The 223810-nt window shown below is 34.1% G+C and overlaps 21 protein-coding genes, 2 long non-coding RNA genes and 1 pseudogene across 40 annotated transcripts; 11 read left to right on the top strand and 13 right to left on the bottom strand.

Annotated features, from left to right (window-relative positions):
- The first annotated feature begins 10326 nt into the window (after window positions 1–10326).
- Window positions 10327–13987, top strand: LOC129898753 (glutamate receptor 2.9-like). Of its 2 annotated transcripts, XM_055973413.1 has the most exons (4): window positions 10327–10692; window positions 10854–12196; window positions 12347–13156; window positions 13258–13987. In XM_055973413.1, the coding sequence occupies exons 1-4, from the start codon at window positions 10416–10418 to the stop codon at window positions 13279–13281; spliced, it is 2454 nt and encodes an 817-aa protein (XP_055829388.1). In that variant the 5' UTR covers window positions 10327–10415; the 3' UTR covers window positions 13282–13987. The 2 variants fall into 2 exon arrangements, with proteins under 2 accessions (XP_055829388.1, XP_055829387.1); XM_055973412.1 differs by having other exon boundaries at window positions 12347–13987.
- Window positions 13198–13987, top strand: LOC129898756 (glutamate receptor 2.9-like). The gene has a single exon (XM_055973415.1). The coding sequence runs from the start codon at window positions 13315–13317 to the stop codon at window positions 13819–13821; it is 507 nt and encodes a 168-aa protein (XP_055829390.1). The 5' UTR covers window positions 13198–13314; the 3' UTR covers window positions 13822–13987.
- A 6129-nt stretch (window positions 13988–20116) lies between these two features.
- LOC129900620 (uncharacterized) lies at window positions 20117–24516 on the top strand. Its single transcript, XM_055975632.1, has 7 exons — window positions 20117–20545; window positions 20656–20718; window positions 21472–21608; window positions 22030–22067; window positions 22170–22215; window positions 23283–23447; window positions 24091–24516. The coding sequence occupies exons 1-7, from the start codon at window positions 20169–20171 to the stop codon at window positions 24267–24269; spliced, it is 1005 nt and encodes a 334-aa protein (XP_055831607.1). The 5' UTR covers window positions 20117–20168; the 3' UTR covers window positions 24270–24516.
- A 4315-nt stretch (window positions 24517–28831) lies between these two features.
- LOC129899032 (protein MANNAN SYNTHESIS-RELATED 1-like) lies at window positions 28832–33467 on the top strand. Of its 2 annotated transcripts, none has more exons than XM_055973784.1 (6): window positions 28832–29204; window positions 29818–29926; window positions 30026–30093; window positions 31069–31154; window positions 32128–32707; window positions 32877–33467. In XM_055973784.1, exons 1-6 carry the CDS (start codon window positions 29109–29111, stop codon window positions 33153–33155), a joined length of 1218 nt encoding a protein of 405 aa, XP_055829759.1. In that variant the 5' UTR covers window positions 28832–29108; the 3' UTR covers window positions 33156–33467. The 2 variants fall into 2 exon arrangements, with proteins under 2 accessions (XP_055829759.1, XP_055829758.1); XM_055973783.1 differs by having other exon boundaries at window positions 28834–29204; window positions 30023–30093.
- A 420-nt stretch (window positions 33468–33887) lies between these two features.
- LOC129899151 (metal tolerance protein C4) lies at window positions 33888–42498 on the bottom strand. Of its 2 annotated transcripts, XM_055973982.1 has the most exons (13): window positions 41891–42498; window positions 41732–41786; window positions 38781–38913; window positions 38628–38683; window positions 38162–38276; window positions 38010–38067; window positions 37779–37897; window positions 37583–37702; window positions 36761–36862; window positions 36613–36685; window positions 36467–36534; window positions 34752–34812; window positions 33888–34676 (listed from the first exon to the last, which is right to left on the bottom strand). In XM_055973982.1, exons 1-13 carry the CDS (start codon window positions 42195–42197, stop codon window positions 34552–34554), a joined length of 1392 nt encoding a protein of 463 aa, XP_055829957.1. In that variant the 5' UTR covers window positions 42198–42498; the 3' UTR covers window positions 33888–34551. The 2 variants fall into 2 exon arrangements, with proteins under 2 accessions (XP_055829957.1, XP_055829958.1); XM_055973983.1 differs by lacking the exon at window positions 37583–37702.
- A 547-nt stretch (window positions 42499–43045) lies between these two features.
- LOC129901700 (mannosyl-oligosaccharide 1,2-alpha-mannosidase MNS1-like) lies at window positions 43046–57346 on the bottom strand. 4 transcript variants are annotated; one of them, XM_055976953.1, is made up of 15 exons: window positions 56888–57164; window positions 55645–55845; window positions 53781–53828; window positions 52906–53100; window positions 50981–51093; window positions 50087–50152; window positions 49791–49962; window positions 48794–48883; window positions 48521–48645; window positions 48309–48374; window positions 46973–47081; window positions 46786–46884; window positions 46168–46248; window positions 45897–46067; window positions 43047–43701 (listed from the first exon to the last, which is right to left on the bottom strand). In XM_055976953.1, the coding sequence occupies exons 2-15, from the start codon at window positions 55672–55674 to the stop codon at window positions 43447–43449; spliced, it is 1620 nt and encodes a 539-aa protein (XP_055832928.1). In that variant the 5' UTR covers window positions 55675–55845; window positions 56888–57164; the 3' UTR covers window positions 43047–43446. The 4 variants fall into 4 exon arrangements, with proteins under 4 accessions (XP_055832927.1, XP_055832928.1, XP_055832929.1 ...); XM_055976954.1 differs by having other exon boundaries at window positions 55666–55845; XM_055976952.1 differs by lacking the exon at window positions 55645–55845 and having other exon boundaries at window positions 43046–43701; window positions 57027–57346.
- Window positions 57347–59024: 1678 nt separating this feature from the next.
- Window positions 59025–63431, bottom strand: LOC129900385 (protein ROOT PRIMORDIUM DEFECTIVE 1). The gene is made up of 2 exons (XM_055975345.1): window positions 60855–63431; window positions 59025–59910 (listed from the first exon to the last, which is right to left on the bottom strand). Exon 1 carries the CDS (start codon window positions 63316–63318, stop codon window positions 61894–61896), a length of 1425 nt encoding a protein of 474 aa, XP_055831320.1. The 5' UTR covers window positions 63319–63431; the 3' UTR covers window positions 59025–59910; window positions 60855–61893.
- An 8179-nt stretch (window positions 63432–71610) lies between these two features.
- LOC129900598 (uncharacterized) lies at window positions 71611–73589 on the bottom strand. 2 transcript variants are annotated; one of them, XR_008769651.1, is made up of 4 exons: window positions 73448–73589; window positions 72978–73028; window positions 72587–72710; window positions 71611–71859 (listed from the first exon to the last, which is right to left on the bottom strand). It is a non-coding gene; the product is annotated as an uncharacterized LOC129900598 (long non-coding RNA). The 2 variants fall into 2 exon arrangements; XR_008769650.1 differs by lacking the exon at window positions 72978–73028.
- A 10492-nt stretch (window positions 73590–84081) lies between these two features.
- LOC129899590 (B-box zinc finger protein 32) lies at window positions 84082–85360 on the top strand. The gene has a single exon (XM_055974596.1). The coding sequence runs from the start codon at window positions 84238–84240 to the stop codon at window positions 85018–85020; it is 783 nt and encodes a 260-aa protein (XP_055830571.1). The 5' UTR covers window positions 84082–84237; the 3' UTR covers window positions 85021–85360.
- A 6060-nt stretch (window positions 85361–91420) lies between these two features.
- On the top strand, window positions 91421–98521 carry LOC129899691 (uncharacterized). Of its 3 annotated transcripts, none has more exons than XR_008769569.1 (10): window positions 91421–91798; window positions 94349–94546; window positions 94646–94748; window positions 95335–95414; window positions 95496–95573; window positions 96540–96631; window positions 97360–97471; window positions 97776–97901; window positions 97983–98158; window positions 98304–98521. XR_008769569.1 is itself a non-coding variant. In XM_055974718.1 (9 exons), the coding sequence occupies exons 1-9, from the start codon at window positions 91475–91477 to the stop codon at window positions 98097–98099; spliced, it is 1230 nt and encodes a 409-aa protein (XP_055830693.1). In that variant the 5' UTR covers window positions 91421–91474; the 3' UTR covers window positions 98100–98521. The 3 variants fall into 3 exon arrangements, 1 of the variants encoding a protein (XP_055830693.1); XR_008769570.1 differs by having other exon boundaries at window positions 97983–98163; XM_055974718.1 differs by having other exon boundaries at window positions 97983–98521.
- Window positions 98522–103696: 5175 nt separating this feature from the next.
- Window positions 103697–107597, top strand: LOC129900450 (F-box/kelch-repeat protein At1g51550). 4 transcript variants are annotated; one of them, XR_008769619.1, is made up of 3 exons: window positions 103697–104262; window positions 105651–106931; window positions 107410–107597. XR_008769619.1 is itself a non-coding variant. In XM_055975422.1 (2 exons), the coding sequence occupies exons 1-2, from the start codon at window positions 103848–103850 to the stop codon at window positions 106619–106621; spliced, it is 1386 nt and encodes a 461-aa protein (XP_055831397.1). In that variant the 5' UTR covers window positions 103697–103847; the 3' UTR covers window positions 106622–107062. The 4 variants fall into 4 exon arrangements, 1 of the variants encoding a protein (XP_055831397.1); XR_008769620.1 differs by having other exon boundaries at window positions 107456–107595; XR_008769621.1 differs by lacking the exon at window positions 107410–107597 and having other exon boundaries at window positions 105651–106729; window positions 106834–107062.
- Window positions 107598–108402: 805 nt separating this feature from the next.
- Window positions 108403–109354, top strand: LOC129899537 (uncharacterized). The gene is made up of 2 exons (XM_055974538.1): window positions 108403–108775; window positions 108933–109354. The coding sequence occupies exons 1-2, from the start codon at window positions 108456–108458 to the stop codon at window positions 109159–109161; spliced, it is 549 nt and encodes a 182-aa protein (XP_055830513.1). The 5' UTR covers window positions 108403–108455; the 3' UTR covers window positions 109162–109354.
- A 6703-nt stretch (window positions 109355–116057) lies between these two features.
- LOC129900337 (uncharacterized) lies at window positions 116058–118602 on the top strand. The gene is made up of 3 exons (XM_055975299.1): window positions 116058–116560; window positions 117871–117979; window positions 118253–118602. The coding sequence occupies exons 1-2, from the start codon at window positions 116170–116172 to the stop codon at window positions 117921–117923; spliced, it is 444 nt and encodes a 147-aa protein (XP_055831274.1). The 5' UTR covers window positions 116058–116169; the 3' UTR covers window positions 117924–117979; window positions 118253–118602.
- Window positions 118603–119406: 804 nt separating this feature from the next.
- On the bottom strand, window positions 119407–132822 carry LOC129900108 (V-type proton ATPase catalytic subunit A-like; annotated as a pseudogene).
- Window positions 132823–134886: 2064 nt separating this feature from the next.
- On the top strand, window positions 134887–140511 carry LOC129901320 (uncharacterized). 2 transcript variants are annotated; one of them, XM_055976463.1, is made up of 5 exons: window positions 134887–135330; window positions 135572–136365; window positions 138140–138472; window positions 138776–138972; window positions 139928–140511. In XM_055976463.1, the coding sequence occupies exons 2-5, from the start codon at window positions 135927–135929 to the stop codon at window positions 140171–140173; spliced, it is 1215 nt and encodes a 404-aa protein (XP_055832438.1). In that variant the 5' UTR covers window positions 134887–135330; window positions 135572–135926; the 3' UTR covers window positions 140174–140511. The 2 variants fall into 2 exon arrangements, with proteins under 2 accessions (XP_055832438.1, XP_055832437.1); XM_055976462.1 differs by having other exon boundaries at window positions 138140–138544.
- A 1458-nt stretch (window positions 140512–141969) lies between these two features.
- On the top strand, window positions 141970–144638 carry LOC129899046 (reticulon-like protein B22). The gene is made up of 3 exons (XM_055973815.1): window positions 141970–142574; window positions 143769–143838; window positions 144246–144638. The coding sequence occupies exons 1-3, from the start codon at window positions 142197–142199 to the stop codon at window positions 144356–144358; spliced, it is 561 nt and encodes a 186-aa protein (XP_055829790.1). The 5' UTR covers window positions 141970–142196; the 3' UTR covers window positions 144359–144638.
- A 364-nt stretch (window positions 144639–145002) lies between these two features.
- On the bottom strand, window positions 145003–154948 carry LOC129899044 (protein STRUBBELIG-RECEPTOR FAMILY 5-like). Of its 4 annotated transcripts, none has more exons than XM_055973811.1 (17): window positions 154464–154948; window positions 154226–154363; window positions 153871–154003; window positions 153651–153722; window positions 153473–153538; window positions 153211–153282; window positions 153058–153129; window positions 151597–151668; window positions 151463–151528; window positions 149996–150061; window positions 149607–149923; window positions 148922–149211; window positions 147376–147647; window positions 147019–147139; window positions 145852–145988; window positions 145613–145769; window positions 145003–145496 (listed from the first exon to the last, which is right to left on the bottom strand). In XM_055973811.1, the coding sequence occupies exons 2-17, from the start codon at window positions 154326–154328 to the stop codon at window positions 145374–145376; spliced, it is 2139 nt and encodes a 712-aa protein (XP_055829786.1). In that variant the 5' UTR covers window positions 154329–154363; window positions 154464–154948; the 3' UTR covers window positions 145003–145373. The 4 variants fall into 4 exon arrangements, with proteins under 4 accessions (XP_055829786.1, XP_055829787.1, XP_055829788.1 ...); XM_055973812.1 differs by having other exon boundaries at window positions 154226–154355; XM_055973813.1 differs by lacking the exons at window positions 153211–153282; window positions 154226–154363; window positions 154464–154948 and having other exon boundaries at window positions 153058–153158; window positions 153473–153543; window positions 153871–153896.
- Window positions 154949–155666: 718 nt separating this feature from the next.
- Window positions 155667–157836, bottom strand: LOC129901100 (chlorophyll a-b binding protein CP26, chloroplastic). The gene is made up of 6 exons (XM_055976217.1): window positions 157502–157836; window positions 157120–157204; window positions 156955–157005; window positions 156722–156842; window positions 156502–156636; window positions 155667–156035 (listed from the first exon to the last, which is right to left on the bottom strand). The coding sequence occupies exons 1-6, from the start codon at window positions 157704–157706 to the stop codon at window positions 155775–155777; spliced, it is 858 nt and encodes a 285-aa protein (XP_055832192.1). The 5' UTR covers window positions 157707–157836; the 3' UTR covers window positions 155667–155774.
- Window positions 157837–159287: 1451 nt separating this feature from the next.
- On the bottom strand, window positions 159288–170295 carry LOC129899213 (CLP protease regulatory subunit CLPX1, mitochondrial-like). Its single transcript, XM_055974088.1, has 15 exons — window positions 169253–170295; window positions 168696–168757; window positions 168436–168524; window positions 167664–167743; window positions 165145–165195; window positions 163967–164041; window positions 163766–163843; window positions 162763–162819; window positions 161489–161559; window positions 161309–161408; window positions 161084–161188; window positions 160248–160310; window positions 159978–160100; window positions 159741–159899; window positions 159288–159592 (listed from the first exon to the last, which is right to left on the bottom strand). The coding sequence occupies exons 1-15, from the start codon at window positions 170093–170095 to the stop codon at window positions 159518–159520; spliced, it is 2031 nt and encodes a 676-aa protein (XP_055830063.1). The 5' UTR covers window positions 170096–170295; the 3' UTR covers window positions 159288–159517.
- Window positions 170296–172764: 2469 nt separating this feature from the next.
- Window positions 172765–199080, bottom strand: LOC129901198 (uncharacterized). 2 transcript variants are annotated; one of them, XM_055976319.1, is made up of 18 exons: window positions 198695–199080; window positions 197876–197990; window positions 196400–196507; window positions 195815–195996; window positions 194650–194845; window positions 187488–187745; window positions 186428–186574; window positions 186117–186195; window positions 185548–185661; window positions 185283–185473; window positions 181116–181234; window positions 176584–176707; window positions 176398–176469; window positions 175852–175978; window positions 175589–175703; window positions 173648–173838; window positions 173431–173543; window positions 172765–173254 (listed from the first exon to the last, which is right to left on the bottom strand). In XM_055976319.1, exons 1-18 carry the CDS (start codon window positions 199036–199038, stop codon window positions 172988–172990), a joined length of 2862 nt encoding a protein of 953 aa, XP_055832294.1. In that variant the 5' UTR covers window positions 199039–199080; the 3' UTR covers window positions 172765–172987. The 2 variants fall into 2 exon arrangements, with proteins under 2 accessions (XP_055832294.1, XP_055832295.1); XM_055976320.1 differs by having other exon boundaries at window positions 185283–185452; window positions 198695–199079.
- On the bottom strand, window positions 173963–175580 carry LOC129901199 (uncharacterized). Its single transcript, XR_008769788.1, has 2 exons — window positions 175362–175580; window positions 173963–175249 (listed from the first exon to the last, which is right to left on the bottom strand). It is a non-coding gene; the product is annotated as an uncharacterized LOC129901199 (long non-coding RNA).
- Window positions 199081–202990: 3910 nt separating the features above from the next.
- Window positions 202991–206296, bottom strand: LOC129900700 (protein BEARSKIN2). The gene is made up of 3 exons (XM_055975715.1): window positions 206066–206296; window positions 205188–205456; window positions 202991–203532 (listed from the first exon to the last, which is right to left on the bottom strand). Exons 1-3 carry the CDS (start codon window positions 206232–206234, stop codon window positions 203005–203007), a joined length of 966 nt encoding a protein of 321 aa, XP_055831690.1. The 5' UTR covers window positions 206235–206296; the 3' UTR covers window positions 202991–203004.
- Window positions 206297–214064: 7768 nt separating this feature from the next.
- Window positions 214065–215796, bottom strand: LOC129901280 (phytolongin Phyl1.1-like). The gene has a single exon (XM_055976416.1). The coding sequence runs from the start codon at window positions 215329–215331 to the stop codon at window positions 214606–214608; it is 726 nt and encodes a 241-aa protein (XP_055832391.1). The 5' UTR covers window positions 215332–215796; the 3' UTR covers window positions 214065–214605.
- A 2438-nt stretch (window positions 215797–218234) lies between these two features.
- Window positions 218235–222199, bottom strand: LOC129900889 (RING-H2 finger protein ATL7). The gene is made up of 3 exons (XM_055975969.1): window positions 221793–222199; window positions 221608–221690; window positions 218235–219288 (listed from the first exon to the last, which is right to left on the bottom strand). The coding sequence occupies exons 1-3, from the start codon at window positions 222063–222065 to the stop codon at window positions 218775–218777; spliced, it is 870 nt and encodes a 289-aa protein (XP_055831944.1). The 5' UTR covers window positions 222066–222199; the 3' UTR covers window positions 218235–218774.
- Window positions 222200–223810: the final 1611 nt, after the last annotated feature.

The following is a 223810-nucleotide window of genomic DNA, read 5'->3' as shown; positions in this document are numbered from 1 at the left end:
TAATATTTTTTATTTTATTAATCAATTTCAAAAAATATATTATGATATTAATAATTCAATACTCACACTTTTTTTAAAAACCTTACTTTTTTTAGGGGTACTAATTTGAAAGAAAAAAATAAAAAGTTTAAAATAAAGTAGGACGCTACAAAATCAAAGTAAAAAAATACGATATTTTTTAAAAAGACTCGACGGTGTAGAAAAAAATGAAAAGAAATGTTAAAATGACAAATAAGGCAGGTTAAAATTTAACGGACGTCTGATTTAATTTTCATTTGCTTATTTCTTTATATGTTAAACCCCCTAAATTGAAATCTTGCATCCGCTGCTAAGGTCAACCCCTCACTGCCCTTTAGATCTGCCCCTCCTCTTAGGCATGTTAATCAGCACCCAGAATTTGTGAGATAATGTACATTCATTAAGAAAAAAAATCAAGATATGAATTGAGCACTACTTTCTTTTTTACTTTTATAGTTATTTTTAAACTATTTCTAAAAATATAAATAATTCAAAAGAAATTATAAATATGAGTAATTAACTCTATTGAAATTATCATCTAAAAAATGTAAATGAGGGATCAAAATGGAAGAAATTTTTTTAATAACTTTTTTGAATTTTAAGCAATGCATTTATTTTAAACTATGATAAAAGGTCTAACAATTCACGAATAGAGAAAATGTTAAACTTGTTGTAAATTAAATTGGCAACAGAACAAATAAAAGATTAAGAGGAGAACAAAGATATAGGAGAAATGAGCAGAAGAGAAAAGCAGCAAATGTTTTTATTTCGATACACTCTTCAATTCACCTATACGCCTTCAATTTATAGGCAAAAAAAATAGGCTAAAAGGAGATGAAATCAGTGGGTTGCCCACTTATCAGTGGGCCCCACTTATATAAAAAAAAAATTCACCTAACATCCACTAATATTTGTGACACTCCCCCTTGGATGTATACGTGTAATGTGCTTCCATAGATGTTGTATCTACATATTTGGTAATACGCCTTGATTGCTGCCTCATTAAAAACCTTACCAGGAAAATCCAGTGGGACAAAACCTTGGTTAAGGGAAAAAGAGTGCAGCGCGTATTTTACTCCCCCTGATGAAAACTTCATTTGATATTTTGGAGACGGCGCATTCCAACCTTATGCCTTAGCTTCTCAAAAGTTGATGTTGGTAATGCTTTTGTAAATAAATCTGCAAGATTATCACTTGAACGAACTTGTTGTACATCAATTTCACCGTTCTTCTGAAGATCATGTGTGAAGAATAATTTTGGTGAAATGTATTTCGTTCTGTCTCCTTTTATGAAGCCACCTTTCAATTGAGCTATACACGCGGCATTGTCTTCAAATATAATTGTGGGTACTTTAACATTATTTTCCAGACCACATCTTTCTTTGATGAACTGTATCATCGATCTCAACCACACACATTCTCTACTTGCTTCATGAATTGCTATTATTTCAGCATGATTTGAAGAAGTAGCAACAATGGACTATTTTGTAGATCGCCATGATATAGCAGTCCCTCCGTGTGTAAACAGATAACCTGTCTGAGATCGAGCTTTATGTGGGTCTGATAAATAACCTGCATCTGCATAACCAATAAGGTCTGCGTAACCTTTGTTAGTATAAAACAAACCCATATCAATAGTACCCTTCAGGTATCGCAAAATATGTTTGATACCGTTCCAATGCCTTCGCGTTGGGGATGAACTATACCTTGCTAGCAAATTAACAGAAAATGTTATATCAGGCCTAGTTGCGTTAGCAAGATACATAAGTGCACCAATAGCACTAAGATATGGTACTTCAGGACCAAGAATTTCTTCATCCTCTCTTGGAGGTCGAAATTGATCTTTTTCCACTTCAAGTGATCGAACAATCATTGGAGTACTTAATGGATGTGCTTTGTCCATGTAAAATCTTTTTAAGATTTTCTCAGTGTAGGCAGATTGATGGACAAAAACTCCGTCTGCTAAATATTCAATTTGCAGACCTAGACAAAGTTTTGTCTTTCCAAGGTCTTTCATTTCAAATTCTTTCTTTAGATACTCAATTGCCTTTTGGACCTCTACAGGAGTTCCAATGAGATTTATGTCATCAACATAAACGGCGAGTATAACAAACTCTGATTCCGTTTTCTTAATAAAAACACATGGACAAATAACATCATTAATATAACCTTCATTTATTAAGTACTCACTTAGGCGATTATACCACATACGCCCTGATTGTTTCAGACCATATAATGATCTTTCGAGTTTTATTGAGTATACTTCCCGAGACTTTTTACATGCTTCAGGCAATTTTAATCCTTCTGGGATTTTCATGTAAATTTCATTATCAAGTGAACCATAAAGGTAAGCTGTAACCACATCCATTAGGTGTATTTCAAGATTTTTATGTACAGCTAAACTGATGAGATATCGAAATGTTAACCCATCCATAACCGGTGAATATGTTTCTTCATAGTTGACTCCGGGTCTTTGAGAGAATCCTTGTGCAACAAGGCGTGCCTTATATCTTACAATTTCATTTCTCTCATTTCGTTTTCTAACAAAAACCCATTTATAACCAACTGGTTTTACACCTTCAGGGGTTTGGACTACAGGTCCAAAAACCTTACGTTTAGCAAGTGAGTCTAATTCTGATTGAATTGCCTTTTGCCATTCTGGCCAATCACATCTACGTCGACAATCTTCGACGGATTTAGGTTCAAGACTTTCACTATCTTGCATGAGGTTAATTGCAACATTATACGCAAAAACATTATCCACCGTAATTTTTGATCGATCTAAATTTATCTCATCACCGGTAGAACTTATTGAAAGTTCTTCATTCACTTGAGTATCGGGTTCACTGATTTCTTCAGGAATATCAGGATTACTCAAACCTTGACCTTCTTCAGGAAGTTCCTGTGTAGTATCATCTTTATTATTTCTTACGCTTCTTTTTCTAGGATTTTTATCCTTTGAGCCCAACGGTCTACCACGCTTCTGGCGTGTTTGAGATTCAGAAGCTATGATACTTGTAGATGATCCTTTTGGGACATTAATTCGGATAGGTACATTCACTGCAGGGATATGTGACTTAGTTATCCGTTTCAAATCAGTAAATGCATCTGGCATTTGATTTGCTATTTTCTGTAAGTGGATGATCTTCTGGACCTCCTGCTCACATGTGCGGGTGCGTGGATCAAAATGTGATAGTGATGAAACTTTCCACGCAATTTCTTTTTCTTTTTCTGGTTCCTTTTTCTCTCCCCCTAATGGCGGGAAAATTGTTTCATCAAACCGACAATCTGCAAATCGAGCAGTGAATAAATCTCCAGTCAACGGTTCAAGGTATCGAATTATGGAGGGTGAGTCAAACCCAACATATATGCCCAACCTTCGTTGAGGGCCCATTTTTGTACGTTGTGGTGGTGCTACAGGCACGTATACCGCACAACCAAAAATTCTTAAATGGGCTATATTTGGTTCATGACCAAATACTAATTGTGACGGGGAGTATTTATTATAATGAGTCGGTCTGAGACGTACAAGTGCTGCTGCATGTAAGATAGCATGACCCCAAACAGTAATTGGCAATTTTGTTTTCATTAGTAGAGGTCTTGCTATTAATTGTAGGCGCTTAATAAATGACTCTGCAAGGCCATTTTGAGTATGAACATGAGCAACAGGATGTTCAATTTTTATCCCAATTGATAAACAATAATCATTAAATGCTTGGGATGTAAATTCTCCAGCATTATCAAGGCGAATGGCCTTAATTGAATAATCTGGGAATTGCGCTCTCAATCTTATTATTTGTGCTAACAATTTCGCAAACGCCAGGTTGCGAGATGATAATAAGCACACATGAGACCATCTAGATGATGCATCTATTAGGACCATAAAATATCTAAACAATCCACTAGGTGGATGAATAGGTCCACATATATCTCCATGTATACGCTCTAAAAAGCCAGGAGATTCGATGCCAACCTTCAGGGTCGATGGTCTGGCAATTAATTTGCCTTGATAACAAGCAGCACATGAAAATTCATCATTTGTAAGAATCTTCTGGTTCTTTAACGGATGTCCAGTTGAATTTTCAAGAATTCGTCTCATCATTATTGATCCAGGATGACCTATTCTATCATGCCATAGCACAAATATATTTGGATCAGTAAACTTCTGGTTTACGATCATATTTGCTTCAATTGCACTAATTTTTGCATAATATAGGCCAGATGATAGAGTTGGTAATTTTTCCAAAATATATTTCTGGCCTGAGACTCTCTTGGTTATACCAAGATATTCAATATTCATTTCATTTAGTGTCTCAACATGATATCCATTTCTGCGGATATCTTTAAAACTTAACAAGTTTCGTGAGGATTTAGAAGAAAATAGTGCATCTTCTATAATAATTTTTGTTCCCTTAGGCAAAATTATAGTAGCTCTTCCGGAGCCTTCTATCATTTTTGAATTACCAGAAATTGTAGTAACATTAGCTTTTCTTCTAAGTAAATTGGAAAAATATTTCTCGTCTTTAAATATAGCATGGGTTGTTCCACTATCAATTACACAAATATCCTCGTGATTTATCATTGATCCAAACAAGATTTGACGCATTTCCATATTTTCTTCACAAAGAAAGAAAGTAAATATTATAATTAATACATAATTTATTATACAAAATTTTATTTTATTACATGGATCTAGAAAAATACAAACATAATTTTTAATACATACAACAACAAAGAGAATTGTTTAAATATTATCGGGCTTATCAACATTCATATTTACTTCTGGAAAATTAAAGAAATCAGCTACATCCAGATGCATGGGCTCAATATTGTCCTCAGAGATAAAATTTGTCTCTGGATTATTTTCTGCCCTCTTTAACGATGCCTGATATAGCTGAACCAAGCGTTTTGATGACCGGCAAATCCGCGACCAGTGCCCCACACCTCCACATCTATGACATATTGTTTCTGAATTATTCTTCGGTAAAGCTTCTGGCTTTTTACCCTGCCTTTTATATTGCTGGTTATTTCTCGGTGCCAGCCGAGCATCATGATTAAAATTTCTTCTTTGATTACGACCACGACCACGACTGGGGCCATGGCCTCTTTCTCGTTGGTTAGAATTTGCCTGATTCACTTCAGGGAGTGGCAAAGAACCAACTGGCCGACTATCATGATTTTTCATTAATAGTTCATTATGTCTTTCAGCAATAAGAAGGTGAGAAAGTAATTCAGAATATTTTTTAAAGCCTTTTTCGCGATATTGCTGCTGCAGGAGCATATTCGCGGGTGGAAATGTGGAGTACGTTTTTTCAAGTTTATCTTGTTCCGTGATTTCATCTCCGCATAAAGTTAACTGAGCTATAATTCTAAATAAAGCAGAATTATATTCAGTTATATTTTTAAAGTCCATCAGTCTTAGATTTAACCAGTCATAACGTGCTTGTGGAAGCATGACCAACTTCAGGTGGTCATACCTTTCTTTTAAATTTTTCCACAATTTCAAGGGATCTTTTAATGTAAGATATTGTAATTTAAGACCCTCGTCAAGATGGTGGCGGAGGAAAATCATAGCTTTTGCACGGTCTTGACTAGATGCCGTGTTATCATCTTTGATGGTGTCTGCCAGACCCATCGATTCAAGATGAATTTCGGCATCTAGTGCCCATGAGGAGTAATCTTTTCCAGAGATATCCAAAGCAACAAATTCAATTTTTGAAATATTTGCCATTTTATGAAAAGAAAATTAAATAAAATTCTTACCGCTTTTTGTTACCTTCAAAAACAAATAGCCAGAGCCTCGTGCTGATAACGTGTTGTAAATTAAATTGGCAACAGAACAAATAAAAGATTAAGAGGAGAACAAAGATATAGGAGAAATGAGCAGAAGAGAAAAGCAGCAAATGTTTTTATTTCGATACACTCTTCAATTCACCTATACGCCTTCAATTTATAGGCAAAAAAAATAGGCTAAAAGGAGATGAAATCAGTGGGTTGCCCACTTATCAGTGGGCCCCACTTATATAAAAAAAAATTTCACCTAACATCCACTAATATTTGTGACAAAACTTTTATCTTTTAAGGATATCTTTTTATTGGGTGTTTTCTAGTAATGCGTATTAGACCAAATAGACCTTATTTCAAGACTAAGGTAATGTTTTTCTTCTTTCTAATTTTTGACTAATCTTATAAAATTTGAGTTTCTATTACCCTCGATATTTCGAGCAAATGTTATTTTTCATGGGTGTTGGATGCAATGAGTCATTAATTGAGGGTTCAACCTATTTGGGTGTCAACTTTAGGTGTCTGTTGATGGGTTCAACCCTCACTTAAAAACTCATTACGTCTAAAGGAATTTCAGCATTCAACATTCATGAGAGGTAGTTCTTGCTAAAATATTGAGGGCAATTATAAACCCAAGTTTCATAAGATCAGTTCATATATTAGAAGAAAAGAAAAACAGTACCTTAGTCTTTGAAAATATTTTGGGTCACGGATGATCCTTCCAACCTAATGTCGATTTTTTCGGTTTCGATTTTCGTCGGTTTTCTCAATTTTTTAATTTTTTTTCAATTGTTTTTATAGTGATACCGTGATTGAAAAGGAGATCAAATTGAAGAGGTTGTTCCCTTGATTGTATGATTTATTGTCGCACTTGAAGTTCTTAAATAAGGGTTGTTCCCTTCACGTGATTATATTGCTCAATGGCATCTTAAAGACATTTGAACAAATAAAATCAAAAAAAATAAGATGTACAATGGCATCATCAAGATATTATCTTTGAAAAATATATCAAAAACTCACGAAAAAACATAACATATGTCAATTTTTTAATTCATATTACAAGCCCAAATATGAAATAATATATGTAAACATTGAAAGTTATAAATCAATTTAAAACATTGGTTTGAATTCGATTTTTTTTCTATTAATACCAAACCTAATCAACAATGAACGATTTATTTTTTTCAACTCCAAATCAAACTATAAGTAGTTTTTTTTTGTCGGGTTGATTTGGTTTATTTGTTCGGTTTGACTTGTACACCCGTACTTTCAACGTTATCTCATATCAATTTCTGATAAAATTGTGCTTTATAATAACGATAAATATGGAGTGAATAAATTCATTTTCTAATCAAGTTGACTTGCATTTTTTCTTAAAAATTTGTGTAATGCATCACATTATTGCAGAATTTTTGACCGAAGTAAGCCATTATTTAAACTAATTCATCAAAGTAGTATATTTATTTTTTAATTTTACAATAATAGTGTACACGTACTTGGCAAAAACGTTTTAGATATTATTTTATTCAAAAATAAATTAATGGAAAAATTACAAATGTCTAATGGAGTAAATAAACATAAAACGTTACTGTCAAATACGCTTTATTAATTCGTTATTCACAGACACATTTTAAGACAAAAATATTACTGACAGTAATGACTTTTTAATAACACAAGAATAATTTTAGTGTAAAAGTCGACTTGCTTTACAAACACAGTAATTTGCACCAAAAAAGAGAGCTGAATAATAACACAAGAACAACTATTGTTTTTACTTGTAAATGGCTAGAAAGAAACTGCAAAAAAAAACAAAAAAAAAATGAGCAGCGTGATAAAAAAAAAAGCAAAAAATAATATATAAACAGATACTTACTTGAAGTCATTTAGACCAACAGATTTTCAAAGGCAAGCTAAGGCTGATGATGGAAAATATAGAACTTGATCATGTTAATCAATAATTTTGACTAGATAAAAATTAAAAATCTAACTAGGAAGAAAGTCTAGAAAAGATGAATAAGTTCTTCCTGAATACAAGATATAATTTAATAATAAGATGTATGGTAGCAGTAACCAATGGAGTAAAATTATCATTAACGTTTTAGCCTTATAAGATGTTCGTCATTAGATACTAAAGAGTCGTTACTATCAGCAACATTTTAGACTTAAAACTTGTATGTAAGGAACGAATTAATAAAACGTCTTTGACAGTAATGTTTTATGTCTGTTTACTCCGTTAGGTATTTATCTTTTTGCCATTGATTTTTTTGAATAAAATAATACCTAAAACGTTATTGTCAAGTACGTGAATACTAGTTATGTAAAATTTTAAAAAAATATACTATTTTGATAAATTGGTTTAATAACATAAAAGGGCCAAAAATACCCATTCTATTCATCTTTTAATCTAAAAATACACTTTCATTCACCTTTTTGGTTCACTATAACTCTTGAAACTAACAACCTTCTCTTTATTTTTTATTTTTTAAAAATATTTATAATGTGTCATTTTCTTATTAGATAAAATAAAAATTCCACCTCCACTAAAAAAAATTATAATTATTCTAAGCCAAAAACAATATATCTCTTCAAGAACCCCCCCTCCCCCCCCCCCCTCCCTTCCAATTTTTTTCTTTTTTTTAAAAAAAAGCTACATTGGTAAACAAGACTAGAATTTTTTTATTCGATTAACAAGAAAAAAAAGACTATTTAGTTCTTGGCTTGATTTTTCTTTTCCATGTAATAATACTGATTGTTTTGTAATACGTATAAATAAAATAACGAAATGATTTTAGTTATACGTATAAATAATTATTTTCTAGTTATTACAAGCTAGTTAAAAATTATTTTAAAATAAATAAGTTATTACAAGATGTTTAAAAATAAATAAATAATTTTTTTTAATTTTTACTAGATAGTTATTATAAAACTACCTTGTAATAATATGTATAACTAAAAGATTTTTAAAAAAAGTTTTTCAATTTTTTCTCATAATTTATTCAAATCAAAACAAAATACGTGTTTGATAACCATAAAAAACTAAATTAAACTACAACAAAGAAAAATGTTATTTTAAAAATATTTTTCCTCATAATGTATCCAAATCAAATTTTTATTATTTTTGGCTTGGATAAATTATAATTTTTTTTAGTGGAGGTGAAATTTTTATTTCATTCAATAAGAAAATGACACATAATAAAAAATAAATAGAGAGTTGTTAGTTTCAAGGGTTATAGTGAACCGAAAAAGTAAATGAAAGTGTATTTTTAGATTAAAAAACGTGCATGATCAAAATTTTAACTTTATAAGTTCTGAATTTTATAATAATAATTTAAAGACATGATAATTAAGTTCTAAAATTAATATTTTAGATAGTTAATAATTATTTAAACACAAATATAATATTTAAATAAAAATTATTAAGTTAAGCTAAACTTGTATTCAGACTTCTGGTTCCACTCGATGTGGGGCAGGAAGTGTTTTGGAAAAAAGATGGGAACAAGTGGGAATCGAACATATATTTATTGAAATATTTCTTCACATGCAAGCAGGTAGTACAGATTTTGATTTTGGACAGAATAAACCAATACTATGGTAGCAGCGTTGTTTTGGTCAACATTAAAGTCTTGTATCACAAAAATTATATTAATAAATAGCTTATTTTATTTTCTGGAGTACAAATCTTATTTTTTATTCAAATTCTAGCTTTTTGAAAGATAAAGTTCTAAATACAGAATTAATGAGTTAAATTTAATTTACATATGCGTAAAACTATGAAAAATATGTTTAAATATATAACATTTTCATGATACATATAAGAGACTCCTAAATGCAAACATGGATTTATGTGAAATCTTATAAATGAATCATATACTCACTTAATGAGGCTCCATCATTGGCTAAAAGAGAAAACAAGGATAAACATCATATTGCCTCATGCACTCGGACAGTTCTGGAGATTATCAGAGGATTTTTTAAGTAAGAGTAGATTCTCAAGAGTGGTTAGGTAGTCGGATAAAAAATAAGTTATTTATGTGTTAATTTTTGTATAATTTATACGACGTTTGATATGTAGATAAAAATAAGTTATTTATATAGTATAAAATTAATACTCCCATTTGATGGAGTTTAGAAATTAACCCGCATAACTAATACATACATAATTTTATGAAAAAATCTATGTATTATTAGTGTCTTGAAGTTTGAGACACCATGTTGCATGAGGTATTTAATAGATTATATTTGTTAATATTGGAGTGTCTAAATAAATTAGGTGGAAAAAGAGTCTCTTGAGATGTCAAAATAAATTTTATGGACAATATAAGGTGTCGTGTATGATTTAAGCCTTAGATATTTTCGTTTCAACATCATATGGGTAACTTACTAAGCAAGTTCCTAATACTAGTGAATCAATATCGATGCAGTATGTACCGTTTACTTCTTGACCACGACTGCCAGAAGCATAATGGGAGACGGAATGTCTTTTAGCCCTAATTATAATTTGGACTCATATTAGTCAAGGTCTTTACTGATTAAAGTCTATAAATTCACTGATTCTGAAGAGCTTTAGAGATTATCTTTGCAAGTTGGTTACTTGCACAAGCACAACTCTCAAAATGAGAAGTCCAAAATGTTACTTCCTAATTCTTTTGATTCAATCTGTCTCCATCATTAGCTTTCACCACTACATGATGGCAATAAGAGGTGAAACTAGTGTTGTAAAGGTGGATGTGGGCATAATTCTTGATCTGGAAACAGATGTGGGAAAAGTAATGCACATTTCTATCTTACTTGCACTTGAAGATTACCATGCCAACGCTAGTCGCAGTGCCATTAGGATAGTCCCTCACTTGAGGGATTCCAAGAAAGATAATGTTGAAGCAGCATCCGCTGGTAAATTCAGTTACATGATTTACTTGTGTCAAAACTAGCCTATCTTTTTCTCTTTGCTTCACGAGTCACTAAAATAAGTACTTTTGGCTTCCTAGATACACTCTTCCCCCCTTTGGTTTTCCCTTCGTACATTTTCTTACAGTATGATTGTGTATGTGCAGCCATATACTTGCTAAAGGATGTCCAAGTACAAGCTATCTTTGGGCCACAAATGTCTACACAAACTGATTTTGTGATTGACTTGGGGAACAGAGTAAAAGTTCCTATAATTTCTCCAGCAACAAGTCCTTTACTTACAGTCAAGGAAAATCCCTTTTTCATCAGAGGAGCACTTCCTTCTTCCAGCCAGACTAAAGCCATTGCAGCAATTGTAAAGAACTTTGATTGGAAGGAGGTTGTAGTAATCTACGAGGATAGCCCCTATGGAACTGGGATACTTCCACATTTGACTGATGCCTTGCTGGAAATTAGCACTTTAGTCTCCTATAGAAGTGGTATTTCTCCTTCGGCCAATGATGATCAAATCCACAGGGAGCTATACAAGTTGAAGACAATGCAGACCAGGGTGTTCATCGTGCACTTGCAACCATCTCTTGCCTCCCGCCTTTTCCTCAAGGCCAAAGAAGACGGGATGATGAGCGATGGATATGCATGGATCATCACAGATGTGCTAACGAGTCTTCTGGACTCGGTAGATCCTTCAGTGATTGAGTCATCAATGCAAGGTGTTCTTGGTATAAAGCCATATGTTCCACGAACAAATGAGCTTATCAATTACACCAAGAGGTGGAGAAGGAGATTTCGTCAAGTGTATCCAGACATGGACATAGCAGAACTCAATGTTTTCGGGCTATGGGCATATGATGGCATCACAGCATTAGCAAAAGCAGTAGAAAAAGTGGGTGGCACTGCCATCCCAAAATTCAAAAATACAGAAACTAGAGAGAACTTAACCGACTTAGATGCACTTGGAACCTCAGAATTGGGATCTCTGCTCCGTCACTCTATGCAAAACACAGCGCTGAAAACAGCACTAAGTGGTGAATTTCGTCTCATCAATGGAGAATTGCATCCATCCCCATATCAAATTGTGAATATAGTTGGGAGAGGACAGAGGAGTGTTGGATTCTGGACAGAGAAGGATGGGATTTCATGTAAACTGAAGATGAATGGTAAAACAGAAGCTAAGTGTAATAATAAGCAACTAGGAGACATTTTTTGGGCGGGTGAATCTACTATTCCTCCAAAAGGTTGGGAAATACCCACAAGTGGCAAGAAGTTAAGGGTTGGAGTTCCTGTCAAAGAAGGGCTGGAGCAATTCCTTAAAGTGGAAATAGATTCAAAAACACAAGAAGTAACCGCAACTGGTTTCTGTGCGGATGTCTTCAAAGAAGTCATCCTATCCTTGCCATATGCTCTCCCTTACGAATTTATTCCATTTCAAATACCAGATAGCCCCACTTCTCCAGACTATGATGATCTTGCTTATAAGCTCTTTTCTGAGGTAATATCTAATCCTTGTTTGAATTAGCCTCTTTGGCTGAACACCTTACATTACTTCCATGCTCCCTTTAGATTTTCTTATTTTGCTTTTGTTCTGGCAGAGGAAGACCAACCATAAGTACTGAAATAATCATTGTTTACTTTTAACCAGAAATTTGATGCAATTATCGGTGACGTGACCATTTCAGCGAACCGATCCAAGTATGTGGATTTCACATTACCTTTTACGGAGTCCGGTTTTTCTGCAGTTGTGCCGGTAAAGGATGATGACAGGAAGAATGCTTGGATTTTCGTGAAACCTCTAAAGAGCGAACTTTGGATAACAATCGGAGCATTCTTCGTTTTCATCGGTTTTGTGGTTTGGGTACTCGAACATCGTGTAAACAAAGAGTTTCGAGGAACCAAACAAGAGCAAGTTGGGATGATATTCTGGTTTTCCTTCTTAACTCTCGTTTTTGCTCATAGTAAGCCTCTAACTCAAAGTAAATCATACACAAGCTTTATATATATCCTAGCTAGTTTCTCAATAAATCATGTATGGTTGGTTGTTTCAGAAGAGAGGGTAACAAGTAACTTTACCAGATTTGTGCTGATTGTGTGGGTTTTCGTGGTTCTGGTGCTGACATCGAGTTATACAGCCAGCTTAACATCTATGTTGACAGCGCAAAAGCTTCAACCTACTATAACAGACCTTAATGATCTCATCAAGCATGGAGAATATGTTGGTTACCAAAAAGGTTCCTTTGTCCGAGGCGTCTTGAAGCGCATGAAATTTGACAGCACCAAGTTCAGAAGTTATAGCACGTTGGAAGAGTATAACGATGCCCTCTCAAGAGGAAGTAAAAATGGAGGTGTAGGTGCAATTGTTGATGAACTACCTTATCTCAGACTCTTCCTCAACAAATACTGCAGGAAGTATATTATGGTTGGTCCGACTTACAAGACTGCTGGCTTTGGATTCGTAAGATTCTCTCTGCATCTGGAAATGTTGCATAATTGAAATTATGCTATCCATGGTAGTTCACTCAATCTATTATTTTATTTTCCGGCAACTTCTTACAGGCATTTCCAAAAGGGTCACCTTAGGTACCTGATGTATCAAGAGCAGTTTTGAAGGTGATGGAGGGAGAGTTTATGAATAACATAATTCAGAAATGGTTTGGGAATGAAACAGATTGTCCGCGGATAGATGGAATGGCTATAACATCTGATAGCCTCACGCTAGATAGTTTTAAGGGCCTTTTCCTCATAGCTGGTGTATCAGCAGGCTCCGCTCTTCTCATATTCTTCCTCATCTTCCTTTATCAGAATAGAGAAGTCTTAACCACTGATGATTCAATATGGCAAAAGCTTTGTGCAATAGCAAAAGTCTTTGATTTAGAGAGAGACAACTCTAATTCTATGTCAGAAAAGCCATCTGAAGGCAATGAAAGCAATACGCCTACACTGCTCGCAGCAAGTGAAGCTTCTCCTGAAATATTTCCCGACCTTCCTTCGCAAAGCCCAGAAATCAGAATTTCCGACAGGCTAGGAGCATCCCCTACTGCTGACAGGTTCTCTACAACAGAACCTGGAACTCCAGTTCATGAAAACATTACAGGGACAATTGAAGAGAGATTGAGATGAGCTAATAGGGTTAGTTAGACCAGATGACATTACAACTTTGACGCTCTTTGCCAGAATTTAGATATGATGGGTTCAAAGTTTAAGTTCTTAAGATTGAATTTATTGCATTTCTGTAATTATGAGTTAAGAATTTAATATTTGTTGAAAGTCTACTAATTTTCCACTTGTATTTATGTTCCATGTGGCGTTGAAATTACTATATTTGCTTTGCATGATTTATGATATGCTTTGCTTGAGCTGAGGATGCATGGAAAACAGTCCAAGTACCTTCCCAAGGTAGGGTTAAGGTTGCGTACACACCACCTTCTCCAATCTCCACTTGTGGAATTACAATAAGTTATGTTATTGTTGTGTTGAAATTCTGATTCAGAAGTTGAACCCAGTAAATATGGAAGTCCTCTGACTATTTGGATTGTCTCCCAGGATCAATGAAAAGACAACCTCGTTCTACACTTCATCAAGACGAAAATCATGCCTTTCCTCCATACCATTTGCCTTTTTCTCAGCCGACCAACAAAACAACGAATTCCACCATGGATACAATAGTGGATACCCTTTAACTAGCACATGCTAAAATGAACAAGTAAACACTCATGTGCTTGACTCTACTTGTAAGACGGATGCGTGCAGCCACTTAGTGAGGAAACAAGACCGGAAAGAAGAAATTCTCGCGAATAAGATATAATACTTGCCTCTGTTTTCATCAAGGTTTTCAGGTGAAGCAAAAGAGGCTCATATAGGTTGAACCCTAATTGCCAAATATACATGTCCAAACCAAGAGAAAATGGATGCTCACGTTTCAAGAACAACATAGTAGTTAATGGTTGGCATAATACATAAATGTGTCATTTAACTTGCATCTATGCCCTCCAACTTTGGGTATGCACAAGTAGCACTTAAATCAAAGTTTGTAATGATTGTGTGGGTTTTCGTGGTTCTGGTGCTGACATCACGTGATACAGCCACCTTAACATCTATGTTAACAGTGCAACAGCTTCAACCTACAACAACAGACCTTAATGATCTCATCAGGAATGGAGTATATGTTGGGTATCAAAAAGGTTCTTTTGTCAAATACTTCTTGATGTGCATGCCATTTGACAGCTCCAAGTTAAGAAGTTATAGCACATTGGAAGAGTATAATGATGCGCTCTCAAGAGGAAGTAAAAATGGAGGTGTTAGTGCAATTATTGATGGACTACCTTATCTCAAACTCCTTCTCGACAAATACTGCAGGAAGTATATTATGGTTGGTCCAACTTACAAGACTGCTGGCTTTGGATTTGTAAGATTCCCTCTGCGTCTTTTATTGGAAAGGTTCCACAACTGAAGATATACTCTTTCACTCAATCTAATTCATTTTTTCTCGACAACTTCTTGCAGGCATTTCCAAAAGGCTCGCCTTTGCTACTTGACATCTCAAGAGCAGTCTTGAAGGTGGAGGGAGGAGAGTTTACGAAAAACGGAATATAAGAATACTCTAGGAAAGACATAGATTGTCCCAAGAACAAGGGAACATCTGATAGTTTCACGTTAGATAGTTTTAAGGGCCTTTTTCTCATAGCTGGTGTATCAGCAGTCACCGCTCTTTCTCATATTCTTCCTCATCTTCCTTTATCAGAACAGAGAAATCTTAGCCACTGATGATTGACTACGGGAAAAGCTTTTTGCAATAGCAGAAGTCTTTGATGAAGAAAAAGATAAACTCTAATTCTAAGTCAGTAAACCAGAAGCCAATGAAGACAGCCAAACGGGCTACAGTACTGTTAGCAGAAAGTGAAGCTTCCCCCGAAATATTGCCTGATCTCCATTCGCAAAGCCTAGATGAAGTAGGAGCATCCTCTGCAGATGAAGGGTTCTCTACAACAGAACCAGCAACTCCAGTTCAAGAAACCATTACAGAGACATTTTAACTTTGTAACTATTGGCCTTGATATCTGCGTCAAGAGGCAGCTTCAGAACTTGGGTTTAACCTTCGATGGTTGTTACCTATTGTATCATTGTATTCCCTGTATACCAATTTACGTGGAAACTTTCTGATCTAGAATATTCATTGACGCTATAAATCATCTACTATGTCATCACTCTAAAAGCGGAAAGCACCATAGTTGAAAGTTGATTTACGAAATTACTTTCAATAGTTTATTGACAATTTTACTATTGAAGGTAATTTCGTAAATCTCGAGATTAGTATCCCAAGATTGTTATTCACCCTCAATGTGGTATAAAAATAAAACTACAATTCCGAGATAAGTTATCCTGCGATTTTATACCAAACAAACATGGGATAAATTCATCCGGATTACTTATCCATTATCCCTCGTACCAAACGAGCCCTTAATGTACCCTTTAAACGATTGACCTTTCACTTTATCGTAATCCTTTTTCAATTTCTTTTCATATAGTTGTTATTCATGCCTATAATTATTATTCTTGAACTAAACATATATATTTGTATTGTTTCTCCATTTGCTCTATTTCACTAAAGCCCACTTTTATATGTGATTTGTGCTTAAAACTCCGATGGACCTTAGAACTGTTTTATTCTTTTTTATTTTGATAACACTACTTTCAACTAGACATCAAAGCCCTCGGGTCCGTGCATTAATATATTCTATCAAACCTCAAACTTATTTCCAAAGCATTGTTTTGGAGTAGTGAACAAAGAAAAGAGTTCAAACTTCAAGCCATGAACTTTAAGGTGGTGCTAGCATTTAAGGTTATAAGATTTGGTTTCGGAAAATATTATGGGATGCAAGTTGTATTGGTAATTTGTTCATTGTTTTGGGTTTATAGTTCAAACTCATACAAGATAAAGCATAAAACAATTCTACTCGGCCTTCTGGTTCCTTCTTACCCCTTTTGTATGAACTTGGAACATAGGAAGCAACTCACAAGTTTGCTTAGATGACCAAGGCGGTTATTTTCTGTTATGTTCCAAGACAGTCTTCAAAGGCTCAATGGTTTAAATTAACCAGGTGAACATTGTCATTGATACATAATGATAGCCTGAGTTTCCTTTCAAAACTGGAAATAAGTCACTTGACAACAGAAGCAGGTTCTAAAAATAAACATTATCAATTCCATCCAACAACTATAAATCAAGGTCTATCAGTTATATTATTAGCATGTCAATGTTCTATGCAAGCTCCACCAGACGTGCACCATACAAAATTCCAGAACAGTACAAAATTCAGTTGAGAGAAGAAATAAAGCCTGAAATCCAACCTTGTTCTCATTCTTCAGGAGAATCTGAGCGGAGGGCTGTTAAAAACCAGCAGAAAAGTTTATCAGTAAGCAGAAAGCGACGACAAGACAAAAGAGAAAAAAAACATTCTCCATGCCCCATCCGCTCATCTAAAACATAAAAAACATGTAGAAATATGGAATTCATATTTCAGAAGTGCATACATCACATGACAAGGCAGACATGACATTCCGTAAAGATACAAAGGAGACACAAAAAGGCTGAATTCCTATTTATCACAATTCATTTGTTTATGACTTTTAACACGTGTGAGAGTTATTCCAATTAAAAAGCATGTATAAACACAAACATAAGCATATCTGTACATCAATCATGTACATTGATATCAATCAGCAGTGGCCTGTGGTGTCATCATAATGATCCTCCACTTCTTTCTATTTCTCTTAATGAATCCAACTTCCATTCAAATTCCCGTTAGACCTTGTACTATGAAAAAAGGAAATGAGAAGTAACAAATAATGTTATGAAACATTTCAAAATAAAATATTGAGAATATAAATGTATAGATATGATGATATCATTGATATGTATGAAATGATATCAGGTGAGCATAGATTATCTTTTTAGAAGAGGAGGAGAATAAGCAAGAAAGAGCACAGGAATAGTAGGCAAGCCAGTGGACAGTATTAAACAAATGATCAACACTAGACAACCACATTGGGGAATATTTGATGGCGGTGAATGAGTTCAGAAGAGCAATTTAGAGCAGCAAACAGCTCAGAAACCATCTGCAAATACAAAATAAGTATGATTCCCAACACCACAAAGTCTGCCCAAGTTAATTATCAACCATGCCAAGCTTTAGTAGATATCGATATGCAAGATGGAAAGAGTAAAGCTTCCATAATCCACCTAAAAGAGGTAGATAAAATAATAAAATCGCTTTAGTTTCAACTCCTTGGTTATCTATTTTGTCGGCAGCAGAGTTTAACTAGAACATTTTCATGTCCAGGAGCTGAAAAACGATGGACATTTTCAAACCAAGAAATTATTGCTCTCGGCTCAGTTAGAAGATTACTGTTTAGAGAACAACTCCGCCAGGAATCCAACAAAATTAATTATATGAAGAATCTCCGTGTAATTTGCCATATGAACATAAAACCCTAGATTTGTAAATGCCGCCTATTAATCACTCAAAAGATAACCCGAAGACAACCGATTTGCAAGTTTAATTCATTTACAACTCCCTGCAAAGAAATGCCCATCACTGATAATAGCATCCGAAGAATAGTAATAAAGCAATTACAGAAACATTAACATAAATTGATACACAAAATAAGGGGAAACCAAAGATCTGAACTTAGTTTCCTAATCGAAAGGGGAAAAAGGAGACAGAGAGGTCGCTTACTGGGTTTCTGAGGCTTGCCATCAGCCCATTTGGAGATGGTGTAATGAACCTTCTCACGGCTCAAAGCTTCGGACTTGTAAGGCTCCTTAAGGCAGTTTCTGACCAGGTTGGCGCATAGGTTTGAGTATGTTATGTAAGTCATCCCTGCCGACCTCCAAAACGGTGCAGCTGCGTTAGAAGCCATTTGTTTGCTGCTTTTACTTTCTCTTTCTGAATCGCTCGTGCTCTTTCTCTCTCTCGGCTGTGTTTTGTAGTCACGGATGAGATGAGTACCTGCGCACAATACCTGTCAATATAAGGAAATGGGCCAAATTTTTACTTTTATACTCCCTCTATACCATCTCATGGGTTACTTTTCGCTTTTTTTTTTTAGAGTTAACAATTTAATTTTGACACTAAATTTGAATATGAAATTTTAAAAAAATTTAAAATAAATTTATATATTTGAAAACTATGCAGATAATAGTATACGTCACAATGATTATTAATACTATTGATTTTTCTTTGTAGTAGAACGATAAGATTAGTACAACAAAAAAAATTATAATTCTGCTAGTGTTCTAAATTTGACGGTAATAATAATGTGGCATACTCGAAAGTCTAGAAATGCTTGAAGGTTTAATAACTAACTAACTGACCCTCTAGATATAGTGGCGGAAGTTTTATTTGAATATAATGAATATCTTGATATAATGATTGAGTATTTTTAAAATGGTAATTTTCAAGAGAATTATTTGTTGATGCAAAGTTACAATTTGAATCAAAGAAGGCAGGCGTTGGGAAGCTTATTGTCACGGACTTAGACTTTCACTAAGATCTAAGACTTTTTGGCTAGATCGCTAAGGGAATGCTAGATTATAAGAAAGACAAGAGAACTTTTATGAAGAAGGTTTTGTATATTGCTTTGGAAGATTTCTTGTTGCTTTATTGATGTACAAATGAATGACCCCTTCTATTTATTCTAATTCCTAGGAGCTAAAGTGCAAATAATAATTTCTATACAAGTCTCTCTATATTTACAAATAAGTCATCTATCTATAATACTCTACACAACTAGAAGGTTCTAAGAATTTTTCATGCAAATTCATGTCTTTAGAACTTTCCACTATGGACTAACATTTTTTCTATGTAAGGCTTCCACATGGACAACTTTGTGCCATGTGGCACTTACGTGTCGCTTATGTGGCGTGATGACGTGGTGAGTCGTCATACTATGATTGCTAAAGCGTTTGCAATAAGAAAATTGGTAAAAAGAACAATATAACATGGATGGAGGAAACTATGTCTTTTGTGATGCGAAAGATATAATAGATATATTGAAGAAAAACGTGAATACTACTTTGAATATGGATGTTGTTTCTAAAGATATTTGAAATATGTCTATATATCTAGAGCATATTATGTTTGTATATACATATATTCCTAGAAGGTTTAATGTTATAACTCATAACGTAGCCAAGTTTTCAATTTTTTTATTATCTTTAGAGGGTTTGATGTTGAAACTCATAAGTCATAACGTAGCTAAATTTTCAACTTTTTTGTCGCCTGAATTTTCTTTAGGAAAGAATATTCCAAAATTGAATTAACAGATGATAATTTCTGTTGAAAAAAAAAAAAGAAGGTCCATAACAAGTAAAATTAAGAGTGAAAAATAAGATAAAAGGCAATACGTATGTTACAAATGTAACACTTTTTGAATGTCTTTCACTGCGCTAAACTTGGGCATTAACAATGCAGTATCCTCAGGCAGCAGCTGCCCCAGAGAAGGCGTTCGCCCTTAGCCTCGCGGTCTTCTCCCCAAAAATAATCACTTGCCAAATTCGGCAGCCAGCTTTCCATTTCTGTTCCACAAAGTTTGGCTCAGCTCTTCCGTCCGGCACTTTGAGGTCTCTGTCAATTTCGCTTCTGGCAAACCACAGCGCCGCCGTACGAGCAAGTTCGTCTTCATTCTCCAGCTCTGCCTCACCGTGGGATGAAAAACCCTACCAAGTGTTACCGAATGGCAAGATAGTGTACTTGGACGAACAGGATGTAGTCACCTTCCTCGACCCTCCCATGGAGCTTATTCCTTTGGACCCATCTTCTTATAATCCCGCTTCTTATCTCTGGTGAATCTCTATTACTGACTTGTTTTGATAGTCGATTAGTAGATTTGATGCATAGTAGCAATTAAAGAATTATTTAGTCTCATTAATCTTGTTATTTGTTGTGTGATTAGGAAGAAAATTGAGGATATTCCAGAGGAAAGGAGGCACAGGCTGTTGTCCTTGCTTAACCCAAGGTCTTTCTGTTACTTGGTTTCCTTACTTCTTTTGCCTTTATGACTTGTGCTTCATGAAGCAGAGAGTATTCCCTCTGTCCCTTTTGTATGATTGGACTGAGAGTATGAAGTTTAATAGGATAGAATGACTTATATACTATATTGATAAGAGTAGAAGATAGTATTACGTTAATAGGCAAGGTGACACCAGTGTCATAAGGAAAACTACATTTTGGTTAAATTTGAATGATTTTGAATTCTTGAAAGAAGTGAGAGTTTATTCTATGAAACATTTGATTAGAGGAAAGTAAACGTTAGCTGTATAAATTGGAGGGACTATTGGCTTTTCTTTACTGCGTTCATGGTTAGACATTTTGAGATATTACTCCCCTGCTATCTAAACCCTCTGGCCATCCTTTTGCGTTGTGATCTATGGCTATTATAAATTTATGATAAAGACTTGCTTTTATGGATTTTATTAGCTAGTAGAATCATAGAATACCTACTGTGATGAAGTTGACAATTGCTTAAAGTGGGGAGGATCTTCAACTATAAGCAACAGCATGATTATCGCCTCCTCCCCCCACCAAGAATCTTGCTATGTTCATTACATATCTTTACATCTCAAACATATCATTATGTTCACACTTCAAGAGATTTATGTCTTTTTTAAAGATAACCCATCCTAGGGGTAGTCAGCTTTTGTAACATAACATAGCACACAATTGTTAGTGCTACAGTAGCTCCTCATATCCTTAATTTAACTTCAAGCAGGTTGATATCACAAGCCTGGGGGATAGCTGGCACACGGTACGATAATCAAAAACTGGTAGAGAAAAGTGCATCTAGCTTGCTAGCAACTGGAAATACTGATACAGTTGCTGAATTTTGGAAGTGCCGAACGAGCGGAGGTTACTTATCTTGATTTTTGTCATTTCATGATCCAAATAGTTCTATGCTCCGATTTATGTTTCTAATAATACTGGACCATGATAAAATGCTGTCCAGGTTTAGCCAAGATTGGTGGTCTGGTCTTTCTTCTATTTGCCCTTAGCATATGATGTTTCAAGCAATAAGATGAACCAGATTTTGAAAGTCACAATGTACTCTAGAGGGATTTTGACTGATAATTCACATATTTGATTTGGGGTGAGGGTAGTCATAGAGGGAGAGTCTGATGGTTGTGCTATATGATCTTTAGATCCTTGATGCAACCTGTCCTACTTCTCTAACGGGGCCTGTATTCCACTTGCTGTTAATAACATACCAGTGTATGTCATTTTCAATTCAATATTCAGTGAATGATTTTAAGATACTTCGAAATGTCAACAGGGCCACTGCAGATTGCCTGGTTAAATTTCTTCAAAAAGGTTATACCCCTTAACTGGTGTCTTTTGGACTGATTTTTGGAGGTATTCTACTCTGGTAATTTGGTGCTAATACTTGAGTTCATGAACTAATTTTTATGCCAGGTTGTATTTCGCACTGGTGATGGGAAGGCATACGGACGACTCATTAGTAAGTTAATTAAGAGCTATCTTCAGCTATACGCCAACAACATTTTGTTTTGAATTATTTTTCTCCAGAGAAAGTTCTATGTTTCAAGCTTTTTTCATTTTGTTACTCTGTAGTAATCTTGAGAATTCTTTTGCATTTTGTTACTCAGTAGTAATGTTGAGAATTCTTTTGCAGTTTGTTACTTGCCTGTTTACATGTCGAGTATTATGCTCTCTTGGAAATGCTGCTTTATTATTATGAAGACAGCAATCTCAGAAATATGATACTCCCTCTGCTTTAAATTACGTATTTTACTTTCCATTTTAGTCCATTTGGAAATGATGCCACTTTCTATATTTAGTAACTCTTTCATTCCAACATCCCATGTGACGTGTTTAAGACCACAAGATTCAATTGGTATTTTGGTACATTACTCACGTATTTAGGGTGTGTGTTCAGTATGAAGGAAAATGTTTTCTAAGAAAATAAGTGGATTTCTTACTTATTATCTTGTGTTTGGTATGTAAGCAAAAAACTTTGTTCTAAAAGCATTTGTATATACTCTAGACAAATATTATGGGAGGTGGAGTAGGGGTAAGTTGTGAGGTGGTTGGGATGAGGGCTATGGGGTGAAGATGAGGTATGTTTGTCTGTGGAAAGGGCAGAATCAATAGAAAATGCCGCTTGTGGAACTTGTTTTCTCTACTTGCACTAGGGAATTCATTTTCCTCATTTTTAAGGAACTTGTTTTCTTGGAGAAAATATTTTCCAAAAATCTTCACCAACTGAACATGAGAAATCAGAAAACATTTTACCAAACACACCCTTAGTTTAGGACCACAAGATTAAAAAATCTTCCTTACTTTCTTAAATTTTGTGCCTCAGTCAAATTGTCAAACCAAGTCACATAAAATGAAAATGGAAGGAGTATATGTCTGATAACGGTCAGGAACAATATATTAGATTTAGGCAACATACAATAATCAGCTTATTAGGTTCCATACTAACCATTGATTAAATAATGATATGATTGCTGCACAATTGATTTGCTTAGTATATTTTCTTAACCAATCATCCACATTATGCAGGCGAATCAGTTTTCTCTGGGCTCTCAAAGTCATTTTATCCTTTGTACTTTACGCATAGTGAACTCAAAGAAGTAATGTCTACAGAAGAGCCTTGTGATTTAGCATATGAATTCAAAGATGGAATCTTGGATCTCCCTGATTTTCCTCATGGTTTCCCCAAGCCAGGTGAGAGTTATTGCATCAGACTTCAGGCTTCTTGTTGAACAGGGTTAGAGAGCTTCTCATGCAAACCACATATTGCCCAATAGCCCCATATGCAGTTTGTGTTTTATTGTTATTTTCTTGCACTTCAGTGGCCTATCTAGCTTAGCCATTCTTGAACAATTGTTTCCCTACTGATTTACATATCCTGAAATACCAGGCTTGGTAGTGAGTCCTATAGTTGTTTGGATTTCATTTTCTTTGTATTGCCAAGTTGGCTAGTTCAAAACCTTATCTAGTCAGTTCCTGGCAGGGAAAACTTCGTAGACCCTATGATCCCACTATGTTCTCTATGTCATGGATATTACCAATAAAAATCTTATGCATGAAGTTTCTGTGTAGGTCAACCTTAGAGACCTTTAAATGCTCCTCTTGCTTTCACTGTCATCTCTGACTGTCAGCTACCAAATCTACTAGTGCTTCTGTTTTTCTTCCAATTCCCATAGAAAATAAAAAGGGGGGGGGGGGGTTGAGATGCTGTAGGTTTCTTACTCGATTAGATTGTTAAATGTTGCTACTAAAGAAATACAATACGTGCAGAGTTTTCTTTGTTGTTTCGTTTAGTGCAGTTTATTACTTACCTAATTGAGGTGTTCTAACATCTCAGCGGAGCATCCATGGCCATTTAACGATGAGATAGTCATATATATACGTCATGCGGGCCCGGGAGTGATGGTAGGACAAGCCTGGCAAGAAGGAAAAGCATTACAACAAGTGCCTAAAAAGCTGTGCAGTGAAATCTTGATGGTGAAAGAGTATTTATCTTCTCAGCCTCAATCAGGCTAGTTAGTTGTTCATTGTGTCAACTCTTTTGTTATCTGTTACCAGCTCTTGGTATGTAAGTTTTACAAGTGTACATATTGTCATTTCTAGGCTCATTTCTTCCTAATTGCCATTTCTCGATAATATTTGGTTTGGTTTGATTTTGTTCAAAAAAAACAAAGAAATACTTGGGCATTTAGGAGTATTGTGATTGCGTGCAAGGAATTTTGTTATTAATTTTAACAACATACCCAGTAGTGTGATTCTACAAGTGGGATTTGGGAAGGGTCGAATGTACACAGATCTGTCTTTTGTGGGGTAGAGAGGTTGTTTTCGATAATCCTTTCTCGAAAGAAAAGAGAAGAATTTGAAGCATGGTAGCACAAAAATATGACAACAAAATAACATGATACAATGATTATGGATTTCATCATTAATTTCTTTTGTATCAACCTGGAAAAAAAATCACAAGAAAAAACAAACCATCTTATTATATTTTGTATATTTAGATGTCTAATTGTTCCAAAGGAATCATCTTATTTGTACTTCAATGAAATTATATCCTCTCTTTTTTTCTTCAAAATATAATTTTCTTACACTGCACTCTTCTCACTATTTGTATATAAAAAAGTTGACGATAAAACTCACTTTTACAATATAGTGATTTTCACAACTAGTTTTATGTCTACTTTTCAAACAAATGGAAGAAACATTGAAGCTAGAACGAAAAAAGCATATAACAAGAATTTTAGTTGTAATCTACTATATTTGAAAATGTGATGGATTTGATTGATTTTAAGAAAGGACATTCCCACATTCTTGGAAGAACAGATAAAGTATGTGATGTAACTAGAAGATTTTTCTTTTTTTCTTTTTTTTTCAAATATAGATTAGAGTAAAATGAAGAAGAAAAGAGTATGAACAAGAAATATCTGTAGTTATTCAATCAAAGGAATAATTGCTGGGAGTGAAACTAAAGTAATAATATGTGTCTTTGTTAAGTCCCATATTGGTGGAATGAGGAAATTATGATTTTTTTTATGTGAATTTGGACCAAAAAAAATTGTGAATTAATTTTTAAAATGTGAAAATTAATTTTAAATAAAAATCAAAATATAATTTAGAAAAAATTATCTAATTACACTCCCTTATTTACCATATTTTTCATTACTCTCATCCATTTCAAAGAATTACAAAAATCTCTTCTTTCCATCCGGATACATTAATTCAGTATTCTAGATACATTAATTCTGGCTCATAAATTATCTCTATGTTCAATGTATCATGTTTTAAATATTACCTGTTGATACATAAAACTCCAATTAATGTATCCGGATTACTCTAAATTAATATATCCGAATTACTAAATTAATGTATCTGGATTACCATGATTTCAAGGAATTTTTGTAAATTAAAAAATAAAAAAAAATAATAACTAACCCTTTATATTATGTGATTTATATAAGTTATATTAAAATATATTTCGCTAGATATTGGACCGTCCAAATATATCGATAGGTGTTGAAGACCGAATAAGTCCGCACACCTAACCTTTTCAATGAGGCAGCCAATCGACCTCACTCAACAACCGTTGCCTTGTTTTCTGTCCTCTTTTATAAGTATTCTCTTTTCTTTGTCCAAAAAATAGATAGATATATTATTTGTCTTAATCTTTTAAAAATAATTATTTCAAATTATTAGTTATTTTAAAAAATTTAAGATAATTTTTTTTTTATTTGTCTTTAATATTAGCAATTGTTTTAAAATAGTCCAAACACTTCAATAGAGTAAATATTTAATGAAGAGACCATATTTTACGACAAAAATAAGGGCAAAATTATCGAAAAAATCCTTTTTAATTAAGTTTTTTAAAAAGATATGTGTTAGTATGGCATTTTAATATTTTATTAAATTACAATTTTACATTGCCACATTTTCTTTTGTTTCTAGCCATTGACAGTGATGTCATCTAATGTCATCTTTATTCTATTTTGCATTAGTGCATATATTGCTCAATTCATTATGTTTTTTCTAAACATAATTATCTCTAGTAAGTGGTGCACTAAATAATAATTTCTTTTAACATAATTATCACTCGTAAGTGGTGCACTAAATGATAGTTTCTTTTAACATAATTATCACTAGTAAATAGTGCACTAAATGTTAATGATGACATTCTATTATTTTTTTCATCTTTTGAATGCTTTCCTCTCCAATAAATAGAAAGGTCTTCTTTGTTTTGAAATGCAAGAAACATTGAGTTCTTATTAGTTGAAGGAAGGTGTTCTTTTTTGTGGATCTTTAAATTCAACTCTTGTCCAGAGTTTGTTGAGTTACACTTTGTGATAAGATTGTTGTATCCTGGAGGGGACAATTTAAGAGGACTAGTGCTGAATCGGTGAAAAGATTTGCTGCAGTGGCCTTGAATCTCTTTAAAGAGAGCGAGATATCCGCGCCTCAGCCAAGAAATGAATTTATTTTCTTCATTTTATTTTTCAACTGTAATTTGTAATCTTGTAATTTCATCAACAATATGTAAAGGAGAAATACAATAGATAATTTGAGACGAATGAATATTTCTCCTTTCACCGTCTCTTTCTACATATATATTTATTTTAATTTCTATACAATAATTGTACGATTACTAAAATTTTCAATTATCGAACGTCGGAGATGACGTGCAACTCTGGTGGATAGATGTTGTTTGGTTTGTTCCTGAAGAATCTAATCAAACACATAATTTGCAGAATCACTGAATATTGTTTCACTAGTCTAACAGTGTAATCACATACTGATACAAACTACACCATATAAAGCCACAGTCTATAATCACGTATCTGTTACAGTTATTCGCTTTTCGTAGAAGAAATCTTCATAAGAATCTTCACTTGAAACTTTACAAGAATTGGAGAAGGAAGAAGGAGAAAAAACAGAATAAGTGTATGCTCTTTTTAATTTGCAAAAAATGAAAAGATACCTTGATTTTTTCTGTGAAACCCCTTTTTATAATGCTAAAGAGACACAACTATTTAAATAGTTGTGTTTTTTTCTTTATATTTATTAATATATATATATATATATATATATATATATATATATATATTTATATATATATCTTTAATCTCTCATGAATTCGAATTGACCCACACGACTGTCCCGTCCAATCTCCTTCAGTTCCACGTTACATGACATTGTTAGAATTTAAATTACATTTTTATCATAATGTTGTTGCACATGTACTTTTTAAATATTCTTAATTTAACAAGTTGTAGTTATGTAAAATGTATTTTAAAAAGATTGATAAATCGACATCCAAATTGAGACAAAAAAGTTCTTTTTTTTTAAAAGAATTGTAATCTAAAATAAATACGACTAATTGGCTATAAATCATTGACAAGGTAATAGTAGATTCAACCATTATTATAAAGCTATTGGACATTATGATTTCACAATGCGTCATCATTAATAAAAATGAAAATAAAAAATTAAATTATTTCTAAATATAAAATATTACATTATTTTTTTTGGAGATATTAAAAAGAAAAGTGTTTACATTAAATTGGGATTGTGAGAGTATTAATAATTTGTCTAAAGAATGACTAGCAAGGAATGCCAAAGTAAGCAGATCTAGGTTCTTTAATTTTATTTTTGAGCAATATGTACTTATTTAAATTAAATAAAAAATTATTACTATAAAACACAATATTTGTAAAAAAAAAAATCAAAGAAAAAAAGCAGCAATACCTATAGTCTGATGATTTTCCCCCCTTACATTTCCATAATATATGCTCAAAATTAGTATTCCTTTGGTTTCAATTTGTGTGACATTATTATTATTTTTTTGGTCTCAAAAAAATGTCATTTTTTATTTGACAATTATTTAATGGCATTATCTTCATTTTATTTTTATTGGATTTCACTTAACACTTTAACGTGAAAAAAAGTCAATTAAAAGTAAGTGCGATTTGGTAATATAACAAAATCTTTTCTTATTTCTTAAATTTGTATCTGATCAAACAGTCTCACACAAATTAGGATGGAAGGAGTATTAAAAAAAGTATCGAAAACACCTTCTGAACTTGGCGCAAATTATTAATTTCATCCTTAAACTATTAACATGCTTAAAAACATTCATCTACTTGACTAAGTAAATTTAGATACACCCCCAATATGCCGCAGGACATAGCAAGTAGTTTTAAACTCTTATAGGAACATGCGATTCTTAATAAAAAGCCGAGGAAGTGTTGAAAACACTCCTAAACTTGACGAGAAATTAAGGATGTATTTCACCAATAGTGCAAGATTGAGATGTATTTAAATTCAATTAGCCAAGCAAAGAAGTATTTTTAAAATTGTCACTAGTTCAAATATAAAAAAAACTAATAATTGCCGAATTTAAAGTGTCTTTAATACTTAGCTCTTGATAATAATAATAATAATTTTGGACCGGAAAGATAACGGCGTTGTGTTTAGGCGCTGAATCGTTTTCAAAAGAAGTGTCGGTGGTAGAAAAATGGACGTCAACAAATAAAAATAAAAATAAAAATGGAGCGCCACTCTGTCTGTCTGTCTGTCTGTCCGTCCTTGTCCCATTTGGCCCTAAATTAATCCAACTTGTTAAATTACAACAAATAACACTACTACACTTGCTGCTAATTCTACTTTATTACTATAAGTAGCGATTTGTCGCGCCGGATTTTTAGTTTTTTCTTGCTTCTAAGTTCTAATAATTCATTTTATATATAAAACTCCCACGTTTACACTGTAAGTTGCTGCTCCATGTTGCTCTGTGCACACTTTACCTTCAACTTCTTCTTCCATATTTGATTCCTTGTGAACAGAGCTTTTGTGGATCCGTGAGAAATGGCAGTGGATCCGAGACAAATTGTTGCTGGTGTTCTTACTGTTACTATGTTTGTAATGCTCGGCAACATGATCACGAGGGATCACTTTTATCCAGTAATTCCTCTCATATTCATGCTCTAACTATTTGATTTTTGAGTTCATTTGATGTTATGCTCCTTTTGGTTCCGGTTGATTTGTATATCTCCATTAGTGGCCTTTCCAACTGCATTATTACACTTGCTGCTGCTCTTCATTTTTGTCGATTGATGCTTTGTTGAGATATTTGTTCTGCTGCTGCTGCTTTAGATTTTACTCCGGCGCTGATCCTAATTCTATCATGTTTCTGGATTTCATTATATTGTTGGAAATGAATCTAGTCACGCAGTATTTAACTTGTTTTGTAAAGCTCGCCAGATATGAGATAGCACAACACTTTATAGTATTTTCTATCAACAAAAAATCTCACCAGCTTCCAGCGGGCAGTTGTAGCAAACTTTCGCAGCTGTTACCAAGTAGACTTCATAGTTTCCTGAAAGATCCCGTGTTGTTTGGCTTAGCCTTAGCTAAAAAGATTTATCTTATTAATTTCTGCATATGGAGATTCTATATGATTATGCCAAAAACACAGATAAAACAGTGTCTACTGTCAACATTTGATTATGTGATATTCTTTGTGTAATTGTTTGGACATTTCTGATTTTGTTTGGCCCTTTTCCTCTCGATGAAGGTGGATTCTGATATATCTATCCATAGCACCAGTAAGCAGAGCCTGGGAACTGGCCCTTGGATAAAGGATGGTGCATCCCTAAAGCCTTGTTGGACTAAGCCAGTTCTTCGTGAGTGATTTAATAACCTTGAACTATTAAGGTTATGTTTTACTAAATTTATTTCAAGCATCTTGTAAATCCCTTATTCGATCATTTTCCCAACAGAAGAAGCTGACCAATCACAAGGATTTGTTACCTTCTCACTCACTAATGGTCCTGAATATCATATCTCTCAGGTATCTTACTAGTCTTAGATCTTGAGTTTATCAAATAGCAGTATGTAGGTGGATAACTACCTGAAATTTACTTAACAAACTAATTGCAAATAGTCAAGCAATTGTTTGCTGCAAATGGTAACTACCAGTTTGCTTTTGATATTATCTGTGCTGTACATAATTTACTAATGCTAGGATGATCCATGAAGACGTTCAACTGCAGGAGTCACCACCATTCTATCTCCTACTCAAGTGTTGAAAACTGTAAAAGGAGCACAACAATGTTGCATTTAATGTTTTTGCAAAAACCTTATAAAGCTATAGTATATGAGGCACGACTAGCTATTATAAGTGGAAAAATCACATTGGACATTAATTTTCTTGCTTTTTTGTGTACGTTTACACTTGAAATATGTTCCTTTTCACTCTATGGGTATCCGTAATCGTCTAAGATTACTTGTCCAACTTACATCTTTTGTTGGTCTGTTTGCTTCTGAAATGACCGTGTGCATAAGGTGCTCTAGCTTCCAGGCCATTCAAATATTTCAAGTGGTCATATGAATTGCATTTATTTCTTCTCTGTAGGGGTGCTAAGCAGCATAGTTACTTTGATGGGTCTTTCTTTAATCCATATTTGATGTTCATTCTTCTTGGTTGAGATGTGGTTTATCACTGTGACTACAGTTTCTGTCTCCAATCACATTTCTTTATGCCAATATGCAGTGCGTAGGGGTTGGAATTTGGATGGGATAGGAACTGAACTTTAAGCCACTACTTGATATTGCTGTATTCCTTATATCATGGTTATTTCTCTATTGGCTTGGAGGAATACTTGGCACCTTCTTATATTACATCCTTACTTTGCCTTTCTGTTTATGCTGCCAGCAAAGTGCAGATTCTTGTAAATGTTATAGGATGAGTTAGACTTAAACAGAATTGCGTCTATGTTTGTCTTCTCTTCTATTGTCTTATTCTGTGTGGCAACTGGCATGTTAGATTGCTGATGCAGTTATAGTAGCGAGGTATCTGCGTGCAACTCTTGTAATCCCAGACATCAGAGGGAGCAAACCTGGGGATAAGAGGTCAGTGTTCTCTATGCGTTTTCCCTATCTCTTGTTATTTTTGCAGAGTTTTAATGTTGTTTCAAATGAGAACTATTTAAGGAATTTAATCAGTATTTGACATTCATAAAGGTTACTTGAATTATTCTCTGTATAAACCCTTGGAACATCACATTTCTTGTGCCTGATGTGCCCAGATGGAAACTAAGCTCTCACTCATGAGCCAAGATACTGCATGCATTTCTATGGGCAGAATCTTCTTTATTTATATTCTTACATCTTCCTTATTTTCATTTTCACTCCATTCCCAGTTTGGAAGGGCCTTTAGCCGAGGGTCGATCGGAAACAACCTCTCTACCTCTGAGGTAGGGTGAGGTTAACATACACTCTACCCTCCCAAGACCCACTTTGTGGAACTACATTGGGTATGTTGTTGTTGTCCCATTTTGGAAGAGCTTATCAATGTCCAATTAAAAGAGATCCTGCACATGGCACAAAGCTCTGCCCAGTGTTTTCTCGTCTTCTACTGTTCCTTTTCTCTTTCTTGGCTCATATGATAATTATTTGTCCTTAATTTTTGTTTTTTCTTATTTATGTGACTGTGTTGCCTTTGCTTTAGAAAAGCTCGCGCCTTAATTATGTTTAAAGACCTAGCAGACACTTGACACTTTTCTACATTCTTTTGCCTCCGATAACTGTAATTTGGTGGTTGAGTCCTGAAGCAGACATTGGCTATGATTTTCATGAGCCATTCCTTGGAGAAGTTTCTTTCTGCAGAACTATAACCTTGGGAAGCTGGAAATTATAGAGTTGTAAAAGCTGGAATTATATTAAGCTTGCCGAATATTTGAAGAGCTCTTTCAAAATCTAAAGGCTTTTCAGTACTGCTGATCATCTGAGAATTTTTGTTGTTTTCTAGTTCTCATATCATCTAAGTCCACACTTTAAGTCACCCAAAGTTTGAAGATTCAATAAGGCCTTTTGTGACTTTCAGGAACTTTGAAGACATCTATGATGTTGAACACTTTGTGAGAAGCCTAGATGGTGTGGTAAAAGTAGCAAAAACTCAGCCTGCTGAAGTCTCAGCAAGAAGTCTTGCTGTCGTGAAGGTCCCAAATAGGGTTTCTGAAGATTATATTGCTGAAAACATTGAGCCAGTTTTCACATCTAAAGGAAATATAAGGCTGGCAACATACTTTCCTTCAGTGAACATGAAAAAAATGAAAGAGAAGAGTAATATCGACTCAATTGCATGTATGGCGATGTTTGGAACTCTAGAGCTTCAACCAGAAGTTAACGAAGTAGTTGAGTCCATGGTGGAGCGCTTAAGAACTTTGAGTGCAAAGTCAAAGGGACAGTTCATTGCAGTGGATCTGAGGATTGATATATTGGAGAAAAAGAGTTGCCAAGGCGACAATGCACTTAAATCAAAGAGCTGCTATGGTCCAGAGGAGATTGGTATGTTCTTGAGAAAAGTTGGTTTCAACAAGGATACGACTCTATATCTGACTCAATCAAGGTGGGATAGCAGCCTTAATGCATTAAAGGATCTCTTTCCTAAAACATATACAAAGGTCTGGTTTCTTTACTATTGTATTTACTGTTTTACAATATTTTGCCTTACTGTCATAGATTTTAGATTATAAGTTTCGATGTTATGTTTAGGAAGTACAAGAATCTTTATGCTTCCATGTGTTCTTTTAATTTTTGTTTTATCTTACTCCTCCGAAAACACAACTGCAGGAAAGCATAATGCCTATTGACAAGAAGGCAAAATTTCTCGACTCAGAATCTTCAGAACTGGAGAAAGTAATCGACTTCTACATGTGTTCTGAGAGCGATGTTTTCGTACCAGCAATCTCAGGTCTCTTTTATGCCAATGTCGCTGGTAAGAGAATCGCTTCTGGAAAGACACAGATACTTGTTCCAGCTGATATTCCTGGCTCTTCTGCAGCTTTAACAGATTACATATCCCATTATGTCTCAAAGAAGAACCACTTTGCCTATTCATGTTTCTGCTAGCTCGCTGTGAGAAAGACTGAGAACGCAGATGGTTGAGATGGGATTTCTTCTATGTATTCCTTGCACACTATTTGTAAGACACAGAGGTTTGGTTCATCCAATCAAGCCTACATTTATAGAGGTCTTGGTGGAAAAGATCAGGCCCCAAATAGTCGAATGTTGAATTTAGCATTTGTAGAACAGATTCTTTTACATGTCAGTAGAGCTATTGAACAAGAACTCTTGGCGCTTTGAATATTTTGTTATGATTGTTGTCAACTCCATTCCAATTAATGGAGTGTTCCCTTATATATATAGTGCAATTAAATAGAATATGACCTAAAATTTACGCTCTGCCACCATTTACTATATTGACAAGCTTATAGAAAGAATAACAGATCCAATTTTCTCAATTGTTTTCAAGTTTTTGTCATGCTCATGGCTTAGTACTTTAGATTGTTGGAACTTGTATTAAATCTAAACATCAAGCTTTGCCTTTTTGCAAAAGTTAAAGAAAATAAGAAAAAAATTAGCACTCTTTGAAAATAATTTGACCTTGTAGCTTTTTCCTTCATTGGCCTTACGTGGAGGCACTTAACGAATATAGGAACATATCCCTTCTCTTTATCATCGATTACTTTTTGAGCAGATTAAGAGGATAAGAAAATATAGGAAAAGAATTGACTATCTACCTTCTTTGATGATAAATATTAGCCCCATTAAGCAGTTTGCAGAAGGAATACAACTCACCACTATGTTTTAGGAGGAACGATCTGATCTGAACCAACCATCCATAATTTTTTTGACAATCGAGAAATCTCAGAGTACCAGAGCACCATGGTTTGAAACTAATGGAAAATGAGCCTGTCATTTCACCATTCTCCACTTACGAGGTGTTTGTGAGCAGGGTTCAAACCGGTAACATGCATTTAACTCACATATCACAAATTGCACTCTTATCACTAGACAATCTTAACCAACCATACTGGAAGGCTCAATTTTTCCTTTTTTTGAATTATCACTTGTCTGATGTCTCTAATGTTCATACATTAAATGCTAACACTTGAGAGTAATAACCAGGAACCATTCTTTACGCTGCTTATAATGGGCATCAAATCTCTCCAAGGTGCCTTTCATATGTCAGTGAATTGCTTTGCACTTGCACAACCATAGCCGGAAATGATTAAAAGTTTCTGTTCTATACTCGCAAGAAAAAAGACAAGCCGAGGATCATTATCCCCTACACTGAAATGACAAATTCTTCAAACAAGTTCGACGCAGCTGTAGGTGTAGAGAAAGCTTCTTCGGGAGCATCCAAGCTCAATGATATTCCCAGAATGCATCAATTGCGTATCCCATTTTGTTATAATTTGAGCAAATAGTTTATGTATAGCTCAGTATTTATCAAGTTATATACTCATGGGGATGGTCCAATTGGATTATGGGCCTCAATGTCCACATGCCTAATGCCTGGAACTATTTCCTGGATTTCCTTCTCTAGCCGATCAACTTCACTCCCTAGTGCTGTGACAACTTCCTCACCTGCCAAGAAAGAAGAGAAAGTTCATAGCATTTCACAGGTGCAATTCACAATCATACATTCAAAGTTAGGCATACCATAGATTGACATCATTTTCAGTAATGCTGCATCATCCTTCTGCTCTGAAGCCTCCCGAAACTAATTATGAAAAGAGAAAATAACTGGTTATTACACATCAATAATGCTTGTAGAGAAATAATATTTACGGTCTTTATATTTCAAGCTGAAGTTATGCTAATTCAAAAAATATGGCATCAATGTTCAGCAAAATCAAATAGAGATGAGGTAACCGAACTTCAACAATGTATTAGCAAGAAATGAACAATTAGCCAAGCAGATACTACATCACTTCAACAAAAAAGCAAAAAAGTAAGGTCAAGAAACTTGCAAATTGTCCTACATCAATGAAGCAATATATCTTAACTCTGTCCAGGTTTTCATGTCAAGGACAGATAGAATATTAAATTAAAATCCTCGGCAAAAATTAATTGCTAAACCTGTAGCTGTAAGCATATGGTTGGAACCCTATTTGTTAAACATGTGTAAGTGTTAAATATCTTGATGGAACTCTATGCTGCACATGTATAATCAAATAGTTCAGATTTTCTTGGATAGAAATAAACAACTTAAACCAAAAGGTTTATTATGGATGGAAGAAAATTCATCCGTAATATCAGTCACATGCTAGGTCAGCTTAGCAGAATTGCAGAAGATACCACAAATCCAGAATGTAGATATTTGATCCAAAATCATGTAGTTAAGAAAATATGTGCTCTTTTATCAGGTAATTACATGACTACATAAAAGTATGCGACTCGCCCTCAAGGACAGTAGGCTTTAAAGAATCTTGCAGATGTTGATCAACTGTAAGTTAAAAACTAAAGGAAAGATGAACAGCTGAGGGTACGGGAGGCCGTTGCTTGAACTATGAAGCACAAACACACAGACATGATGCAGAACATACAACTTAGCACTATCCATCCATCTTCTTTTACCAAAATAATTTCGATCTTTTTATATTAGGATGTCCCAAAATATGCAACATATTTCTTTAGATAATAATATCCAACAATTCTGCAAGTTTCAAAACTTAAACTCATCTAATATTTAAAATTTCAATCATGATTTTGTTTTTCACTACACCAGCTTCTCCAAAACTTTAATTTTGTAAGAGAAGGTTCTCTGTTCTCCAGAACTTCAAATTGTTCTACAGCTACCAATAAACTAACTTAAAACTGATCTAATAGTTAAAATTTTCATCAATGATTTTATTTTTCACTACACAACTCCTCCAAAACTTCAAAATTGTTCTGCAACTACGAATAAACTATGCAAGTCAAATCAACCATGCCAACTCAAAGAATTTTACACAAACCAGGACAGACTAATGTATTACGTGTGTTGCAAGCAAGTGAACATGTTTGTATTTCATATTATTAATATGATGAATCCTTATTTTTTATAAACACATCAGATTCACCTGGTACACTCACTTGTTTTTTCATTTTGGCTTTATCCTATATTTTATTGTATTCTAAGAATTTATGTTGATTTTTTAATTACATCTTCCTAAAGAAGTCATCTTGAGAAACATCAATGTAGCGCCGAAGACTTGTCACCAGATTAGCATGGTAAAGAAGTATCAAATGTCTTCTATTTTAGGAAAGGTGGACTTTTCAATCCATTGATGTTGTCAGCTATTGAAATGCAAAAAGGGGATGCATTTTTTCCTCCCTAACCCCAATGAGGGTGTAGTGGAAAAATTAAGAAGTTTGCATGCGAAACTAATAACCTGTTTAGCCCACTCTTCACGTCCAGCTCTCTCTAGATAATTTTGAACCAGCACTACGCCATTGAAGTCTGCAATATAAAGCAACATATTATAAGGTGTACCTTAAAGAAATTGAAGAATACAAATGAAGAACCAGATCCCATCACCTATCTCAGCCTTAAACCTAAAGAACCCAGGCCCAATCACCTCACTTTTGCAATCATAAATGGAATCAACAACCTGTAGCAAGTACAGTTTGGATGGTTTAGTTAGGCAAAGAGGCTAGCAGAGAAGAGCGATCCAGAAACAACATACTGGATCATTTTTCAGGAACTGTAGAACCCTGTCCATGTCATTGTCATCAATTGCTCTACCAATCAACGCATGGCGATTCCTCTGAATCAGAAATATAGCAACCTGCATTTCAAATTGCATTGTTACACAATAATCCTCCGCTTTTTCAAAACTTAAGTTTGAGATGACAGGTAAAGAATATGCTCCATCCATCCTCTCCCGCTCCAAAAAGAGGCAGTGGAAAACATAAAGGCATCAAACACTTAATACTGACAACAAAGTTTAGTCATCCATGTCATCAGTCACTGTACCAATCACAATAAGATCACACAAAGTGCATCACTAACTCTGGAAAGCATTTTGTGAGATGAGTCTTCAAATTTCACTTTCCTCAGTCAACATCTCTCTTATATGCTAATTCACAGTCACCCCAGTTACTCCGACGCCAGCCTTAACTTCAGAATCAAGATACAAGAGCTCAGAAAAACAACAACTACTTGATCCCTATCTAGCTACAATTGGCTATATGAATCATCATAAAAGAAAAGAGATTGACATCCAACAGCCCCTTGTCCTTTCCATCCGGAGGTGGCGTTGATCCAGCTAACGAGCAACTGCTTCGTCATCTATCATGCTGCATTTTGATCCATTTTCTCATACTCAATAATTTATTTCATTCATGAACTTGATTTCTTAAGAAAGCATCATTACATTCATGTGCGATATCATCATTCCAATAATGAACTCGAACTTTGGAATTATGCTGACACACACTGAGAATACATACAGATTACAATGCCTGAATTTCAGGACAAGTTTAAGGTTTAGCATCACATCACATACCATTCCTAGAAGGTTGCCCACTATAATGGAACCAATGGGATCATATATTGGATTTCCAGTGGCATTTACAGCAACCAGTGATGCGGCAGCAATGGCTAGGCCTGTAACTGCAGCACCATCCTACAAATTGAACATCACATTACACATCACTGACAAAGAGATCATGAGTAGGAGCTCAAGAAAGCATGTTGATCACCTCCGTCATGACAGCTACAGCTGTAGGATCATGACCACGCCAAATGTAATCTCTCACTGTCATTCCTTCAGCAGCAGCTCCTTTTCTGACAGCTTGAATAGCCACAACGAGAGAAATACCTAAAAGAAATCCAGGGTCCGGAAAGAATATATATAGAGTGAGATAAGGGGTAGAAAACATAAAAGGAACAAACATTCTAGCTATTTATTTTTATTAGAGAAGAATTCATACCCTCTATAATGAATGACCCACCAATCACCAGTGCTGCATATCCAATATTTGTAGGTTGCTGAAACAAATACATAGGAAGAAAAAGTTCTAGTTGATGTGAATGCACAGTATTCAATAACATATGATGGATCCCTGCAGTTCAATTAAAGTACCTCAGAAGTCCACAAGTTTTGTACTCCATGAACTATAGTAGCACCACAACCAAGACAAAAGATACCAACAGCAGATATCAAAGACCATACAAATCTCTCCTTGGAGTAGCCGTATCTGAAATGATAAAAGTAAGTTCAACAAGTTAATCAGCCTCTAAGCCTCGGAAACACATGTCACCAGATAAAAAGAAACTTTTCCACTACATTGGTGTAAGATCGAATCGAACATTATGTGTTTGATTTATTGTTGTTAAAGCTTTGGCCAGACATGTATATTTGAAAAACAAATATTTTGTATGCTACAGCTGCACATTCACCAAATCAGTGGTAAATATTGTCACTTTGCAATGCAAGAAAATAGTGTTATATACACAGATTTTAAGTGTGCTCTATTCAAATACAACAGATTAAAAAGGAGGGGGGGGGGGGGGGAGCATGTCTGCAATGTCAAGGTGTCGGGACTTACGGGTGGAGAGCATCTGGTGCACGTCTAGAGCTACTTAAACCATAAGCAAGAAGCGCCTACAAAGCGAGCAATCAAGATTTGTTTGATTCATGAAATATTCAAGATGGAACTTGGCTCATACCAGGCCATGTTAGTTTTAAAAATGAGCAATACCTGATTTGCAAAATCCGTAACTGAATGCACCACTTCAGCCAGCATGACATGGCTGGAACTGACAAACCAGACCCCAAACTTCAGGGAGAAGACAAGAAAATTGCACCATAAAGCTGTTGTGACTGCTCGCTGTCTATGGAAATTAAAAAAAGAAAAGAAATTACATGGAGACATAATATAGAGATTCATAGTTTTAGCTAAGAAATATCTTCCCTTTTTAATCAACATAGGTTGTCACGATTGTACGGGATAAGGTTTTGATGTAAACATTTTAATCTAGAGAAACTATTAATAGCTTTGATACTGAAGTCATTTTCCACCACACAATGGAAACACTACTATGTCCGACCAAATGGAGTCCAAATGAAGCAAACATGTCGAAATCCATTTGATGTTATTGAGCGCAACCTGATTGAATATGGAATTATCACCTCCCTGAGCAACACCTTCGAATGATGATTAAATTACTTGCAATAAGATAACTGAGTTCCAGTGGAACATAGTAGAGAGTACCATAGTGGTTGTGTCAAAAATCCCAAAGTAAGTATTCTTTAGGAATATCAATTGCATAAATCTTGTCCTATGCATGTCAAAATATACAATTTAACTTAAATGTTCTGTTAATAAGGTGACGCTGATAACTCATCTTCATGTAATTTTACACATCAATATTTCTTCTAAAATGGTGATGTTTGGACTAACTTGTGCTGATCTCGACTAATGTGCTTGTCAACTAGTTATAGTTCACAAGCACAGGTTTCAGATTATCCTGCCCAGAAGGGTTGGGAGCATGAGCTTACAGTCCAGTGTTATTATTTTTTTTTGAGAAATATCTTACAGTCCAGCGTTACTTGTCGCTTAAACAAAAGAAACAATGCGAAGCAAGGGGATAATTGATTCATGAGTGAAGCCATGCACTTTAAAGAAGCCTTTACTTCAAACAATGGTGCACAAAGTGATTTTAACTAGAGTTGGTTGCTTCTTTGAATCTCAACTTTCAAGAGTTGGACTAATATGTTGTATATTGGATGCTGAAATTAGTTTTTTTTATTCTTCTTCTTTTCCTACCAGCCAGAATTCTTGACCCAGTGGTGCAGAGAGGACTCCCTAACCAATATGAACAAGAAAGGCCAGTGACGCTGAAATTATTGCTTTTGGTGTGTATGGTCAGAAAGGAACAACAGATGTTTTGAAGGTTATCCACTCCAAATCACTCCCTCAAGGCTAGATGTCTATTGTATCTATATAGTTGGCATAATCTTGCACCCATAGATTCCCCGGAGAACTTTTGAACTTTGTTACCTCCTTGGTAATAGTTTAGTCTTTTTTGTAATTGAGCTAATGAAGTTTTTTCATCTTCCTAACTTTTAGTATCCTGCATCTTCTTGATGCCAACAATGAAATTACTTATTACTTCATAAAAAAAATATTAGTTACTTTAATTGTAATGCAATTTTTATTGTACAGTTGTACTAATACATAGATGTTTGATATTTTTAAATTCCTCACAAATTGTGTGTTTCACTTCTCATTTTTTACTTTTAGATACATCAGTGTTATATAAGTCCATCATTTCGTTGGCACCCAATGGGGTGGCCTAGTGGTCAATGAAGTGGTTGAGAGCCATGAGGTCTTAGGTTCAAATCCCAACGGAGACAAAAAACACTAGGTGATTCTTCTTATATGTCCTAGCCTTGGTGAACAAAGTTATCCAATAACTGTTACTGGTGGGAGGTGACAGGTATTCCGTGGAATTAGTTGAGGTGTGCGAAAGCTGGCCCGCACACCACGGTCATCATATAAAAACAAATCCATCATCTCGTTGTATAAAGAGATGAAGTGATTTGAAAAGAAGCTATCACTTCATGAGTCTTGGTCATGCGCTACAAAGAAACACGCAAAGTGATCCAAACAAAAAGATGTTGGTTCTTAAAATTTATGTTTTTGAAATAGTAAGGTATAATATTATAATATAAGAACACAAAGAGGATGCTTGAAATCTGTACACAAATCTCAACTTTGAGGAGTTGGATTAGAATTGTCATTAGATATTGATACTAGTTATCTTAATAGCAAGTTGATTATCATGATACCAAATTAATAGATGTATAATTTTTTTGAATTATCTATTAACTGTAAGCTTTACTTCAAATAAGCAAGTTTTTAACTTCTCTTTTTCTGCTTCAAACCCCATGAAAGTTGTCGCTTTTTCATTTCTCTTTTGGCTTCAAGAAGCATTGAGAAACACAGATTTACATTGTGTTGTAGTTAGAATTCAAACCCGAGATCTCCGGATTGTTACTATTATAACCTCAACAAATCAACTATCCCAATGGGAACGCAAGTATACATACTTGTATCATGTATTTTCCTATTGGCCACATGAACCCAAAATTTGGCTAAAGAAAACTCATGCTTATCACTCTTAAGATGATGTCTTCAATGGGTAAAGTTAAAACAACTTTTTTCAATTTAATTTAAGAAAACTTAGCTACTATACAAGATATCCTTAATGTTTCCTCTGGTTGTTTTACTTTTCATATTTCAACATGTTCATGTTTGGTCATTCATGTATTCCAACCCAGTGACAATTCTTCTTCTATCTAATGAACTCCAAAATCGAGCAAAAGACCACATCCCGAATTAATAGGTATAAAACTCATGTTTAGCCATTCATATATTCCAACAAAGCGACAATTGGTCTTTTATCTAATGAACTCCAAAACCAAGCAAAAAGACCACATCCTGAATTAATAAGGAGAAAGTTAGAAAGTTACCTTTCCCCTTACACTACGTGAAGGGATATAGAATGATGATGAGGGATTTGTTATGCTAACAACATAATAAGGTTAAATTTGCAGATTTCTAAGAAACAGCAAGGCTATTTATTCAATTGTGTCTAAAAAGGAAACAAAAGGAGCATCATATATGAGGAGAACAACACACGTTACCCATGATCATCCACCACCTCTATCGTCTTTATCTTCTTAGCTCTAGTAATCAAACCTGCAAAGAGCAATTTTCTAAAACACAACACATAGTGAACTCTATTTGTTGAACTATATGTTTCTCCGGAATTGGTATCCGAGTAATGATGAAAGGACACTCACCGCGGCTGAGGAACAGGTGACTACTATTTCTGGAAATCGAAGACGATAACACATTTCGCGAAGAATTAACCGAGAATATACTGCGCAGTGCGAATGAAGGCCCCTGACCTCCCCTGAAGTTTGAGCACGGATTGCATTGAAATCTATGATAAGCATCGAAATGAGATTTAGTTTCTTCTTGAATATCGGATGAACAAGTGTGAAAAGCATCAAAATCAAATTTATCGAGGGCTGCAGAGAGGGAATAAGAGCCTTGATAACGATGGCGATAGCAGCGAAGAGCAGAGAGAACGCGAGGAGTAGGCATCAATGCGTGAAAACAGAACTCCAGAAAAGTAGTTTTGGCACTTCACCAAGGCTTTAGGGTTTTGAAGTTCTACAATGAATGTGAGCTCCAAAACTCATTGCAGTGAAATGGAGTTGCAGAAGGGTAGGCATTCAATGGTGGATTCGGAAAGTCCCCTCAAGAGATTCTCCATGGGTAAAGAAGAAGCATATTCCTTAAAAGCTTCGTCCCCTTCACAAATTATGTTTGGGCTGTTGGACTCAGCCGTCAATGGACCATCCCAATAGTCTTTGGGTCATTGCACAAATTTTCTTAAATTATCCTTGCACATTGAAATTGAAATATAGAAACTACTTCTTGCTCCTTATAAATTTATATATACTATTCTCTCGTATCATAATATAATACAAATTATGTCTAGTTATGCCACTAGATACAAAAGTTTAATTTAATCTTTAAGTTTTTTGTCTAGCAAAATTATATCCTAAAAATTTTACACAACTTATAATGTATAACTTCATATAAAACTTATGCGGAGTAAAACAACCTCAAATTACAGACGATCAAATTTGAAAGAAAAAACTAAAAGCAGGCAACAACTTGATAGCCTTTCAACACTGTTGTTTGCCTTCGGTTAGAAAACGAAAATTGGTTCGATCATACTTCCCATTTTAGTACTTCATTTTACATATGTAGAAATAATTAATTTTTAAAAAAATAGAACTACTAAATGTCTAAGACTTTATCAAAATCACAAAGTTTCAATTATTTTATTACCTCTAATTAAATTATGTCACATAAATTGTTACTCAAGACATATTTTACTATAAGAGTAAACATTTATGATCGAAAGAATTGATTCATTTGTTTTTTGAAAAAATAGTGCTAGCTCTTCTTTTCGGATAAAAGGCTGTCCACAGTCTTGAAAAATTGAAATAAGAATTCTCCTACTGTATTTTTTCCAAGAAAAAATAAAAAGAAATGATATACAAATACTCGTCAGGCCCCAAAAATGTAGAGCTACCCACAGCCAAATGCCATCTGCTAGAACACATTTGGCTGTTTTAAGGGAATGTCACTATGTAAGAAATAAAACTTAAATATAGTTATGCTACCTAATCATGTAAGTGGTCATAGGAGATCATTTCCGTCCAACTCTGACATCAGTCCAATAAATCCCGCAAATTTGGCTGAACAAGTGCCAAGCAATATACCACTTGATTCCCATAATTCTGAATCAACAACTAAACTAATGATGACCTGTGAGAACCTACTTATTACCAAATCGGCCTTCTCTCCTTGTCAGCGGACGCTTATATGATTTTTGCTGTTCAACTGACCGTCCAGCTCCAGAACTTATTGCTCGATCATTCCGGTTCACAATTTTTATGGGGTGAGCCTCCGTGTTAAAAACCCACACATCTAGGGGAATGACTGAAGGGGGTGAGTAAAGAAGATAGAGATATTTAAGAGTCTCCGCAAGAAAAAAGCTCTGCATCATATTGTCTTGCACACCAGTGTTAACCTGAGAAAAAACAGCAAAAACGGGTGTCCAAAATATCATTGAATATCAAAATCCTGAATACAGAAAAAAAAATTTGGTAATAATCACAAGCATAACTCCCTTATGCCTGGAAATTAGTGACGGATCAAGCAATGATCCACTTTCAAACAAGCACAAACTTGAGCTGATTATGACTGTCAGTCATCGACACATATCAGATTGGAGAAACCGATTCTTTGATCTCAAGATTAAACAAAAGATTAGTCTACTTTAATAACAAATCTTATTTAAACATTAATAAAAAAAAATGTTAACTAAAATATGATTTCAAGGTCTGGTTCTGGGGTTTCAAGGTGATTAATTCCACTTTGAAATTGTTCAGGGAGGTAATAGGACCTCTACAAAGGTGGGTGGGTGTGTAACTGATCCGACCACAGTTCAGGGGTACCCCTATTTGGATCAGCCTATTCTTCAGCATTGTACCAGATTGAAACCTTCGGAGGGAAAATTTGTGGGGTCTTGCTGCAATAGTCTTTAGGATGTATTATCAAAGTCAAAATCGAAGGCGCAGAATCAATGTCTTACATCAATAAGCAAAGTAAATCATGTGGCAGGTTTGTATTTTTTTTTTTTGGGGGGGGGGGGAGGGGGAGGGGATATAATTTCAGTTCCTTACCTTTCAAAGAAATGACCTTTTTAAATTTGAAGTTAATCTCACTTAAACTTATCATTATAGCCTTAATGAGAAGTTTCTATAGCCACCCAAATATTATAGCATATTTAAGAACACAAGTTTCAAAAGTCTTATAACCACACAAATGTTATGCATGTTTAAGACCACAATTTCAAAAGCCTTCCTTTTTTTCTTAAACTCCGTTATTTAATCTTTTGGCTATAAAGAAGAAGTTCCTTGTTGGATAGAGAATTGGATAGACTTTTGGGAAGGCTAAGGATACATGTAACAGACTACCTTTATCTCACACCATTTAGGAGAATCAGAAAATTAATTTAATTATTAAAAAAGATAATTTTACCTTGCACAATCTTTGTTGATATAATGAAGTCCAATTTGTGTCCTATTCCCTAAATTCTAAAAAATGTCATTTTTCTTGGTATCAAATATGCAGTCTTATTCTTCTTTGGTGAAAATTGAAATGTAGAGGCACTAGTTGCTTGTAACAGCTTTCAGGAAGGTATCTGGTAAGTGATACTGGCCAAGTGGCCAAGAAACTCATTCACAATGACTTGTGCAGCATTAGAAGCTTGCAATAGAGTTCCAGGGATTATAAGAGGATGGAAGGGGGAATAGGATTTGTCTCCTGAATAAAGGTTCTATGTTGCTCAAGCATTTTGATATGTTTGCTAGACAAAGCAGATTCAGATTCAAAATTACATCTCAACAAATGAACTTCAACTCATGAAAATTGCTCATGTTATAAAGTAAAGTACAATTCCACCAGCCAAATGGTCAAGATTATGCAAAGCAGAGAACCATAGAACTTTAGGTAAAGGGTAAGAAAGCATCAGCCTAACGTAAAAAGGAGGAAACAGAAGTCTAAGCAGGATAGATGGATTGTATATCAAAATCACTGCACCCTTTCAGATCTGAAGCACTGAAACATAAATGCCACATAATGGAGAAGGCATCAGAGAGAAAGTCACCAATAGGAGCCCCACGTTACTCTAAACTAAATATAGAAAAGCACAAACATGCATATGTCTATCCCAATAATGGTACTTAAACCATTAGAATGTGTGTATTAGAAGACACATCTTCCTAACAATGACACTAAAACACAATGTCTTCATTAAGAATTGTAAACGTTCAAAAAGGGGAAGAAAGAAAAAGACAACGCTGAAGACATTGAAAGGCAGATAATAAGTAACGCATATATCCAGTAGAGTGGCGGGCCCATTATCCACCGAGTTTTTGAACCATGCACCATTGGTCCTCAGGGATTTCTCGGTTATCCAAAAAAAAGGGCATATATCCCACTTATAGAGGTCAACAGAGATCATTTGAAGAGATGAATCAATCTGAAAAAACATAAGTTGCGCGGAATCTTCACTTTCTATGCCACACCCGTGCCGGATTCTCCAAAAATACACTATTTTGGAGAATCAGACCCACAACCCGTTGACATTTTTGAAGAGTCCGAGCAACATAGGAAAAAACCATCATCAACTAGAGTTGAAGAGTCTGAGTTAGTACTTACATCTTTAAGTCCAACATATCCAGATTCTATTCTCGAGTTCTTTTCAAATGCCTGAAATATGTTCCAACCCCACTCTTGGTATGTCTTGTTTCCAGTCAAACGCCAGAGGTAAAACAGAGATTCGATCGTTTCTGGCCTTAGTATGTTCCACGATGTGCCCACAGTCATATCCTGAAAAGTATTAAACAGGAAAAACAACCACAAGTACATTATCGGTATAAGTTAACAGCAATGAAAAATATGTACAAATAAACTAAGTGGAAAAATCGACCTGGCCATCATGAAAGAAATAGTTTTCTCCTGCCAACTTTGTAGGTGTTGACTGGTAGAAGTTATAGCAAGTCCAAGCAAGCTGCAAGAAGAGGTCAATAGATCCAGTAAATTAGCATTACTCAAGCATTCTGTTACTAACAAGCAATAGAGGAAGTAGACACTATATGATATATTAAGCCCACTACAGATCCTCTGTGCCTTCTTTCCAAGGCACCCTTTTATCTGTAACAGAAAGCTAGAAGGTTGAATTGTTAAGTCTAGACATACAGGAGCTGAATGAAAATGCTTAGTTTAATGACACCAGGTATACATTCAAAATGTGCCTCTGCCCAACTTAGGATTCATAAAGGTGGATGGAAAGAATCTGAATCCAGAATGTGGCAAAGCTTATTTTATGCTTCATCTTGTAGCGCCACCAAATAAACAAAAGCAAACCAAAGTTGGCAGAATAATGTCCAATGTAATCTACATAACCTCACCCTCAAAGTTGATGCAAAACTTCATGAGAAACAGATCGTCAGATAAAGATTTAAGTCGGACCATATTTCTTTCTTCTTCTTTTTTGACAAGGAACTTAAATCAGACCATAGTTTGGTGCTCTACAAGTTCAAAATACCTCTTCTGCCAGTGATAAAAACTTCTGAGACTCGTCAGGACCATAACCAGACGAACCTAAAGCTAACATTCCTGGAGCAAAGCATGCAAGTTCATCCATCTGTACAGCATTTAAAAGTATTAATATGATTCAAGAATAAGACACATGACCAGAACTCCCTGCCTCCCATTTGAACCCTATACATCACCTTGTCTTCTAAAGAATCTCCAACCTTCTCACTAAGATAAGCAAAAGATGATGGAGAAGTCCTCCGCACCAGGCTTAAAAGACCTTTCATTGATGTCTCCCACATTTTTCTGTTTGGAAAATTAAATAGAAGAACTACATTTAATATGCTCGAGATTGCAAAAAATTGTAAAAGAACATCCTTCACATTTGAAATTTCAGGAAAAATATATGCATTGACATACTTTGACTTGGTCCACATTTCTGATCCTTTTGGTTCTAATTAAGTAATTAAAACACAAAGATTTCAAGCAATAACCAATTTCATCTTCCTCCACTTCAGACCAGTAAAGCATATGCAGTGGAGGAGCCACCTTGACACCCCTTCGCCGGAAAATTACATTGTTTAGCTAGGTTAAAATTTTAGTTTAATGTATATATGTTATATGTTGACTCCTCTTCATTTTCCATGTGTACATTTTTATATTTTGACAACCCTTTGTAAAATTCAAGGTTCCGCCACTAAGAATATAGAGCTAACTTTGCATTTCTCAAAGGAAACACATTTACCCAATACGACACACTGAAGCTATAAACCCCAGTTCTTTGGTCTTTGAATTAGTTTCTGCAAAACAGCTTACAACTGCTAATCAAGAAACAGCCATAAGGAAATCCTCCACTAAATTTAATAGTTTTGACTAATCTAGTTAGACCAACAAGGAAGTTAAGAAAACAAAACTGTTTGAAACTTAAGATTGATAAATCTAAAATTTAGAGATATGTTAAAGTGATGCTTGGAAAATGTAACAAGAATACAAAAGTGCAACACCAAAAGAGTATTCTATTGTTAATCAAGATTGTAAGTTTTGTACTTTTAGGAAAAAGTGATGGGAGTACATAAGCATACCTTCATTAATGCTCGCTCAGGTTTGAGATTGTATATATCAAAACTATATTAAAAATAGCAGTAAATTTTTTTGATGGAAAATAGCAGAACAGATGCTTAGCAGTACATTTAATCACTCTTACTCTGATATTTATACATAAGTCAAATGGTATAATAATAAATAGCTCTAATAATTCAGGTCTGTTTTAATGTATTAAGATTAAGATCAACTCTTCAGCAAGTAGTCATTGATTCTCTTTAAAAGTGTTTTTTTCTTTTCATGTTCTGTCTTATCCATGTCTTTCTTGATTCGGCATCTTGGTCTATATATGTAAACATTTGAATAACATTTCTATTTGTTAGGCCATGATGCATGAAAAAAGACTTGGTTCAGGACCGACAAAGTATCATAACCTTAGTTTATGCATAATATCACTGGAAAAATAAAGAAATTTAAACTTAAGCTTCTTACCTGTAGTGGCCCACCGCAGCTGTTCTGTTTCCTTGTATCCAGACCTTGAGTAAATATTCATAAAAGCTGAAACAACATCTTTTACTATAATGTACAAAAGAAACAAAGGAAAATTAAACGCCAGTGAACAGAGGAATATGGTGACACCAGTCCATTCCCAGTTCACATTATCAGATAAGTCATATGAAAAGAGCTAATGAAAGGCCATTCACCTGTCCCCCATGGCCCCAAACGTTATAGTGGAGTATAAAACAGCCTCTCCCTCTGGATTAATGTGTATTGGAAGCAACCCATCATCTGGGAAAGTTCTACTAATTTCTAAGATGACATTCTCCACCTGGAATAGAACGTTATGCCATTCAGTCACTACCAGAACATTGATTCGAGTATGTGTAGCTTAATCAATTTCTGTCATGCCCATTTGATACTGTAGCATTATTTAGTAGCTATCAAGATGTTATATATTGAAAGCTATTGGGGAATACCTTTTGTTGATACTTCGGGTCTCCTGTTCTTTGTGAAAGAGCAATAAATTCAAGCTGCTCAGAGGCAGAATCTGCCAGGATACTATGACCCTGAGAACAGGGACAACAATAGTTTCAGCAAATGTACGCTAGAACTCCAGAGAAATCATTATGTATATGTTTGTGCATTGCAAATTATATATTACATGCCACGATCCTGAAATATTCAGCTTTCAAACAATAGTCATTGGTATGCAAAGAGGATTCTGTCCAAGTGCTTAAAGGGAAAAAAAATGTAAAGAAATGTTTTCCCCCAGTGGATGCACAACACCCTCACCCTGCAGCTCCTCAATATTCCCCAAAGAAAAGAAATAAACAGCACCTAAGAAGAAAAGAGTTGGATTCACACAGGAGAACTTTCAGCAAAAGGAAATCGTTAAAACAGCCTCTCTACCCCGCAAATGTCTTCTCTTTTGAGCCGAAGGTCTATCGGAAACAACCTCTCTACCCCCAAAGGTAGGGGGGTAAGGTCTGCGGACATCTTACCCTCTCCAGACCCCATTTGTGGGACTACACTGGGTATGTTGTTGTTGTTATTGACATCATTAAAAGATGGCAGGCTGCATAAACAAGTCAAAAATACATGGGACAGTTTCTTAGATAACTGCAAATTCCTAAGTCACAAGACATGTTTCTCCTTGCAAGCTGAAGCCAGTTGGGAGAAAGCACGATGGGATGTGGTAAAGAGAGAGAAAACAAGGGGTGGATCATAAGACTCTTTGAGTATATTTAAGAAAATTAGAGCATTCTCAAGGTAACGCACGATTCTTCCTCACGCAGTTCCCCTTTTGAATACTCTTCTCCCAAGCTGGAATTTCCTCCATGCTCTTCATGGAAGATGGGTGCAGGGTAAAGCATCAATTGACTTGTCAAATAAAATTTGGAATAACGCCAGCATGAGATACTTGAGTTATACGACAGGGAAAATCAACTTGAATTTAGTAAAGTCCGGAATTACCGCAGTCCACCTATGATTATGTGGATTCCCATGTGACAAGTTGATAATGTTGTAAGGGATGCCAGTGGGTGTATTCCATGCAGGCAACAGTCTGTCAGCAATGTCTTGAGCCTTATCTAGGAAAAGCTTATCACCAGAGAGGTCATACGCACTAAGAAGTCCACCAACAACTCTGTTGTTGAATTACAGAGAATTTAATCAGTGAAGAACATAGAAACAAATCATCAAAGACGATGGAAGGTGTCAGGAATCTAAGTAAATTCATTACAAAAGCATATTAAACCTTATAAAGAAACCTTATGGTTGTCTCAAAAACACTGGCATCATAATTCTTGTTGAAATCCAGGGAGTTTGCAACCCACCTGCCATCAGAGTTCCTTGTTAGCCACGAGCAATAAACTCTTACATGAAAGCACAAAAATATGGAAATTCACAAATGTCTTCCACTTGGCAATATTGTTTCATAGATAAAAGAGGGTAATACATAAACCCTAAAACCTAAAAGTAAAAGGGATATGAAACTGACAGTCCAATGGTTTTGGGAAGACAAGATGACACATGTAAAATCCATAATCCAAGGAACCACAGAACTCTAAGCAGTCTCTGTCGTGTTGAGGATTTTGGGGACATTGGGTGTTGGGGGGGAGGCAGGTCGGATAACTACATACTTCAATCAGAGAGATTACAACAAGTATAAAAGATATCACTAACTCAAGATGCATTTTAGATTTATCGCATACATCATTACTTGATTCTGGAGATTCACATTCATATTTAAATAAAAAATTTAACAATTCATTTTCTTCTTGAGAACAAAAATGAGACCATGAGTAAAAGGATTCTTAGTAGCTTAGTTGGTCGGCGACCTGAATCTTCACCTTGTTGGTGAGATTTAATTCCCCACCTTGTAATTCCCCCTCCCCCATTTCCCCTTCCCCTACCCCCCAATTTTTTCTCTTTTTTTAAAAAGAAAAAACATGAGTAATATTGCCAAACACAACCATGGTTATTGTGTGCAGAGGAGGATCACCGCCAAATAAGATAAAGTAGAAAATGGGACGTCCACATACAGAAAGCTGGTATTCACACTTTATCGAAAAAGAAAGCTGGTATTCACATAAATAAAGCTTCAATCTAGGATAAGAAAGATCAACTCAAGGCTTTTAGAAGCAAGAAAACAACAAACTCACTCTCTAGCTCTCTGAAACTGCTCATCCAAGCCCATGATATATAGTGTGTCAAGAGAATCGATCAATGTTGCACCAAGACCACCAAAACTGTCAACACCATTCTTTGTTTGTGGCTGGTATTCCAAAAGTTTAGCACGACAAATCAAATTGTTGCAGGCACATGTCAAACAGAGGATATAATATATAAAGTACCACAAGCACATAGCAGAAGCAGATCGAAAAGTATCAATGGAAATTTATCAGCCTCTTAGCTTTAAAATTGAAATATAAGTCAAAAAGGGAACTGTCTCCCAAATTTTCACTTCCTTTCTTATTGTGATAAAATAATATATCACCATAAAAGGTCAATGAGAATTAATTCCACATAGATCCTCTGTCTCTTCGAAAATTTGACCGCCTAAGTCCGCCTATAAGGGTACTTCAGGAAAATTTTGAAAAGCTAACAGGCATAAGCTTCTGGGTGAATTTTTTCATAAATCAAATGATCAGTCAAATAAAGACAAAGAGAAGGGAGAGTCAAGCAAAATCATAGATGAAGCTAGCAATTTCATCAAGAATAAGATTTGTTCAACATAAAGCTATTATTACTCGGAAGCAGAGCCCTAAATAATCATAAACAAACTTCCCCGAGATTTTACCTCACAGTGGCCTTTTAAGAAGACCAAGAAATATCTTGTGCAACAAGATACTTATTCCAGTGCGTAATTACTTTCTCCGAAAATGATTGTTTAATATTTCACAGAGAAGTTAAATGCAGAAAATTGAAATTTTCACTTTTGATTGCACCAAATGTTCCTCCCTCGAAGCTTCAACATAAAAAGAGCTTACAAGATCATAGTGTTATCTTCATTACCAGGATACTCAAATTCTTGATGAACTTCTCGAGAATCTAACTGTATGAATACTCTTCCCACATCAAGATAACTCCTAGTGTTCCAAAACCGTACTTCGACATGAAAGGATTCTTGAGACGAGAAACAATATTAGATTATTTCATCATGTTTACTCAAAGATTGTAAGTAAAGGGTAAATGAGTTTTTACAAAGTGAAAAGCAGACCATAGAATTTTCCACTAGATCAATCGCAAAAGGACAAACTTAAAGTAAAGAAAGGACAAAAGATTTCTAGCTACAGAGGTAGTCACTTTGGAATGACCAAAACTTCACCATTCATGTCAAGTGAAAGTATTTGGAGAAAAATTGTGAAGTAGGAGTAACAATTAATTGAGTCTTTACTTTTTACATATTTAAATTTGAAGTAACTCCTTTTTGGACACATTTTAGAAACCCTCGAATACAAAACCTTTTATAAACCAGTAATCTTGAGTACAAGATATAGTTCATATTTGAGATTTTACTTTTTACATATTTAAATTTTGAGGAAACTCCTTAGAAACCCTTGAAGACAAATATTTTTATCAGTAATCTTGATTAAAAGATACTATTTAGTATAAATGAAAGAACTAACTTAAATAAGATAGATATCTAGGTAGGTATAGCTTACTCCTCAACTTGTAGACAAATAAAACCTAAAACATACACCAAAAATGTCTAGATCAAAAGAGCATACACCAAAAACAATGAAATTATATTTCAGGACCTAAACTGTTCTACGATTGGAATAAAGCAAAAAAGAAAAGAAAAGCTTGAACCAACATCTTCTGATGAAATATTGAAGGATGAGAAAATATGAAGACTTGCAGTTTAAATGGTTAGCTTAAAGGTAAAGCATAGAAGTTGTTCACTATCACTCAAAACTTTAAATAGCAGATAAAGAAAATAGAAGAACATCAATCAACAGGCAACCATCTAAACGCCCTATTGAGATGCCCCTGCCAAATATTAATATGACTGTTAAATGACCAAATACAATGGAACAAAGGTAATCTTTGTACAAAGAAAACTTATTAGTAACAACAACACGACCTGAAGTTCATCGTGGCCCCATGCATATTTTTCATATGAACTCCATGCATGACGCATAGCATCTTTCACTTTTTCTCTTCGTTGAGCATCAACGGGATTCTCTGTGTAATCCATTTTCTTCCCCACATCACCACCACTGCGACTAAAATTAATCTTTTCACCTGATACACTTTGATCATTCTTCAACTCTTCCAGCTACAATGCCACAAAGACCATAAATGGAAACAGAGCCAGCAATTAAATCGTTATGAAGAAAACAGAGCTAAATATTAAACCCTATGAGTTTTGCAATAACTAAAACAATAGAAAATGAGACGACTTTGCCAAGACAAGTGATGTTCTTATATATACTCTTCTCCTAAAAAGATCTACCAAGCCCTAAATATAACATTGGTCGCAGCAACCTAAACTTGCCAGAATGCAGATGGGCCTCCCATCAATTCCTTCCACACACCCTCCACCATATCCACCATCACAGTTGCCAAACCTGTTGCCTACACTATCACTATCTTCTTCTTTTTTCAATGAAGCAATATGACTACACACACCACCTCTATCTTCATTGTTTTTGTCCCCAACTACCTCTCCCCCAATGAGTTCCTTCTTGTTGAACTCTAATAGGCACGAGTATTTTTCATACAAGATTAAAAAGATAGTTGAACCTAATTGCAAGAATTGATAATTGAGATCAGGTTTTCCATTCTAAATAGTAGAACAATGTTTTCATTCAGTTGAAAGGAGGAGAAATTGCTATGTAACACCCAAGTTATAAGAAGCTATAGCATAAAGATTTCCCCACAAACGAAGATTTATAGAAGAGTTGACAATTAAACATACCAGTACAGACTTTGAAAATAAGGGCAGGAACTGCTTACCAGATCTTGCAAACGTATCACTTCTTCATTCAACTTAGAGATCTCTTCCTGAAAAATCACATATTCATTGAAAAATTGCAAGACAAAACTGAACTAAAAATTTTAAAATGTCCCAATCATAACTGCTTTAAGAACCACTAGCTTGCTTATGAAGTATACATATCAACAAACTTCTACATCACAAAAAGATCACAGGACAGAATAGAATAAAATTCTATACAAATTGAAGGGCATTAAGAATCAAACATTATCAGAACTTTGCTGCTACTAGCTAGAAAACCAAACTTTCACAGGCTGCCGACAACCAATAAAGAGAAAGCATAAGAGTATTATCTTTTACTTCATTTCTTTTGAAAACTAATTGATGATCACATGCAAGATGGAAAAACCCAATTACATTTCTTTTTATAACCAGGAAATTCCCGAGAGCCATTGATGCATAGTTTGAAACTCGGAGGGATAGCCCCTCTATTCTTCTCCACTTAAATACCATACTTTTATCCGTAATATGGTTCAAACCCATGACATGCGCCTAACCCACATATCACGCATTGCAATCTTACCCCTAAACCAAAGTTCTGGGTTGATATCAATTAAAATTTTATCGAAGGAGCAAAGGGGAGAAAGAGAAAGTAATCCCATATGCAGATTCTCACTTAGAGTTAAACCAATCACTAGACAGCCAGTCAACATCTGCTTTCCTAAGGATTATAAAACAACAACAACAACATACCCAGTGAAATTCCACAAGTGGGTCTAGGGAGGGTAAAGTGTACACAAACTAAAACTACCTCGTGGAAGTAGAGAGGCTGTTACGGAAAGACATTCAGCTCAAGTGTAGCAAATCCAAGTACAAGGAAGAAAAAAACAATGGAAAAACCATAGCAACTAACAAGGGTGGCAGTGCAAATCCTACAAGAAAGGATCAAGAACAATAAAATACTGAAATAATTGAAACCACAATAAACAACAGATGATAATAGATATCACAATCAAGAATTGCAATAACACTGCTAGTACAATGACAAAACACCAACAAGCATAAACTCTCCAAAAAGCAAGAGACAACACTCCACTACTAACCTTCTACCCTAATATGCGTCTTCCACACCTTCCTATCTAAGTTCATGTCCTCGATAACCGAATGTTGAGTCATGTCCTGTCTAATCACCTCTCCACAATACTTATTCGGTTTGCCTCTACCTCTACCTCTACCTCTACCTCTCCCTGTACCTGCTATAACCAACCTCTCGCACCTCCTAAGGATTATAACAAAACATAAATTCCAACATGATGAAAAAAGAACGTCATACTTCCTATCCTGGAGATTCGACAATTGAACCTCCCCCACTTCATTAATTGAAGCAGTAAATACTAAACTATCTAACCTTCTTTGGATAAAGTGGTAACCATGGACGAGAGCATACCACATCGATGCACTAGATCCCATCAGAATTATTAAGTTAAAAGTGCTTTTGGATGAGGCTGGTACTAGGATAATGGCCCTTGGGAGTCCTCTTGTTGTATCTCTATTTTCAACATGGGTCTAGTTTAGCAGAAGCTAAGTTGCTCGGACTCGGGTGCGGGTGTCCTATAAGGGTGCGGATCTAGAGGTCAGATCCTCTATGATCTAAAGTTTAAGATTCGGGAATATGGATCCATATATGGATACAGATGCGGGGATTCGGCTACAAATAATTCGAATATCTAAAAATAGAGTTATAAAACCTAAATTATGAGCTATTATGTGGAAAACTTGAGGAGAAACTATTGATCAAGAGCAGAATCCTGGAAGGAGATAAAAGAAAGGGAAGTGGCAATAAAAAGTTATATATACAAGATATTTCATTTTCTTCAATTTCACCTTAGTTTTTGTTTTGCTTACAAAAATCATTGAATCTGTTCAGAATTTCTCTCTCGGATTCGGTCAAAGTATCCAAAACTGGTTGGCCAGATTGAGTGCGGATATCACACCCACACCCACGTCGTGTCGACACGGGTATGGCACCGAAAGTGAAGAGTCCGAGCAACTTAGAGTAGAAGTCCAAGTTCTGGACGTAAAGACCTGCACACGAATACAGAAGCCACATTTCCTCAATTAATTTGGGATTAAGGTGTAGCTATTTGTTGATAAATGATCTAACCTTATCAAAGGAGTTATTTTCACTTTAATGCGACTTATGTTTCAATTATCAAAAAGAAACTCAATAATCCTTAACTTCATCAAAAGGAAAAACCTCAAAAGTATTGTCTGCAGCAACTAGAAGCTCTCTAAAATGAATGCCAAGATATCTAGACAGTTTAAATAATCAAAAATCAAATCTCACTGAGAATTCTTAAATCCCCATGCTCCGTGTGGGATTGATGATCAACTATTTGATTGTAGAAGGGGGTTTGTCCATGTGCTCACACTGGACAATTTGATGAAGAGGAGAATGCTGTTGTGCTCTAGATGCTTCATGTGCAAGGAGAATGCAGTGACAGTAAACCACCTATTCCTACACTGCAAGTTCACATGCATGATTTGGAGTATCATTTTGAACCTTAAAGGCATAGCATGGACCATGCTAGGAAAGGTTTCTGAAGCTCTGAGAAGTTGGGAAGAAGCAGGCTCAGTAGCAAAGGACAGAAATAGATGGAGACTTATCCCTGCATGTATCTGGTGGTCATTGTTGAAGGAGATTAATTCCAGGTGCTATGAGGGCATAGAGAATGATGTGCAGGAGATTAAGCTAGATTTTATCTTACTGCTTTGTTTTTGGTGTAATCAGTTCTACTCTAATGACACTATTTCTATCATTGATGTCCTTGATTCATTATAGATAGAACGGAAAAGGTTCAAAATGCCCTCAACGTATTAGAAAAAGGAGTAAATATGGTTTCAGTACTACCTAAGTACTGTTTTGGATATAATACACAGTTACTATTCTCAAAAAGAAGGGGCTTGCTAAAGTAATTTGTAAGGTCTACAAATAATCTACGACAAAAGTACATATAATAATTCTAGTAAGAAGTTGAACTACCTTGAATCTTCCTAAACATAGACCATCAAATTAATGAGGACTGGTACAAATACAGATAGTCAGATACAACATACACGAACGTACCTCAATTTGTGGGGTGGGTGGGAACTCAAATACTCAATTCTATCCGCGGGAACACGTAAATTCTCCCAGGAAACATAGACATTCTTATTGTGGTAACGAAGCAAGACTTGCTCAAAATTAGGGTGACAGAAAAACGCACCTGGTGGTCTCGGACTAAAGTTTGTCGATCCCAAAAGAAGAAAGTACCGAATACAAAAACGATGAAAAGCAGGGCAAGACGCTTGGGGCGTTTCAAATAGTAAGATGGATTGATGTACTTCCACCTATTCGCCGACGATCTACTCCTCCCCATTATTGTTTATCAAAAGAGATTGAAAATTGATCAAGATCGAGATTGGTGAATCAGACAAATGGGGGAGAAATCCATTAGGAAATGAAAGGATAATGAAAATAAAATGGCAAGTAAGTAGTTAAAACGAGTAATAGCGAAGACCAATAGCCGTTAGGGCGTAGGAAGGAAAAGCAGCGTACGAATTTTCTTTAGTTGGTGCCAAAATTGACATGTAATCAAACATATCCTGCATGCTAATGTATTACATTATATACCAAAAAAGGTTTAAAATATCATGTGAATAGTTTGATCTAAAAATATTTTTATTGTTATCTAAAAATACAAAAATATTCTTGTTATTATAAATAATCTCTCGAAAAATAACTATGACCGAAAATTAACTAAATCTCACTGAAAAACTACGCAAGTTAGCCAAAATACCATGTTCGCCTCAAATTACCTCAAAACATGTTTCCTTTTATCATAATTTTCAAGCAACTCTTTTATCATAATTTTCAAGCAAGGCTTAGGGGTCGTTTGGTTTGGTAGTCGAATAAGAAATAATTTATTCATGTATTAATTTTCTATTACTAATACGACATTGTATATAGAAAATAAGTAATTCATGTATAAAATTAATACTACATTTGGTTGATAATTTAGAAACTCGCATAACTAATACAAGCATAACTTATGATGAAATCTATGTATTATTTTATGCAGAATAGAAGATGAAGTAATCAATACATGCGTAAAATATTACATTAATTCACTCATATCTAATCTCTACATTACAATTACATGTGTAACACTAACCAATTACCAAATGGTCCCAAGAGCAAACTTCACCTTAACATGATTTTGTACTTGTTCAATTGTTCATAAAAAGAAAGTAGGGTGATTGAATTAAAAGAGACTTTTGAGCGTGTAAATAAAAAAAAATAGGACACAAGTCTTGAAAATGAAGTAAAAGGGACTCTTTTTTAATTAGTGATAATGACACATATTTTAAAAACCCACAAGTTTTTTTAATTTACAAAAGACCCCCTCTCTTTCTTTCCCTGCCCCTCATCCACCCCTCAGCCCCATCCTCCCCTCCTCCACGCCATCATCACCTCCAAACAACTGACAGATGTTTAAACATTTGTCTAAACAACTAACAAATGTTTTCATATCTCGGTCTCCAAAACAATTAGCAAATATTTTCATATCTCTCCAAACAACTAGCTTATATTTAAAATATTCTCATTGTTTTAACTAAAGAATCATAAAAAACATCTAAACAACTTAGGGTTGTTTAAATATCTTCTGGTTGTTTGAACTAAACAACTTTTGTTGTTTGAACTAAACAACTTAGGGTAGTTTAAACAGCATCTCTTGGTTGCTTGAACAACTCATGTTTATATAAACAACATATCAAAAAAAAATATAATTTTCACAATTAAATGTGAAGAAAAAAATGAGGATGACAACATCCGAAGGAGAAGATGAAAACACAAAAAGTTTGAAAAGAAAGGAAAAAACGGAGAAGAAAAAAAGGCAAAAAAGTTAAGGAAGAAGAAGATGAAAGGGAAAACGAACAAGAGCGTTTAAAAAAATGGAAAAAATGAATGAAATTTAGGATTTTATTAAAAGTTTTTGATCTTTTAATTTTTACCCTAAACTTTTAAATATTCTAATTCAACCCCATCTCTTCATAATTAACCCCTAATTAAATGTTTATAACAAAAAAAAAGAAAAAAGAAATAAAAATCCCCTATACTTCGTTCCACTCTCAAAAATTCCTTTTAGCTCATTTTCCTAAGAGAGTGAGAAAAGCAAAGCTTATTCAACATCTTCTGATGAAATAATAAAGGATGAGAAAGATATGAAATTAAAGTAGTCAACTTAAAGGTAAAGCATACAAATTGTTCACAATCACTCGAAACCTTAAATTATAGAGAAAGAAAATCGAACAACATCAATCAACAGGTAAAGCATCTAAACGCCCAACTGAGATGCCTCCACCAAAGATATGACTGCTAAATGACCAAATACAATGGAACAAAGGTAATGTTTTCACAAAGAAAACTTATTAGAAGCAACAACCCAGCCTAAAGTTCACGTGGCCCCGTGCATATTTTTCATATGAACTCCAGGCATGATACATAGCGTCTTTCACTTTTTCTCTTCGCTGAGCATCAATGGGTGCAAAATCCATTTTCCTCACCAAATCACCACCACTGAGACTAAAATTCATCTTTTCACCAGATACACTTCGACCATTCTTCAACTCTTCCAGCTACAATGCCAACAAGACATAAATGGTAATAAAGCCAGCAGTTAAATCATGATGAAGAAAAAACGGAGTGAAGTATTTAAAACTCTAGTAGAGTTTTGAAAGCAATGACAAGAAACAATAGAAATTGAGACCACTTAGCCGAAACAAGTGATGTTCGTTATATGCTCTTTTCTGGAAAAGACCTATCAAGCCCTAAAAATAACATTGATTGCAGCAGCCTAAACCTGCCAGGAGCCCAGGACACAGACGGACAGCCCATCAACTCCTTCCACCATCACTGTTGCCAAACCTATTGCCACACCATCACTATCTTCTTTTTATTAATTTCTGAAGCAATATAATCACCCACAAAACTCTAACTTCATTGTTTCTGTCCTCAACTACCTCACTCCCAATGAGTTCCCTTCCTGTTGGAACCTAACACGCACAAGTATTTGTCATACAAGATTAAAAAAATATGGTTGAACCCACCTGCAAGAAATTGAAAATAGATCAAGATCAAGATTGGTGCGTGACACAAAGGGGGAAAAACTCCATTAGGAAAATAGAATGAAGGGATAATGAAATTAAATAAGTAGTTAAGATCAAGATCAACTGTTTAAGCAATTGGACATTTTCAAAGAATGCTATACTCCTCTGGGTGTACTCTAAAACCCTGCATCTACCAAAGATACTGAGAGAGCACAAAAAGATCAATGACCAAAGTAGTCTATGATAACCAAATTGGTACTCTACCCTCCCTAGACTCAAAATGTGGGATTACACAGGAGTTGTTGTAATCTGACTAGTACTTATCAAGCCCAAACTTTTCAAACTAGAAATAGCTTCAATCAGCAAGTTCAGAGTCTCGAGATCAAACACATCAAGGAAAATTATGTAGGACTAAAAAGTGTAAGTGTTCAAAAGATATATCAGGTAATAGCTATACATAAAAGCATTTTCATGAGCTTCCAGAACATGCAAGGTCTTAATATCTACATATTTGCGTGAGAAAGGTGCAGAAAACAAGCATAAATAGGAAGATCACAGTGGAAAAACAGGACGACGCAATGCAATCTTTTTGTTTTTCGGCTCAGGAAAAACAGCAAATAACTAGGCAGAGCAAAACTACAGGCACTTAAGCAGCTGCTTTCGCAACTTTGGACCACCCTCGGTTTCTTTAATCATGAAATAAGATATCAGAAGGGACAAATTATAACACACACATAATGATATACATAACACATACGTATTTCATTCTCTCTTCTTTTGTTTTTGGATAAAAGGCAATTTACATAAACATATATACTCGTGACTATTTCTTATCTGTTATATTGATGGTAACGTAGCATGACAACTGAAGATAATAAATGCAGAGCAAAATCTAATTTCTATAATAATAAAGAGATTGTACAAGCATGAAAGAAGTAACTTACATTGCATCTAAAAGGAAGAAGAACTTGACCAGCTCTTACGTAGCCAGGGTAAAAGTCTACATAGGTGCTGTCGTGTAAAACTAATGAAACAGCCAAGTATTACACAGAGATCCCCTAATTCATTTGGAAAATCAAAGAACTCCTGATAGGGCTGGGCATTCGGTTCTTCGGTTTTCGGTTCCATTTTTTCTAATTCGGTTCGGTTTTTCCGTATGGGCTAATATCATATGCACCGAGGCAGCAGCTGTTTTTCTATCACATGGCTTGGAATTTTGCATGATCAACACAAACATGTATCAGCAGGCCAGCAACTAGGAGGCTAAGCAAATAATTCAGCTGCAAAGGCCAAAGGTCTTACACCTGTACACAGTACCAACACAAAATTGTATGATATCTTAGTTCATTTTCATTTACACCAGCAGCTAAGCTAATACAAGTATTAGCAATGAGTGCAGCAGCAGCTAAGCTAAGCTAATACAAGTAATCCGAGCAGCTAAGGCCTAAGATATGGAAAATAGCCTCTTTTTCAGCTAAGTTAATTCTAGGCAGTAGCTACACAAACTTGTAACAAATACAGTAGCAAACACCAGCAGATAATGTTTCTCTCAGTTCAAACATCAAACACCTAATAGGCAGCAACAGCAGTCACAAGACACAGATAATTCAGCAGCTGTAAAATTCCGTTCTTCAGCTATTAGGTGCAGCAACAGCAGTCACAAGACACAGATGATTCAGCATCTGTAAAATTTTGTTTCAGTTTACCAAAGAATCGGGACCCTAAAACCAGAAATCCAACCGAACAGTGAAGTTTTATAAAAAATAAAACCGACCAGGCCAAAGGACAAAATTATTAAGTTCGGTCCGGATTTTCCGGGTCTTTGATATTTATGCCCACCCTTAAATCACCATATCAACAACCTGAAGATTTACAATACAATAAATCAATTTCAGCTGAATAAGCTGATTTTCCAATAATTTAACACCAAAAGGGCAAAGGGAATCTAATCAAGAACCACTATAACAGCTGAGCTAAGTTCGGTTACTCAGTGACATGAGTGTCCTTTGCATCATCAGTAACATCATCATTATTGACTTCCTTGTGTGTGTACTCAGTGTCAGTACTACAATCACCATCAGAGTCAATACTGCAATCATCATCAGAGTCCAGGCTTTCGTCTCCCAAATCTTCTCTAACCGTCTCTTGAGCGGCTGAATGATCTTCTCCATTCTCAATGTAGTCAGCTATTTCATCATCGCCTCCTTGTTTTCTATAATTAACCAATTTTTTATCCACAATGGCTTTCCTTGGACTCAGCAAAACCAATTCAGCCAGCCTTCTCCTAGCTAAATATAACTCATTTGGCTCAATCAACTGTCCCTTCTTATAAGCCTCCCTGAGAAACACCGTATGCAATTTCCCTTGATTTCCCCTCGTTGAAATATAAAATATCCCCTGATGCTGAAGGAGAAAGTCTTTCAGCTTCTTTGGCAAATCCATTGCCAACCTAAAATGCGCAATTCTCTCCAAAGTAATCTTCTTTTCAACTGTCAACGACAACAATTCATGAATAGTCGCAACTGCTCTCTTTTCCATCCTCTTCTGTGCCTCAAGTGACCTTAAATCATAACCAGAGATATCCTCATACGGCAACCAATAAGGCAACCTTTGCCACTTCCAAACAGCAATCTTATAATACTTCCCAATCTTGAAACCTGGCGGGAAATCCACTCTAAATGAGAACCGCACATTCTCTTCTTCGCCACCTTTTTCTCTATACTCTCTCTCCCTAACAATCTCCACAGCACAAACAGTTAATTGTGGGTCTCTTTCAACAACCTCAATGTACTTATTCCTAGTCTCTTTAGCATCAAACAATCTAAAATACTTGGGATACTTCAAAACCACTGAAAACTCAAAATCATCAGGTAAACCAAATTCTTTCCTTGCAATCCTAACATGTTCTAACCTTAATCTCCCTGCATTCGAAAGCAACAGAAGCTTTCGTAAACGGGTTACAGCTTGAGGCAATTGAGCTAAAAGGGCTTGTTTTTCTTGCTCAATTTGAAGCAGTGATTTACGAGTGAGCCTACAATATAGTATTCTCTGAACTGGGTGTTCGAATACCTCGAAAACATGCGGGAATTTGAGAATAAACTGCCCTGCTTCATATTGTCTGAACCCAAAACGGCGAGCAAGCATATCAAGGCGAGAAATGGCAATCATTGAATTTGGTTGAGTAAGAAGTAGTTCTTGAAATTTCATTACTTTGCGGATTTTCTTCTCCACTTCCATGTAATCATCGTAGCCGTGGTCACGAATACGCTGTTGGTTTCTGGGTATGGAAGTTGACTGTGACATTTGCTTTGGGGATAGTGAGAAAATTGTAGGAATCCATGTGAGAGACTTGAAGGATGTGGATTTTGAATGTAATAATTTTGTTGAAATTGAAAGGAAAATGTGCATTTTGATATTTCTGGGAGTTCTGGAATTTGGGGTTTAGGGTTTTACGGGATACAAGTAGGACACAGCACAGTGGAGCTAAACCAATCTGTTTCATGTTGACATGGCTGCTTGGCGTAATTTAACTTCACTTTGAGGATGTTATAGTCATTTAAGTTAAGATTTGTGCATTATTTACCTTGTGTTGTATAAGGAAAATTAAATTAAAAGAGACTTTTGAGAGTGTAAATAAAAAAAAAATAGGACACAAATTTTGAAAATAAAATAAAAGAGATTTTTTTTAATTAGTGATAATGACACGTATTTTAAAAATCCACAAGTTTTTTTAATTTACAAAATACTTTCTCACTTTTTTTCCCTGCCCCTCATCCACCCCTCAGCCCCATCCTCCCCTCCTCCACGTCATCATTACCTCCAAACAACTAGTAGATGTTTAAACATTTATCTAAACAACAAATAAATATTTTCATATTTCGATCTCCAAAACAATTAGCAAATATTTTCATATTTCTCCAAACAACTAGCTGATATTTAAAATATTCTGATTGTTTTAACTAAAGAATCACAAAAAATACCTAAACAACTTAGAGTTGTTTAAATATCTTCTGGTTGTTTGAACTAAACAACTTAGGGTTATTTAACCAACATCTCTTGGTTGCTTAAACAACTCGTGTTTATATAAACAACATATCCTCTCTTCTCTTCTCTTCTCTTTTCATCAATTTTTTTTTTACAATTTTCACAATCAAATCGGAGTAAAGAAAAAAATGAGAATGACAACATCTAAAGAAGAAGAAGATGAAAACACAAAAAGTTTGAAAAGAAAGGGGAAATGGAGAAGAAAAAAGGTAAAGAAGTTAAGAAAAAAGGAACAAGAACGTTTAAAAAATGGAGGAAAGAAAAGAGAGGAGGGAAATGGAGAACAGAAGCTTTAAAAATGGAGTAAATGAATGGAATTTAGGGTTTTATTAAAAGTTTTTGATCTTTTAATTTTTACCCTAAATTTTTAAATATTCTAATTCAACTTCATCTCTTCATAATTAACCTCTAATTAAATATTTATAACAAAAGAAAAGAAAAAAAAATATAAATCCCATATCCTTCATTCCACTCTCAAAGATCCCTTTTACCTCATTTTTCCTATGCTAAAAACTAGGGGGGTATAAATAACGAAAGATCAAAAAATCGAATCGAATTGAACTAATTCGATTTTTTGGTGTCAGTTCTTCGATTTTTCAGTTTGGTGTTGGGTTTTTTTCAAAAACTCTGATTCTTCGATTTGATGTACGGTGTAAGGGCCACGAAATCATGGTGCACCAAAAAATGAAGTTTTATTAAATAAATTTAAAATAATATTTTAAATCATATTACTTATACATTTTGACCCAGAATATTTTAATTTCTATCCAACCCAATGACCCATTTTAAATTTTGCCCAAATTTTAGAGCCCTTACTGCTCACCCTCCAGCCCTTCTGCCTTCAGGCTTCACTCCCTCGTCACTCTTCACTTTTCATTGCGCTCTTCACCCAATGAAGTTTCTTGCTTTCATTACAAAAGACTAATTTTTTTTTATTTTTGAGTTTTAGTACTTATATTTCTAGTCTTTGTATATTTTAAATTACTCTATGAAATATTGAAATTACCTTAATAAAGTGAAAAAGATATAGATTACCTATATAACTAATTTGGAACAAAGACATAATCAAAATAGTTTACCAATATTGTATTTCTATCAAGTACCCGATAAACTTCACCTAAGAAATATAGATAGTCTAAAAAATCTCTTCTTTTGACTAATGAGTAAGTTATATATAAAATAATCATAGTTAATTTTTTCAAAAAATTATTTTAAAAACACTAAAATAAATTGAATCGAAGTAAAAAAAAATCGAACCATTTAAATTTGATTTAAAATATGGTGCACATTTTTTCAAAACAGATTACTAAAAATTCAAATCAAACTTTAACAATATTGAACCGAAAAATCGAACGTGCACCCCTATTAAAAACTTGCACTTGAGGTCTTAATGACAATAACATCAGTAATCTTTTACTAAAATGGTAAATGAATTCTACCGTTTGTATATGAACAAGGGTACGTCTGTAATTTTATCGAAATGAAGCAGCTCTATTTGCTATAAAAAAAAAGTTGCAATTTACTGTAACTCCTCTGTTTGGTGGACCCTATCTAAAATCTCGCTTCACGTTTGTAAATTGATTGTATATTCCTTCGATAAAAAATGTACTTAAATTATAATATTTTTCGTTTATAATTTCATCTAAAATATTTTTCTCGTCAATATTTTAATTTAAAACATTTTTATTGTTATTTAATGGGTTAATAATATCATTTTTAAAATAAATATATAGCTTTTTTAATACATATTTTTCAAATAATATTTTTTATTACCAAATGTTTTATTGTACTTCAATTCATAAAAAATTAAAATATAAACTATTTCTTATTTTATTATAATTATTTTTATCATTATTAAAATAATGATGAATTTACTATGGTCTTATATATATGACATATAATATCTGTTAAAATGATACATGAAATTATTCTATTTTAATTAATAAAATGAGATTATGAAGAAAAAAATTATTTCCTACATTTCAATTATTTAAAGTGATTTAAAAGAAAGAAAACAAGAATAAAGTTCTTTAAAAATAATTTTTTATTTTAAAACAAGGTGTATTTAAAAGAAAATAATTAATATATTTATTCGAAAAAGGGTATTATTCACCCATTTTGTAACAATAGGAATATTTTGGATCAAACTATCAACAGTAAAGGTATATTTGAAATAATTAATATAATTATTCAAAAAAAAGTATTATTCACCCATTTAATAATAATAAGGGTATTTTTGGACCTAACCATCAACATCAAAGATATATTTAGATCAAATTATTGATGACAAAGATATTTTTTAAATTTATTTATTTATTTCACATAATTTAACGACATCTTTTATGACCCTTTTTCCTTGTATATTTGCATCCTTTTCAGTTTTCACTTTTCAAGGTGCTGATACTTACTTAACGACCTGCACATTTCGATACTTAAATTTACATCTATCCTTATTTAAAATGCTTCATCCTTTTCATATATGAGTCCATGTAAGTATGGGTTCAATATATATTATTTTATTTAATTTAATTTATATGGCAAGAATAAAATTACGAGAGTTAATTAAATTTTATATGATTATTAAATATTTTAAATTGTTAATTATTGTAATGTGATTTATAATATTTTTAATATAATTTTTAAATAATATATGTTACTCCCTTTGTCTCAATTTTTGTGGCACGTGTGAAATTTTGAGAGTTAATTAAATTTTTAATATATTTTAAGTTGTTAAACATTGTATTTTGTAGTACTGTTTTCTTCATAATTTTTAAATACATAACATACTAAAAAAAATAAGACAAATAAATTAAAATAATATATGTTACTCTTTCTGTCCTATTTATGCGGCATATGTGAAAATTTGAGAATCAATCAAATTTGTAATATGTGTTTTAATTATTGAGATTTATAGTATAGTACTTTTAACGTAAATTTTAAATAATATATATGTTTCCCTTTGTCCTAACTTTTGTGGCATAAGTGAAATTTTGAGAGCTAGACAATTTTTAATATATTTTAAATTATTAATTATTATGATTTATAGTACCGCGTTCTTCATAATTTTTAAATATATAACACACTAAAAAGGAAAGTAAGATAAATAAATTAAAACGGAAAGTGTACTTAATATAATAGATGAAATTAGTAAAGTCAAAAAAATTTTACATGATTTGTGATTTATAGTAATTTTAAAGTAATTTTCAAATAATATGTGTTATTTTATCTGTCTCGATTTAAGTGGCACGCATGAAATTTTGAAAGTCAATCAAATTTTTAATATGTTTTTTAAAATATATTTTAAATTGTTAATTATTGTGATTTATAGTGTTTTTTAATGTAATTTTTAAATAATATATATTACTTCCTTTGCCTTTAAATCAAGATAATTACATTAATTTTTTCCTCATGCTTCCTTAATGTTAACTACATAAAATTATAATAATTAAATTTAAAATTTCAAAATAAATGAAATATTAATTTTTAATATAAACTCCAAGTAAAATTAAATGAAGCAAGTAATAAAATTTTGCACCAAAATTTTCGACTATTTTTTAATGATAATTAAAAGCAAATCAATCAGCAACTTGTTTTTCAAGAGTTGCCCCACGTAGCCTTCAGTAAAAAAGCCACAAAATACTCTTATGAAGTTCAGTTTATAAGCGAAGGAAATTGGATCGGGTCACTCGTGTGAGTCAATTCGAATTAATATTAATATATAAATAATATATAATTATTATATTTATTTATAGAAAATAAATAACTATTTGAATTGTTGTGTCTCTTTAGGACTATAAAAGAGTTCTTACAGGAGAAACCAATGTATCTTTTCATTCTTTCTAAAAACCAAAAAGAACACACACTTCTTGTGCTTCTTCCTTCTCTATTTTCTGAAAAGTTCTATTGGAGATTTTTTGACGGTGTCTTCTCCGAAAAGTGTGGAATGAATCTGCATCAAGGTGCGATTTTAGACTGTGGTATTATATGGTGTAGTTCATCTTTGTATGTGATTACACTTTTTGACTAGTGAAACGATTATTCAATGATCCTGAAAGCTATGTATTTAATAAGATTCTTGGTCAAACTCATCGGTGACCCCATAAAGTTGGCACCAACTTTCACTTAGACACCTAAACCAGGAGATATTCATTTTAGACACCTCAAGTAAGGTCTTGATGTGTTATTTTGACACTTTTTAAATAATCTAAAATTAGAGTCAAGAGCGTGTATAACACTTTCGTCCACATTGATTAGTTGACCAATTATATTATGCCAACACTGTCTTCTTTACACATCATATAGCTTCAAGATTTAAAGGGTCAAAAGTTGATCTTCAACTCCATTTTCTCTTCTTCAGTTCAATAACTCATTTTCTCTTCTTCATTTCAACGATCAAAATCCTAGGTAAGAATATGAAAGTTCATTTTTTCTTGATTTTCATTTAATTCTTACTTAGTACTAACTGTTATGTTAGTTTATATTGCCAATTTTTAGGTTTAAATGTTGAAATCAAGTGTTGAAGATTGCATTTTTGTTCTCTCCGTCACAACTCTTAGTCACCACCGGTGTAGTCGGAGAAATAGTCATCGCGATTTTCTCCGACTATTTGGTGATTACAAGGGTTGTCATGACGATTTTTTCAAGTTTAGCGTTTTGGGGAGTACCCAGTAGGCCGATGTAATCTCAAATTCGACGTCTTTGTTACCTTTGAACTGGGTCGGATCGTATGTGATTTGAGCTATAACAGTTACTAGGTAGAAAGATAAAGTTTCATTTGATCGAATATAGCATCTGATTTGAGCAGAGTGGAACTTTCCGCCATGGCTGATTCTGATACTGATGCGAAAAAGTAAACTCAAAGGGTTAAAACAGGAATAGTGAGTTATGATGTATAGAAAGAGTATATTATTGCAAATGGAATTTAAAAAATCAATTACTAATTAATAATGGAAGAAAAACAAAAACTAGATCTAGGCAATGACAATGAGATTACAAAATCAAGGTTCAAAGCTATGGAGGAAAACGTTTAGAAAATGGAGAAGAAAAGAACAAGAAAAAAAAATAAAAAAATATTCTTTTTTAAAAAAAAACTCTTCACGCGCTCAAAATGAGTGCAACACACGCAATATGTCAAGTCAGCACGAAGTGTCAAAATGACACATCATGACCTTGCTTGAAGTATCTAAAATGAACATCTCCTGGTTTAAGTGTCTAAGTGAAAGTTGGTGCCAATTTTTGAAGGTTACCAATGAATTTGGCCAAGATTCTTCAATACGTAATGTGGAGAAATTTAATTGAGTCAAAAATTATGTAAATTATTAGAGAGAAAAAATCCTCGACCCCAAGCTCCTCTCATTTTCCCTTATAATATAGAGTAATATATCACTAATATATAATTAATATATGAATTAGTGATAGATGGACTATAATTACTAGCAAATAAGAAATTAAATAATAATAGAGCTAGTATCAATATTATTTCTCTAGTATCTCTTACGAAACGACCTCTTTGAATTTTTTTTAGTAGAAAATTTTAAAGTTTACACTCTCTCCTCCGATTTCACTTTTCTAATATTGCGCTGAAATACTCCCTTAAGGTAGTATTTTTTTAGTTTTAATTTGTTTGATTTATATTGATTTGATAGGAAGTTTAATAAAATAAGGAAGATTTTTAAATTTGTGATCTTAAATTAAAGATATGTTAAATATATTAAAGTATTCACCAATACTGTGGTCTTAAATTAAAAATCTGTCAAATGTATCAAAATGTCATCGAACAATTTTGTGATCTTAAATACATCACGTGAAAAAATAGTATTAAAAAGTTGCAAAAAATATAAAGAGTCATCTTTTTAAAATGGAATAAAAAAGATACTCCATCCGTTCACTTTTACTTGTCACTTATTTTTAAAATAGATTTTTATTTTTATTTGTCACTTTTAACATATTAACAAAATACAATTTTTAATTTTTTTTATCCTTAACATTAAATACTATTCTCTAAATTATGTCCAAGACCTAATTTTAAACATCAATTAATAGAAATAATATAATAAAATATCTATATCAATAATTATTTTCTTAATGTATATGTCAAGTCAAGCAATAACAAATAAAAATGAACGGCAAAAATAGTAAAACAATCGAATAGAATAACTATGATTAATAATAAAAATAAATTAATAATTAAATAATAAAATTCTTTTAATTTTTAAATTAACGAACAGAAGTATTTAGGAATTTTGTGTAACAAGTGATGTAAACATGTCAAGGTTACAACAACAACAACAATAACCCAGTGAAATTCCACAACGTGGAGTATGAGGAGGATAAAGTGTACGTAGACCTTACTCCTACTAAGGTAGGACGCATGTTTCCGAAAGACCATCGGCTCAATAAAAGCATAAAAAGAGGTTAGATCTAAGAAGTTTAAAGCGATATTGGAAAGCAAATAAAAAGAGCGACACAGATAAAATAAAGTAATCAAAATACAGAAAGTAATATATAATAATAGAAATCAGAGCACAAGAAATTATAGTGCGCTAGTGCACTTACTAATAAGGGAGAATAACGAGACTATGCACTAACCTTCCACCCTAATGTGGGTCCTCCACGTCCTCCTATCTAAGGTCATGTCCTCAGTAAGCTGTAGTTACGCCATGTCCTGTCTAATCACCTCTCCCCAATATTTCTTCAGCCTACCCCTACCTCTTCTAAAACCATCCATGGCCAACCTCTCACACCACCGCACTAGGCATCTGTATCTCTCCTCTTCACATGCCCAAATCATCTCAGTCGCATTTTCCGTATCTTGTCTTCCATCGAGGTCACTCCTACCTTATCCCGAATAGCCTAATTTCTAATCATGTCGCTCTTGGTATGCCCACACATCCATCTCAACATTCTCATCTCAGCAACTTTTATCTTATGAACGTGAGATTGTGAGAGACCTTGACTAGCCAACACTCCGCCCCATATAACAGAGTCGGTCTAACCACCACTTTGTAGAACTTGCCCTTAAGTTGTGCAGGCACCTTCTTGTCACATAGCTGTCACGACCCAAGCCTAGGGCCTAGACGTGAAATGGCGAATGAGGAACCCGAAAGTATCTTAAATAAGCCTCTTAGCATTCTTTTAGCCTTTCATAGGTAATAATGATAAATAGACAAGCGGAAATCATAATAATAAATCTTCAACTTACATATGTCCAACAATACCTCTAACTATTAGATTTAATGGGGTTAAGACAAGTTTCTAGCTCACCCTTAATCATAATAGAAAAAATGTCATAATAAAATATCTTAACATATCATAAGCTAGAAAGATAAAGGAGTATTGTTCCCGGAATATGTAAACTCACCAAAAGTAGTCTTCAATGGAATATCAACTAGCCACGTGGAGGAGAACGAGGAGGAGCACCGATCCCTACATGGTGATATCATGTAGGCTGTTGCATCCCCTTTTAGGAGAATACCACTTACGAAACAAAAACTAATTATTTCTATTATTTTACCCTAAAGAAAACTTATTGAAATAAGATATATGAGTTTTATTTAAAAAAAATGATTTCCAATTCAACAATACTGCAGGTCCATAAAATACACAAAACTTCAAATAAGTAATTATCACAAAAATATTATCTTCCTTCGTGCATAATGACAAGTCAAAATATAACCTAGTACATTGCATTACTTGAGTTAAAAGCACACTCTAAAATAACAAAATTAGTCACTTGGTTTAAGTTACAAGCCTTCAAAATTTCGTAAATAAGTGTCACACATGTATCATGTACAAGTCCCCAAAATAATATACAAAAACTAGATGTATTTGCATATGTGATCTTCAAAAGAGCTCCCAAAAAGTCTACTCCACATGACCATCTTCATATCCCGCCTTGCATATCACCTACGATAGGAAACAACTATCGCTAAGCATAAAGCTTAGTGGTGTATAACCTTTGGACTTAGAGCCATTAAAAATTCTAAATTTCCCTTTTCATCATAAGCGGTTCAATAAGGTAGCATTAAGTCCAAGTGAACAAGTATATCCAAGTGAACAAGTATATCAAGTATCAAATACAAATCTTAGAGACTTTCAAAATATCAATACTAATATTCAAAGGCTTAAGTACTAAGAATGCTTATAATTTAATTCAAAAGAGTAGTCAAATAATCAATTTCACCCCATATGTACGTCATGCCTTCACACTAAGCACAATCAATATCAAAATGGACCGAAGCCCCGAAATCAAGAAGTGTCCATATCAAGAAGGGTCGTCACCCAATATCAAGAAGATCAAAGATCATGTTGAAAGTGGCTTTTCACTCGTACTCAAAAATGGACGAAAATCCATCGTCAAGACGAAATGCAAATCCAAAGTCAAGATGGGCAAGATCTGAATCGAGAGGCATGCCAATATCGATGACAAGTCACCGTAACAAGAAGGACAAATTCCCAACAAGAATGCAAAATGATCAAGCAATTCGTACAAGTGAGCGATTCAACAAAAGTTTTGCAATACTTGAGATAATAGTCATACCAAAATACAAAACAAGGAGTAAGGAAACAACCCAATAAAATACTTTAAATTTTTGAAAAATAAAATATTTCAAGTTCAAGTTTATACACGAACCTTGGCGTTTTAGCATACAACAAGTTCTACCACCACTCGCGGAGTTCAATTTCTCTATGTCATAGATCAACCAAAATCCACTTCGTCAAACAGTTCCTCTTAGCTTGTATAAGAGAATATACACCTTAAATACACAATCAAATATCTACTTAAGTTTAAAAGTTCCAGCATATCGAAACTAAACATAAAATTTCTGAAAATCAACCCAAAGTATCAAAACGGAAATTCTGGGCAGCACTACTGTCTTGTATTTCTGCTCAGTTTCGAAGGGGTAAATGGGATAATTAGGCTTTGTGTCCTCAAAGAAAGTTATAGATATATATCTTAGGGTCATATACAACTTTGAATCACCCCTACAGCAATTATGTACAACAAGATATGCTCAAAATACCCACAGCAGTCCATGTAGGATTTTTAGACCAAAATCTGGGCAGCACCTCCCCTGTACTTCATCACCTTTTTTCGAGTCAATAAAAGCAAAACTGGATTTTGGATCCTAAATAAATGTTATATCCCTATGAAATAGCTTTCCAAAACATCTTGAATCACTCAAAACTAAGTTTTACACAAGGAGTTATACTACAATTACTAACAGCAGTCCCAACCAAAAACGGGTTTGCAACCAAAGTTTATTCCCCCAATTTCGACAACAAGAACTTATCAAGAGCATCAACAACAATATAAACAATCATTCTACTTCATAACTTAACTAATTCCACCCATTTAATCCAACTAAAACATCCCCTAATCCATAAATTCCAACAAAGCAACAAATAAGTTTATAACACTATTTTCTCCGTTCTAATCCGTTAAATCTCTAAACAAGCTTGATAATAAGGAAAAACAACAACTAAATCTTACCTTGAAGTATAAGTCAACCACCTTAATACACTCCTTCTTCTCTGATTTTTAGCTCAAAATGAAGACAACACAACGTGCAACGTTTTTCTCTTCACGAGCTTCGGAAATCGGGACTCGAATTTGGGTCAAAATAGCTTTTAATTCACTCTCTCTCTATCTCTCTATATTTCTATGGTGTTCTGGAAGTATATTGAATGAAAGGAAAGAGATAAGGCTGAACTTATCTCTTACATGGTAAGAAATATGGGCTGACCCGATTTGGAATCGGGTTGGGCCAAATTTTCTTCCCATCTTGACCCTTCAGCCTTGCAATGTCCATAACTTTTTATTCCGATGTCGTATATAAGCCCATGACCTATGGTTGGAAAGGTATTTCAATTATCTACAACTTTCATTTTATGGGTTTTCCCAAATTTTCAAATTTTGATAGGGTTATGCCCTCCTAAAGTCAGATCATCCAAAAACATAACTTAAAAAAATAAATAAATAATTCTTAAAAATAAATTGGGGTGTTACATAGGCAAAAGAGTATGCATTAGTACTTTGAATGTAATAAGTATGGAAGGATGCATGAACATTGAGGAAATATTATAACATTTATGTAATATGGAATATAATGTAATACATGCATAATAAATCATATGGATATCCTTTAAAACATTCATTTTGTGGGAAAATAACCATAACCGACATTTAAGACCATGCGAGCTATTACATGGAATCCAACATAACCCCCTACGTTGGCCGGGGAGACTACTTGCCAGGTAGAACTCCGCCAACTTCATTCATTTCTTTAACTTTAACTTTAAGGGCTATTTATGGATTCATTAGCATAAGCCTACAAGGACTCCTATGTTGGCACATAATTAATGAGACAAGGGGTTGCTACTAGGATTCCCTTACCGAATCCCACCTCAATGTCTCATTCGGTGCTAAGTCAATCCCACATAATAGTTTAATACTTCAAAATATTCATAGCATATAACTTGAGAATTCAAACATCATATTTGGTAGAATAGCTCATTAAAACATTTGATAATTCAAATATGCAAGAATTGTCCTTATTGCATAAAGAATCCATCATTCATATCATTTCATAAGACTCCCTTTTTTATCATAGATATTGCTTTCATAAACATTTATTTGGAGTCAAAGCTTTCAAATCAAACTTTATTAAAAACATAGTAAGAAAAACTTATGCATAAACGCACACATAACTTAGAGTAGAGCTTAAAGAAAATAAATATAATTTATCATATAATCAAAATAATTTAGACATGAGAGTGGAAGGAATACTCTCATTAAAGCCTTACATACCTGGAACCGAAGCTTTAGTTGGTACCGAAAGACTTAATGAACACTTTTGAGTCCTAGCTTCTCTCCTTGCCGGAACGTTTTATGTACTACCCGGAGTATATGAATCACCGGAATAGTATTTCTTCACTACTAAGAACTAAAACTATATTTGAGAATGTGTAAAGAAGTGTATAGAAAGAAAATTTGCTTGAGAAAGTTTGATGAATAAAATGAGGAAATAAGGTGGGTGTTTATAGATGGAAAAGAGGGACCTAACAATAAATAAAATAATTATAAAAAATTTGAAAATTTAGTGGAATATATTGATGTCATGGATGATGTTAAATGGAGGACAATTTATGTCATGAGTGATGTCAAATGTATCTAAATCTTTCTATGGTAGGTGAAATGAGTTATTTTTTACAGAATACTCTTTTTGGAAGCTGCGTTTGAATAAGATAAATTCCTTATTAGAATTTGGTGCCTTCATAAAATTGTAGATATGGAAGTCTAGTTTCATATCGTTCAAGAATCAACCAATTTTGATAAACCTACAGTGAGAAATGATTTTTCTTCTATAAACACTCATTTCCGTCACAGCATCCTATCTTACAAAAATTAATTTATTTGACCTACTTAACCTCTGAATATTAAAATATGGTCTTCATAAAAGTTGTAGGTAATGCTCTTGTGGTTACTCAGAAATTTGAATCACTAAATTTGGATATTCGTATGAAAATTTATACCCAAAATACAGAGGTTGTATCATGTTTAGGCAAAAATTGAAACACTGTATACAACGTTTTTAGGGGATGTTACAATAGCACACCGTAAGCGAACCTCAATTTCATCCACCCTATCTCAATACGATGTGTGACATCATCATCAATCTCCCTGCTGCCTTTTATGATAGGTCTAAGGTACTTGAAACTACTTTTCTTTTGGATGGCCTAGTCACCAAGCCTAACTTCCGCATCAACCTCCTGAGGTGTGTCACTGAACTTGCACTCTAAGTACTTTGTCTTGGTCCTACTCAGCTTAAATTCTTTAGACTCCAAGGTATGTCTCCAATCCTCTAGCTTAGCATTAACTTCATTACGAGTCTCATCGATCAGGACTCTGTCGTCCGCGCAAAGCATATACCATGGCACCTCACCTTGAATTTGTCGCGTCAATCCATCCATTACCAAGGCAAATAAAAATGGACTGAGAGTTGATCCTTGATGCAACCCCATCATAATTGAGAAGTACTCTGAGTCCCCTCCTACTGTCCTTACCCTGGTTTTGGCACCCTCATACATGTCTTTGATCACCCTAATGTACGCCATAGGTACACATTTAGCCTCCAGACATCTTCATAGTATCTATCGTGGAACTTTATCGTAAGCCTTTTCTAGGTCGATGAATACCATATGCAAGTCCCTCTTCTTCTCCCTATACTGTTCCACCAGTCTCCTCATAAAATGAATGGCTTGTGTAGTTGAGCGTGCCGGCATAAATCCGAACTGGTTCTCTGAAATAGACACGCCTCTCCTCACCTTCATCTCCACCATTTTTTTCCACACTTTCATAGTATGACTTAGAAACTTGATACCTCTATAGTTGTTGCAGCTCTGGATATCCCCCTTGTTTTTGTATATGGGGATTATTATGCTCGACCTTCATTCTTCGGGCATCGTTACCGTCTTAAAAATGATATTAAATAACCTAATCAGTCATTCCAAACCTACCGAGCTCGCACTCTTCCAAAATTTCCCAAGAATCTCGTCAGGTCAGGTCACTCTTCCCCAGCGCATCCTACGAACAACTCCCTTAACCTCCTCGATCGTAATACTCCTGCAACCCCCAAAATCGTCACTCTTCCCTGTATGTTCCAAATCTCCCAACACAATCTCTTTGTCCCCTTCTTCATTCAAGAGTTTATAGAAGTATGACTGTCATCTCTGTTTAATGAGGGTCTCCTCTATCAATACTTTTCCATGCTCGTCTTTAATGCACTTCACTTGATCCACATCGTGTGCCCTTCTCTCATGCGCCCTAGCTAGCCTGACAATTTTCTATCCCCGCCTTTCTCTTCTAGTTCAGCATAAAGGCGTTTAAAAGCTACCGCTTTTGCCGTCGAAACCGCCGACTTCGCCTCCTTCCTCGCTATCTTATAAAGTTCCCTATTTGTCCACTTCTCCACCTCATCCTTGCTTTCTATCAACTTCGCATAAGCCATTTTCTTTGCTTCCATCTTCCCTTGCACTTCTCTATTCCACCACCAGTCCCCTCGGTACCGACTACGACTACCTGTCGGGATTCCCAACACTTTCCTTGCTACAACTCTAATACAACTAGCCGTCCTATCCCCATACTGTTCACATCCCACTACTATTTCAGGCCCCCATATCCTTCAATTTCTCTTCCATCTCCAGGGCACTAGCTATAGTCAAATACCCCCATTTGATCCTAAATCGGTCATCCCCGATCCTCTTCTTCCTCTTCATCTAAACATGTCAAGGTTGTGAATAAATATTGTTCGATATTTGAACATGCCATACTCGTGCACCACAACATGATATTGGTGGTCTCCGTTAGCCTCCTACCAAATGCCTCTTACTATGCAAGACGTGGCGCCAGCAATGATCAAAGCTTGTGTAGATTCTATTTAAACTATTCTTTCCTTAATATATGATGGGGTGGCCCTCCCATGTTGTAATTGTGTGGCCCGCTACGATTTTTAAATCAAGTGCCTCAACTTTAGTACTTTCGCCACGTCGCCATCGACAACACAAGCTTTAAACCTTGAACTGGCATTCATTCACAAATATACCCTTACTAAAAATAAGCAGGTATTTGATCATAAATTTTATTTTTTAAATTTTTTTTTAAAATCTATGAAATTATATTTTGGTTATACCTTTCGTTAGTATAATATAACATAAAGACAATAAATTACAGTTTTAAAAAATAATAAAAATAAATAAATAATTCATTTAGGCTAAGGCGTGGATATCTCGCTATTTTTAAGAAGATTTAAGCACATTGCGGCATAATCTGCACTGATCCAACAGTAATAATCTTGACTTGTCCCAACTCAAACAACTCCGGATTAGTTGAAGAGTCCAAAGCCCCACAAAAAGAACATATTCCTTCAATATATAATTATTCTCTTTTGTATAGTGAATATAGTTAAAGACTTAGAATAATTTCTTTGTCTCAACTCTCTGTTTCACTATATTAACCTGTCCTCAATATAAACTCCTCATCTTTTCTTACACTTTTTTCTCTTCTTCATACCTTGTACACAAATCCATCACTATTTATAGGTGAAGAATTCTTCTTTGCAATGAATAGAAAGATTATGGGTAGTAAACTGGCTAAATGAATGGCCAAAGGTTACCTAAGTTACAAAAATAAAAAAAAAATGGTGAAATGAAGAGTTGGATAGTTGGTGGTAACAAAAGTTACTAACAACTAATAACAATATTCTACCATCATTAATAAGAGTAAAGAGTCACAAATGTTATGTCCATCAATTAACATAACATGATATGTGACATATTATATATTTTTATTAATATTAAAATGTCACACTAACACTTTTTATGGAGGAGTGAAAAGAAAACTTTATTTATAATTTATGAAGCTGAAATGGAAAAATAGATTTAGATTCCAAAAATTGGATTTGAGAATTTTATAATCAAATATAATTTTAAATAAATAAAGTAAAAATTTATTCTGGAAAAGTGAATAATTTTAGTGGCATTTTGACTTAATGTGAGTTTCAAGAAAGTATAATTGATTTTTAAAATTTGTGGTCTTAAACTAATACAATTTGTTTGGTCAAATTTTTAGGAGAAAATAAGTGTTTATACGGAATAGAAGAAATTATTTTCAAAAGCTCTAAAATATAGCCCCCCCCCCCCCCCCTAAAAAATACTTATAGAATTCAATTTTAAAAAATTTGGCCAAACACTAATAGATGCTCTAAAGTGTTTTAAATTTTTTTTTATCAAACACAAACTGCTTATCACCATTAAATTTAGAAACTTGGCCAAAACATGTTATAAAAATAGGCATACCCAATGTATTTAATGAGAATACATTAAATGTAGGTATTCAGAAGTGAGATTACTACTTCAAAAATGATGTAGAAAAATTATATTTTAATAAACTCTCAATTCAAAATAAAAATAATCTAAAAATGTAATAAAAATATTAAATAACAGATAGTAACAAACTAATACTAAGACAAACAAAACTAAAGGGAGGGAATATTTAATCTATGAAACTGAGAAAGTGAAGTTATAGGGGCATAGTAGTACTTGGAGAAATTAAAGCAGAAGATGATGTGTTGAAAAGACCAACTTTGATGATGACATCGTGCTAGTTTGGACGTGTCCAATTTGTTGGGTTACTGCATGCCTAACAGTAGATATTTTTTTGGGCAATTGATTTATGGCGTTTGCGTTAGCGTGGGAATTTAATGCTGATTGGTGAGTGTCGTATCGAGCTCGATGCTGCTTTTCTCATTGTCTTCTGTGGCTACGAGAGAAAGCAACAAACTGAATTTTGTGAGGATGACACATGACCAGGTAAGTAATAGTTGTGAGTATTATTGTCTTCTTATCTAACAAAAGAAGAAAATAAAACAATATGCTCTAGGTATAGGTATATAGTACCACAATGATACTCGACGTACGTTTCGATTTTTTATTTATCATTGTAACTGTATTGTAGTGGTAGAGTTGCTTAATCGTTGATCAGAGTTATTAGATTCGAGTCTTAGGTATGGAGAAAATCTTGTTGGGAGCACCAATTCCGAATGGGTCTTGCAGTGCGCTATCAGGATTTAGTCGAGACTTCAATGCAGATTTCGAACATTGGATGAAATTTTTTTTAAAAAATGTATTTATTTGACTAGATATGAAATTTAAGAAATAAAAATTAAATTTTATAATTTTAAATTAAAAATATATATAATTATTTAAATTTTATGATCTTAAACTTGTCACTTTATTAATATATTATAATTGAAAAATTTACTAAATGCAAAATGATACACTTCAAGGAAAATTTACTAAATATACCAAAACTTTACAAAATATAGAAAGAGGACTACAAGTCAACACACAAATGATTCAAAATAGCTAAAAGAATGATAAAAAATTATAATTTGAGGAAAAACTATTGTACTATTTTCACATAAAATAAAACTGGGGGAGTATGATATCAATTTAAGTAAGAGAAACTTCAATGGTAATTGGAATTGGAATAATCTAGAGTAAAATGCCTTCTCCGTTTCAATTATTTGTCATATTTTGATTTGACACAAAATTTTAAAAAGTAAAGAAATATTTTGAATTTTTTTTATATTAAATTAAAGATATATTAAATATATTAAAATACTGATACTCTTTACTATTGTGATTTTAAACATATCATAGAGAAAATTAAAATTTAAAAATTATCAAATAGAGAAAAATATATTCTTCTTAAACGAATTTTTTTAAAAAAAATTAAAACTAAAAAAATATTAGCAAATAACATGTCATAACACATTAAATTATAATTTTTCAATCGATAGAATAAACGTCAGAATAATTTGGTTTTGTGGACAAGGATGAGCAGAGGGGTGGCATGGTCTGAATTTGAATATTGAAACATTATTTTCATTCAATTTGACTTCACAAAAAGGAATCACCGCTCATCTTACACCATTCATTTTGTATCATTTTATACATACTACGTATGACAATATCACCACTCCTGCCGTAACATTAAACAGTTGAAGCGGATGATAAAGGGAAGATTAATGTAGTAAATAAAGACAAATTTGTTTATTTATTATTAAAGTAATAAGAGAAATTAAATAAATTCAGCTCGCAAGAATTATTGAGTTCTTTTAAATTTGTATTTAATATTATATTGCACACATGAGGTAGTTCGTATTTGAAGAAGGACAGGTAAAACTGATAAAATGGGCTTAGGTTCGTGAGGTCAGCTCAACTCAATTCTTAAATTAAGTGGGGTTGGATTAAATTTTTTTATTTTATTTAAGAATGAGATTTTTTAGTCCAGTCTCATTTGGCTCATTGGCCTCATAGACTAAACCCGCAAGCTTCAGAGGTCGGTCCGTAGATCATTAATTTTAAAAATATTTATTATATATATTTTAAGGAATGTTTTATTTTGATAAATTTTCAGCAACTAGACAATTGAAGTTATTATAACTACGAATCTTTGACCTCTTTTACTTTTTTTTTATGCCTAATTTCTCGTTTCTCCTTTCTTGTCTAGTTTATGAAAAAAAAGATCATGTAATGTATGTTGTTATGATGAATCTTATAATTGTTCACTGTTGTATCTTGCATTATCTATTGTTTTGTAAGTATTCATCTAAAGTGTGTGGAACTAATGTACATGTGAATTTTTGACATATTAGTGTTATGTTGATCAATGTTCGATAGTCTTTCTAAGAGACTAATATTGTCTATCTTTTGATTAAAGGTTCAACTCGTTCCAAAGCACAGACCGCTCAGGACTGAGTTAAATTGCTATTTTATAGGTCCTTTAGTTAAAATATAGTCAGTTCATCCTAACCCATTTAACTCGCTATCTCTTTAGGGTTGGATTGAGTTAGGTTGGGTCAACCCATTTTGATTACCTAATGACTTGAAAGAATAAAATCATTAAAAAACTATTTTCTTTATACCCGGGATGTCCGATTACACTAATAGATCCATTTCGTGATAATCTTTGGTATTTTCTTCAGGAATGTGCTGAGCTTGATGAGTATACAGTTGAAGAGTCAAAGCTTTCAAATATATTGTTTTTAGGGTAAAGAAATTGATTTACCTCTGAACTTTATTAAATGGAGCTGATATACCCTATGTTTAAAAACTAACTCATATATACCCCTGTCGTTATTGATATGATACATATATATCCTCCACCGTTACAAATTAAAAATAGCTTACAGATACCCCTTTCATCTTAAGGAAGTGAAAAAATTATTTTTTTTTAATTTTTAATTTTAAAAAAATTCATGTATGGGTATATATCTTTTTTGAGAAAGTAAAAAAATTAAAAATTAAAATTTATATACCCATACATGTAAAAAAAAAATTAACAAAGTTTAAGGGTATATATAATCTTTTTCACACATAATTTTTCTTGACTTCTTTAATTATTATTATTTGAGTTTCTAATTCTTATTTATTTATTTTTCATTCTCTGGTATAAATATAAGAGAAACAAAAAAGTGTGAATGGAAAAAAGAGAAAAAAATAAGAAAAAAATTTAAAACTATATTGTAATTTAAAACTAATTTTTTTAATGTTATATTGTAATTTTATTTTTGTATCTATAAAAAAAATTGGGGCATGTATAATAAATTTTACAATAAAAGTAGTGAGAAAAATAAATTTTAATCATCAAAATAATAAATTCAAAGTAGCTGTTGAATCAAAAAAATCAAAAAAATAAATTATGTGTGAGAAAGATCAAATATACCACTATATGTATTATTATTTTTTAATAAAAAACTTTAAAAAAATAATTTAAAATAATTTTTTCACTTCCATATGTATGGGTATATATATTTTTTTAAAAACAATTCATTTGTGAAAAAGATTATATATAGGTGTAAACAACAAATTTTCGAGCCGAGAAAAATAAATAATCAAGACAAAAAATTGGAGTAACAAAGTGTAATATTTGATTTCAAAATATAGTGCGTGTTACAGTCTCTATGATAATTCTCTGATTATTCAAATAATATAGAATATGTTGAACTTGAATTTGATTTAGAGTTAAGGAATTGAATAACTTGATCTTGAATCTTCGTTTTCAAATTTGAATTTGAATTCTTCGTCACGAACACTTGTATGGTTATAACGAATAATAAATATGAACAAGTAACTTAATCTTGAACTTCTTGATATTTTTCTTTGTTCTTGATCTTGAACTTGAGCTTGAATTTGATTAGTTGAACTTTGTAGCTTTATAGAAAATCTATGGCCTTTAATCCTTGAGCTCTCTTCTTGCTTCTTGTTCTTCTTCAAAAAAAAAACCTCTATGAGAATAATGAGGACCCCTATTTATAGTTGTAGGGAGTGGTATGAGAGTATGGTTTAATTGGTTGGTTTGAACTAACCAATCAGATTTCTTTGGCAAAGAGTTTTAATTTGATTGGTCAGAACATGTCACATATACACGTGACATGATTTTAGTGGCTCATTTAATTTGACTTGGAGTGCCACATAACTTCGACACCTGTCATGATTTTAGTGGCTCATTTAATTTGACTTGGATTGCCACATAACTTCGACACATGGCATGATTTTAGTGACTTATTTAATTTGACTTGGATTGCCACATAATTTTGGCATGTGACATGATTCTAATGACTCATTTAATTTGACTTGGATTGCCATATAACTTTGACACGTGATGTGATTTTAGTGGCTCATTTAATTTAACTTGAATTGTCATATAACTTTGACACATGGTGTGCTTTTGGTGGGTCATTTATTTGACTTGGATTGCATTTGGACTATTTTTTTTAATTTAATATAGTTCAAATTAATTTACGGATTTAAATCCAATATAATTTTAATGTTTACAATAGGTTAGTAAAAAATGAATTTCTAATTTAGTAAAAAATAATTTGTTAAGTAAAAGGGCATATATGTGTCATTTCAATAACGGCAATGGTATATATGAGTTAGTTTTTAAACCGAGGATATTTCAGTTCCATATCATAAAGTTCAGGGGTAAATCAGTCCCTTTGCCCTTGTTTTTATTATATAATTAGTTATTTTTTCCCGTATTTATAACTTATACTTTTGTATAATTATAGTAGTAATTTTTCTAATAACTATAAGAAGACTTTTTGATGAAGAATTAAAATGAATTATATTTTGATATATTACAATAAAAACTAATAATATGAAAAGAAGATTCAATGCATCCTATGTCTATATAAAAGAAAATCATAATTTTTTTAATACACCTTATTAGTTATAATCCTATACATTTTTTTTTTTGCTTAGATGATTTAAAATACTATTTTAAATTAAATTTGTCAAAATTAATTATTTTTATTTGGTCATAAAATAAATATTGAATTAATTAATTCTTAAAAGAAAAGTTTTATTGTTTTGTACTAAAAGAAGTTAAAAAGAGTGAATTTCGCTCTTATTTATAAATATATGGTGGTTGAGTTTTTAGTCCACACTCCACATGTGGGCAAATGCATTACTGGTTAATACGAAGTCCACAGCTGCAACACTTGGCTTTCCTTTAATCTCTCTTTTATAATATTACTGGGCCGCTGCTCACTTTTTTTTTTTAAACCACACACATAAATTCAGCAATAATACACTTCACAAGTCACTCTAAAGTCTAAATTCTCTTTACGTAGCACTCTTGGCTATCTCACCTTCTTCATTCCTTCTCTTCATATATCTTCTCTTCCCCATTTCCACTATCACAAGTTAAGAAATATGGAAGAAGTTATGTCCTCTAAACTCTGTGATCTTTGCAATGACCAAGCCGCTCTATTTTGCCCATCTGATTCAGCTTTTCTATGTTTTCATTGTGATGTCAAAGTTCATCAGGCTAATTTCCTTGTTGCTCGCCACCTTCGTTTTACTCTTTGCTCTCACTGCAATTCCCTTACGAAAAGTCGTTTTTCCCCCTGTTCTCCCCCGTGTCCCGCTCTTTGTCCTTCCTGCTCCCGGAATTCGTCTGCTGATTCAGATCTCTGTTCTCTTTCATCTTCTTCGTCATCTACTTGTGTTTCCAGCACGCAAACCAGCGCTAGTACACAAAAGATTAACATAAACTCTTCCGATCGAAAGCAATTTCCGGATTACTCTACAAATGATTCTACCGGTGAAGTCAATTCTGCTACCACACCGAGAAGTGTGAAATTTCGAGATCCGAGGGCGGCGACTTGTGTGTTCATGCATTGGTGTATGAAGCTTGGAATGGACGGTGACGAATGGGTGGTGCAAACGGCTTGTAGTGCCTTGGGGATTTGTTTAGGCCGGTCTAGGGCTATGCCAGTGCGGGTAGGCTTGGCGGCGTGTTTTTGGTTCGGTTTGAGAAGTAAAAACGACAAATCAAAATCCACCTGGCAATGTTTGAAGAAATTGGAGGAGATCTCTGGTGTGCCAGCAAAGCTAATATTAGCCACACAATTTAAACTTCGAAAAATTGTGAAAGCCAACAACCGAAGACGTCAAGGAATGGAGGAAAGTTGGGCTGAATCGTCGTCACCTTGATTTTTTTAAAGGCGTTTGGACGAATATTTTCTAGTATTTTTCCATTTAGTTTTGTGGAAATCATTTGAAAAAAAAGGGGAAAGTTTGAACATTGCCGTCCCTTTTACAGCAGTATTTTCTTTTGTTTTCTTTTGAGCTAGTAAAGTAACCATTACGATGACAAGCTAAAATTTACCAACACTACTAAAAACTGAGTAAAAATCGAGTAAAACAAATTGAGAGAACTGCATCGATCAAAACAGTTGAGTAGAAAATGGACGCTTTGTCGATTTTCGACCTGTTTTTAAATCCTGCGTAGAAATAAAAAAACATCCATTGAATCATTCGCCTTTGCTAACTTTCATACTTAAAGCTATGAACTTTCTTAATTCCTTCTTATTTAATTTCACTATTTTAGATTTCATGTTTCTTAAGAAATTAGATAAGATAATTTTATTATTGTACTTTTATATAGTGTTCTCTCTCGAAGTTAGTTTTCAAATTTCACTAAATGAACCTAAATTAATTTATTTTAATTAATAAAATTGGCCAATGAACATGAATGAATCATTTAATTTTTTTATGGTGGTCAAATTCGTATTTTCAGGCTAATAAATTTCAGGGATAAAATAGAAAAAATAGCATTATTTATATATTGATTTTATGAAATGATAAGTATTAAGAAACATCTATTTTTAATAAGGGCGATAAAGACATATAAATAAAAACGGAGCGAGTATCACATCTAATATATCCCAATGAGATACAACATTTCATGGCTAAAATTTCCATGGAACTGAATAAGGGAGTGCAAGTACCTGTTTGACTTAACTTATTTTGAGCAACGTATAAGTTGTTTTTAGCTTATAAGTTGTTTTAGATAAGTTAACCCAAACAGATCTAATTATTTTTTTGAGCTTATTTTAAGCACATAATGACTTTAAATTAGTCAGCCAAACACTCAAAAAAACTGAAAACAACTTATAAGCTATTTATAAGTCAATCCGAACAGACTCACGTAATATATGTGCCAACTTAAGTTACATGACATTTTCTTCAGAATAATCCTCCCAAATATGGTAACTTACATAGACATTGTTACGTATTTCTATTCCCTCACGGTCTTCAATTTCTTCTTTATCACGCTTTAGAAGAAAATATTAAAAGTTAAAATAAAGAAATAAAATTAACTTCAAATCTTAACTAAATTTCTAAGATGGAATCGGTTGAACTTTTAATTATGTGGCACTAATGAAAGAGTAAAATATAAATTTAATTGATTGATCATAAAAGTTATTTTCTTTGTCGACAAAATAGTCAAATGCCTCTTAATTTATTATCGAATTCTCAACTACACATTTATACTTCACGGGGGTCCTATTACATCCTGAACTACTCTAAAGTGAAATAAATAAATTCTTAAGTGCCGAGTTGGCGTAAAGAGTGCATTTCACTTTCTTTGAGAAAGTGAGGAGCAAAAAACATGTAAAAAAATATTTTTATTACTTTTATGTTATAATTAAATAATTTATATTTAATTTTTTCTATTTTTATTTACTTCTTTTAAACAAAGTGACCTCTCCTTTAATGGAGGGAATTATTTTTCCTCACCCACTTCCATGGTGAAGAAGAAACAACCGCCAAAATACTTCCATCTCCTATGGAATATTGATTATGTCGGCGACGGAGAGGAAATAATCGAAGCATAGAGGAAGCCAAAAGACTAAGAAGATAAATTTGTCAGGAACTTTTTCATTTTAGTTTACCTCACTTTCCATCTTTTTCATATATACAAATCAATTTTTCAAGTCATCCAAAAGTAAACATTAGATTTGTAACTTTATTTAACACAATTTTCAATTAGAATAGAAATAAAATAAACTCAATTTCTTGTTCATCCTTTGCAGAAAAGTTGATTTTTCTTCTTCAACTCATTTGATGAATTTGTATTTTCAGCAAAATCGATTAATGGATTTTGTTCAAATTCTTCATTAGAAGAAGACCCTTGATTTTTTAAAAAATATGACCATTTTTTTACATTTTTAGCCATAACTAGAAGAAGCTTTGATATAGATTTAATGGTGAAAAGGCGGTAATGAAGAGAACAAGAATGAGGAAGAAAGTAAATAAAAAATAAATTTAAATAGAAAATCCACACGTAAGATATGGATTGGTGCGTGTATTTCATCACACACAACAAATATGGTATTGCAGTTTAAGGTGAAATTAATTCCATTTTGAAATAGTCTAGAGGGGTATTAGGACCCTCGTGAAGTATAGGTTGTTATATCTGAAAAAAATGGTTTAAAATTAATTTCAACTTTATAGAGAAAAAATCAAATTTAGAAAAGAGGAGTCGCCACTTAATTTTTTAAAGAAATTAAGAAAACTTAATTTAAAAGACCCTAACAGATTGAAATCTTAAAAACTCAAAGAAAAAGGTATGAGGTTCTTATTCCAACTTTGAGAATGTGTTAAGCATTCAAAGTTGCTGCTAATGCGCGGTTATCCGACAATTTGAAAAATATTTGACTAACTTTTAAAAATATTAATTTAAAAGGAAACGAACTTTAATTATTTTTTTTGGGAAAAAGTGATCAAACTTAAATATTGAAAATAATATACATGTATAAAAGAAAAGTAAAATTTACCAAATGCCTAAGTAAAGGTAGAAAATCATCTAAAGAGTAAATTAACATGATTTGGTTTATCTTTAGGGGAATCTAATTAAGTTAAAATAAATTAAAATTAATATCTAAGCAAGCATAAATAACATAAGTGAATAAATTATTACAACCTGAATTAATATAAACAATAAATAACACATGAAAATATTATCCAACATAGTTTCTGTACGCTTGGACTAAGTTGTTGGTCATCTGCGTTTTGAACCTTAAGACAATTCCATTGTATGTTGCAGTTGTATATACACTGTATATCATAATATATATACATTGTATATAATGTATACAAATTTATTTCTGTATATCGAACTGTATACACATAGTATACCACTTGTTTATTCCCTGTATCTGTTGTATATCAATGTATATCAGACTGTATATATATTGTATATCAGTGTATACAATATTATTTTCTTGCATATCAGACTATATAGATACTGTATATTAGTATATACGACACTGTTTTCCACCTGTATTCCATGTATACAGCCCAATATCAATATATAAATCATGAATATTACCTTCGTTTTTATTTATCAACTTTTCAGCAATTCAAACAAGATGATGGGATACTCAAAACTCAATGATATATAACGATGGGGTCCAAAGATGGACTCAAATTGATATCACATGCACCAAAATGAAATTACATAAGCATTTACTTATTTTAAGTTAAACCAACGAACATATCGTGATATTTTAAGTTATCAAATTGATAAGCATCCTAGAATAGACTAACAACGTGCATATATGTGGACAAAAAAAAAAAAAAGAAAAAATATATTCAAGTAACTAAAGAACACGAATTTAATAGATATGCTATACTAGCTCAATTTTTTTTTTAAAAAAAATTAAATCAATTAGGCTATGAAAGTTCTAATTGAATAATAACTTTAATCATGTTTTTGTTATCTAAATCATGTTAAAAGAAGAAATTAAAAACATGAAAATTTATATTGTCAAAGGAAACTATTTGGAAAAATAATGAACAAAACTAAGATCTTTCATGAAATAATCCTAACACATGATAGCTAATTAATTCTAACACATGCTAACTAAAAAAAACAAAACTACGAATCAACTAAATATAAAACATGAAATAATTAAATAAAATAAAATTGAGAAAAGATTTTACCTCTTTCCGGGCAACAAGACTGAAGACGATAAGCGGAAGACAGCTTCACAACCACCCAAGAGCTTGATGGAATTCCAATCTACAAATAAATAAATAAATTTAGACTCGAACCTTCGTAGATTCGACGTTATAAGAACATTGTTCTTAGCCTAAATTTCGACTTCAATCTTCTATTTTCCTTGAAGAAAAATATAGATTGAAAGCTAAAAATTTTCACAACTTTTAGGCTAGGGACAAGAGTCCAAAATCCTAACCAAGTTAAGAAAATTTCTAACTTTGGGGTGACTAAAAAACCTCCCACTTCTTCTTTCTTCTTAATAAGAATATGAGCTTTTATATAGGCTCTAAAAACTTTAAATTTTCATACAATTTTTGATGTGGAGATTGAGGATTTTTTTTATAGAAAAAACTAAAATTTTTAAAAATGCAAACTATAATTAAACTAACCTAACTAACATTGTATTTAGTTAAAAAATAAAATCTTTTTGAAATGATTTTCGAATAACTACATAAATAGTAATCAAAGATATAGTTTATAGAAATATGTATATTATATTAAAATTTATAAAAAAATAAAAATAGTTAAGAATAACATGAAAATATCTTTGTTTTTATAAAAGTTAATTATTTCAAAAATGTTTGAAATTCAAAGAAACTCGATAGCTAATTTGCGTTGTGGAGGGTCAAAATTGAGTGTCAACATAGGTGTGTAGTTGAGAATCCGATAATAAGTTTGGAGGGGGTGGGGGATTTGACTATTTTCTCTTGTTTGTCCTAGTTTATGTGATACAATTTGAATTTTGAGAGTTAAATAATTTAAGTGTTTGATAGTGAATTGGACATGAATTCTTCAAGTTTTCTGAAAATAAATTTATATATTTGCAAACCTCGTAAAAAAATATATAAGTCACAATAATTAATAATTTAAAATATGTATAAAAAATGACAGTTAGAAATAAGTTTGTTTGAATCTCAAAATTTAAAAAATACCACATAAAATAAGCCGGAGAAAGTATTACCCAATGAACTTTTATGCAAGCAAGCTAACGATAATCATTTTCATCCCCAACTTTTCTTTTAAAATCAAACTACCCCCTCAACTTTGAACAATAATCAAACTCCTCCCTTTATTTCATGTATTGTCCATTTTACCATTGTTATATCATATCTATTTAATATCTCATTATATTATATATAATTTACTTTTTAACATAGATATTTATAACCTTTTTTAAAAAATTCTTTAACATTATAAGTAGAATACTATTTTTAAGAATTTATCACAAAAATTTAATATTATTCTTATGATCGTTATTTCAATATAATATGCATTAAGTGTGTGTACATGTATGTATACGTATTAACTTTTGTTGTTTGAGCTAAAAGGAATTTTTGAGAGTGGAATGAAAGATAGGAGATTTCTATTTCTTTTTCTTTTTTTTATGTTATAAACATTTAATTAGGGGTTAATTATGAAGAGATGAGGTTGAATTAGAATATTTAAAAGTTTAGGATAAAAATTAAAAGATCAAAAACTTTTAATAAAACCCTAAATTTCATTCATTTTCTCCATTTTTTTAAACGCTCTTTTCTTCTTCCTTTTCCCTCCTCTCTTCTCTTCTCTTTTCTTTTCTCTATTTTTTTTAAACGCTCTTGTTACTTTTCCCTTTCATCTTCTTCTTCCTTAACTTCTTTGCCTTTTTTCTTCTCCGTTTTTTCCTTTCTTTTCAAACTTTTTGTGTTTTCATCTTCTTCTTCTCCGGATGTTGTCATCCTCATTTTTTTCTTCACTCTGATTGTGAAAATTATATAAAAAAAATTGATATGTTATTTATATAAACAGGAGTTGTTCAAACAACCAAGAGATGTTGTTTAAACTACCTAAGTTGTTTAGTTCAAACAACAGAAGTTGTTTAAACAATCAAAAATTATTTAAACAACCAAATGTTGTTTAGTTCAAACAACTAGAAGATATTTAAACAACTCTAAGTTGTTTAGGTATTTTTTATGATTCTTTAGTTAAAACAATGAGAATATTTTAAATATCAACTAGTTGTTTGGAACGATATGAAAATATTTGCTAATTGTTTTGGAGACCGAGATATGAAAATATTTGTTAGTTGTTTAGACAAATGTTTAAACATCTGTCAGTTGTTTGGAGGTGATGATGACGTGGAGGAGGGGTAGATGAGGGGCAGAGAAAAAAAGAGAGGGAGTCTTTTGTAAATGAAAAAAACTTGTGGGTTCTTAAAATATGTGTCATTATCTTTAATTAAGTCCTTTTACTTCATTTTCAAGACTTGTGTCCTATTTTTCTTATTTGCACTCTCAAAAGTCTCTTTTAATTCAATCCCCCTTGAGTGTGTATGAGCTTTTCTTCAGCTCACATAGCAAAATGAAACTCATCCATTGGTACACTTGCATGCGTTGTCACATAGAAGGTCTAATTTTAATTATTAAAATCTTAAACACAAATTTTAATAAAGGTACTTTTATGTAAATAACTTTTAATTCTGGGCCGAGTAAATGTGGGCCGGATCAAACATGATGCTTTTATTGTTAGCTTTATTTAAACGCCCTCCTTTTTCTTACAACCTTTTTCAGTCTCTTTTAACTTCAGCTCACATTGCCCCCAATCCCTTAGTAATTCTTAAACATGGCGTCGTCGCACTCTCTCTCTTCCTCCATGGAAGCAGCTCTCTCAAGCTCCAATCGTGTCTCTAGGTTTTCCGATACTCCGCCAGTATTTCAATCCATCAAACCATCTAACAGGCGCACTACTTGTTATCCCAAAATTAGTTTTAGCCCACCATCTACGAGCTCTTTTGGCGGCGGCGGCGGCGGCGGCTGCTCTCCCCGTCTAGTGGTTAGCTGTGCCGAACTATCGGGTGAAAGCGGCTGCGAAGAAGAGGATATTAATTGGTTGAAGAATGATAATGGGTTTGGTTTAGTTCCCGAATCAACTTTTTCGTTGTCCCAGGTAAAACCTCTCGTTTTTTTTATTGCTGATCTTCCCCCTGATAATCATAGAAACTCGAAGTTTTTCTCTGTGTTTTTCCTTTATGAAATTCATGAAATTAGCTAGTCCCACTTGTGGGATTACACTTGTATGTCGTTGATAATGAAATTAGCTAGTCAATTTCTATTATTATTGACCCTTTATAGCTACTAGGAGTACTTCAACTTGACATTCCCAAAGTATCTTTAGGCATGACTAAAGAATTGTCTTAGAAAACATCAGGTCAGAACAGTTATATTTACAGCTTGTTTGGATGGTTGATACACATAGTTTCATAAAGTATTGTACTTTAAAGTGTGGGAAAGAGTGGTGGAGATGAGGGTGAGAAGAGGCGTCTCTATTTCAGAGAACCAGTTTGGATTTATGCCGGGACGCTCAACTACGGAAGCCATCCATCTTATGAGGAGACTAATGGAGCAATATAGGGAGAGGAAGAAAGACTTGCATATGGTATTCATCGACTTAGAAAAGGCCTACGATAAAGTCCCACGAGAGATACTATGGAGATGTTTGGAGGCTAAAGGTGTACCTGTAGCGTACATAAGGGTGATCAAGGACATGTACGAGGGTGCCAAAACCAGGATAAGGACAGTAGGAGGGGATTCAGAACACTTTCCAGTTGTGATGGGGTTGCATCAAGGATCAGCTCTTAGTCCGTTTCTATTTGCCTTGGTGATGGATGTATTGACGCGACAAATTCAAGGTGAGGTGCCATGGTGTATGTTTTTTGCGGACGACATAGTCCTCATCGATGAGACTCATAGCGGAGTTAACGCTAGGCTGGAAGATTGGAGACGCACCTTGGAGTCTAAAGGGTTTAAGTTGAGTAGGACCAAGACAGAGTACCTAAAGTGCCAGTTCAGTGAGACTCCTCAAGAGGTTGGCGCGGAAGTTAGGCTCGGGGACCAAGCCATCCAATAGAGAAGTAGTTTTAAGTACCTTGGTTCTATCATGCAAGGCAGCGGGGAGATCGACGAGGATGTCACACATCGTATTGGGGCAGGATGGATGAAATGGAGGCTCGCCTCCGGTGTGTTATGTGATAAGAAGGTGCCACCACGACTTAAGGGCAAGTTCTACAAAGTGGTGGTTAGACCAGCTATGTTATATGGGGCGGAGTGTTGGTCAGTTAAGGTCTCACACGTGCAAAAGATGAAAGTTGCCGAGATGAGAATGTTGAGATGGATGTGTGGGCATACCAGGAGCGACAGAATTAGAAATGAGGCTATTTGAGACAAGGTAGGAGTGGCCCCGGTGGAAGACAAGATGCGTGAAACGCGACTGAGATGGTTTGGGCATGTGAAGAGGAGAGTCCCAGATGCACCAGTGCGGAGATGTGAGAGATTGGCCATGGATGGTTTCAGAAGAGGTAGGGGTAGGCCGAAGAAATATTGGGGAGAGGTGATCAGACAGGACATGTCGCATTTACGACTTACCGAGGACATGACCTTAGATAGGAGGGTGTGGAGGACACATATCAGGGTAGAAGGCTAGTACATAGTGACATTATTCCCCCTTATCCGTAGGCGTATTAACGCACTATGATTTCTTGTACTCTGATTTAGGTTATTTATGTTATGTATGTCATGTTATCTTATGTTATTTATGGTATTTATGCTATTATTTGACGATATCTACTGTTTTTGGTGCTTTGATTATACTATTGTTTGGAACTCTTCCGTTATCTTCTTTTCTACTTTTCTACTTTTAATATTCTTGTCTGACATTTTTTTCCTATGCTTCTATTGAGCCGAGGGTCTTTCGGAAACAACCGTCCTACATTGGTAGGAGTCAGGTCTGCGTACACTTTACCCTCCCTAGACCCCACGATGTGGGATTTCACTGGGTTGTTGTTGTTGTATAGATTACATGCTTCCCGTAGTTACACAATGACACACATAAACAATGTGAAGAATAAACTTACTATATCATAAAGGAAAGCAGGATAAGAGTAATAGTTAATATAAATAAAGGTTGCGTAGAGAATAAAATATGGTAGCTAAATAATAAGCAAAGTCAATTCTTTCAAACATTACAAATATTTTAAATCTTCAAATTAAACGGCTTAAATCTTCATAGTAGTAAATTAAGTTTTTTACAATAAAATTCAAGGTAATATATTTCAAATACATGTCTAACATCTTATTAATTTGAATTAATTCTTACCATATAAATACTTAATATTTTTATAAGAATACTACATCCTAACTACAAATGTATAAAAGAAAAGCCTCCTACTAAAATTTGGCTTTAGAAAACTAAGTTTAATGAGATGCTCTTGTATTTATAAATGAATGCTGTGTGGTGAAATGTTATCTCTACAGAATGAACCGGATTTTTGATCCAAAAATGTAAACCTGAATAGTTTGTCACGCATCCAAAAATTGAAGTTCAGTAATTCTGAAGAATCTCTTAATGAATTATACTTCTCTTTCCTTGATATAGTCCATTAGTCGTAATGCTAAATGGCTACTTCAGCTTTGTTGTGACGGACTCTCTCATATTCTGAAGGATAATTCAGATAAACAAGAAACAAACAAAAATGATTTGAATCAAGCTTCAAAAGTGTTTACACCCCTTGAGCACTCAAGTAGTGGCGGTACAAGGGCTGGACTTTTTAGAACTCCCATTTCTGGAGGTGTACAAAGTGCAACCTCAGCTCATGGCCTACCTAAACCTGCCTTAGCTGTCCGCAATCTAATGGAGCAGGTAAAATCCTTGTGTTAATAGATGTTTGTAGTTTTTCAAAGATTTGTAAAAGTAACATCTTTTTCTGTGTGTTTACATTGTTCTATCCCAATATTGTAGGCTAGATTTGCTCATTTATGCACTGTGATGTCTCGGATGCATCATCGGCGAGAAGGCTACCCGTTTGGTACACTTGTAGATTTTGCGCCAGATTCTATGGGGCGTAAGTTGCTACTCTACTGGCGGAACAATTTTTTTTTTTAGAACCCATCTTTTGGGTTTTCTTACCATCAAGTTTAGAAAAGTTAGAATATGAAGTCGAGTTCAATACTATATTTCGAGTATATTGATTATCAATAAGTGTAGGCCAATTTGACCCATGCAGATTTTATAAAAGGAATCATTTTGATCTTTGTTAAAGTTCTAATTTGTTGACTACTTTGAGCATTTCAATTGGCAATTGTGGTAAGGATCTTGAATCCACTCATCTTAATGTGTTGAGTTTCTTTGTTGGTTGTGGTACGAAAGCGGTGGAGATTAATAACTTGTCTTGACAGTACCCGGGAAATTGTTAGGTACATTATTGATAAATAATCTTGAACTATATTGATTTTTCAACATTAGTGTACCATAACATTGTATAAGAAATTGAACATGGAGTACATATATTTAATTATTGAAAGGTCTTGTAAAAATGTTGTTCTTTATTTAAGCAAATCTTTGTAAGCTGACAAAATAATCTATATGCTGTCTTTTCCTATTTATATTGCATACAATGTTCCATTAATTATTTCTCATTCTTATGGCAGATCCAATATTTTCGTTCTCGCCATTAGCAATACACACCCGTAATTTGCTAGCTGACCCAAGATGCACACTGGTTGTACAGGTTTGTGATCTATTTCAGCAAACATCAAGTACATTTGGCTTATATTATGACTCTGAGTTTCTTGCCCTTTTGGCTGTTTAGATCCCAGGATGGAGTGGTTTATCTAATGCAAGGGTCACGATATTTGGTGATGTCTATCCACTACCTGAAGATCAGCAGGTAGCTGCCTTCTTCAAAACGTAGTGATCAATTTCAGATTTCTATTAACATCAAATATATACATTTAAATAATACACTAAGAAACTTCTTAGCTATCTCTTTTGTCTTCTAAAAAATGATGTAATTTCGCTTGCTTAAATGCTCACATACAACGGATGTATCTTGTATTTCTCAATTGTCTCTTGCGTTTTCTTTTTTACAATCTGTATGTTACTGATCAAATCAATAACTACCACAAAAAAGGGCATCAGGGAAAAAGCATCACATATGCCTCTAGCTTTCTACTGATGTAAACAGTCCCACATCAACCCTAGTATTTTTTATCAGTTGACATATGAAAAAGAATTAATTTTTACATCAGACTTAGTGGTCTCGCGATTTCTCTCCTGTTTTACTCTTGTTAGTGGAAGGTATGGTTTACGTGATACACTTTGAAGAAGTAAGTGGTATGAGCTGGACCTCCAAGGCGTCATATCAAATTTATTAAAGTGGCGTCTTTGCTGATGGAATCCTCAGCCTGATTCTCTATTTTCCATTCAAATTTAACTAAACCTACAAAGTCTGCCTACACTCTGTCCTTCCCAGTCCCACTTTGTGGTATTTCACTGGGTATGTTATTGTTGTAATATAACTCAACTTTACTTGATTTAAAAAAGAACTTGCTTTTTTTTCTTTCTTTTGACCCCGAGAAATCTGTCTGGAGCCAACCCTTAAGATCAACCTCTGAAAACTTGGAGATGATGGGTCCGCCCCATAAAAGAACAAAAGAAAATCATTTGCTGCCCTCTCATCTTTGATCCTGCAATCTGCTTTCAAGTGCCATTTGTAGAATTTTGCAGTTTTTATATTGAATACTAAAGCTTTAATCGCCGTTATTTTCTGTTGGTTGGGCCAAGTTATTAGAATTCTCTCTAAATGTTATGAATGTTCCACTTATCTTAACAAGTGTATCGATTGTTTCAATAGGAATGGGCACACAAGCAGTATATCGCAAAACATCAGCAAGGTCCTTCTCAACAATGGGGAAACTTTTTTTACTTCAGGATGCAAAATATAAGGTTAGTTTTTTTCTTCTAAGTAATTCAGCTGGGTTTGGGTTTCAAATGAAAATGAAAGGAGTATACAAATTATCATATGCATTCTCTCTCCTAGCATGAGCCTCTTCAGAATTTTTGACTTGAATTCATCTTTTCACTCTGTCCATTCTAGCATCTAGCAAATGCCTTTTTATGTGCACCTTATATCCAAATTTGTGGATTACTAGTTGATTCTCATAATAAGCATTTTATTCTTATGCTTCGTAATTATTAATGTCTTTATTGATGTGTTTTACTGTACATTTTGGGTTAAGTTAACTCGGTTTCGTGGAAAATGTCGATTTTCGGTAGCAGTTCAGTACGACTTTTCTTGCTGCCAACTTCTTTCTACAGTAGTAAACTTATAGTTACACTTGGGAATCTGATAATGTTAATGTTGAGAAACAGAAAGAGGACAGATAAGTAGGCAGCTTTTCTGCCAGGAGTCTCTTGCATCTCGCTTCAAAGTTTTGTGCTCTGCTACACTTCAGTACTTATTGAATACTCAATTGAATACAACAACATGACCAACTTATGTACCGTGTTTAAGTTTGAATTTGAAAAGATTCATATACCGTGCTGCACTTTCTGTGAATGGTTTATTTGAAAGGAGGAAATAGAAGGCAAAATCTCTCATTGCAGATTGTTGTGAAGAGAATAATTAGCAATGTATATCTCAAAAAACTTACTTGCTTTATCTATTATAACAGCGATATATATTTCATTGGAGGCTTTGGAACTGTTGCTTGGGTGGATGTCAAGGAGTATGAGACACTTCTTCCCGATAAAATTGCTGTTGATGGTGGTGAACAATATCTTAAGGTAAGTTTTTGATAGTTTGAGTAATTGATAATCAATGAGGTACTTGATTAATGTGTCGATGCTACTATATTTCTATTGTTATCTAACATATTTTTATGCATTTATGCTTTTACTGAGCCGAGGGTCTCCAGGAAACAGCCGTCCTACCTTGGTAGGAGTAAGGTCTGCGTACATTCTACCCTCCCCAGACCCCATGTTGTGGAATTTCACTGGGTTGTTGTTGTTGTTGTTAGAATTATGAAGTAAAAAAACCTCCTTCCCTTTCTTCGACTAAGTGGGCGAATGTTTTTGGTGATTATTATAGGAGCTCAATGCAATATTTTCCAAGCCTCTAAAAGATCTTTTATCACAAGAAGCTGAGGTGGATGATGCCGCTTTGATATCAATAGATAGCAAGGGGACAGATGTCCGTGTCCGCCAAGGTGCACAGGTAATTTCTATGTGCTGCTTTAAGTCATTTGTTTTCATCACACACCCTTCAAACTTTTCTTTGTCACTTTACTTCCTGCAGTTCAACGTACAAAGAATATCGTTTGAAGAAGGCCATTCAGTTGAAACACTAGAAGAAGCCAAAGCAGCACTCTGGAAACTGATAAATGGAGGCCGACTTTACAATTTGCAGAAATGAAGATTGCAAAATGCATCTATTTAACTTAAGGAGTCAGGACGATCAGTAGAATAGCCAGTGTAAGGTTGTCGCGGTTATGCTGTTACAAGAATCAGTTTTGTCAATGTTTTCTACGGAAGTATTAACTTATAGCCTTATAGAGGTTATGGTTGTGGGTGTGCTGAGTTCTTCAGAAACCTGACTTCTACCGACCTAAATTTGCAGTGTAAGGTTGGTGTTGGTGTTTCAAGAACGGTCTCGTCACATTTTCTGGGGAAGTATGAACTTATAGCAATTAAAAAAAGGGTCCCTCTTGGGGGTGTTTTGGTGGGCTGAGGTTTAACTAAAGTTTGTCAGCTTGAACCCAGTGGTTGCATGAGCTTTTTCAAACATATACTAATTTCCATGTCATAAACGTAAGAGTTGTGGCGCCCTTTTCCAAACTAGGCAGGAGATTAGTGCATCGGATGCAGCATAAGATTGTACTGTTTAGTGCCGACGGTTAAATAGAAATGCATTTTCTGCCACCAGAATTGTCTTTTTAATTTTTTTTTTATCTTTTTTTTATTGTTTCATCTGGTTAGGACAAGTAGCGTGATAGATTGTCCCAGCAATTATTCATGAAGCTGTTGTCCAAACTGGGAAGGCACTGTGGATGCAGTTATTTTTGTTTTCTCTGTGGGTTTTTGAAAAAGGGCAACTGTCCATCATATTCAATTATCCCACTTCACTTCTGGATAGACCTGAAAAAGTTGTCTATGGCCTGGGGGTATGTTTGATAGGACAGAAAATATTTTCCAAGAAGGAATGTGGACCGAGTTATTTGGTATATGTGTCAGTGTGATAGATTTTGTAGAATTAATTGAGATGTGTAAGTTGAATTGAGTACCATGATTATAGAAAAATCTCTAAAAATAAAATACTTTGCTTATATTCTCTTCAAAAACTAATACTGTAAAATTTAGAAATAAATTTAAATGGACAAATTAGAATATGTTTTGGTGTTTAGTAGTAGAAACTGACTTATTGCTTCTGTTTCATGACACTCTTTTATTTTTAGTTAGTCTCAAAATGAATGTTATCTTATTATAAATAGAAATAATTTAACTTTAAAATATTTTTTGCCTTGAATGAAATGTTTTATAACCATACAAATGTCTAAATTTTGTTTTAAGTCATAAGTTTCAATTTTTTTTTTCTTAAATATCGTGTTAAATTAAATAGTGTCATATAAAATGTGATGGAGGAGTAATTATTTTCTGAAATCCTTCGTACGAAACACTTCATGCCATGTGGATATTTACCACGTGAATTAGCAAGCAAGGTGATGAAGTGATCTTAAGATATGAGATTATCCCCACAACATTTAATCTCTTTCTATAAATGTTCTTATCTCAATTAGGAGTTAGACCCCCAATCTTGGAAATTACATCTAATAACTTTGAAAATGAGTGATTTTGAATTTTTAACTTCAGTTTATCTCAAATTATTTTTATTTATAAACCACATGGGATTATTAACTAGTCATAAATAATCCTTTGTTCTATAATCCTGGAGCTATTTATAACTAGCCAATTAAGAAGTCTCAGATGTACTAGCACTGGGCTCGCTAGCAGAGCTATGCTGCTCCGAGTCTCGCATAGCTAACGCTACCATGACGCTGCTCTGCGCCTGCCTGCACTGACGTGACTTGCAAACAACGCTTGACGCTATATAGCCATCTCGTTCTTGTAAATTGCCTCCTTAATAGGCAGGCCAATGAGTGATCTACTCGTGGAAAAGATTAGCCTTGTGATTATCCAACTTTGACTTGGTAAAACTAAAGCAAAGTGTTGATTAAAATGTAGAATTATTTAGATAGTGACTATGGACATCATTTGATTTGTGAATTACACGAGGCCCCCCTCTCCCTCCCTATTGGACTGCCAAGTACCAAGACGATGAGGATGAAATGGATTTTTCTAGCAAAACACAAAATGACAAAGTATCCTCCCTGACTCTTTTTGTCCTGTCTCAACTAAACAAACAAACAATCCAAAAAAAGGGAAAGGTTTACTGCTATGCTCCGTCTCCAGTGCAGTGAAAATGGTAACAATTAGGTGAAACTACTAGTTTTGGAGTTCGAGAAGGATTATTTCAGATTCAAATTCGAGGTTTTTTATTTAAAAAATAATAATTCTATTCATTAGTAATAACATACCTTTTTCTTAACATGGAAAGACTTATAGAAATTTGAATAACATAAATCATTTCTTAGTTTTTCAATTTATAGAGTTCGTTTTGAAACACCAGCAAATTTAAATTATTCCACTTATTAATTCTTTGAATTTCAGTATCGTTTGCTGGATTTATTTCATATTTTTGTTAGAATCTTTTCGGTGTGAACAAGACTAAATATTTCTCTCTCATCCTATTTCATGTAGTATATTTCGAGAATCAATTTAACTAATTTTTTAATAAAAATGAGAAGTGAATAATTTTTGTAAAAATTATGCGAATAAGTAAATATATACTAGTTAATTAGCTAATATAGATATACAATAACAACAACAACAACAACCCAGTGAAATCCCACATCGTGGGGTCTAGGGAGGGTAAAGTGTACGCAGACCTGACTCCTACCAATGTAAGACGGTTGTTTCCGAAAGACCCCCGGCTCAATAGAAGCATAGAAAAAGGTCAGACAAGAATATTAAAAGTAGATAAGTAGATAACGAAAGCGGTCCAAACAATAGTATAATCAAAGCACAAAAATCAGTAGATAGTATTAGATAATAACATAAATACCATAAATAACATAAATCAGAGTACAAGAAATCATAGTGCGTTAATACGCCTACGAATAAGGGGGAATGATGCCACTATGTACTAGCCTTCTACCCTAATGTGTGTCCTCCACACCTTCCTATCTAAGGTCATGTCCTCGGTAAGTCGTAAATGCGCCATGTCCTGTCTGATCACCTCTCCCCAATATTTCGTCGGCCTACCCCTACCTCTTCTGAAACCACCCATGTCCAATCTCTCACATCTCCGCACTGGTGCATCTGGGACTCTCCTCTTCACATGTCCAAACCATCTCAGTCGTGTTTCCCGCATCTTGTCTTCCACCGAGACCACTCCTACCTCGTCTCGAATAGCCTCATTTCTAATCCTGTCGCTCCTGGTATGCCCACACATCCATCTCAACATTCTCATCTCGGCAACTTTCATCTTTTGCACGTGGGAGACCTTAACTGGCCAACACTCCGCCCCATATAACATAGCTGGTCTAACCACCACTTTGTAGAACTTGCCCTTAAGTTGTGGTGGCATCTTCTTGTCACATAACACACCGGAGGCGAGCCTCCATTTCATCTATCCTGCCCCAATACGATGTGTGACATCCTCGTCGATCTCCCCGCTGCCTTGCATGATAGAACCAAGGTACTTAAAACTACTTTTCTTTTGGATGGCTTGGTCCCCGAGCCTAACTCCGCGCCAACCTCCTGAGGTGTCTCACTGAACTTGCACTCTAGGTACTCTGTCTTGGTTCTACTCAGCTTAAACCCTTTAGACTCCAAGGTGCGTCTCCAATCTTCTAGCTTAGCGTTAACTCCGCTACGAGTCTCATCGATGAGGACTATGTCGTCCGCAAAAAGCATATACCATGGCACCTCACCTTGAATTTATCGCATCAATCCATCCATCACCAAGGCAAATAAAAACAAACTAAGAGCTGATCCTTGATGCAACCCCATCACAACTAAGAAGTGTTCTGAGTCCCCTCCTACTGTCCTTATCCTGGTTTTGGCACCCTCGTACATGTCCTTGATCACCCTTATGTACGCTACAGGTACACCTTTAGCCTCCAAACATCTCCATAGTATCTCTCGTGGGACTTTATCGTAAGCCTTTTCTAAGTCGATGAATACCATATGCAAGTCTCTCTTCCTCTCCCTATATTGCTCCATTAGTCTCCTCATCAGGTGGATGGCTTCCGTAGTTGAGCGTCCCGGCATAAATCCGAACTGGTTCTCTGAAATAGATACGCCTCTCCTCACCCTCATCTTCATCACTATTTCCCACACTTTCATAGTATGGCTTAAAAGCTTGATACCTCTATAGTTGTCACAACTTTGGCTATCCCCCTTGTTTTTGTATAGAGGGATCATGATGCTCGACCTCCATTCTACGAGCATCGTTTCCGTCGTAAAAATGACATTAAATAACCTAGTCAGCCATTTCAAACCTACCGAGCCCGCACTCTTCCAAAATTCTCCAGGAATCTCGTCAGGTCCGGTCGCTCTTCCCCTACGCATCCTACGAACAACACCTTTAAACTTATCGACCGTAATACTCCTACAACCCTCAATATCGTGACTCCTTTCTGTATGTTCCAAATCTCCCAACACAATTTCTCTGTCCCCTTTGTCATTCAAAAGTTTATGGATGTATGACTGCCATCTTTGTTTGATAAGGGTCTCCTCTACCAATACTTTTCCGTGCTCGTCTTTAATGCACTTCACTTGATCCACACCGCGTGCCCTTCTCTCTCGAGCCCTGGCTAGCCTGAATAATTTCATGTCCCCGCCTTTCTCTTCTAGTTCAGCATAAAGGCGTTCAAAAGCTGTCGTTTTTGCCGTTGCAACCGCCGACTTCGCCTCTTTCCTCGCTATCTTATACAGTTACCCATTCGTCCACTTCTCCATTTTATCCTTACTCTCTATCAACTTAGCATACGCCACCTTCTTTGCTTCCACTTTCCCTTGCACTTCTCCATTCCACCACCAGTCCCCTCGATGCCGACTACGACTACATGTCGAGACTCCTAACACTTCCCTTGCTACAGCCCTAATACAACTAGCTGTCCTATCCCACATACCGTTCGCATCCCGACTACTATCCCAGACCCCCATATCCTTCAATTTCTCTCCATCTCTAGGGCACTAACCATTGTCAAACTCCCCCATCTGATCCTTGGTCGTTCTTCCCCGACCCTCCTCGTCCTCGTCATCTTGATCCCTAAATCCATCACTAAGAGCTTATGTCGGATTGTAAGGTTGTCGATCGGGATGACCTTACGGTCTTTGGACAAACCTTTATCATCCTTCCTAAGGAGTAAAAAAATCTATCTGAGTTTTAGCCACTGAACTACGGAAGGGGAGTTTGAATTAATAATATAGATATAATTTGAATTAATTACGGCTCGCGGTAAATATTTAGGTGTAATTACAATTTGAGTTTTGTATAATCCACGCGATTATACAAATGTTGTGTGCAATTATATAAATGTTATACGTGAATACAATTTGAATTTTGTATAATTCGCGTGATTCATACAAACGTTGTGCAAGAATCGAATTGTATTGCTAAATATACAAACACTACAAATTATATAGTGAATTGTACAAATGTTGTGTATGAATTGTATAGTGAAATATACCAAAGCTATACAAAAAACTGCAAATTATATAGCAAATTATGCAAACGTATATAAATATTGCTCGAATTATATAAATGATGCTATAACTATAACTCTGAATTGTAATTAACAAACGATAATTAAAATATTTTAAAATAATCATATGCAAAAATTCCTCATAATTCTTTTTTTAATTTTGTATCCGGTATCTAATATCCATGTTAGAAGCCGATTATTAAAAACAAAGGCAGAGCAAAAACAGAGATGCACCCACCACCCAACAAGGTAAAAACGAGAGCCAAAGCCAAAATCCCCAACAATCAGCAGCAGCAGCAGCGTGTGCTCTCCATTCTCAACTCTCAACTTCCATGGCTACAAGCAGCAGCTGCAACGGATCATCTCCAATAACGACAATAGCTCAAGACCATGTCTTCTCCATCTTACTACTCTTACCTTTGGACTCCATTTTTTGCTTTGCTATGACTTGTAAGAAGTTCAGGTCACTCACTTACTCAGACTCTTTATGGGAATCACTCTGTCGAAGAGATTGGGGAAACTCCTCTATTGATGCACTCAGATCCTTAGCTGCTGACGGTAAACAACAACAATTTCCTTGGAAGAAGCTTTACCAGCAAATCTACCAATTGGATTCTGTTTACTTTCGCAAACTGTTGACGCATCCACAAGGAGGAGAAGAGCTATTGCTTCCTCGACCTAGAGCTTCTCATTCTCTCAACTTTGTTTCTGGCTGTCTAGTTCTCTTCGGCGGTGGCTGCGAGGGAGGTCAGTTAGTATTCCATATTTTTTCAACTTTAATAGATTTTGATTTCTGGTACAAATTTCTCACTACTCTGAAATGGTTGCTATGTTTGTTAATATTTATAGTGCATTTGCAAGGATTTTGGTTGCTCTCATATCCCCATACCCACTTAGTGGAATTTGACTGGGTATGTTATTGTTGTTGTTATTGGTTAACTCAGTTTCCAATGACTAATGCTCAGCTGGGACATATACTTGGCCTTTGTGTCTCCATTAACCCTTTCATCACTGTGCTTGTTTTCTTTTACTAGCTAAGCCTTTTACGGTGATCTAGTAAGGTATTTATCTCTTTTATTAGTTCAAACCTAGATTTTGCTCTCATTTTGGTTCTTCATAGGGTGTTCCATTTGGAAAAAAATCAGGATGCTGCTGACTATTATCATGGAGCTTTTCAGTACTGCTACTAGCTATGTGCTTCTTACATTATTGGAGCTGAGATCCTTATATTTAATCAGACTTTAAGATAAACTGGGAAGAATTATCTTGTTTTGGCTTTTAAATTGACCTAGTTTGACGAAATTCATGCAATCAAGGTCTTGGATTTACTTTACACATGAAGATGCAAGCTTGTGAGAAGAACTGCAACTTTTATCTGTTCTTGGGATAGATATATAAATTCTACTGTATTTTTCTAATTAAAAGCTGCTATGATGAACTTCAATTTACTGAGAAAAGTTTTGAAAAAATTACAAAAGAGTTATGAGGGGAGAAATCAACAGAAGTTATACATGGAACACAGTGCTCAAGAACTCTTTCACGACATCACATGGCATAAACACTCAAATTTATATGACAGCAAATGTCTAAACATGAGCCATAATCAGTATCAATCATTCATCATTCCAAATTAGGTATTTTGTTGGTAATGGGATAGACAAGTAAGAAAAGGAGGAAAAGGGCATGGAACTCCGCTCACTCAATATATGATAGTCTCATGAATACCATTTGGTCACACTCTGAATTAATCCCAACCTGATCTATCACACTCAGTAATTTGGTCTTTAAACTCTGAACAAGTATGCCCCTAGGGCTTAGTTCAAATGGCAAAGGCTGAGGTACTTGTGACTTATGTCACAAGTTTGAGCCTAAGCCTAGTATTTAAGTGGGGAAGGATAGAGGGATGGACCCATTATCCCCAGTTCCAAAAGCTGCCATTGGTCCTAAAGGTTGGCCCTAGACAGATTTCTCTGTCATAAAAAAAGAAGACCAAATTTTTTGAATAGCATACATCCTATAAGATTGTCTGTAGATTATTATAGGTTTATATGCAGTAATTTGCGTCTGATGTTTGCTATTTATCGATAACCAGTTATATTTCTTCCTAAAGTGGTGTTATCTGTGATATACTTTAGGAAGACATCTGGACGATACATGGGTAGCATATGTTGGCAATGACTTCAAGAGAATGTTGAAATGGAATAAGATTGAATCAGGGGTCCCAAGTGGTCGCTTTGGGCATTCATGCGTCGTGATTGGTGATTGTCTAGTGCTTTTCGGAGGAATAAATGATCAGGGGGCCCGCCAAAATGATACATGGATCGGCCAAGTAGCAGTACATGATGCATTTGGTATCACATTATCCTGGAGATTATTTGATGTTGGTTCCATTGCTCCTCCACCAAGAGGCGCTCATGCTGCATGTAGCATTGATAAAAGGAGGATGCTGATTCATGGAGGGATTGGTTTGTCTGGTCTGCGATTGGGAGATGCATGGATATTGGAACTGTCCGAGAATCTTCATCTTGGAGTTTGGCAAGAAATTGTAATTCATCCATCTCCTCCATCTCGCTCTGGACATACATTGACCCCTGTTGGAGGAAACCAAACAATTTTGTTTGGTGGGAGGGGTTTAGGCTATGAGGTGCTTAATGATGTATGGCTCTTTGATACATCTGAAGGTCACTGGAGATGGGTACAGTTACTATTTGACTTGCAAAATATACCCCAAGGATTGACCCTGCCAAGAGTTGGTCACTCGGCTAGTCTCATCATAGGAGGACGATTGTTAATTTATGGAGGAGAAGATTCCTACCGTCACAGGAAAAATGACTTTTGGGTGTTGGATATCAGCTCAGTTACGTCCATTATGCAGTCTGGGTCTCCTCCAACACCGGAGAGATCAACGGCTAAATTGTGGAGACGGCTCAAGTCTAAAGGTGATAACCCTTGCGGCAGATCATTTCACCGAGCTTGTGTGGATCCTTCTGGTCGTAATTTATACATCTTCGGTGGCATGGTAGATGGTTTACTTCATGCTGCTGAATCCTCTGGGCTGAGGTTTGATGGGGAGTTGTTTCTTGTGGAGCTTTTGCTTCAGTGCTAGGGGAATTGGAAGGAGATTATTGGAAAAACAAGTGGTGATTCTAAAATGCTGCTGCTTTACATGAGAATGAATGCAGTGTAAAAATCAGTCCCACTTGTTAGAAGCAAGGTAACAGCTAGTAGGGTGCTTTGTACAGTAATAAGTAGGTATTGTAATTTGGTCTCAGAACTGCATCTGAAGAATTGTTTAAGGTATGTTTTCTGCTCTTGTAGAGGAAGCTAGAGTCAACCAAGACACCAAATGATACATGATACCAGGCCCGACCTTTTCACGATCCAGCAAAGCCCTCTGGAATTAATAGAACTACCATGTAAATTTCTAGTTCAGACTGAAATTGAGTCTTGTAGACCGGATTTAGCTTGACATATGATTAGTTGTTCTGAGTTTTGATGTATTATGTACATTCTTGATCTTTACTGGCTAGTACTACTATTGCTGCTATAGTTGACCCCTCCCTCTTACCTTTTAAGTTCACTCTTTAATATACTTATTCGAAACTTAACAATTACAGCGACAAAGGGGAAGAAAATAAGAGAAAATGAACTCATTGAATCAAGGCTGCTGAAATTCAAGATTATGAAATGTATTTTAATTTATATATACATGACAACTGAAGTCTCTTGTTCACTGAACTTTAGTACTATTGGATTTATTTATGCTTTAGGAAATAAAAGGAAACATAATAAGTGTCCTGTGATATCTGCCTTCATATGCCTAGTTGCAACACCTATTTTTGGCATAACTTTTAACGTTGTGTGGATTTATAGCATAGATGACCGAATTTGCAGGACCTTAAAGCACGCATTCAACTAATCTGTCCATGTCTTTTGATAGCCTCAACACCGAAGGTGTCGCGGAGTAGCTTAACCGTCAAGAAAGTGGGTGAATTAATTGAGATGCGCACAAATTGGCTACACACCATAATTATAAAAACAAAAAATTAATAATGGTAATTTCGAAAATGTAAGATTGTTTATCTTGTGTTTGATTGTAAGATTATTTATCTTGTGTTTGGTTGAATTTTTTCTTTTAATATAAGTAATTCCGAAATTGTTTATACTAAAGTTGTCATTTTTGTACCCATTCAACTAGGGGCAAAGCTAGCTTGGTTAAGGATTCATCCGAACCCCCTTTAATGAAAAATATTATTTTTATATAATTAAAATTATATGTTTATGCATCTATAATTTGAGTATTTATATTATATTTTAAAATTCCATAGTGGAAATTCTAGCCCTCCACTAACATAAAATAACAACCTCGAAATATAACATTAAAATGACAAAGATGTCCTTCAAAGCTCTTCATCCACATTTTTTTTTAAAATACTTGAGATTAAAATTTGAAAACTAAAGTTTAATCTAATTCTTTCTACTGTAAAACTAAATACACAATTTATATTACATTCTGTATATCTCAATTTTAGTCCAATAAATCAAACATCTATCAGTTAAAGTATATTTTACTAAATGATTCTGTCATTATCCATTCGCCATATAACACATATTATAATCTAGCCATAATAATTTAATATATTTTTTAAAATATCTATTCCTTTCATAAATTTTGTGTCTATCTCTACGAAATACAGAATAAAGGAACCAAACAACCCCTCTCGGACGCGACGCGGACAAAAGAAAGAAAATCCTCGAGTGCCACACGACAGTCCAGTGCTTTGCCAAGTGGTAGGCCAAGAGCATCCACGTAGTGTGTGCCATAGAGATGGTGAAAACGTGTCAACCAACAATAAAATACTAGCAATTTGGGAGAAGCCCTAAACAGCTGTATAATTAGCTCAATTACTTAATCATATTATTAATTTGTGATCTATCCAATGCATCTTTTCTCATTTGGCAACAACATGAAGAACCATTCTCATCTTAGGAGCTACCACTTCTTGTTCCTTCTCTTATTGTTGTTTATCACATCATTCCACTACACTATTGGCAGTGCTGGAGATGAACAAGGAGGAGGAGAAGAGCAGCAGATTCAAGAACAACAACTCCATGAGAAGAGTAGGACTCCTATTATAGAGACTGTCAAGAGAATGTTTTCTTTCCCCGCTTCTTTTCCTCAAACTCCAACTAATTATTGGAGCAAATTTGAATCACTAATCAAACAAGGAAAGGCCTACTTCTCCCCTCCAACTCTAGAGTAAGTCCCCACAACCCTACAGTCCACTGCTTTTTTTGACTCTTACAACAAATGTTTTGAGTTGAATACAGGTTATAGTTTCCAAAATCTTACATAAGAAAAGACTCTTTTTTCCATTTAGAATTTGTTTGTGACTGATTGTGAGCAAAATGGGCAGTTTCAGGGATAGCCAGGAAGCACAGGCCAGGGTTGAAGGGGGAGCACCAGGTGAAAAGGTAAAAGAAGCTGTCCTGAAGAGCCTTGACAAGAGCAAAGCGGCCTTAGAAGAATCCGCCAAATCAGCTGCAAAATTAGCAGGGGAAGCAGTGCAGAAGACTACGAATAAGGTGAAAAGAACATTCTCTTTTGGAGATAGAGACCCTGGACACCAAGCGGATGAGCTCTGATGGAAAAAAATAACTTTGCAATATAAATGTGAACAATTAGCACCTTGGAAGTTAAGCTTAGTTCATAGTTTATGTACTGGTATTTCCACTTGAGTAGCGTTGTTTTCCCATTGGTTTGTTCATAGTTGTTTTTCATGTATCTACTCTTCAGTAATTTATTTAATCATAGTAGTCGCGAAGGCCATTGTGTTGATAGGAATTCAACGAGTGTTATAAGCCTGATCAGCGGTTGCTTAATTCCAAACATCCTAATGTGTAATGTTGGTTGGTTCATCACCCTAACCACAAGAATCCATGATGATGATTTACGAGTAGCACCTCCCTTGGAACTTCCTCAATTAATTCCATTGGGTACCTAGCATATATATCAAGCAATTTGTTTTTGTCTGCTCTTGGAATTGAGAACCAAAAAAGGTCAATAGTTCTCAACCCCCACCATTCATCACACACGGGCACGGCCAGGTCCAGCCGCACCATCGGTGCCCATTGCAATCTTTAAGACGATCCATCAATGAGAAAAGTAAGCACCATTGCAATCTTTAAGACGATCCATCATGAGAAAAGTAATATAAATCGAAATCAAAATAGCGGAGAATCTAAGAAAAGGATTTTAATTGTTTAAAGAGCAAGGGACAAATCCTTAAATGTGGGCGAAGAACAAAAAACGTTGGTTCATATAAAAAGCAAATTCAGCCTCTGTTTGGTAAGGCACATGTTATACCGCCCACAGGCAAGGGAAGAAGTATTTGACTACATTTTATTAAACCAACAAATAAGCCAGGTATTGCACAAATGAGCCTCACTGGGTACACCAATTACTGAAAAGAGGGTAAAAGCAACAAACAGAGACAGATGTTTGTCCTTCGCTGTACGATAATACTCCCAGGAAATCTGTCAACAGAATGCAAAAGGATGAGTTCAAATATATAAGCTACGTCCATGTGTCTACCTATCAACATGAACGAGAGTTCTCAGACATAATTCTCAAATCTCACTTCATTTTCATTTCCCTCTACGAGAGAGTTGTACTTTCTCAAACTCAATTAGTATATCTGGACAGATGTGCTAGTTCTTGAGCTCAAACAATGCACATGCCCCAAAGCAAAGATAGAGCTCAGGAACATCATTCACAGTTCACATTAATAACCTGACAAGAGCACTTTGATTATCCAAAATATAGTTATTCTAAGAAAACAAGCCACACAATTCTCATGGATCCACAAATAGCTCCACTTCTTTACGTCCCTGATCCTTATTTATAGAAAAGCATTTTCAAGCATGAAATACTAATCAGTATTGTTAAGTTGTCTCACGGTGACCATCTTCAGTAAACTTACACCAATAGCCACTACAGACCATCTTGATCTTAAAAATCAATCATACATCTTACCAACTACGACCATATACAACCCAAGTTTTAAGTTCTAGGCTAACTGGGCCTGGCTTTATATATTTTCACAATCCATTTTCCTATCATTAAGAAATGTCTCGTTCTAATACTCTTAAGTTCTCTAACTCTATAGGTTATCCACATTTTTATAGACATACAAATAGCTCATCAAGAAGAAGAAGTATTGGACTAATGTTATCCGACAAACAAGACTAAACATCAATCTCTAACTAGTTGGACAATTATTTTTTTCATTATGCTATATTTTTTGCTTAGTTTGGTTTGTAATTACTTTTAACTTCTTTTTATGTGATTAAGGTCTAACTTGAGATGTCCAATGCCTTCAACAACCATAATTTCATGTCTGAAGATATAAGACAGCCATTGCTAAACCACCTCAATACTCCAGAGTGAGTGAGATATTCACTCATCTTATCCTTTACACGTGTTGTCAAAACTATTCATTTCAACTCTTGTGTAATCATGTACGAAGACAAATCTATTTTAACATTCACCTTAGAAACCCAACACTCCTTACATAACATTGTTGCTTTACAACCATTTCGTAAGGACTTGCTTTTCACTTGGGTAGGTATCTTCTTATCACATAAAACTTGAATTAGTGCTTCTCCACAACAACTATCCAATTTGAATTCTATATGTTGCATATTTATACCGTTCTACTAGAACATAGACCTAGATATTTGATTGTCTTCATTTAAGCACCGAGTCCCATCTAACGAACACTATTCTCAGAGAAGCATTGCTACTAAATAAAAAGCGAAGAATGCAAATTCTCATACTAGAGAAATACATTTACCCTATGTTTCTAAAACAACAATGGCAACCAAGGACTACTTTCACAATTCTTGGGAATAATTTTACATATATGTTCTTTGTTGGTATGTTACGCTCTCTCTATTATTTGTATTGTCTTTTTCAAATTGCCTAGTGTGTTTACTAAGTGGAAACGGTGTCTCTATCTTCACGAGGTATAGGTAAGGTATGTGTACACTCTCCCCTCCCCAAACCTAGCTTGTAGAAATACACTTGGAATGTTGTTTTTGTAATTTTACATTGATTTTAGTAATTCCCAAATACTCTTTTTAGAATTTAACCTCACAAACTCATCTCAACTTCATAATTATAGAAAGAACATCAGCAATATCCAATTATAGGATCATATCATCCTCAACATAAGGTGATTACGTTGACCATCTAAATAACTCCCTTTATCTACAGATCCGGTACAGAGATGGATCAGAAAAATTGCAATTAAATTGATAGAACACATAATCAATGTTAAACTATAGTTACCTTAGAGAATCAGAGCGACAATCAATGTCCGCCGCCATGCTGTTTGTGCTCGAGGTGGCGTCGCTCTTCTGGAAGGGCGACGAGGTAGGAGAATATCATACCTCCGAAGCAGACATGGAGAAGAGGATCAACGGAGCTGGTTTCGATGTACTTGGCATGGTAGTTATCCAATCCCTTCCTGATAGCATTCTTCGCGTAATTAATTGAGAGCATCGGCTTTAGGTGCGCCGGAACCTCCTTCACCTTCAATCCCTTTATCTCCTTGTACAAGTTCCTCAAAGCCATTTTTCCGGCAAGGTTTTTGCTGAGATCTGAAACCCTAACCCCTCTTGCAACTGTTGTTGCTCTGTCAGTCTTCCCGGAGTAATAACTTTCTCTTTCTATCGATAGGTGGTGTAAAATGAAATATTACTTCTCAATGCTTTTTGTGAAGCGACTAATGGGTTGGGCCCAATATGAACATTTCATTTCCTTTTTACGTTTTAACCTTCTTTTTATTTATTTTAGTAGATACCTTCTTCTTCTTCTTTTTTTTTTTTTATAGGACTTTTTGTATATAACCATTCAAAAATATTTTAATTATGTTGTATAATTATAGTTTGTTAATTATAATTTGTAGCTATAGTTATAGCAGTATTAGTATAATTCGCGCATAATTTATATGCATTTGTATAATTCGCTATATAATTCACAATTTTTGTATAACGTTTGTATATTTCACTATACAATTCATGCACAACATTTGTATAATTCCCTACACAATTTGTAGTGTTTGTATATTTCACTATACAATATGATTTACGCACATCGTTTGTATAAATTGCGCGAATTATACAAAACTTAACTGTATAATCGCGCGAATTATACAAAACTCAAACTGTAATTACAGCTAGATATTTGCCGCGAGCCATAATTAATTCAAACTTTAGCTATGTTAAATATTTCACTAATATATATTTATTTATTCGCGTAATTTTTTTCCCTTTTTAAATAATAAGAACACCATAACAACAGTACTAAAGAAAATAATCAAATTGATATGATAATAATAATAATAAAGATAAATACTTATTCTTATTGAGTATTTCGAGTTGTTTTGTTTCGCACAACGATGAATAAACAGATAAATAATAATTTTGCTAGGGCGTACATATGATAACGTGTCATCATATGATTTTTGATAGTAAAAAGAAGGGGTATATAAGATAATCTATTTATAATCGACTTCGTGAATATCACACACTATAAGAATAAAATCATAATTATAAAATATGAAATTTTAATATTTTGGAGTTTGGGAGTGATTGGAAAATTAATAGTCCAAGTACTTTGGACCTTCCGAATATATCCTTTTGATATACTAGATAGATATTGAAGCCGTGTTAGCACGGATCTAATATATATTATTATTTTTATTTAAATTTATATAATACAAATAAAATTTTAAATGTTAATCAAATATTTTCTTAATCATAATTTTTAAAATTAATGAAATTATTAATTATTGTAATTTATAATATTTTTGAAGTAATTTATCAATATATAAATTATTCAAAATGTCTTTACTCTTTTGAAAAGTTAATCAAATTTTTCATTGATTGTAATTTTTTTTATATCATGAGTTCAATATATGTTACTTCTGCTTTATCCCAATTTATGTGACACAAATAAAATTTAACGAGTCAATAAAAAATTTCTTTGACCATAAATTTTTTCTTTTTCCATTATTATAAGTCATTAATTATTATGATCTATAGTTTTTTAAACGCAATTTGCAGCTATAAAAATTATTGAAAATATTTTTATTTTCTTTATCTCAATTTATATAGTACGAATAAAATATGAAGAGTCGTGTCAATTTTTTATTTGACTATAATTTTTTTAATATAATTTTTAAAAATATTTTAAGCTATTGATTATTGTGTTTTATAATATATTTAATTTAATTTTAAAATATAAAAATAATTCAAATTATTTAATAATTTAATATTTAAATGATCAAAATGACCATTAATATAATTTAAATGCCACAAAGCGCACATGTTTGTCAACCATGACGTGTGTGGTTCGTAGTCACTTCTACTATATAGTAATCTACTAAATAGGTATTGCCCGTGCAACAGGGCCCAACATTCATAATATGTTGATGATTTACCTATATATAATATGATCCGACACTTTTTAAAACCTTCAATTTTATTTATTTATTTTTACATTTTTTGCTAATTTTAAAAGACAAAAAATTTGAGTTTCAGATTTTATAGAATATCAAAGGTAATCATATTCAATTATCGAGTACTATTCTTTTTACTTCCTTACCTTAATCTGATCATTATTCTCATTTACATCATTTTCTTAAATTACTTCTTTTCCCTTCTTTGTTTTTTATTTTCTTTTATTTATTTATTAGAAAAAATTTAGTTATTATAACTTGATAAGAATTGCATATATATATATATATATATATATATATATATATATATATATATATTTTACAGAGTTTGAATTATTTTTTTTGATTTTTTGAATCATTCAGATATATATTTCTTATCAATTTTTTTAAACAAAATTTTCTCTTATATTTTTCTTAAAATAATTGCTCAAAAAAGTGTCTGGAAGTTTATTTATTTATTTTCTATTTTTGGTTTTGCATTTTTCCTAATTTTAAAAGACTGAAAATTTTAGAGAATATCAAATATGACTATATTTAAATCCTTTTATCATCAAAGCTATTAATTTTTTTTTATTTTCTTTCCTTAATATCATCATTAATGTTATTTACATTTCCTTAAATCACTTCTTTTCCTTTCTTGGTTCTTTTTACCTTTTTTAAAAAATTATTTTAAAAATTATTTATTATAATTTTATAAGAATTGTATTATATGTAAAATTTGATTTTTCATTTTTTTTAATTTTTAGATCATTTCTTCTACTAAAGATTCATATCTATCTCTAATAATAAAGCTAAAATTATAAAAAGTGGAGACACCAGTCTTAGTCCAGATATTTATTTATTTTTATCAATTTTTTTTTTATATTTTTCTTAAACTAATTGCTCAAAAATGAAGTTACTCAATCAAAATTTTAATAATAGTTATTTATACTTATTGCTCAATTAAAAAGAGAAAAAACATTTAAGAGAAATAAAATATGCCTGAAATGTTTCAGTTTTTAAAGTCTAAAAATTCTTTTCCATTAAAAAGAAGAGAAGAAAAAAGAATTAAGAGTCATTATGCAAGATCTTTGCTAGAATTTTCTAAAAAAATGGACTCTTACTAAATTTTTTTTTGGAATCGACAGAAAATGGCATAACAACAGCTGCAGAAACGAATAATATTTTTCATCAAGCACTCGTTCTATGGAATTTTGATTCCATATATAGATTCCTTTTAATTCATCAAAAAAGAAATCATTAATTGATGTTGTTCAAAAAAAAATCTGTTACTATTAAATACTGAATGAAATATAGGGGCACACCAGAAGGACACTCCATATCGATGAAGCTCAAGAATGCAAAACTCAGGTTATGAGACTTGAGATGAAGAATAAGAGGATTAAAACCCCGATCTTAAACTTCATTGAATTTGTAAGGTTTATTATTATTGAAAAATCTGTAAGTGGAAGAGTCATAAAGTTGATTGAACTTACCTTTCTGATTTAGGTTTTTTTCCTTCAAATCCTCGACTAAATTTTTTTAATAGAAGTAGAGAGTAAAGAAAAAGAATTCTAGAGAAATTGGGATTGGTGCAAGGCCAATGGAGAGATGAAGAAGAGCGAAGAACAATGAACAATCGAGAAGTTGAAAAAAAAATAGATCGAAAAGACGAAAATACCCCCAGTTTTGATTTAAATAACCAAACATAGAAATTTGTTCAATTTTTATTGCATAATGTACAATAAGTTTAAGCGGTGGTCATCCTAACTCTTCACATTTTTATATAGTGGAAAAGAAATTATCGTATGAAAAAATTCGACATAAGACCAAATTTTTTAGTGGTTCTTCGATCTTACGCAAGGTGGTGACCAACTAATTTTTAGTTAACTATGACAATTCTTTTACGCATGTATGGGTAAATTTCCCAAATGATAACAAAGTCTTCGAGAAAGAATTATTGGCCCAAGAAATGTAGTTAAGCCCAGCCCAATCTGTACACCGCCAAATTTTTGTTCTGATAAATTGACCGGAAGCCCTTTTCTTGCGTCGAGTTATCGGCAATCCCCAAAAACCGAAAGTTCCTCCTTCCTTCCTTATCGGTATTTGTTTATCTATTTATGCAACTGCCTAATTCTTCTCATTTCTAATGGCTCGTTCCATCGCTCAAGCCCTAAATCTGATCCGAGCCACCACCGTCGCCGCCTCATCTACCACCCGAAATGCTCTTCTCCTCGTACCTTCTAGGACCGAGTCCACTCAGGCCGAAAGGAACACCGGATCTGACACCCCGGAGGCGGAGGCCGAGGCGCTGGCGGTGCAGAGGATCGAGGATGCCATTCACCGAATCATAGTACGGCGATCGGCTCCCGATTGGCTTCCGTTCCGTCCTGGTGCATCCTACTGGGTCCCACCTCGACGTAGCTCCTACGGTGTTGCCGATCTCGTTCACAAGCTCGCTAATACGCTCACGGAAGAGGAAATTATGTCTCTCGCTACGTTCCGTGGCTGGCCTTCCTCTAACTTCTATCTTGTTAATGGTATTTAACTCTCTAACTTTCCTCGTATTCAATGATGATTTTTCTAGCAAAGCTGTACAATAATCGCAACAATTGCATATATCGTAGACCTTGATTTTCATTTTAATTAATTTTGAATTGGACTCGTGAGATCTAGATGGCTGGAAAGACGGGCGTTGGATTTTTTACTGAAGGGGAGGGTGATCAGAACTACTGCTACATTTGCTGGATAGGATTAGGATGATCTACCAGAACGGAGAGTTTATTTCGATTGACTTATGCATATTACTTGCTCATTTGCGGAGAGGGGGTTGTTGAATTATAGCTTGGTTATTTATTTTATTTAGGAACTTCCTATAGCCTCAGTCCTTGCCCAGTTATTTTGCCTGCTCCGAAAAGCTACCATCTTTAGGTTCCCTTGAGTAGTAGCTTCCCTCTGTTGTTCCCGTATGCTGTTCTGCTTGCTATCTGCATTTTGGTTTTCATTGCAGCATGTTTCTTGACATTGAGCTAGGCAGATGTTTTTTTGGCTAAGGTTGGCAGATGTTCTATTGAATGATGATAAAAATGCATTATACTGTTACCCGTCTGATTGATGCAGTGTGTTATGTGTAGAAAGTCTGACCCTGGCCATAGAGCTGTACTTCTGATTCAATGAAAAGAGAGAACTGCCATATTTTATGTTTTCAGTATTATGTTGTCTTCATCGTTCACTTCTGCCGTACTCTTTCCTGATGTTTATGCAATGGAAAGGAAGAAATGTGAAATCATCAGTTGTCACTATCCTCAAAGCGTCAAAGAAATTTCCAGGATAGTCTCACGTAGGATACGTTTGTGTTGTTTAGGAGGACTTTTAGTTTGAAGTGATCTCCATGAGTTAAGAGTTTTCCCAATGCTGTTTGTGTATGTTGATCGCCTTATGTGACCTTTGAATCATCATTGGACTGAGTTCTTTAGTTTTTCTCTCCACTTAATACCAAGCTTTTATGGTTACACAAATGTTATAGCATTTTTAAGACCATAAGTTTTGTAAGTGTTCCTTTCTTTTGTTAAATCCTTTCAGTCAAATAGGGTCACATAAAATGAAATGGTGAACATTATTCTGTTTCTCTTGTACTTTTGTGGAAACCTGGTTTAACCTTCTAGCTTATTCAAAAGTCTGGTCGATCTGTTCATGACAATATACGTGCTAAAACATTGCAGTCTCTCTTGTAGGTTAAAATTTATGCAAGTGTTTTTTCATGAACCTAAGACTCTTCTATACAATTAACTACTACTGTAATTTTTGTTACAGTTAGGGTCTCATTTTTATTAATTTTTGGTTGTTACAGAGAAGAGTAATATGTCCAAAAAAGAAATCCAGGCGGAGGACGAGGAAGTTTAACTGCAAGCTTGAGCATGAATTGGGAAAGCAACTGCTTCTCTACTGCTGTTGTTAAGGTGGGTGGGAACTTGAAAGTTTTTGTCAAAAGGGCAATATACAAATTCTAGTCCTCGTAGCTGGGGGGGGGGGGGGGGTTGCACTTCATAACATATCTTATAATCTTTTGCTGAACTCATTCTTGATTCAGTTAGTGTTTGGTAGACCTATGTGCACTTGTGTTGTACAAATGCCTTGAGACCTGTCTTATGCCTTTGTATAGATTTTCACAGTGGAGCCGCCACCGGGGTGGCAGTTGCAAGATTCTCAAGCGTTTCTTGTTGTATATGCAGGTTTACAAATTTCTGTAAGTAATGTAGCTGAACAGAGCATTGAGGAAGCATTTCCAAGCTGGAATATGTACATACAAGCTTCCGGTCATATTTCTTTTATACTAGGAGAGTAGTATCTCATCTAATGTACAGTGTAGGTTTATTTATTTTGCACTAATCCAAATTTCCTGGTTTAGGTAATGGGTATTTCTGAATATAAGCTAGCTTTTTGCTATGTTTCCGTTTTCCAGGTCACACCTTAATCTCATTAGAAAGCGGAATTGGATATGCCCTAATTAATGTAATGTTGTCATATCAGCTCTTGTAAATACTTGAAATAAATTTTGGTTGTCCTTTATTTGCTTATTCTACTTATCGTGCAGCCAATTTACTGATTCTTTGATTGAATCGGAGCGCCTAGTAATTGCCCATTTGCTAAATGTATGACTGAATTGGAGCTCCTTGCAAATTTCTCTTCTACTTCCCTAATTATCAATCTATATGTGTTAACCTGACGATAGCAAAACGTTCTAAGACAGAAGTAGCCATTTTTCTGATAGATGCCAACTTTAATTGCAAATCTAGTCTTTCTCATTTTGATAACGAAGTAAGAAAATGTGCATTGAAGGGATGTTTCAAATATACTTTCTCCTTGTTAAGTTTGAGAGAAGTGAATAAATTTAAAATGCAACTCCCCACCGCATGTGGGCGGAGCCCCTTGATACCGCTCTTAGTACAGCACGGGCAAAGAATGAGATTGAACAATTGATTGAAAGAATTGCCTATGTACATTGATAAGAAAAATTGCTTGGGCTTCATCTCCTCATCAAAGTTTAGTTTGATCTCTGCCTTTGCACTGACTTATAGTTATGGCAGCTCGAAGAAATTATAACTGTGGCAGCATTATGATGATCTTTACTGGTTTCTCTCGAGGGCATATGATAGCTTTAACTTGGTTTGATAGGAAAGCAGTGCAACCCGAATGCAGGGACTAGCAAGAGTTGCATGCCTATAATTGGATGGCAATTTTTCAATTGAAACACTGGGTTTGTTACAAACTCGTACACGATAAGTGAGACTAATACTGATGAAAACGTTTGCATGTTTTTTTTAGAAAGACATGTATTGCATTTATTAGCTTTGTATAAACACCCGGTGTAGCAGGCAAGTCAAATTCCAGAAACATGCACTCGAGACCTTTATTACAACTTATTGCACATCTGATAGGTGATAACAAAACAAAGACCAGTGCACTATATTCCCAAGTTATAATATTCCCATCACCTTTATTTTTCAAGTCTGATGATAAAGAGAGGACTGAAACTAAATAAATTCACCTATCGACTTTCCGTGCTACTAAATAAATTAACACCAACTAAACAACTATAAAATGCCGAGCCAAGCACCTTCCCATTTTTGCTTATCGAACTCTAGGATCCAAACGGCCATTTTTAGTGTGGACAACACCACAACAAGTGATTCGAAGAAGTCACGAAAACGCTACTTTGTAGCTGGTTGGACCCGTCCAAGAACTGGAATACATCTACTGAAATAAGGACTTATCGAGTTTCATCCAAAAGGTTGCGGAAACCAGCAATCAAATCATCATGAAGCTTCTTAAACTTGGTTACCAAAGCATCCTCCCCTTCAGCTGGATCCTCAAATTTTTGGGACCTGCACAGAATAAAGGCATAAAAGGCAAATAAAAAGAAGAGAAGGGGAGGGAAGGCAAAGCACCAGACTTGCAGCACGGAAAAAATCTGTTATCTTTATCATGATACCACATAACAAAGTCCATTTCTTGGGAGTTACTTACACCAAACGATAGAACAAATCCCCTAGGCGATGCTTAATGAGAGTGTAGGTAATCTTCTGGCCATCCATACCTGCTCCTCGTTCAACGACCTGTGCAAAAGATGATACACCCAAATGTCACAAGCAAATATACTGAACAAGTGTCTCTTATTTATTAATCAAGTAACCACTCTCAGAAGTTCGATTCTTATTCATCCCTAGATCATCTTAACTGAAGAGCAGCAAAAGGAATTGCGAACATGAAAATATCACAGGTATATCTTAACTAAAGAGTGACAAAAGAAAATGTGAGCATGAAAATAGAATAGGTAAGTAAAAACGGGTAATAGAAAGTGCTTATCTCTATAAATGATAGAAGGGCACCCCAACACTACATAGACATGTATGCATAGCCAGATTAATATACCTGGTTGGCTAAGTTATAGAAATGGATAATATTGCGCAACATCCAAAAAGACTTGTAGAAAGGACAGAATTTGTCGTAACTGTTACCAAAGACAAATGAATGCGAGATCGTAACAAAACAACCCCAATTAACAAGCATACCATGGTAGATATTTTAAAAACTTACGGAGTAAATGCATTTTGTGCAAGGTAGTCCTCCCTCAAAAGCTTTGCAGTTTCCAAAGTGATTTTATCTGTTTCGGCTAGAGCATCTTTCCCAACAAACTGCAGAAGACAAACAGCATTATATCAATGACATCTGTATCTACTTCCTGTAGACCACTGAGGTTTGAGGGGTAAACGAAAATGGTTGGACAGGAACAGGGTAATTGAGAAGAAATGCTTTGTTTGCTCTGAGAGGCTAAAAGCTGTTTTAATACAGCAGCAGTGAGTGTTAACTTTGCTATGCAAACCAACTGAAAGCCTAGATCTAAAGAAATGATAACTCCCTTAAGTGACAGCTGATACCAGGACACAATTGAAGAGATATACCAACTACTGAGTCATCATATATCTAAGAGACTGGAAAGAGTCCTTATCTCCAAGCAGAATTCAGAATTAATTTCCCTTTTATCGTAGTGCAGCCAATTTCCCTCAAAAGAGAGTAAGAAACATAGATCTCTTAACCAAAATGAGATCATGATTGTCCATAAAGTTGCTGAGGTCATGAATCAGGAAGACTCGAAAAGAAATTTCAGGGACCAATATGCACTCGCTGCTTTTAAGTGGAGCGTATGTTGATGACCTGAGTTGACATCAGAAAAAAAGATGGAAGAAATGCTAGAAAGAAAGGTTGCCTACTACTAATGATGGTAAGAAAGAGACATGTGGTGACTAGCTCAGTAACTTTTTCCAATTTAAAAGGTTGGCTCACTGCCCTACCTGCCTCTAAGAGAAAAGGTAACAATGAAGATGGCAGCAGGAAAGACTGTAGCATGAACAAGGTGGCTTATGCTTTTTTTCATCCTCATACCTGATTTTCACAATTCTTTACTTACCCCTTCACAAAGACAGCCCAACATAATCCCTCCAGATATAAATTCCCTTTCACAAAACATAACTTCTAAGTTTGGATCTTTCAGGAACATTAACAAGGAAGACGGAGAGCACTAGGAAATAGTCAAGTCATGGATAATTTGTCCTTATCAACAATTATCAGTCTGAAGACAGCCAAAAACTGCTCCTCTAGTCAAGACTGTGCAGATGAGTTTAGTCACATCCAAACTCTCCTCCTATGCCTCACCCCCCCCCCCCCCCTCAGGTATAAAAGCTGGTGGGCTGCTCTGTACGACATGCATCTCGATAAGAAATGTTAAATGGTGAAAAAAGAGGCAACATAAGCACATACTTGCACAATTTCATTTAGGTCGTCCTCCCTTTGCAGAAGCTCACGGGCTTTTGTCCTTATATTGATAAAATCAGGATCAAACTTCTCATAAAAGGACTCCAAGGCCTGTATATAGAAAACTGGAGTCAGCGAGAAGCAGTATAAAACCAATGAATAGAAGCAGCGAAAGGTAGCTGATGAGCATGTTTTGCTGTATAAAGAATATCAGCATGAACGTCTAAACAACATACCCCTGAGTATTTTGAATAGGAAATAAGCCAATTTACAGAAGGGAAGTGTTTCCTCTGTGCCAATTTTTTGTCCAGTCCCCAGAAGACCTGGAAAAGATAATATTAGAGAAAACTGAAGAAAGAGAAACTTCCAATAGGGTAGATCTGTGGCTTCACCAACCTGAACAATACCCAGGGTTGCAGATGTAACAGGATCTGAGAAATCTCCTCCAGGAGGAGAAACAGCACCAACAATTGTCACACTCCCAGTTCTCTCAGGTCCACCAAGACATTTAACTTTACCAGCACGCTCATAAAAAGATGCCAAATGTGCAGCAAGATAAGCAGGATATCCACTGTCTGCAGGCATCTCTGCCTGAAAGGTGCATAATGTATGTTAAAAGAAGACAATACAAAACACTTTGCTCCAGATTGGGAAGGCAATCATTTTCACAATACTATATGGCAGGTTTTATATAATCCAAGAAAGCACCAGGCATTGCCTCTTTTGTGAAAACTCAATTACACAAGCAAGCAAGCCACATGCAGAAAGGAATGTCTGTTAAGAAATGAACTAAGAAAATAGAGTAACCAAAGAAAGAAAGTAATATAAAAAGTTACCTTTTCATCATCAGCGTGACTATATATGCTGCCCAGAAGTTCAAAGTATGATTGCCGAGAAACACTAGAAATTATACAAAAATAAAGGAACTCCACAAAAAGGGGAAAAGGAAAGGAAATTAATCTTCCATTGAATCATGAATAGTAAAACAGTGAAACCACCGAATAGAGAACTGCAATGAGTACAAAAAGTCCAGCCACCGTCAAACATAAAGAATTTGGAAAGGAGAAAAGCTAAAAGGAGATATCATAAAGTTCCTTCTGACAAAATTGCAAAGAGGATACATAATTTCAATGTAATCTCTCTTAAACAACCAGTTCAAATGGGCTAACAAGAAGGAAAAGATGCCCTTGTCTTCTAGAAGCTAAATTATCTGAATCTGAATGTCATGCAAAATGCAAAATGCTTTATAGAAAGTCAAGAGTTAGTTGGAACTTAGAACCCCATAATATCGCCATTCACGCGTGATTCTGTTGAGATTGGCATCACACATAATTGTAAACTGGTACCATAATGAATAAGTTACAGAAGTAGCACTGATGCTTTGTAAATTGGTTGGGTACTATAATGAATAAATGTATGACAATGCCAAACATAATATGAGCAACAAAACAGTAACAGAAAGCTTTGCCGAAAAGAGAAAGAGGATATTTGAGCTGCTGTGATAGAAGAGGCTAATGGACTTTGTGGCAATAGAAAGAACAAATACTCACCAGCCGACCTGAAATTTCACGTAAAGCTTCGGCCCAACGAGATGTAGAATCTGCCATCATGCTCACATTGTAGCCCATATCTCTGAAATATTCCGCTATAGTAATGCCTGAAAATGATATTGAAAAAAGGTCAAGAGCTACTATGTTGTATTACTTATCAAGAGAGTAATTATAAGAACTAACGTGTTGTAAAGCACATTTGTTTTATTTTAAACGAGTTGATACTTAAACCAGAAATTCAAAGCAAGCGGAAACTGTTGTGCATATCAAAAATGAAGGTACTAAGAGCAGAGAGTGGAACATTTAATGATATCAGCATTTAAAATTCTCAAGCTAAGTAAACTGTACTTATTGTACTTGGCTTCTTTCAGTTAATTAAGGGAATAGTCAACTATCAAGAAAGTTGGAGAATTGAAAAGAGCATCAACCTGTATAGATTGAGGCCTCACGAGCAGCCACAGGCATGTTTGAAGTATTAGCAACAAGTGTGGTACGTTTCATTACAGACTCTTCACGTCCATCAGGCAATGTCATTGTCAATTGAGGAAAATCCATTAGTACCTGAAATTAACTATTTTGTGTTATCCATCACCTGATAATACTAAAGAGCTCACAAAACAGGGTCAAAAGATCATACCTAGGCCATTTCATTCCCTCTTTCCCCACAACCAACATAGACCACAGTGTCTGAGTTAGAGTACTGCATTCATTAATTAACATATGAACTGGATAAGTGTAACAAGTATAAACATCTAACTGTAGATCTGTGATAAAGTAAAAAGTAAAAAATAAAGCAAAATGAGACTCACCTTGGAAAGAGCTTGACTAATCACTGTTTTCCCGCAGACAAATGCACCTGGTATAGCACAAGTAACCCCAAGCACCGAAGGGAACAGAGCATCAAGAACGCGCTGACATGAAATAGAGAAATTGTAGCGAAGATGTCCAAGATTCTATACATGAATTAAGAAATCCAAATAGAGCGTGACATTCTATGCACTAATTACCTGTCCAGTAAGAAGAGGAGTATCAGCAGCTAACTTTGTGGCAACTGGCCTAGGTGTACGCACAGGCCAACTCTAGAGATATGGGCAAATTAATGTCAGAATCCAGTGCTGAAACTGCCAGAATAACAAAGTAAAAGGCAATAGAAGAATCCTGTGTGACTAGCGTATCAATGACCTGAAGCATAGTGAACTGCTTTTTGACACCTTAAACTCGAGCTCAAGAACAGTATCCTGCATGATCAATGAGAAGAGGAATCCATCACATCCCCCGATTATTAAAGTTGATGCGTTGCTTGCAACATCTTATTTTATGCTTAAATTAGATCCAAATGATTCGGCAAGTTGACAACTTATCGCCTACACCTATCTACCACTTTTATAATTTAAGAGAGGCATAGATACCTTACCAAATTAAGAACACAAATAATTAAAAAAAAAAGCAAATAAATATTCTCATAACCGAACTTAAGTAATGTGTGTGTGTGTGTGTATAACATAAAAATAAAGAAGACATAACTATCAGAAACAATAATATGCATTTAGGACCTAAGTTCAGGAAAAGAAATTGATATCTATCTTCCCTTCTTTTTACAAGTTCAAAGAAAAACAGTAAAAATAGATATCTGGTCCTTTTCCTGAACCCTTGGTACAGGAACCAGTTCTAACATACGTCACAATTGGTGGCAAAGTTCTCCATTCTCTATTGACATTGCAACAATTTTTTAAATTAAAACATGACCATTGTTTTACGAGAAAATTACTTCATAATGTATGCAATGCAAAAGAAGAAATAGTGACTCTTATTGATCCAATAAGCACACTTGTACCAAGTTTATATATACTTGAAGTTTGATGAGTATTTGCGGACCTTCAAAGAGTAATGACCATCGGGAGCAATGTAAGTAATTTTTCCCATGGCATCTGGAGGAAGTGAAACATGATGTTCCATTAAGCTGTTTTCAAAGACGTTCTGCGAAAAGAAATAATCAGGAAGAGATTCAAATATAAAGGAAGATACTTGAATACAATTTTGGAGATGGACTCAACAAACTTCTTTAGAAGAAATTCAGGTCTATCAAACTTACAGCATACAGATCTCCACCTGTTAAGATATCTCCCTCGCCTGGCACCAGATATATTATAGTGAGCAGAGTTATCAATGATGAAAGTACAGTTCTTGACGAAGATAACTCAAACTCCAATATGTAACGGAGTCAAAGGCTAGAAAATACCTATTTTCTTAGGCTGAAATTCCCAGAGTATATCCTTGTCAAGGGCTGGAACAGATACACCTCGAGGGATGTAGACATCGCCAGATCTTTTTGCAATTGTCTTCAGTGGCGTCTGCATTATCGACAAAATAAACATACGAAAACAAATTAAGCATTCAAATGGAGCTGCAATAATCTAATTCAGACAAGCTTCAGTAAAGAATTTAAGAGAAAAATTGCAGGACATCATCAGATAATAACCTGAATACCGTCGAAGATGTTTCCCAAGATTCCAGGACCAAGCTCTACTGATAGGGGCTACAATTTGAATAAACATCAATTTACCTATTTAATATTCGATATTCCAATAGTTAAAACAAAACAATAAACTAAGAAGTGTTTCGTTTTTTTTACCTTGCGTGTACGTAGGACAGGATCATTCACCATCAGCCCAGCTGTTTCTTCATAGACTGCAAGAAAGTAGATCTTAACAAAGAAACCTTGTTTATAATTTCAGTTTGTCTGTGTATGAAAATCAAAGCTAGTCAATCGGGAAGAAACAAATAGAAGTGGAAGAGATACAACAATCCAGGGATGCTGATAGGCAGAGAGTTGTCATTAGCAAGAATAAAGAAACTAAATAATATACCCTGAATTGTAGCGGAATCTCCTTCGAGCCTAATAATTTCACCAACAAGATTGTCCTGTCCAACACGGACAAGTTCATACATGGCAGCCCCTGCCATGCCATCTGCAGCAACCACTGGTCCAGATACCGGTAGGAGAGGCACAACTTACAGTCAATACATAAGTTGCAAGTGCTAGCAATAAAAATTATTAACATTAATTTTGGCTCATTTCCTATTATTATTCCATTTTGGCTCACTTCTTTTTAGGGATATGATATTAATCCATTTTGGCTCATTTCCTATTATTATTATTAACATTAAAAATAATATTTTTTAAATTTAAATATACATTAAAATATCTAATAAAATTATACTCTGTTTCACAAGACTTTCGGACTATACTTACTTTGGAAAGTTTTTAGTTTTTGTAGCAAGTGTTTCTTGGAGAGTAGTTCAATTTGAAAAATATAATAATATTTTTATCGATATTAGAAAAACGATTTGTTCTTGATAGGTTATACTTTTGGAGGATATTTTTTTTCTAATTTTTGAAAAACAACTTCTGTTGCCATTGAAAAGCTCTTATTTTTTCATATTCTTTTTTATAAAAGATTGGTGAAACACCTCAACTCTATAAAATAATATTTTTTCTAAGAAAATACTATTAGCTTTTAAAAGGTTTGCCGAACATGCTATAAAATATCTGAATATTAATATATTATATAACAATATGAAAACTAAATAACTAAGTCAATTTGTTTCTCAACATCTAAATATATATAAATATTGTCTTTATTTAAAAACTAATAAACATAAAATATATATAAAATACATTACTATATCAATAAAAAGAATAAAAATTATATGGTGGTTAGTGATTGTGATGACTATGGGTGTGTATCGATCGGTTCGGTTTTAAATATTATCTGTTTGATTTATCGATTTTCGATTTTTAAATACGCTAAATCAATAATCAAACCAATAAGATATTTGTTATCGGTTTTTGGTTTATCGATTTGATTTTCGGTTTAATCAATAAAAATGCTTTAAAAAAAAATATATATATATATATATATATGATTTCTCCAATAATTTTCGAAAATCTTGAACATTACTGAAAAAGGAAAAAGAATTTTTAAAGAAAAATGTTCAAATGCTCATCAGATTTAACCCCAATTAGGATGAAATAATCTTCTAATTGTTTACCAGCGAACTCGAATTTACTAGCAAAATCGAATTTTTTTAGAAAGTGGGTACGAAGAAGAGGAGAAATCAAAAAAGGGAGAAGAAGAGAGAAAAAAAAGAGAAATCAAACTCATAATTTACAACTCTAGCTATCGCATAACCCTTGCCGTCGTCATTGCAACTTGCAAACCATAACTGCAATTGTTCTTAGTTCTTTAGGTTTTGAGTTTTGACGTTATAAACCTAAAGAGGCAAAGCCTAAAGGGTAAATACAATGCGGATTGTGAAGTAGTGTGGAGTGTGAATTGTGTAAGGGACTGATAGTATGATATAATGATTATATATTTATATTAATATTTTTTGTTTGATAATTGTGCATGAGTAAAAATTAAAATAGTAAATTACTATAGTCTTGATGGTTATCAGTTTACCAATAACTCAATATTAAAAAATTAATATTGAATCGATAATTCAATAATTTTTTTATAAAGCCATTACTTAACCGTTAATCCAATAGAAATATATCGATAACACTTTTTTCGATTCGATCTATCGATCGGTTTGATTTTTGCACACTTCTAAACTGATGACTAATGGTGGGGTTGTAAATGCCGATTAGGGGCGGTGGTGATTGTGTGTACATAGTAGTTAGTGAAGATGGTGACTAATATTAGCGGTTGATGGTGATGGTTGATGATTGGACTGGTGATAGCAATCGATAATTATAGTGGATGACAGTAATAATTATGTGGTCAATTAGTTATATATAAAAATATATAATGGTGATAATTGTCTATAATAGTTTGTGGCTATTGTTGTAATGATGATTGTACGATGTTATATATAAAAATATATAATGGTGATGATTGTCTATAATAGTTTGTGGTTGTAAATGTCATTTCTTAAAATAAGTATTGAATGAATACATGTTAATGATATCAAAATCAATATATATATATATATATATATATATATATATATATATATATATATTATTTTAATTATTTTATATAAACTTACATCTTACTTTTTGATCTCATTTAGGAATATTATTTAAATTTATTATTTGAAATATGTAAATAGTGATTATTTTGTAGTAAATATTGATAACATGAAGATAACGTTTCGATAAATATATAAGTGTTTTAACTGTTTTATATAAATTTATGTCATATATTTTCATCTCTCACATTAGAATATTGATTTTATTATCCAAAATATGGGAACGATAGTTACTCACAACTCGAAAAGTAGCTATGTTCTTTAATAATATTACTTACAAACTACAACAAATAACATATTTTTTTTATAAATGTACCTCGTGTGAATTATAAATAAAATATATACATATTTTTTATTTTTAGGAAAATAAACACGTAGAAAAGTATAAAAGTTAGAAAGATTTTGAGTCTTTTCCTTTACTTTCTTTTGACTTCTTTTAAATGTTTTACAAAAATAAAATTATGATAGTACCCAAATTCTACTCCAACAAAGCAAAAAAAAAAAAGAGTTGAAATTCATTGCTTCCTTTACGTTCTTATTAAGGAAAATTTTTGTAGCTTCACCTCTATTAATTATGCAAGACTCAAAATTAATGAAACACATACATCTAAGTGTTAATCTAATTCATTCGTAGTTGAAGAACAAAAACTTATACTAAATATTTAAATTTATATATAATAATAAAGTTGGGAATAAAAAAAGTGAGGTGACACCTCTATTTATTTATTTATTTTCCTTACTTTTGGGGATTTTTCTCTATTTCTCTCTCATTTATGTGTTATACTAAAAACACCAAAAAAATCACTTCTTTAACATTATTAATTATATTAAATATGTAATTCTTAACAGTCATTTTTTAATGTAAATATTAATGATCTATATTTTTGTTATTCAAAAAACTTTTTATTATCATAATCCTTAAAATAATTCATAATTATATTATATTATTTGATGTTTCGTATTGTAATCCTATAAATAGAGATATTGTAAGAAGAAATGAATAATTGACTTTTTAAATTATTATATATGCTTCTAATGCTTATTATATTCATGTTTTAGATTGACTTGAAGAATAAAATGAAGACTATTGAATTGTGATCGGCTTATGGAAGTAAATGTTGTCAAGGACTCAGAAGATTATGCGTTGAATTCGTATTTTCTTCTTTTATTTTTTTAAAGATTTATAAAGTTGTAACAATAATATTGTAAACACATCTCCCATCTATATAATATTTTAGAAAATTATTAGTGTTTATCATCTTTTATAACCGCGCAAAGCACGGACAAATTCACTAGTTTTGTTATAGATCTTAATCATTCACATATATCCAGTATATTAAGTGATTGTAAAATAAAACAATATATAATTGATTGAAATTCAAGTGATTATGATCCTAACCTAAAAAATAAACGCATATAACGACTACGAATGAATAATTACGATTCAAATCTCATTACATACACTAATCATTCAGATGCTAGTTATCGAAGTGTGTTTATTTTAGGCATTAAGTTAAAATCTCAGCGCTGATAAAAATGTTAAATGATTTTTTTTCTTTTGTCTTAGAAGATAAGATTAGCCAAATTTTATACTAGTGAAAGATAATAAACATCTGTTGAAATTACTTACTATCCACGGAAACTAACTCAAGTCACTATGATTATATATAAAAAAATGAACACAAATATTTGATGCAACAAGTACTAGAGGCTAGTTCATATTTTTCACAAGTAGAATAGAATGATATGGACCTACTAACTAGTACGAAGCTAAAAATAAGACGGTGTATTTGTAGCACCTATTTAAAACACTAGAGTCCTTGGTAACACTATTTTGTAATGATACATAATTATTTATAATATCATGTCTATTTTTTTTCACAAGTAGAATAGAATGATATGGACCTACTAACTAGTACGAAGCTAAAAATAAGAGAGTGTATTTGTAGCACCTATTTAAAACACTACAGTCCTTTGGTAACACTATTTTGTAATGATACATAATTATTTATAATATCATGTCTATTTTTTTTATTTAAAAAACGACAATTAAACCTCTCAAAAACACATCAACATGAAAGGAGGAATTCAACAAGTTAAAATAAACTAATGATCTCTATCACTATTCAATTTTAGAACAAGATTCTTGATAGAAGAATCAACTAACAAACTAAATTTTATTTTAAAAAAAATCTAACTTGAATCTTCAAAGAATTTATTAAATCATATCAAACTAAAAAATACAGAATTAATGTTACCACAACAAAATCCGTAACTCAAATAACCACGAGTGACCTTTAGCTCTTGAATATTGTCAATTTGTCACTACGAAATCTTTGTTTCGTTAAATCCTACCTTACAATTCTAAAAACTGTCTATCAACATTCTAGGTAAACTACGATTAAGTGCACAATAGTTATTTTTAATGTTGTCCTTTAAAATTCAATCACTTTTTAATAAATATTGAAAAATCAGTCATTTTTTAATAAATAAATAAGATTTGGATAATAATACCATGTCACACAATACCAATAAAATGTGCATCTTTTGCAAGCTCAATACGGATAACTCACAATTGTATTTCATACCTCCAAGCTACTTTTAAGATAAGTGGAAACAATACTAGCTTGTGAAGAAATTTGAACTAGAATACGAAATGCCTCAGAATACATAACTATTAATTCATACATTCAATTTTCGACTATATCTCATTGTGAGGAGCATATCTATTTTATCAATTCTCAACATATTTGTACACTATTAAATATTTTAGAAATACGAATTTTTTAAATTTGAGATATAATTCACTCAAAGTAAAATCTTATAAGTCTTAGTTCTTGTCAAAAATCAAGCACAATATCTAATCTTCTCAATTATGAATCAAAAAATTATTTCTAGAATTATCATGAAATTCATTACATCACTTTTTTTTGGGGGGGGGGGGGGGGTTAAGTAAGCTATAAAAGGACAGCCCGGTGCACTAATACTCCCGCTATGCGTATCATGTCGTGCAACATGTGTAAATGTGCTTCCATAATCTAGACCTGCAACTTGCGCATAACCCTTCACAACAAGCCTTGCCTTGTATTTATAAACTGAACCATCTGGATTAAGTTTGGTTCGATAAACCCATTTCACCCCTATTACATTTCTGTCTTTGGGTTTATCAATCAACTTCCAAGTGTCATTCTTCTTTATCATACCGATCTTCTCCTTCGTAGCTTTAATCCAAACTTCATGTCTTGATGCTTCTTGATAGCTATTTGGTTATGAGATTGCAACATTACATCTTTCATATATCTCAGAAAGGGACTTTATCTTCAAAATGTGCGAATTAAGTGAGGATTCCCTATCCAATTCTTCATCTTTTTTCAGATTTTCAGAGCCAAATGATTGAATTTTAGACAGCGAATGCAAATTCTGAAAACCTGCATTATCTTTCTCTACTTGCTTTTTATCCTAGTTCCAATAAGCATTCTCAACTACTACTACATCTCTTCTAATGGAAATACTTTTTGTTTGCAAGTTGAAAACTGTATAACCCTTGCTTGCGATGAATAACCAATAAAGATTTCCAATTCACCTCTCGGTTCAAGTTTGCTTTTTTTGACTGAAGGAACATGAGAATAACAAATCGAACCACAGATTTTTAAGTGCTTGACAGACGATTTTATGCCACTCCAAGCCTCAATAGGAGTTTTTTCATCCACAGCTTTAGTTGGTAGCCTATTTAACAGATACGCTGAAGTATAAACACCTTCTTCCCAAAAGCTTTGCCGTAGTTTCTTTTCAAGCAACAAGCATCTAGTCATTTCAACAACAGTCCTGTTCTTCCTCTCCGAGACTCCATTTTGTTCGGATGAATAACTTACTATTAACTATGATCAATCCCCATATCTTCACAATATTTAGTAAACTAATTTGACGTGTATTCACCACCATTGTCCGACCTCAAATACTTCAGCTTACAATTACTTTATCTTTCAACAAAACCTTTAAATTTCTTAAAAACTGGAAATACTTGAGACTTTGTTACTCAAAAATTACATCCAAGTCATTCTTGTTAAGTCATCAATAAAGAGAACACAATATTTATTTTATTCTAAAGATGATATCTACATAGGTCCACATACATCAGTGTAAACTAGTTCAAGTTTTTCAGTTGCCCTCCAGGTAACTTTTTTAGAAAATGCTTTCCTGTGTACCTTATCCATTTGACATGATTCACCAACTTCTTTAGATAATGAAATCTCAAGAAAATCCTTAATCAAGCCCTTTTCATACATATACTTTAAAGTAGCATAGTTAAAATGACCATATCTTTTGTGCCACAACCATGACTCATCTATACATGCAAAATTTGCACTATCAAACTTTCTGTCTAAAGGAAAAGTTTTATCCACCATTTCTACTTCGACAATCAAACTATCTTTAGAGTCAAAAACTAAACAATGTTTGTCTTTAAAAACTAAGGAACAACCTTTAGACATCATTTGAGCCACACTTAACAAGTTACATGCTAAACCAAGGAACATACAACACATCATGTGTAAACTTTGTACCTTGTGTAGTTTGAAAGGTAACTGAACCCTTTCCATGTGCATCGACTGTTTCACCATTTTCCATCCTAATTTTAGCTTTGAACGACTTGTCAAGTGTGTGAAACAAGAGCTCATTGTGTGACATATGACTCGTACATCCACTGTCTATGAGTCACGAGGAATTGTTGCTTGTGTTTTCTTTGTGAGAAGCCATAAACAAACTTTCTTCTCCCTTTTTTGACTCTTCAATAAAATTTTCCTCTACGCATGATGTTGTTGTGGTTGATTCTACTTAACCCTACAATTTTTCTCTATATGACCCATCTTTTTACAAAATCTACACTGAATGGATGACTTTCCTTTGAACCAGTAGTCTTTTTCTTGATGATTGGTTCTTTTACAATGGCTGCAAGGTGGAAACTTCCCTTTCTTTGAAGATTCCTTTTATGGTTTTTCCTTTGCTACTTTATCTCCTTCTATCCTTCTATTGTTCTTCACTGACTGCTTGCCTTTATGTTGTGCTTGAAATGCCACTTCTGCTACTTCTCCATCTCTTATACTTGATTTTTGTTCTTGGGCTTGCAACTTGTTAATCAGTTCTGCAACTGATAAAGTCTTCAAATCACAAGATTCCTCTATTGCTGAAATCTTGGACTCGAACCTTGCTGGTAAGCTTATTATCATATTCTCTATCACCTTGGAATCTGGAAAGGTTTCACCAAACAACCTTATTTTGTTTACGATCTCCACAAGTTTGGCAGAATACTCTTTCACAGTATCTCCTTCTTTCATCCTTAACATCTCAAATTCTCTTTTGAGAGTTAGAAAGTTTCATAGCCTTCACTTTGTCACTTCCATCGGACTCCTCTTTTAGCTTCTCCGATGCTTCTTTAGGTGTTTCACAAGCCATCATTCTTGTAAAAATCACATCTGAAAGTGCTGAATGAAGACATGTGATAGCCTTTGGTTTCCTTGACTTTGCATCTTCATAAATCTTCATTTGTGCATCTATTGGATTTGGTCCAAGTGGAGGAGGACCATCTTCACTTTCTATTGTTTTCCATAGACTAAGAGCTTTGAGATAAACCTTCATCTTTATCGCCCATATGTGATAATTTTCTTTTATAAACATAGGAGGCCCTGCATCCAAGAAGCTGTTGGATGCCATGTTACTGGTGCTCAGCTCTCACTTTAGAAGAACTGGAGAAAATCTTAGCGTTCTTGCCTTCACAGATCCCTCAAGAAGAATGACTCTTGATACCACTGTTAGACTTTCAAATTTATAAAAAGAAAAATAAGCTTCAACAGTTTTTCTCTTCCATTTATACGACATATTACAAAAGGCTTAGACACATATAACTATATAAGCTTTTCAAAAGTTAGTAGAGACCATACCTATCCAACTACTATTGACTTTCTTACAAAACATATTCCATAAAACAAGGACTATCTTTCATTTACAAACTAAACATAATATTCAAAAGAGAACTATTAGACTAACGACTATTTAGAAAAATCTCATTTTCTAACAATATATAACATATCAAATTGAAAAAAAAAAATTCTAAAAATTATTTTAACAAGATTTCTCATGAGCTAATTGAGGTTACATATCAACCCAATTTTTTATGAGTTGAGTTGAAATGAATTAAGCTAATGAATGAGTTGGTCAATAATCAATCTAAACTTAAACTAGTTGGATTGGATTAGGTTTAATTTTACCCCCCTAATTATTGTATTGTAGATGGTCAGTTTTAATTCTAAGAAATTCGATACATCACTTTAAGTAGAGGGGTTTAAGATGATAAAGAAGAAGAAAGGGTAGATGAATCTACATTATTCTCAACTTTTGGGGGGCGGATTACGTAAATTAAATGAAAAGTCAAGTCAAAACTTTTCTTCATTTTCGCGGCCTTTTGGGGGACTTCTGACAATATTCTCTGTACGAAAAACCCTTAACCCCATGCACTCTGTTTCCTCTAGGAAATCGCGAATCCATCTCTTTACTTTACTTAAATATCATTTCGTCTTCATCTGCATTATAATCTTCTTCTGTTACTGTTAAGACTGTCCAAAAGTAGAATCAATTTTTTTTTTGCCTTTTTGTCCTTTATTATCTCTTCTTTTCCTTTTTGAGTTTTTCTTTTCTCAGCATCGTAACGCGTAATGTATTTTTCAGATTCATAAATCACACTAATGTAATGTATATGTAAAACTGTACCCACTCAACTCACTCACTCTCACCCATTGTTTTTGTTGCCCTTTTTGAACCCCCTCGCCTCGATTCGGCTTACTTCATTTTTCGTTAATTACGATACTAGGGTTTTCACTCTACTTACAAATGGCTTAACTGAGTGTACTCCGCTGAAATCTGTAAGTGATCTTTATTTTGTTTCGAATCATTCACTTTCAAGCTCTATTCCACTTTAAATCAGCAATTTTTTTTAGAAAAAATAATCTTTTTTTATGATTTCTCCCAAATTTTGAAATATAAGTTGATTGCAGTTTCGTTTGATCTTCTCTTTGATTGACTAATTATGTTTTTTTTAGTGGATTCTTTGAATTTGAAGTGTTTTTTTTTTAAAAAGTTTTCTAATTGAGAAATAATGTGCAGAAGCTGAATGTTGTTAGGAGTTTATTGGGCATTTCACCATATCGGAAGTGTGGAAGCTGAGGATACACAGATTCAGAATGGGGCTAAATTAGATTATGGATCTGATTGAGTTCTGAGAGTTTTGCTGGAAGCCACCGCCAATGATTAACTAGAGGTGTGGGCATAGTATATTTGTTGTATCCGATTTGTAGAATGGTTCTTTTCTGCATGTAAGCTGGAGCTCTTTTGCTTCCTGGTGTTGTTGAGAAGAGGAAATCAATCTTCTTGAGGTTAACTAAGTGAGATTTCTCATTTAAACGGAGTAACGAAAAGAATTATTGTCTAATAAATTGATAAGGAAGTTGTTGGATTTGTGATGGATTTCTTCAAAGTGAAGAGGTTTAGAAAGGCTCATAAACCGGAACTAGAGAGTGATACAGAGGACAAGCCTGTTCCATTGCCGGGAGAGCAAAAGAATGAGAATGGTAATGTGGGAAAAACAGCTGATGTTGATTCCACTAATGCTGAACTAGAAGACGACGATGATGACTTCATCACTAATGAGGTAAAGAGGAGGTTGAAGGAACTGAGAAGAAACAGCTTTATGGTATTAATTCCTGAAGAGTCAACTCCAGATGATGAAGATGCAGATGCAGATGATGAAGAAGAACAGGCAAACATGAACCCCAGTGATTGGAGGGATGTTGAAGCAGAAGGACGGCAGTTTTGGTCTGGGTTCAATGCCGTATATGACAAATACACTGAGCAAATGCTGTTTTATGACCGTCTGCATGTTCAGCAGCTGCGTGAAATTGGTAATAGTTCCAGACTATGTTTTGCTTTCCTTCCTGAAATAAACTTTGGTTCCCTTGCTTTGTACTAGTGGCTCCAAATTAGAAACTGGAGCCATCTTTACAATTCAGAAAACAATTGAATAATATATGATAATACCAAAGAAATTCCTCAATGTTCAACCTCCCAAGAGTCCGTTACTCTGCCTCTTGAACAATAGAGACTTCTTCATTTCACACACCCTTCAGAAGGAAATTAGAATTCCCCATCGTATACTGAGATATGATAGAATTACCCTTCATTCAAGTGTACAGCTGCCATTTTGCTGGCATATTTGTGTTTTAGAACTCAAACCGAGGTGTCTATCTATTGTCATAGCAGCATAAGAACGGGTCATTTGTAAAGAGACAATTTTCCACAACACTCGATGAACCATTCTCACCATACACTCTACTTTTTGTTTCAATGGAAGACTCAATTGACAAGTTCAATTGAATTTGCCAGATCATTCCTTTCAATTGAATTAGTAAATGAATTTTAAACTTAACCTGGAAATTGTTCTGAAACAAATATTTTAAATAGATTGCAAAATAAATTGTGAAACTGCAACAGTCTGTCATGTTAAAGGCATTTAAAGATGAGAAGTCATTCTTTAAAGGAAAGCCTTAAAAAGAACAGACTGTAGCGATGGCTGTTTTTGGGTCAAACTGATAGAGACATCTTTTATAGCTATTGGAGAGAATGCTGTTTTTTTTCTCCTCCTGCTGCAGGGTTTGTTTTGTTCCTCCAGCCATTAGAAATCTGGCATCTTCAATTGCACTAGTCCTTTTATTTTTTTTGAAATGGTAAAGGTTTTATTTATAAAGGCACCAAGATGGTACACTTTTGCGCTAGATCTTCCCAAATAGCAGTGCTCCTTGCCTATACATGTCTTTTGTGATAGTCAAGCAACTGTCCATATTGCTAAAAACCCAGTCTTTCATGAAAGAACGAAACACATCGAGACTGATTGTCATTTTGTTAGGAACAAACTTCAAGGAGGCCTGATCACACTTCATCACATCTCCACATCTCCACAGATTCACAATTGCCAGACATCTTCACCAAAGCCTTAATTGGAGTCAAACATGCTACACTCTTGAGCAAGTTGTCTGTGATTACCTCACCTCCAACTTGAGGGGGGTGATAAGATTAGTTGTTATAAATTATAAGTTAGTTGGTCAAAGTTAGTTAAGATTAGTCAAAGTTTGTTAGTTAGCAGAGTTACTGCAAGGTTAGTAACTAGTTGTTACTGATTCTGTTAGGGAGTCGATCCATGTGTATGTATACATACATCACCTGCAAACAATTTAGTTTAGTTTTCATTCTTCAATAAGATTCATTTTCTCACAACTCTTCTCTCTCAAGTAGTGTTTTCTCTCTTGAGCTCAGCCTCCATTAATGGAGGAAAGGAGCTCACCTTGCTAGTTTTATCAATCTTGAGCACTGAAATCTCTGTTTCTATTTTGTTCCATCTAGATGAACTTTTAGGAAAGTTCCCTTGCGTGGTTGTTAGTTGTGTTTCTTTGCTTGCTAATATAAGTGTATTGTAGTTCTCATTTGTCACGGTCTATACTCTGAATTTGACGGTGCTTTAATAAGTTTAATGTTGGTTGTTTTCTGTGGCTTTTAACGGTGCTTTAATAAGTTTAATGCTTGTTGTTTCTCTGTCATTGCAAGCATCTCCAAAAGAGAGCTGATTTGCAGCTTCGAGAGTACCAAATATCTTGGTGGTTAACGAAATTTAGTATTTTTCAGGTTCACATATTCCATCTACTTCTTCTCCAAGATCTGCATCTAAAAAACTTGTATCACCCTTTCGGTGCCTATCCTTGAAAAAAATGGATGAATTTCAAGATGAAACTCAGCACTTGCACCAGCCTGTGGCTGACATTAATCAAGATCTTGAAACATCTTACGTAACTCAGTTGTGCTTGACCTGGGAAGTTCTTCACTGTCAATACACACAATTGAGTCAGAAAATCTCTAGCCAATCTGATAGTCCCATATTCTATAATCACAGCGCTCAGCAGTTTCAGCAGTTATTGGTCTTGTTGCAACGGTTTATTGAAACTGAACCTTTTGAACCGGGTACGAGGCCTGAAATTTATGCTCGCATGAGAAATGCATTGCCTATGTTACTTCAGGTTCCTAAAGTCCAAGGTAGTACTGATATCTGATATCTGATAATGATTGATTTCCTATCAGATGTTCATTTGATTTTCCTAATGACAAAAGACTTTCTTTTTCCTTGTGAATGACTTGGACTTGTTAAGAATATGTACTTTGCAAAAGTTCGCGTTGTATTTAATGCATATTAAACTTTGATGTACTGGAGTTTGTAAAGTTGATTTCCTCTTGATCTGGCTAAGAAATCTAATCTCTCAAGTTTAGGTTCCGATCAAAAGAAATTGGAAGATGATGAGTTGCCAGTTCTTGCTCCAGATCTACGTAAAGTGATTGAAAGTTCAATCCTCACTTTTCATCTATTTGTGAAGATGGACAAGAAATCTAGCAGTGTACGCAATCTTTTCGGAAGCCAGAACCAGATGACAACACCCGTTCATCAGGTTCAATGTTCTCTTGAAAAGGTAAGGCATTGGTTTGATATTCTCTGTTTAACCATCCTTATGCCTGTACCTTACCTTTGTCAATCTACTTTTTATGAGGCAGTATGGTTAATGTTTGTCTTAGAAGAATTTCAAGATATTTTCCTTTTCATACTCCAGGAAATAAAGGAAATATAGAAAATATGTGTTTGCATAAAATAGTTGAGACCCACTCAGAGAAATATCCAGTATGGAGCAGATTTAGGAAAGGCATCAAACTTGTTTCCCATATTATTCACTTGAGTTGAAAAGATGAGTAACACCATCAATCAATGAGGTTTGTATTTGAATTTGTCTAGTCAAATGTGGGGGTTCTATTTTTCTTCTCTCTTTTTGGACATACCACCTCCTGTGGATTTCTTTCAATTTTTGCAACAAGACTCTGTAGCAGCAGTTTCTGCGTTATTCATATGACGTGTGATTAGGTCTCTTCACTTGGGACGAAGAGGAAGGACAAAATCCATATCATCAAAGGATAGTATTGTTTCTTTCATAAGCTTTTTCTCGACTCTTCTATCTCTGTGGTATTCATTCCCGTTCAGCTCTTATGAAGAGGTCAGGAGGAAAGTTTTGCTTCCTTTCCTCCGAACAGATTTTCTGAACTATAAATTGATAGGAAAGTAAAAGGTTGTTTAGTGAAAGATTGTTAGATAATAAAAACTGGAGGGCGTCTTGGCCATTGACAAACCCATAGTTTTGTTAGAGTGTTAGAAGTATACCCTAGGAGATTTCAAGGTTTAATCTGATTCCTATTTATTTCAATGTTGAACTGATATCGTTAACTTGATATCCATTTTCTATTTTCAGTAATTGTTTGTATGTAGTATTACTAATAGTAACTCAGGCAAAACTCTTGCTATCTCCATTTTGCTTTGGCTTGTAAGTTTGGATGTTGCTGTTGGTCTTCTTTAGGATAACTTCTGTCTTTCTATTGCAGAAAAAGGTGAAACTGAAGGAACTAAGGAAGAAAACAAAGAACCTGAAGAAGAAATCATGGCCTAGCATGGCAGCGGATGTGGACTTGTTGCTTGGCCTAATTGATGTTAAAGTCATGAATAGGGTCCTAAGAATGGAAAGAATTAGTAAGGAGCAGTTATTCTGGTGCGAAGAAAAGATGAAGAAGCTAGATGTAACTGATGGCAAGCTGCAGAGAGACCCCTCTCTTATCTTATTTCCTGGTTAGCAGGCGAATCGGAACTTTTGGCTTGCTAGAAAAACTACTATCCTCTTTTTCCCCTCTGTATTGGCTGTATAATAGGGTGGATATTCTTCATCAACTGTTTGACAATGGTGGTTTTTTAGTTGAAAAGACTTGAGTTTTATTTAGCAATGCGTTCCCCATGGTTTTATTAAGCCTCGTAGTAGTGGGGACAAGGCATGATGCTTGCGTTTTCATAATTTTTGCCATTGCTTTTAAGAAACAAATAGGAAGTTCTTTTAGTTTTTTGTTGCTTCACGGAGTGATAAATATTCTTTAAATGATCAATGGAGTGTGGCCTAGTGATCAACATGAGGGGAGAATCATGAAGTCTCAGATTAATATTTTACGTTGAGATAAAAACTATATTAAGTAATTTTATCTGTATTCGGTGAAATAGTCCAGAAGCATTTCTATACACTAACCTCGTTAAAAAATGTGGGCTTTCCTAATTTTTCTATTGCCAATCACGACCCTTAGTACTTCAATTCAATGTCAGATGATCTACTGTGATCTGGATCTGAACTCCCTCCATTTCACCTTTTTTTCTTAGTTTGTTTTTTTAAGAAGGTATAATAGATAAATGTGTTTTTTAGTTTGACTTAATTTTACATTTATACTCTTCAACTTTAAATATATACAAGTAGACACTTAAACTTTATAAAATTAAACGAATAAATATATGTGTCCTTTGTGGCGTCATATATGACTAATTTGATTCTGCTTGACGTCGTACGTGTATTATGCCATGTAGGAATCATGTATCTATTTATTCAATTTTATATAAATTTAAGTATTTACTTATGCACAATTGCACATCCAAAATTGAAGAGCATAGATATCAATTAATGTCAAGGACCATGATTGTGCTTTTAAAAAAAGAAAAATGTTACTCCATATTTCTCTTTTTTCGGAATTATTTTATCCGACATGAATTTATATATATAACATATTTAAAACTTCCAATTTTTATTTTTTTTGACTTCGCTGTCTAAATAAACCCTTTCGCATGAAATGAGATGGCGCGTAGACAAAAATATTTATTTTTGGCTTGGTTAAAAATGATAAGGAAAAAAAAAGGTCCTAATTACTGTGTTACCTGTTACTATAGCATCATTTCGTGGAGATCGGTTGGAGTATAAAAAAGGGCTCTTAGCCTATTTGTTCGCTCAGTCAAATAATTAAAACTACTAACCAAATGTAAAAAAAAATGTATTTGTTCTATAACAAAACATATACAATATATTTTTCCTTTATTATTTTAATATTAATGGGCATAAAAAAATACCATAATCCCGGGTCAGTCAACTAGATTAGTTTAAGATCTTGAGAAAAGAACACACGCATTGAGCCATTGACAATAGTGAGACAGCTTGGTGCACTAAAATTTTCGCTATTTGCAGATTTTGAAGAAGGGTCCGACCACAAGGGTTTATTGTACGCAGCCTTACCTTGCATTTCTGTCAGAGGCTATTTTCAAGGCTTGAATCCGTGACCTCCTGGTCACATGATAACAATTTTAGCAGTTACTCCAAGAAAGAAAAAGAAAATCCTATGACGGAAAAAGAAAAAGAAAGGAAAAAGAAAAATGACGGAACGGACATAATCGCTCCATATTTTCCATTTCAAAATGATTTCCTCTTTTCATTTCTATTTGTAAATTCTATTTTGATTTGAAACGAAATTTTTAATTTTTTGAAAATTGTAATATTTAATTAAAATATACTAAATATATCCAAATATTTTTAATTTTAAGTTGAAAAAGGAAATAAAACTTTTTGGTTGGGAAACTGTTATGAAATGGACATTGGCAGTTTTCTTCAGAAGGTTCTTTTTGAATACAACACATGGAATAAAATAGTGTCAATAGTAATCTTAATTAAGCCCACGCATTTTGAAGAATTTTAGAGAAGACGCAGCGTTCGGAATTGACTCACCAATAAAATCCTCCGTCCATATTTGGCGCTACTGTAATTGATGCATTAGAGACCAAAAAAGTACCTGCGCCATGGAAGAATTGCACGGTAACGAGGAGATTAGAGTATCAGCGAGGACAATAAGCCCTTGGAGGAAGAAGGATGTGCGTGGTCTCGTACCCTTCATACTCATTATCTGCGGCACTCTCGTTTACTACCACTGTGTTTATCGGAATTCCAGTATCGTCTCTCTCGTCTCTGATGTCTTTATTGTAATCCTTTGCTCCCTTGCTATTCTCGGACTCCTGTTTCGCCAGATGAACATTTCGGTTCCTGTGGATCCATTAGAATGGCAGATCTCACAGAACACTGCTAATCGCGTGCTTGCTTGCCTTGCTAATACTATCGGCGCCGCTGAGTCTGTTCTCCGCGTTTCCGCTACGGGACATGATAAACGCTTGTTCGTTAAGGTATCAACCAACTTGTACTGCCCTCTCTGTTATTCGATTCATCGAAGAGTGATTTCTGGTGGAGCCAGAATTTTAACTTCATGTCATTCTGAACATGGCTGATATATCAGGGATCAAAATTTAGCTAAGAGTTCTGATCATAGATTTAGTTGAAACTTGGAAAAAAATGAGGTTTTGTAACTTAATATTGTGCTTGGACATACATTTTATTTGAATTTGAGATTTTGTTAATGAAAGTGAAATTTCACCAAAAATTTGGTGAATTTTTTTTTTGAAAACAAATTTATAAAAACTGAGCCAAGTGTCTATGGGAAGGCAGTGGTAAGGTCTCTTACACACTGCTCTTCCCAAGTCCCACTAAAAAATTATACTAGATTTGTTATTGTTGTAAATTTTTAAAATTAACTAAGAGCCCGTTTGGATTGACTTAAAAGTTATTTATAAGCTGTTTTCAGTTTTTTTAAATGTTTGACTGATCACCTTAAAGTTATTTTGTGCTTAAAATAAATCATGAGTTTGTTTGAATGAACTTATTTTAAGCAACTTATAAGTTGAAAACAGCTTATAAGTCAAAAAAGATAAGTTGGGCCGCACCTACTTTTTTTTAAAAAAAATGTATAAGCAGTTTTCAACGTATAAGTTATTTAAGATAAGTCCATTCAAACAGGCTATAAATTTCATGAAAAAATAATATTTTCCAAATTCTTTCTGAAAATCTATAGCGGAACGGGAGCTTAATATGTGTACGTTTAATGAATTTCAATACTATTTCAGTAAAAGTTATTTGTCTCCGCTGAAGACAGTATCTGAGCTTCTACGTCCCTACATTTCATATACTTTAGTATAATTAATACAGAAAGGAAACTTATTGGAATGAGTATATTGGCTAAGCTAAAGAATGGTTTGAGAGAGAATTGGGGATTTTGTTTTGATTTCTTTTCAACTGTTAGGAAGAAGAAATAGCTGTACAGCTGTACTACACTTACTTATACTAGCTAACAATCTTAACAACCTCTAACAACTTTCTAATGGCTTAATTAGTGTGGGACCTATATTAATAACTAAATAATTACACCATATGCACAGCACATGACTACCACCAATAAAACTCCATACAGAAACTCAAATACTAATTTGATGTAACTAAAAATTGGATTGGTGAATGTTATTAAAATTATCCTATTACATTGCCAGCTTGTGGTTACTCTTTATGCGCTATCAGTTTTGGGAAGGATAGCATCAGGTGTTACTATTGCCTATGCCGGTGAGTCATTCTTCTCCTATTTCCTCTACTTTAATTTCCATGAAGATTACTAATTATCAGGGGTGAGGTAGAGGGGGTCACCAGAAAATTACATTATTATATATACAAAGTTTCTTTTGTATACAATAAATGATGAACTTTTTTGGTGAAAATTCTGCCTACGCCACTGCTAGTAATTATTTTAGTTTCAGTCTTGCAAACTTATTCATACATTCACTGCTTTGAGTATTGCCATATCTCTTTGGTAGCAGTATGTGAGATTTCTTAGTTAGCTCAATGGATAGCACATCGTTGTGATTAAGTTGGAGTGTTGGGAGGACGCGTACTTGTCTTTTCTGTGTTTTAACATTGAAAATATCACAAATTTGCGTCAAATTAAGCTGTACTGGTGGATTAAATTTATGCAGGACTCTGCTTGCTTTGCCTTTACATGCTTGTTGAGAATTCTCAACTGATCAGCACATGTTTGTCGAGTCAACTAAGGAGAAAGGGCTCAAGAGAAACAGTTCAGAGCGACTAGGGTGTTTTGTTAAGTCTCCTGGTTTGTAGATAGACCAACAAAGGTAATGAAGGAATAGGAACAGATTATAGTACCATTGTAAAAAAAGGAAATGATGTAATTGATTCATATGTTCTAGCTGTTCGTGTTTTGATTCTCTATTGAAAAATGTGAATTCTTTGTGTGCAGCCTTGTGATTTCCTTGCATATCTCTGTAAATATATTCCCAGTCCTAAGATAACTGGTTCCCCAGGTAACAAGGATACAAGTTAGTTCTAGTGTGCAAATATTTTAGCTTTTCCTTAAATCATGCTTATTAGCTGAAGGAACAAGAGAGCTTCTGCAAATTCACCAACGACATGATCATTGTAGGCATTTAACACGTGTATTGTCTTGATGAGTGGTTAACACCTACTGTATTTTTATTTTGATGCGTCAAATTTTGAGCAAGACAAATCTACATGCTCAAGAACTGACTGCCCCAAAATGATTCTTTTGAAAAATTGAACGAAAGAGCATTTGCTCCCGTGTCAATTTTTCTTTTCATATTCGAAACAGAAAATACGGACTATCCCTTCTTGCAATACCGCAGAAAAGACAGATCAGAAAAACATGAAGATTGCGTCCGAATTCACACCGACAATTAAGGAGTTTGATCCTCGTACTTCAAATCCCACCACATAAAATGGAATGGGGATAAGACGTTATGACGCTACAATCCAACATTCATGGCAATTTACAAGAGATGAGACCGCTATTGGCATGATGTGCTATGACAAATCGATCATTGCTTTCAACTATACTTCAAAGTACTGGAAAGCGATTTGCAATACTCAAAATACTCATCAACGTGACAACAAAGGTCTTTGGTCATATGATGGGTAAAACCAATACAACTTTTAACACTTGATTTTCTTAAAGGAGAAGATGAAGTAAGAAAAAAATGGGAGTCACGTCTTCTCAAGTCTGAAAAGATTATAATTACTCGTCCCGGCTTCTTCTCTTTTGTTTTTTTTCTGCCGAGAACCTGAAAGAATCAGTAATCATCATCATCATCATCTGTGCGCCAAGATGCACTTAGATCCTCTCTCTGGCTCATATTCGATTTTTGAACTAAACGGACCACCTCAGACATGTTTGGTCTAAATTCTGGCTTCGACTGACAACATTCAGTAATCACGAATAAGTCCAAGAATCTTATTCTTTAGGCTATTGATTGAAAGATATTAGTCAACTCCCTCCATTTTCAAAAATTACTGCAAAAAGAAGTCTAACCTGAACGCACAGAGCAGTCACATTGGCAAATCTAGAGAGAGATTTGGGAGGATAAAGTCCACGCAGAGCAGGATCAGCCATTTTCTCTAAGGCATCTAGATCATGTAGTTGTGGCGATGCCCATTCGACCAGATACTGTTCTAATCTTGGCTTTGAACTGAAGCATCGATCTGAATATGTTAGATTCATGTTTTGATGGAAAACCATAAAACTTAAAGTTTGCATGCAAGAGGATGCACCTGTCAAAAGGCTTTCGACCTGTCAATAGTTCCAACATGACAACTCCGAAGCTATAAACATCGCTCTTCAAAGTATATGCAGAAGATTTTGTGCATTCTGGAGCAGTGTATCCAGCATTTAAGTTTTTGCTTGCTTTCTGGAAAAAAGGGAAAAGGTTGAATAACATTATTTAAGCATGACGTACTTCTACAAGACACCAAAGCGCCAAGTGAAATATCTTAAGCATAAATCACAGCAAATATGGACCGATCTAGATTTACCTTAGGTACTGACAACGGAGTATGCAATTCAGCAGACTCAGGGTGGATCCAGAATTTGAAGTTTATGGGTTCTATATTTGAAGTATCGGATCTGATATTTATTATATGTATATATTAGTCAATTTCTCAACATATATATAGGATTTGGTCACAGTTACTGGGCTCTGGAATCCGTACTTCCAATGCTAGCTCCACCCCTGAATTTACAGACTACTATTATTTATCTAGCCCAGATTGCTACCATCTTCTATGTTCATATTCATTTATGTAGCACCATATCCTGTTATTCAGAACATGACACTTATTCTCACACTAGAACCTGATCGGTATGTTAAACTGCACAAATTTATACCAAATCCTGCATCATAACCCATCCATTAGACCAATACCATTCACAGCTGAGTGATGAAGAAAATAATGGAGGGCATATGACTTGGAGAAGGACCTGGTACCAGTGACATTCTATTTGGAAAAGAGCTGTGTCAGTGACATTCTACGCAATGATGGACACCAATTATGAAGCTGCTAACAAATTCAATCACAACCCTTGGCCAAGAAAAGGTAACAATATCCACATTTCATTTTTGAGTCTTCCCAAAATAGTATTCATTTTTATGGAAGACTAGCCACATTATATATGTCAAATAATTACAAGACTCCCACTTTTATACGTCTCAATAGTTTTCTTAAAACTTCAAACTATCCAAGAACAAGAGATTCTAAATATCATATAGCTTTAGTAGTTACATGCGGCCCACTTTATTTTTCTGAATATGACTTTATCCATTTACTGTTCAAGTGGTAACATTTGCAAGTTAGCAGGTTCCTAACATCCAAAATTGCAGAAATAATATGAACTCAGGTGGAAACAATACTTGCAGTATCTAAAGGTCTATCTTCACATACCTGATGAAACGTTGCCATGCCACACTCAGAGAGACGAGAATTCAATTCAGCATCGAGCACAATGTTTGAAGTTCTTATATTCCTGTGGAGACAGGATGGAGAACAAACCTCATGTAGGTACCTATAAACAAATTAAAATCATGTCCTAGGATCAATAAGGAGAACCACATTGATTAGAGTGTTTCTTATAATCCAAAATCATGTTGTACTTGATGGAATATCAGTAACAGTGGAAACCATAATGTCACTCACCACTAAGGACATGCAATTAATCTGTGCCAATATTACTCATTACCAACACCAATATTAAAGGAAAGCACCAACTGCAATAGAAACAACAGGAAGAGTTTGACTTACTCAAGAGCACGAGCTGCCCCTAGAGCGATTCTGACTCTTGTGTTCCATGTAAGAGGTTTGCTGAAGTCATCCGACACATGAAGGAATTCATGAAGTGAACCATTTCTAAAATACTCAAAGATTAACATATTCTGTCCCTGTTCTGAACAATAACCAATAACTTCAGCTATATTTGGGTGGTGAAGCTTGGACATTTTGCAAACAATTTCTGTGAAGTCTGTGCACTGCCCATCTTGGAAAAAAGAGGAGTCTATTTTCTTTACAGCCAGAACCTGGTAAATCAAAAGTAAGATTTCTCCATTATGTTTATCATACAGTACAGATCTGATTAAATACTTCTAGCATATAAACACAGCTGAACCTCCCCAGAAATGGTGGCCAACCAATTAGTGGCACCAGAAGTATTTGCAGGTTTAAGTTGAATCAAGCATGAGATATCTACTTGGGACATATAGAAAAGCTAGATAACCTGACCTCAAGGGACTTAGAAATAATAAGCTAACAAAAGAAGATAAAAGCAACTAAAAGTATTGCCATGTCAAGTTGGAGCATGTGCTATAGGTCCAAAAGTGGATGTCAATGGAATAAGTAAGATTCCCATGCAGAGATATCTGGGCAATCCGTATATTTAGGCTATGAAAAGCCTCATACAAGTTCTAAAGAGAACTTTGATGAGAAGTGAGCTCACATCCATCATCATTATAGTCTAATTTCTGTGGTCAACAAGTATGCTTCCAGTACCTATAAACATATTGCTGAACAAGCTTTATCATGCAGGTGATCTGCTAAGGTATGGAGGAAATTTGTTTTTGTTGAAAAGAACCTCTCTATAGTGTTGTAAGGAAACCAAAGAAGAGGTCAAATTTTATCTACACAAAGGCTATAGGCCAAGCAGGAAATTTAAGTCAGTTTACCACAGTGTACACGTAGCAGAAATATGATCATCTATGCAATGATTAGCATGGACAACGTAATAGGTTCAAGCCTTACGCCGGAACAATAAATGTAAGTTAACTTACTTTAGCTCCCGTGCAGCAGTAGAAGATCGTCTATATTATTATCCATAAGTTCTACCTTAAGGTTTCAAGAATTATAAAGACAAGGACTATGTATTTATTTCAATCTTTCAAAAGGAGCCTTGAGACAGAATTTTCACTTCAAACTTTAGACTTGGGCTGGTTCCCTGGGTACCCTTCTGAAATACCAATGACCCCAACAGGATGTTTTCCTCTAGAAATGACTGTACAAAACATTACTTTCAATGTTAAAGCAGGCGGAAAATATGAGCATGAACTTATGTATTTCATGAATATGAACCCTTCAAAACTGAGAAAAAGCTTAAATATCACAGATCTTCAAGTACTCATGAACAGTATTAGCTCTACAAATATATGTCTGTTGCCTTTCTTCTGTTTACCTTTGACTAATTTATGTATTGTATCCAATTTCTCCTGATGTATAATGCAGGTTATAACCAATTAATGAAACAAATTAATGACAAATATACCATAAAACTAAACAGCACTGTAAATCAGGTCAAGCTTACTTTGCCATCTGGATATTTTGCCATGTATACTCGACCAATTGATCCCTCACCAAGAAGGCGAGAACTTGAAAAGTTACTAGTTGCATTCTGCAAATCAGCTAATGGATAGTGATCTATCTTAACTGAACTGCTTCGTTTCAAAGGATTTGCGAACTCTTTATCATTGAACGACTTGAGATGATCTGAAGGTGGCACATTTTTCATCTCCTTCACATTAAAAGACTTGTGATGCTCTGAATTAAGACGCTTAAGACCCATTGAGGAGGAGGTTTGCAAATGTTTTTCTGTAGCTGATGATGAATCAGAGGACATAATTTCTGTCAGATGAAATAATACACTTGTGTCCAACGAGGTAGCTCTAGTCGAGAGAGCCTTCCACTTTCAACTAAGAGGTATCGAGTTCGTCATAAGGGGGGAAAGTGGGCATAAATCTCTATTCGCCCCTAGGTAAAGGGCTGTGGAGGGTGGGGTGTACGCAGGCCTTACCCCTACCTTTGTGGGGTAGAGAGGCCATTTCTGAAAGACCCTTGGTAATAGTACAACCTAACCTTAGCTTAATTTTAGAGACAATACTCAGAGGACAGAATATGTGATAAGTGGTGTTCAGGACTTAATTCTTCTTTCTTTTTCTTCTCCATTGCTCTCCTTTTATAAAAGGGGATTGGAAAGCAAAAAGTAAAATTACCTCTGAAGTCCTCCTGCATGTTGGCACGTACACCACTAGATAACTCCTGAGATGAAAGAGGAGTAAAAGGTTGACGCCGGCTAAACTTATCTTCTTCAAGAAAATGGGAGGAAGGTGATGAAGATCTTTTTCTTCTTGACAATAGAGCAATTATAACACCAAGTAGCAACAAAACACCCAGTAATATCCCAGCAATGGCTCCTATACCCAGGCCAGATTTTCCAGATTCCTTTTCTGCCTTCCTGGTGTGTGGTTTAGCTTTCTGCCCAGGAGGCGGAGGAGGAGCTGATCCAGTAGACCAACTATTTCCGCCAGTCCTTTTATGAAAAAAGAAAATATCAGGCATTATAACTCAAAACTAGTTAACCAATAGTTCATCCAACACTCACTCTAAATTTTTGATCTCTTTCAGCTCATCAGGAATCCATCCAGTAAATTGGTTGTTTGCTACATTCCTGCCAACATTTTGTTGAATACACTGACTTAGCTACCTTTAAACACCCGAGGACGCTTCATACTTGTGACAGTTTCTTACTCAAATCCAAGCCAGCATTATATTGAAGGGATAACGAGAAAAAATACGTAATTACAAATTTGGCCTACTAATGATTTATGATTCTATCAGTGTCTTATAAAGGTTTTTTTCTGCATATTGATTGCCTGGACAAGAGGCATTCTGGATATTGCATGCATTCACGTTGTAAAACTCCACCTCTCTCAAAGAAGGACAAGAAGACAAATATCTTTCTGAATCATAGACCTCTTAGTACTAGAAGTCACAGTCTTCATAAGAAAAAGTACTAGAAATCATAGTAAAACTTGTGCTACACAAGTTGGACAGTGTTTGAGCTCTCTATGCTTCTCTAACTGGAGTGATAGTAAAACTTGTGCTACACAAGTTGGACAGTGTTTGAGCTCTCTATGCTTCTCTAACTGTTCACGTACCTTGTTTCCATTCTTGCATAAGCATTATGACCACTACCAAGAACCTTCTCATTAACCTATATTATGATCATTATACAGTCAACGGCAAACTGGATGTCCAAGATTTGTTTTTAGCTTTGTGTTAACCAAGTGAAAGGTGGAACAAAGTTTTTGATCAAAGACATGACTTCTTACTTAAGAAGGAGGTCCTTTTGTAGTGCGCTTGAAATTTAAGTAAATATGTTACATTTAATTCTAACACAGCAAGCAAAAGTGTCTTGATGCATGCTCCTCAATTTACAGTTGGTTAGCTTTATCAAGAACAAAAGTTAACTCTAAAGGAGACCAAGTATTGCTTTTGAAACAAACTTATATCAACCATAACATTCAAATGTGAAATCAAAGTGTAACTTTAGAAATAGTGAAATACAGAGGCAGATAAGGTGGCATCTGATATACAGAATGATGCAAAGATGTTTATATTTCATGAGCGAGTCTAAGATCTTCAATGTACATCAATCCTAACATTGAAGATGACGAAGTCTAGGTAATCTTGAAAGTTATCTGGTTATAATTTCTTTTGTTGATATCTTAACTCCATTGAACAAACTTATAGCAACCATAACCTACAAATGTGAAATCAAAGCTAACTTTAGAAATAAAGAGGCAGATAAGGTGGCATCAGATGTACAGAATAAGCATATATCAAATCAGCAGCAATCATGGTATAATCCAAAAGACAACCTAATACACCAATTATACTCAGATTTAGAAAACAAGATAAATGAAGAAACATGAAAAACATTCTTGAAAAATTTCCTCCTTTAAGAATCTTAGAATTGTAAATTAACATAATGCAGGAAAAGTTACAACACTTTGGAACTGTAAAAACCACGACTTAGAATTGTAATTTTACCAGCAGTTCAACTTACAAATCGTCAAGTGCAAGATCGGCAAGAACATTTATTGATCCAGTAAACTGATTGTTCTGTATGCGCCTGCATGCAGAGTGAAAATGCTTAGCTCCAATCAAGATTTTGATCCCAAATATTAAGCACCTACTTACAATTTGCTGAGGCTTGAGAGGGATTTAAGACTCTGAGGCAAACTGCCTGATATTGAATTGTAGGAGAGATCCCTGGATAAAATTGCACGAGTTAGTTGATACACTAGACAATTATATTACTGGACACACTACAATGTTTATGAATATATGTATGCATGTTGATATGCACAAATGTAGAGAGAAAGAAGCGAGGGGCCATAAGCCCATAACAGCATTGTTATCTTACTTGACTTCATTATCATAGTGGGACTGGACTAACAGGATAATTTTTAACTCATGTGTTGTTTTCTAGGAAGTACAATTGAAAATTAGACTAAATATCAAATCAGTATTCCTTCATAACCTGTTTAGGCAGTGAGACAAGGTGATACATCATCACTTTTGCTTTCCTATTTGTAATAAAACTCTAAGCTTAACTCTTCACAGAGTGATTAACATGAATGGCTGCAAGGATTGGATTGGTGATATAACCGGCAATTCAGGTGAAATATCACATATTATATATGTCGATGATACACTAGTGCGGTGTGGTGCTGAAGAAGGGCAAAGGTTATTCTCAAAGGTGATACTTCTCGCCTTGGAGGCTATTTCTGGTACACAAACTAATGATCTGAAGAAAAACCTGTGAAGATATATGAGTAAAACCTAATTCCCTCATTCATGGAGGCAAAGAAGTTATGCTGAGTATTTGAAACACTAAGAATCCACCCAAAAACAAATAATCACTGCAATTAAATGTCTCACTTACCTTTTTGGTCCATCTTGAATTAATGTTCCTCAGAAAAAAAATCTTATCATATACCCAAAAATCCTCAAAAAAAGTGTCATTAACAATTTCACACGTCTATACAATTTTCACCAATCCATTAGCAAGAAACACCGATTAGTAGGTAGTTGTTCTCTTTTAATTTTAAACAATCTCATTTCAAGTCAAATATGGACATTCCAATTGGAATGAAGGAGTTTTAAGAAAATTCAATGTTAAGGCTAAAGAGATGTGATCAGAATTTTTCCATCAGTTAAGACTTTACTCAATCAACTCAATTCACACATTTCCCACACCTTTATGAATAATCACAAGATGTGTAGATTTCCATCCTCAAGCACTACAAGAAGCAAAGAAGGAGGTTCAATCTATATGACTAGAGCACCCACTATTAACACATCCACATTGTTCGTTGTAATTCCACATCTAGCAACAATTTCTTAATTGTTGTTGTAGATTCAGATCAAAGATAAACAGACAGCGAACAAAGGATAGTCAGGAAAAGGCAATGCAAACATATTCTTGGAACATCTAATATCAATGAACGTTTCTACTTCCAGAACCATTCACTCCACAGTCTGTCTCTAATATTTACTTGCAGCCATTCATGAAATTATTTGCAGAAGGCAAGATCTTATAGAAACAAAGAAAAAAGCAAAAGGGAGTAGCTGAATTCTAAATTTGCAAATACTTACATCTCAGTGAGTTTTGTAAGTTTTCCAAATAAATCACTCAGTGATCCGCTTAGCTTATTATGATTAAGATTCCTGCACAACACCAAGAGCATCATTGACACCTGATAAGAAGCCCAAAATTTAAAACATTAAGAATAAGAGAAAAACCATTACAGAGATTTAAGATCAGCCATCTGAGAAATTGAATAAGGTACAGTTCCACCAAATTGATTTCCAGAAAGATCTCTGCAGAACAAGAACCCAATGAGGGACTGGTAGGGCGCAATATCAACAGAAATGAATCTTCTGGATAAGGCTTAATGCTACTTAATAATAAATAGTCGGACTAATAACACACCGAAAGCAGGTGACCAAAAGTTGCAGCCTGAGGAGAAACTTCATAATGAGTTATGTCTAAGAACTTCTGCCTACTTACAGGTGTTGTGTGCCAGGAGGAAGTTGATATGGTATGTTGTCCTTCAGGTTGTTTTTGCTCACATCACTGCACTATGACATTCAAATTCATCTTTGTCAGGACCAGTTCTTTCAGTGGACTGATTAAATCACATAATATAAACCCAATTTCCAATATCCAAAAGTTGTCTGGGCCTCACAAGTAGGTAACTTTCTCCAACTTATCAAGCTGGAAGCCTAGTGATCCAGTGAGCCCCAAGCCAGATAGATCACTGCAACATTATTTAGAATTTAGGAACAAGCAGATCATGGATTATTAAAAGAACCAGAAGGCAATATTTCCTTTTCCTTGCGCTTTGTAGTTTAAGTAACAGTAAATGAAATGACAAAAGTAAAAAAGAAAGAAAAGGAAAGAGATACATTTCAGTAACATCTGAACCGGAGCACTTGATACCCTTCCAAGAATCATCACAAGGATTTCCTCCATCTGATTTCCATCCATCAAGTTTGGAATGAGGCTTTAAATATTGGTACATGTCATTGAGGGCTGAAACTGCAAAGACAATTATAATTGTTATCTACATATCTAAAGATGTAAATGAATAACATGCAAGCTAAATATTTCTTGGATTTTATTTGTTACCGAAGCTCACGCAGATTCAAATTTTTGTTATCGAGATTTCTTCTTCCTACGCACTAGCCAACTAATTGAGAAATTATACATTACTTCCGAAAGAAAGCCTTCGGCAAAGCGGAATTCGGAATTGAGGATTACCTTGTCGGGAATCTGTTTTTGAAAGCACCACATGAACGGTGAAGGAGCTTGTAAGGATGATCCAACAAAGGAAAGTGCACGGACTTGTCATCATCATCATCATCAAATTTGGGCGATCAGTTGCCCAAACCTAAAATACTTGTCAAACAACAAAAACAGCCGTATTATGAAATCAGTAAATTAGTACTACTACATAATTAGAAGGAATCCGAGTAGGGTGATGATTCCAAATCTGTACATTGCTGCCCTACGCGAAGAGCAAGTTTAGATCATTCCCCAATCGGCCTCTGCGCGAAGGGTGATAATATCTCGAAGGATCAAAATTATGAGGAGAAAATTGTTTGTCAACTCTCGAAAGAATGCATTGGAAGTGGCGATGAACAATGGTGGTAGCTGAATTGGAATTGGAATTGGAATTGGAATTGCTCCAATGAATAACGACCCTGAAAATTTGGAGAAGGAAGTGAAGGAGAATGAAATTAGGCACTCGTTTCGATTGAACTGCCATTTTGCCATTGCTTCGCCCCAAAAGCAGGACGACCTTTGATCGATGTTTCACTTGTAAAGTATTCATACGTGTGGGTGAGCGCGCCAGGCGAGGCGAGCAGAATATATATTTCTGTGCAAGCTTTGCCGTATGTGGGCTTGAATACTTGAGTTGAGAAAAACGGTAAAATTGGCAAATATGTACTCCATTTTTAACGTGGAATTACATTGGGTGTATTGTGTTGATCCAAAATTAATCATTTTTAATGTAAAATATAAAATTTTGACAGAAATATCCTAGGCTAAAAGTGAAAAAACTAGAAAAATTTATTAGTTTGAAGAATTGTTCGTGAAGTTTAAATTGATAAAAAGTTTGAACTACAGGAATCAAAAAGTTTGGAACAACAACAATTATTCAAACTTCATATGCTGGAGATTTACTTGACCTAGCTTTATACTTCAGCACTATGTATTGGATTTGTTATGTGTTTTAGCTATTAGTATTTTTGTCATACTTTTTACATTTAAAAAGTGGGTTACATTTGAAGCAGTGACGACTCAAAAACTGGTAATGCTACCTAATTTTTACTCAAGACTAGTGGTATGTTTCTCAATTCACACGATATGTGTCACTCGCTCTATTTCAATTTATATGACATAATTTGATTTAAGTAAAATGGAGAGACTTTTGAAACTTTTATTTTTAACATGTTATAACATTTGTGTGACTTCTAAAATTTGTGGTCTTAAATATATGTAACGATTGTGAGGCTACAAATTTTTCAGATATAGAGAAATGTATCCTCACATTCTAAGGAGGGTTACGCCTTGATATTTTCTGGGTAATCTGAAAGTATTTTTTATTTTATAATAATAACATATATATACGTTAAACTCATAAAGAAATTATGTTACTACATCAACTGGAAAGAAGGAATGTGGCCAGTTCAGGAGCTCTATGAAAATAAGTACAGTTTGTCTTCATAAACTACAAGCTGGTTTTTCACATACAGCTCTGAAATGTATTGCAGAATTGTACAATTCCTCCAGGCCAAAAAGAAAATTACAGGGTGGGGACTCTTTCAGTAGCACCGCCGATGACGGTGAGCAAGTTGTTGCCAAAGGGGTCACTCAAATGGGCAGCCAGATTCTCAACAGGACCCTGTCCTGTAACATAGGCCTGGATGAAGAAACCAAGCATAGAAAACATGGCTAGTCTTCCATTCTTGATTTCTTTTACCTTCAAGATTGCTGCCTGGTCTGGGTCCTTTGCTAGGCCTAGTGGGTCAAATGGACCACCTGGGTGTAGCTTGTCCTCCAAATCCTGCATCCCAACACAAATTTGTTAAATCTACAGTGTAATCAATTGTCAACAGATAGTGCTTTTCTAATCGAGGCCGCTTACCGAGTCTTGGATAAATTATTTATACATATTAAGTAAATTTCTTACCATAAATACGTGATTTTGGTTAAAGCTATTATATTCTGCCGAACCCGCAACCGGAACTCTAGCTCTACCATGTCAGTGCACATAATATTATGATGAAGCTACATAGTTGCAAGCAATGTCTCGAAAAGTGAAAAACATTCATAGTTGGAGTAACGTTGATTATTTATTCAGCGTCTATAATTTCATCTCTGATGATGCTTTTTTAGTTAGTGATAGTAATGGAGACAGTTATTTCATCTATTTTGATATTGAAAATTAGATTTTTGAGATTGACTAGGTGGAACTCATAGATTCTAATATTCATCAAGTAATATAGTTGTAGAAGTAAAGGGGAGCTCACCAAGCCATTAATAATTCTGTAGTATTCAGCACCACCAACAAGAACAACCTCGGCAACGACAGCAAGAATAAGATTGATGGGAATGTTCTTTCCAAAGTAATTCAATGTGTTTCCATCTAGAAGTAAAGCTCCAGTCTACAAATGAGACAAAATTTCCTATTCAGGATTTCCCCCTCACATTAAAACAAACAAGATAATTGCAGTTAGTGGTGATATATACCTTGAACCAAACAGCTTCAGGACCACAGTTGGCACCAAATTTGTTGAAGGCTTCAGGGATAATAAAGCCAGCAGCACCGAGCATAGCCCATCTGGCGTGGATCAGCTCATACGCCTGATATCTGCAGCAGATCGAACAATTTCAAACTTAGATCTATCTATCTCCACAAACAACAAGAACAAAATTGGCTGACTGAGTTTAATTAATTAATGTGTCACCAGTACTACACTTACTTGGCGAAGTTTTCTGGCTTCTTGCTTAGACCAAAGGGATCATAACCGTAGCTGCATCAAGTATAAAAAAATTCTTATAAATATTGGTAATTTCTAAATTTGTATACGCTAGCAATATAATTTTTGAACTAAATTACGAGATGCAGGAAGTAGATCGTGGCTTACTCTCCAGGAACTTCTCCGTTCAAGTACTCAGGGATTTCTGATCTATCCAATAGACCCTCGGGCAGGAAAATTCTTCTGTCAGGTCCTGAAAGTATTTGCAGATTTTAAGGATATAAAAACAAAAGGGAAGTCGTAAAAAAGAAGGCTGCATGTCAACTCTTTGGTTCTGTTTGACATTAATTGTAGTACGGCCAGACGTGAATCTAAAATTTTAATACAGTATGATTTTTTACATATATATAATTAAACTTAGTGTGAAAGATAATAGATTCACTTATAAAGGGAGAAAATGTAGTACTTCTCTGTTACAATTAATATAACACTGCATTAAATTTCGTGTTCAATCAAAGGAAATAAAAGGAAAGTGAGTAATTTTACTCACCGTACCACTTAGCGAGCTCGTCATCAGCAGGGGAGACAGCAGCAGCCTTAGCTTTGGCAGGAGCGGCAGCCTTCTTTTTGAAAAGGGCAACAGTTTTGAAGGTAGCAGGGGAGGATGGAGAAGGAGCAGCAGGCCTTGCAACACCGCTAAACTTGACCGGACTTCCGAGCATCTCCGAGACGTAGAGAGAGGTAGCTGCAGCCATATCTAGCTAAACGGTGAAGCGGGCAGGAGGTTAATTGAGGCTGAGATCAGAGAGAGTTGATGATGAAGAAGTGAGAATTGAGGATGGTATTTGGAGTGGAGATATTGGCTTAAAGCTTGTTCTGGTGGATGTGGGCGTGCCAAGTGTCGGTCTGTTATTGGATTTACAGTGGAATCTGATGTAGCGTTTTGATTGGAAGGAGTTTCTGACGTGGAAGATGACACTGCTGACATGGCATGCATCGCAAAACTCCTGGACGAGGCTTGGATAACGTGACCCTATCCACATTGCAATGCAACAATACCTTCAAATTTTCTATATTTCCCCCCTTTTATGTTTTCTTTTTATAACATAATGCTGCTATTTATTTATCTTATTTTCTTTTTAGTTTGTTTAAATTAGGATGAGTCTCTTTTCTTTAATATGAATCTCAAAAAGAAATACCTTTTCCCCTTTTATTTATCATAAATAGACAAAATAATAACATGCATTAACGGAATACAAATTTGTTCCGCGGAGTTAAAGAGCAAATTGACCTTTTTTCCCTTTTATTATATCACTAGTTAGTTGATACGTTACGTGCCTTGCATGTGGTTATCAATTTAAGAGATACATGTTATCGTAAAATAGTATTAATATTATTTAAGCAAAGTTTTGAATAATTAACTTTACACGAAATACTGTAGCAGATTCTTTTATGAATATTCAATATAGATCGTCGTATCTTTATTTATTCACTCGAATCTATGAAGACGGCCAATTAAAATTTTACTAAATAAATCCAATAATTTATATATTTATTTTCATTTAATGAGGTTCAAACATTAATTAATCATATCTCACTAGTATTTCCTTATAAACGATATTCCTTTTGTATTTTTCTTATCGTCTAAATTGGATTTGATTAAACTAATATTAGTTATTTAGAAACTATAAAAAGGAAAAAAAAAAATTTAACTACAATTTATTCTTAGTTAATGTTAAGTGAATTGTTACGATATGACTCACCTTTTAAGAAAAAAAAATATTTAAAGACATAATTTAAAAATTACTTTTCACTATTACCTTTTTGATTGTTTCCAAACTTGTCTCTTGAAAAATGAAAAATAGTTAAGAAACTAATTAAATGAAGGGTAAATATATAAAAAGAAAAAACCTCAAAAGTTTTTTGAACTTTAAATAATTATCTTATTTTTAACTATAAAAAAAAAATTCCCAACAAGTTATTACTAGGGAAATTGACACGGTCCCAATAATAACTAGAAATACTATCATTCCTTTACGTTTCTCGAAACTTGATGTAATATCTGAAATCACCATCCCCAACCCCCTTTTTTAAGGGTTAAAAATACTTCAAATGCGTGACATCTAATAACAATATTGAAATTTTTTGAGAGATAGGCGGAGAATTTGATGAACCTAATAACCTAATTTGACCAGTTTATAAGCTTAGTCAAATACTATCCTAGTATGCTTAACTTATTATGACAAGTTTCTATCGTGAAAAGTTGTTCCTGCAATAGAATTTGATTGCTATGTTCCAGAAAAGAGATCTCTCTTGCTTCAAAAATCACAGAGAAATATGAAGAATCAAAGTTTTCTCATTACCAAAAGAATCGGTACACAGCTGCCTATAAATTAGAATGGTTACATTTTCCTCGTATACCGTTTTCTATTTTCTATGACTTTCCTGGAAGCAGATAGCTATGTTGTTTTACAAGGGAATCAACACCCTGTATTATGAATTTACATTTTACAACAAATGGAATTTTAACAATGTATGAAATCCTAAGAGTGTGGTTCTAATAATCTTACATGCTTATTGCTCTGGATGAGACTTCAGACTCACCCTCAAGCAGCTCAGTTTCGACTGCACCATGATTTTCCTGGCAATCAAATTTATCCAGACGTCAAACAGTGTGCATGTATGTGTGGCTAACACAATTTAAGCTTATTTTATGAGAAGAATGATTATCTTGATAAAAGACGGGCTGTAGAGAGAATAAACTAAACAAGTGAAAGTTCAGATCATACTCTTTGATCTACCGAGTGTGCTTGAGCAAGATACCGTTGCAGAGCACCATCTCCCCGAAGTACTTTCCCACCACATCCACGTGCATTTACTGCACCTACCGACTCTTCATCCACCACAATAGCATCTACTCTATCATCTCCAGATTTGACATCAGGAATCTGCATATTCAATCAATCGAATCAACATTTGCTCATGATGAAGCTCCTCTGTCAGAAATAGATTTAGAAATAGTTTACCTCATACATAGCATCAGTTAATATGCTTTCAAGTAAGGCTCTCAATCCCCTAGCACCAGTATTTTTAACCATTGCTTTCTTGGCAATCAACCTTAAGGCTCCCTCCGTAAAATGTAGCTTAGTCTAAACAAGCATATGAAAGTCCAAATCAATTAAGTAAAAAAAAAATAACTCACTGTTCCGGGTTTGAGCATGTGTATATTCATGCTTGAATCTTTTTCTTTCTTTTTTCTTTTTGGGGGTTGTAAAGTACTCATAGTTTGTACTTACATTGTTCATGCTAAATAGTTTTTTATATTGCTTGCACAGCGCATTTTTGGGTTCAGTGAGGACCTATAGAAAAAAGAAACATGAAATTAACCAACTCGATAATCTGGAAAAAGCAGGTACTTGTAGACCAAAAGCCAAAAAAGAAAGAATCAGGCAGGGACTAGTCAATAGCTAATTAGGTCTCAGCCTTGTTAATATCATTTAAGAGGGTGTATAAATTAGAACTAAAAATACACCGACAAGTAAATTTTCTAATTCTGTGAGAGAACTAAAAAGAGAAGTCATGTGCTTAAAACTGGTTGCTGTGAGAAAATCAGAGAAGACAACAATATACATTGATGACTTAGTAATTTATGGATAGAAGAGAAACCAATTTATAAATTCTAGGTATCAACCAGAACACACATTTGATATTTATTCAATATAGGGAAACATCTAACTTAAGAACTTGACACTTCTAAAATTCTAACACTAACACTTACATTGTAACATCTTGTAACAAATTTAATCAATGTATATACTAAGATACATGAAGTAATAACCAATCAATCTCAATATTTGTAAATTTCGGATCTTTCATGGTAACTAATGATGAGAGAGCCAACTGGACTTTATCAATATTTGTTCTGCTTAAATCATAAAAGAGCTATTCCACATAAAGTATTTCTGATAAAAGAAAAACACAGTTGCTCCAGCAGGTAAACCAAGCTTATAAAGGTAAACCAATTGCACAACCCATCAGAATGAGAGAACCTCCAATTCTGAATGAGTTGCAGCTTGCAGTCCATGATTACAGTAGGCAAAAAAAAATAAAGCAACACAAAGAATAAAAATACCTGCACAAGCTCGTCCTCAGTCAGCGCAGATAAACTAACTAAAATAGGAAAGCGCCCAATAAATTCTGGTATGAGGCCGTATGTAATAAAATCACTACTTTCTGCCTGAAAACATGAAATGATATTTTTCAGGAACAGCAGCTGACTATTAAATTCTATAACACACAACTCATAGTCTGAGGCATATAAAAAAAATAGAAATTAAAATTAGATCATCATTCTTACAGATTCTAGCAAGGATGATGTTACAGTTGCATTTGTTATTCCCCCAGTTCTCATGTTAGCACGAACTGGAGCCCCAAAACCAATAGAAGAATCCTGTCGTCTGGTAATAAGATCCTTTGTAAGCCATCATAGTTCACAAAAATCATACTTCCTGATGCACTTAGAGAAAAGTAAAATTACCTCTCAGAAATAGTCTTCTCCAAATCAATGAATGCGCCACCACAGATGAAAAGTATGTCTTTTGTATCTATCTGTTAAGAAAATTGGAATACTTGTTGAAAATTCACAGGAGGAAGAAATTAAAACAAGAATTTAATAAGTGGAGCACAAGAAATTCGGTTTTGTTAGTGAAAATCCCTAAGAATCATTGATGTATTTATGGTACCAATTCAGAGAAAGGAAGTGTCTACATTTAGCACCTTGTTTTATTTTATCTGATTTGATTGGCATGCACATTAACATCTAGAAGTGGACTTAAGGATGCTAACCATCGACAAGTCCATCTACAACAACATGAGATCCGTTTTTTAAGATCGCTGAATGGAAAATTATCTTTCGGACATTGCCTCATCTAACTTATCTATTGATTCCTCACCTTATTATCTCCTTGTTAAATAAAAGAATCAAATGTTCACCTTGTCTCTATTATTTACTGTGCTAGTATTTCTATAACTGTTTGCATGCTTCACTATCAGTATCCTCAATGCTTCCCAATTTGCCTCCGTCACTGTTTCCTATTTTAATTCAAAGAACTTAGTCACTAAGGAATATGCCTGTTCTGACTCATACACCTCACTTTCTCAGGAAAAGAAGCCTTGTGCTGAATTTCAGCCCAACCAATGCAAGGGGATAGTGAGAAGTCATCCATGTCTTTAACTGCAATGTGCTTCTCCCCAATAAAAAGAATGACAGCTAGTACAATTCATTACATCCACAGTTTTAGATTTTTCAAGAAATGCCAGGTCAAAAGAACATCAGCTTGCTGCAAACAATGAATTGACAGTATATAATTTGAGATCGAGAGAAAACATTCAAGCCTATACGGAAGACAAGCATTATTATGTAAAACATTACAATGAATCTTAAGCTTTCCCAACTCTGAAGGAAAGGAACCGACAAGTTTTTTGAAGGGATAGAAAAGATGGTTGTACAGCTCTGGGAACCATTTATGTTGTTTTGTAAACTTTTAAAGCACCAACGAGATTCCAATTAGTATAGAATGTTGTTTGCTTGTTTACAAGGGCTTCCATTCAAAACCTTTAAGTTACCACTTAGCCTGGTTCATGTTATTTCTGTGTAAGACTCTGTCTTCCGTATACAGTATATCTCTAGTATAATAGAATTTTCCTTTTACAGGAGTATAATTATAACTTTATCCAAAAACAAAAGGTTGCAGAATTCTGAGAATGATAACAAGGGAAAAGAAGAACTGAACACATTCTCATCCACTTTACCTGAATATTCTCACCACGAGGATGCTTCCTTGCCCCCTTTTCAGGTACACTCACGATCTGGATTAAAGAGATATTTCTGTTAATGCTGGTTAATAGAGACAGCAGCCTACATCATTAGCTAAATGATGCTGTTTTCAACAGAACTTGAAAATGATTAAACATCATGATTTGTAATCTAAACTGCCAAACTTTTAAAGCACAAATGCCCAGCATCATGATTATAGCACTGGAGAAACTAAATAAAACAAATTGAGGATAGAGAAGCTTAAAAGGATAACAATCAAAGATTTCGACTGAACTCTTTTAATATCAAATGTCAAAATGGAAAAGACAGTCTTTGACCAGTTTTCACGTTTGATATTTTCAAGAAGCAACACAATTTCTTAGACTAGTGTCTATCACAAAATCTAGTAGTCTTCAGTTCAACCCATGATCATTAAAAGTTAAAATTTTCTTCCAAATGTGCTAGGTGTACAACTTTTGCTTTAATTAGACGGTGGTCGCAATTCAGGATCTACTTTATTTTACAACTAAATAAAAAGATCTATATTGGTGATACACAATTAGCCAGGAATATGTTTCAGTCATGTTAGTACGTTTATTTCAGGTCCTATGCTTTCTAGAAATCTTTTAGCTCTATTAGAGATTCTTTTGCCAGTTGAAAATGTAGAGAATTTCATGTATATTTCTAAGATGAATTTAAATGGAGAAACGTGGTTAGTGACGATTCATATAGCCAACCCAACTTGTTTGAGACTGAGCCGTAGTTGTTGTTGCTGATAGGAGTATATCCTGATTCATAGCTTGCTAATAATTTGCAGTAGAATTTAACTTGGCTTTCCCCTAATATACAGATCTGAAACCTACAACAACCTTTGGACTTATCAGCAAGAACATAGGCAAATCTGAAAGCTAATAATAGCCTAAGAGAGCCAACAAATACTTTCTTTGTTTATTATGAAAACAAAAGCTTAATAAATGGTCCAAGACCAAGAGCACTTACAGTTCCTTCTAGCATTTTCAGTAGTGCCTGCTGAACTCCTTCGCCAGAAACATCTCTGCTAATGTTTAAGCTCTCAGCCTGCAAATGAATAAGATAGGTGTCAGTTGGGATATCCTTCAAATGTCAGATAAAAAGAATTACATAATAATCAAATTTCATTAACTGAAGGCATACAAACAAAAAAAAGGCAAAAGAAAACACCTTTTTTGTTATCTTATCAACTTCATCAATGTAGATCATCCCTTGTTGTGCTGCTTGCACATTAAATTCAGCAACCTGCATATCAAATTGAAAGCTAATAGTTCTTTTCAGAATTTCATATGCTAGTTTGAAACAATAAATAGAAGAGTCTCAAAGAAACAGAACTCTTCAGCAAACATCCCCAATCCAGAGCAAGTTTATATTGAGATTCAAAGAAGTGAGACAAAAAGGCCTGTTTACACATCGAAATATATTTCGCAGCAAATATATCGCCATTGGATAGCAAAGTTCATACTGAAGTTCAATAAGATGAGACATGCTTATGTTATCTGATCCGGAAACCTAGCCTTTACAAGAATTATGTTGTCCCAAATTCCAGACGAAGTATTAGATGACTAAAAAGCTAAGGAACACACAAGACAGCTTTAATAATTAAGTAACATATATTTATGCTTCATGCATAGTTATAGTGTTCCAAGAGTTTCTCAAATTCGAGTTCCCTAACTTATTCCTCTGTTCATCACTTTGGCTCAGAACCAAGGACTGCATTTGGATTAAAAAAAATTACATGCTTTTGGGAGCGTGAGCACTGCAAAACTATGTAAAATCTTGAAACGAGGCTACCAATTACACACATTGCCCTACTTGTCCATGTAAATGTCAATAATCCACCAATACAGCCAATGTAACATCAATGAGTTGTCCGATACAAGAGAATGCAATGAGTTCAAATTAGTGCAAATCCCGATCACCCGTCAAAGAAACATCCTTAGGTCTTTAAGTCTACAGCTTCGTAGCATGTGTTGCCTACATAGGGTAGAAAAGAATGCTTTGCATGAACATCTCAATATCCAAGATAAAAGGATATGGAGATTTAGAAGAGTGCAGGAATCAGATTCCTAACATCACCCACATATAATTCACCACTATATTCTTTTCATCTAAAAAATTCAACACTATATTCTAAGTTAAATACTTTTCTATATAAAGAAACTACTGGCACAAAAAAAGATGGGAATAACAATAAAAGGCATGGCATATTAAATGTAAAATGTAAAAAGAAGCACCCTGGTAATAATAACACATCCAACTTTTCTAGAACCAAAAATATGTAGAATAGGACATGCTTAACTCGGACAGTAATTTGCAAACTTATGAATCTGTAGTAGGAAATATACCGTAAGCAACTTGTACAATATGGATTCGACATCTTCACCAACATATCCAGCCTGTAAGATAGCACAAAATGCTTCTCAGTTGGACGTTAAAAAGTTAATGAAGAAAGAATGAGCACCGTGTCAACTAAAAAGCATTTCCAATTTGATTCTGTTGTGCTTACACCTCTCATTCTTGGAGCATTAAAACAAAAAAAACAGAAGTAGTTTCAAATTTCTAGATGTAAGTGTGCTGCTTGGGAATAACTTAAATCCAGATATAGTGGGAGAAACTTGATCCTATTTTCGAATCATTGTTTAGCAAGAGGAATATCTAATGCAAGCTGAAATTTTTTTAATTTATTGAGGGTGGAAATATTTCCGTGATTTCTGAAACTGTGGTATTGGCGATTTTGGTCTGGCAAATTTATTACTCCTATGTTCTCTGTAATGTCATTGCTTTTCGTTATCAAAATTTTAACCTTGCTTCTGAGCTAAAGCAGTATACACAAAGCAAGTAAAACTTATTTTCTGGGGAGAGAAGATTCTGCAGAGAATTGCAGCTGCCACCAGCAAAGGTTCTGCAAGTTGTGGCAAGGACTGACCCTAGCTAAAGCTATTTCTTTTATTCAAAAAATTTCACTGCAGCCATTGTTCTTTTACTTTAATTTCTAGTCTACTTTCTCAGCCCATATTCTAGCATTGCTTCGAAATTCTTCACACCTGCTAACTGGTTAGTGAAACCACAGACCTTTTTTTTTACTTTTGATAACCATGGTGACTAAGCTAGCTTGCGGGCAACACGACAATTCGATGGGATACCTACTAACTCCCACCAACACAAGTATCAGTTAATTCAATCCCCCAAGACTTGAACAGATTGGAAGAAATCACCCATTGTTTTTAATTCTTCCGAATTATTTCTGGTTAAAGAATCTCTTTCTAGATGCTCTGGAACAGTTAGGAGATTTTCTAGAAGAAATACAAGTTCTGCTTCGCTGAGATTTGAACCTGAGACCTCATGGTTCACAGCTCACTTCACTGATCAACTTCAATTATGACCTTCAGCTGCAGCATACATGGAGCAAAGGTGGTGCCTAAAAGGGCATATTTCTTCTTTTTGTGGTAGTTATTTTTTCTTTTAGCTTCTCTCTGCGCGCACACATATATGCCCGCCACTGATCTTTTGCTTTTTCTTTTTCCCATTATCCATATATTCCTTTCCTACCTGTGTTACAAACAAATATAAAGTACTTACATGATTTTACTTTGCTTTGTAAAATAGTACTCCCTCCTTCTCATTTTATATGATTTAGTTTGGCTTGGCACGACGTTTAAGAAAGAAAGAAAGACTTTTGAAACTTGTTGTCTAAAATAAATGATAGATGTTTGTGTGACTATAAATCATTTCATTAAGGGTAAAATGGGTATATTAAAGTTAAATTGTTACTAAATACAAAAATGTGTCGTTCTTTTTTGAATTGACTAAAAGGAAACTGAGTCATATAAATTGGGACAGAGGGAGTATATCATTATGAGATGATCAATGATTACTACTTTATTATAATCTTCTTAGTCCCCAGACCCCATGTTGTGGGATTTCACTGGGTTGTTGTTGTTGTTGTATAATCTTCTTAGTATATTAAAGTTAATACAACAGTCATCTTCTCGAGATGCTTCTTTACTCATATTTTAGCAATAATAAGAAGATGCTTTTTCTTTATGGTTAAAAAGATTTCTCATCATACTTAAATAATGGTTTAAATTTGCACTGGATAATAGAGTATCATTTTTTCGTTTGATTAAGTAAAAGATTTCATTGATAATGACAAGACCTTTTTGGCCGTATACAAGAGGTATACCAAAAAAAAAGGAGAAACTCCAAAAGACACTCAATCATATATACAAACCGAAACTACATGGGTACACCAAAAGAAAATAAGAGGCGACTACTCCTGAATAGATCAAAGTTCATCTCCACCCCTTCAAAATCTCTCCTATTTCTCTCTTTCTAAATGATTCTCACATATTTCCTGTAATTTAAAGTTTACTGAGATATTCTATCAGTCATTATGTGGCATTGGCATATATTATTTGACTTATTGATAGAGGTATTGCAGAATTTTCAGATTAGGTGACTTTCTGAACTACGATTTGGTAAAATCACAACACTCAGATCTAGCCAAACAAGGACAAAACATGAACTGGGAAATATTCAACCAAATCAACTCCAAACTAAGTTTCAGTATATCAGATCTCTGATTTCAAAAGTTCCCAAACAACCACTCAGATTCTATGTTCTTTGACCTTCAAGAGAAGAACACCTATGCATTGAGAAAACCTAGTAACGGGATACGCTAGACATAACTCAGCTATAGAGGAGCAATGGTTCGTGACAGCAAAAAAGCCAGAAAAGGAGAAAAAATAATTAAATCAAGCACCCAACCAGTGAAAGGACAGATCTACACCCATTTATTCTTCATTAAATAAGAACAGAAACAATCAAAGTGGGCAAAGTTCAAATCAAACAGCATCTTACTTGCCTGCGTTAAGGTTGTTGCATCTGCAATAACAAAAGGCACATTCACAAAACGTGCAAGGGTTTTTGCAAGTAGCGTTTTCCCTGTTCCAAAAGCAGAGTTAGAAAGTTCAAAGTTTCACAACTTCTTCGTCACAAATAAGCAATTGTCAACAGAAAATATGATTGGTTAGTGAGGACAAACATTAGTTTAGGGAAGCTACGAACAAAATCATAAAATGAAAATGAGTGCATTCTTAAAACAATCTATATGTATTGCAACTCTTACTGTGTTACAGAAACTTAATTCGTTCTGAGAATAAAGACCGCCACAAAAAGAAAGTCCAGTTCGTCCTTGTTCGGTTGGCAGATAAAACAAGAAAGTGTGGACAATGTGTTCTGATGAAGAAAGAATCAGTGACTGCAACAAGAAAACATCTTCTCATCCATTGTTTTTCTTCATATCATTTCACATTAAACAAGGAGGGGAACACAAATTCCCACTTCTCCTTCCTTTTTACAGTCCCAATTTTCCAAACACAAATTAGAAGTATCTCAAATGTTAGAAGTATCTCATTTTAGGACCTCAATTTCGGAAATAGACGAAATACCAGAATGAAAAAAGTCACATTCACAAAAAAAAACTAAGTTTGCAAGTAGTTTCCGGTTTCAGAACCTAAATCCGGACTGTTTTCAGTATGGAGACTTCTGTCATCTGACAATCTCTGAAGGTTCTTAGGTTAAAGATTTGCACAAGTAACTGACTGAAAGTACAAGAAAGAAAAATTGATTTCTACCTGATCCAGTAGGCCCCATTAAAAGCACATTGCTTTTTTCCAATTCCACATTTTCTTCATTATCGTCCTTCATCGATTCTGATCCAGACCTAATGCAGAGGTAAATAAATATGGTTCATATGGAGAAAATAAAGTAAAAAGAGAAAGGAAAAAGAAAGATGATAGAATTTTTAACAGGATACAAGAATATCATATTTTAGAGGGAAAATGCTGATCAACAATAATCCTTCAACATATCATGAATCAAATGGATTGCTAACCCTTTCTGCAATGAAGCATGATAAATCCTCTTGTAGTGATTATAAACACCCACCGAAAGCACCTGCCATATGAATCACTTTGTGAAAGAAAAAAAAACAACGTAAAGACACAATACAAATTTGAAGCATTTATTTCATGTGGCACATATTGTGCAAACAATGACTTTACAGAGAGTTCTACCCTATAGTCTGTCTCTAAAGTAGGATACAGCGACAAAAAAAAAAATTATGTCTGAAGCTCATAAACATCAAAGTCCAATTTACATTCTGACTCCCAAGACCAAGCATTCTAGATATCATCTCCTTTAGCCATAAAATGCAAAATAGAAATATGTTATGCTCAAAACTCCCAGAAACAACAATTACAAAGAGATTAGAATATGAAATTGCTGCTGATTGAAGCTAGGAGTTGAAAGTTCATTCAGATTGTACACCAGTAGATAGACTCAATTCAGTCGCTTGATCAGGGCTATAAAGTTTCAATCTTTCAGTATTGTAACAATTCAGTGAAGAAACAATGACTATTAAGGGATTAAATAAGAAGATGAAAAACAAACCTTCTTGGCACGCTCTTGACCTATAACAAACTTATCAAGTCCCTTGCAGATCTCTTTTGGTGTTGGCAGATTCTTCCCCAAATTAGACCCGCCCCACCCACTTTTCTCTCCATTACCCTCATCCGTACCACCGCCATTTTTCCCGTCTATTCCAGGAGCCCGTATCAGATTAAGTCCAGGTGCAAATGGTGGACCTGGAGGTGTATGCACTGCCAACCCATTACCAGGTGGTGTCCAATTTTCAGGAGGCTCACCACCATATGATTTCAATGACTCCCAGAATGACGGTCTCAGTTTCTTCCCATTATCTTCATCATTACTATTCACTCTCTTACCATTACCATTCCCTTTCATCCTCCCAATCTCGAAAAAACTACCTTGAAGTGGTGACATCTTATACGGTCTAAAATAGTAAGCCGTTTTACAATTAGGGCAAAGATTCACAGCCTGATAAGGACCTGAACCTGCTTCACCTTTCGAATCAGTACTATTACTATTATTACTACTTCTATCATCATCATCGTTAGAAGGAGGAATGAGTTGATGCTGTCGATTGGAGAAAAGAAGATCCATATGCTTAGAACAACGAGGACAATAAGCTTCCGCCCTAATCCTTCTCGGAGAAGTTCGATACTCATCGGACGAACCACCACGGTCCCATTTATACCTTTCTTGCACCCCAATGAGAGACTCTCTCCGCTTCACATTAGAACCCACGTGCAACCAATTCACCAAATTCCGATTCTGTTGTTGTTGATGTTGATGTTGATGTTGATGATTCCGAAAAATCGTATTCCTCAGTGCAGTGTATTTTACATTTCTCCATCTCCATATCCCAGACATCCTCTATATCTCCTTCTTCCTCTTCAATCCGAACAATATAATCAAATCATATACATAAATTAATAGATTTGGAATTGGGATCTGTGAAGAAGATTAGTATATTATGCGTACAGGTTGGTGATGTCTTCTTTTATTTTTTTGTAAGTAGAGGAAATAATGAGTATAACTGAAAAAAAGAAGAAGATAAAGGTTAGAGCTTTTTGTACCAAAAAAAAAAATGATTTCTAGTTTCGACCAAAAAAACTGTAGAGGTTAATGGACAAAAAAAGAGTTTTGACCGCGTCCTAATTCATTTCTAACTTCTCATTCACTCCCCATGGATACCACTTATCACCTACTCTGAACTACCGCAGTTGATGGTGATTCCACCATGTCAATTTTTTTTTTTATAAAAAAAAATTATTTAATGAGTCCAGTAAAAAAAAAAATTATAATTCGAAACTAATTACTTAAATACACTCTAATTTATAATTTTACAAATCTTATCAGATTTTGATTTGTCTAGATACATATATTTCGGGACATATGAGATTCAACTAGGTATAATTTGTTCTAGATACACTGTATCTAAGTGAATTCACATATATCTGGGTATATATAGACAAATCTTGCTCACCCTCCCTTCCATCTCGTTCGCCACTCCTTTATGTAACTGGTATCTCAGATACATGCGAATCATACTATATACATATAAAATACATGTATCTAGTGTGATTCACATGTATCTGCAATATATAACTATCCCGCTCATTTTTTTGATTATTTTAGTGTATTTGGGGGCAAATATATATATATATATAGGTATATTTTCCATAATATATGATAAAAACTCTTAATTAGTGATAAGATACATAATTATTTGAAAGTATAGATAGAATTAATATATATATATATATATATATATATATATATATATATATATATATATATATATATATAGTATGGAGGTATGTTTAATGAGATAGTTTTAAAAAAAAATCACCAACATTCATGTAATGCAGTAGTATATTCGAAACTAAGAAAATTATATAAAAATAAATTATTAACAATAAAATACTTACTCATAGTTTTAAAAAAAAAATCACCAACATTCATGCAATGCAGTCGTATATTCGAAACTAAGAAAATTATATAAAAATAAATTATTAACAATAAAATACTTACTCTTCCATTAAAACTCCAATTTAAATAAAATAACATACTACAAGTACATAGATAAAAGGATGTTGATTTCGTATAATAAATTAAGTCACGAAAAATATTTTTTACTTAACCCCGTGTCCTTTGTATTTTTATTCTCATATGTAAAATGAATAAACAACACCTCATGATTAATATTGTTTGTTAGTGTGTGGTGTGTACAACACTTAAATCGGGAGATAAAATAATTTATATATTTAGTCTTAATATTTGTTTGAATTAGCTTATTTTTAGGTGTTTTTGACTTTTAAGTACTTTTTTAATTTTGAAGGCATTTGGAAAGGTTAAAAAGTGTTTTAAGCCTTCATTTATAGAACAAAAAAATTACAAGTAAGTCAAAATCAAAAAGTAGAGTATCCTCTATTTATAATTTTTAATTTTTGATTTGTAAATTATTTTTTATAAGCCCATTCAAATCGTTCGTTACTTTTATTTATCCTAAAAATTTTATTGTCAAGGTGCTTTTTCATGGTGCAATTCATTAATTAACACAACACTATCCTCAAATAATACACATCACGGGATCTTATTTTGTAGTGTTGGTTAGCTCATTCATAATTAGGATAAACAAAGAGGGACTCAATGTCAGTCCTTAGTGTAAAATCTATTGCTACGGAACCTCATATATATTCTTTTCATTCACTTGTATTTATCAAGTTTGAATTTTACACGTTTTTTAAGAATTAATAATTGATATAAGTATTTTGCTATAATATTTATATATTTAGTATTAAGTCTTAAAAAATGATTTAGTAAATAAATAATTAATGCAAAAAATAAAACATGAAAAGAAATAATTATCTTTTCTAATATATTAAAAATGATAAATAAAATGAAATCTACTTTTATAGAATAATGAATAGGTAAAAGTGAATGAAGTGGGTATCTCTTGTTACAATTTGCACGCTCTTGACGGCTCCTTCATATATACTTGTCATTTATGGCATTTATATATTTATCAACAATCATATTATAAAATGAAATATGCAAGTTCTATATAAGGAAAGTCCTATATATTCTGTGCACTTGCATCGAAAACAATCTTTGTGAAAGGTAAAAAAAAAAGATCTACGTACATATACTTAGTCCTCTCCAAACCCACTTATAGGACTACATTGAATTTGCGTACATCATATCTTCCCCTCCCGAAACCCGTCATTCCCAATTTGATTCTCCCTATGTTAGGGGACTGTAATATTTTGTTATGTTGGACCACTGTTGTAGACTCTCAAATTGACAGTAGAGTTAATAAAATGCAATATTTCTTACTACCTACCATTTGCATATTGAGGTGCCAACATCCCCCAAGACCCAGTGCTTATCAAAGATTTCCAAAGCAACAGTAATATCAGCTGTAGATCGAATGCATATACTACAGTAATAGGTGCGATGTTTGAGAGGGGCGGCAACACGGGGTCGAATAGGCATAGAAGTGAGAAACTTGGGGAAGACAATGGGAGCTATTGTCCTTAATCCTGATAAAACATCATGCAGCTTATTATAAAAAAGTTTGGAGGAACACTTCATCAAATTATAATAAATAAAAGAAAGGACAGTTTAGTAGTTCAATCGTTGTCGATGAATTGTAGAGTTAGTGGTGGTGAGAAAAATATATTCAGTAGGTCTAGCTAGCTACAAAGACCTCAAATCTTCAAGAAGAATTGAGTTCCATTATGGCGCATATTGTCATTGTCATACGGTACAGTCATCTTTCAGTATCTGTCTTGCCAGGTCATGTGCTCCACTATTTTTGTAAATCAAGTGCAGATTGTATGCTGCTTCTCTGCGTAGATCACAGTAACCTGGTTTTCTATTTTCCACGGGATCTGGGTTCTCATTAGGAAGCTTTGGGATGGGATAATCGTCTTCGTGAGTGTCAAGTACCCTTTGGTAATATATGGCGGCTTCAGAAACAAGACCAACATGATGACAAGCACGACCAAAATTATACAGTGCTTCCTGCAAAAGAGATTCAAGGAGTTCCTTCAAATGCCCCCAAACACTTCTAACTATGTTGATGTAATGGAAAAGAAAAAGATTAAAATTTAAATCTTTACAAAAAAGTCTATTTCATATTGGTTTATAAAAGCAGAGATCAGACGTAAAAGAAGGCTAGGCAAGTTCCAAAGTAGAACCTGTCTGTTTCCTGAAAGCCTCAAATTATTGTACAGGAAAGATATTCCCTGTAGTACACACTGATGCTTGTTCTGAAGTCTGAATCCAAGAGCTACATTTATTAAAGCACTTCCTGGGAAAAAAAGGCAAAAGTCAAACCTTGAAATTGATAACATGAAAGATTAAAACGATGGCAAGTCTGCCTTCTTCTATTTGATTGTTAGAAGAAACCCATACCCACACAGAGATTTATCAACTGATTATCTGTCATCAGCTTATAAGCTTCCAAATACTCTCTAGCTGCATCTTGATGATGGCTGATCATGGTAAACTGATGACCAGCAATAATAATTGGTGGTATGCAATCTTTGTGTTTGATACGCATATTGTTCATGAACTTGCTATGTTTCGGATGTCGATTATCTAGTCTGCACATGATCATCCATAATCAAACAAACAAGTTACAATAATAAATTAGAGATAAGGTCATGCAGTCATGAATTTGTAAAAGGAGGAGTTCTCTTTTTGATTTGTTCATTAAGAAAAGTTTCCTTTTTCTTTTGTATCTTTAAAGGCTTCAAAATCTTATTCTGGACAAGATAAACTGTACTACCAAATCTCAAGTAACTACTTTCTACTGATGCTCTACTGAAAATATATTTTTCGTATATCACAGGTAGTCGTAAGGTCTGCATACACTCTACCCTCTCCAGACCCTACTTTGTGGAATTGCACTAGGTATGTTGTTGTATCACAGATTAATTACAAAAGAACTGAATGCATGAATAATCCATTTTTTTTTAGATTGTAAAATTCAACCCAGAGTGCTACAGTTTATATACATACATTACTAATCTAACTAAAGAATATCACATTCAAGAAAATATAACAAGATCGCAGAGATGTTTAAGATTCAAACTACAGTGGACAGGAAAACAATTGAAAGACTAGTAGACTACTAGGCTGACGAAAAAAACAACTGAAATTACTAAAACGTAACAATTAATTGTGTTAAGTTCAAATCTGAGAACTGTATTTACATTGAATGCATAAGATAGTCCCTCCTTCCAAAACTGAACCACCTACTTTAGGCTTTAGCAAGCACATAGTTTTATACTAGAAAGTCGCAATACAATGTTATGTTTTAATTTATTAAGAGTATAGGAAATAATGATTGGGATACGCAAAACGCTTGGAGATCTAAGATGTCAAAGCAAATTCAAAATAATATAAAATACTATGATTTATGTCAATTAACTTCCTGATAATTGTACAATTTCTGTTGAAGGACAGACGTCAATCTACAGTTTAAAATAGAAATCAGGTCAAACAAAATAGAAGGCTGCTGGATTGTAACACGGGCAATGAGGTGGTGGCAATACTACAAGATTAGCAGAATGATTTATACAGGCCGGTGTGGTCTGCGTATTAGTGTCACCAGACCCCATTTGTGGGATTACACTAGGCATGTTGTTGTTGTTGTTGGATGTGAATACATCATTATACTTAATTTTTTAGAGTATAGGATATAATAATCGGAAAACCTGAAAGTTAGGAAGTTAAAGATGCCAAAGTGAATTCAAATAATACAAAATAACATTATTCTATTGAAGGAAAGAAGTTAAACAAGGAGCATGAATCAAATAGCTATTCATAGCCTCAATGTGATACTCTTTATCATTTAATGATTAAAAAAAGCCTTAATGTCATACTCAAACTACTACTGGACAGGTGGTGGATTCCAACACGACCAGTGACGGCCATGTCCCTCCAAGAATTTTCTGTAGTACATTTAGGATACATAAATCCTAAGAACCAATCCATGCCAGTGCTTGCTGACTGTTACTTAGTCCCCAAAAATGCGCAAACACAAAAACAATCCTTGTTACTTTAGTGTTGCATGTAATAACGTAAATCTATTCAATGCACTGTAGAAATATTTCCAACATACTTTAGGCACAAGAAACTTATCAGCCAAATTTTCCCGATCTCAACTCATGGAGGTTCAGCAGAATCAGCGAGTGCAAACAAACATTTACAAACAGGTAGTTACCTCTATCATTCAGTTAATTCCACCAAGCACCTGTTAAAGGAGGAGGGAAACAGAAACCAATTCCACTAGTACCAACCACGAAAACAGAAGACTGTTCAGAATACTGATAAAAGTTCTGCCGATACCTTGATATTACTTTGTAGTAGCAATTCCATGCTGCATAGCTGTAAGGATGCTGACTGACAATGGAACGTGCACAATCGAACCCATGGATGGGATCAGCAATGTTATATCCTACTTCTACAAGATAGAAAAAGAACGTTTTAGCAAGCATGCATCTCTGCCTTTCACTTTACAGTATATCTCAACCTGTCAACAGATGTCTCAAAGTAGTTTATACAAACAATAGCAAAGGGAGAGAGTGCTAATACTAGAAGCTGAAACTTACGAGCTCCAAGAGCTTGCAGCTCCGCTTTTTTCTCAACAGACAATGTGCTGGATGCCAATTTTAGACAGAGATTAATGATCTCTAGTGCATCCCAATACCGTTGCAAGGATATTAAAGCCTTGCAGAGCTACAAAAAAGAACTTTAAAGTGAAAATTTGCATTCTATCTGACAGAATTACAAGTACTTGTTAAACGGGCAAACAAAGAATCAGAAGGAAATTGGAGATCTATTTAGCATTGAAAATCCCGTGTGTGTTGTCATATTCAACTACACATGTCAAAGAAGACATCTCATACCTCTGCTTAGAGTAAATGAGTATCTGTACTGATATAAAAAATGTAAGCATGTGTTGTTTAAAAACGAATAAACACAAGAAATGCATTAATGCGTGAAAATGGAACAAGAGCAACAATCAACTGATATGATCATATTAAGGAAAAGAAAGAAAAAGATAATCAAAAAAAGAAAGAAAGAAAGAAAAAGAAAGGAGAGGAAGTAGTTAAAAATAAAAGAAAGAGATGAGATGGGAAGCAAGAAATACTAACATCTACAATAAGACACAGGTGTTCCTCGTCTTTTAGAAGATCTGGTAGTGGAGGCTCTCGGTATACGTGCTCCTTAAGAATTAGGATAGAATACAAGAAAGAGAAGGAAATAATAGGTTAAAATCATGGGTATAAACAGAATGTAACATGTACGATAACAGAAGACATTGGCAATGAGCTTCTCACAGGAAACTCGCTGTCCGAATCGTCACTTTTCCAGTCAGCTCCAGCAGCCAAAGCCGCAGCTTTTTTTGCTTCCTTTAACATTTCTTTCTTCCGAAGCAATTTTTTTGCTCTTGCAGCTTTTGACCTATCAAAAAGTCACAAGATTAATTATTTGATCAGACATTACCATATCCACTGTTGAGATCTATCTATTTTATATCCCTCCTTCACAACAACAGGTTGAATCGCAGGTAAATGAATGGCAAAAGATCCCAATAACTTCTGTTAAAATTCAGAGAGCTCTTCATCGATGTCCTCTTCTTGTAATTGAACCTTTAATATAATTTCACTCTCTATCAGATAAAGATATCAAAATTAGTCCAAGTCCATGCAACCTACCTAATCAGTCCCAAATTTACCGACATGTTGTGTGTGTAAAATAATTATGGGATAATTTTACTGACCTTTCTCCAAGTTTGTCTTCATAATACTAATCATTAATGTCAATAATTAAAATATGATTCATTTGGTTTTTTGTAATTGTGGGCCCGAGTCAGAGTGCGCCGACTAATTCTAATTCCACAGGATACCTGACACCTCCCACCAACAACAGGTACCAAGTATGTGTCCACTAAGACCAAGACTAAGACAAATGGGAAGAAATCACTTAGGGGTCGTTTGGTAGAGTGTATTAGCAAAATCAATACATGCATTAATTAGGTGTATTAGTAGTACCTTGTTTGATACACTTTTTCATGTTATGTATAACTAATGCATGTATAACTTGCATTAGTTATACACTCTATTGTGTATTAAGGTGTGTATTACTAATACCATGGATTTCTAGGTATTAGTATTACTAATACCATGGATTTCTAGGTATTAGTAACGCAAGGGGATTTAATGCATGCATTAACATGATTAAAGATCCAATTATCCCTCAAAATCCTTTTTACATCTTTTCCACCATAATTGTTAAGGATATTTTTGTAAATAAATATTTTTATGCAATGCATGCTATTTTAAATACACTAAACCAAACAATACATAAGAAATATTTTATCTATAATTAATGCAAGCATTAGTAATATACTCTATTTAGCATTAAATTCATACACTCTACCAAACGACCCCTTAGTATTTTGTCTCTGCTGGAATTTGAACTTGAGACCTCATAGTTCTCAACCAATTCATTGACCACTAGGTGACACCCTTGAGTGCGTATGATGAAATTTCCCTTTCGAATTTATCATCAATTTTAAGTTTCAAAGTTGCTTAATTTTTTAGAGAAGAGGAAACTTACCACAATATGGATGAAACCTAACAGAGAACACAAGCTATGTGTTCCGTGCTAATTATAACAATCTCCACCCCTCCCCTCCCCTCCCCCCTAAAAAAGAACAAGATAAATACAACCCTCAATTTTCTAGTTTATTTGATGAGACAATAGAAGGGGAGCCTTGGAGTAACTGGTAAAGTTGCTGCCATGTGACCAGGAGGTCACGGGTTCAAGCCTTGGAAACAGCCTCTGGCAGAAATGCAAGGTAAGGCTGCGTACAATAGACCCCTTGTGGTCGGGCCCTTCCCCGGACCCTGCGCATAGCGGGAGCTTAAGTGCACCGGGCTGCCCTTTTTATTTGATGAGACAATAAGGATTTAGGATTTTTGACCAAAAAAAGAAGGATTTAGGATGCGAAAAGTGGGAAGAGACCAATGTACTGCTTTTAGATCTTGGACAATATGAAATTTAGTTGGGATGGGACATTGATAATGTCAAGCAGTCATAATGGGTTGTAAAACTGTGGGATGCTTCAGCTAGGCGGTTTTGTCAAGTTTTTGCCACTAGCTATTTTATACTTGTAGCATTGTGGGTGCTTTGGATAATAATGTAGTAAGTTTCTGCTATTCAGTTTTCATTGATTTTCTTACTTCTCAAAAAACATTGTTTGAGAACAAAAAATTGATTGTAATTTAGAAAGGACAAACTGGTCATATTATAATTATTTTTGCATAAATAATAAATAGATTCAAACAACTGTTACAAAGAAAACAGTATAAGGGAGGCCAGACATCATATCACAAATCACAAGTGAGATTAATATTATGAAACCAAACCTGGAGGGAGGTCTCCGGAATTATCCCAATACATAAATATAGGTGACAATAGGTTGAATTCAAAATTGGCCCCTCTAAGTCTTGGGTTGAAACGGCTAACAGAGTGTCTACAAATTGATTCTCAAAGACAAGCTAAAAGTTCCCAATATCTCAGTTAATTTTCTAGTTTTAAATAGCATGCTAAGGCTGGATAACATAGTTATAAAAGAATTCTAGCTTTTGAATTAGGGATAACAGCCACAGAATCATTTGGCATGATATAGAAAGTGGAGCATGACTCTCTGTCAACAATAATTAAGAAACAGGAGATAGTTCAACAACAAGCACTAGAAAAGGAGAGGTAATGGTGTCTCTCTTCACAAGAAACGTCTAATTTCCTAAACATGGAAAAGGTTGAAGACATTGATCTTGCTTTGACCAACATGTCAAGAGCTCAATTGGAGAAATTTTATCCATCACTCTCTTAAAGCTGGCCGTTCGTGAGGTGCTCACCATCATAGGCTCACAAACAACCATATAACTAAATAAAACTACATAATTAGACATACTTCACTATCATATATACCATTACGTATCTTACCACTAATTAAGAGTTTACTACCATATATTGAGGAAGATACACTTTGATACATGTATTTTTGCTACCAGATACACTGAAATAGGGAGAGAGGTGAGAGAGATGGGGAGGGAGGCAAGAGAGATTCGCTATGTATCCTGGATACATGCAAATCACACCAGATACATGTATATGTATGTATCTAGTGTGATTCGCATGCATCTGTAATACCAAATACATAGGAGCGTGGCAAGCGAGATGTGAGAGAGTCAAGGGAGGCGAGCGAGATTTTTTATGTATCTCACATACATATGAATCCACTTAATTATAATGTATCTAGAACAAATTACACCTGATTTTGACCCCACGTATCCCGAGATACATGTATTTGGACGTATCTGAATATATCTGAACGCACCAAAATCTGGTAAGATACGTAATATTGCAAACTAGAGTGTATCTAAGTAATTAGCTCCTAAAATAGTTGGATTTTACGTAAGTTTTCCATACAACATACCCAGTGCAATCCCACTAAGTAGGGTCCGGGGAGAATAGGATGTATGTAGACCTTACTACTACCTCGTAGAGAGGTAGAGAGGTTGTTTCCGAATGAGATGGCCAAAGCATGGATAGAATGAGATGGGCAGCTCCAAGGAAGGTACATACAGTGTAAAGGAAGGCTATCACAAAATGTGCTCACAGAATGAAGTCATTGATCTCTGGCCATGGAAGTTAATCTGGAGAACAAGACTTCGCACAAAGATAAGTTATTTACCTGGACACCACGGCAAGTGGCCACACTGACTCAAGACAACCTGTGTATGAGAAAGTTCCAACTAGTGAATAGATGCTACATGTGCCAGTGAATAGAAACTACAAAATCATCTCTTATTGCACTGCTCAGCGGCTGCTAACATCTGGCACGTGTTCCTACCAGTTCTTGACCTCTCTTGGGCATTACCTTTGACTATAAAGGAAGCAGTTGAAAGCTGGAATTCTTGGAGAATCAGCAAAGCCATCAAGAACATCTGGAAAATGATCCCTAGCTGTATTTTTTGGTGTGTTTGGATAGAAAGAAATAGAAGATGCTTTGATGGGATATCAACTCCTATCTCAGTTCTCAAGGGTAGATGTCTGTTACTGCTCTTTAGTTGGACCAATTATGCTCCTGTAAATGATGTAGGTTCTTTTGTAGATTTCATTGGCTCTCTAAGCCTGGCTCAATAGCCATCTTTTGCTTTTTGATTAGCTCCCTATGCTTAAAGGCCTATTGTTGTTGGAGCTCACATATCTTTTGTAACTTCGCATCTTCTGGATGCCAGCCATACAAAACCTTACTTCATCAAAAAAAAAAAAAAAAGATAGGCAAAGTTTAATAAAGATAGCTGTTAATTTTCTGTTTTTTTCTGGTAAAATGTTAGTTCTCTGTACTAGCCCCTCCTTTGACTCCTTTTTGTGGAGTTTGTAATTACCCTCCAGAAACACCCCTGATGTCGACTTTTGATATATATACAAGTTGTTACCTTTTCCAAAAAAAAAAAGAACACTACTATCTTTGCATCTTGAAAAGAAATGGACAGTACGACCTCCATGTGTGCCAATCATTTCTAAGGATGTATCTTTTCCTTACAAAATTTAAGGTACTGGTAAAAATATCAACAACAAAAAAACACATCAATTGATATTTAAGAAAATGATATAAATGTAAATGAAACAATTTGTTCACAAACAGAACTTATCTTATCCCAAAACATTTCATGGACAAGACTTTTAGCTAAATAAGCTCGACCCCAGAAACTGCTTGGTTGGCTACTTTTGCCCATAGAATCCTCAGCTAAAGGAGTGGAAAGAAAAAGCACAACATGGTAAAAGTCAAACTCACAGATCAGATGCCAAAGCTACAGGCCTAAAGCCATGAAAGATGGTATCTGTTCGGTGATCGTCCACAACCTTGATTCTTTGATTTAGAACACTTTTAGACAGCCTTCTCCGCACTTTGACCTAAAAATATATCCACCAATTAAAAGAAAGAACAAGCAGAGTAGTGAAAAGTGAAAAGTGCAAAAAGAACCTCAAAAAGTTTGTTGGAGCTTTAAGCGCAAAGTGCAATTGAAGCGTCGGCTTTAGTGAAGATATCGCCAATGAAATAGAAAATAGAAATCTAATGTAAAAAAATGTAACTATAAACACAAACAATAATTACTTGAAGAGAATGGAAAACTATGATCAAGCTATACATATGCCCTTAAAGACAAAACCAATTGGTGAAAGTGCACATGACTTAGCTTCTTGATGCCTACACAAAAACGCTAACTAAGTGCGGCGAAGCGCACAACATGGACTTCATTGAGTTTCAGGACTTACGCACGCATTTAACAACACTAAGAAAAAGTTAGATACAAGCTAATCTCTGAGAGTTGAAATGATGTTAACAATTGAACATTTCTTCTAGAAAATTAAATAACTTGACTTAAAAGTAACCACAAATAATTTTCTAGTATGGTTATGGCTTATGTTTGATTCTATTTGGGTACTAATTATGGACATCTTTACAAAGCAATATGATTATGCAACTAGGACACTCCTTGACATTGCAAAGTGACAAGTTACAAAGACTTCAACATAACTTTTTATGCAATACAAAGGAAGGAACAAACAAGTAACATTTAGTGAATTCGAGACTTGTCACATCAGCCAAAAGGAATGAAGAGGATTTGGAGTGAAAGATCTCAAGTTATGTAATTAGGGTATGGCTAATGTTGGAGTATCATGAATGAGTGGAACGACTTTTTTTTTTGAGGAAGGTAACATTTTTATATATAAATATAAGACTATATAGTCAGCCATTAATTAGAGTGTTTAATAAAGACAAATTACACAGCTCCACTATCATCTATAGGGAGTCTAGAACATCAAAAATAGATTCATGAGTTTCTAGGGACTCCTTTGCACCAAAAATACAACAGGACCAGACACTTCATTTTTATCTTTGGATATGACAAGCTTTATCTTCAAAACATCTTTTATTTATTTCTCCTCAGATTGTCCACCATATGCAAGCTGGGACAGCCTTCCATCTCTCCTTCTGGATTGAGTTGACACCTTCCCTGTTCCAGCATGCCAGAACATCCACTATGTTCCTAGGCACACTCCAACTAATACCCCTTAAGCTGATAAACATCCTCCATAGTTGTGTAGTTAGTTTGCAATGCAAAAAGAGATGGCTGATTGTCCCTGCCTCAATTTCGCATACGTAACAATTGGACTGCAACTGATAACCTCTCTTGCAAAGGCTATCCACTGTGAGAACTGCATCTCTAACTAGTAGCCAGTTGAAGCATACTACCTTGTTAGGCTAAGTATGGAAGAAATGCAGAAGACAAGAAGGAGAAAAGTACCAGCACACTTTGAAGTGCACTCCGCACTTCTTGGCAGAGAATCTGGAGAGAAATTGGAGCAGAAAGTGCTGGCGCACTTTAAAGTGTAGCGGCACAAATTCACTGAAGCTGAGGAAATGCCACCACACTTTTCCACCACCAAGCAAAGTTTTGAAGCAAGATTATGAAAAGTGTGATCCACACTTCATTGTGCGTGCTACACTTTGCACCTGAAAAGGGCATTTTTGTCACGAATTTTAGACAACATAACAGTCTTTAGGTCATGTTGTTAGAGGAGTTAGAGGAGTGGAATATCTTTTGAGCTAAGAAGAGCCTCCATAGTCAACTTAGGAAGGTTTTGAAGGATTTCACCATAGAGTATCAATTTTCTTACCTAATTACTCTTTGATTGTGTCTTTCTTTTCCTTTCATATCATTTCTAGTATGAGTAGCTCAACCTTATAGCTAGGGTTGTAGACACTTATGGCATTTATGAGATGGAATACTAGTTTATCTTGCTTATTATTACTTGAGTTGTGATTATCTACTTGTTTCTATTTTATTTGTCAATTTAGTGATTGCAAACACTATATTAAGCCCTTCACATCCATTTCTTGCTTGAAAGAGTGGAAATTGGATTGGGTATCGAACAAGTAGCAAGGAATTGAGTATATTGAGGAATTACCATTGTCATAAAAAAACTTATGCTTGATTAATGGAATCGAACTAGGAATAGGGAGATTTCTACTTGGGTCTATCAATTGGGTCTTAATATTTTTCCTTGGGTTTGAAAGAACATTTGGGGATTAGCTTGCTCGAGTTGGAAAACTCTAGTAAGTAATTATCAATTGAATTATTTTCATTAATACTAGTGTTCATGTACTAGCTATACCATATTGAGGCTACAACCCCGGTCCCTTTTAAAATCAAAAACAAATCATACTTTCTTGCATTCCAAGTGTTCGAAAAATTCGGAGCTTATAAAAATGTGATTTTGGTAATTGGTACATGTTTTCTTAAACCTTCCATAAGACCCATATTCTGGCTTTTAGCTGGAGAATATCCATCTGCTTCCGGAAGAAATCGAAGAATTTCTTGGAAATCCTACAAGATCCGTTCGTTCTTTTTACGCAGTCTATGGTTCCATTGTGTGTGCTCCGGGTAAAAGTTTTGTATAAATGTATCGCCATGCTATTAAGTATTTTTATTTAAGTTCTTATGTCCGAAGAAATGATTCATCGAAATAATAAGTCACCATTGATATTGACATATCTGAGAATGCCAAATGCTTGGAGTAAAATAGTCTAGTTTTAGAATTAACTGTTCACTCACTCTTTTGTTTGAAGATTAACTTAGGAAATTCACACACTCTTGGACACCTTGACACACTCTTACTCCTCGTGGGATCGACCCCAACCTTTGTTGAGTTTATTATTGCTACAACCGTACTACATTTCTTTACGAAGTGTCGGATTGGATGTGATCAACTATCATGGTTGACTGATGCAATTAACTCTCTTTTTTCTTTACGCCTGGGGCATGGGCTTGTGCAACATTCCATTGGCTCCAATTTTCAGAGATGAGTATCCCTCACATCCCAACAAAGACAAACAAAGCAAATTAATTTTTAATATACCTGAGTTGGCATGAACATTCTACTTTGATAGTTGAGCCTGAGCCGTTAAGTCTACTTGAGGTTGCTTGTGTTCAAATTTACAGAAAGCTAATATTAGATTCTTTTCTCCATCACAACAATAGGGCAATTAGGTTAACCACTAAAACTTGTTGAATAATTAAAATATAACAAGGTATTATCTTCATCATCAATGGTTATCGAGCATTGGAAGAAGACACAACAACAACATACCTAGTGTAATCCCACAAGTGGGGTCCCTAGGGTAGGCTGTACGCAGATCTTACCCAACATTTATGGAGTAGAGAGGTTGTTTCCGATAGATCCTCAGAAACAGAAGAAGTTGGCCCAAATTAGGATTAAGTTCTGGGGAGACCCAAGCATGTGATGAGCTGGCAAACAAGATGGCTACATCGTGTTTTTTTTATGACAAGGGAGGGAAACCCGCAGCCGCTACCCTTTGGGTGCGTACAAGGTAAAACTCACGCTCCTATGCAATAGCTCACAAACCACACAGGAGAGGTAACCCGCACTAGGCAGCCCGGTGCGACGAACTTGAGTGCTCAACCCAGAAGGCAAACCCCTTGCTTTCGCTGGCAAGGGGCTTCGAACATGAGACCTCCAACATGGAAGTCCCAAGCCCAAACCATTGGGCCACCCCGAAGGATCAAGACGGCTACATTGTTCTAGACAAAGGCATGTGATCAGCTATTTTTCTACTCTTCCTCTAGACATTTAATGGCTTACATTCTAACAGTATACCAGATAAATCCCAGCCAGAAAGTTGTGATTGCAGCTTCCCAAGCAAGTCGCCCAGGGGAGTAAGCTAGTAAGTATAGTGACAATGAATGATTGCTATGCGAGTTTCAACTCTAGATTTATTTAAATTTTGTTATAAGTAATTTTTTTGAGCTGCATGAAGAAACTTTCATGTCAATGCCCCCCCCCCTCCCCGACTCACTAATAGAAATATCACTTTTGAAAAGAAACCGTCCCTAACTAGCAAACTTTAAGGTCATAATGAAAAGAGTAAGCTTACCTTTGGTTGGACAGACTTTAGAAACAATGTCTCACGAATCAAAGGAAAAATAACATCCACACAAGCCTCTAGTGACCCTTTAGCTCTATAAATTTGGCAAAGCTTCAGCTTTATCTTGCTATTAAGCCACCAAGATTTTGGTTTACCAGAACTTGAGTCAACTGAAGATTCTGGAAATGAACCACAGATCTCTTAAAGGAAGTTTACAACGATCCACATAATAGAATGCTAAAAGTATCCCAAGCAAATGATTTATCATTTATACCTGATTCTTTGGGAGGGGAAAGCACAGAAGCTGCTTCATCATCTTTGTCTTCTTCAAGGAGGACTGATGATAAAGTTAATCGAGCATCAACACTATCCTCAAGTTCATTTACAGCTGAAAAGAAAATCCAATCAGATAAAGACATTGAATAGATTTGAAGCATCAACAGACTAAGCAAGTCACTAACACAAAATAAACCCATTCTGCAGGAGGGTACATAGATGAGGAGGTAAGTTATGTCAAACCAGAGCTATAAGGGGTCGTTTGGTTGGGAGTAAGATATTCTGGGATTAACTATCCCAGGATAAGTTATCTCAGGATAAGTTATCCCACCATGTATATGGGATAACTTATCTCATCACTGAGGTATCAATGGTGGGATAAATAATCCCATGACTACCTAATACCTCCAACCAAACACAGGATAAAATAATCCTACATTTTATCCTGGATTATTATTCCTTATACCTCACACCAAACAACTCCTAAGTATTTAATGAAGTCTATGCACCTATAAATATATACACACACACTATCATATATATACATATCATATGCTATGTGGATACCTTTATAGAAGTACTCAATTGCTTGTACTCTTTCCCTCAAAAATACATAACACTCGGCAATTTTTAAGTGTAAATAGCCCTGAAAAGGATTATAATGGATTAACCATCAAAAGATAATAAAAGGAGTTTCAGAAGATGGATATGCTTTACTAGTAGATAGTTCCAACAAGGTTCCTCTCAATAACAGATCAACTGAGCATGGTAGATCTGCTTGATAGTACAGAAAGGGCACATATACACGTGCTTCCAAGTGAAAGGATAAAATATTGCAATGTACACAGAAGCAGTAAAAGGGGCAGTGTATTCTTTACTTTATTCTTGTTGTCATCTCCAACAAGCATCATATAGTACTTCAAAGCTGATTCATAGTATTCAAGTGTCATAAAGGAGTCCGCGACCTCAGTAACTATATCAGGATGTTGAGATGCATTTTCAGATAGTACAGCACTGAAAATAATCTGCACATTGCTTACAAAGTTAGAATAGCATATAACTTCAGTTCAATTCATACAGAAATAGTATAGAATTCTTTTAGAGACAACAGAATAGGGTACACACCACCCTCCTCAGACCCCATTTGTGGGAATACACTGAGTATGTTGTTGTTGTTGTCGAATAGGGTATTTAGAAGAGATAAGATTGGATTTCACTTCAGGATTAGACTAAGCTTTGGGCTTAATAAAGAAGTCTACAACCTGTGACATTCAGGGTTCCAACTATGATCTGAGGTCATCGTTAAGAAATACTTAGCCAAACTTGAGATGTATAAGTACTTTTGAGAACTCATTTGTCAGAGTCCTCCTCTTCCTCAATCTTCTCCTCGGAAAACTACCCTACTACTTGGGCCACTTTAGTGTCACTTTAGCTCATTAGCGTGAAGTTATAAGTCCCATATGGGTCCTATTCTGCATGTTCTCCCCTATAGATTAGCTTTAACTTTACTAGTATCCCACCTAGCACCATTACATCTAGTTATGGTCCCAAATAACTGAAAGTAGCTTTCTAATTTCAGATGGTACAAAGTTTTAGTTAAACAAATCTCGACCACATTTAGCTTTTCCATCGTCATGTTACAGAAATAAGCAGGAGCTTTCAAATGGAATACAACAACAACAACAACAACCCAGTGAAATAGAACAACTCCGGAAACCTAGTCCAGTTGCCATGATTCCAGTAGCACGTAAAAAAGAGAAAAATCATTGACACTTCCACTGTTATACTCATCAGAATATTGTGTTTCACTTATTGTTCTACAAACTACTGTACTAGATCAGCCATTACATTGCATAAAGAACTCAACATGGCAGAGTTATTGTGAGTGATGGCACTTCTATAAGCAACAAGAAATTTCAAGATCAAGCTCCAACAAACCTCTGCCTCCTCTATATGGCCAAGATGTAAATGACATATTCCAGCTTTGATACTTAAATTAAGAGGCATCTGTTTCCCAGTAAAATATCTTTGCTTTGCACACTCAATCAGATCAAGAGCTTTTGAATGTGCATTGTGTTCCATGTGTATCACAGCTAACAGGTGTATCACACTTAAATCAGCTTCAGTTTGATGATTTTTCAGGTAGTCTTCGAGGATACCAACAGAGCACTCGTGTTTGCCGCATTTTCTGTAAAACTGGAGAAGCAGACAAGAAGTCAATTTCAGGCTTAACAGTGGAATATGAGAGTAAGTACTATTTGATACAGCATTAATCATATATAGACAAAAAAAAGGAGAAAATCCTGCAGTTATCAGACTAAGAGCCCGTTTGGATGGGCTTAAAAACAGTAACTTTTATGTATGAAGTGCTTTTAGAACTTTGAAGTGCTGAAAGTTATTTTTATAAATAAGCAGTTGAGTGTTTGGATAAAAGTGTTTAAATGAGGAAAATGATGTGAATTTTAGGGTTAAAAGAGTAAAAAGGGTAGTTTGGGAATTTAGTTAAAATATAAGGGATATAAAAGTAATTTCCATGGTCAAAGAAAATGACTTTAAGCACTTAGAAAAAAAAAGTTAGGAATCCTAACTTTTCATTTTTGACTGACTTTAAGAACTTTATAGCTTAAAGTTAGCATTAGGCAAACACGTCCAAAAGCTAAAAAGGGGCTTTAACTTAAAGCCCATCCAAACGGGCTCTAAAGCAACAGTCTTTTTCATAATGATTCTCTGGGCATGTTCTCATCGATTTGTCAGATCTAAGTTCACTCTTGACAGAATCATAGGAGTGCCAGGGCAATCCCTTGTGCAAGATGTTATGAAATTCCTTGACAGTACAGAGTTTGCTTTTTAAAAAGTAGAAATGTGTGTAAGCACTAAGGAACTTTTCCAACTACATAAGTAAACCTGGCAGAAACAATAATCAGAGGATATTGAACAAAGGATTCATGTCAAAAAAAACTCAAAGAAACGACATCAAGTTACCAATTCATGGCATAGAAAGAGAAAATCCTGATGCTGAACCGTCAAAAAATGATCAGAAAAGATCTGCCACCAGAAGAAATGCCGATTTCCTGCATTAGCTTCATCGTCTCCAGAATCACACAGAGACGCTCCAAGAACAGTCTCCATGTAATATAATGTTGTAAGTTCTTATTCGAGCTACCAGGCTGGTTGCAAAGTACAATCCCATGGACTTAGAGAAAAAGAAGAGAACACTTAAGAATGAATTGTGGAAGTGGAGAGGGTGAAAGGGGTAAGGGAGTTGGAGGAAAGGGAGAAAGATAGCTCTGTTGGCTATAGCTCAAGAAACTAGTTGGAGAGAAAAAATATAAGGGATTGTGGTTGGAGAAAAGGAGCTCAAATGCAAATTTCTTTCATAGGATAGCAGTAGCGAAAAGGATGAGAAATTTCATAGAGTTTGTGGAAGTAAATGGCTTGTTATTCCACGGAAAGGAGGTGGTGGAACCGTAGAAGGGCAGAAGTGGATTCGATGAATGCTTGTAAAAATAGGAGGTGAGTAGGAGACCAAAGCTGGGAAATTTAGGGTTCAATCAAATAGGAGAAGAGAAGAGGAAGTGGTTGGTAAAGGCAACTGAGGAAGATGAGGTAAGGGAGATGGTGGAGAGTTGTACAAGTGGTAAAGCTCCAGAACCAAACAGATTTACACTTACTCTTCCAACATTTGCATAGTCGAAGAATAGGTGATGGAGATTGTTGTTGAGTTCCAGGAGACTGAAAATCTTGAAAGAAGTCCCTACAGATCTTTAATATCCATCGTACCAAAAAGGGAGGGAGTAATGCACATCAAGGACTATAAGCTATAAGTGACTCCATTGTGGTGTATCTATAAGATAACCTTAAAAATGCTTCTAAAGGAGGCGAGCGCTTCACTCACCAAGAGACCCTACTCTTCTGCCTTAATAATTACATCAGATAGGAAGTACAATTAATACAAACAGTGAAATAATATGATGCTGCATGAGATGATTTCTTCATATGGTACGCAGACCTCTAGATACATTACTCTGTAGGTACAATACTATGATGATTGAATGCGCTAAAAAGTAGCAAGATAAAACCTAAAGAAGAAGATTTAGGTTGTCTGTAAATTCTACAACCTCTTGGGTTAATGTGGATAAGAACATAACACAGTGGGACCAAAAGCTAGCTACAGGTGATACAAACTAGTTACAATTAATGCTAATTCATTATTTATGCCCAAAAATCAGGTCTAATGTATTAGAGGCCTACGGAGAGAAGAAATGGCAGTCCGAATCTCACCATCTGGGTTCCTAGAACACTGAAGAAGAAATATTATTTTCACATGGTTGGCAGCTAGAGTTCGATCCTCACTGCAGGTAACTTCAGGAAGAAAAAGATAGCATGCATCACTTGGTGCTGCATGTGCTCAATCCTCACGATAGATAACTTCGGGAAGAAAAAAATAGCAAGCATCACTTGATGCTGCATGTGTAATAATATGGAAAAGGATGTAAATCACCTATTGCTACATTGTCTGTTGGTGAGCCAATTATGGTTGATAATATCGAACATCTTCGGCCATGCCAAGGACAGTTAACATGTGACATTTAGATGACCTTCAGATGAAGGGAAAGACTGAGACGAGCGCGACAAGTAGCTCATGTGGTTTTAATGTGGGTTTGTGGACATAAAAAAGGTGGAGAGCATCTAACAGGGTAGAGAATATTTTAGTACAAATTAAGACTAAGCTCTTGTTTTTGTTAAAATTTTGGAGCACCCATGAGTTTAGTATTAGTGCAGATGATTTGGTGAATTTGGTGAAGAACTGTGTTCTCTTGTAGGTTCCCACTTTTGTTATATAACTTATATCATACTTAGAGGATGTTTGGATTGGCTTATGTTAAGTGCTTTTGACTTTTAAGCTATCCTTTTTTTTTGTGATTTTGGGAAACCATCTCTTTCTACACTGCAAGATCACTGGCAAACTATGGAGGTTATTCCTGAATCTTAAAGGTATGTCATGGACCATGCCTGCCAAGATCACTGAAGCAATCCAGAGCTGGGAGGAAACAGGAAAGCAATCCAAGAACAGAGACAGATGGAGAATTGTCCCAGCTGGTATATGGTGGGCAATATGAAAGGAAAGGAACTCTAGAGCTTTTGATAGTATAGAGAATAGTATGCAAAAAGTCAAACTAAATTGTCTTATGCTACTATGTTTTTGGTGTAATCAGTTATACTCAAATGAAACTATCTCCATAATTGATGTACTAGACTCAATTTAGTAAAAGATAGTGGGATTTGAAGTGCATGTTGTAAATATTGACCAGTACAGATTTAGTACTGTCTTTTGAGGAATATACGAAGTTACCAGTTTCAAAAAAAAAATCTTTTAAACACTTACTTTTAGGCCAAAAAAGTACAAAAATAAGTTAAAAGCTAATGGTTGGGTATGACCAGCTTATAGGTTTTAGCTTTTAGCTAATAAGCTGTTTTTAAAAAGTCAATCCAAAAACCCTCTTAGAGCCTGTTTAGATTGGCTTATGACTTATAAGCCAAAAAGGCATAAGTTAGAAGGCTTTTGGCTTATTTTGGCTTAAAATCAAGTACTTATAAGCACTTTTTATTTTATCCAAACACTACAAAATTGTTTAAAAGTTAGTTTGGCTTAAAAGCACCTAAAATAAGTCAATCCAAACAAGCTCTTAATAAATCTTTACATCATGAAAATAAAAATCTTTTAATAACTCTGTCGACATGCTACCTCCCAACAACATAGTAACTGGTAACTCAATCCACCAAGACTTAGTTTCAAAGAACTTTTAATTTGCCTGAAAAGACAAGTTATTTACCAATATTGGAATGTACTAAGCCTAAATACAGCAAAATGGAATTACAGAGGATTCATATTGTCTATCCAAACTAATTTAAGATTAAGAAATAGTTGGGTTTCTTTTAAACCGGTAACTTTGTAGTCCTCAGCATTAAGGGTTATGTTGGCCACCTCCAAAAGTGTTAATTACACCAAAACAAAAGAAAACAGAAATACTTACACAGCTCCTAACACATCCACTAGTTGAATTTCCTAAGAAATAGTTAATTGAAAGATTAACTTATCTACCAGATATATTTTACCTTGGTGTATTCAATGAATAGGAAATTACCTTGGAGAGGTGGCGGTAACTTTAATTTCTTTTACCTTGCAATTCAAAGTTTGATTAGAATTGTCAACAATAACATACCCAATGTAATCCCCACAAGTGGGTCCATGGAAGGTAGAATGTACGCAGACCTTAATCCCACAAGTGGGTCTTAAGTAAGGTAGAGTATAACGCAGACCTTACCCCTACTTCGTAAAAGTAGAGAGGTTATTCTCGAGAAAACCTCGGCTCAAGTGCAGCAAATCAAAGTAGTTCGGGAAAAGAGTTAGAGTTAATATACCACTAGTTACAAAAGTGGCTCACATATAGCCGTACCGTTGCAAAAGTGATTCACATATACCCCTCTGTTACAACAATGGCACACATCTACCCTTTTCATCTAACGAGATTGCAAAAAAATAATTCCAAATAATTTTTTTGATTTCTTATTTTAAAAATATCCATGTAGGGAATATATGATCTTTTTCACACATGAATTATTTTTTTGACGTCTTTGATTATATCATTATTTGAGTTTTTTATTCTTATTTCATTTATTTTTTTTCATTCTTTAGTGTAAAAATATGTGAAATAAAAAGAAAGAAATGTGAATGAAAAAAGAGAAAAAAGTAAGAAAAAAACTTAAAACTAATATTTTTTGTGGCTATATTGTAATTTAAAACTATTTTTTTGCAGTTATATTTTAATTTAATTTTTGTATTTGTAAAAAATGTGCATCTATAGTAAATTTTACAAGAAAATTAGTGAAAAATTAAATTTGACAATCAAAACAATAAATCCAAATTAGTCATTGAATAAAACAAGTCAACAAAAAATATGTGTGAGAAAGATCAAATATTACCTCTACATGGATTTTTTTTTTAAAATAATTTAAAATTAAAATTTTTCACTTCTGTTAGAGGAAAAGGGTATATGTGAGTCATTTGTATAACAATAGAGTATGTATGAGCCACTTTTATAACGAGGGTATATCAGCTCTAAATAACAAAGTTGATTGGTATATCAGACCCTTTTCCCAAGTAGTTCTAAAAAAAGGAAATATGGCGTGGAGAAAATAAGTCAATTAATACGGAAAGCAGTATAGGGCATCTAGAAAAGGAAAAGTAACAACAACAACAAAATAATGTGGTAACTATAATATAAAAGACAACAAATTGTACCAGATATCAAAAATAATTGATTAGAATTGCCATACCCTGCTATCATTATTACTATCACTCCATCACTTTTATCATTCTTTATCATTATTATTGTTTTTAAGATGTCTATTAATACTAAATATTTTCCATGTCACTCGTTGCAGTGTCCTGCATTTTCCAGATATTTTCCATGTCACTCGTAGCAGTGTCCTGCATTTTCCAGATATTTTCCATGTCACTCGTTGCAGCGTCCTGCATTTTCTAGACAAGTGTTGTCCACATGTTTGTGTTATCTAACTCAACATTCATGTAAAAAGAAATTCCAAATTTTCAGGAATAAGTAAATAATGTTTACATCAGCATATGTAGTCTAACGATATTCTACTTCATGAATATCTTTTTTTATTGACAAGAGAAACTTGTGCCCATTACCCTTTGGTGCACAGAACATATACTCTATTCCGATGTAATAGCATACAAGCCACACAGGAGAGAGAAATTATACTAGGCAAACCTCGTGCGGTGAGCTCAACCGAAAAAACATGCAAAGGTTTTCCTGAATGGAAGTCAATAGTCGATCATTTGCTTACTTGATGTACGACTAGGCCTCATCTTAATAATAGTATAGATTTGTGTTGGGAAGTGGGGAGTAGCAAAATGTTCCTTTTTAAGGAGGTGGGTGAGAACGTGGATAATATTATGTTACATTGCAACTTAGCTACAAAGTTATGGTGGGATATTATTAATTGGTTTGGCATTTCATGGGTGATGTCGAGACCATGAAGGAGTTGATGTTCAGCTGGACGGCTGGTGCTAGGAGAAGAAGGCAAAAACTTGGAGTGTTACTCCGTTTGTGTTAATGTGGGTCATTTGGAGAGAGAAAAATATGAGGGTTTTGAAGGGACGTAGATGAGCTTTGCCCAACAGAGGAGTAGCCTCCGCTTCCTTATTTTCTTTTGGTGCACCTATAAAGATCCTATTTGTATAGAGGATTGGGTGTCTTTTGGAGAGACCCATTTGTAGGTTTCTCCCTTTTAGGGTATATCTTTTGTATATGGCTATCTCAGCCTTGTGATTATTAATGAAACCCTTTACTTGATAAAGAAAAAGTGATAGTAAAGCATGTTGTCTTCAGTAATAAGGCAAAGGATGTCCAATGAACATTAAGGACGACAGTAGAAAGTGAAATGGATTTTAAAAAAAGCATAAGATGAGGTCTTCAACATGTAACCATTTGGTGCTTAGGCCAAAACAACTCTAAAAAATGAATCTTGAGCCTAACTCAACCGGAAAAGTTAGTTCAAGAGGGGAAGATTGCCTAAGACTATATATGGAGACCATCACCCATCCCACCTCAAGCCCAGACATGGACAGCATATGGAGCATGGACAATTTAATATGGGGACCCAACATCAGAAAACAAGAATTGGTAAGGGTCTTGCTCTGATACCATGTCTAAAAAATGGACATTGGGCCTAACTCAATCCCTAAAGCTAGCTCATGAAAGGAAGATTGTCCAAGGCCATCTAAGGAGTCCACGTATCCATTAAAAACAGTGTGGCACTCCAACGCCCCGCACATCCATGATTGGACATCCGGAGCGCGGACAATATAAGACGGGAGCGCCAACATCGAAAACAATATTTTTTAGATGGACCCGACTCTAATAGCATGTAAAGAAAGGAGAACTGCCCAAGACCACATAAGGAGACCACCATCCCTTTTCTATCCGATGCGGGACTCTTTAACAACAACTTTATGCAAATCAACAAGACAACAAAGTTTAACAGATACTGAAGGAAGGATAGATGCAGATACCTGAACAGCTTTCTTAAGTACTTCAACGTCATTAGGGCATCGACGAGCAATTTGTTCATACGACTCTGCAGCTTTTTGATAATCACCAAGTTCAATATATATTGAAGCCCTTTGATACCTGAGACTAACGTCTTCAGGGTCAGCTGTTATTGCTTTGGAAAGACAATAACGGGTCTGTTTCATATCTCCCTGCTCTCTGTACAGTTACAAGTCATCCTTAAACTGATGATACTCAAGAAGCACCAATTGTTGCAAAAATAAACAGGAACCAGGGAGCAAGCTTATACAACAATTTTTAAAAACAAAACCTAAATTTGGCAATAAAAACACGGTGAACAATACATATCTACTATTTCATCATGGGTTTAAAAGGAAACAGATCAAATGCCCCTCGTCACATACATAACGCACTCCTACATTAAATGCCAAGAGATGTGATACAAAAAGAAATCCTTTAGTAGGCTGTCACTCAAAATGTAGAATATCTGAACTTTGTGCATCAGTATCCAACATGCACAGACCTGATGCTTTCTTAATTCCTAATGCAGAATGGGCTTTTTTCTCCCCCACAATATATCAATTTGAGCTCCGTTAGGACCAAACTATCACTTAAGTATCACATAAGGAGTAAATATATTTGTATCCTTTTGGTTCATCTCTCTCAATGTCTTTAAAACCAAAAGTAACACAAAGAACCCTTAACCGTCCATCTAAGCATATCTGTCTCCTTCACTTTTTCAGAAGGTTAAAGAAAACAGTAAATGACAATGGAATTTTTGTGTTAGCTTTCAAAGGATGCCCTTCCATTAGGGAATACTGAAATAACTGCCAAAGTTGAAAGGAAGGACAGAGAAAGCCCATTTCAGAAAGGGATCAGCATTTTGGGATATCACTGAATGCGCAAGGGACAAAGATTTGATCTCAAGGGGATAACTTTTTCCCCTAACCACTGAATCTCTAAATATATGCAGGAATCTACTCCACATAGGAATGATAATACAGTGCTGTATGAATAAGAAAAGGAACAAGGATGACATATTTTACACCATATATGAGTAAACAGCTCAACTGCGTTTTTCTTGAAATGTATATACAACAGAAAAAAATATAAGAAAAGATAAAAAGAAAAAAAAATGATGATACAAGAAGTCCAAGGAATTCTCACGTGGACCAAGCAACCAGGAGATTCCATAGAGATGCATCCTTCGGTGACAGATGTGCTGCAAGCATGTAAAAATTCATAGCTCTCTTCTTATCACCCATAGCATCATAAATCAGGCCAAGTGTATGGTATGGATCAGGAAGGTTTGGCGAAAGACGAATGACTTCACGCAACACACGTTTGGCCTGAAATAAAGACCACTAACAATGAGATAAATAAGAAATGGAAGGACTAATAGCTGTTATAGAGCCCTTCCTAAAGCAAATCCATCAAGAACGGGGAAAAGACCACTTCTTCAACACGTGTGCACAAATTTTACATATAACTGACAGAAAATACCAATCAAAAAGCAAGTAGGAACAAATATTCAGAAGCAAAAATAGGTTCGTTTTTTAGAGCAGGCCTATTACCGACAACAACAAAGAGAAAATAGCAACTTCATGTGTCAATTCATATATTTTACTGTGTAGAAGAAGTGTTGATAAAATTATGTTTTCCATGCCTTATTGATATCATATCTACATGCAAAGCAGAAAATTATAAATGCAGATCAAGCAAGTTCATGTATGCATGATGCTAGCTGTGTACCTCTTCGTAACGGCCATGTGCATAGTGAAGAGTAGCATCACCAAGTTTTCTTTTCAATTCTGAACTAACTTTACTCTTTGATCCCTTCCGCCGACCTCTCTTCTTGAGCTAAATATGGTACACCATAACACAGTGAGCAGATGATCACTAGCGGCTGCACAATATTTACAATATGCAAAACGAAAACAACTTGCAACCCAAAATAAAGAGGGGACAAAACAAGAGGTTGCAAAAAGACTACCTAATAAACTAATTTCAATAAAAATGGTGACAGCCTCAGATAGTTCTGAACAGTCAAAACATAACCAAAGCCCATCCAAAATATATTGAGAACTGATAGCTTCACAAGGTGAGTGAATAGTTAAGGTAGGAACATCAGATAGGGAAAACATTCACAATAATTCACAAACTAATTTGTAAAAACTCTTTTCATTCTTCTGGAATCACTAATTTAGTAAGACCTTTAACCATTCATAACTTCCATGAATTGCTTATAATGCAAACGTTTTGAAGGACAAAAGCTCATTGGGTAAGCACCAAAACCACCATCAGTTGAGATCATTGAGTTTTGTCTTAGCTAAGCTTATATCTGGAAGTGTTTCTTGGTGTGACATAACCTTAGCACTGGAGATCAACAAGCTTAGCCTCAAAGCTAGCTTAGGTAAGCAAGATAGTGTTCCATATCCTCAAAACTCGAGGTATTCTTTAATCTACTGCATATGGCATAACCAATTCTTTGTAATCTGTTCTGAGTTAAACAAGCATTCCTAGCTGCAACCCATCCAAAATATGGCACTTTCGTTGCAGCTTTAGTCTTCCATACATCTTCCAAGTCCAAGTTAAGTTCCAATGACCAGCTTGCTTTTGTAATCTTTTTCCCAAATGATTAATGCTACATGTAATTCAATTTGAAATTCCCTTATCATTTAAAAACTATATTAGGAAAAACTCATTTTAATGAGATATAATAAGAGATCTTAAGCTTGAAAGACCTTGACTTTAAGACCTCGTATAAGGATCTGACACCATAAGCTGGTAAAGGTAAAATAAAGTACTATGTTTTGGTGATTGTAGTTTTTCAACTAATGACCACTCTTAAGAAAAATGTGCCTCTTAACAATATGCTTTGCCTTGATGCAATCAGTTATACAATTAAACTTTGAACAAAATATTAATATTTTAATAATTCTTTGGTCTTCTAAATTTTTGATGAAGATTCTTTTGTCTTCTAAACTTTAGTATGGTGAAGATGTCTAGGATTAGTACAGCAGCTCTTTTATGGGTCCGTCAAGAGTTCTTAGAACAAAAATAATAGCCAAGAACCCAAAAACAAAAGAATGCAAATAAAACGAATTGTCAAGGTTGGGCTTGGGCGCATGGTCTGCTTAGATCTAGTATTTTGAAAATGGAGTTCGAAGTTTCTCCAGATTGCTAATGCCAACATATTATACAGCAAACAACAAGCGGATATCATACCTTCCTTGATTTTCTCCTCATCCCATAATTCATAGCTTCCAATATTTCGTCATAGCTTGCTCCTGGACCTTCTTCTTGATGGTATTCTTGCCTAGATTTCTTTGCTGGGATCTCACTGAACTCACTCACAAACCCATCCCCAAACATGGTATAAGAAATCAATACAACACGAAGGTCAATGAGAGGCCAAGTGTCCAAAATCCAAACGAAGCATGTAAACAGTACTGCAAGAGATAATTAATTACACCAATTCCATCCCCCACCCCTAGTTCCAACAATCACAAAATTGTTAGAAGTGCTAGAATATGAGAATCAGAATATCAAAAGAGTTATAATTTTAAGTTAGATATAATCTCACTTTACACAAATTCCATTGAGTATTGTCTTTGACACCTATCTATTAACTTATCGAAAAGAAAATTGGTGTGTCTCAGCATTCACCAAGTCCTCAATACATATTCTTTAATCTCTCCGATCACTATTAAAACTATAGTGATGATAACAACTTCCTATCGAAATTTTGGTTATCAAAAATTCAGTATCAAAAAAAAAAAATGGCAAACATAAAGGTGATTATTTATCTTTCTATGCTTATTCTTGAGCGGAACTTCCAGGAATAAAAGGAGGACTAGGGGAGCATGGATCAAAAAGACAGAGTAGAGCTTCTGATGGTTGTAAAAAAATTTACATCATGCACTTCGAAAGGTATCAATTTTCATGTCAAAAATTCAAAAAATAAATTGTATTTATTTCCATCTACATCAGTAGAATCATTATTCATACCGTATTTCCCCTTTCCCTTCACATTATCAAAATTACCTGGGAGGTTCTAGGGCTTGAGCTTTCCGCTTTTTGGCAGCGAGAGCTTCATATTGGTGCTCGAGGCGCTCAAACTGTTGGTATGGCTGGCGTCCAAAGGCATCCTCTTCAGTGAATGCCAAAGGATCCATTTCTGCGTTGAATTGGAATTTATACTCTCCACTTCCATCATCATCTTCTTCTTCTTCGTCCTCTTCGTCTTCATCTTCGTCTTCATCATCAGCCTCTTTACTGTTATTATCTCCTTCGTCGTCCGCTTCCCCTCCCTCTTCTCCTTCTCTCAATTCCAATTCCATTGGGTGTTCGAAGGCATCAAACTCTGTTAAAGTTTTTTCTTCTTCCATGACTGTAGAGTTTGAGTGAATACAAAAAAAAACTCCCCCACTTAAAGCACTTGTTTTTTCATGGGCCGTTAACTCAACGGGCAACTAATAAGGGTCCAAAGATGAATTTCCGAGGGTTTTGTCGAATAACCAATTTTACTTTGTTTATCGATTAGCCACAGATTTAGAACTGCTCTAATTGGAAAAATAACATGTGATATGCCTATAATATAGGCTCATTTCATATAACATTAATTATAAATTTTAGTACATTTTTTATCAAAAATAACAATATTTTTCTTTATCTGAAATAACAAAAAGAAATATATTTGGTTTTTCTTTTTTTTTTTTTTGGCTACCAAAGAAAATTTTGGTAGTATATTAAAATAGGAGTATATCAGTGCATAAGGTAAAAGAAAAGAAAGTTCAAAATAACTATCCTAATATGAAAATTACAGAAGGTGATGAAAGTATTACATCCAATGTAGTGGTATGGAGAGTATCCTGCTGCAGATCCTCTAGCCTTGACTTTTTACCATTTTCGACACCTATAAACTCTCACCAGGTGCTATGATTCAAAGTCAAAAGAATATTTATTCAGGCTTCCGGGATGGAGTAGAAATCCTCCATATTCCTTGTGATGTAATTGCAAACATCTTGGGAAGAATTGAAATTATCCATTGTCGCAGCTCCGTAGTTTATCTGCTATTATGCAGATGTTGTGTGTTGTTGTTGGTCTTCACATTTGCTAATAACCATATATGTGATGATCTTTGGCTGGTCTAATCCTCATGTATGGTATGTGTAGTTTCTCTGTGTTTAAAATTCTCTTAGCTTTCACATGGAGTGAATTGGTTTTTCTTTCACTCTCTCTCTCTTCCGTTTTTTCTATTCTTTTTTCTCTTTCTCTTTTCTCTATTTTCCGTTTTTTCCTTTATTTTTTCTATTTCTCTTTTCTTTCTCTCCTTCTTTTCTTCTTTTTTGTCCATTTTTCCTCCTTTTTTTTCTATCCATTTTTTTCTCTTTTTCTTTCTCCCTCGTTTAAAAATAATAATTAATTATTTTAATTTAAAATTTAATTATGAATTAGATATTATAGAAATAATATTTTTAATATTTTTTAAATTAAATAATTTTTTCTTAGGTAAATACATATATAATGCATTTCTAACACAATAAAAGAAATAAATATAAACAATAAGTGTAATATATTTTAGATTCAATATATTATGCATATTATAGATATGCTTCAATGCACGTGGTGAATATATAACTAAAATATTTTTAATACAAATGTATTATAAGTATTATGTGTGAATTTCAAACATTCTAGTATTATTCAAATTAATTTACGCTGTTAAAAATGTATTGTATTTGTTGAAATAACAACAATTGAATTCCTAACAATGTATAATATTGAATTCTAATTGTAATACATTTTGAATTCAATATATTATACATATTATAGAGATATTTCAATGCACGTGGTGAATACATAACTAAAATACTTTTAATACAATAATATATTCTGTTAATAAGAGAAAAAAACACAAATAACTATCATAGATTTTTGAATTCAATATATTATATGCATGTTTCAATGCATGAAGTGAATATATAACTAATATATTTTTAATACAATAATATATTCCGTCAATAAGAGGAAAAAAACAAAAAAAAATTATAATAGATTTTGAATTCAATATATTGTAGGCATGTTTCAATGCACGTGATGAATATATAACTAAAATATTTATAATACAATACTATATTTTAGCACTATTAATAAGAGAAAAAATAAACAATAATTATAATACATTTTGAAATCAATCTATGATACGTATTATAGCCATCTTTCAATAAATCTGGTAAATATATAATTAAAATATTTTAATACAAATATTTTATAAGTATTATATGTGAATTTCAAATATTTTTGTACTATTTAAATTAGTTTTAAATTAGGATAATTAATTATCATTTAAATAAAGGGAGAAAGAGAAAGAGCAAGAGAAAAAGAAAGAGGAAAAATAGATAGAAAAAAGAAGAAGAAGAAGAAGCACGTAGGAGGGGAGGGGGAGAGATGGGTAATGGGATGATTTTAGTTATTAATTAAGATAAATATGTTATAGACCATAATTAAAAAAGTATTCTAAAAAGGAGTAATTATTAATCTAAAAGAGTTCATTTATGTAAAAATTCCTATACTATATACAATTATAGTTTTAAAGAATTACAGTTTATAATTACGGTTAAGATTTTATAGCAAAAATCTCTCTCCCTCTCCCTCGCTTCTCTCCCTTTCTCTCACCTCTCGCCTCTCTCTGTAGACTCATCTCTTTCACTCTCTACAATACAAATACAATTATAAATGGTAATAGTCAATGATACAAAGACAAATACACATTGTAACACATAATTACAACAATACACAAAAGCAACACATGAATACAAATACAATTTGTTAGTAATATAATATTGATAAAGTTGTATTTCATTGATACAAATTATACTTGTTAATACACTTGATAAAATTGACTCATATCAGCGAATATGATAGTCTCTAAGGCTATTGTATCGTTGATACGAATCAATTGTATTAGTTACCAATCAGATTTAGAAATAAGTTGTATCTCTTCTCTCTTCAGATCTCCCTCATCTCTCTCCTCTCTCTCTCTCAATCTCTCTAGCCTATCTCCTCATTCTAGTTGCTAATTTTTGATACAAATCAATTATTCTTGTGATACAATTATCGATTAGATATACAAATATATTGTATCTCTCTTCTCGCTCCTCTCTCTTCCAGATCTCGCTCTCTTCTATCCCCCACCCTCGCAATCTTGTTCTTCTCTCTCTTTCTTCTAACATGTAGATAGAAATCGTAATGAAGCAAACTATAGCAATAGATCTCTAATTAAGCTGAAACTATAGTCTTTTTTGAAAGTCCCTCATTGAAATTAAGTCACTCTTTGATAACTGATAAGAAAAATATCTTTGGACAATAAGAACCCTCCACATATATATCACCACCACATGATCGTTTCTTCTCCATACAAAAAGTTTTTTTTCTTCTTTTTAATTTGCCTTTTCCGGCTTATCCTCTTTTCGAACTTTAAAATGATATCCTGATTTTCATCTGCAAAAATTTAAACTCAATATTGTGACCTCTTTGTTACTTCATTACTTCTTTTGGTATTTCGCAAAGGAGGTGGATAGTGTCCGCGAAAGAAGCAAGGAAAGAAGAAAGGTTTTTCAATTCAAGATTTCTGCTCTTGATAAATGGTATTAAACATAGGATATATAGTGAGTTTGGTCAAACTTATTTTAAGAGGAAAAATCTATCAAAACTGAAAGTCTCGAGTAAAAAGATTTTTTCCAATGAGTATGCTTTCAACATCTTAGGTTGACTTGAATTTGGTGTAATTCTTTAGTGAATTCTAGTGATATATGAATCTCCTGAGTACTTATGATCATCCATATCGTTGTCTCAAAGCTATTATATCGTCGGCTGTTTAAGTAGTCTTCTCGTTTAATTGTACAAATTAACTTACAGGCTTTTTTTCTCGGAAATATGGAAATATTTTTCACAATAAATATGTATTGGTTTTTGGTAGTTTCAAAACTAGTCAATTCAATAGAAATGGATAAAGAGTTGTGTTTGAATGTTGTGCATAATTCTATTTAGCTTATCACTAACTAATGTTAAGAGCCAGTAGATTGAATATTTGGTTTGATTTCTTAAATCATAAAATTGATCATCTTTAAGAAAATTTACATTCCAATATATAAATCACTAACTAGCACACAGCTAACATAAAATAAGGAGGACATACAATCTTACATTTCCCTCCGAATATATCCAATTAATATATAATATAATATATATAGTACACCAACAAGCTAAGTAATTAATTAAGTGATATGTCTTTTCAATGTCAATATATATTATTACAAAGAATTACGAATAGTTGTGTGTATGTGTGTGTATTATTTTCCATAACTCCAAAAGTCCATCTCTCCACGCATAGGAAGTTGATGATTGATTTGATTAGATTGAAATCCCATCCCTAATGCAACTTTGGATGAATCAATATTAATTCCCCACTGATGATCATTATTATTCATATTGATCTGATTATTACTGCTTGCTACCTCTAACCCGGACTCACAAGGTGCTGATTGATCAGCGCCTGATGATGAGAATTCATGAGGATGATATCCCAATGATGATGACTTGATCAAGTTTTGAGCTAATTCAATATTATTATTGTTGTGTGAATAGTAGTCATGTGGAAGAGTAGCAGCAACTGGGATTTGAGAATAGTTTAAGTCATGTTGGTCGTGGTGTTGTGGTAATTGGTGTAGTAGATATGGGCTATGATCATGATCTAATTTGTGTGTGAAGCTGTTGGTTCGAGGAGCTTGGTGGTGGCTTGATGAGCCTGCAGCCTCATTTCCACTTATTTTGAAGAGGTTTTTCTTCTTGAATACCCTACAAATCACCCATCCATCCTCCTGGACACATTTGAAAATTAAGTACATAATATTGTTACAAACCTAATTAAATAAATAAAAATCATGCGTTCTCCTTGATAACTAATCAAACACGACTTTCATGATATCAGTGCAAACAGAGGCGAAACTAGGATTTCAGCTTTACGAATTTTAATTTGGATATCACGACGATTTTAAGTACTAATAACTAGGTTCTAAATTTTATATTTGTACATATTTAATAAATTTATTAACAATATACATTTTTTAAACAAAATGTCAAAATCTACTAATCTAACTGAGTTCGACCGAACCCGCATATATAGACGCCCCTAAGAGCAAACAAAGGTTTTGATTAGTTCTAATCTCACCCCACCCATTATATATATAAAAGAAAATCTATGTATTTGGCCCATGAAAATTAAAAGATCAGGTCACACATAAAGGGACATGTACTATATATACTTTCATAAAATGTTATTCTCGTTGAGACAGAAATCATAATAAAATTAAGTAATTAAAAATAAAATCTTTCTAACAATTTAAATTTTATATGACATGATCATGATTGCACACTTCTATAATTACATATATGAATATTGGATTTGAATTTCACCACTATCATTATCGAAAAGAATTTTGGCTCATATGACAAGAAATCACATCTTTTAGAATGGGATGTTCAAAATTGTCCTACTATAGTATATATATTTCATTTATTAGCTTCTTGCAATATTTCAAGAATTCAGCTGAACTGAGATTATTACTATGTATATCAAATTCCTAGAAGCATGGAAGCTGGGAATTCCTGACAGTCAAAGATTTTGCTGTAAGAAAGTCAATCGTCAGGAAAATATTCACCTATTAATTAATCATTATTATAAGGAATTAAGGACCATTTAATTACTTTGACTTCCATACATGCTTGCATGTATGCAATTGGCATGCAAGACTTCAACCAACTGATTTTGCTTTAGGCTTTATATATAGTCGGTCTCATAAATTTGCTAGGATATTACACATGAACTAAATTATGTTTCAATTGAACACTTCAATTATTAATAACTTGTTCTAGCTAGCTACATTTTGGATTCAATTTTTTTAAAAAAATTGTTGAATTAAATACATAAAATATATCATTTTCTTTAATTTTATATACGCATCAATCTTAAGTATTGAGGCGAATTATGATTAAAGAAAATGACTTATGTGGTTAACTTAACTGCCTAAAAGACAAATAACGACATACAAAAAAAGCTCCAAAATTTGAATAAAAAATATTTAATTGAAACTCTTTATTAGGAGTTAGAGATGTACATGTCTTAGTTAGAGTGTTTCATCAATGGAATATCTTAGTAAATTTATGAGCTAGGTAGATCATGTATTAAGCCTTTTTCTTTAATATACGTATGCCACATGCATGTTGTTTGGTAACCTTAATTTCTTTTCTTTTAAATATATAATTAAAAAAAGAAACTCTTTTTCTTTTTTGTTTCCCCTTGATGAGAGGCCACTTTAGGGGGAAAGTGGAAAAAGGAGATGCATATATATCGCTATTAGAAAACAAAGAATAGCGACACACAAAATTTCGTAGCTAAACAATAAAAATCTCATACTAATTATTATGCATTATCGACAAATTTCGTAGTTCAAATTCCATGTTTTGAGGAACTTACAGTTTGATTTTGGTCAGCATCTTCAAGTCTGTACTCATGCATGATCCAGTCAGTCTTTTGTCCATGTGGAGCTCTTCCTCGGTAAAACACAAGGGTTTTCCTCATACCAATCTTCTTGAAGCTGTTCCTTATGCACTTGTCTCTGCCTGTGGCCTTCCAAAACCCCGCATTTGTTGCTCTATTTGTTCTTGAACCTGTCGGATACTTCCTATCCTTGTGGCTGAAAAAGTACCACTCATTCTGCGGCGTTGATCCAATATTGCACCTCTCTGAATTAACATCAAATTTTAACACATAAATAAAATAATTTATCTACTTATTACTTAAATTTACTTTTAAGTTTTAAGACAATTCAACATGATCTGATATCGAGTCCCATAAGCTTTTAAGTTTTTTTTTTCTTTCTAAAAAGCATTTTGATGAAAAACAATTTGTGTTGAGTTAATCAATTTAAAAATCACTTTTGAACAGTAATTAATGTTTGATCAAACTTTTAAAAATTATTTCTATTTTTCTCAAAAGTGATTTTTAAAAAGTACTTTTGGGGAGAATCTATTTAATTTAGATATTTTGAAAAACAATTTATGTTACTCTAATCCCAAAAAATAAGCTTGTTTGGCTAAATAGGCTAAAAGTGTCTCTGCTTGGGTAAGCCTGCCTAGCTCTATTCACTACTACTGGAAAAACAGAAATTATAGACATACAAATTATATAGTTAAACATCTATATGTGTCAACCCTAAATAGGATAGGCAACAAGTTATTCAAAGACTAATTAAATTCGTAGCTAATTCCATATTATTATTTTTTGTGATTTATGAACTAAATGAGGACTGAGGAGTACTATTATAAACCAAGAAAAATATAAATGATATGTACCTTGCAATTCCCATGGCTCAATCTTATTCAAGTCAATCTCTCTGATAACCTCCATGTCAAACTTATGAAATGAAAGCTTCTTCTTCAAGTAGTAATGAAGAAGCTCTTCCTCTGTTGGATGAAATCGAAACCCCGGCGGAACACCGCCATTATTTGATGATGATGCCATATTTCCGAACTCGATGATTTGCTACTTGATTCCCACGATCTCTTAGTTTGTATTTGTGTATGTCACTCGTTGGAGCTTTCTTAATTTTGATTGAAATGGCCTTTTATATATATAAATATATCCTTTTGTCTAGCTCCAACTGTATAATAATGTCAACGATCAGGTATTGTGTAATTCATGTGAGGAGAGAAAGTTGACGGCCGATAACGCCGCCCGCGCAAACTCTTAAAGCTTAAGTAATATACAAGTTAATGCATGTAGAATATAGGACAATATATATGGGACTATGATATTTTTTTAAGCTTAATTCACCCTATTGCATTGTGAAATGTGTAACTAGAAATTTGATTTTATTGGTTCGGAATTTTCTACTCCTGTAATTCATTGAATTCTTTGTGTTTAGAGTTAGTATATTGTCTGTGAGGAAATCTTAGCGGCTTAATTAATTGGCAACTTTGAAAAAGATTCAATTACAAAAAAAAAGTGCATATTGTTTGTATCTATTAATTAAGTGTGGTTTTTTTAGAAAGAAAACACACACATGATATATAACATTTGAGTCGAAAGTTATTAAATTCAATCAAGCCTACCAAGTCAGGGGTGAATCTAGGGGTTGTCATGGTATTCACTCGAACCGTCTCAACCAAAAAGTTATATGGTATATATAAGGTGATCATTTTTTTTTATGTATATATATGAATCTTTTAAACATAAGATTAGAGGTTGATTCACGGGTTTAGAGAGTTCAAAATTCATCTGGAAATTTTTCAAATTCAAAATTCTGTATTCACCACTGCACCTGCACATTATATAGTAAATCCGCGCCAGGATGATAACCTCCAAATTTGTGTATGCACACGCGCATGCATGTGTAGAAGGCGATTGTCCTTATTTCACTTTATCAAGTTGCAATCGTGATTTTACGCAACAATCAATCTCTATACACTACTGGCTATGTCTCCTATCCCTTCAGAAAAAGAATTCAATCATTTGCATGGAATTTGCCAGCTAGCTCTAGCAACTGTTATTAGGAGCACAAGAAGCAATATAGCAAATATTCGAGCCTCAAGGGTACTCGCGCTAGCTAAAGACGTACTCCCACTAGTCCATATTAAGCGAATTATTTGAATTTTTTTCATAGTTCAAAATAAGTTAATTCTTTAACATTCAAGAATTATTTAATTTTTTTTATATTTACTCTTTATTTAATGAGATTTTTAAGTACTATACATTTTTAATAAATTATTTAATTAGAAATAATTAAAAGAATAATAGTGAAAAATAGTCTTTAATTCACTTAATATGACTAGAGGGAGTATTATATATATGCATGCATGAATACAGGTTAATTTCCAACTTGCACGCATTTGGCTATTCCATTTAGTAGAGTACTAAGTTTTGAGCGACAATTTCACTGAATATGAACTTTAATTTGTTCGCCAAAAATTATACAAAAGAAAAAATAGTACTCTTTCTATTTCAAAATGTGACATGAATTTTTAAAATTTGTGGTCTAATACAAATTTTAATTATTTATATGATTATAAATTATTTAATTGATCATAAAAAAGTTAATTTATTTCTACACAATTAAAAATAATATAAAAATCGACGGACAGAATCAATTTTAAAAAAGAAAACCAACCTTCAATTTTAGCCTTCAATAATCTCAATATTTGCCTCCACTTTATCACTTATGTGGTGCATGAATTCCGGGTTCAATTTCAATTTTGGAGACTTGCCATGCACTTTTGCACAAATAAATAAATAAACAAATGATCCCGAGGAAATAAATAACGGGACGTTTGATTGTTTCTAAAGCAATCTTTGGCGAAAAACAGCTACAAAACCTCCTCGGGATTGGCAAACTCATTTAGACGGGCCATATTTAATTATGAATTATTAACGGAGTTTAATAGTAGTATATTTTAATAAAAGTAGGATCCACGCGTCAAGGTTTAGGTTTAGGGTTCTTTTCGTATTTCCTTCGATTTATTTTACTTATCATTTTTTATATGTTTTTAAGAAAAAATATTAACTAAACAAGTAATTTAATTAAATTATTTCTTCTTTCCCAATAGATTAATCTCACTTCATATTTATTGAGTAAAGATAAATATGAAAACTAGCTCAGAATTAAAATATACCTTAATTTTTTAAAATAATAATTGTTTTGGATCAACTATTTTTAGGGCAGCCAAAAAGTACCGGAGGGGATAAAATATTTATGTGAATAAAAGTTGGAGATGCAGTCGCCATAGCTCGGGCTTCGCACATGTTAGGAGACGACCTTAATGAAGTTCATTTATTTCATTCATTCAACTATACGTTTCCTTTCTGTTCATTTAATGAATATTACTTTCTCCGTTTTAAAAAAATGAACTAGTTTTATTTGATATGGAATTTAAAAAATAAAGAAGATTGTTTAATTTTTTGGTTTTAAATTAAAGTTATGTCAAATATATATTAAAATGTTATTTAATCTTATGGGTTTAAACATATTATGTGAAAAACTGAAATTGAAATGTTGCTAAATAAAGGAAAGAGATTATTTTTTTAAAAGGAAAAATTACTAGGAAAAGAGCTTTTTAATAAATAATTACTGATTTTAGCGATATTTTTTATTTATTACCATTTATAGCAATATATAACAATATTATGATATATCTGTCATGTATTAAAAGTGAATTATGCATGCAATATAAATGTATTATAAGTGTTTTAAAATATATTATACTTGTTTGGTAAGAAAATTGACACAATGTATTATAAGTGTATTAAAGTATGTGATAAATATATTATCCATGAATAAAACTTGTATTATATGAGTTTTATAAATTATTCTCGCTAATATATATTAAAATTGTATTATAATTGTATTATAAGTGTTCAGTGAAAAAAATGTTATTGCTATAAATGATAAATATTTTCTTGATATAGTACATTTATGTAAATTTTCCTTTTTTAAAATAGACTAAAAAGAAAAATATGCCATCTTTTTTAAAAGGGAGGGAGTATAATTTATAGATCCATTATGTCTTCTTTATAATAGCATTATATCATATAGATAGCAAGTTATCTGTATTTCACACAACACATAAAAATTGGAGTGTTTTCAAGATTTTTTATTTTTTAATATTGGATGTTACTGGTATAATCGTTTGGTAGCTAGTAATAAGGAGGTAAGTTGTATTCATATATTAAATCCCACGTAACTAATATCATATTTGTTAGTATTATTTTATTATGTATAAAATTAATACGGTTTATGATTTGTAATTTAGAAATTCGCACACTAAACTCTTCTTTCGTATCATTTTGTTTATCCCATTTTTCATTTTAATCCATTTAAAAAAGAATGTGTTTTTCCCTTTTTAACAACATTTTAATTTCAATTTTTCACATGACATGTAATTTAATTATATTCCATAAGACATTTTAGTAAATTTGACATATTTATTTATTGTAAAATCATAAAATTCAAAAGTATTCTTTAATTACTTTCTTAAATTTTATGTCAAGTTAAAATATGACAAACAAATTGAAATGTACGGAATATATATATAAGTGATGAGAAAATTTATGTACATATTATTTTATGGATGTTAACTAATACATATAATTAAACCCAGAATAACTAATTTATCTATAAAAATATACATACATAGATTCTCTTATAACTAACCATTATATTACTTATACCTGCATGACTTTAACCGGCTACCAAACTTGGTGCACAAAAATAATTTAAAATTTAAGATAGATGGTAAGAAAATCACGAAAATAAGTTATAATGTTGTAGTAGATGCGTAAGAAAATGACTTTTGCAGAGAAAAGTCATTTTTCCCGTTTTAGTAAGAAGCGATTTTTGATAATTAACCACACACTAAAAAAATGAACTTACCAAATTAAAGAAACTAATCATCGGCTTTCGCGTTACATGATACTTATTGCTGCTGGAAGGCGGCTTGTATCTCGTGAAACTAATTGAGGTGTATGCAATAGGTTAATAGAAAAAAATAATCCATCATACCAAACACAATCTTAGTAATCAAGACAAGCTTTAACAGAGTTTCTGGGAAATCAAGATTTTTTTTAATGTCTCCTAATATATATAATACAGTTTGTTATCTTGATGATGTTTGAAATTTTAAACTAATTATAAAGCAGATTGACGATATTATTGTAGTACAAGTTGCAGGTTTGTGAATCTTTTAAAGTAATTGCTTACGAACAGGTAATAACATATGTAGCACGCGTGCATGTTTAGTATGTTTTACGAAGATTGTAGTGGAATGATAAATATTCTTTCATTCTTAATCATAGATCAATCTTTAATTATGTACGAGCTCCGAATATGAAATCAATCTTGTGAAACTCTTCAACGTGAATTAGTCGAACCCCAAAATAAATACGATACGATACGATACTGAAGATAATAAAAAAATTTGTATGTTTTACTGCTGGCTACAGGTTGAATCGAGGATTGACTTACATATTCTTTTGCAGAGACTTTCTATCTTTCTTCCCTTATAATATAGTGGAACACGTGGCATGACAGTTGACATTTCGGTTTTATTGATTTTGAATTCTCTAGGAAGATGACGATAATATATTAATATGACTTATATATATTGGGGTTGTGAGTAATTATTGCATTTGTATTAGTCAAAAAGTCTTTTAGAGATAGTGTGATCCAAGTTTTCATTCTTATTTCTTCACATATCGAGGGGTAAAATACACAAATAAATGCTTTGCTCTTCCTGTAATTGAAATTCTAGGATAGTGGTTATTTTTCAAAAATGATCGGTGGATACTATTTATGAAAGCCATTGAAGCCCATTGAACTTTGATGTATGTTTAACTTGTGGAATTTAATTATTTTTCTAAAATAATTTGAAAAGTGGCAAGTGGACGCTATTGATGGGAGCCAGCGAAGCCCAACTGAACATTGATGTATAATTCATTGAAACTGCTCTTAAAATGGATTGATTTTTAATTTTTGTCCTTCAACAATTGAACTATCTCTAATGTGACATAAGTTTTATAGAAATTGAAATCATGCGAGACATAACTTGAAAGATATTATGATACGAAAATATATACTATTATTTATGCCCCGCGATTTTTTTCTGTTTGTTATGATGAAAAGATCAACACAAAATAAGAGCCTTTTTGATCAAGGCAAAGCATTGAGCAGTCTCAAAAGACATGAGATTAATTTAATTGTGTATGTACTGCAGTCCAAAACAATCCAACAGGAACATATCATGAGTAAAAAGTCACTTGTACATTGCAGGACACATTGAAAACTAAAAGTTGGTACACATCAATAACTTGGTAATATAAGTAAAAGGTCTTGCTTTTTATATACACATAACACACGGCACTTTGGGATACCTAAATCTAAAAGGCTTATAAACTCATTTTGAAAAACTAAAATATGTATATGTACATGTATATATATGCTAGTCAGAGAAAATTCCTAAAAATCTCTATGTGAGAATGTTTGTGTTACTAGACTATTGATTACCATAACAATTTGTGCATAACTAATGCATAATACACTATAACACATCAATTCATACTCTCTTCTCATCTTGGAGTCACAACTTGTATGGGAGGCAGTGGCGTCGTTTTTCATTCATCTCCTTTGTACTTTATCGTTACTCAGAAAAACAGAGCAGAGGGAACTAGAGAAGCATATCCACTTCTCAGAATAATCAAAAAGACAACGTAACCATCAACATGTTTTCCAACCAAGTAGTAAATGAATCAAGCAAAACTCACAGTGTGATTCCTCTACAGTTTAAGAAGAGGTAGTTTAGTTTAACATCAAAACTGGAGTTGATTTCTCATACGGTCACTCAGCTAATGATTATTATCTCATAAAGTCACTTTTTTTTGTTGAAGAAAATTGGAATCAAGAAGAAACTAGACTTTCTGAGGTAATAACTAATTAATTACTGATCAAGTGAGAAATCAACCCTCAAAACTGTGTCGACTTTACTAATACTAATAAATAAGGGGAAGGCCTTTCAAAGGTAGGCTTATTGAGGCCTGGGTTAAGCATTATGTTGAGTCACTCCAAGAGTAGAATGGCAGTCTCAGTCAACCTTGTTCCGGGCCTTCTCTTCTACTCTATCTGCTTATTGGATTGGTAGGTACAGTCTTCTTCCAATTTTCCCTTCCTTCCAATTCCAATATTTTGGATTTTAGCTTCCCTCATTCCTTTTATTGAGCATAATGATGCGAATCGGGCTTGTTGTATTTAGTATACAGCGTCAAGCAGTTCCGCTTTCCCCTACCGATGATGTGCCGAGAAGTGCATTGTTGGAACTGAGTTGGAACTTAAGACCATAAGCTCTAGATTTTTGGGATCAGAAGAGGCTAAAATGCTGAATGGAAGATGAAAAAAAATACTGAAAATAGGATCCAACAACTTCACGACATGAAATGGTATCCTTCTCAAGCCTTACATATGCATCTAGTTGTGACAGAATCTCAAGGAACTCCATGAAAATTGTCGTAAATCTGAGTTTAATGGCCTAGAGATTCCCAGAGAGGGGAAAACAGAGATATGTCAAGTTAAAAAAATTGAAGTATCAATAAATAAAGGTGCAAGTTTCGGGTAAAATCACCTCATCAGTAAACTTACACTCGCATATGTCCTGAAGGAGGAGGGGGGGGGGATTGATTTCCTTTGCATCAATGAAGAAAAAGAATACCAAATACTACCATGAAGCTGCCCTAGCCCCTAAACAACTAACTGAGGCTTGATAAACCCCTTTCTTCATTGTATGTCCTTCAATACAAGATTCTGCTTCAGTTAATAACTTTTGAGCACTGAGGAAATGCAGCTTGATCAGTTAATAATGTTGAAATGTCAAACATATAAGGCATTTCAAATATAAAAGTGCATGTTGTTCATTCCCCTCTCTTAAACTACAAAAGAGATTCATTTACTAATTCCATTTGATTGCTCCTATCCATGCGGCCCATGTTCATGGAACAAGAGTACATCAATCTCATAGGAATTAGTCTACTTTTGCATTTTTTTCCCCTGAGCCTGACATCTTCTTGTGGTTACTGGCGCTAACACAGATGACTTTCAGTAACTTTACTCCCTCTTTCCCAGTACAAGTACATAGTTTCATTGCATATAGAGTTAAGAAGCCAACATAACTTGTGCAGGAGAAAAAGAGAAGTAAAGTACTAGTTAAAATTAGTATGACAGGAAAAGAGAAATAACACCCCTTTGTTGTCAATATTTTCACTGTTCATGAACTTGAATTCTTGAAAGAAGATTGACTTGCCAAATATAACTATCTGAAAGTGTGTCGAACATTCTAGGTGGAGGAGTACCATTCAGTTCTTAAAATATTCCTCACAACACTTCTCCAGCAAAGTAAAGGACTACAGCCCCTCACCCCACCCAAAATTTGGCAATTACCCTTCAACAGTAAAAGACATAAACGAAGACACTCAGAGTAGTAGAAAGATAATGTTATACCAGGACTTTGCTTCAAACAATTTTATTTGTTATGCTTAAGGAATCATAAAAATGCTATAGGATAAGCAGACTTATTATAGATGGAGAAGGAATATAGGAATAGTTCACATAGCATGAAGTAGACAAATGCAGTATTTGATTTCAAAGCAAACTTTTAACTGAAGAAAGTAACAAAATTATATGTAACCAGGCATTTGTATATACACAGGATGCAACGGAAAATTAAGAAAAACTACTACAACCACTACTATGCCTGCCCCAAGCTAGTTGGAATCGGCTCCATTATTTCTCCACTTAGACCCGCCTCAATCCAATAGTAAAAGAACACAAAATTATTTAAACGAAGCAATCATGTGGTAGCTACAAGAAGTAACAATGAAGCTGCAACAAACTTTAGATGGCTAGAATAGCCAACAAAAACCGAAAAGTAAGAAAAACTACTACAAGCACTACTATGCCTCAACCCAAGCTAGTTGGGCTCGGCTCCGAATTTCTCCACTGACTCGTGTCAATCCAATAGAAAAAGAACACAAACATATTTAAACGAAGCACTCATGTGGTAGTTACAAGGAGTAAAGTAGCTGCTACAAGCGTTAGACTCACATCGGTTGTAAACTATTGCATCCCCTACTCTACCGGTAAACAAAGTGATTCCTGTACAAAAAATGAGTTTCTAACAATACTTTGATGAGACACATACTTGATACAAGTATGAAAGCTGCTTGATTTGTTTATTTCATTATCCACTTTCTTCGGAAATGCTTATCGCAATGCAACACTGTGCTGAAATATTTCAAAAGGGTAGAAAAATAACCTCCTTGGCTCCAAGCATTAAGATAAGGTAAGAACAGAACAACTTTAGTGAAGGCATTTTGTACCTTCACAAATAACTAACCAGATCACAAACAACACAAGACATACCACGGCATCAATGGCAAGGACAATGCGTACATGGTGACACCACTTCTTTTGGAAGTTTTGAGAGCTTGTTATGTTCCTTACCAAGCACAACTCTTTCTGTGACATAATTGGAGTAACTGCTGTACCTTGATAGTTCATATCTACTAGTTCTGTAGATTTTCGATCCTCCTCCAACTCAGCATCTTTCATAGCAATTACATGATCCTTCATTTTCTTCTTATCTTGTCTACTTTGCTTTCCCAATAACAGGGCATTTGTTGAAGCATTACCATCAATTTGCCCAGTGGCATTGTTACATGGTGAAATAACAGGAACTAATTCTCCTTGTAAACAAAGCGAGTTTAGATTCGACATAGTCCAGCAAGAACCCTTTTTCGCCACTTTCCTAAATTCATCCTTTAACTGTTCTAGAAACCTTAGAACTTTAGCATTACCAAGACCCTCATCTACAATAGCAAAGTAAACATACCCTTCACCTTCCATCAAAAACCCAAAAGTTTTCTTAGCCATAGTTTGAAAATACCATTTATGAAAAGGAGGAACCCTTTCCAAACACAATGCAGCCAAATTCTCAATCTCATGATCTCCATCATTATATGCATATATAAGTTGACCTCCTTTAGATACTGAACAATAATAAACTGCTTTTCGGACTGAACCCATCTTCTAGTAAACTAAAATTAGCCAAATTCACATGGAAATTAGCTAGCTAGTCAGTCACTCAAAGTGAAATCAAATTGCAAAGTGTGAAAAAGGCAAAAAAGCTCAGATTTTTTCAAGAACCCTAAGCAATCAAGATTGAGCATAACCAGTAGTCAAAACTATTCATAAATTAAAGATACAAAATCCCCCAAAAGATAGAGAAATTCAAAGAAGTGGAGTACCAAAATGAGTGGTCAGCAAAACACTGGAAATCAAGAATGAAGTCCATCACTTTACCTATTTAGTGTTGAAGAACAAACCCATATCGTTTCTCAACACGAAAAGTTCAAATCTTGGAGAAAAAGCAGATCGGAAAAATACAGAGTATCTGGTCAAACAGGAAACAAAAGGGAAAAAAATACACATTATGGTGAACTGTGGGACTTAACTTGATGATGAGACAGAAAAAGAGAAACTTGCCAAGTCAAATGGACTGCACTTATAATATTTGGGTTAGTTGGTCAAAATAGTAATACTTGTTGGTAAACATTGAGGGGTAGTTAGGTGGCTGATTGTAGCAGTAGGGATTAATAATTCAGTGATTAGTTCCGTTAGAACCTCTTTAAATTAATATGCGGTAAATTAATAATTTTTTAAAGATAATATTCTTCTTCGATTCCTCCTTAGGCCAGTGAAAAATATCACCGATTTCAATAAGATAATAAAATAATATTTATATAAATATATGGTCTCATTAATATTATAAATTAATAATTTTTTAAAATTACAAATATATCTAAGACAATTTAGTGAAATATGATTTTAGTATTTTTATTTTTTTGTTAAAATTTAAATCTTATTGAAACTCATTTCTAACTTTTCTTATTGCATCTAAAAGTTTTGGTGTTATCTTCTCGAACTGCACAAAAAAATTATGACGAGTTCTAAACACGATAAGTGCTTCCTTATGCGTAATTGATTTATTGTATCGTCTTCAACTCCATCATCAACATTATAATCTCCAATGACATCCATAATTTCTTCTAAGCTCTGGACCTCTGAACATGTATCAATTTCACTCAGATAATTTAATAGGTTATTGACATTCATTTTATTGCGGTAATCGAGATTATTAATCATGACATCAAATTCATGAATGTTGTTTTCACAAGAGTGTTAATTTAAATTTCTTAAGGCTTCATCCTCTAATGATGTAATCAAAATTAACTTTTATTGAATTTTGAAAACAGTCTTTAAATTGATACATATTAATTAATCGATTAAATAATACTTTTACAAAATAATAATATTTCATAATTCGAATAATATTAAATTAAAGAGGTTAAACTGTATATCTATTTTAGTAATGCACCAGATAGTTATGTAAGGATTAGGCATTTTCCTATCTAATCGGCAATCAAACAACCCCTGCGTGTTGAAAAATACTTTCTACTGTTTGAATTAATTTTATAAATAAGAAGTTATAGATTTAGATATGAATAAAAGGGTTGAAATTAACAATAAATTATTGATGCATTAGCTCAAAAATTATTGATAAAATGACTAATATATTGTTAAAGTTACAAAAATTATGCATCATTTACTTCGTAGTATTTGCACACCGAAAAGAACAAAAGTTGGAAAAACACGTTTGATGTTTACAATTGTCATTCATTGTCCCAACTTGAAACTTATAATATAAAAAACTTAAAAAATAAAATAAAATGGAGTAGGTGTAAGGGAAATGAAAGGCGTTTACTGTGAAATTAATTCTACCTTTATTCATTTGGTGTAATGCAAAGAACATAAAGCAAAATACATTATAAAGAGAAGAATATTTTCGTTCCAAAATAAAATAAGAGTTTCTGTAGAATATGATGTAATGCCTTTAATGCCATTTACATTCACAATGCGTTTTCAAAATTAACTCTTGTTCTTATAATAACTCCTCTTGAAAGATCCAATATAATATAAGTAGTGCCTTTTATGAACATTAGGCACAACAAATTTACTATAACTAAAAAAATAAAAAAAAAACTTCCTCCTTTCTCCTCCTTTCTTTTTAAAAATTATATTTTGGGCAATTAATTTTGGAACACCTCCAAACTTTCAGTCACCAGTGCACGTGTTTGAGAGTAACCATGGAACCTTGGGGAGTGATCGGCTACAATGATTTGCACAGAAGTCGGGTTGAAATCGCTTTCAAGGCAGTAACTTGCCACGACATAGAGTTTGTCATAAGTTATTACTACTTTATAATTCTAGTCCAATATCAATATTGCATTATCTTTTCCAACAGTTACAAAATGAAAAATCGAACCCTTATCAACAAAATAAAAATTCAGATAGCTTTCACCCCTTAATAAAAAAAAGTCTGAACTCCAATATAACTTTCATCTCTAATTGGTCAAACTAATTAAGTTATTAAGATTCTCATCGCATAAAAATCATACATTTAAGGTTGTGAAGATTATTCATCACGATAAGCTGATAAACACCGGAGGCAGAGCAATCAATTAGCAGGTCATGCAAAATATTATTTCCTCTAGACCACTTGACTTCTTGTCTTTACGAAAAATACATTGTACAAAATAGTTGTCATTTTTAAAAAATCAACATATAATCGATTATATTAATTATTCTTAAAAGTAATAAATATTGATTAATTAACATAAAAAAACCTAAATGAAGAGCGACATACAGATACTCCAATATTGTAATTGCTTAGATTCTTAGATTAACTCTTTTTTTTATTTATTGAAGAGAGATTAACATTTTAAATAATTAAAGATAGTAAACAAGGATATGATAGTCAAAACATATAATTTCTTAAGGAGCACGTAAATAAAAAATGTAACAAGTAAAATGATCTAGATGCAGTAACACCTAAAGGAGCGCTTCAGTTAGGGTTCAACCGAATCCCATAATTATAATCTGAACCCTGTATTTGTATTTTAAAAATCCACTGAATATGTACAAATCATTAATTTAGAATACAGTAACTTTAAAGCACAAGAATCATGAACCCATAAACTCCAAATCAGTCTCCTCTACGCCTAAGCACAACACAGTATTATCAGGTACAACTCTATTAAAGGATACAATTCACCTTTATAACTCAAAAAGGTTACATGGTACAACTCTGCGGATACTTCAACAATCTGTATACTTGCCTAAGGATTGTTTAAGCTTCTTCTTATCCCAGACGGCGAAATGATGCAAGCCTTAACCTCATATGGTGATTTAAGCGAGCTGTTCTGCCTCCCATTTCCTGAGAGAAGTCGAAACTTCATGACAATGACAATGAACTTTGATCTCAGAAAGACTGGGGTATTTTGGAATCCGAACAAAGGGGCAAGCTCATGCTGTCATATTCGTCCCGCAGTCTCATCTAATATGCATCAAGCTGCATCACATCTAGCCAGCGTATGGCTAGTATTTTTATCTTCCCTAATTTATGAACATCAAACTGAATCACATGGCTCCAGCATAGTGTCATAACTTCTATTTCTTGAGGCGATGCCGTGGTCAATGTTATCACTTTCTTCTTCATCAGACGATCTGTGTTCCGTTTCTTCTGGCTCATGCATAGTGTCATAACTTCTATTTCTTGACATGCTGTCGTGGTCAACATTATCACTTTCTTCTTCATTAGAAGATCTGTTTCCAGTTTCTTCTCTGGTTTCTGGCTCTGAATTTGATTGACCTACTTGAGGATCCCCACAACACTCAGAGCTGCTCTGGTCAGATGTTTCATCGGCATCTTGTTCACTAGAAGTACTCTCAGTAGTTTCTGAGCTCGCATCAGGTGTTTCAGTGCAAGCATTAGTTGGAGCAAGGATGGATTGGCGGCAGAGGGGGCAGGTGTTGTGGGCGGCTAGCCAGTGGTCGATGCAAACCATGTGAAATGTGTGCCCACAAGCAGGTATCTGTTGAAGCTTATCATCTGCTAGGTAATCTCCTAAGCACACTGAACATCTGTCCAGGATAGATCAAACTTCATTAGAAAAGAATGTTTAAATATCGAGTTTCGTTTCCGGGAAGCATGTCTATTAAACTATCTTTTTTCTTCACAATATGTAAATCTAAATGTGCAATCCAGATAAAACAATTATTTCCTTGTCATTGCTTGTGAACAATGAACTAAATTACCGAAGAAAGTTCAATTAAGAGAAGCTAATCAAGTAGCTGATCTTCTTGCCAAATTGGCCTCTTCGACTGGAAATAGTACCCTACTATTACTCTTTCAACATCTTCTGAAAGGATGAAGGGACCATTTCATCTCGATAAGTAGAAATTGCCTAGCATAAGGAGAAGGTTTGACAAGGCTTACTTTTTTGTAAGTTAATCTAAATAAGTTAGTAATGAAAGAGTTCTTTTATAGGTAAGTCTCATTCTTTTTTGAAGACTGTATGTAACTGTCTTGTGTACGTCTTTTGGAGGCAAGGTCTTTTGTATTTTGCAAATTGATGAATGGAATAGGAAGCGGTATTGCCAGTACTTTACACCAAAGGTACCATGCCTAAGGTGATGGCAAGTTTAGGAATAAGAAAATAACTTCGCAAATTGATGCCCAATTATAGATCATACCTTGAAAGAGTTTGTCCATAAGAAGAATTTCAAACTGACATTTCTTAATGTCCAAAAAATAAATAGATGTTTTCTGTTATCTCCAACATGGGTTTGAAATTCATAATAGAAAAATAAATGGTGTTGCATTTCCCAGCAACAAGTGCTACAGAAACCACCATCAGAATTGCTAAAGGTGTGGGGATATCTTGGTTTTAAGGACCAACAATGATACATGCTACAAGTAAAAGAACATGAAGCAGCAAATGTCTAGAACCAAATCTCATTATAGTGCATTTTAAGGGACGCGGTCCCATTTTTACATGATTACAGATTAACTTCTTTTAGCTATATTGTTTTAGATCCAGCAATGATTTTCATTGTGGACCACTGCATATTTCAACAAATTTTAAGCCGTCTAAGGATCCACACATCACTGTTTGTGCAAAATCTACTGAAATCATTAATTATTGATGAGAAATATTTATGGTACTTTTTTTTCAAATACACCTTCAATGTGAGAATAATAACGACTCCAGAAGTCGGAGGAGTTTGAGATGTATCATTCTAGCAGATCTTTGAAATAGAATTTGGATACAAATGGTATGTTTTCATGTATCTATAAGTGTGAGGTTTCATTCATATATCAAGATTACATTCTGCATTTCTACATCTGCAGATGTGTCTAATATCGCTACCTAAGTTACTGCAGATGCTATTACTTGGACTTGGAAAACTTTTCCAGGCTTAAAAACTGTAGATGTCTAGATTGAGCAAATACTGTACAAAGGCATTATGGCTTAATCCTTTGACAGAGTAGTTTTGGCTCAAACCCTGTATATGTGTTAAAATATTTCACTCAATAAGTACAAAAGTTAATGTCGAACAAAAATCAAAGAGTTATGGTAGAACCCCGAACCCAAATCCATAAAGTTCAAATCTTGAATCCCGCTATGTCTGACTAGTTGTTTTTACTTAGACAAAATAATACTTGAAACCCCCTATGCCTTGACAGCCATGAACTTGACACAGCCCACTTGTCATACAAAAAGAGCACATAGGAAAAGGGCTCATTGATTTGGGATATGTAAAATCTAGTGATATTACTAGGCATCTATTAGAATTCGAGTCTCCAATACTGATGCTACATACACCATGATCTGCCTTTACCCTTATTAACATATATTGTATTTTGTGATTCTCAACCGCCTATTACTTGGGAATATCAAGGAATAGTCTAACACCTCCCACGAAACTCTGAAAGAGAACAATCTATATTCCCAATCTGCCACAATTGTAGGCTGGATTCTACATCTACTTTACTGCAGGTTGTATTGAAAAATCAAACAACAATCCATCACATATTTTTGTCCTCAGATAACTCCAAGAAAATGAGAAATGTTGAGACACATGGAAAGATCACACTTTTTGTGGGGGGGCAAGAGGCCAATTTAGCCATCTCACTAATGTTGGCTCAAACCATGTATACATATGCAAAAAGAACTTAAAAGGTGTACACAACAACTGCGCCTCAGTCCCAAACAAGTTGGGATCAAGGGTTGGGGTCGACTATATGAATCCTCAATTCTCCATTTAAATTCAACTCATGACATCATCCTAACAACTTAAAAAGGTCATAAATCGAATTCATCATAACCCATTACTCTAAATTTTAGATCTGTTGATCCATTACATAGAAAAATGAAAAATTAAGGAGGCCAAACTTACTGAGTGTCTTTAACAGAGAAACTCTCCTTGAAGACAATAATAGGCAACATCTCCCTCACTTCCTTCTTCAATCCCAGTTCACACTGGTAAAACCACAATCAATAAAACCCCAAAAATAACAAGATTTTAAATCTTAAATATGAAACAAAATTCAAAAAAAAACTAAAAAACAAAAAATTGCATACCCTTGAAAGCTCATCAGATTCATTAGCAGTGTGCAATGTGGATGTCCTCATCCGAAGTGAGGACCAATCAACTCTCTGACGACGAAGATAAAATAAGTAGAATAACAATAAGAGTATAAAAGCAAACAAAATAGGAACTGAAAAGATGAAAGCTTGATAAAGCTTCAATTGAGCTAAAGCTTCTGAGCAACAATTAGATGATGCATTATTAGTATTATGATAATTACTGCTTTCTTGATGTGGATCTGGGTAGCCTTTTCCAGTAAGAGACATGGCAGGCAATCAACAACAATGGCTGTCAATGTGATGCAATTTCACACAATTTGAGGAACACCCAGATGAAAAAAATGGAATCTTTATCAATTTTAGAGAAGAAAATGGAAGAGAAGAAAAAGATAAAGAAGAGATAGAGATGGATTTGGACGATTTTGTTTGAAAGACTTGCGCACTTAAATAGAAAGGTGAGAGTGGGGCCCATACATACGACAAAAATTAAGTTTTTTTCTCCCTAAATTTAGTTTGATGGTCGACTTATTGTAAACTGTTATAAATATACTACCTTAATAATTAATTAGCCGGAAAGTAAAGAAACTAAAAGAGAACAGAAAAGAGAATTATGGATGTATTTTTTCGTTTCTGTGTATCCTTCTTCATGCCACAAGGTGACCTTTTATAGTAGTAAAAATGTATCAATCATGATACAAATTGAAGACCAAGTGGGCAACTTGCCCACTTTTAAGTGGGCCCCACTTGGAAAACAACATCCAATACATAATACTCCCCCTTGGATGTTTACGTGTAAAAAAAAATATTACAAGAAATAATTGATATTGCAATTCTGAACCCCTATAGATGTAATGTCTCGTTAAAAATCTTACTTAGGTAAAACCCAGTAGGAAAAAGCCTAGTGAAAGAAAAAGGGTACACACATCTGGTAATACGCCTTGAGTTCTGCCTCATTAAAAACCTTGCCAGGAAAACCCAGTTGGACAAAACCATGGTTAAGGGAAAAAGAGTGCAGCGCGTATTTTACTCCCCCTGATGAAAACTTTATTTGATATTTTGGAGACGACGCATTCCAACCTTATATCTTAATTTCTCAAAAGTTGATGTTGGTAATGCCTTTGTGAATAAATCTACAAGATTATCACTTGAACGAACTTGTTGTACATCTATATCACCATTCTTCTGTAGATCATGTGTGAAGAATAATTTTGGTGAAATATGTTTCGTTCTGTCTCCTTTTATGAAGCCACCTTTCAATTGAGCTATGCACGCGGTATTATCTTCGAATATAACTGTGGGTAATTTGACATCACTTTCCAGGCCACATCTTTCTTTGATGAACTGTATCATCGATCTCAACCATACACATTCTCTACTTGCTTCATGAATTGCTATTATTTCAGCATGATTTGAAGAAGTAGCAACAATTGACTGCTTTGTGGATCGCCATGATATAGCAGTCCCTCCGTGTGTAAATAGATAGCCTGTTTGAGATCGAGCTTTGTGTGGGTCTGATAAATAACATGCATCTGCATAACCAATAAGGTCTGCACTATCTTTGTTAGTATAAAACAAACCCATATCAATAGTACCCTTCAGGTATCGCAAAATATGTTTGATACCGTTCCAATGCCTTCGCGTTGGGGATGAACTATACCTTGCTAGCAAATTAACAGAAAATGTTATATCAGGTCTAGTTGCGTTAGCAAGATACATAAGTGCACCAATAGCATTGAGATATGGTACTTCAGGACCAAGAATTTCTTCATCCTCTTCTGGAGGTCGAAATTGATCTTTTTCCACTTCAAGTGATCGAACAACCATTGGAGTACTTAATGGATGTGTTTTGTCCATGTAAAATCTTTTTAAGATTTTCTCAGTGTAGGCAGATTGGTGGACAAAAATCCCGTCTGCTAAATGTTCAATTTGCAGACCTAAACAAAGTTTTGTCTTTCCAAGGTCTTTCATCTCAAATTCTTTCTTTAAATACTCAATCGCCTTTTGGACCTCTT

This window comes from Solanum dulcamara, chromosome 8 (assembly GCF_947179165.1).
Source record: "Solanum dulcamara chromosome 8, daSolDulc1.2, whole genome shotgun sequence".
NCBI lineage: Eukaryota > Viridiplantae > Streptophyta > Magnoliopsida > Solanales > Solanaceae > Solanum > Solanum dulcamara.
The sequence above is the reverse complement of the archived record's forward strand: the minus strand, read 5'-3'. Positions and strand labels throughout refer to the sequence as shown.

Bases quoted from the DNA above. Each gene is read 5' to 3' on its own strand.
- LOC129898753 (XM_055973412.1), top strand. From the start codon at position 10,416: ATGAGAAGTCCAAAATGTTACTTCCTAATTCTTTTGATTCAATCTGTC. The intron at 10,693-10,853 runs GTAAATTCAGTT...GTGTATGTGCAG, and splicing joins TGTTGAAGCAGCATCCGCTG to CCATATACTTGCTAAAGGAT. The intron at 12,197-12,346 runs GTAATATCTAAT...ACTTTTAACCAG, and splicing joins CTTATAAGCTCTTTTCTGAG to AAATTTGATGCAATTATCGG.
- LOC129898756 (XM_055973415.1), top strand. From the start codon at position 13,315: ATGGAGGGAGAGTTTATGAATAACATAATTCAGAAATGGTTTGGGAAT.
- LOC129900620 (XM_055975632.1), top strand. From the start codon at position 20,169: ATGCAGTATCCTCAGGCAGCAGCTGCCCCAGAGAAGGCGTTCGCCCTT. The intron at 20,546-20,655 runs GTGAATCTCTAT...TTGTGTGATTAG, and splicing joins AATCCCGCTTCTTATCTCTG to GAAGAAAATTGAGGATATTC. The intron at 23,448-24,090 runs GTGAGAGTTATT...CTAACATCTCAG, and splicing joins TCATGGTTTCCCCAAGCCAG to CGGAGCATCCATGGCCATTT.
- LOC129899032 (XM_055973783.1), top strand. From the start codon at position 29,109: ATGGCAGTGGATCCGAGACAAATTGTTGCTGGTGTTCTTACTGTTACT. The intron at 29,205-29,817 runs GTAATTCCTCTC...CTCTCGATGAAG, and splicing joins CGAGGGATCACTTTTATCCA to GTGGATTCTGATATATCTAT. The intron at 29,927-30,022 runs GTGAGTGATTTA...TTTTCCCAACAG, and splicing joins TTGGACTAAGCCAGTTCTTC to AAGAAGCTGACCAATCACAA.
- LOC129899151 (XM_055973982.1), bottom strand. From the start codon at position 42,197: ATGCCTACTCCTCGCGTTCTCTCTGCTCTTCGCTGCTATCGCCATCGT. The intron at 37,703-37,778 runs GTGATCAACATG...TTCAATTTGTAG, and splicing joins CTGTAGCTGTCATGACGGAG to GATGGTGCTGCAGTTACAGG. The intron at 36,535-36,612 runs GTGATGGGATCT...TTTATATTGCAG, and splicing joins TAGGTTTAAGGCTGAGATAG to ACTTCAATGGCGTAGTGCTG.
- LOC129901700 (XM_055976952.1), bottom strand. From the start codon at position 57,179: ATGGGGAGGAGTAGATCGTCGGCGAATAGGTGGAAGTACATCAATCCA. The intron at 53,829-57,026 runs GTGCGTTTTTCT...GTGATTTTTCAG, and splicing joins CTTTAGTCCGAGACCACCAG to GAAGAGATCTCTAAGTTGAA. The intron at 46,249-46,785 runs GTATTTTGAACT...CTCTTCTTGCAG, and splicing joins TTTTATCACTGGCAGAAGAG to CTTGCTTGGACTTGCTATAA.
- LOC129900385 (XM_055975345.1), bottom strand. From the start codon at position 63,318: ATGCACATTTTCCTTTCAATTTCAACAAAATTATTACATTCAAAATCC.
- LOC129899590 (XM_055974596.1), top strand. From the start codon at position 84,238: ATGGAAGAAGTTATGTCCTCTAAACTCTGTGATCTTTGCAATGACCAA.
- LOC129899691 (XM_055974718.1), top strand. From the start codon at position 91,475: ATGGCGTCGTCGCACTCTCTCTCTTCCTCCATGGAAGCAGCTCTCTCA. The intron at 95,574-96,539 runs GTAGCTGCCTTC...TTGTTTCAATAG, and splicing joins CACTACCTGAAGATCAGCAG to GAATGGGCACACAAGCAGTA. The intron at 97,472-97,775 runs GTAAGTTTTTGA...TGATTATTATAG, and splicing joins GTGGTGAACAATATCTTAAG to GAGCTCAATGCAATATTTTC.
- LOC129900450 (XM_055975422.1), top strand. From the start codon at position 103,848: ATGGCTACAAGCAGCAGCTGCAACGGATCATCTCCAATAACGACAATA. The intron at 104,263-105,650 runs GTCAGTTAGTAT...GATATACTTTAG, and splicing joins CGGCGGTGGCTGCGAGGGAG to GAAGACATCTGGACGATACA.
- LOC129899537 (XM_055974538.1), top strand. From the start codon at position 108,456: ATGCATCTTTTCTCATTTGGCAACAACATGAAGAACCATTCTCATCTT. The intron at 108,776-108,932 runs GTAAGTCCCCAC...CAAAATGGGCAG, and splicing joins TTCTCCCCTCCAACTCTAGA to TTTCAGGGATAGCCAGGAAG.
- LOC129900337 (XM_055975299.1), top strand. From the start codon at position 116,170: ATGGCTCGTTCCATCGCTCAAGCCCTAAATCTGATCCGAGCCACCACC. The intron at 116,561-117,870 runs GTATTTAACTCT...TGGTTGTTACAG, and splicing joins TAACTTCTATCTTGTTAATG to AGAAGAGTAATATGTCCAAA.
- LOC129901320 (XM_055976462.1), top strand. From the start codon at position 135,927: ATGGATTTCTTCAAAGTGAAGAGGTTTAGAAAGGCTCATAAACCGGAA. The intron at 136,366-138,139 runs GTAATAGTTCCA...AGTATTTTTCAG, and splicing joins TCAGCAGCTGCGTGAAATTG to GTTCACATATTCCATCTACT. The intron at 138,545-138,775 runs GTAGTACTGATA...TCTCAAGTTTAG, and splicing joins TCAGGTTCCTAAAGTCCAAG to GTTCCGATCAAAAGAAATTG.
- LOC129899046 (XM_055973815.1), top strand. From the start codon at position 142,197: ATGGAAGAATTGCACGGTAACGAGGAGATTAGAGTATCAGCGAGGACA. The intron at 142,575-143,768 runs GTATCAACCAAC...TTACATTGCCAG, and splicing joins ATAAACGCTTGTTCGTTAAG to CTTGTGGTTACTCTTTATGC. The intron at 143,839-144,245 runs GTGAGTCATTCT...AAATTTATGCAG, and splicing joins TGTTACTATTGCCTATGCCG to GACTCTGCTTGCTTTGCCTT.
- LOC129899044 (XM_055973811.1), bottom strand. From the start codon at position 154,328: ATGATGATGATGATGACAAGTCCGTGCACTTTCCTTTGTTGGATCATC. The intron at 153,723-153,870 runs GTATCTCTTTCC...ATAATGTTGCAG, and splicing joins GGTTCAGATGTTACTGAAAT to TGATCTATCTGGCTTGGGGC. The intron at 153,130-153,210 runs GTAATGGTTTTT...GGTGTTGTGCAG, and splicing joins ATGGCTGATCTTAAATCTCT to GAATCTTAATCATAATAAGC.
- LOC129901100 (XM_055976217.1), bottom strand. From the start codon at position 157,706: ATGGCTGCAGCTACCTCTCTCTACGTCTCGGAGATGCTCGGAAGTCCG. The intron at 156,843-156,954 runs GTAAGTGTAGTA...GATCTGCTGCAG, and splicing joins AAGCCAGAAAACTTCGCCAA to ATATCAGGCGTATGAGCTGA. The intron at 156,036-156,501 runs GTGAGCTCCCCT...GTTGGGATGCAG, and splicing joins ACAGAATTATTAATGGCTTG to GATTTGGAGGACAAGCTACA.
- LOC129899213 (XM_055974088.1), bottom strand. From the start codon at position 170,095: ATGTCTGGGATATGGAGATGGAGAAATGTAAAATACACTGCACTGAGG. The intron at 168,758-169,252 runs GTTTGTTTTTCA...TTCATATGGCAG, and splicing joins GTCAAGAGCGTGCCAAGAAG to GTGCTTTCGGTGGGTGTTTA. The intron at 159,593-159,740 runs GTATGATCTGAA...TTTGATTGCCAG, and splicing joins CACACTCGGTAGATCAAAGA to GAAAATCATGGTGCAGTCGA.
- LOC129901198 (XM_055976319.1), bottom strand. From the start codon at position 199,038: ATGGAAGAAGAAAAAACTTTAACAGAGTTTGATGCCTTCGAACACCCA. The intron at 195,997-196,399 runs GTACACAGCTAG...TCTTTATTTCAG, and splicing joins CACATGGCCGTTACGAAGAG to GCCAAACGTGTGTTGCGTGA. The intron at 186,196-186,427 runs GTAAAGAATACA...AATCCTTTTCAG, and splicing joins GAGATGACAACAAGAATAAA to GGCTATTTACACTTAAAAAT.
- LOC129900700 (XM_055975715.1), bottom strand. From the start codon at position 206,234: ATGGCATCATCATCAAATAATGGCGGTGTTCCGCCGGGGTTTCGATTT. The intron at 205,457-206,065 runs GTACATATCATT...ATGTTAATTCAG, and splicing joins TGAGCCATGGGAATTGCAAG to AGAGGTGCAATATTGGATCA. The intron at 203,533-205,187 runs GTAAGTTCCTCA...AAATGTGTCCAG, and splicing joins ATGCTGACCAAAATCAAACT to GAGGATGGATGGGTGATTTG.
- LOC129901280 (XM_055976416.1), bottom strand. From the start codon at position 215,331: ATGGGTTCAGTCCGAAAAGCAGTTTATTATTGTTCAGTATCTAAAGGA.
- LOC129900889 (XM_055975969.1), bottom strand. From the start codon at position 222,065: ATGTCTCTTACTGGAAAAGGCTACCCAGATCCACATCAAGAAAGCAGT. The intron at 221,691-221,792 runs GTATGCAATTTT...TGGTTTTACCAG, and splicing joins AATCTGATGAGCTTTCAAGG to TGTGAACTGGGATTGAAGAA. The intron at 219,289-221,607 runs GTAAGTTTGGCC...TATCCTGGACAG, and splicing joins TTCTCTGTTAAAGACACTCA to ATGTTCAGTGTGCTTAGGAG.